General features: G+C 47.6%; 30 protein-coding genes and 1 long non-coding RNA gene across 59 annotated transcripts in view; 17 read left to right on the top strand and 14 right to left on the bottom strand.

Moving 5' to 3' along the window:
• The window catches only part of LOC146220400 (kinesin-like protein KIF2A), a 12,125-nt gene extending 9,114 nt beyond the window's left edge, over positions 1 to 3,011 (top strand). Inside the window, 3 exon segments of the mRNA XM_084694068.1 lie at positions 300 to 401; positions 712 to 847; positions 1,124 to 3,011. Of these exon segments, the coding sequence (XP_084550194.1) occupies positions 300 to 401; positions 712 to 847; positions 1,124 to 1,209 (324 nt within the window). The 3' untranslated portion in view covers positions 1,210 to 3,011.
• Positions 3,012 to 7,469: 4,458 nt separating this feature from the next.
• Positions 7,470 to 28,759, bottom strand: pitpnm2 (phosphatidylinositol transfer protein, membrane-associated 2). Of its 3 annotated transcripts, XM_084693737.1 has the most exons (27): positions 28,682 to 28,759; positions 22,440 to 22,654; positions 22,013 to 22,134; positions 21,069 to 21,302; positions 19,181 to 19,526; positions 18,819 to 18,910; positions 18,547 to 18,651; positions 18,212 to 18,276; positions 17,423 to 17,513; positions 17,083 to 17,236; positions 16,554 to 16,743; positions 16,334 to 16,453; positions 15,747 to 15,952; positions 15,341 to 15,519; positions 14,176 to 14,346; positions 13,787 to 13,927; positions 12,717 to 12,884; positions 12,409 to 12,475; positions 12,128 to 12,333; positions 10,708 to 10,856; positions 10,484 to 10,600; positions 9,975 to 10,091; positions 9,620 to 9,768; positions 9,324 to 9,473; positions 8,493 to 8,676; positions 8,262 to 8,390; positions 7,470 to 7,847 (listed from the first exon to the last, which is right to left on the bottom strand). In XM_084693737.1, the coding sequence occupies exons 1-27, from the start codon at positions 28,757 to 28,759 to the stop codon at positions 7,470 to 7,472; spliced, it is 4,323 nt and encodes a 1,440-aa protein (XP_084549863.1). The 3 variants fall into 3 exon arrangements, with proteins under 3 accessions (XP_084549863.1, XP_084549865.1, XP_084549864.1); XM_084693739.1 differs by lacking the exons at positions 12,128 to 12,333; positions 12,409 to 12,475; XM_084693738.1 differs by lacking the exons at positions 12,128 to 12,333; positions 12,409 to 12,475 and having other exon boundaries at positions 17,423 to 17,516; positions 18,819 to 18,914; positions 19,185 to 19,526.
• Positions 28,760 to 41,858: 13,099 nt separating this feature from the next.
• Positions 41,859 to 54,183, bottom strand: mphosph9 (M-phase phosphoprotein 9). 2 transcript variants are annotated; one of them, XM_084694148.1, is made up of 24 exons: positions 54,050 to 54,183; positions 52,895 to 53,178; positions 52,515 to 52,662; positions 51,129 to 51,218; positions 50,353 to 50,780; positions 50,092 to 50,266; positions 49,770 to 49,842; positions 49,323 to 49,426; positions 49,060 to 49,179; positions 48,475 to 48,977; positions 48,105 to 48,254; positions 47,915 to 48,002; positions 47,605 to 47,820; positions 47,392 to 47,439; positions 47,236 to 47,300; positions 46,889 to 46,990; positions 46,163 to 46,435; positions 45,744 to 45,922; positions 45,244 to 45,594; positions 44,861 to 44,981; positions 44,306 to 44,397; positions 43,916 to 44,121; positions 43,413 to 43,481; positions 41,859 to 42,868 (listed from the first exon to the last, which is right to left on the bottom strand). In XM_084694148.1, the coding sequence occupies exons 2-24, from the start codon at positions 53,140 to 53,142 to the stop codon at positions 42,767 to 42,769; spliced, it is 3,951 nt and encodes a 1,316-aa protein (XP_084550274.1). In that variant the 5' UTR covers positions 53,143 to 53,178; positions 54,050 to 54,183; the 3' UTR covers positions 41,859 to 42,766. The 2 variants fall into 2 exon arrangements, with proteins under 2 accessions (XP_084550274.1, XP_084550275.1); XM_084694149.1 differs by having other exon boundaries at positions 45,771 to 45,922.
• Positions 54,184 to 54,568: 385 nt separating this feature from the next.
• Positions 54,569 to 57,087, bottom strand: cdk2ap1 (cyclin dependent kinase 2 associated protein 1). Of its 3 annotated transcripts, none has more exons than XM_084693802.1 (4): positions 56,934 to 57,087; positions 55,684 to 55,781; positions 55,472 to 55,598; positions 54,569 to 55,242 (listed from the first exon to the last, which is right to left on the bottom strand). In XM_084693802.1, the coding sequence occupies exons 1-4, from the start codon at positions 56,977 to 56,979 to the stop codon at positions 55,175 to 55,177; spliced, it is 339 nt and encodes a 112-aa protein (XP_084549928.1). In that variant the 5' UTR covers positions 56,980 to 57,087; the 3' UTR covers positions 54,569 to 55,174. The 3 variants fall into 3 exon arrangements, with proteins under 3 accessions (XP_084549928.1, XP_084549927.1, XP_084549926.1); XM_084693801.1 differs by lacking the exon at positions 56,934 to 57,087 and adding an exon at positions 56,358 to 56,523; XM_084693800.1 differs by lacking the exon at positions 56,934 to 57,087 and adding an exon at positions 55,883 to 56,282.
• Positions 57,088 to 57,365: 278 nt separating this feature from the next.
• Positions 57,366 to 73,853, bottom strand: sbno1 (strawberry notch homolog 1 (Drosophila)). Its single transcript, XM_084693719.1, is given in 34 exon segments — positions 57,366 to 59,035; positions 59,184 to 59,377; positions 59,645 to 59,721; positions 59,858 to 59,995; positions 60,230 to 60,316; positions 60,421 to 60,515; positions 60,684 to 60,830; positions 61,106 to 61,180; positions 61,371 to 61,470; positions 61,576 to 61,647; positions 61,997 to 62,109; positions 62,362 to 62,497; positions 62,606 to 62,737; positions 63,145 to 63,170; positions 63,173 to 63,313; positions 63,849 to 64,028; positions 64,174 to 64,374; positions 64,592 to 64,737; positions 65,173 to 65,270; positions 65,612 to 65,794; positions 66,352 to 66,505; positions 66,834 to 66,939; positions 67,059 to 67,194; positions 67,432 to 67,593; positions 67,850 to 67,940; positions 68,058 to 68,191; positions 68,481 to 68,641; positions 68,925 to 69,021; positions 69,180 to 69,283; positions 70,065 to 70,188; positions 70,615 to 70,836; positions 71,613 to 71,714; positions 71,835 to 71,951; positions 73,532 to 73,853. Coding segments are annotated over 33 exon segments (4,194 nt in total). The 5' UTR covers positions 73,532 to 73,853; the 3' UTR covers positions 57,366 to 58,892.
• Positions 73,854 to 74,676: 823 nt separating this feature from the next.
• kmt5aa (lysine methyltransferase 5Aa) lies at positions 74,677 to 77,914 on the top strand. The gene is made up of 7 exons (XM_084693830.1): positions 74,677 to 74,936; positions 75,567 to 75,714; positions 75,818 to 76,094; positions 76,183 to 76,264; positions 76,505 to 76,564; positions 76,659 to 76,849; positions 77,012 to 77,914. The coding sequence occupies exons 1-7, from the start codon at positions 74,826 to 74,828 to the stop codon at positions 77,220 to 77,222; spliced, it is 1,080 nt and encodes a 359-aa protein (XP_084549956.1). The 5' UTR covers positions 74,677 to 74,825; the 3' UTR covers positions 77,223 to 77,914.
• Positions 77,915 to 78,159: 245 nt separating this feature from the next.
• Positions 78,160 to 79,317, top strand: snrnp35 (small nuclear ribonucleoprotein 35 (U11/U12)). Its single transcript, XM_084693378.1, has one exon. The coding sequence runs from the start codon at positions 78,330 to 78,332 to the stop codon at positions 79,131 to 79,133; it is 804 nt and encodes a 267-aa protein (XP_084549504.1). The 5' UTR covers positions 78,160 to 78,329; the 3' UTR covers positions 79,134 to 79,317.
• A 77-nt stretch (positions 79,318 to 79,394) lies between these two features.
• On the bottom strand, positions 79,395 to 87,839 carry rilpl1 (Rab interacting lysosomal protein-like 1). 2 transcript variants are annotated; one of them, XM_084693377.1, is made up of 9 exons: positions 87,244 to 87,839; positions 86,393 to 86,540; positions 85,435 to 85,553; positions 85,029 to 85,274; positions 84,513 to 84,695; positions 83,622 to 83,672; positions 83,383 to 83,537; positions 82,968 to 83,066; positions 79,395 to 81,108 (listed from the first exon to the last, which is right to left on the bottom strand). In XM_084693377.1, the coding sequence occupies exons 1-9, from the start codon at positions 87,529 to 87,531 to the stop codon at positions 80,976 to 80,978; spliced, it is 1,422 nt and encodes a 473-aa protein (XP_084549503.1). In that variant the 5' UTR covers positions 87,532 to 87,839; the 3' UTR covers positions 79,395 to 80,975. The 2 variants fall into 2 exon arrangements, with proteins under 2 accessions (XP_084549503.1, XP_084549502.1); XM_084693376.1 differs by lacking the exons at positions 83,622 to 83,672; positions 84,513 to 84,695.
• A 333-nt stretch (positions 87,840 to 88,172) lies between these two features.
• On the bottom strand, positions 88,173 to 99,974 carry hip1ra (huntingtin interacting protein 1 related a). The gene is made up of 34 exons (XM_084693379.1): positions 99,878 to 99,974; positions 99,340 to 99,405; positions 98,866 to 99,006; positions 98,645 to 98,701; positions 98,359 to 98,439; positions 98,197 to 98,273; positions 98,006 to 98,067; positions 97,680 to 97,820; positions 97,449 to 97,506; positions 97,254 to 97,329; positions 97,016 to 97,150; positions 96,721 to 96,770; positions 96,498 to 96,570; positions 96,145 to 96,328; positions 95,954 to 96,042; positions 95,219 to 95,335; positions 94,899 to 95,000; positions 94,523 to 94,717; positions 94,322 to 94,432; positions 93,956 to 94,150; positions 93,402 to 93,549; positions 92,868 to 92,954; positions 92,603 to 92,710; positions 92,121 to 92,257; positions 91,619 to 91,729; positions 91,365 to 91,423; positions 91,217 to 91,247; positions 91,041 to 91,103; positions 90,699 to 90,799; positions 90,479 to 90,584; positions 90,226 to 90,349; positions 89,885 to 89,946; positions 88,596 to 89,342; positions 88,173 to 88,429 (listed from the first exon to the last, which is right to left on the bottom strand). The coding sequence occupies exons 1-34, from the start codon at positions 99,962 to 99,964 to the stop codon at positions 88,394 to 88,396; spliced, it is 4,017 nt and encodes a 1,338-aa protein (XP_084549505.1). The 5' UTR covers positions 99,965 to 99,974; the 3' UTR covers positions 88,173 to 88,393.
• Positions 99,975 to 100,339: 365 nt separating this feature from the next.
• ccdc62 (coiled-coil domain containing 62) lies at positions 100,340 to 107,968 on the bottom strand. Of its 5 annotated transcripts, none has more exons than XM_084693372.1 (14): positions 107,685 to 107,944; positions 107,476 to 107,536; positions 107,284 to 107,324; positions 107,086 to 107,175; positions 106,229 to 106,418; positions 105,756 to 105,922; positions 105,434 to 105,535; positions 105,052 to 105,223; positions 104,635 to 104,736; positions 104,394 to 104,482; positions 103,801 to 103,886; positions 102,086 to 102,239; positions 101,605 to 101,823; positions 100,340 to 101,022 (listed from the first exon to the last, which is right to left on the bottom strand). In XM_084693372.1, the coding sequence occupies exons 2-14, from the start codon at positions 107,510 to 107,512 to the stop codon at positions 100,876 to 100,878; spliced, it is 1,596 nt and encodes a 531-aa protein (XP_084549498.1). In that variant the 5' UTR covers positions 107,513 to 107,536; positions 107,685 to 107,944; the 3' UTR covers positions 100,340 to 100,875. The 5 variants fall into 5 exon arrangements, 4 of the variants coding, with proteins under 4 accessions (XP_084549498.1, XP_084549499.1, XP_084549500.1 ...); XM_084693373.1 differs by having other exon boundaries at positions 107,793 to 107,944; XM_084693374.1 differs by having other exon boundaries at positions 107,825 to 107,864.
• A 279-nt stretch (positions 107,969 to 108,247) lies between these two features.
• denr (density-regulated protein) lies at positions 108,248 to 111,337 on the top strand. Of its 2 annotated transcripts, none has more exons than XM_084693994.1 (8): positions 108,248 to 108,406; positions 109,199 to 109,317; positions 109,476 to 109,495; positions 109,605 to 109,689; positions 109,903 to 109,983; positions 110,341 to 110,457; positions 110,759 to 110,898; positions 111,015 to 111,337. In XM_084693994.1, the coding sequence occupies exons 2-8, from the start codon at positions 109,209 to 109,211 to the stop codon at positions 111,057 to 111,059; spliced, it is 597 nt and encodes a 198-aa protein (XP_084550120.1). In that variant the 5' UTR covers positions 108,248 to 108,406; positions 109,199 to 109,208; the 3' UTR covers positions 111,060 to 111,337. The 2 variants fall into 2 exon arrangements, with proteins under 2 accessions (XP_084550120.1, XP_084550119.1); XM_084693993.1 differs by having other exon boundaries at positions 109,605 to 109,691; positions 109,896 to 109,983.
• Positions 111,338 to 111,469: 132 nt separating this feature from the next.
• On the top strand, positions 111,470 to 113,393 carry LOC146220389 (hydroxycarboxylic acid receptor 3-like). The gene has a single exon (XM_084693992.1). The coding sequence runs from the start codon at positions 111,864 to 111,866 to the stop codon at positions 112,836 to 112,838; it is 975 nt and encodes a 324-aa protein (XP_084550118.1). The 5' UTR covers positions 111,470 to 111,863; the 3' UTR covers positions 112,839 to 113,393.
• A 108-nt stretch (positions 113,394 to 113,501) lies between these two features.
• clip1b (CAP-GLY domain containing linker protein 1b) lies at positions 113,502 to 136,947 on the top strand. 8 transcript variants are annotated; one of them, XM_084693809.1, is made up of 24 exons: positions 113,502 to 113,617; positions 115,382 to 115,584; positions 116,090 to 116,473; positions 116,733 to 116,884; positions 117,152 to 117,276; positions 117,381 to 117,582; positions 117,796 to 117,993; positions 118,172 to 118,275; positions 119,367 to 119,427; positions 120,568 to 120,672; positions 121,577 to 121,738; positions 121,896 to 121,931; positions 122,324 to 122,419; positions 122,651 to 122,708; positions 122,962 to 123,059; positions 123,147 to 123,221; positions 128,857 to 128,963; positions 131,012 to 131,057; positions 131,427 to 131,470; positions 133,266 to 133,326; positions 133,588 to 133,753; positions 134,142 to 134,194; positions 134,533 to 134,645; positions 134,988 to 136,947. In XM_084693809.1, the coding sequence occupies exons 2-24, from the start codon at positions 115,497 to 115,499 to the stop codon at positions 135,220 to 135,222; spliced, it is 2,769 nt and encodes a 922-aa protein (XP_084549935.1). In that variant the 5' UTR covers positions 113,502 to 113,617; positions 115,382 to 115,496; the 3' UTR covers positions 135,223 to 136,947. The 8 variants fall into 8 exon arrangements, with proteins under 8 accessions (XP_084549935.1, XP_084549938.1, XP_084549936.1 ...); XM_084693812.1 differs by having other exon boundaries at positions 113,535 to 113,617; positions 115,482 to 115,584; XM_084693810.1 differs by lacking the exon at positions 113,502 to 113,617 and adding an exon at positions 113,627 to 113,746.
• Positions 136,948 to 137,484: 537 nt separating this feature from the next.
• On the bottom strand, positions 137,485 to 143,097 carry bcl7a (BAF chromatin remodeling complex subunit BCL7A). Its single transcript, XM_084693723.1, has 6 exons — positions 142,859 to 143,097; positions 141,820 to 141,901; positions 141,450 to 141,546; positions 141,078 to 141,227; positions 140,035 to 140,147; positions 137,485 to 139,563 (listed from the first exon to the last, which is right to left on the bottom strand). Exons 1-6 carry the CDS (start codon positions 142,948 to 142,950, stop codon positions 139,489 to 139,491), a joined length of 609 nt encoding a protein of 202 aa, XP_084549849.1. The 5' UTR covers positions 142,951 to 143,097; the 3' UTR covers positions 137,485 to 139,488.
• An 879-nt stretch (positions 143,098 to 143,976) lies between these two features.
• eif2b1 (eukaryotic translation initiation factor 2B, subunit 1 alpha) lies at positions 143,977 to 146,621 on the top strand. 2 transcript variants are annotated; one of them, XM_084693721.1, is made up of 9 exons: positions 143,977 to 144,239; positions 144,420 to 144,521; positions 144,702 to 144,838; positions 144,940 to 145,233; positions 145,329 to 145,441; positions 145,635 to 145,703; positions 145,817 to 145,892; positions 146,017 to 146,142; positions 146,410 to 146,621. In XM_084693721.1, exons 1-9 carry the CDS (start codon positions 144,227 to 144,229, stop codon positions 146,563 to 146,565), a joined length of 1,086 nt encoding a protein of 361 aa, XP_084549847.1. In that variant the 5' UTR covers positions 143,977 to 144,226; the 3' UTR covers positions 146,566 to 146,621. The 2 variants fall into 2 exon arrangements, with proteins under 2 accessions (XP_084549847.1, XP_084549848.1); XM_084693722.1 differs by having other exon boundaries at positions 143,978 to 144,239; positions 145,117 to 145,233.
• Positions 146,608 to 150,869, bottom strand: ddx55 (DEAD (Asp-Glu-Ala-Asp) box polypeptide 55). Its single transcript, XM_084693720.1, has 14 exons — positions 150,714 to 150,869; positions 150,541 to 150,591; positions 150,322 to 150,408; positions 150,121 to 150,212; positions 149,949 to 150,011; positions 149,709 to 149,858; positions 149,339 to 149,528; positions 149,163 to 149,245; positions 148,530 to 148,661; positions 148,341 to 148,433; positions 148,047 to 148,161; positions 147,757 to 147,925; positions 147,148 to 147,434; positions 146,608 to 147,011 (listed from the first exon to the last, which is right to left on the bottom strand). The coding sequence occupies exons 1-14, from the start codon at positions 150,819 to 150,821 to the stop codon at positions 146,841 to 146,843; spliced, it is 1,791 nt and encodes a 596-aa protein (XP_084549846.1). The 5' UTR covers positions 150,822 to 150,869; the 3' UTR covers positions 146,608 to 146,840.
• Positions 150,870 to 151,271: 402 nt separating this feature from the next.
• tmed2 (transmembrane p24 trafficking protein 2) lies at positions 151,272 to 154,887 on the bottom strand. Of its 2 annotated transcripts, XM_084694195.1 has the most exons (5): positions 154,510 to 154,887; positions 153,778 to 153,970; positions 153,544 to 153,561; positions 153,046 to 153,153; positions 151,272 to 152,918 (listed from the first exon to the last, which is right to left on the bottom strand). In XM_084694195.1, exons 1-5 carry the CDS (start codon positions 154,687 to 154,689, stop codon positions 152,794 to 152,796), a joined length of 624 nt encoding a protein of 207 aa, XP_084550321.1. In that variant the 5' UTR covers positions 154,690 to 154,887; the 3' UTR covers positions 151,272 to 152,793. The 2 variants fall into 2 exon arrangements, with proteins under 2 accessions (XP_084550321.1, XP_084550322.1); XM_084694196.1 differs by lacking the exon at positions 153,544 to 153,561 and having other exon boundaries at positions 154,510 to 154,885.
• Positions 154,888 to 155,648: 761 nt separating this feature from the next.
• Positions 155,649 to 165,588, top strand: ptpn11a (protein tyrosine phosphatase non-receptor type 11a). 2 transcript variants are annotated; one of them, XM_084693312.1, is made up of 16 exons: positions 155,649 to 155,906; positions 156,602 to 156,724; positions 157,042 to 157,236; positions 158,203 to 158,395; positions 158,923 to 159,042; positions 159,278 to 159,391; positions 159,482 to 159,578; positions 159,715 to 159,794; positions 160,096 to 160,254; positions 160,611 to 160,742; positions 160,933 to 161,087; positions 161,265 to 161,332; positions 161,553 to 161,704; positions 161,908 to 162,044; positions 162,135 to 162,236; positions 162,433 to 165,588. In XM_084693312.1, exons 1-15 carry the CDS (start codon positions 155,893 to 155,895, stop codon positions 162,202 to 162,204), a joined length of 1,809 nt encoding a protein of 602 aa, XP_084549438.1. In that variant the 5' UTR covers positions 155,649 to 155,892; the 3' UTR covers positions 162,205 to 162,236; positions 162,433 to 165,588. The 2 variants fall into 2 exon arrangements, with proteins under 2 accessions (XP_084549438.1, XP_084549437.1); XM_084693311.1 differs by having other exon boundaries at positions 155,650 to 155,906; positions 159,715 to 159,812.
• Positions 165,589 to 165,878: 290 nt separating this feature from the next.
• On the top strand, positions 165,879 to 169,501 carry LOC146220382 (cytochrome P450 2F3-like). 2 transcript variants are annotated; one of them, XM_084693314.1, is made up of 10 exons: positions 165,879 to 166,016; positions 166,155 to 166,248; positions 166,524 to 166,686; positions 167,048 to 167,200; positions 167,327 to 167,487; positions 167,604 to 167,777; positions 167,970 to 168,108; positions 168,241 to 168,428; positions 168,586 to 168,727; positions 168,956 to 169,501. In XM_084693314.1, the coding sequence occupies exons 2-10, from the start codon at positions 166,219 to 166,221 to the stop codon at positions 169,159 to 169,161; spliced, it is 1,356 nt and encodes a 451-aa protein (XP_084549440.1). In that variant the 5' UTR covers positions 165,879 to 166,016; positions 166,155 to 166,218; the 3' UTR covers positions 169,162 to 169,501. The 2 variants fall into 2 exon arrangements, with proteins under 2 accessions (XP_084549440.1, XP_084549439.1); XM_084693313.1 differs by having other exon boundaries at positions 165,955 to 166,248.
• A 3,399-nt stretch (positions 169,502 to 172,900) lies between these two features.
• On the top strand, positions 172,901 to 175,302 carry stard4 (StAR related lipid transfer domain containing 4). The gene is made up of 6 exons (XM_084693617.1): positions 172,901 to 173,199; positions 173,404 to 173,515; positions 173,620 to 173,669; positions 173,799 to 173,925; positions 174,047 to 174,161; positions 174,290 to 175,302. Exons 2-6 carry the CDS (start codon positions 173,411 to 173,413, stop codon positions 174,520 to 174,522), a joined length of 630 nt encoding a protein of 209 aa, XP_084549743.1. The 5' UTR covers positions 172,901 to 173,199; positions 173,404 to 173,410; the 3' UTR covers positions 174,523 to 175,302.
• A 526-nt stretch (positions 175,303 to 175,828) lies between these two features.
• On the top strand, positions 175,829 to 178,126 carry LOC146220380 (tubulin alpha chain, testis-specific). Its single transcript, XM_084693615.1, has 6 exons — positions 175,829 to 175,988; positions 176,245 to 176,467; positions 176,657 to 176,805; positions 176,908 to 177,060; positions 177,142 to 177,670; positions 177,765 to 178,126. The coding sequence occupies exons 1-6, from the start codon at positions 175,986 to 175,988 to the stop codon at positions 178,055 to 178,057; spliced, it is 1,350 nt and encodes a 449-aa protein (XP_084549741.1). The 5' UTR covers positions 175,829 to 175,985; the 3' UTR covers positions 178,058 to 178,126.
• Positions 178,127 to 178,247: 121 nt separating this feature from the next.
• Positions 178,248 to 181,790, bottom strand: LOC146220379 (vacuolar protein sorting-associated protein 37B-like). Its single transcript, XM_084693616.1, has 4 exons — positions 181,602 to 181,790; positions 180,610 to 180,781; positions 180,145 to 180,227; positions 178,248 to 179,926 (listed from the first exon to the last, which is right to left on the bottom strand). The coding sequence occupies exons 1-4, from the start codon at positions 181,704 to 181,706 to the stop codon at positions 179,528 to 179,530; spliced, it is 759 nt and encodes a 252-aa protein (XP_084549742.1). The 5' UTR covers positions 181,707 to 181,790; the 3' UTR covers positions 178,248 to 179,527.
• A 462-nt stretch (positions 181,791 to 182,252) lies between these two features.
• Positions 182,253 to 205,042, bottom strand: LOC146220378 (electrogenic sodium bicarbonate cotransporter 4-like). Its single transcript, XM_084693614.1, has 29 exons — positions 204,897 to 205,042; positions 202,778 to 202,839; positions 201,815 to 202,024; positions 198,791 to 198,920; positions 198,064 to 198,224; positions 197,727 to 197,888; positions 196,683 to 196,790; positions 195,275 to 195,330; positions 193,110 to 193,267; positions 192,655 to 192,742; positions 192,404 to 192,558; positions 192,173 to 192,298; positions 191,772 to 191,946; positions 191,392 to 191,525; positions 191,072 to 191,252; positions 190,866 to 190,956; positions 190,254 to 190,312; positions 189,380 to 189,571; positions 189,029 to 189,142; positions 188,606 to 188,719; positions 188,302 to 188,463; positions 187,728 to 187,906; positions 187,563 to 187,635; positions 187,386 to 187,454; positions 187,064 to 187,237; positions 186,507 to 186,680; positions 185,212 to 185,261; positions 182,980 to 183,135; positions 182,253 to 182,892 (listed from the first exon to the last, which is right to left on the bottom strand). Exons 2-29 carry the CDS (start codon positions 202,836 to 202,838, stop codon positions 182,847 to 182,849), a joined length of 3,558 nt encoding a protein of 1,185 aa, XP_084549740.1. The 5' UTR covers position 202,839; positions 204,897 to 205,042; the 3' UTR covers positions 182,253 to 182,846.
• Positions 205,043 to 212,833: 7,791 nt separating this feature from the next.
• LOC146220377 (substance-P receptor-like) lies at positions 212,834 to 219,391 on the top strand. Its single transcript, XM_084693598.1, has 7 exons — positions 212,834 to 213,090; positions 215,630 to 215,805; positions 216,696 to 216,890; positions 217,966 to 218,116; positions 218,251 to 218,447; positions 218,852 to 218,954; positions 219,092 to 219,391. Exons 1-7 carry the CDS (start codon positions 212,863 to 212,865, stop codon positions 219,287 to 219,289), a joined length of 1,248 nt encoding a protein of 415 aa, XP_084549724.1. The 5' UTR covers positions 212,834 to 212,862; the 3' UTR covers positions 219,290 to 219,391.
• A 378-nt stretch (positions 219,392 to 219,769) lies between these two features.
• LOC146220376 (uncharacterized) lies at positions 219,770 to 221,577 on the top strand. The gene is made up of 2 exons (XR_014750907.1): positions 219,770 to 220,258; positions 221,408 to 221,577. It is a non-coding gene; the product is annotated as an uncharacterized LOC146220376 (long non-coding RNA).
• Positions 221,578 to 223,132: 1,555 nt separating this feature from the next.
• scarb1 (scavenger receptor class B, member 1) lies at positions 223,133 to 234,839 on the bottom strand. 2 transcript variants are annotated; one of them, XM_084693698.1, is made up of 13 exons: positions 234,436 to 234,839; positions 233,644 to 233,804; positions 232,187 to 232,328; positions 231,671 to 231,874; positions 231,406 to 231,501; positions 231,177 to 231,292; positions 230,734 to 230,900; positions 230,259 to 230,377; positions 227,456 to 227,529; positions 227,183 to 227,234; positions 226,757 to 226,903; positions 225,300 to 225,375; positions 223,133 to 224,558 (listed from the first exon to the last, which is right to left on the bottom strand). In XM_084693698.1, the coding sequence occupies exons 1-13, from the start codon at positions 234,553 to 234,555 to the stop codon at positions 224,545 to 224,547; spliced, it is 1,488 nt and encodes a 495-aa protein (XP_084549824.1). In that variant the 5' UTR covers positions 234,556 to 234,839; the 3' UTR covers positions 223,133 to 224,544. The 2 variants fall into 2 exon arrangements, with proteins under 2 accessions (XP_084549824.1, XP_084549825.1); XM_084693699.1 differs by lacking the exon at positions 225,300 to 225,375 and having other exon boundaries at positions 234,436 to 234,835.
• Positions 234,840 to 236,397: 1,558 nt separating this feature from the next.
• Positions 236,398 to 241,507, top strand: ddx56 (DEAD (Asp-Glu-Ala-Asp) box helicase 56). The gene is made up of 14 exons (XM_084693248.1): positions 236,398 to 236,484; positions 236,898 to 237,059; positions 237,209 to 237,363; positions 237,662 to 237,832; positions 237,967 to 238,057; positions 238,146 to 238,387; positions 238,713 to 238,862; positions 239,289 to 239,402; positions 239,619 to 239,713; positions 239,912 to 239,985; positions 240,100 to 240,189; positions 240,411 to 240,516; positions 240,633 to 240,736; positions 240,907 to 241,507. Exons 1-14 carry the CDS (start codon positions 236,431 to 236,433, stop codon positions 241,048 to 241,050), a joined length of 1,752 nt encoding a protein of 583 aa, XP_084549374.1. The 5' UTR covers positions 236,398 to 236,430; the 3' UTR covers positions 241,051 to 241,507.
• Positions 241,504 to 245,299, bottom strand: ykt6 (YKT6 v-SNARE homolog (S. cerevisiae)). The gene is made up of 8 exons (XM_084693257.1): positions 244,983 to 245,299; positions 244,659 to 244,770; positions 244,396 to 244,478; positions 244,176 to 244,276; positions 243,730 to 243,834; positions 243,376 to 243,441; positions 242,900 to 243,001; positions 241,504 to 242,667 (listed from the first exon to the last, which is right to left on the bottom strand). Exons 2-8 carry the CDS (start codon positions 244,760 to 244,762, stop codon positions 242,632 to 242,634), a joined length of 597 nt encoding a protein of 198 aa, XP_084549383.1. The 5' UTR covers positions 244,763 to 244,770; positions 244,983 to 245,299; the 3' UTR covers positions 241,504 to 242,631.
• A 45-nt stretch (positions 245,300 to 245,344) lies between these two features.
• ska1 (spindle and kinetochore associated complex subunit 1) lies at positions 245,345 to 249,269 on the top strand. Of its 3 annotated transcripts, none has more exons than XM_084693254.1 (7): positions 245,345 to 245,421; positions 245,940 to 246,032; positions 246,165 to 246,289; positions 246,389 to 246,486; positions 247,069 to 247,206; positions 247,800 to 247,963; positions 248,302 to 249,268. In XM_084693254.1, exons 2-7 carry the CDS (start codon positions 245,945 to 245,947, stop codon positions 248,448 to 248,450), a joined length of 762 nt encoding a protein of 253 aa, XP_084549380.1. In that variant the 5' UTR covers positions 245,345 to 245,421; positions 245,940 to 245,944; the 3' UTR covers positions 248,451 to 249,268. The 3 variants fall into 3 exon arrangements, with proteins under 3 accessions (XP_084549380.1, XP_084549381.1, XP_084549382.1); XM_084693255.1 differs by having other exon boundaries at positions 245,360 to 245,417; positions 248,302 to 249,269; XM_084693256.1 differs by lacking the exon at positions 245,345 to 245,421 and adding an exon at positions 245,432 to 245,814 and having other exon boundaries at positions 248,302 to 249,269.
• Positions 249,270 to 249,301: 32 nt separating this feature from the next.
• Positions 249,302 to 254,650, top strand: LOC146220371 (solute carrier family 2, facilitated glucose transporter member 11-like). Its single transcript, XM_084693253.1, has 11 exons — positions 249,302 to 249,433; positions 249,612 to 249,772; positions 249,997 to 250,121; positions 250,480 to 250,609; positions 251,024 to 251,172; positions 251,567 to 251,757; positions 251,902 to 252,012; positions 252,398 to 252,499; positions 253,259 to 253,334; positions 253,623 to 253,750; positions 254,091 to 254,650. Exons 1-11 carry the CDS (start codon positions 249,308 to 249,310, stop codon positions 254,310 to 254,312), a joined length of 1,521 nt encoding a protein of 506 aa, XP_084549379.1. The 5' UTR covers positions 249,302 to 249,307; the 3' UTR covers positions 254,313 to 254,650.
• Positions 254,651 to 254,929: 279 nt separating this feature from the next.
• Positions 254,930 to 264,535, top strand: nt5c2l1 (5'-nucleotidase, cytosolic II, like 1). 4 transcript variants are annotated; one of them, XM_084693250.1, is made up of 18 exons: positions 254,930 to 255,223; positions 257,034 to 257,137; positions 257,364 to 257,481; positions 258,224 to 258,319; positions 259,827 to 259,918; positions 260,327 to 260,384; positions 260,633 to 260,726; positions 260,875 to 260,928; positions 261,153 to 261,236; positions 261,530 to 261,574; positions 261,699 to 261,806; positions 262,029 to 262,095; positions 262,405 to 262,575; positions 262,740 to 262,791; positions 262,922 to 262,982; positions 263,340 to 263,516; positions 263,716 to 263,810; positions 263,924 to 264,535. In XM_084693250.1, the coding sequence occupies exons 1-17, from the start codon at positions 255,084 to 255,086 to the stop codon at positions 263,773 to 263,775; spliced, it is 1,581 nt and encodes a 526-aa protein (XP_084549376.1). In that variant the 5' UTR covers positions 254,930 to 255,083; the 3' UTR covers positions 263,776 to 263,810; positions 263,924 to 264,535. The 4 variants fall into 4 exon arrangements, with proteins under 4 accessions (XP_084549376.1, XP_084549377.1, XP_084549375.1 ...); XM_084693251.1 differs by having other exon boundaries at positions 257,064 to 257,137; positions 263,716 to 264,535; XM_084693249.1 differs by having other exon boundaries at positions 263,716 to 264,535.
• Positions 264,536 to 269,617: the final 5,082 nt, after the last annotated feature.

Here is a 269,617-nt window from a genome sequence, read left to right as displayed (position 1 = left end):
ATCTCGAAGAACGTGGCGAAAACCTGGAGGTCCAACTTCTTGTAGTTTGGCTTCTTCAGCATGAGGAAGACATCCCTGGCTGTCAGGAGGAGAGAGAGAGGCAGAGAGAGAGACACAGAGAGACACAGACAGAGATGAGGGTTAAGAGAAATAGAGAGAGATAGTTTATAGAAAGAGATGAGAGATAGTTGAGAGAAATAGAGAGTAGGATAGACAGAAAGATAGAGAGATCCAATACACAGACACAGTCTCAGTCTCTGGAATGTTCCTTCCCCCTCATTCTGCCGCTCTCTCCCCAGGAGGAGGAGGTGTCTCCCCAGCTCTTCACCTTCCACGAGGCCGTCTCCCAGCTGGTGGAGATGGAGGAGCAGGTGCTGGAGGATCACAGGGCCGTGTTTCAGGTAGGACACACACACACACACACACACACACACACACATACAGACACACATTTAGTCATTTAGCAGACGCTCTTATCCAGAGCGACTTACAGTAAGTGCAGGGACATTCTCCCCGAGGCAAGTAGGGTGAAGTGCCTTGCCCAAGGACACAACGTCATTTGACACGACCGGGAATCAATCCGGCAACCTTCTGATTACTAGCCCAATTCCCTAACCACTCAGCCACCTGACTCCCCACACACACAGATATACACTCTTTCTCAGATACACACACGGTCACACTCTCTGGTGTTTGTGTGTGTGTGTGCAGGAGTCTATCCGCTGGCTGGAGGATGAGAAGGTGCTGCTGGAGATGACGGAGGAGGTGGACTACGACGTGGAATCCTACGCCACCCAGGTGGAACAGATCCTGGACCAGAAGATAGACATCCTCACTGAGCTCCGAGGTAAGAGGGCACGGCCAAAGAACTGACCCTGGATCAGATGTTACGTCTCTGCTCAGCCCATAGGGAACCACCCTGCACACGGCAGGAAGTCCTAACCTGAGGAATCGCCGTTAATGTAAAAACTCACGTGTGTGTATATATATATATATATGTATATGAGGGGAAATTTGAACCTGCGACTTCTTGATCTGTAGTTAAAGGCTCTAGCCACTGAGCCAGAATATGCTTGTAGTTTCCTAAATCGTTAAGTGTGTGTTTTCTCCATCTCTTCCCCAGACAAGGTCAAGTCCTTCCGTTCCACGCTCCAGGAAGAGGAACAGGCGAGCAAACAGATCAATCCCAAGAGGCCTCGTGCCCTTTAGGCACACGCACACGCGCGTACACACACTTACACACCATTCAGTGGGACACCATCTGAAGCCCTTGTACAGTGTATCATGCTTTGTTTAGGCTAGCGTAAACCATTTGAAACCAGTGGTTTATAATCTGCCCAGTGTGTCGGGGCTGAACTACAACTATGTTGTGGCCTGAAACACAGATGTTAGTGTGAAACTGAGAAATCTTCTAGCAAGCGTTTTCTAAGCAGCTGATTGAACTCACTACTGATGTTTAGTTGTGACTGAGTGTTCACGTGAGGCGTCATCCACGCAGCATCTTTCTACCGGGCAGACTTCCAGCTGTTTGTCTGCTCGTAAAAAAAAAGTGAATTTTCCAAGCTCCTCCATCCTGCAGTAGACCATATGTACTGTACAACGTATCTGTGTGACGTGATGATTCGCGAGTGCTTCTTGTAAAAAAGAAATACAAATAGAAATTCTTTTATGCACTTTTTTATACAGTAGCCTATATAAGAAACGAACAATTTTACCCCAGACCCATTTTCAAAATGTCGCACAGACGTTTGCCCTCATGCAGACTTCACATACCTGGTATGTACCTACTAACAACAGGGTGTTCGTGCTGGTTCCCAAGTCTGTGCGTCTTTCGACTGCATGACATAGGAAAAAAATAGGGTGACCATACGACCTTTTCCCCCGGATATGTCCTCATTTTCGGACCTTAAAAAGCGTCCGGCTTTAGTTGTATTTATGAAGTGCTTTGGTCTAATAGTATTGCTTTAACCCCTCTTTGTAAGTTCTACCTTCTCGCACACCAATTGATCGATAAGAGGCTTGCAGTAGGCTAACTATTGGCCAAATTCATGCTTGTCAATCTGTCCGCGAACGTGCTCGTGTTGGGCATTACCCAGTTGCTCGAGTAGCGGCAAATGACGGCTGAGTGGAAACAAGGCCCAAACTGTATATATATATATTTATGTTATGCGTCCTTTTCACTGTATTAAAGTGTGCATCATAGTACCCCACCACACCCCACCCCCGGCGAAAATAGGGCGTCTTCTTTTTGGAAAAGCAGAATATGGTCACCCTAGGAAACAACACTTACTGTAATTACGAGAATATGACCGTCCGGTGTCCTCATCGTGTGAGTGTGTAGAGAAAGCATCTGTAGAGGGCCCATAGTAGGTGTATGCATGTACAAACCAACTGCCATCCATCGTATGTATGTATAACCCTTCTGACTTGAAGACTCTGTGTGTAACCTGTACATAAACCCCTTACTCTTTAGGACAACTCGCTTTTAGTGTTTCACCCGCCATCTCTTCATCAAGAAGGCCGTCCAGTCACTCTTTAACCATGAGACATATCGCAGCCATTACCGTTATATTGTATGTCGCTTGGGGACGGCGCCATGGGACCGTTGTGTCTTACAAAACGCTTGTAACGCTTGTATAAATCCACTGTATGTTACTAGCCAGGATAGATATTTCTATGTACCAACCTGCCTCTAACAAGCCCAGTCTACGTTTGATATGTTTATGTTTATATGGCAATCAATTATGCTACAAACTGAAGAACAACTTCCTGCTACTAATGTAGCAACCCCTTCTCCTAACCCCACCCAACTCCATTCCCCATCCGCACCCCCACCAAACCCCTCCCCCAATTTTAAAGTTTATTCAAAGGGAAGATATAAGTACAATGTATAGATAACAAGACTGAGGCTGGGCCTAGCTGCTGCGGTTTGACTGGAAGTCTACTGTACTTAAATATGTGTGTGCATCAGAGTACTGGCCTAAAGAATAAAGAACCATGATTGACTAAAATCTGCCTATTTTAGGCTACTGTATTTGTTTGGCTTCGCATCCCGTGAAGACTGCATCACAGAGAAGGCGTAAGGAAGACAGAAGCGATGGTCCAATAGTTTTTATTCCACAGTAACAGAGTCAATGACACAGCAGGCCCTCATTGGGACAGGCAGGGGCGCGGTCAGCGCGCGGCTAGGAGACGCGCGCAGCAGAGACGGAGCTTACAGCGACATCCGAACGTCGGTACGGTACCCATTTATGAAAAGCTACGCTGACGTCAACTCGCCCCGAGAAGCTATCGAGGTGTTTGTGGTGCTGAACGAGTGTGCCGTTTCTAGATGACAGAGAACATTACCACGGGCATATAATAATATGAATGTTACGATGCTTAGTAGGCTACAGTACATCTCCAGTGAAGTGGAACCATAATTGTCCGGGTTTCCAAGAATCGTTAAGAAGCTCATAACGCTAAGAGCTTCATAACGAATCTGGGAAACCCGGACAATTATGTTTAAGCCTATGAAAAACAGGCTCTAAGATGTAAGTTATACAGAGAAATACCACTAAATTCCATATGGATTCTATAACTGAATACACTGTTCCCTTTTTAAATGTCAAATATACTGCATATAGCCAAACTATATTAAAATTATTGCCAGGTGCCATATACAGTATTTTAGCATTTCGTTAAAGATGTACCATAGGCCTATAATGTTTCAAACTACAGTAGTATATTTACAGAACATTCCAAATTCGTAAAACGGCTGAATACGACTAGTAAACAGTACTTTGCTAAATCCATCGCTATGTGGACGGAAGGTGGGAGAAAACTCTAAACAGGCTCTGTTCTACTCATGAGAACAATTCAGTCACACACACCTGGCCCTTTGGCAGACAGTGGTATTAAGCAACAGCACTGACTATGGGGAAACTGTACAGTAAAGAGATTAGCTAAACTACAGCACACTGCATCTATGAAAGTGGCAACAATTGCAGTTATCTGAAATATAATCAGCAGTATGTTTGAATACATGGTTGCATCTCAACTGTGAGAGAACTGGATATAACACAACTGGTTTCGAAGTATACATCATGAGAGAGTTCAGTTACTTAAAACACATCTTAAGATAGCAGCTTCATCTGGATGGGATTACGCTTGACGTTCATCTCTGGATTACCTTACTTAAGATTCAGTCTTTGCGCACACACACAATCAGAAGCACTACAGTAATTGTCAAAGGTTTTGTAAAATTGTCCGGTTTGAAAAATAGTTTTGTTTGCACTATATAAAAACAGCTCACTGTTGTGGTAAAGGGACACTAAATGTGTCTGCAGAGACTTGACCGATACCACTAAAACTGTATGTAGCGTGTGTGTGTGTGTGTGTGTGTGTGTGTGTGTGTGTGTGTGTGTGTTAGCACAGGTGAGTGTGAGTGTGTGTGAGTGTGTGGCTCCAGATGGCAGCGTGGTATATGGGTGAAGACTGAAGCTTGTGCATGGTAGATTGTCCTTGCTCTGATCTGTTTCGTTGTGATTCTGTGGGTGGAACAATAACATTGCACTGGCAAAATAACTAAACACTTCTCACTGTTGGTCCAAAAAAATTACAATTGGAAAAGAAAACGCTACATATTCAAATGGAATTCCCCTGAAAGTTCCATAACAACCTCATAAATTGTACATAAATACCTCTCAGCCAGTATATTCCTACATTTACATCATCTTTACAGTATCTACAACTGGCCAGCTAGACTCCTGTATTTTCTGGTTAGTCCAGAAGAACATTCAGCTTGTTGAAAGCCAGCTGGCCAGAAGGGGGCAGTATCAACACCGACCCTTTAAACTCTCTCACTTAACAGCTGGCGTAAAGCCCTCAGCTATGCTACTTCCACTACAGTATGCTAGAGATGACACATAGCTACACAGCTCAACTAGTTTAGCATACGGTTTCAGCATGTTTGGTTAATCAGAGTAACATGCTTAAGCTATTTAGAATATGATTCAGTTCTTCTTTACTTGTGGACTGTATCGAGTGGTTTGAAACAAAACCAGATCTACAGTTAATAGATCATTTGTAATGTGAATCTTTAAAACATTATTCAACACTGCTTTATACAATCAAACTAAAGAATCAAGTTCTCAATGCAAGTGCCAATCTTCTCTTCAAAACACCCGGGTTTTTATGACCTGAAGCATTTTCTCCACACACCTGAAATTCATGTTTTTGGCACATAAATACCCTGCAGTAAACTATAGGAATCACGCTCTGCCATGGTAACAAGCTCTATGGGAGCAGCATGAGATTCTAAAAGTCTTCATCATATCCTAGTACAAAAAGGAACAAAGTGGACGGAATTGAGTCACTACATCTTGAGAGAAACATTTTGGCCATGTCGTGGGTTTTGAGCGATTGCTAATCTTTAAAAAAACACACACAAAAAGAACAGAACAGGGTTCACATCTATATCGTCTCACTCTTATCCATGGCTTACAGGAATCAGGATCATTCTGACTTTGCAAAATCCTTCAGTTGATGATGGAAACGATGCCTGCAATGACTTGCCCCTGGATATCCTCGGGCAGAGGAGAGATGTAGGGCCGCATCTCAATAGTCTGCAGTAGCTTCCTCTCCTCAGCCGTCCAACTTCACCGTTACCCTGACCACATGCAGGGTGTCAGGGTGTTGCTAAGCGCCCGTTAGCGTGTCTCATTCCCAACGTGAAGAGGAGACCGAGAAGAGGTCGCTTTTGATGTTTGAGATACACCCACTCTTCCGAGGCGACCTTCAAAAAGTCTAGCATTGCAAAATACACGAAATCACTTCCTCTGACATCACTTCCTCTGCACACGGTTTCCTGGGCATAACAGAACGCCTGAAAAGTTATGTCCTTTTAGACTCCTTGAAAGTTGACAGTCGTATGAAAAGTCGTTTCAATTTCAGGTTCTGGGCTAAAATTGTGTTTGTGTTCCCAAGGGGAGTACCATGTCCACATTGAGAGTTTTTCTGATGTTTATATTTTTCTGGTTAACTTGGAAAGTTTCAACACAAAGGGGTCTCCCAGGACCAACTGAACACCAGCATCACCTCACACAGACATGACAGAAAGTGCTCCCCCAACAGGTAGATCAGAGGTATTGCAAGCGGACGGTCAGATAAAGGGATTGTTGCTCTGGACTGTACCGAGGTCAGAGTGTCACTTCGCTCTGTCCCCAAAACGCCAACCTTAACAAACACAAGTTATGAACCGTCAAGGCTGTGGAGGCCGACACCAGGCTGGGAGAATCTCCCATCCTCGGCAGGGAGGAAGGAGAGCAGGCAGGTGGGACGAGGGGACGGGCTTGGATCAGAGAGGACCCACATCCTGCTGCATGCGGCGCTGGGACTGGACTGTGTCCAGGCCCACAGATCAGAGGACAGCGCGGAGCTCATCTCATCGATCCCCTCCCATCTTTCGACTTGCATTCTGAGCCTGGCATCTGTGGCCCGCTTTGGGGGTGGATGGGAGTTCTCTGTTGACGGCGAGCGTTCATTATTGCCAAGCAGAGCAGGGGCGAGGTGGAGTGAGGTCTGGTTGACATGCATCTTAGCTGAGAGAGAGAGCGGTCTGAGAAGGACACGAACTGAGGTGGAAACTGTGGACTTGTCGCCATGCCACCGACTGACTGCCCTGACTGTCCTAGTCAAGGTCTGACCAGGGATGGTGGTTCCAAAAGTCTGGGTCTGTCCTGAGCAGGTGTGTGTGTGTGTGTGTTTGTTTATGTGTGTTAGTGTGTGTCTGTAGGTGTGTGCGTCTGTTTGTTTGTGTGTGCCGGGGGTGGGTAGCTGGGTAGGTGTCATCGAACTGGAGGCAAATTCAGACATTCAGTCTGAGCTTGCTCTATCCAGGTTCCTGGAGCTGTCTATATTTAAGGCTTACGATTAATAGCTATGCTTTAGTCTTCCCTACGTCACATTCTAATGTGGCTGAGGAAGTACTCTAGAAAAGACAGTGAGACTGACATGCTACAGAAGAAAAGTTCTCACGTTTATCTGATCCTTTACAGCAAACTGGACCTTCCGTCTTTCCGACTCCCGCTCTTACTTTCATTCCTCCACCATCCCTCCATTCTTCATCTTGTCGTTTTTCTGTTATGACAGTTTCTTTTTGGGGATTTGTCTTGGACACTGTTCTTCTGAAATGTCCTTCAGTCCTACGTTCACGCTGTCTGACCCTGTTCTCGCTGCTCCTTTACATCCATCCTCCCCCCAGTCCCCACTCCTCTCTTCCTCTCCCCCTGTCCTTTATTCATCATGATCCCCTCCCGCTCCCGCCATCCTCCCCCCTCTCTCCATCCCTATCTCCCCCTCTCTCTATTCTACCTCCATTTCTCCCCCCTCTCTCCATTTCTCCAGTCCAAAGTTTAAAAAGTGGAAACCTTGGTTGAGATCCATGCTAAGGACCCCTCCCTTCCCACCCCGGCCCAGTCCGGTGAGCCTTACTTGGGGCTAAGCAGGCCTCCCATCCCCTCCTTGGTGCTTCCTGTGCGTCCCCAGCACCCTGACGCTAAACTCATGCTCCTCTGAGTCGCTCTGGGGTCGAACCCCCCGGCCCCGCCCTCGCCCTCGCATTGGCTCTGCGTGCGTTCCGTCCGTCCCGGTTGGCCGGGAGAGCAAGGTCCCACCCCTCCTGGCCCAGGATTGGAGTTGATGTTTCGCAGGATGTGGTTGCGCTTCCGCAGGAAGTCGCCTCCGGCGGCGCCCAATCCGAAGCTGCCCTTGCGGAGGACCATGCGAGCGCTGGCGGTCTTGGCGGGGCGGGTCCTCTGGCTGTACTCCAGCTGGGATAGGTGGGACGCGTAGCCATCCGCGATGAACTAAGGGGACAATCAACCAATCGGCAAGTCAGGAAGTCTGTCAAAAAGTTGTCTCCTTGTTGTCACAAGCGAGAGGAGTGTATAGTATATAGAACTGAGTGAAGTTCACAAAGAGACCAATTTGACTCTCGAAAGAGAGAAGTCCTCTCTCGACGACAATGAAAATTAAAATAGTTATTTAGCAGAAAATTGTCATTTAGCAGACGTTCTTATCCAGAGAGAGTAACAGTAAGTACAGGGACATTCCCCCCAAGGCAAGTTGCCCAAGGATACAGCGTCATTTGGCACAGCCAGGAATTGAACCAGCAACCTACTGATTAATATCCCAATTCCCTAACCGCTCAGCCATCCGACCCCCAATCAAGCTCATCCCCTCAGATGGTCTTCAAGATGGCCGCCCTGACGTTGACCTACCTGACACTGGTGCTGCATCTTCTTGGTGGGCCGTCCCACGATGTAGATGTGAGAGGGAGGGAGGCCGATGGAGGAGTACACAGAGATGTCCTTGGTGGAGCCGTAGGCCGCAAAGATCTTCATGTGAGCCTGGAGAAAACAGTTCACCGCAGGGTTAGGGCCCCTGGGACAGATACAGAAAGAGCCAGGCAGGACGTTGGGGAATCGGAGGGGCGCGGCCTGTGAGCGTACCTCACAGATGAGGGACTTGAGGAAGTTGGCCTTGTGGCGGAGGGGGTCGTGGACCAGGCCGTCGCAGAAGGACACGATGCCGTGGGGGAAGTTGTGCTGGGAGAGCCAGGCCACCACGCGCTGCTTCTGCATGTCTGGACGGCCTGTCACGTACACTATCAGGTAGCCCAGGTCCTGCCAGTGTCTGTCAGGGAGAGAGAGAGAGAGAGAGAGAGAGAGAGAGAGAGACAGAGAGAGAGAGAGAGAGAGAGAGAGAGAGAGGGAGAGAGGGAGAGAGGAGAGGGAGTGAGGGAGAGAGAGAGGTACAGAGAGTGATGGAGAGAGAGAGGTACAGAGAGAGAGAGAAGGAGAGGGAGTGAGGGAGAGAGAAGGGGAGAGCGAGAGAGAGAAGGAGAGAGAGAGGGAATGATGTATAGAGAGAGGTACAGAGTGAGGGAGAGAGAGAGAGAGAGAGAAGGAGAGAGATAGAAGAAGAGAGAGGGAGTGATGGAGAGAGAGAGAGAGAGAGAAGGAGAGAGAGAGAGAGGGAGTGATGGAGAGAGAGAGAGAGAAGGAGAGAGAGAGGGAGTGAAGTAGAGAGAGAAGGAGAGAGATAGGGAGAAGGAGAGAGAGAGGGAGTGAGGTATGTAGATTGACACTAAAGACATCTATAAATTAAGACTAGTTGTTTACAGTATATGTGTACATGTAGGACACATAATAACACAACTCAGGATTAACACAACTCAACAATTTATAATGTTTTGTTGGAGATTATTGTGTGTCAGAACACACAAGTATGAGGGCAGGACAGGGCAGAACAAGGCAGGAGCCTGGGCCGCTGCGTCCTACCTGACCACGTCCACCGCCCCGGCGCGGACCTTGGGGTCGCTGCCCATGATGGACACGCTGGCTGCAAAGGATCCATCGATGCTGAACACCACAAACTCTGTTCCCCGCGGCAACACGGTCAGGTAGCTGTCTGCGAACGTGTGGTCGCCTCTGAGGAGAGGAGGGAAGGGGGGAGGGAGGGAGGGAGGAGCAGAGAGCTTTTAAAAATCTACAGGACTGGTACTGTACCTGACCACTGTTTTGTCGAACCTGTCTCGTCTAACCCTAGTGTGCGACCACGATAACACCTAACTTACCTGACCACCATTTTGATGGGGTACACCCCGATGCCTAACTTCTTGTTCTCCGGGATGACGTACGAGATCCGCCCACTGCTATTGGTCAGCTGTGTGTCAAAGTACAGCCACTCACCAGAGGGTGGCTGGGTCATGATGTGGATGTCGATCTGGCAGAGAGAGAGGGTGAGAGGGCGAGCAGGAGGTCAGGGTCAGAGTCACACACACACATCTGTTACACACACTCCAGGGTCACACACACACTCCAGGGTCACACCCACACACTCCAGAGTCACACACACTCCAGAGTCACACACACTCCAGAGTCCGTCCCCCCCCCCCCCTGAGAGGAGAGGATCCAGTCAGGCGTGGTTACCTTCTCCCCCGTGAGGGTGACCATGTCCAGAGGGCCGTACATGAAGCGCCCGCCCACCAGCTGAGGGCCGCCCTCGGAGAACACGGCATCACTCACGCGGTGGTTGGCCGTCACGTTCTGATCACATGATCACACACAGAGATCACAACAGTTACCCTCAGCCATGTGCCAATGGGAGGTGTGAAGAATAAGGGTCATATTAAAGGGGAGGTGTGAAGAATAAGGGTCATATTAAAGGGGAGGTGTGAAGAATAAGGGTCATATTAAAGGGGAGGGGCTAGAGGAGGGGGTCATATGAAAGAGGAGGGGCTAGAGGAGGGGGTCATATGAAAGGGGAGGAGTTAGAGGAGGGGGTCATATGAAAGGGGAGGAATAGAGGAGGGGGTCATATGAAAGGGGAGGAGTTAGAGGTGGGGGTCATATGAAAGGGGAGGAGTTAGAGGAGGGGTCATATGAAAGGGGAGGAGTTAGAGGAGGGGGTCATATTAAAGGGGAGGTGCTGCACTCACCCTGATCTTGACGTGGGTCCTCTTGCGGAGCCACTTCTCCCTGGGTTTGGACGGGGTGAACACAGACACCTCCTTGCCGTCCAGCTCCAGGATGCTGGAGTTCTCATGCCTCATCACCTGGGCAGGGAAGCAGGGAGGAAGTGTGTTCACCACCTGTTTGGAACAGTGTCCTGGGCATCGTGAGGGCCGGGGGAGGGGGGGAGAAGGGGAGGAGGTGGGGTTACCTGTCGCAGCAGGAGGGAGACCACGTCGGTGGACTCCCAGTAGGAGGCGTGGAACAGGTGGGGAAGCGCCACCGTGGGGAAGGCCGTCAGCGCGTCGGGGCAGTAGAGAGCAAAGTCCATCCTCTTACTGCCCCACCACCGCGACGCGACTACAGACCACAGAGAGGGGGGGAGAGGGAAGAAGAGAGAGGAGGAGAGAGAGGGAGGAGGAACAGAGGGGCAAAGAAGAAGAGAGGGAGAGAGAGAGGGAGAGAGAGAGAGAGAGAGAGAGAGGGAGAGAGAGAGAGAGAGCGAGAGAGAGGGAGGAGGAACAGAGGGGCAAAGAAGAAGAGAGGGAGAGAGAGAGGGAGAGAGAGAGAGAGAGAGAGAGAGAGAGAGAGAGAGGGAGAGAGGGAGAGAGAGAGAGAGAGAGAGAGAGAGAGAGAGAGAGAGAGAGAGAGAGAGAGGAGAGGGAGAGGGAGAGAGAGAGAGAGAGAGAGAGAGGGAGAGAGAGAGAGAGAGGGAGAGGGAGAGAGAGAGGCAAAGACAAGGTCAGCCATGATAACAAAATCAATGTGCGTGTGTTAAGGTAAGTCAACACCAGGAGACAGAAGGCCCACACAGTCGGGAGGGCGGGCAGGGAGGGGAGCCCTCTAGACTGGGTCCAGAGAGGGCAGGCAGAGGCTGGGGCAGAGTGGAGGAAATGTCTGGTTCTAGACTGAGGCAGAGTGGAGGAGATGTCTGGTTCTAGACTGAGGCAGAGTGGAGGAGATGTCTGGTTCTAGACTGAGGCAGAGTGGAGGAGATGTCTGGTTCTAGACTGAGGCAGAGTGGAGGAGATGTCTGGTTCTAGACTGAGGCAGAGTGGAGGAGATGTCTGGTTCTAGACTGGGGCAGAGTGGAGGAGATGTCTGGTTCTAGACTGAGGCAGAGTGGAGGAGATGTCTGGTTCTAGACTGAGGCAGGGTGGAGAGTTAGGGAGCTCTGGAGTTCGGAAATGGCCTCCCCTAAATAACCATGCTGTGAAAACAAAGGCTGTTTTCTAAAGAGTGTTTTCTGTTGTTACAGCACCAATCCAAAGCACCTCAAATAAACTAACTTTGAGTCTAGGAAGCGCTCCTACCCAAACAACTGTTTGCTTTTATCATTAATGTAAGATGTAAAAATTCCACTTGACTTCAAGACACAAAGGGGAAACCATTTGAGAAAACAAAAGCAAGAGTTTGTGAGGTCCTGGGATTTTTTTTTCTAGTTTGTCTCGGACCGGGAGAGCAGAGAAGGTTCTGGAAGCTGGAAAAGGAGCTGGGGTGCATTTCTTTCTTTTTGGGGAAGATCTCCCCTAGAGGGCGGAGTCCACCAGGGAAGACAGAGATGGAAGGATCACACACAGACGACCCCTCCTCCTTCCCCCGTCCTCCAGTTCCTACATCCCCCACGGTACCTTTCTCCCTGTCCGCCAGCACGCTTAGCGACGGGGGGTCAGAGTTAGTATCCGTGATGTCAGAGTTGACATCAGTGAGGTCGGAGGTCGGGTCAGAAGTCGGGTCAGAGCCGGCGTCAGAGCTGCCCTCCCAGCCGTTATCGTCCGTGGGAGAGGCGGGCTTCACCCTCTCGCGTGCGCGAGGGGAGGGGCTCCGAGGGAAGGGGCTCCGAGGGGAGGGGCTCCGAGGGAAGGGGCTCCGAGGGGAAGGGCTCCGAGGGGAGGGGCTCCTGGAGGAGAGCCTGTACGGCAGGGCCAGCTGAGACAGCAAGCTCAGCTTTTTGGACGGGCTGCGCTCGCATTTGTGCGCTGGGAAAGCGTCGAAAGTGGAGGCAAACAAAAGAAACAAACACGGGAACGCAAAGAATATTAGCATTGATTGTCGGCATGTGGTTCAGCCTAAAAGCGAGTTAGAAAACATCAACACGGCACAATCTACAGTAGGACACTTGGTCGGAGTGCAGGATTCCGGAAGGTGCAAAAAAAGATTGCCGTCACTCATCGACCAATCACAGAAGACACGTTGAGGAGAGAGAGGAGGAGAGCTCACTGTTGGCGATGTTGGAGGCAGTGTAGGAGTCAGCCATGCCCGACACCTGACTGGCGATGCTGGCCTCGCTCGCCCTGCGGTGGGCCCGTGATTGAGACCCGCTCGGCTGGGGGGAGAGCGGGTACTGGGTGTCCACGAACACGCCGCAGTGGGAGTGCAGCAAGTCAGCTATGGGGGGAGAGGGAGGGGCGAGAGGGGAGAGGGAGGGGGGAGAGGGAGAGGGAGGGGGGAGAGGGAGGTGGAGGGGGGAGGGAGAGAGATGGGGGGGGAGGGAGAGGGAGGGGGGAGAGGGAGAGAGAGGGAGAGGGAGGGGGAGGAGAGGGAGTGGGAGGGGGGAGAGGGAGGTGGAGGGGGGGAGGGAGGGGGGGGGGAGGGAGAGGGATGGGGGAGAGGGAGAGGGAGGGGGAGAGGAAAGGGGAGAGGGGCAGGGAGGGGGAGAGGGAGGGGGGAGAGGGAGAGGGAGGGAGAGGGGGAGGGGGGGGGAGAGAGACGGAAAGAGAGAGAGAGATAGGGAGGGAGACAGAGGCAGAGAAATAGATGGAGACAGAGAGACAGAGGGAGAGAGGGAGCAGTTTATAATCTAATAAACGCTGCGTGTCTATCCAGGATAGATTGTATTAGGCCTGAGTGTGAAATGATTTCAGTCCATAAATGATTCATGATTAAGAGGCAGCCAGACAGAAAGACAAAGAACAGAACGACAGCCTGGTATCTGGAGCAGAATAGAGACAGGTAGAGAGGGGAGAGAGAAGAGGACGAGAGAGAGAGAGAGAGACAGAGAGAGAGAGAGAAGAGGACGAGAGAGAGAGACAGAGAGAGAGAGAGAGAGAGAGAGAGAGGACGAGAGAGAGACAGAGAGAGAGAGAGAGAGAGAGAAGAGGACGAGAGAGAGAGACAGAGAGAGAGAGAGAGAGAGAGAGAGAGAGAGAGAGAGAGAGAGAGAGAGAGAGACAGAGAGAGAGAGAGAGACAGAGAGAGAGAGAGAGAGAGAGAGAGAGAGAGAGGAACAGACACAAGATGGAGAGATGGAGCACAGGCACGCCTGGACAGCAGACATGAAGGGTACACACTCTCTGAGGGGGGGTGCGAAGCCTGCCAGTTGAGGACGGGGACGGGGATGGAGGTCTCAATGACGCCGCCCTCCTGGCATCGCCAGGGTACTGTGCCCCCCGACTCCAACAGGAGGTGAGGATTACTCTGCATGGTCTCCACTGGGGGAGGAGGGAGGGTGGGGGGGAGGGGGGAGAGAGGCAGAAATAAAAGACGCTTAACAGACACTGAAGAGGTGAAAGACCAGACTGACACGCAGCACAGACTCCAGGCGGAGGAGAGATGCGATTCGATGACAGGATGTGGACTCGACAAACACGCGCACGCCCATACGGCGCTCGCAGGGTCGTTGGTGTGATGTGGGGTGAGTGTGTGTGTGTGTGTGTGTGAGGAGCGTGCGGAGCCTCACCCAGCAGGGCGGAGTGTCCATCCCCCAGGGGGAAGCGCTGGTAGCGGGGCACGCTGAAGGGGGGCAGCAGGTGGAACCTCTTCTCCAGGAGAGGCTCCAGGCGGGAGGCTGAGGGGTCGGCTGGGTGGAACAGGTTGTACACCTGCTGGCAGGCCGGCCGCAGGGCCGACACTGGAGAGGAGGGAGGGAGAGAGGGATGAGAGACAGAAGTAAGGAGGGAGGGAGAGAGGGATGAGAGACAGGAGGAAGGAGGGAGGGAGAGAGGGATGATACACAGAAGGAAGGAGGGAGGGAGAGAGGGATGAGACACAGAAGGAAGGAGGGAGGGAGAGAGGGATGAGACACAGAAGGAAGGAGGGAGGGAGAGAGGGATGAGAGACAGGAGGAAGGAGGGAGGGAGAGAGGGATGAGAGACAGGAGGAAGGAGGGAGGGAGAGAGGGATGAGAGACAGGAGGAAGGAGGGAGGGAGAGAGGGATGAGAGACAGGAGGAAGGAGGGAGGGAGAGAGGGATGAGAGACAGGAGGAAGGAGGGAGGGAGAGAGGGATGAGAGACAGGAGGAAGGAGGGAGGGAGAGAGGGATGAGAGACAGGAGGAAGGAGGGAGGGAGAGAGGGATGAGAGACAGGAGGAAGGAGGGAGGGAGAGAGGGATGAGAGACAGGAGGAAGGAGGGAGGGAGAGAGGGATGAGAGACAGGAGGAAGGAGGGAGGGAAATTCCTTAGCTGGGAGGAGGGGGCGTCTGTGAATGGCTATGATCAAAGCTAGTCTTCTGCAGGGTTCGGAGCCCAAACCCAGCTGTTCTCAAGTGACGTCTCTCTAGAGGACCCTCTCTCCGTGGACCAGGCTTTTCCTTGGATCCCCTTTCATGTCTTCATCTCTCGGATGTCGTCCTAATTGACGGCTGGCCTCAGAGATCTGAAGCCTGACCTTTGACCTTTGAAAACCCCCCCCGGCAGGAAATGTCTATCTCACAAAGGAAACACTGATGACAGGGTCCAGATATAGCGGCCGCTCATGCGAGGGCTGTGCTGAGTGCTGTCTCAGGGCCAGATCCTGACTGAGGAAGTATTCAAACTGCCCCCAGCACGACGCAAAGCGTGCCCTAACGTCACATGGGTTCGGAGCGAACATGTGATGTGACCCCGATGAGGGGCCTTCCTCACCGTCCAGCGAGGGCACCACGGTCTTCCTCAGGGCCAGCACCAGCCCCAGGGGAGAGCCGAACAGGAAGAAGTCAGACACCTCGAAGTCGAAGCGTCCCAGTGGGCCTCCTCCCTCCAGCATGGTGCTGCTGCTGGAGCGTCGGGACCCAGGCTCGGCCCTCAGCACGCTGGAGTGGAGGCTGGGGGGGAGGCGAGGGGGGAAACACGGTTAGGAACTGGTTACCAAGCCACGACGAGGTCAAACTTGTGTGTTTGAATTGGCGTTTGGGCATTGGATTTTTGTTTATGTGTGTGTGCAAGTTTACGCGAGTGTGTGTCTTTATCTGTATGCGTGTGTGTATCAGTGTGTGTATGTATCTGTGTGTGTGTCTGTGTGTGTGTCTGTGTTTGTGTGTGTGTCTGGGACCTGGACAGGAAGGCCTGGTGCTGTCTGATGGTATCCAGCTCGTAGGTGGAGGAGTCGCTGCGCTTGCGGGGCAGCTGGGCCCTGGGGTCGTCGGAGCAGCGAGGGATGTCGATGTTGCTGCGGCTCAGGTGACGACTGCCCTCCAGGGAGGGTGAGGACGGAGACACACTGTTTATGATGATGCCAGGGGACAGGAGATCTGTGTCCTGGAGGGAGGGAGGGAGGGAGGGAGGGAGGGAGGGAGGGAGGGAGGGAGGGAGGGAGGGAGGGAGGGAGGGAGGGAGGGAGGGAGGGAGGGAGGGAGGGAGGGAGGGAGGGAGGGAGGGAGGGAGGGAGGGAGGGAGGGAGGGAGGGAGGGAGGGAGGGAGGGAGGGAGGGAGGGGAAGGTGACACGGAGAGTGAGTGTGAGACAGAGATAGAGGGAAGGATGGAGAAGGGGAGAGTGAGAGGTGAGGACAATGAGAGAAAAAGAGAGAGAACGAGAGAGAGATAGAAGACAACAGCATGACTATACACAGTATTATTACAGCATTACTATACACAGTATTATTACAGGTTGTAGGCGGAGGGTACAGGGGGGGGGGTACCTGGACACTGATGGCACTTCCTCTACGGCTGCTGTTCTGGCTCTCAGACACTGTCACGTTACTGCTGCACAGAGCGTCGAAACCCAGCACCCCTCCCACGCAGTCCCCGATCACACACACCTGCACGGACACACACACACACACACACACACACAGTGAGACTGTGTGTGTTCAGCAGCTTCTCATCAACCTGAACCCTGACCCTTGACTCTGCACTGACCTGGCCAGAGAAGGATGCCCCCTCGAGAGACCTGATGAAGTCACCGTACACCTGATTGGCTCGCACGATGACGGTTGCCACGGCGTCTTGGTACTGTGGTGCGGATGTTGCCAATAGAGGGAGAGCAGCCAGGGGGATGTGGTCCTGACTGTTAGACAGGCAGCCCTCGTCATAACTGTAGGGGCTGAGGCTGGCAGGAGAGACACCACAGCCATTAGTGTGTGTGTGTGTGTGTGTACAACACGTGTGTGTGTGTGTCAACACGTGTGTGTGTACAACACGTGTGTGTGTGTGTGTGTGAGTGTGTACAACACGTGTGTGTGTGTGTGTGTGTGTGTGTGAGTGTGTACAACACGTGTGTGTGTGTGTGTGTGTGAGTGTGTACAACACGTGTGTGTGTGTGTGTGAGTGTGTACAACACGTGTGTGTGTGTGTGTGTGAGTGTGTACAACACGTGTGTGTGTGTGTGTGTGTGTGTGAGTGTGTACAACACGTGTGTGTGTGTGTGTGTGTGTGTGTGTGTGCTCACTTGGACACCAGAGAAAAGGCCTCTGCACAAACGGCAGGACAGGGGACGAGGCGGAGGGCGATGTGTCCCAGCGCTGCGGGGTAGTGCAGCCTCATCACCGTCTCAAACGCTCCCCTCAGCGTGTTCACGTCCGCCTGCTTGCTGCTGGCGTCTCCTGCACCGGGGTCACTGACGTTTATTTCATGTCGCACATTTCTCACAGCCGGGTCACAAAGGGCTTTCGCGAAAAGTACAATCGTTAAAAACAAGACCGTGGAAATCAGCGGGAAAAAGAAACAAACGATGAAAACCTAGACAGCAACCGACCTTGGAGATGTGCGGAGGGGTGGTTTGGTCTCACCTGCGCCTGTGTCCAGGATGTTCCCTCCGTGGAGAACCAGGATGAGGACGTGGATCTTGGAGGGCTGGAGACACTGCTGGGAGGAGCCATCCTGCTGGAGGGGAGAGGAGAGGGGGAGGAGGGAGGAGGGAGGAGAGAGGGAGGAGGGAGGGAATTGAGGAGAGAGGGAGGAGGGAGGAGGGAGGGAGGAGAGGAGAAAGGGAGGTAGGGAGGAGAGAGGGAGGGAGGGAGGGAGGAGGGAGGAGACGAGAGAGTGGGGAGGAAAGGAGAGGGGAGAGGAAGTGGAAAGAGGAAGGGGAGGAGGTGAGAAGGAGAGAAGGAGGGGAGGAGGAGAGGGGGACAGTGAGAGAAGGGAAGGCAAGAGAGAGACGGACAAAAGAATCAGTACCATACACTGCAGTGTTTCTGACGGCAGACATAGGGGGGGGTTCAACATCAACCTTGTTCTAAGGGTCAGAGTGAAACTATAGGGTTCTGGAACGTTCCACAGAGGTCAGCTAGCACATCTCAGAACAGCTCTGCTGTCTATCCACACCCAATCACTGGACCCTACGCAGTCCGCTGACCTCAGACGCCCCCGGGGGGGCGGGACTTACGGCAGGACGCCGGGACGACTTGACCGAGGGCCGCGTGCGACGCCTACGAGAGACGCGCCGTGGGACAGGCTGAGCAACACACACACACACACACCCTGAGGTCTCCAAACATGCTCATCCCTGAGGTCGTTAAGGAACTGGCCTTTCGATCACTTGTGGAAGTGCTAGTCAGTATTTAGTCGAAGATGTGTACCTCAGTAAGTCTTTCCTCGCCACTGGCTACTCCATACTCTCCACCCGACTCCTGATACAGGTTTTCTGTAAGGAAACACACACACACACATATATATATATATATATATATATATATACAGACAGACACACACACACCCAAACACACAATTTAAAGATGCGAGAGAAAGAGAGAGAGATGCGAGAGAGACAGATGCGAGAGAGAGAGATAGAGATGCGAGAGAGAGAGAGATAGAAAGAGATGCGAGAGAGAGAGAGATAGAGAGAGATGAGAGAGAGAGAGAGAGAGAGTTTGTAAGGTTGTGCAGTAGAGAAACTGAGGCCATCGTCTCCTACCCTGTCCTTCCTCCACCTCCATCGTCTCCATCTTGTCCATCAGGTCGTTGGAGCTCCACTTGGTGATTTCCTTGGAGAACATCTCCTCGTTATCAGACAAGCCCTCTGGAGGAACAGGGAGTGTCACACAATAAGAGACACGGTCATTTACATTGAGCTTTTTATCATCAAACTCGTTAGTCGAGGAGAAGCTTCCGGTGACAGGGAACAGCTGTGTGATAACCCCCCTACCCCCCCCCCCACCCCTGCGCCGGTTGCGGTGAAGATTTTACCGTGAGCGTCGAAGAACTCTTCGTCAGTGCTGTCCTCCGAGTCCCGGGCGATGCTCTGCATGCGCCACTCAGAGATGCTCTGGTGAGACGGGCTCGCTACACCCACATGGAAAAACAAACTGTCATCTTGACGTTGCAAATAACTGTGAGGGTCCCCCACACTCACCCTCATCTCACTCCAAGATCAACCCCCATCTCACTCCTCTCTCACCTCCAGCTAACCCCACTACCACCCCAAACTCATCCCCAAATGCACTGCCATCTCACCACTCAACTAGCTCCCAATTCACCCCCATCTCACCGCCAACTTATACCCGCATCAACCCCCATCTCGCCACACAAAAAAATCCCCCCCCCCCGACTCACCTCCTCTCTTGGACGACAGGTTGGAGGAGCGTGAGGATGTGGACCACTGCTTGGTGAGCTCCCCTCTGCTCTGCAGGGAGTCTCCCAGCCCCGCCGCCCCTCCCTCGGCCTGGCCGCCCGCCCCCAGGGCCTCGCCCCCCTCCTGCTCCAGAGGGGAGGCGGGGGCCCCGTGGGCGTCGGCCTGGCCCCCCTCCTCCCCCTGGCTGAACTGGGCCATCTTCCTGGCCAGGGCCAGCTGGGTCTCCAGCTCCAGCTGCCGGATGTCCTCGATGGTCAGGCCGTACCACTCGTCCTGCCAGCACCAGGCCTGCCGGTGGGCCCTCACCATCACCTTCCTCAGCCCTGCATGGAGACATAACCCTCACCATCACCTTCCTCAGCCCTGCATGGAGACATAACCCTCACCATCACCTTCCTCAGCCCTGCATGGAGACATAACCCTCACCATCACCTTCCTCAGCCCTGCATGGAGACATAACCCTCACCATCACCTTCCTCAGCCCTGCAGAGAGACCAGGAAAGCCTTGGAGAATGAGGGGCTGGGTTTTCTTTAGTGTAACAAAGGTTTGGGAACTAGCTACACACTGGGTGGAGAGCACAGAGACCGTCAACAAGGCTTTGTCATTGATATATATGGGTTGTTACACATAACCATCTGGGAAGTCGTCATTGGAAACTGTTTGGAAAAGGGGCACTTTTCCAGGGATGGAGGGGAGGGGGGGGGGGGGTTGGTGGTGGAACTGGAACATGAACATGGTGTTTATTGACTGATTGATTAGAGCCTTCGCAGCGTTATTAGAGCAAAGCTGTTTGTTTAGTTTATGACGGCGTTGCTGTCGTCGGTAAACGGGGGTAGATGGCAACTTTACAGCAGTGTCAATCTCAGGGTGAACATGCTGGCAGGGTGAGTTGGGGGGGTATCAGTCCACTGCCAGGGGGTGTTATGGTGAGAAAACATTAGATCATGGAGGGTGGTGCATGTCAGAAAGATGGAGCAGAGAAGCATGCAGCTTCATTAGACCCTGTGTCGATGCTGGATCTGGGAGGGAGGGAGGGAGGGAGTAGGCTAGGCTACGCTAGGCAAGGCTGTGCCAGGTTGGGCTAAGCTAGGCTGGGCTGGGCTGGGCCAGGTTGGGCTAAACTAGGCTGGGCTGGGCCAGGCTGGCAGAACGTGGAGCATGAACAGTTAGTATATAAACAGCGGTAGATCACTTTAATGAAGCAGACTAAGGAGCTGACAGCAGAACGCTGGCAGGAAATTAATCCTGCCTCCCTTCTTATCTGAGAAACGCGGCTCTCTCTTCTCCCGTCCATCTCTCTCTCTCTTTCTCTCCATCCCTTTTTCTTCCCCTCCTTTCAATGCACTTGTTTTTCTCTTTGTCTGTGGCGGTCTCTGTTCCTCCCTCCATCCTCCCCTCCCTTGGCCTCCCTCCATCCTCCCCTCCCTTGGCCTCCCTCCCTCTCTCCTTCCATCCTCCCCTCCCTTGGCCTCCCTCCCTCTCTCCTTCCATCCTGCCTCCCCAGTAAGCTTTCATTAAGCTGTGGTTAATCATTATGAAGACTGTGGATCTTCACATAGTCAAATTAGACGGTCACAGTTTGACACCTGCAGATACACACAGAAACTCAAACACACACGCACACAAACATGCAGGTACAAGCACACACACACACACACACACACACACACTGAGATAACAGCGAGTCAAGCTTGAACCACAAGCAAATATTAAAGGATGGAGCTGAGGGGAAAGCAATGAAAACTCAGTCCGGGGTCTCCACCAGATATCTGCTCAGTACACTCTCTAATGGGCTACACATAAACACACACACACACACACACACACACACATACACACACACAAGTACAGTGTCCAGACTCACCCACGTCGTGGATGAAGCGCTCGATCTTGGACTGCATGCCCCAGTATCTGAACTCCACCTTGCAGAGCTTGTAGGCACACATGACGGGGCTTTGGTCCGGGTGTTGGTTGATTTCCTGGATCCAGTCATCAGACAGAGGGCCCCGTCTGGTCTTCACTGACTGGTACAGCTTGGGGTCCTCCTCCACCAGGTACTCGTGAGGGGGGATGGGGTCACGCACGATGTCTATGGGGTCTGAGACACACACGCACAAGTTAATACACCTTCCCACAATACATACACACACACACAGTTCTGTCACCTGCTGATGTATTTCTGTGTAAGATTTTATACTTCATTTTACATTTAGTGATTTAACAGACGCTCTTATCCAGAGCACGACTTACAGTAAGTACAGGGACATTCCCCCCGAGACAAGTAGGGTGAAGTGCCTTGCCCAAGGACACAACGTCATCTGGCACAGCCGTTAATCGAACCGGCAACCTTCTGATTAATAGCCCGATTCCCTAACCGCTCAGCCACTTCACGTGAAAGTCAGTCTAGAGTGTTTCCTCTTGACATGTAGTCAGTTCAGACCACTAGAGGTCCCTGCAGTAAGCCTGTGGTGTTCTGTTTATGTGTGGGTGTGTGTGTGTGTGTGTGTAAGAGAGTGTGTGTGTGTGTGAGTTATGTAATCACACACAGGGGGCACTTCCCCTGCAGGCTGTCTGATCCAGGCGACACACCTATCCTACACTCCACTGGGGTTGTGTGGCACTGCTCCACACACACACACACACACACACACACACACAGAAACACACACACACACACACAGACACACACACACAGGCAGGATTATGTGCACACATCCCTCCCAGTATGGCACAGCACTCACACTGTCTGCATCTTAAGGACCACAGTCGTCTCTGACAGCAGTGTGTGTGTGTGTGTGTGTAACACACCCACGGTGCGCTGCCTCTTCTCTGCGGAGGACATGTTGAAGACGTCTCCCTGGTTCCCCGTGTCTGGTTTGTAGTACGTCTCGATGTCGATGGAGAACTTCTCCACAAACGGACACGTATACCTGGAGAGGGAGGGGGCCGTCAGTACAGTTACATTGAGTCATTTAGCAGACGCTCTTATCCAGAGCTGTACTTACAGTAAGTACGGGGACATTCCCCCCTGAGGCAAGTAAGGTGAAGTGCCTTGCCCAAGGACAAAACATCATTTGACACGGCCGGGAATCACACTGGCGACCTTCCGATGACTGGCCCGACTCCCTAACCGCTCAGCCACCTGACTCCCCTTACGGGCCGGTCAGCCTGTGGGTGTGGGTAGCTTTGGGTGTGTCACTGTGTGTGTGTGTGTGTGTGTGTGTGTGTTTCTCACCGTGTGCGGGTGTAGGGGTATGCGTTCCAGGACTCCTCCTCCACGCGGAGAGCTGCCTGAGGCAGGATGGAGCAGAACCAGGAGGGGATGTGCTTGCCGATGTGGTACACCTTGTGTGTGTATTGTCCTGAGCCTCCAGGGCCGTCCTCGTACGGCTTGTTCTCCAGGATCTCCACCCCGCTGCCCTCGCCACAGCTCTCCTCACGGCTCTTCTTCTGCGGGAGGGAGGGAGGGAGGGAGGGAGGGAGGGAGGGAGGGAGGGAGGGAGGGAGGGAGGGAGGGAGGGAGGGAGGGAGGGAGGGAGGGAGGGAGGGAGGGAGGGAGGGAGGGAGGGAGGGAGGGAGGGAGGGAGGGAGGGAGGGAGGGAGGGAGGGAGGGAGGGAGGGAGGGAGGGAGGGAGGGAGGGAGGGAGGGAGAGGGAATAGGGGTAGAGGAGGAAGAGAGGAGGGAGGGAGGGGAATAGGGGTAGAGGAGGAAGAGAGGAGGGAGGAGTGGAGGAGAAGAAGAGAGGGAAGGAGGGAGAGAGGGAGTCAGACAGTGTTCTCAGGGATCAGTCTGTCAGCAGGCATCCATTTAAATGATCCTAGAACAATAACAATGCAATAACGTAGCCGACGCCTTTCTCTAAAGCAGCGTATGGTAGAAGGAGGAGATTTGAACCTATACGACTCCCTGATCTGCAGTGAAATGATCTTACCACTGAGGATCAAATGTAGACGTGTGTAGGTACCAGGCTGCTGTGTACTTTCCTAGAACAGCCTGGCTAAACAGGATCCAGCAAAGAAGCAGTCACGAATAGACAACAACAACTTGGCTTGATATAAATATCTCTCTCTGAGGAAGACAACGACATCAATAAATCTCTCTCTTCATGTCCCCCTCCTCGTCCTCTTCATCCTCCCCCCGGGCTGATCTAAGCTGTTATTCCCCCCATCTCCCCCTTTCCTCCCTCCTCCTCCTCTCCTCTCTCCCTCTTCCTCCTCCTCCTCCTCCTCCTCCTCCTCCTCCTCCTCCTCCTCTCCTCTATCCTCTCTTCTTCTCCTCCTTCTCCTTCTCCTCCCTCCTCCTCTCCTCTCTCCTCCCTCCTCTCTCCTTCCTTCTCCCTTCTCTCTCCTCTCTCCTCCTCTGCTCTCTGCTCTCTCCTCTCTCCTCCCTCTTCCCTCCTCCTCCTCCTCCTCCTCCTCCTCTTCTCCTCTATCCTCTCTTCTTCTCCTCCTTCTCCTCCTCCTCCCTCCTCCCTCCTCCTCCTCCTCCTCCTCCTCCTCCTCCTCCTCCTCCTCCTCCTCCTCCTCCTCCTCCTCCTCCTGTGGCGTCGTACTGACTGGGGCTGGGCGATGAAGGGCCGCCCCTCTTCCTCGTTCAGACAGAGGGAGTTTACTGTCATCTGCAGCACTGAAATGAGAGCTGCTGCAGTAATCAATATCTGGACACGATTTCCACGCTCCCTGCCTCCCCTCTCCGCCCCTCTCCTCCCACTCCGAGGACTAACCCTAGTTAGTCTGATAGCTATGCCTGATAGCTACTAGCAATAACTAGCTCGACTTGACGTGTGAGTGTGTGTGTGTGTGTGTCCATGTGTTATTCCCTGCACAATGCGAGCGTGTGGGTTTGGTCTATTTGTGCTTCTCAGTTAACGAGAAGGTGAGAGAGGGGATCCTCAGACATGAGGTGCTCTGCGAGGTATACTCACACAGAGCGACAGCAGGTGGCCAAGCCCAACCCATCGTCTCTAAGCCGGTCCCCTGCATTAACCTGCCCCCCTAGGGAGGGGGGCGAGGGAGGGGTGCTGTGGGGGGTAGGATTACATCTTAGATTATTAACCGACTACTCTTACTTAAAGGCTATCCCACAAGACGTGCTCGGAGGCTTGGGGCACGCGCGTGGACGTTCATCTGACGTTATTTCCAAACCCATTCAGAGATTGTGGCATTTGAATGAAATCGTTCTCGACTGAAGTGTGGAAGTGCAGGGAGGCTTTGCGCGCCCTCTCGAACGCATCGCCGTCAATCTGTAACCCTCCCAGCGGAGAGGTATCTAAAACAGAATCACTTTATAATTTCTAAATTGTTATTATGATTAGAACCAAAAGAAGTCAAGCGATTCAGATGGCAAAATAAGGGGCCAAAGTAGTTGGTTGAGCATTAGCTCTGAGCATAAGCAGTTTCCCAGGCTTTGGGGAGAGACAGGAGGAGTGAAGGTCAGAGGAGGAAAACAGCTGTAAAATTGCTGTAATGTAGCAGGTAATGTGATTAAGGCAAGGAGCTGAAGCAAGGTCCTGAAGGGCCTTAGATGAGCTCCACGCCCTGCTGCCTCCCAGACTGTAACACACCCTGTAACACACACAGCTCAGACTGTAACACACCATGTAACACACACAGCTCAGACTGTAACACACCCTGTAACACACACAGCTCGGACTGTAACACACCCTGTAACACACACAGCTCAGACTGTAACACACACAGCTCGGACTGTAACACACCATGTAACACACACAGCTCAAACAGTAACACACCCTGTAACACACACAGCTCAGACTGTAACACACCATGTAACACACACAGCTTAGACTGTAACACACCATGTAACACACACAGCTCAGACTATAACACACCATGTAACACACACAGCTCAGATTGTAACACACCCTGTAACACACACAGCTCAGACTGTAACACACCATGTAACACACACAGCTCGGACTGTAACACACCCTGTAACACACACAGCTCAGACTGTAACACACACAGCTCAGACTGTAACACACCATGTAACACACACAGCTCAGACTCTAACACACCCTGTAACACACACAGCTCAGACTGTAACACACCATGTAACACACACAGCTTAGACTTTAACACACCATGTAACACACACAGCTCAGACTGTAACACACCATGTAACACACACAGCTCAGACTGTAACACACTCTGTAACACACACAGCTCAGACTGTAACACACACAGCTCAGACTGTAACACACCATGTAACACACACAGCTCAGACTCTAACACACCCTGTAACACACACAGCTCACACTGTAACACACACAGCTCAGACTGTAACACACCATGTAACACACACAGCTCAGACTGTAACACACCTTGTGAGACTTTCACAAGGACACGGGTTAGGATCCACAGAGGCATCAGTGCTGACTGAGCCACAGAGAGAAGCGACACACAACACCGTGAAGCCAGCCTCTGGAACATTCTGTTTTACCCGACGGAGCAACATCCGCCCAGACAGAAAAGCCAGAGGCCTCTAGTCACATGTTCCGCGTGCACTCTCTGCATGCTGACACCTTCACCTGCTCTGCAGTGAACTGGATGCAGTTGCTACTGAGTCTGCAACTTCTGAGACTTTCCTCCACACACACACACACACACACTCTCTTTCTCACACTCGCCATTGCTGTCTTTTTTCTCCGTCTCTCTTTATCTCTCAATCTCTCATCATCACTCTTTATCTTTCTCTCTCCCTCCATCTCTCTCTCCCCCTTTCCCCCTTTCCCTCTCTCCCTCTCTCCCTCTCTCTCTCTCTCTCTCTCTCTCTCTCTCTCTCTCTCTCTCTCTCTCCCTCTCTCCCTCTATCTCTCTCTCTCTCTCTCTCTCTCTCTCTCTCTCTCCCCAGGGTTATGGCAGCACAACAGTTCTTACTTAGTGCTGACAGGAGACTTCCTGTTAACCCTGACACACACTGTACACACACACACACTGTACACAGACACACACACACTCACACACTGTACACACACACACACTGTACACACACACACACACACTGTACACACACACACACCGTACACACACACACACAAACACTGTACACACAAACACAAACTCACGAGCAATTATACACATTCACACACTTTGAAGAAAGAAAAAAATAAAAACACTTAAACTTCAGTTTCTTTAGAGCTAGTACTTGGCCTTCACAGGAAGACTCGTGTGTCTCTGACCAAGGACAAAGATACATTCTGAATAAGATAATTAAAGTAGGAAAATTACATGAGAAGCCAAAGGAATTAAAGAAAGAAAGATAGAAAGAAAGATGAGGTCGTTTTAGTTCCATCTCTGAGAGACGTCAGATGAATTCTAATAGAGCTAGCTTTGCTGAGGGTTTGTGTCTGCGGGGCTGAGCTACCCCTGAATAATTTATATGATACCGCAAGGTTAGCATAAAACAGGGGTGAGCAGCTCCAGTCCTCCAGGGTTGCTGGGCTTCACATCTCTCCAGACCTGGAGGCCCAGAGACGGTGTGTGTGTGCTAGCTGCATCGCAGGGCTGTGTGCGTCCCAGGTTAAAGGAGGGAGAGAAACCTTCTGTTTTCATCTGCACTTGGTTGTTTTCGCTTGTCTCTAGCTAGTCGCTAGGCTCTTCTGAGTACCTTTGTTTAGCTTTGTGATCTTAGCAGATTCCTCTGGCTCAGAGTGCAAATTATAGAATGACAATCGGGGGGGAGTCAACTTCTTCTCCAGGGAATAATATTTACGATTACAGGTAAGAACGATATATAAATGTATCAACCCCCCCGACCTGTTGTTTATACCTCTTTTAGGGGGGGTCCAAGTCTTAATGGGGGGGGGGAGGGGGTGTTTGACCCCCCCTAAGTCCCACCGTAATTAGCACACAGCTCTGGCTACGCGCACACACACACAAACGTCAAAACCCACCGCTGACTAGCCAAGTCAAAAGGTATGACAAAAATCGGCAGAGTAGCGTTGTCATGGCAACGCCGTGGCTGCATCCCAGCGATGTCTCGTCTGGATCTTTCCCTCTGTGACTCTCACTGTCCCCCCCATGTATCTCTCTCTCTCTCCCCCCTCCCCCACCATCTCTCTCTCTTTCTCCCTCTCTCCCTCTCTCTCTCTCCCTCTCTCTCCCTCTCCCTCTCTCTCTCTCCCTCTCTCTCCCTCTCTCTCCCTCTCTCTCTCTCTCTCTCTCCCTCTCTCTCCCTCTCTCTCTCTCTCTCTCTCTCATCGCTCACAACCGCAAAACAAACGATGGCAGCCGCTGCCACGCTGCTGCTGATGTCACCGGTTGCCACGGCAGCCTGGGCTGTGCCGTGACGCCCGGTCGGATTGAGGGCGGAGGCAGGGAGGCAGGGAGGCAGCGAGGCAGCGAGGCAGGGAGGCCATGTGAACAGCCCTGCGCTGCGCGTCGCGCCTCCACAGACACAGCCAGAGGAGCAGAGACTCGCACGGAGGCGGTCGATATCTCCTCCAATTCATCCGTGTGTTCGTTCCCCACAGCCGCTTCCAACGCTCGCTCGATGCTCCGAGGGCACACGCGTGCAGGAACACACGCACACACAAACACGGCTAAATCACCACTAACAGGAAGCCGATGGGTCGGGTTTCCAACGTTGACCGATGCAGTCAGTGTGTGTGTGTGTGTGTGTGTGTGTGATGGGTGAGTTTACTACGTCAAGAGTCTCCAGGTGACTCAATCACCCATAATCCCTTGGGATTACTTCCTGGGAGATTGTGTGGGTCTGTCAGAGCTGAGCTCAGCCAGACAGAAGAGGCTGAAACTCCACAGTCACAGTACGCCTCTGCAGGTTCCGCTGCTGATATATTACAAGGCCAAGTAATGCTAATAGCTCCTAATGACTATTGGGACTGTGAGCTTTCTTACTGTATCCACTGTGTGTATGTGGTAGTAACCAAGAGTGTGTGTGTGTGTGTGGTAGTAATCCAGAGTGTGTGTGTGTGTGTGTGTGTGTCGGCATATTGAGAACCAGCTGGGCTGACGCAGTTCACATTAACCTTTGACCAAGAGCCTTTTCTGGGCCTCAGGTCGGAGAGTTGCCTTCGCTCCGACGACGACCCCAGACCTCAACATCTGATCAGGGTCACCAGGAAGTCCCGCCCTGCTCCACTGATTGGCTGCCCTTAATAAACTACCGATCAGGGATTGGGTATCTATTCACACCTACGCACAGCTCATTGGTTTAACCAGCCTTGTCTGCCGTTCAATACAACCTCCTCCCATGCCCACAGGTCTTTCATACCAGTTTGAAAATGTACAATTTCAAAAGGAATATCGAAAAGAAAAAAAAGGTAATTGCCCATTCATTGATTATTTCAGTTGCAAGCGTATGAACATTCTGTGCTGTTCTGTGGACAGCCTTTAGGGGACGTAATTTTTTTTTGCTAATAAAAATAAAATTTAAAAAAGCATGAGAAAATAATCTCAATCAAAGTAGAGATTTTTAGTTTGAGAATGTCGCCTCACCTGGATCATGTAGAGCTGGGCGATGCGGTACTCCTCCACACTCATGGGCATGGGGATGCGGTACTCCTTAATCAGCATGGTGAGTTTGGACGAGGGGGCAGGGGGGGTGGAGGGGGGGGTGTGGCCGTGCCTGGGGGAGGAGGGGGGCGGTGTCGGAGGGGGGGTGGGGGGGCGAGGCGGGGGGGGGGGGGGGGGGTGCTGCTCTAGCCGAGCAGGAGCATCACACAGCCGGGAGGGAACTCACCATCACCTGTCAGAGAGGAGAGCACACACACACACCTGAGTTAGACACACACACACCTGAGTTAGACACACACACCTGAGTTAGACACACACACCTGAGTTAGACACACACACACCTGAGTTAGACACACATACACCTGAGTTAGACACACACACACCTGAGTTAGACACACACACACACACCTTAATTAGCCAAACACACACACACAGAGAATACAGCATACAGAATACAGGTTTAACACACAGGTCGGAAAATAAATACAGTCTGTTTACTGACAGCCTACAGGAGAACGACTGTAGCTGACCGAGCTCTGCCTCTGCCTCTCTCTCTTGTCTCGGCACTAATCCTTCCTGTTCAGTCACAACACTTCCTGCTGGTGTCCTTCCTGGACCACCGTCCCGACTCAGCTCCCTGTGTTCCAGATCTGTTACAACCTAATCAAGCGTCCGAGCAAACATCTCCGCAACATCCCAACAAACACGATCCAAATCCCCCAAGCCTCCCGCCAAACGTTTCCTCCCAAAACTCAGACTGCCGATTCGACTGTTTTCCTTCTGTCCGAGCGTCCAAACGGCATCTGGTTAACCAGGGACCACCCTGCACAGCTCCTCGCAGACCCCGCCAGCTCAGCTTGACGTGGTGCGTGTCACAGGGAAGCTGCTCGTTCTCCAGAAGCAGGCTCAGTACTAGCGGGCAACAGCGTGGCGGCCAAACAGACAGAGACCAGTTTAGGAGCATCACATGACACCGGTGCTTAATCTGACATGGATTAACAAGGTCTACGTTATACAAGAGAGTCTTAGGACTGGTCAGGGGGAGAGGGGAGGGACTGAGAGGGGGGAGGGGGTGGGAGGACTGGCAGAAGGGCTGCCCCAGGTGCCAACTGTGTGTGTGTGTGTTCGTGTGTTTGTCTAAGCTTGAGCACTGACCACACAAGCGCTTCACAGGTTTGTGGGTATAGAATGCGTGTGTGTGTGTGTTTGCGTGTGTGTTCTGTGTTTGCGTGTGTGTGTGTTCTGTGTTTGCAGTGCCTCGCTGGTCAAACAGTGGCGTCAGAGATCTGTGCTGTGTAAACCCTCAGTGATTGAGTTCCAATCAGCTAATACTCCAAGCCTACACAAAGACATGGCCATTCAGCTCTACAGACAAATACCTGAGCTAGGTAGAGAGGAAGGTTACACCAACCATGGTACAATAGATAGATAGATAGATAGATAGATAGATAGATAGATAGATAGATAAATGGATGCAGGGGTAGATGGATGGATGGAAAGGGGTAGATGGATGGAGGGGTAAATGATGATCAGAGACAGAGAGATTGGAGGTGTGAAAGGGACAAGGCAGAGGTTGAAAGCTATTGGATTGAAGCTGTATTTAATTAATCGACACACTAAACTAAGAGGGATCTACATCATTGGGTCAAAGTTACTTCCCTTTCACAACGTGAGATGTCATCATCTTAAAACCTTTCCTGTAACCGTCGTTTTTTAGTTAATGCCAACGGTTCCTCCTTCTCGAAATCATCTCGAACTGATTGTTAGAAATGCATGGCAATGCCATCTGTTAAAGCAAAGTGAGAGTATTTAACTGAAATTATGATAAAGCATCACGTATGGAGCACACATCAAATATCTCAACACTGACTGTAGTACTAAATCCTGTCTGCGGCAAACTGTCATTCCCGGAGGCGGTGAGTTAGACACACAACGCAATTACAGTTGTGGAATGGACACCTTGCTCCGGTGTCACTGAGAGGCCTTCGTCACTGACTCCTATTAAAAATGAGTCCTTGACCCTCAAAAAAACTCCTATATATAGTCAATAATCCCCCAGCTAGCCAGGTGCGATATGGACAGAGATCGACACATGAAGAGACTATCTTCCGACTGTGAATCAGTGCCTCAAATATAGCAACAATACTACTACTAGCGCTGGCTATCTAAGCCTCAACATCAAAAGGCTTTTCTACACCTAACACCTAACCAAAGCTGAAATAACGTTAGCACAAGCCGACGAAAATGTAACAGCCTACAGTACAATCAGCTGAGATGACGGAGAGAAAAATAACACCGTTTGTGTGCCAAGTGTCTGTGCCAAAAACAAATGCCAACAATATTGAATGGATTTACAGTTTATCCCGTGGAAACTCACACTCAGCTAACACTAGGAGTGGAATAACTAACGCCATTAAGTTTTGGTCTCCCGTCAACTTATAAATGTTTCACATCTCTCTTGAAAGACAGCATTGATTAAAAAGACAGACAAGATGAAGTGCACCACTCTAAGAGTATCATTTAGCCTACACTTTGGGTATTGTATTTTTTTGCCATGCGTATTGTATTTTCCGCTGTGGGTATTGTATTTGCGCTATGGGTATTATATTGCGGATGCAGATGCTAGCCAAGCAACAGCAGCTGATATTCAAGTTTCAAGTAATAAGCCTGAGCACTTAGCCAGGAAACAAACGCATTTAAAATGCTGGTCTCTGACTTGGCAGTGAGCGGCCGACTTCAATTACATCTTCCGGTGGAGCCAAAAAGGGGAGCACTTTGTCAACTTGTGAGGTAAAGGCTTTTCAATTCACCGTCTTTTTTTCTCTCCAGGGTATTCAAACGGCTGCGCTCCACACTTCTAATTACTTTGGGGGTGTCCACTGCAGTCGTCAGTTGAAATACCAAAGCTTATTCCTGCCAGAAGCCATCAACCTCAGCTATACTGACTGCCAGTTCCCTAACCTAGTAGACCTGGGTAAAATAGACATGCATTATGGAGGAATCCCACTTGCAACTGATTAACTTATGCACATCCCTGACACGTCCAACAACAACAGCCAGAACAACGTACAGTAATGTCCACAGACTGCTATTCCTGAATAATGGAAATGGACCATGTTGGTCTCAGGATACCTCTTGAAGTAGACCTAGCAGACTTTCACCCACTCTCTGTCCCCACGGTCTGAATCCCCCCAGGCACATTGGCGCTCTCCTGCTCTGGCTTTTTCAGCAGCGCTTGATTACCACCAGGCTGGTCTCTGGAGCACCAACACCAACAGCTGTACCGCTACTGAGGATCAGGACTCACATCGGGATTCACATCCACGACCGTCACCTCATCCCCCCCTCACCCTCATCCCCCCCCACACCCTCACCCCCCCTCATCCTCAGCCCCCCCTCACCCTCACCTCACCCCCACCCCCCCTCATGTCAGGGCCGATACGTCCCACCATGGATGCTGTGTTTCATCACTAAACCCCCTAAATCAGAAACACACACATACTAGAAACACATTGACATTCTTACACATTTTAGTCATTTAACAGACGCTCTTTATCCAGAGCGACTTACAGTAAGTACAGGGACATCCCCCCCGGAGGCAAGTAGGGTGAAGTGCCTTGCCCAAGGACACAATGCAATTTTGCACGGCCACAAATCGAACCGGCAACCTTCTGATTTATAGCCCGATTCGCTAACCACTCAGCCACCTGACTCCCATGCACTCTGCCTGATTCAGAAAACCAGATCCTTTCCAGCTTAGCACACGTCTGCAAAGCCAGATCGAAAAGCCAGCCTTCACCAGCAAAAACCCTGGGAAGGATCTCGATAGTCTGCAGTTGTCTCCTCTCCCGTCTGGCCCGCAGCATAGTGACAGAACTGAACAGGTACCGGGTAAGACAGTACCCCAATGACGCCTTCAATCACAGCCTTGTGATATGAGAACAGCAGGGCAAGAAAGGAGATCTATGCTCTAAACGAAGCAGGGAGACGTTTACCTTTCTGAAGCTAGCAACTTCTCAGCTTAGTCAACAGGTCCAGAGACCAAGGTGTGGAGGTCCATCTCTGGTCCCGTGTCCCAGCTTTTAAAGAAGGACCAGCTTTGTGGCATCCTCCAGGCCAGCCTGGGCTGCAGCTATCTGTGTTTGCTGGCTGAGTCTGAGATCACGGCAGCACTGAGCGCTGTCGCGCAGCACCACAGAGGACGACGCTGGGATATTGTCACAGGAAGAACTAAGAGACGGCATCAATTCTCTCCCTTCCCCCCCCCCCCCCCTTTTTTTTTTTTTCTTGCTCTGTGTCTCCACCTCCTCTCGACCAAGGAAGCCCAGTTACCATGGAGACGTAAGAGGCCGTGTCCTGATTGGTGGAGCCCGTTATGATGCAGCAAGACCAAAGGACGGCCCACTGGTTAATCAACGCTGCTGCACTTCTTCATTCCTTTTCTCATTCCTCTCTCTCTCTCTCTCTCTCTCTCTCTCTCTCTCTCTCTCATCCATCCTCTTTCTGTGTCACGATTATCAATGAGAACGTACAAAAACAAAAGCTACAAAAATCTTTGACACCTGCGTTGTGCTTTGAAATAGTCTCTACTTGTTATACCAATATCATGCAAAATATATAGAGCCTCCAGTGGATGGGTTTAGTATCAGAGCTGGGCCAGGGAAAACAGAGGATTGTTCCATGGCTACCAGCAGGGTGTTCAGGTCACCAGTCCAACCCTGGTGAATATTTACCTCATTGCCTTCATCAGCATCATTTGAATAAGTAAGCCTACATCAGGCACGTTCGTTTTGACGACCAGATCGAAGGACAAACGTGTTTCTTTTAACGAATTGGAATGAATTCAGTTTTTGCGGATTTCAGACCAATTAATCAATAAATCCCCCCCCCCAAAATGACGCACATTAATGTCAACTAGTACTTTACAGCCGACAATATCGAGCTTGAGAGTATATGAAGATTGTCCTGATACACTGAGTCCTGTTCTTCAAGCTGTGACCTGATGTGTACTGTTTTATGAAGGCAGTGTCTTTTTGACTGCACAAGACTTGGTGAGTCTGGGGTTTAAAAATATCTCAGGACTGCAAGGACCAAAGCATTCTGTGTGAGCAATTACTGCACATTCAACTGTGAGGAATGAAAATAGAACGTCTCGAAAATATCTCAGAGTGACGTAATCTTCCTGTTTTTCGCAGTTTGGCATGGCACAGTTTCACTATATTTGCCACACACACTGTGAAGAATTTAATCTGTCATCTCGTTAAGATGACATCATCACAGGGTCAAGCTTTTTTTTCTGGAGCTATGGCGTTGTCACTCACACAATCAGAAAACGTCCTTTGAGGAGCCTTCACTCGCCTATCAACAGTTACGGAAACTTCTGGAAAGCCTCATCATAGAGAGGCAAGTTTTGTCATTGATAGCCACAACACAACGCTGTTCTCTCTCTCTCTCTCTCTCTCTCTCTCTCTCTCTCTCTCTCTCTCTCTCTCTCTCTCTCTCTCTCTCTCTCTCTCTCTCTCTCTCTCTCTCTCTCTCTCTCTCTCTCTCTCTCTCTCTCTCTCTCTCTCTCTCTCTCTCTCTCTCTCTCTCTCTCTCTCTCTCTCTCTCTCTCTCTCTCTCTCTCTCTCTCTCTCTCTCTCTCTCTCTCTCTCTCTCTCTCTCTCTCTCTCTCTCTCTCTCTCTCTCTCTCTCTCTCTCTCTCTCTCTCTCTCTCTCCTTTGTTTTATCTGCAAGCTGCAGGGACAAGCAGACACAGAGGGAGAATGAAATGGCTTGTTGACAGGTCCTCCACCTAGTACACACACGGACACATACACACACACACACACAGACACACGCACAAACACACACACTTTATCCTCCCATCAAGAGGGCTCTGTTAACAGAATCAGCCAGCAGCCTCTGCAGTCTGTTACAGACCTAAATGACAGCCGGTTAAAATGAGCACAGGTGTGGAACATCAATGTCTGCTGCTAAGATCTCTGCCGTTTCCCCCGCCCCAACCCCGTGGCCATCTTGTTTTTATCACAACCAATCCCACAGTCAAGTGTGTAGGAAACAGCAGACGTCTCAGGCTAGCTCCGGGCCTGTCGTTCAGTCACACAGAGCTAGCTTAGCACACTCCTTTACGCTAAGGCCGAACGTTAGCTCCCAGGCTAGCTAAAGGCTAGCAGAGGTGGGGCAGGGGTGGGGCAGGAGCTGGCCAGACAGGATTAAAGATGCTAAAGCTGGAAAAGCAGTTCCTGGTGGAGGCCAGGGGGGAGTATTGATTCTGAGGGGGAATCCATCGAGTAAGCAGTGCCCTATCTCTGTTGTTAGGCAGGCTTTCGTGCGCCACTGTTTCCTGTCACTACCAGACAGTTGAAATTGTAACGGTTGGGTAGTCTGCTCTGAGCCAGGCTCAATGTTACTCTGTGCTCAAAAGCTAGGAACTACTGCCATGGAAATATTTATAGCATTTGTACGCACAGTAGCAAACCACAAGTTGTCATTGCTTACCTGTATTTCATTGTTAGAAATTCAGTAGCCTCGGTTCAATACCTGGGAAGAAGGAACAGCAGCTTGTCAGTAAGTATTAACAATAAACGTCAATTGTTCTTGAGGTGGGAACTCAAAGAGATCCATACTCACCTACGACGGCACAACTCATGAGAACAAAACAGATTTCGCATGATGACAGACTTAAGCTACCTTCTGCTTTTTTCCAGTTTGCATCACTATTTCACATTTCACTTTACACTTGCGTTATCTGTTCAACATCACCTTAAAAAGCACGACTCTGTCACAGAACGGAATCCCAACAGAACACACCAGAACGGACATTCCGACTCCATGAGGATTCCGGTACGGAGGAAGACTGACAGATTTTCCACTCTCTCTGGCATAGGGACTAAAATTGGAACCCCCAAGCTCTGATGCGATCATCTGACACAACTCCAACGTCACTACATAAATGTGGGCCTGGGAGAGAGGGGGGGTCTAGGTGGGCCGCGGGGAGCGAATGGGAGAGAACGTGCCCATGACGTGGAGACTGGATGATGAGAGAAGCCGGGCTATTTATAGCTCCTCTGGTGGAGGCAGGGGGCTGAGGATACAGAAGGTGGGTGTGTGTGTTTCTTTGTGCAGGGGTGTGTGGTTTAGTGTGTGTGTGTGTGTGTGCGTGCATGTTTGTGTCGTGATGGGTGAGGGTGGGGGGTGAAGGTGGTGGGGTGGGGGGAGGGTGAGGACAGGAGAGTGAAGGTGTCATAACAATGCTTCTGAATATTCTCCTCTCCCCTCTCGTTCCTTAAACGTCGCCTATAAATCACGAGGGCTCCGGAACGACGGGACCTTAGATAATCAGTCGCCCTGGCGACCACTCGGCCCTGTCTCTCCCGCTTCTCTGCCCGCCGGCGCTCGCGACCGTTAAAGAAGCACCGGGAAAAGAACGCGACCATGAGAGGAGGCATCGATTTCTCCCCTTGACCCAGTCTGGTTCATATCAAGCTCACTGCAGGGCTTTGGATTGGAAAAGCTCCGATTTCCTGGACGGGGGAGAGAGGAGGAGAGTCTCACAGTAGCCGCTGAGCAGGAGTGGACATGGCTGGAACAAAGGAAGATGGCGACTCTCTCCTCAGAATATACAGCAGGTCCACACACAACAACACACCAGACGTCAAACAGACTGAAGTGTTTACATTGTCAGTTTAGCAGATGCTCTTATCCAGAGTGACTTACAGTAAGTACAGGGACATTTTCCCAGAGGCAAGTAGGGTGAAGTGCCTTGCCCAAGGACACATCATAATTGATCACGGCCAGGAATCGAACCGGCAACCGTCTGATGAATAGCCCTGTTCCCTAACCGCTCAGCCATCTGACCCGTAGGGACAGCAGCAGACTATGGTGGTGGCCTGCAGGCAGAGGGCCGTTAAGAGGGAGGTGTCCAGTTTCACGGCCCCCCTACTCGTCTTCTTCTACTAGGAACAGGCTTGTCATCCTCAGAACAGAACTAGCTCACTGGCCCTTTGTTTTCCGGCTTATGAAAATGTTTATGGAAACGAATGCAAATGTTTGGAGGTGGTGGGTTACAGCAGTTGCTGGAGGGGAGGGCGGGGCAGGGGGGGGGGGGGGGGGTCGGTGGATGTCAGTTCACCGTCTCACTACGGTTCTCACAGACGACACCAGCAAGGCAAGGACAACCGTGGAACATTTCACACAAACCTAAAACCAAAATAAGAGACTCTTAGTCTGGCTCTCTAGATCTAGATCTGGATACGTCTTCACAGTGACTGTGTAGGAAGCACGGCTCCCTGCGCTGACACATACAGATCGCTGCTACGGTTGTTGATTCATGGTGATGCATGTGTGTGTGTGTGTGTGTGTGTGTGCGTGTATCTGCGTGTGTGTTCCATGCCAGGTTTCCTGTGAGTGAACGACTGAGAGGAAGTTAGCAGGCGGGAGAGATCACACCCCACACAGACAACAGGCCTTCAGTCTCTCCTCCGTGAGAGACAACTACACACACCACACCTACACACACACCACACCTACACACACACCACACCTACACACACACCACACCTACACAGGCTGTTGTTTGTGTCCCGACCACTGCAGGTCAGAGGGACAGACAGAGGGCAGTCCAAAGTCAGCGGCTTTCAGAGTCGGCTTTCAGAGTCCATCGAGGAGAGAAGACAAGGAGCCCATTTCTCACTAAAACACGTCAGAGATTCTGCCTACGCCAAGTCGTGACAGATGAGTCGACCATAAAAGGGCATCCTCTCTCCTTTCATGACCCCTCATGACCCCTTCTCCTAATGCACCATGCCCAAAGACGTGAAATGTTGCTAACCATGATCATACTGTACAGGGAACGAGGAGCATTGAAACTAAACTGAGAGTAGATTTCTTGCTACTTTGGTCAAATAATCACTGTTGTGACATGGTGAATATGCATAATGTCTCACGTAGAATCAGACAGGAACCAGACAGGAAGAAGATATTACCATGGTAACCCAGTGGTAGTTGTGGTTACCCTCTAGTGTTGGAACTATGACTAGGGTTTCTGTTAGTCTGCTCTTGTCCAGAGTTTCAGTTCTGCCAACATGGTTTCTGTCCTTTGCTCAGACGGATTGCCAGGCTGAGAAACAAACTTTTTATGCAGACAAGCTCCTCCTACACCATCCAGACACATTTCAGTGTGAGAATAAGTAAGAGAGCGAAAAGCAGGAGAGGCAAGGAGGAAAGAGTCAGAGATAGAGAGAAAGAGAGAGTAAGAGAGAGAGAGAGAGAGAGAGAGAGAGAGAAAGAGACTGAGAGAGGGAGAGAGAGAGCGAGCGGGAGGGCGAGAGAGGGCGAGGCAGAGAAAGAGAGAAAGCGCGAGATAGAGGTGGCAGGCACCGCCGTTAATCAAACCCCTCGAGATGAGGGAAAGCTCCAGAACACTGAGCTCCACGCGTGGTCCAATACCATTACTGTCTGGCTCCACTCCAGGGCTCTGAGGCTGGCTAATATACAGCCACCCCTGGCCTATCCCGGCCCAGCGTGGGTGACACAGCGCAGTTCCCGGGGGCCAGTCTCCCGTCACAACGGACCCTTCCCCCACGGTCATTTGTCACCAAGATTAAGCATCTATTAAGACCAATGGTCCATCTGCTGATTGCTTCCATTAATAACGCCTGACGGAGAGAGAGAGACTTTTGTGGGAGGGTGTTGCCCATGCGCCTATCACTAGACAAACACACCGTCACACACAACCGTATGTGGACACACACACACTCGCTAGCATTTGTAGCCACGCAGACTCACACACCTACACACACACCTTCTCAACCAGCACCTCGCGTACCTCCAGCATCGTAGGTGAATAAGCATTGGTGGGAGAGAGAGACAGAAGGCAAAATGTTAATAACATGGATGGAAGGGTTGGGTATGTGTGAGTGTGTGTGTGTTGGTGTGTGTGTGTGTTGGTGTGTGTGTGTGTGAGTTAGACAGTAGGAGTTAGGGGGGTGTGAGAGAGAAAAAAGAGAGAGCGTTAGGGAATAGGAATTAGGATGTGCGTGTGTGCATGGGTGTGTGAGAGAGTTAGGAAGTAGGAGTCAGGGTGTGTGTGTGTGTGTGTGTGTGTGTGTGAGCCTCAGTGAGTCTGAACAAAGCGAGGGACTGGTAATCATAGTGAGTGCTGTAATGAAGGTAACATGAACGAGGCTGATTGGGACCTGGTTAGATTCTCTTCATAGTTAAGACTGGCTGACCTTGATCGCCTTGGTGAGGAGGGGAGAGGACGGGAGGGGAGGGGAGAGGAGACCAGCCCTGCCTGCTAAAGACGGATTTTCGTTCACGCTAAACGTTAGACCAGACAGAAATACAGTTTCTCGAGCAAGTTAAGTGATTCCGACGGCGAGCGGCGAGGAAACCAGCGCGTGGGACGGAGGGAGTCGAGGCTCGACGGGAAGGAAAACCCTTGAATGGAACAGTCGTTCATTCACAACACCTCAGAGTGTCTCCAGACATCAGGCCAACCACCAGCGCATCCACCCAGACTGGGAGCCATGCTCACTGGACTGGAATCCCTCTGTTTACCCTGCTAAAAATAGCCCCCACTCTGTGGTGACGTCGCCCTCCCCGTGACACCCTCTCCCTCCTCTGGGCCGTGGAGCTGACTGAGTCACGTCGTTATCGCTAGGCTGATCTCTCTCTATCACTCTCTCCCCCCTCTCTCTACAACTCTCCCCCTCTCGCTCTCTATCTCTCTCTATCACTCTTCCTCTAGGACTCTATCACTCTCTCCCCCTCTTTATCACGCTCTCCCTCCCTATCTCCATCTCTATCACTCTCTCCCTCCCTCTCACTGTCTGTCTCTCTCCTCTCCCCTCAACAACCTTTCCTCACCGTCTCTATCCATTATACCTCCTCCTCCATCTCTCGCTCCCTCCCCCCTCTCTCTCTCTCTCCATCCCTCTCTCTATCTCTCCAATTATCTCTCGTTCCATCTACCACTCTGTTCAACTCCAGCTCTCTGTTGACAGTAGTGCACCTTCCTTTCTTCATAGGTACATGAATAGTATATAAATGGGTACATGACCAGTATATAAATAGGTAGTAGACAAATGGGTGCGTGCATGGTTTAGGATTATGTATACAAAAAGATACATGAATAGGTACATGAATAGTCTATGAATATGTCCATGAACAGGTCTTCAAATAGCTATATGAATGGGCACATAAATAGCATTCAATAGGTACATGCATACATGAACAGTTCATTAACAGCGTGTGAATGGGTAAACAGACAGAGGAGGAGTGGAAAAGGAGATGAGAGGTAGTCAAAGACAGGGGTCAGACGAGAAGACAAAGGGTGGGACAGGAAGGAAGAGAGAGAGAGAGAGATATGGAGCATGGAAGGAGCGAGGGATCGAGAAAGAGCAAGCGAAGGAGGAGGCGCCAATCAATACTATGACTCATTCTTTCTGCACTGGCTGCTTCCTAACAGCATTCATTAAATGCAAACCTAATCATTTTGGCCTGATAACCAGATACAGGAGAACTATGTCTTCATTCGTGGCTGTCGAAACATATGCCAATCATATAGACTGCTCGTTAAGAAGTCTATTCTTAAGATGCTTGGTTGGTTGGAGCCAGATGCTGGGTTTAACCACCAAGTTTGGAATGAACCACACTGAACACAGGCTGGTCAAGCTCGGTGGTTAGAGCATTTGCTAGCAGATCAAGAGGTGGAAGGTTCAGATTCCCTCTGCTAAGTGAACACATGAATAAACGATATTGATGATAAGATTAGGGGTGCATTAAAACCATCTCAAGCATGGATGAAGAGGAAATGGGGGTGAGACTAACTACACGTTTAAACAACCATTTTATTCATTCTTTTAGTGCATGTCCCAGATGTGTGCTTAGTGGTGGGCCTAGTCTTCCTGGGGCACAGTTAACACCATGGATGATGAGAATCTGACTCCACTGGAAATAACTCACAAAGACTCTCTCTTTCTTTCACACACACACACACACACACACACTTTTAACAGGACTGGAACGCAGCCCTCTCCTGCGGGAATATCGCTCCCCACTGACAGCTAGTAATTACTTTAGACCCCCTAAGGAACCAGGCGATATGAGTCACAGCAACTTTGCAAATAACACCAAAATGGGAAACAAATAGGCTGATACAATCGTCTAAATGCAATTTGGCCACCCTGATACATACACACACGCCTGGGCCACTGACAGTTCGGCTACATGCTTGAATTCATTCTTACTGGACTAACAAGAGTATTCGCATCATTGTCTACAGTGCGGGTATATAATCTGTCGTAATATTCATGCAGTTAAGACTTGCAGCAATATGTCAGCAATGCCACCAGCTAAAACTAGTGCAAGACTGCAGCCAGATCATTCCATCATGAACACTTAAGACGCCTAAATTATTATGCTTGTTACATTTCTGACAACTAGATATTTTCTGTTCTATCGCATTCACCCAGGCCACATCGCCGTCCTCCTCACCGCACCCTCGGTTTCACAGCGATCCAAGCCAAACTCACCTGCAGAGGTGACGGAAATGTTGTCCAGCTGGGTTTCCGATGAATTCTGGACTACCGTTATTATATGCTGCTGCTGGGTTTAAATTGCACTCACTCCGCAATTAAGCAGAGATCTGTGTTCACGTCGTAAGGAACCTGGAACTCTGTTGTTTTCACAATTAACGACATGCCTCAATGCATTGCCAGCGATATTCACTAAATATCAATTGCTGCAGTGAAGTTCCATTGCTTATTTAGCAATAAGACCGACTATTAAGATTTTTACTCGCGTCTATCTACAGATGAGGAAAACCGTAGCCTACATTACCTTTGCAAGCTGTGCACACCGCTGTCGTTTTAAAAATTGTGAGCATGTATCTTTCCGCGCACTGTGTACACGTCGTTTTCTGTTCTGATTAGGCAAAACTAAATACTACCCGATACTTTGCTTGTTATGACGTACAGCTTGATAGCCGTTATTTTCTCACAAGCCGAACCCATTCTTATCATAATTTACTTTTAGTCCGTACCCGATAGCAGCTCGGTCGGCTTGAGAATGGGCACCTCCAAGCGGTTGGACTGGGTAATCACAAAAAAAGCACAGAATTTTTTGATCAATCAAGACGACACCGACTATCCTATAATTCATTCCATAGTCTGAAAGCAGTGTTTTATTGTGTATTAGAATAACAATACATTTGTAATACCGGTGAACTTCATGTCAGATAATGTAGGTCACTGAAGAATTCTAGAAAACTGCAAGGCAATAGAAAGAAAACAATCCAGCTATAAATTCCATGCATTGCAATACAACGTTGGCCCAAGACTTACAAGTATGTTTCAGGGTACGTGTATTTACTGCTGTGTAGTATAGTAAATGTGTGCTGGTTTCCTTATTATTATTCTTTTTGCATGTGCCCATAGGGTGGTTCAACACTGGTGCAATCACAACATCATGGAATTAACAGAAAGATGGAATGTTTAGAATGAGATTAAAACGTATAAATTACAGATGCAAAAGACAATCAAATTCAAATACACGTTTTCTTTGAAAAGGTCAAGTAATGCCATGGGATTAAAAGTACATCATTAATCACAAAGATGATGTGATGTACAAAGAATAGAACAAACGTGATCATTTCAAATGATCATTTAAAATGGACAACAACTCCCAAGAGGACAGTGACTCCCTCCAGAGGGAAACATGTTGATGCTGGATAGAATATCTGCCATTCATATAGATCCCTAACTATTCCAAACTGACATTATTTACCTGAAAATAACAAGTAAACATGTAATATTCATATTTTTGTTACTAAAAAAGTAAACAAATGTACAAATCTGCATACTAAAATATACTTCAAAATTTGTGATCTCTCAAACGCATTACAAAAATATCCCCGAGTAATACAAGTTTAAAAAGAATTCAGAGTAAAAGCGGCCTATGATGCAGAGAAATGCAGGAGAAGAAATACTATCAGTGCTCTGTAAAAAAAACTAAGCCACAAAACTGCGATATCTACATCATCCAAAGGAACAAAGGACGTTGCTATATATTGACGGAGGACCGCAGAACATGAAATCTCTTCAGAGTCATGCGGATGGAGCCCAGATCACGGTTTACTCTCTCCAGACGGTTCTCTAAGGCCACCTGAGTAAGAAACACACAATAAACCAACAGCTCTGATGGTAAACAGACTGCACTTACACAGCAGTATTCTACCTTAATGCTACTCAAAGAGCTTCACGTTTTTCCTCTGGTTCAGCTTCTCTTTCGACCTCTCACACACACGCATGCACACACACGCATGCACACACACACGCACGCACACACACGCATGCACACACACACGCATGCACACACACACGCATGCACACACACACGCACGCACACACATACGCACGCAACAACTTGAGGTTCCGAGTCTTGCTCAAAGACACCTCTCCACATGGACCGCAGCGGCCGGGAATCAAACCTCCAACCCTAGTGGTTAGTAGACGACCCTCTCTACTTCCTGAACCACAACCACGTCCCCAACGGCTCCCCACATCCACCCACCCACCACACATGCCCTGGTCATCGACTCTGTTTTCTCCGAACTCGGAAAATCAAGAATTCATGGATTCCATTATAGGTTATTTACTGGATTGTGATTGGTCGTCGAGTGAGGGGGACAGGGGCATGTCGAACTCACCTCATCTAACCTGGTCTGTAGACTCACTCTCCCCCCTGCCCCCGGCATCCGGCTCAGAGCACACTCAATCTGACAACACACACCAATCAATCAATGAGTTCACAACACACAAATATTACAGTTATCAATGGACCAACACATTACCGAAGCCCTCTCACAGCTTTGATAGATTGGTCATGCTGGAAGTGATGAAGCAGACTGCGTGTGTGCATGCCTGTTGGCTTTTTTTAAAGGGCACGGAACACAACATGATCTCCCCCTTCCACCCACCCCTAAAAATAGACCTCGGCAGCAGCTAAAAAACAACAATGTCTGTTGCATAACAGGTCTGGTAGGGATTATAGAGGTGACTTGTGGCACAGCTGGCTATTAAAGCTGGAAGGTCGGGTGTTTCTAAAGCATCAACCCCCCCCCCCCCCCCCCACCACCACCACACCCCCTCCGTTTAACACGTTGGGACTACTTCCACACCTGTGGATGGATGAACCGTCGGCCCATCTCACCTGCTGTTTCTCCTGGGTGAGCTCATCGAACAGCCTTTCGGCATCAGCCAGTGAGTGGAGCCTGGGCTGGAGACACTCCTCCCTGGAGTCCTGGAGGTCTGGAGCAGCTCCCCCTGGCCCCAGCTCCAGCCAGCCCAGCCGGGGGGCACTGTCCCCTGGGTCCACACCCTCAGAGGAGTCGCCCGGTACACAGGACTGCTGGGAGGCTGGGGAAGGGTGGGGAGGGGTGGGGAAGGGTGGGGAAGGGTTGGGAAGGGTGGGGAAGGGTGGGGAAGGGTGGGATGACAGCTGATCAGCTGGTTTATCACTCGCGACTGGTAACAGTATCAGTAGTATTGTGGGATACACTCTGCAGAGCGTTTCCTGTCACGTGACAGTTGTGGACGGTACCTTCCTGTCTGTCCAGCGATGCGAAGTGCAGTCTCTTCCTGGGGCTGGCACTGTGGAACGAATGGCGTCTCTGGTCTAATGGCACGTCAAACCTACCGAGATAGACCGGCAACCAATCAGGTTGGAGGTTACTGACAGTGCAGGGTACACACACTTTATATCAGAGCCAAGTGTCGAGGGCACAAGAGGGAGAGAGTTATAAGATGCTGGAGTCAAAGTGGGCCACAGTCATTTGTGTTTGGGGAGAGACACCAGTGATTAACAGTGAGAAGACTAATTAGGATGGCATGGATACAGTGCCAGAGAATGACACTGCAAACATAAATTTGATAAGGCATGTTAAGTGCAAAACTATTAGTCGTGAGCTTGCTTATCCTTAAAACAAGTACATGTTGCTGCCAGCGCAGTAAGAAAATGTCACTTCATTATGCAGCTTTCATCAAGTCACTCGATAAGCCACTTATACAAGAGGTCCAACAAGATAAAAAAATGTAAAAACGAGACTATCATTCTGTTTTTGCAGTGTGCAAAGCCTATGAATCCTGTTAGGCTTGCCTGTTGTGCAGGTATTGTTGTCGTGGTAGCGGTTGACCAAAGGCAGTTGAGAAGTTCTCTGTGGGGCAGCGTTTGGGACTGGACTTGGCTGACAGTGGTTTGATCAGAGTCTCTCTTTTCGCTGGAACAGAAGAGACAGATAGTGGTCTTCCAGTGGTCTTCAACCCTGGTCCTCAGTGCCATGTTCCAGATGTTTCCCAGCTCCAACACGCCTGGTTTAAATGAACGGTTGTTATCAAGTTCTGCAGAATTCTACAGAAACCTGACAACTAGCCTTCATTTGAATCAGGTGTGCTGGAGCAGGGAAACATCTGGAACATGCAGGACAGTGGGGGCCCTCGAGGACCAAGGCTGAAGACCGCTGTGGGAGGGAGGGTACGTACTGGGGGTGGATGGGGGGAAGGTGTGCTGGCCTTGGGGAGGCAGGGAGGAGGACCTATGGCCCTCTGGAGACAGACTCCTCTGGGCCCTCAGCAGAGCTGCTCCTCCCACGACACGCCTCGCTGGTCCAGCCCCGCCCCTCTCGGGTCCGGCCCCGCCCCTCGCAGGTCCAGCCCCACGCATCTCAGGTCCAGCTCCGCCCCTCTCAGGTCCAGCTCCGCCCCTCTCAGGTCCAGCTCCGCCTCTCTCAGGTCCAGCCACACCCCCTGCAGGTACAGCCCTGCCCCTTTCCTGAACAGACTCCATGCGGCTCCGCTCCACAAAGCCGACAGTGGGCCTCCCATTGGCCAGCCCTGCAGGAGACACACACACACACAGAGAAGCAACGTAAGCCAGACAAAACCGATGCAGCAAACACAAACTAAAGCCTCTAAAAAGATCCAAAATGGAGGGCTTGGGCCCCCCGAGACAGAGGAGGGTAGAGCAGATGACCGAGTCCTACTGTGGGAGAAGGAGGAGCTGTTCTTACAGGGGGCCCTGCTCTCCGTAGCCCTGGTCTCCTCCAGCTCAATGAGGGCCCTCATCACAGGGGTCAGGGGCCCGTCTCTCCTGCCTGGCTCCCTCAGGCCGCCCCCCTGCTCCGGGCCCGGGCCCTGCTCCCGTTCAGGAGGACTGGGACACCTGGAGGACAGGGAAGACCACAGTCCAGAACATATCGACATAACATATGTGTTAGCCATACGGAAAGGTTTAGAGACTATAGGTGACACTTTCAATCTAGGTACGAGTAGTTAGTGTAAATGAGTAAGTCTAAACACATATTAAATGTTCAAAAGCATCTTATAAAAGCTTTCCGACATACCTATTCACTAATCACTATTGCAAGCACCTGGATCTAAAAGAGTTATCAAACAATGCTACCTCCGACTGTCAGAGGTGAAATAGTTGTTCACAGAGCCATCACAACCGGATTGGTCAGTTTGAGGTTGGGGTGACTTCCTGTAGCCACCAGATTGGTCAGTTTGAGGTTGAGGTGACTTCCTGTAGCCATTGGATTGGTCACTTTGAGGACCGGTGGACTTCCTGCTGCCGTTTGATTGGTCTGACTGAGAAGCAGATGACCTCCTATAGGTGTTCTCTGGCTCTCTCAAGTGTTTACTTGGTGACAGCAGCAGGTCAGGGTGGTGGTACAGCCTGGACAGTCGACAGAAAAACACAACTCGTTTCAAAATGTGAAATTCTTGAATAATTTAAACTGGTTCCATTCTCAGTAAGGAAACATAATATCTCCCACGCTGCAGTGAGGCCCAGGCAGTGAGGCCCAGGCAGTGAGGCCCAGGCAGTGAGGCCCAGGCAGTGTGGCCCAGGCAGTGAGGCCCAGGCAGTGAGGCCCAGGCAGTGAGGCCCAGGCAGTGAGGCCCAGGCAGTGTGGCCCAGGCAGTGAGGCCCAGGCAGTGTGGCCCAGGCAGTGTGGCCCAGGCAGTGAGGCCCAGGCAGTGAGGCCCAGGCAGTGTGGCCCAGGCAGTGAGGCCCAGGCAGTGTGGCCCAGGCAGTGAGGCCCAGGCAGTGAGGCCCAGGCAGTGAGGCCCAGGCAGGGCCTCCAGCTCTGGTGGAGTGGGGGGGGGGGGGGGGGTTCTGAGTACGTACCCAGCTCCCGAGGGCTGTGTGTGGCTGTGGGGAGCGAAGCGCGTCCTCGCCTGGTTCTCATGCTCCAGCTGTTTCACCTGAGACTCCAGCTTAGAGATCACCCTGAGGAGAAATACACACACACACTCTCTCAATTTAAAACCGTCCCTTCCAAAAGACTACAGATGTGATGAAACGTCCCTGAAAGACGCAGTCAAGCTGAGCCGTCACAGACAGGGTGCCGGAGCGCTCCAGTCACTTAACAGCTGTCCAGGGCAGGCAGGCGTCATGGCGACGCAACACGCCTCGTCTCTCTGGCCGTAGTCCTGTAAAAGCTGTAGTCCTAAAAGGGAAAGGAAGGTGCTTACCTCTTCAGGTCCGATATCTGCTCATTGGCATCAAAGAGCTTGTTCTCCGTCGACACCAAATTGTCCTACGGAGCAAGAATCGAACATTTGAACTTAAAAACGGGGCTCGAAACGGAGGAGCAGAAACGACAAAATAGACAAGAGGAGAATAATTACCTTCACCCCCTCGTGGTCTTTCCTCAGAGAGTCGTACTCCCCCAGGAGCTGGGAGGACAGAAACACACACACACACTACCGTTACTACAGCTACTGACACACACACATACACCCCCCCCCAGACTCCCTCCCCTCCCTCCTCTCTCTCCCCCCTCACCCCCAGACTGCCTCCCTCCTCTCTCTCCCCCCTCCCCCTCAGACGGCGGGCCTCACATCCTGCAGCATGTTGTACTCCCGCTCCCTCCTGGCCTCCTTCTCGCCGGCCTCGCCGCAGGCCCTCTGGGCCTCCTCCTCCAGCTGCCGCACGCGGGCCCGGAGGCGGGCGGCCTGGGCCTCCTTCTCGCCGCCCGAACGCTTGCTCTCCTCCAACCGCTGCTGCAGGGCTGTCACCATGGCGCCCGCCACCGCGTAACGCTCCGGCCAATCGGCCTGGAGAAGGACGGCTGGTTTAGACACACACACACACACACACACACACACACAGTGTGTCTGGAGGCTGAGAGAAGGGGTGAGGGTACAGTACCAGTTTCTTCTCCAGGATGCAGTTGTTATTTTCCAGCTCCTGAATGCAGCTCCTGGCCTGAGTCAGAGCTCTCTCCAGATGATCACACCTGCACACAAGTTCAGTAGCCGGGGGGGGGGGGGGGGTTAGCACTTAGCACACACACACACCCCACTGCAGACACCCCCACCCTGAAGACACACACACACACCTCTGCTGGAGGGCCAGGTTGCTCTTCTCCAGGTCTTGGGGCAGGTCTCTCAGGCTGAGCTGCTCTCTCAGGGCTCGTATCTCAGCCTCGTAGTAGGCCTTCAGGTCGGCCACGTGCCTGGAGTGCTTCTCTCTCAGGTTCTGCCTCAACCTGGGGGGAAGGGGGGGGGCGTGGGGGGGAGAGAGGGGGCGGAGCAACCAGAAACACAGGTGAGGAGGGGAGAAGACGACAACAGGCTCACAAGAAGGCATGGCTGCATTCTTGTTTCAAAGCCATGTTCTTCTTAAAAAGCCATATTCTTCTACCAAAAAAACCCCCACGACAGGTAGCGATAGAAAACGCCCCTGCCGGCGCGTGCGGCCCCACTCACAGGGAGACGACCACCGGATCCTCCGGCGCCGCCGCCCTCTCCACGCCAGAGCGCCCGGCGCCCTGCGCGCTGACGCCGGGCGGCGTGTGAGCTTCCCTCGACCGTGGGCTCAGCCTGAAGGAGCCGGCGGCGTGCGTGCGACTTCCCTCCTCCTCCTCCGCGCTGGCGAGAGGGGCCCCAGCCCCGGGCGGTTGCCCGCTGGCAGGAAGCCGCTGCTGGGGCTGGGAGGTGGGCGGGTTGCCCTGGAGGGGTGAAGCCCAGGCAGGGTGCCCTCTGGCTGGGGTCGGCACGGGAGCGGACAGGCTGGACGCGTTGGAGGTGCAGTCGGTGTCTCCGGGCTGGCTGGCGGCGTCCGCCATGCTGTCGGGCGTGCCGGGGCAGCCCTGGTGGGGGGGCGGGTGGGGGGGCGCGGGGAAGGAGGGGCTGCTGAAGAGGGAGGGGGAGGTGAAGCCCGAGGTGCGGTCCGACTGCCGCACGTGGACCGTGGGGTCCAGGGTTAACACCTGCACAGACACGAGGAAACATCTAGAGGTTGATGCACTGATGAGGGGCGTGTGTGTGTGTGTGTGGGTGTGCGCGCGTTACCTGTGGAGACATGGGACTGGGGGTGAGAGAGCCGTCCCAGTCACAGTGTTTGGACTCTCTCTGCTTGCTCTGGTAGATCTCTCTCAGAGACAGTTTAGGCTCCTCCTCCTCTGGGGGGGTCTGGGACAGACACACACACACACACACACACACAGAGACATCCATGTTGTTCTTCTACAAGGTACTGTCCCTAGAGACTAGCTGCAGGCAGGTGTCTCTCTGCCCTGCTGTCTCTCTCAGCAGGGCTGGGGGTCATCACCTACCACGCTTGTGGAGGCCTCGTGCAGCAGGAGGTAGGCGCCGCTGTCGAAGCTGTCAGGCAGGGGGCGGTAGAGGTCACTCTCGTCCAGGCGCCAGTACGTCAGGCCTGAAGGACGAGGAAGAACAGGCGACCAGCGCCGACAAGGTCCCTCGTTTAACCGTTTAATCGGCCGCATATTAAAGCCTAATGAGACGAGAGCGCTTTAACCTGGTAACACCAAACACCTCTCAGCATTCAGACTGGGCAGGGCCAGGAGGGAGGGGGTGGGGAGCTTGTGCCAGACACACACACACACACTGATCGAATCTGCAGTCATACGACAGCTAATAGCAGTGAGAGGGTTTTGTTGTTGATAGGTGTGAGTGTGTGTGATTGTTTGTGTATTTGTGGATGGATGTGTGTATGTGCATGTGCGTGTGTGTGTGTGTGTGTGTGTGTGTGTGTGTACCTGAAGCCTCAGACACGAGACTGTCACTTCTCCTCAGGGGAAATGAGTTTGTTGACGGAGCAGCCGATCGATGCTGGAACCCACCCAAACACACCCCAAAGCAGAGGTGCAACGACCACAACAACCATTAGACTCCACAAATGACAAACCAACGCAGAAACACTTTGTTTGTTTACATATCTGCCATATGCTTAACCCCGTGTGTTTGTATGGGAGACGGAGTAGGGTAGCTTAACCAGCAGAGCACAGGCAGAGTAATCAGATAAAGCAGGACGTTACAGCAGCAAACAGAGCAGATGGGAGCTGTTGTGGCTGTGGTCACCTGGTCCTGGAGGTCAGTGTGGTCCAGGGGGCTATGTGCGGGGCTGGCCAGCTGCGCCCGGGGCTGGGAGGAGGGCTGGGGGGGCTGGGAGGAGGGCTGGCCTGGCCCTGACTTACTCTTCTTGGCCCTGAGTTTCTGTCTCTGAGCCCAGGAGGTCAGAGGTTGGCTGGAGCTCCTGATAAGATAAATCAAATGTTATCTGTATGGTTCACACAGTCACAGAGGGTGTATTTTTCTACTGGATGTTTTGATGGACATTACCTGGGGGATCTGTGCTGGCCGGCCAAAACGTCGAGGGAGCCTGCGCCCTCTTTAAGCGTCCTGTCTTGGGGAGAGCTCTCCTGACAGCCAGGGTCCTCCGGGTCGGGCCCGGCCTCCCAGGCGGACAGGGTCCCATACCCACTGCTGAGCACCGTGGCTGCCCGCGCCTCAGCACTCTCCCCCGGGGTCCCCGCCGCCCGGCCCCGGGGCGGGGGGGAAGGAGACGTGGAGCTCAGGGAGGGGGGGGCGGCCAGGCGGTGGGTCCCGTCGTCGAGGTCCGCCGAGGGGGTTGGGGGGTGGGACGTGGGCCTGTGATGGTGCTCCTGTGCGAGGCCGCTGAAGGGGGTGGAGGTGTAGTCGGTGTGGGCGGGGCCCGTGTTCGGGCGGTTCTGGAGCTGGACCAAGGCTTTGATCTCATCCTGTATCAACTGCCAATGGAGGGGAGATGCCTTGTGTTTGTCACCGTGCTATAACCTGCCTGTCGGTAGCTCTAAATCAGTGGTTCCCAACGCTGGTCGTCTGGGACCCACTGTCCTACATGCTGTTGATGGTTCCCTGCTCCAACACAGCTGATTCAAATGGATGGGTCGTTAACAGGCTTCTGTTGAGCTTCAATAAAGTGAATTTCATTTGAATTAGGTGTGTTGGAGCAGGGAAACATCTCAACCATGCAGGACAGGGGTCCCTGAGGACCAGGGTTGAGAAATACTGCTCTATATCATATCAAGATGAATTATGACTAACATAAACAGTGTTTCCACAGCAAGCCAGCGTACCTGTATTTGGCACTGGTACTGCTCTTGTTGAGCTAGGATCTGCTCCTGGTATTGTTTCTCCACCAGCTGAAACAAGTGCAGCCATCGGCCCTGTTCAAACAAGAGTAGGAATCATCTTCAACGTGATTCTTTTATGATTCCAACAAACGCATTCTATAGGGAAGGAATGGTTTCATATCATCATATCAAGCAGGGGACTCAATCAGGGACCAATCTGTGTGTGTCTGTGTGTGTGTGTGTGTGTGTGTGTGTGTGTGTGTGTGTGTGTGTGTGTGTGTGCCAAAGGAAGCAGCTGTGATCCACATATGGCGAAGGATGTGCTTCAAAGACACGAGGGAGTGGATAGCATACATACAACCTCTAGCCAGTACATTTGACCAATCAGGATTAGGAGAACTGTACGAACGCCTCACAGCAGTGCGACGAAGAGATGGCAGACTGGCGTTGGTCACGGTTTGGAATGGACGGGAGAAAACTGCGGACATCGCTATAAAAATTAAATTAAATTCAAACATGTTTGTTTGTTTTTTGACGAGGTAGTTAAGGCGGCAGGCGTGTGTTTCTTGGGCGGCCGCTTTAACTGACAAGTGCTGCGGCAAACCCTACACTATTGCTAGATAGCCAGCATTAACTCTGTCTGTGAGGCTAGGTGGCACACTGAATTACAGTTGACGGTTCTCTGCAAATCATCTCTCGTGTCTGTAAGGATCAGCTGGAGAGGGGTGTGGTGTGTGCCGTCTGGGGCCTGTGTGTGTGTGCGCTGTAGTGGTGTGTTTGTGTGTGTGTGTGCTGTAGAGGTGTGTGTGTGCTTTAGAGGTGTGTGTGTGCTTTAGTGGTTTGTGTGTGTGCTGTAGTGGTGTGTGTGCTTTAGAGGTGTGTGTGTGCTTTAGAGGTGTGTGTGTGCTTTAGTGGTTTGTGTGTGTGCTGTAGTGGTGTGTGTGTGCTGTTGTGGTGTGTGTGTGTTTGTGTGTTGGAGCGGTGGGGGTGGGGATGTTCCGTTGTCAGTTGAGATCCACAGAGAAAGCAAACGCGACAGCCCAGAATCAAGGCTGACGGCTGGCCAACACGCTGCAGATGAGGCACAGGGGCCACGCCAGCTACCCTCAACAAAACCCCCAACACTCAGCACTCAAGACCACGACGGAGGGGGGCTTTCTTTGACAACACGGAAGCACAATCACAGTTATTTTTCCGGTGCTCAACAACTAAAACAGACATTTCCAAAGCAGCAGAAAGTCGTCAGACACTTTTTGGGGGTCGCTAAGGAAGGTGAGAAGTCACTAAATCTAGCGACAACGCTAAACTGCCAACGCCGTAGGCAGACAGACAGTTCCCAGGCAGAGAGACAGATAAAAACAGATGTTTTGTGTAACGTGGAGGTCTCACCTCACAGTCCTTCCACATCTCAGGGTCTGTCTCCCCGCTGCTCTGGATCTCCTTCACCAGAGCTCTGAGGGTCTCCAGAGAGCTGGGGTTGATGAAGGGCAAGCTCCGGCCCTGCCCGAACGCTTCCTCCGTGCTCAGACACAGGCTCCTAACCACACACAAGCAAGATTACACACACACACACACAGAGACAGAGACAGAGAGACACGCACACAGACAAACAGAGACAAAGAGACACACAAATACACAGAGAGACACACAGACAGACAGACGCACACACACACAAGCAATCAGTCTGTCAGATCCGCAGAAGTTCTGGATGGGTGGCGGGTCAGACATGGGGGGGGGGGGGGGGGGGGTGCACCGTCCTGTGTCCACACCTGATCTTCTGGGGGATACTGCACGCCGACGTGATGGTCCTGGATCGGCTCTGCGCAGCGCCGACCGTCGTCTGCGAGGTGTGGGTGTGTCCATCCTCCGGGCCGGCCAGCCCCGAGGCCGAGGTCCCCTCCGAAGACACCAGGGAGGCCTCGCTCTCCTTCCCCTCGTCCCCATTGGCATCAACGTGGCAGTGGCTCAAGGCCCCAGAGCTGGACACGTCCTCAGATATACTGTCATCTGTGGACATGCTTAAGGGCCCGCGCACTGGGGGACAGCCTGATAACTGGATGGGAACAGGTCAGGGTTCAAATATGGGGAGTCAGGTGGCTGAGGGGTTAGGGAATCGGGCTAGTAATCAGAAAGTTGCCGGTTCGATTTTCGGCTGTGCCTAAAATGACGTTGTGTCCTTGGGCAAGGCACTTCACCCTACTTGCCTCCGGGAATGTCCCTGTACTTACTGTAAGTCGCTCTGGATAAGAGCGTCTGCTAAATGACTACATGTAAATATGAACAGCAAAGCCAAGCTAAATAATGACATTGTTCTACTACATCTCATCCTGATTCCCAACTCTGTGGTAAACCGTATGCCAAAGATGTAACCTACTGCTACCATTATAGTCAAATGACCTAAAACTCAGACAGAATCAATAACGGCTAAAATACCTTCCCATTTAAAAGCACAAGGGCACCGTGAACCGTGTTGTGAAGATGATCTGTCTACGCGTGCACTAGGCTACATCTAAAGCATGTAGGCGAAGGATGCAGAACTTGAAACATAAATATCCAGACTCACAACAAGCTAGTTAAACGCTAGCTCACCGATCTGGACAGCAGGATATCTTTGATTGATCAGATAGCTGGCCCAGCGCCGTAACAGATATTACCCTGTCTGATTAGTTAGTTGGCTTAATATAAGCCTGGGTCTCGTAGCTAATTCAGCAAGTTAGCCAGCTAACCGCTAGATGCTGTGTGAGGTGAACTAACAGGTTTGAAAACATCTCAATCTGGTTGGATTTCCAGAGAAATAGCTAGTCTTTACTGTACAGTAGCCATACGTGTGCGTTATGTACGGACACTTCTTCATTAAATAACAAGCATACACAGTTCCATAGTGCATAACAGTGGCTAATAAACAGAAATGCGTAGCGACTCACCGGTTAACTTGTAGCATTACTTCACCCATATTTCCAGGACTAACTGGCTATCAACAGTCACATTCAGTACTGCAGCTAGCTAGACTAGCACTGCAGAACCAACCTCCGCCTCGTCAACTGCCAAACGTTACGCAATGTCTCATTGGATGAGTAGGAATTGAAACCTGTTATCTGATTGGACAGTGTTCTCTTTGGCACATTTTGGTTATGTGTTGAAGGGTACCGAGTGGTTGTAATTGTTGAAACGGCTCCGTCTCTGATTCGCTCTTGAAAGGGAAACTATCCACTTCATTGTGAAAATATAATATGAATTTGTCTTAATTCTCTGTGGTTCCTACCACAAGTTTTAATATGACTGGTATAGTGCAAACAATTTTCATTCTACGAACCTTTAGTAACTTTTCATCGAATTGACAAATCACAAAATTGTCCTAATTTTTTGTATGTGAAAATTTGATTCATTTCCAGATAGTGTTGACAAAACCCATATGTGTGTATAAATCCACAATGACCACTGTATTGAAAATACAATTTATTACACTGAGTAATAAATACATACAAAGATGCAAGTAACAGCATTTTCATTATAACTACCAAAAACAATCTGAACGTGACTAAACCAATGCATTTTGGCACATTTTAGTCATTCACTTCCCAACCAACCAATCAGTGTTATAAGGATCTGAAAATCAGGCCAAATTTGGTCTATCAAAAGAGTATCCGTCCTAGTATAGGCAAGCTCTGTACAAGCCATGCAGTGTTTACAATAAACCACGGGCCGCGTGGGCCTGTTTACATGCATAACTGACTATGTTTTAAATATGGAGTGAAGAAACCAATCCCGGAAGTGGGAGACAATTGAAGAAAAGAAAAAAAACAAAAAAACAAAAAAACAATCCAAATACTTTAGATTCTAGAACGCTTCGTTCGTCATCTTTACAAGTCTCATCTCAGCATCACAACCGCGTTGTTCCTGTGTTTCTTTATCCACCCCGTATTCGTATCGTGTCTCAAAAGGGGGAAATATTTCATGTAAATACCATGCAACAGGTTCCTTTTTTTTTTCTTCTTCTTTAAGGATAGAGACACCGTTGATTCTTCTTTCAGAGGGGTGCGCTGCCTTAACTAGGACCTAGCGTTCCTCTCCGTCTCTGCCAAGCATTCACGCACCAAACCCCTTGCATGGATAATACCTTAAGGAGAACCAAAAAAACATTCCTCAAATGATTAACTCAGCACAAGTAACTGTGGCAGTATAGCATACATGTAATCCATGGGGTTAGTAAACAGGCATTTATTCGTTCTATTTGGCACTGCCATAGGCCTACGTTATCGTGACCTGAAGTGTGTGCGTGTGTGTGTGTGTGTGTGGGGGGGGGGGGGGGGGTGAAATAAGTAAGATGTTGACAGATGTTCACGTACCTCGTTTTAGTCTCTCCATGGCGCTCTTACTCCCTGCGTATGTCGGTCTGATCTCCTTCCCCAGTTCCTCGATGATAGCCAACAGCTCTGCATATTTACTCTGAGGCACTTGACTTCCGCTGGATCCCTGTCAGGACAACAGGCTTGTCATCCCGCTTGACACGTCAACAATCATTTTGGGTGTCGGAGTTTTTTTTGTTGCTATGGTTTACCTGTGAAAACCCCAAGGAGGGTGGTCCAAAGTCATTCACGAGGGGTCGGTAAGACTGTAGGGTTGCGAGGTTTGCTGAGGGAGACTGGATGTTTCCAACTGATGAAAAACACGGAACACATCGGAAAAGTTATTATTAAGTTGAAATGAATCAATCAAAACGTTTTTTGTTGTTGTTTTTTTTTTTACAAACTGCTCACGTTTGGACCCAGGGCACGTTGTTACAATGCAATAAACCCCGTCAAACACTAGATGTCCTCGATGGGGCATAACAGAAAATCCTGGCAGATCAATCAACAGCTCTGCGCGAGGGGACTACCATGGAGGAAACGGAACAGGGCTGACTTAAGAAGCCAAAGTGATACATTTTTTGTCACAATGTAACGGCACCCTCCCGGCTGGATTCGGACAAAGAACAACGAGCCATCGTTTACGGAAAAGAAGGATTTTCCAATCCGCGACCTTGATTTGCCGATGTAGAACAAATGCGGGGTTTTTTACATTAGTAATAATGGCGGATATGAATTAGCCTAGCTCCCAGGATCTGACCCTATATATATAACTGGACAAAAACTACAGACACGGTCTTTCTCCAGGTATTCACCGAGACCCCGAATTTAACATTCGACAAAAACGGATGGATGCTTCAGTTTTTAACCGATATTTTTTCCTTACCCTGACTCCCGGAAGTTCCTGGAATGTGCTGATGGACATTGGGTTTATAAGACATTCCCAAAGACATTGTAAATTAAAGAAATAAAAATGACCCGAAATTCAGTGAAGCGTCTGTCTCACTTTTTGTTTACAGCAGCGGCACCGGCAAATATGGCCGTCACTTTATATTGACACCCACAATGCATTCTATCACTACAACTGTCCATTCAGGATATTTTGTCATAAAATGGTTAAAAACGTTCCCTTCCTTTAGGAATCAAAAGTAAAGTACGGAAAGCGCTTTTTGTCACATTAAATGAACAAAACAACAATTAACTTCAATATTGAAGATATATTTTAGGGTATGGGGTTGACAGATAGATTATGACTTAACTGAGCACATGGGAAACTTTTAGGTTGATACACAATGATGCTCATCGAAGAAGATATACAAGTGAGAAAACTGCAGACATGAAGATTATAAAAATTGTAAAACATTTCTCTTAAACAACAGTTTGGCAAGCTTTGTTCCAACATACTCGGAGCTTTTGTTATTTCCACATTTACCAGGACAAAGGATAGTATATTTATAAATACCCGTCTTTGTCTGTGGAGTCGCATCCATTGTTGCCTCATTCACCATTTAGTCCTACTTCAGTTTGGCAGATTATAATCGATTTAATCCGTTACACAATGTCAGTGCATGGCATGTGGCCTGAGAAGTCCGTTTACAGAGGTTTAAAAATTGTTAAAAAAATAGTTTTACCCCCAGTTAAGCTGTGTTGTCTTAGGTCCGTGCTGATAAGAGGCCCGGCGGGACAGGACGCAGTCACGGTTGACCACTGGTGGACAAGCAGCCAAACACAGAGACTTCTTCTATGGCCCAATCACTGCGCTCAGAGTCAGGTCCTTTAATGTAAACTGAAGTTAATACTTACTTGAGCAGCCATACTCTTAAATACCCAATCGAGACTGGTCTGTTCATTCACACATTGCATTAAGTATTAAAAGATTCGAGTCAGACAGCAATTCAAATTTCTTTAGGATTTATTGGTCATATGCAAGAGGTAGAAATCTTGCCCTCATTCAAATCATACAATGCAGATTCCTTTGTACAACAAATCAGTCAGTAGTGCAAGTATGACACGTCACTGTCCTTCAAGTGTTTCAACAAACTAAGCAAAATTGTTTTTCTCATTTCAATATACAACTCTATACACATTGGTATAGCAAAGAAGCATCTTAACAGTTTGACATTACATGTAACTGCACTCATAACCCAGAATAACTTTTCAGAATGCATTTTGCCCCCACCCGTCACAGCTGACATGAATTAAGCGGAGGAAGTACCAAGGAGACCAAGTCACACCGAGCGATTTATTTCAAACGGACATTCCAGTTTACTTTGAAAGATTTGCTGTCCCTTACACATCAGCATTAGTAGATCCCTACCAGTGCAGACGAATACTCAGCCAAGGAAAACTGGTTATTTTATTAAAAAGGATTGATTCTCAACAGTTGAACAAACTCTGATACTTAGTATCCAACAACTATCCTTCCCAGAATCCTTTTTAGGAGCGCGGGGGTAATAATTTAAAAGGAAGTGAATGAGTTGAAACCATGCAAGGTCAAGCCTGTTAACTGCTTGGAGTGGGTCACAAAAAAAAGGTCTATGGAGGTTAGAGTGTTTTTTAAAAATATATATTAAGCCACATATTCAGGAGGCTAAACACCATCAATTAGACCTTCAGTAGGAAGAAGGTGCACAAAAGCTCTGAGACACAAGCTACTTTTAAAGGCTTTGAGGAACTACCACACACAAGTAGGTAGATTACACAAAACGTTGGATGCACTTCAGTTTTGATGGCCCGAAATGAACAAGATAATAGAATCTGCCAGAAAAAGAAAAAGTAAAAAAAAGAAAGCGTTTGGGGGAACGATCATGCATTTTGGGTAGACATTTTGCGAATGTCAGTGTGTTTGTTTAAAGAAAGGGTCACTGTCGGGGCGGGACTAACCCCTAAGGACCCGTCCTGTGATCCGTCACAAAACAGACGTTCGAGCCTTCTAATAGAGAAGGAAGTCTTCATTGAGGTCACATACAGACAACACAGGGCGCTGTTTAAATAGAGCTCACAGCCAAGGGAGGTAACAGTACAACCTTAGGCATTATTCGTCACGCCTTTCCCATCACTCTGCATCCCCCCCCCCACCCAGTTCTTGAATTATGGTCCAGCAAGACAGCGAGTAAACTCCTCCAGGTGAAAAAAAAAAAAACACACTCATCTTTGGGCAGAAACCCTGAAACGGTTTCCTCTTGACTACCGCTGCGTCGCATCTTAAAAGAAAAAGGTGCCGCAGCACTAGCGAGGGCCCCTCCCCAGGAAGCGAGGGAGCAGTTGGAAGGGTGGCTAGCTGCAACCAGAGCCCTCTGTGCGGCGGCGGCGGCGGAGTCGTCGAACCCCCTTTCGGGGTCGGGACGTGAACTCGAAGACGGTGGGAGCCGTGGGGCCAGGGTGACCCCCTGGTGCTGCGCGAAGGCCCCCCGGCCCCAGGCTATGTGTTGGACACGTGGCTCAGACTCTGAGGGTGGAGCTGTTGCCACTTCTGCTGCTGCTGGACAGCCAGCTGCTGGGACTGGTCGGAGGACGACAGGATGTTGGTCAGGGGGGACACGCAGTTTGCTGGAATGATAAGACCTGGACAGGACAGAAACATGTCAAACTACATTCTTTCCCCTCCCCCCCCATAAACAAACGGAACCTTGAAGCCTTGTTGCCGGAGGTTCCAAGACAAGGAAGCGAGAACACGCGCTGTGCGGAACCATCGCTCGGGTGTTCCACTCACCTACTATCCTCTGTCCGTCCTCCGTCCTCAGGCGAACGATTTGCATCTTGACGTTGGTGCCGCTCACCGAGGCCAGGACCCCCTCCACCTTGGTCCACACGCTGAGCACCGAGCCACACAGCACAAAGTACGTCCTGCACCTCAGCCCTATCTCACACTGCAGGCCCACGGACGCCTTCCTGCAGTTCCCGCGCCTGGACACCACAGCAGAAGAAGAAGAACAAGAAGACGACGTGAGACTCGGAAGGCACGAGAGACGAATCAAAACAGGACGCGTGACGGTTGACGCAGCGGTTGTTATATGTGTAGCGTCCCTCTAGTTTGGGCTCCGTATGTCGTTATGCCAGGTTCCTTCGCGTTGTCTTGTCGTAAGAATTTCAGTGCCCAGTCTGACCCTGTGTTGTTCTGTGCATCTGACAATTAAAAGACTTGAACTTGTGTTGGATTGGAGTCAAACTCACCAATAAGCGTGCGAGCAGATCTTTGCGGAAGACTTGTACTGGTCTATCCAATGCTGCTTGGCGTCATCCGACAAGACCTGTTCAAAGCAAAACATCATGAGACACAGAGCCAACAAAACCATTTAAAAATTCACCAACCCACACAGAAACATTATATAAAACTCTAGGTTACATCAAGTATTTGATTCTGTGAGTTTAAAACTGCCGTGAAACCTTTTTACACTTCTTCTTGATGTCGGTGTAGGTCTCCAGTTTGAGCTGTTTTCCGGTGTTGGGCCTGTACACCAGGAACAGTCTCTTCTTGGTGTTCACCTCCTTCACCAAGATGGCCGTCTTCTTGTTGTTCCTCACCTGAGGACAACATCCACACCATTTTTTATGATTTAATAGAAGACTTTACTAAAGGTTACAAATGAAACCAAATAAAAACAAGTGTGTGGAGATATATTTTTATACTACTTTAGATTTGCACAGCTTTTTTTTCTAAGCACTCAAAGACACGTCACAGAGTATACACACACGGGGAGGGAAATCGTTTAAAAGGTTATCGATTTATAGGCGCCCTGTGAATCGTTTCCTTCCTACCTGCACATAGAAGCCGTCGTCGGCTCCGCTCTGGTCTGCCCAGGCGTGGGTGGCTTCCTCCCAGGACATACCCCTCTCCACACTCACCTGAGGAGGAAAGGGTGTGGAGGGTTGAGGTACAGTTCTTCATTTTTTGAAAGACATTTTTGGTGGCATTTCTGCCTTTATTCTTCATGACGGAGAGTTTGTACCGTGTACAGCTCGACGTGTCCTGACGTGGAGTAGCCTGGGGTTAGGAACTTCTTGGCCTCTACTTTCCTCACCTTCTCATCCCCAGAACCCAAATCTGTGTGTGTGTGTGTGTGTGTGAGAGAGAAAGTGAGAAAAGAGACACATGGTTTAAAACAAACGGGGTCTGTGCACTGTAGACGGCAGCAACACAGATATCTGCAGATATCTATCATTCCGGAAAGTTCATAAACGTTCAGGTGAACCGGTCAGGATCTCGTCGTACCCAGGATGCCCATGTCGTATCGGCCGTTCTTCTTGGCGTCCAGTATGACGGCTCCCAGCGTGTCGGAAAAGTACTGGAACAAGGCGTTCTGCTGCTGCACCTCCATACCCAGGATCCTGTTCAGGAACTTTCCAATGTTGTTGTAGTCTGACGGGGAAAGGAAAGACACAGGCGTGGCATCAGATACATACAATTAAAAAAGCACTTTTCATACCCGCTTGGAAACTCCTCACCTGAGGGCGGGACAGTTAGGAGGGCAGACACGGTTAAGTTATGTGACAACAACAAGGTATACATATTTTTTTATCTATATTTTTTTCATATTTTCACGCTTTATTAGACTGTTTTTAAGTGAAGTGTGAGAGAGAGAAAGACAGAAAGAAGGAGAGACAGAGAGAGAGAAATATTTTGAATGTGCTCACCTTTATCTAATGACAGGATTCTGGACCTGTCTTCCACATTGATCAGCCCAACACCTATGAGTCCGTTGCAAATTTCTGCGAAAAAAAATAAATAATTATATTAGTTTGATACATTAGACATGAAAAGGAAAAAAGCCTGAAATCTTTGAATTCCCCTCCCTTCCTGGTATCAACCACACTCATGGGCCAACTTGGGAAACTCAAACAAGGAAACAGATCCAACTATTCACAACCAGGCAGGGAAAATCCAGTGATTCATTCATACCTTTGAAGAAATCCCCGTCAAAGTCAGCGGGTGGAGACACCAGCGGAGAGTCTAGGTTTACAATGGACTTCATCACTATTTCCAGAGCATTTCTGCCATACTGTGACAGAACGGGGAGGAGGGGGGAGGGGGAAAGGTTGACATTAAAGTTAGACTCCTGAGACAGACATGCCAATGCATGCACGCACACACACGGTGTCCTTACTTTGTTGTCGAAGTTGAACCTGCTCAGGTCTCTAGTTTCAGTGGCTCTGCGGTCTCCGTGAGTGAGGGCTCCCTGTTCCACAGCAACATTTGGATGGGACACACAAAGCATTCAGCAAAGTTCACCAACTTTGAAAAACAACCCTTGTGCTGCCTTCGGGTCACAAAAAAACCAAAGGTTCACAACGACCCATCGTTGTGCTGCGACAACTTTACCCAATACAAAAACAAATAAAAAGCATTTTCTTTGCACTGTGTGGGGTGTGCGACAGCCCGACGGTTAAAAGAAAATGCTTTACTTTATTTTAGTATGAGGTAAAGTTGTCACAACACGTGGAAGGGTCACAATGACCCGAAGATAACAAACATTAAGATGGCCTCGTGGGGAGGTTGTTGTCCTCGTGAGTGATCATTCCTCTTACCAGGCTCTCAAGTCTTTTGGCCACGATGGATGCAAACCTCTGCTCTCCTGCCAGCTCTGATATCAGGAACACATACTCTGGAGCGGTGACTTGATTCGACCGGTGGGTTCTCCCTGTGGGGCAATGGGGACCACAGCAGGAGTCAGTATATGTGTTTGTGTATGTATGTGTGTAATGTATTTTGAAGGGGTATGCGTCATGATTTACTGGACAGTTTTAAGTAAAGTATGACAGGAAAGGCAGGGAGAGAGAGGGGAAGACATGCAGGAAAGGGCCCGGGCCAGACTTGAACACGACCGTCGCGGAGTGCTACAGATCCCACGAGCCAAACCCTAACGTTGGGACTTTTGCGGTTCTCTACTAACCAAACTGCTGGATGGCTCGGTCTGCGCTCCAGGGCAGCTCCAGGGTCATGTGGACTCGGCGACGCTGGTTCTTGACCCGCCTGTCAGCCTGCAGGGAGATCCCCGAGCTGGCCGCCTCCGAGATGATGGCGATATTCTGGAGGAGGAGGGAAAGACAATGAGACGTTTCCATGACGTCTGGAGAGGCACCACGCGCGCACCTGTAGGAGCACCTGAGCAGTCTGGGCGAGGACGCTAGCTGTACCTTCTCTCCGTCCATGAACCTCTGCTTCTCTGTCAGGTTGAGGATCTCCACGGGGACATCCAGCTCCGAGCGAGACTCGTAGGAGATGCTGCCGTCGTCGTTGCTGACCACCCGGCCTTTACGGCCCGTCATCTGAGACACGGGAGGGAGGGAGGGGAGGGAGAGATGGAGGGGAGGGAGGGAGGGAAGGAAGGGAAGGAATGCTTACTGGGACTCTGGACACAGCTGGCGTTAGCCACTAGATTCATCAACTTCATCTACCCAGGAACTAATAGTTTAACCCTCTGAAAGGGTCAACTACTAAAAAATAATAAATAAATAAAAAACTAACTTTGTCATCATCAACTATGGATGATATATTTAACAACTTCATAAACAAACCGTGAAACATCCAACCAATACAAAGATAAGTCTTCAAAAACAAATCAAATAAATATGACCTTCCACTGCATATGGGTAATGCTCACACACAGAATATGAGTTAACTGATGAAATATCAACATGGAGAACATGAGTAGAGCGCCCGGGTCGGTGGGTACCTCGGCCACGTTCTCCGGCCCCCCAGCTCGTCGATGAGCTCGTCCAGGGTGTTAGGGGGCAGGTCAGCAGCCAGCTTCTCCAGCTGGTCCAGGAGATCCTTCTTCATGTGCTGGGCGTCCTCCACCGCGTCCTGGCTCGTCACGCAGCCGTCCTCGCTCTCCGCCTTCACTGTGGAGAGCAGGAAGTTAGCTACTGTGGAGAACAGGAGGTTAGCTACTGTGGAGAGCAGGAAGTTAGCTACTGTGGAGAACAGGAAGTTAGCTGCTGTGGAGAGCAGGAAGTTAGCTACTGTGGAGAACAGGAAGTTAGCTACTGTGGAGAACAGGAAGTTAGCCCTCTCTGCCTTCACTGTGGAGAGCAGGAAGTTAGCTACTGTGGAGAACAGGAAGTTAGCCCTCTCTGCCTTCACTGTGGAGAGCAGGAAGTTAGCTACTGTGGAGAACAGGAAGTTAGCCCTCTCTGCCTTCACTGTGGAGAGCAGGAAGTTAGCTACTGTGGAGAACAGGAAGTTAGCCCTCTCTGCCTTCACTGTGGAGAGCAGGAAGTTAGCTACTGTGGAGAACAGGAAGTTAGCCCTCTCTGCCTTCACTGTGGAGAGCAGGAAGTTAGCTACTGTGGAGACAAGGAAGTTAGCTCTCTCCTCCTGCCTCAGGGCTGTGACGGCGTGTAAACTCACGTGGGTGGTGGGCGCCGTGCCTCTTACCTGTGGCGGGCGTGCTGGGGGTCTTCACAGCCGGGGCGGTGAAGGCAGGCCTGTTGGAGCCGAGGCCGGAGGCCAGCAGGGCGCTGTGGATGGAGTCTGGGTCGATGCTTTTCTTCTTCTTCTTCTTCTTGCTTTTTTTCTCTTTGCCCTTTTTGGGCTCTTTTCTGATGAGCCAGGGATCTGGAAGATTGAGAGAAGGAGGGGGTGGAGGGGGATAAAAGGTCACCTGCAAGGTCATGTATTGTCTCCTGCGCTGTGATTGGACGTTGAGGAGAGAGGGAGGAGGGAAGAGGGAGGAGGGAGAGAGGACGTGACAGGGCCTCACCATCTTCCTCGTCCTCGCTGGACTCGTCCCTGAAGGGGTTGAAGTCGTCGTCGTCCTCCCCCGAGCTGACCGACTTGAAGCTGTCGTCACTCTCCACCTCTTTCTCCGACTCTTCCGATTGGCTGTCGTCTGAGCTGCTGCCGGACAGCCCCCCCGACCTGCGAGTCTTCTTCACCTGCTTCCTCACCTCCGCACCTGGACCTGGTCAGGAGGAGGGACACATGACATCATTCACACCGTCTCCCTCTCTCCCCCCTCTTTTTTCTACATGTCCGGTGACGCCCGCATACAACAAGACTCATAATGGGTCTTTGGTTGACATCGAGATATAAAGCAGACTCAAATGGATGAAAACATGCGAGGGATACGCGTGGAAAAGATCCTACTCTGCTGTGAGAGATCCACATGGACAGCCTACCTTTCCTCTTCTTGCCCTTCTGCACCGGCGTGGTCTCGATGGGAGAGGGGGTCTTCTTGGCAGAGAGGTCTATCCCCAGCAGGCTGAACAGCTTCTGCCTGTCTGGAGCCGGGAAGTGCTTCTCAACCAGAGACTGCAGCACGCCTCTGGAGAAACCGACAAGAAACACTCCCGTCAAAACACATTCCCAGGCCCGCATGCTTCCAGAAAGCAGCATGGTGAGGGGGTTTATTATATTTTAGCTTGTCATAGGTGTAATCCATGTTCTGAGCGCTTATGTTATGCCAGGTTGCTTTGTGTTGTCTTGTCCTCAGAATTTCAGTGCCCAGTCTGACCTTGGTGTTGTTCTGTGCAGCCAGAAAGTGGCGTGTTGCTATGGTCGTGCCAGAAAGCGGCGTGTTGCTATGGTTGTGCCAGAAAGTGGCGTGTTGCTATGGTTGTGCCAGAAAGTGGCGTGTTGCTATGGTTGTGCCAGAAAGTGGCGTGTTGCTATGGTCGTGCCAGAAAGCGGCGTGTTGCTATGTTCGTGCCAGAAAGCGGCGTGTTGCTATGGTCGTGCCAGAAAGCGGCGTGTTGCTCACTTGGCTGTGGACACAAAGTCGTTGAGCTCTCCGCCTCCCTCCTCCAGGGCCTCCAGGGTGCGAGCCTCTCCTGTGGACTGCAGCCCGATGACCACACACTGCAGACACACCCCGCAGTTTATCACACACACACACGATACACAGCACCTTACGGCACGAGCACGCTACAACTGGAACCAGGGGAGGAGGTCTGTTTTCAAATGTGGGGGGGGGGGGGGGGGGGGGGGGAGTGTTTTCTAATAATTGAAGATTCGGCTGTTATATATATATATATATATATATATATATATATATATATTTTTTTTTTTTTTTTTTTTTTTTATGAAGTGAGGGGTTGGGGAGATTTGCTGTTTTCAAACAGTTGGTGGGACGCTTCTGAGGAAAGCTCCGCCCCCTGGCTGTCACATCCAGAGATGTGGGTGAGGACCAGACGTCTCACCTTGCCGTTCTTCACCTCCTCCCTGGCCAGCTGCACCACCCTGCGGACCTTGGAGGCGATGCAGAGGTACTTGAAGAAGCGCTGGTGGGCCGACCAGAACTGGCCCCACATGGACTTCTTCATGCGCTGCTCGGCGTCCATCAGGTTGGCTGCCTGCTGGAATTTCTCGCGGGCGCTCACCCACTGAAACACACACGGGCGCTGGTCAGCTGACGCCAGCAGAGCGGGGGTGGGGGGGGGGAGTGTGCCGGTGTCCCGACAGTTCATCCACCGCAGTCAGATTGTCCGACCGTGGCGCACCGGTCATTGACGTTTAGCGGCATTTTTGTCACGCTGTAAAATCACCCTACCTGTTTATTTTAGACTGGTAGGACAATCTGATGAGGGATTTTGCACTGTAAAATCATACCACCGGGTGTTTTCGATGCGTTAGGACGGATCGATAGACACAATTCAAGGGATGTAGCTATGATTTTGAGATACGGCAGGAAAACCTAACAAGGAGTGGACACAAGAACAGACACTGAGGGCGTGTGGGCTCTTAGGGTTCTTCCCTTTCACACTTATTTTTTGGTTGTTCACAATGTGTGCTTCGTGTTTTGGCTACCCGCAATGCTTTGGGGCTATCTTGGTTGTTATGATCAGTGACCTATGCACTTTGTAAAGCTCTCTCTTGGAAGTGGCTTTGGTTAAAAGCGTCTGCTAAATGAATCCATGTCGACGTGGGCAGGGTCCCTCACCAGTCGCACAGACTTGTTATACATCTTGATGTAGTGCTGCGTCAGGGGAACCTCCTCGATCTTGAACGTCACTCCTGTGAAGCTCAGCTGCCTCGCGATGTACATGCCGCGCAGCTTCATGTCCATGGCAACTATCTCCATGGCACCAACACCTCTGTGATCGCAAAAGGGGGGGGGGTGGAAAACGACTACGTTTAGATATCCACTTGTTGTCGCTATCCAAAAGGGTTCAGATTCCAAGTTCCTTCCCTACGCCTCAGCAACAAATGAAGAAATGTTTTTGCTAAAAGCCCCAAAAACTCGTATAAAGCCCACCTTGACAATGTGATTGGTCCGAACAGCTCCAACAAACTTTCCCCCAAAACTAGCGACCCCAAACCCAACACCCCGACCAGATTTGTTTGTGGGCCGGGCTAAGTTGGGCTGGGAGTCAGGCTACAAAAAAACACCTTGAAAGATGAATCGGCGGCAGAGCCTCTCACCTGCGCTCCACAGCCTGGATGAAGTTGCTGAATTCTTTGAAGGGCGTTCCCTCCCCCCAGATGCCCAGCCGGTTCATGTAAGCCATGTTGCGAGGCTCAGAAGCACCTGGAAGGACAGGTGCACAGTGTTGAGACAGCGTATATTTTATATCATCCCATAAATCCCATTCTGATTCTGTCCGTCTCCCCAGGTGAACTGTGATGGTGCTGAGGCCTGATCCTTACCTGTGGCGCTGGCATAGACCACGCGAGCTTTGGGAAGTTTGTTCTGCAGCTCCAGGACTGCCAGGCCAGTCTTGGTGGGCTTGGACGACCCGATTGGACACACATTTTTGGCTTTGTGACACTCATCATAGACAATCTTACAGGTGTTGGGTTAAAGAAAAAGGAATACCATAGTTCTGGATAATTATTCTGGTCACTGATACTCTAAAATAACTTAATTTAATAATAATAAAATAAAAAATAAAATAAATGTATTTATCATTCATAAAAAAATTATAAATGGTCAAAATATATATATAATAAAATACAAAAATATAAAAAAGAAATATTACATATAACTTGGCATTTTCCCTTTAATTCCATTTAAGGATACAACTCCGTCAAAGTCCTCTCCACACCAGTGAAGGAGCTGTTTGAACCTGGTCTTATACTTTCCCCCGGACTGGCTCTCCCCGATCAGGGACGAGTAGGTAGCGAAGATCACACCCTTCTTTACGCTCCCATTGTGTTTGGAGGAGATCTTCCCATACTTGAACTGAGGAGACCAGAAATTAGCACTCAGAGAGGAAGAAGAAGAAGAAGAAGGGGGATTGAAGACCAGCTGCAGAAGCAGGGGACCAGCTGCGGGTCATTTCCTGCTCCGGGTCACTTCCTGCTCCTTTGCCTTCATTTAGTGAATGGACCGGGTCACTTCCTGCTCCTTTGCCTTCATTTAGTGAATGGACCGGGTCATTTCCTGCTCTTTTTGCCTTTATTTAGTTAATGGACCGGGTAATTTCCTGCTCTTTTACCTTATTCAGTGAATGGACCTGGATGTTCTTCGCTCCGATATCTCTCAGATCCCTCTCGGCGTCGTACTTCAGGTCGTTGGAAACACTGAACCTGTCGAACGAACAGACCGGCTACAAATCAGAACTCCACTCCTCTGAAAGTAACGTTTCGAGATCGCCGTGTCTTCCAGCAGCAGGGCGAGCGGTTATAGAAAGGTCTTGTGTTTACCAGAGTGACCTCTTCCTGCCTAGGAGGTAGTTCTCGTAGATGATCCCAGCGATGGTCCTGCCCTTCCCCACGCCAGCTCCGTCGCCAATCAGATACGATGCTCGATCCCCATTGGGCAGGAATGTCTCGTGTTGCTACGGGTACAAGAGAAGATTTGAAGATAAAAAAAGGTTCAAAAAACTGCCTGGTAACGGCTTCGTAAAGTAACATCATCCCTTAACTCGACGAGTAAGAAGAACTGTCCACATTCGAAGCAGCTGAACATTTAGCAGCTAAACTTGTCAATAGAGATCTAATGTTATTTCTTTCGACAAGCTATGTCACAGAGGGCTCCACATAACCGCACCTGAACCCTCGAGGGGAAAATAAAAAGGAAGAGAATCCCAGAGTTGGGTCCTTCTCCGGAGCTTTGCGCAGCGTTACCTGGGCAGCGTAGGTGATGGCCTCCAGCTGCAGAGCAGAGAGCCAGCCTCGGTCGATGGTCTCCTCTGGGATGGAGAGCCGGTACCACACGTTGGGAGGGTTCACGCTGGACAGGGAGCTGGTCTCCACCACAGGGTCCGGATGCCTCAGGCCGATCCTCACTAAGACACACACACGGCCGTCACTCATACTTACATGAAGTCATTTAGCAGACGCTCTTATCCAGAGCGACTTACAGTAAGTACAGGGACATTCTCCCCGAGACAAGTAGGGTGAAGTGCCTTTCCCCAAGGACACAGCGTCATTTGGCATGGCCGGGAATCGAACCAACAACCTTCTGATTAATAGCCCGACTCCCCAACCGCTCAGCCATCTGACAAGTCAGAGACTAAGCGTTTTTAAAAAGACACCGACACCGCGAGTTGTCTAGCGGAGCAGCCTTACATTTCATGGGCATGTACTCTGCATACGTCTCGGCGTGACCCAGCTCTTCCTCATCCTCCTCCTCGGGCTCATCCTCCTCCTTCATTCCGGGGAGTTTCTACGTAAAACACAAAGCGAAGCCGGACGGAATGAGCGTGGGGGGAGGGGGGGGGGGGGTCGGCTGCACCACCTCAAGTCTCCCTGTCAGTGAATGAGATCCATCGGCCGCGGCGAGCGAGCGCGGCCCGGGGGGGGGGGGGGGGGGGAGACACTCACGAGGGTCGGGGAGAAGCTCCGCCCCTTGGCGTCGTCGTTGACCCAGATTCGGGCCATGTCTCGGCCCGTCATCGCCTCCTTCTTCACTCCGTTGTTCAGTTCCGCTAGAGGGGGGGCGAGAGAGGGGCGAGAGAGGGGCGAGAGAGGACACAGGCCTTGTCAGAGCGGGAGGCGAGCGGGAACCGTCTGAGATCAGGATGCACGATGAATTAGGGGCTAATCTTTTGCCAACTCCACAAAGAGATCATCCTCTGATTCTCAAAGGGAGAGAGGGGAATTTGATACATTTATCATAGATACATTCACATCAAAATACAAATGATTCCCAAGCAAAACCAAGAATGGCTAATACGTGAAGTTAAATGACAAGAATGCCTTGAACGTGAAATACCCAGACAATACATATTTCCAGCCTTAACGGCTCACCCTGTGAAACACCTCAAAATTGACCATCCCTGCCCCTATCTGGAGCCTGTCCATACCTGGTTTAGTGATCATCTTTGTCGTGACCAGAATTATTTCTGCGAGGATGAAAGCATGTGTAGTCAAGGGTCAGTGAATCATAAGAAACAATATTTGCCGATTAGAAAAACATGTTTGGTAGGGGTGACCATAATGGCCGACTCCCAGAGGCATGTTAGAATATGTGGAGTCTCAGATCTGTGATTCCATGAACCATCCCTACTACTCTAGAGAGGATCAACGTACAAATCGAGACCACGACCAGTTGTGGACGGACTCCGCACTCTTTCCATCCCCGTCATAGAAGTAATCCCCAGCCACCCTTACAATTCAAGACATCCTTTCCAACATGAAGCGGGGAACAGAAAGGAAGAGGAGGAGATGGGGGGGGGGGGGGGGGGTAGGCGTGGCCTTGCGACTCACTGGTTCCCGTGGACGTTGCCGTGGCGACGGGTTGGGCTATGTCGGGCGGAGGCTTGAGCTTCATCAGCTCCACCAGGCTGCTGCTCTTCACCCCGCTCTGCCTCAGGAGGTCCTTCAGCTGGATCTGACACGCCCCAGACGAGAAGACAGGCAGGAAGTGACACGCCCCAGACGAGAAGACAGGCAGGAAGTGACACGCCCCAAACGCGTGCATTTAAAAAGGATGGAAAAGAAAGATCACACACATGCCCAGCTGCTCACGTAGTGCTGATGAAATCACAGGTGACTGACTATTAGCATTTTCTTTATAGTTTCATTTTAAATACATCGTTTTTACAGAAATGATCATAAAATCAACATCAAATCAAATGTATTTGTATAGCCCTTTTCACACGCAAGTCACAGGTGGCTTCACATACGCCCATAGAACTGCCCCTCAACCAACCTAAACCCTCAAGGAAGACAAGGAAAAACTCCCAGAAAAAAATCCTATTTTTACATGTAATTGAACAACTTGTGGTAGCCCCCAGCCCCTGGCAGACTGACTGACCTGCTCTCTGCTGGGCACCATGGAGGGGCGGGGCAGGGAGGAGCTGGAGGTTGACGTGGAGCCATGCAGGGCTGAAGGGGTGGTGTGAACCACCTTGGTTACGGTGATGGTGTGTCTGGGGGTGCTTGTGGTCGACGGTTTGGTCACGACAACCGTTCCCAGAGATGGCAACTGATTCAGTTGATTTAAGACAAATGTAGTGGTTGAGGGCTGGGGCTTGTGCTGTGAAGAGGAAATTGAAATATAATCAAACCAATGTTATAAGGCAAGTTAAAGTAATGGTCAAATTGTGTCATTTTTTACAACTAGATTTAGTTTGGCAACTCTCAGACAGTTATATAGGTACCGAGCAATTTGTGATGAAAAAGTTGGAGCTCATACAAAAATCGAATTGGGCTAGGATGTCAATAAATTACATCCCTAAACAATGAGCCTCGGTGATGTTACCCTTATGGTGACTGTCAGTAGGTGATGTTACCCTTATGGTGACTGTGTCAGTAGGTGATGTTACCCTTATGGTGACTGTCAGTAGGTGATGTTACCCTTATGGTGACTGTCAGTAGGTGATGTTACCCTTATGGTGACTGTGTGAGTAGGTGATGTTACCCTTATGGTGACTGTCAGTAGGTGACGTTACCCTTATGGTGACTGTGTCAGTAGATGATGTTACCCTTATGGTGACTGTGTCAGAAGGTGATGTTACCCTTATGGTGACTGTGTGAGTAGGTGATGTTACCCTTATGGTGACTGTCAGTAGGTGATGTTACCCTTATGGTGACTGTGTCAGTAGTTGATGTTACCCTTATGGTGACTTTGTCAGTAGGTGATGTTACCCTTATGGTGACTGTGTGAGTAGGTGATGTTACCCTTATGGTGACTGTGTCAGTAGGTGATGTTACCCTTATGGTGACTGTGTCAGTAGGTGATGTTACCCTTATGGTGACTGTGTCAGTAGGTGATGTTACCCTTATGGTGACTGTGTCAGTAGGTGATGTTACCCTTATGGTGACTGTGTGAGTAGGTTGAAGTGACGTCTCTGTTCTAACAGCTCCCACTGCCTCGGCCCCCAAACCAACATCCAGGGCATTAATGGAGATGGACTGGAAAACAAATAGAAACATTTCAGTGAGCATGTTCACCAGGAAGAACCTTTAATTGGCAAAAGTGGCAGTAAGGGGTCATGGGTCACGTGACTGATGCATCACCTGTGGACTTCTTACCTGCTGGAGGGGAGAGGACTGGGCTGCATCCTGAGGTTCAAAGTCGAACAGATCGTTTGCGCAAATGCCGCTCTCGCTCAAAGCAGCCAGGAGTAAATCCTGTCCGGGATCCATCATCTGCACAAGACAAATGGTATTCACTCGCTATTGACACCAACAGAGGATTGATAACTACTTACAATGCGGTTTATGTCTTCCTAACGTCGAAACAATGCAAAGGGGAGATTTTCTACTTGTAAACGTTAAAGACAACTGCATGAGAACAGGCTAGGCTATATTTTCATATGCAATGCATTGTGAGCATAACTTCCTCAAGACACATGGCAGCCCAATGTGTGAAACGAACAATAATTTCTCATCTTGACCCTTTTCACACTTCCACGCATGAATACATTTTAGGATTGAACGTTACTGAATTTTTCAACGTCGGAAATGACAGGAGCACGAACTCGACTGTGACAAACATTCCACAGCAAAGTTGTTCGTAACTTTAGGGAGATTTATTACACTTACAACTGTTTTGTTTATGCAGTGTAGTCCTACGAGTAGATGATGTAGTTGTACATATTAGTGTCGATCAGGCAGTGATTGGTCTGGTAACTTAAAATCCAGTTATCTGATCTTGAACTAGCCTACAAGTTGCAATGTGACCCAGACCATTGCACGTGTTTGCACTACCTTGCTATTTCCAACTTCCTGGACTGACGTCGTTCACAACTACAGAGTATAATGTCAAACGGCACAACGTGTACCTAACTTGTTAGAATGCCCTCTAACTAATTGTCAGACATAACTGGTAAATGAGTTTGGCATAGCTATGCTCTGATTTAACAATTGAAACCACTAGGCACCAACTACGGTTAATAAACAACTGCAAATCGTAGGGCTGCGCTAGGTCTACAGCTACGTTCTTTCGTTTTGTGGCTGGTTAGTAAAATGGCTAAGCTAGCACTAACACGAATTTGCTAACGCATCGTTACGGCTAACCGGTTAAGCCATGCTATATGTTAGCTGGGCTAGTCCTAGCCATGTCCACATGTGGTCTGGTCGGGAGGATCGAAACTAGCAAAGGTTTCGTTAGCTTGCTACAAAGCTAGCAAAGTGAGATGTGGTTCGTTCGCTAACTCGCGCGCTGTCTACTTAACTAGCTAGCGAAGAGTAGCCACTGTCATTTACGGGTAAACCACTTGAATTCTACCTGGTTTAGCAAAGAACACACAACGTTGTTACTGCCTAATCACTATAGTAAGCACCATCGGTTTCTGTTGACGACGGTCACAACATTCAGTGATATCCGACTAGGCGGGGATGAGTCTAGTAACATTATTACTGTATGATAGCTAATGCCACATACTGATAATTTATAGTTGAGATTATCTGTGAAGAACCTAGTTGGCATCTGTTACTTTATAACAATTATATTAATGTCAGCTGTGTTATGCTTTCACATTGTAGCTAGCACAACGTAACGTTAATCTGCCGTTACGTTGCGTACGTTACGTTAGCATTGGGCTAACTAGCTTGCTAGCTAGAGAGTGCTAAGTTGTCTGGCTAGCAACGCTACCTCACTGCTAGTCTGAAAACAACAAACAAATGTTTCACAACCAACAACGCCACACGGCTTTGAATGAAATCTCAATGATCTTGGAACATTCCTGTGACGATCCCAGACATTATTACCAATCAGCAATACTCACTTGACAGTAAACGACTGTCACAATTGTCGCAGTGGTTTAGGGGTATGTCACCCTCTTCGATCCGCTGTGTTCTAACCACCTTTCGCCATATTTACCAAACACCAGCTGCGAGTTGATCACGTGACGCTCAATCCAAAGACTGGAATTTTTAGATTCGAATTCCTCGCTGATAATCGATGAAAATCACTCTTCGAGATGGCATCGAGTGTCCATTTGCTTAATGCAAACGATAACGATAAGAAAGTTGACATTTCAAGTATATTTGTCAACCTTACAGATTCGAGAAACAGAGCGCTAAACCTATATCACGTGACAATGTTTGCTCGTTCGCAGGAAATGACGCCCAATACTTTTTTTTAGGTGATGAACGTATCCTGTGATGATGCTTGGCAGACACTTTACTGTTAAACAAATAAGGTTGAGAAAGCCATGGTTTGAATTCTTAAGAAAATACAATAATTTGTGTCAGTGTCATGCAGTGGCTAGACACATTCATGTAAAAAAATATGACGTTTGATTGGCTGTTGTTACATTCACATGGATGCAAAGGCATCCATGCGAATCAAGGTCACGATATGAATAAGCACCTATTTTAGAAGCAATACACACATTGTGAAGTATTTTTTTTGTAAACGAAGAACAACGTTGTAAGGTATATCAATGCTGTGGATAAGTAGCCTACTAAAGACAAGTCTAGCATGCCCTGAACATAGCTTAAAGAGTGTTTGCAGATGGTGTGGCCACTGCAAATTGATGTAATTTAATCCATTTTGCAGTCACGCACCTTTAGAATGATAATTAAAAAAAAATAGGGATAATTTATCTTAAGAAATTCCGTTCATTTTAAATAGAGCTAGAGAAACTTTTTATCCATTTTATTTGGTCACACGAGCCAAAATGTTGAAACTGTTACGAAAGTTTATGAAAAGCACGCGAGAAAATGTGCAATTGTATGTATTCGCAAGATCCTTATCATGAATGCATGTATAACAAAACCATAGCTAAGCAATTCTAACCATATCACATTTAACATAGTTATAATCTTGTTTGATTCATGCCAAAGTGATTAATGATGATGACCATTTGGAAGATCAATGACTCTTCTAGGTCAGTTACAGCACCGCCTACCGACATTTTGATGGAACTGCTGTACTAGTGTACAACAGCGTTTAAAATTTAAATGCCTCCCCCTTTGAAATAATTTCGAAGCTAAAACAAATAGACCAACGACAGCAAGCTAGAGAATCAATCCAACAGGGGCATCGAAAGGTACTCTTGGGGAGAGGGTGGTGGGATGACCATACTGCGTGAAACAGGGGAGATAGACCACCTTGTTGGACATCATTGTTTCTCTGCAGAGTGGACCCAAATATTGAAAAGAAAAAATAAGTCCGAAATGAACGGGGTAAGTTCGCCAATGTGCGGCTTTAAAATTGCGTTAAAATTCGCTGATGTTTAAACCCACATGTTGAAGATATGCCCCCAAAAAATCAAGAGCTACGTAGGTTGTTAGCAAAAACAAGCAAATGTGGACACATTTAGCACTAGCTACCTGCTAGCCAGGCTAACCAGAATTAAGGAACTAGCCAACTTGCTAGGTAGCATAGCCTATGAACCTAACCTATAAATACATGATTTACTAAAGTTAGTTACATGACTGTCGAGCTACAGTGCAAACACGGTGTTGTTATAGTGGTTGTGCACAATACATGATCGCCATTTAGGAAACTAGTCTTTGAGTCTCATAATTAAATGCAACGTGACAATCTGTGTGCTAGCTAGCGTAGGTTAGCCAGTGAGCCATAATGTAGGCCCTCACGAATCGTAATACAAATCAAGATGGACAACGTTAACCAACAAATACAGCAATTGTCGGCAAAGTTAGCCAAAAGAGTCAAAGAGGGATACTCTTGTACGTATCTCCCCGACCGAACGCAAGCAGTGATCTAATCAACTCTTGGGATGCAAATCTTACAGAAAATGTTATACAACGCCTCTATATAATAATGTTGTCCATCTTGCCCTTATATCACAGGACATTTTATGTGGCCATTCCATCACCCTTTTAAGCCCCAGCAAGTCAAAGTCACCTGCCCATGATGAGATGACAATAAAACTAACTCAAGAAGGAAAGAGTCCTGGAAGATGTTCTCTGCAAAATGACACATCAAAGCCAGGAGATGGTAAGTTTATGTTCAGGGCATGTCATAATATTTCCATTCTATGACTTATCTATCCAGGGTATTTGTGTATTATAACTCTGTCTGTTTTTTACATTTCCTACAGCCAGGAGACTTAACCCAGCTAACTCAGACACCTGTGTGTTGACTCTGACTGAGAGCGAAGGTTGTTACAGTCAACTCCCTCCCTGCTGGACCGAAGACCTTGCCTCTTCTCAGCACCACTACCCTCCAGCTTGCCTTCGTTCCCCAGACGATCTCTCTCCTCCACCCAGCAACAACGTCATTCACAAACAATTCCTCGCAAACAACTCCGCTCACCTGACCAAGTACAGAAGAGGGGTCAGACACCGGGTCAAAGGGAAGAAGCCCACATTCAGAATGTAGGCACATTGAGCATAACTAGCAGTTTGGTAAATTATTTGAAATAAAAAAAAATGATTTGATTACATTTTCCTCATTTCTTTACAGTGCAGAGAATTCACAAAACCGTAAAGTAACTGACTACTATCCTATAAGACGAAGCTCCAGGAAATGTAAAGCAGAGCTCAAGGTAGGATTGGAGTGAATTTCATGTATAATGCATGTTTTTCCAGCAATACTTACCTTGTTTAAGTTCAAACTAATCATAACAAACGAACAAAAAGAAAACTGTTCAATTAACAAAATTATATATTTCTGATTATTATAATAAATATACTTGGCTATGCTTCATTGTTTAGGAAAAGTTGGTATCAGAAATCATGCAAGTATTATACAGTTTTATATCTTTTTCTTTGTTTTCCCATGCCAGTGTGAACAAAAGAAGCACATTGATGATCTAATCACAAATGGGATAGAGGAAGGAATGGAGGTACAGTGTTACGTGGCATGTCGTGCTTGTCGTTTCTCCATAACTGTCACCTGTGTGCTCTGACATCTAATATGAGTCTCGTTTTTTGTTATAGGTTCAGCATACCGAGGGAAAAGGAAGAGGAGTATTTGCAACTCAGTGTTTCCAGAAAGGCCAGTTTGTGGTTGAGTACCATGGCGACCTGCTGGAAATCACAGATGCCAAGCAAAGGGAGATGGAGTACGCTCAAAACCCCGCCACCGGCTGCTATATGTACTACTTCCAGTACCTGTGCAAAACATACTGGTAGGCCGGACAACAGTGCTTTTCATATACAGTCTGTTTACATTGGTTGCTTTTAAGGTAGGACTGAGCTGTAGGGTTTGTCATCTTTTCATTTAGAAGAGTACGCTACAAGCTTTGTCTTGTGTTTTTTATTTTTTTTTATTTTATCTTCTCTTCGTCTAGCATCGATGCCACAAAGGAGACGGGTCGCATGGGGAGGCTGATCAACCACAGTAAAATGGGCAACTGTCAAACCAAACTCCATGACATCAACGGTATACCTCACCTCATCCTTGTGGCATCTCGAGACATCGACGAGGGAGAAGAGTTGCAGTACGACTACGGGGACCGCAGCAAAGCCTCCATCGCTGCCCACCCGTGGCTTAAACATTGATGGAGAGAAAAAGGAAAAAGGGAAAAGCTGTAATTTCTTAATAGATTTGTTTTAATGTAAAAAGAATTTGCCTTAGCATCAGAATGTGTAACCATTTATTAAGTGGGGAGGGGGGCTAGTTTGTGTGCGCATGTAGGGGTGTATACAAATGTTTTTTTGGGGGGGGGGCATAATGACAAACGCATCTAGATCGAAGACATCAAAACTTTTAATATATATTTATCAGTATATAAAACATGCTAGTGTTTTCCACCACATCTCTTTTGTATATTTTGTATTATCAGTAGAGTGCTTCCATGGCATGCAGGTAGTAGTTATAATGTTCTGCATTTTTATACAATATTTTTCTTAATTGGTTGTGTGACGGTTAGTTGCTTAGCAATAATTATATTTATGGCACCGGAGACCCTCTGGTTCATGCAGAAAACAAAACTATGAGATGCAAACTATGGGCCCTCTTCAAATGGTTCTGTAAAACTGGAATGTGATTCCAAACATTGAAACACACAATTTAAAATGTTACCTTTATGCCATGATGTGTGGGGTGTTTTATGAACTTGAACAAATCTGTACCTCTTAAACACACAAAGCGGTCACTTGACCACAACCAAATGCTCCATGTGAAAGTGTTTGAATAAGTCACTTTGCTCGGGTGAAGGCATTGTTAAATAAACTTGGTTTATGCAAAAGCATCCTGTTCGGAATCTGGTTTTAACCTAAACTTATGTCGCTGCTGTTTAATAAATGCAGAGTAGTCGAACAGTTTGTTTGTTTTTACGTTTTCGAAAATATCGTGTGCGGACACTAACAGAATTTCCATAAGTAGGACCCATTTAATTACGACAGTAGTGGCTAACGCTTAACGAGGCCAGACGGAGAGATTTAATCGACGCACCACCTCGAGATTAGCGGAACATTGTATACAGCCACATTTGAACACGGGCTGTTTATATTGATGCACATGTTTGTGCAATCTCTTACGTCCACAGTAATTCTATGCAGCCATGGTCAATTTAATTTCAAACTGAACACGTCTAATTTAGACTTGACCTGTTCTTTCTAGACGTGTTCTCTCTTTCTAAACCACGTAACTTCCGACTGACTAATATGAACGATTGGAGCCCAATAGCGAAGGTCTACGACCCGCTAAAAGCAGGTAGCATCGATGGAACAGACTTGGAACCCCATGACCGCGCTGTATGGAGGGCGATGTTCTCCCGATACAAGCCCAATAAAGGTGTAGTTGGAGATCCCCTTCTTACACTGTTCGTTTCCCGCTTGAACCCACAAACAACGGAGGAAAAGTTACGTGAAATATTCTCAAAGTACGGCGACATCAACCGGCTCCGCCTTGTGAGGGACATTGTGACCGGTTTTTCCAAGGGATATGCTTTCGTTGAGTACAAAGAAGAACGGTCTCTTGTTCGGGCAAGGAGAGAGGCCAACAAATTGGTGGTTGACCAAAATGATTTGTTCGTGGACTTCGAGCAGGAAAGAACTCTCAAAGGATGGATTCCCCGACGATTTGGAGGCGGACAGGGAGGGAAAAAAGAGTCTGGACAGTTGCGGTTTGGTGGAAAAGACAGACCCTTCCGCAAACCCATAAATCTGGTGGGTGTCCCAATGAACCAGGACTGGGCAGACAGTGGGAGAGACTGGGATAGAGGCGGAGACCGTGAAGTTCGGCAGCGAGGGGGGAATGATTTCTCCTCAAGCCACGAGAGAGACACTGACCGGGCAAATAGAGGCAGAAGAAATGACCACGAGAGAACGAGAGAGAGAGACCGAGAGTACCACAGAGAAAGAAAAGATTTGAGCCATGATAGAGGGAGGGATGATAGAGGGAGGGATGATAGAGGGAGGGATGACAAGAGACACCTGAACACGTACAGAACAAGGGACAGGAGATGATGAACACCTGAGTTCTGAGATTGCTCAATCACATTGGGTGGAAACACATTTTGTTTTGGTTTGTCACCTAAACACCTTTTATAAGTAGAAGGAATTCAGAAGAGCTTCATGTTAGTTTGTGTGTGGCATACTCATGTCCTAACCTTCATTTTGGTGATCCGAATAAAGACCGCTTTCCTCTGCAGTCGTGTAATTTCATTACGCAAACATGATCAAGTGATTATTATGTGGGGTGATGGTGAACACAAATTATATTCTGGATCAGGCAATTTTTTATGTTTATTAAGCAGGAATTTTTGCACACTGTATGATAAAACTTATAATGTTATACATTATAATAATACCAATACTTAGGGTAGGCGCTGAGTAGTCATGGGGTTTTCAACCACAGAATAAAACAGGGCAAAACAGCACTTGTTTATCAGATTACAAATTCACCCCATAAAATCCAAATACTTCCCTTTAAATAGAATTTACTATCTGACAGAATTCAACACATCAGTAAACCTGCTCCCTTTAAACCCCTTCAGTGTTCATTTAGAACCTTAAATATGAGTATGTTGCATCAGGAAATACATAATTTATCAGTTATTGTCAAAGTAACGGCACCAGTGCTTTTCGTTTGCCCTACCTAAGGCTGGAGGATCTTAAAACGTCTAGAATATCATCTCAGACTGAAGTGTTGAGTGATACGAGTCAAAGTTACACCATCTCAACAGCTTTCCATCATTGACTGCAACCAAAGTTTAAAAATAAAACACAAAACAATTGCTGATTTTGTTTTATCTAGGATGTTACATGAGGTGAGTGGACAGGAAGGTTTAATGAACTTGCACTTTACTACAACCCCTTAACTGCCTGGCAATCATACTGTTGTTTGTGCTTTAACATGAGCTAGTCATCCATGAAAAGGCACAACAAAGCCTGAATAATACTTCATTAAGATACTTTTTTACAATGTATCTGCCAAGTGAAAACCATTGTTTTAAGGACGTTTTTTGTGAAAAATAAAATGCACTGGCTGCACTGATTTCTATTGACAGGGTATGATGTACATGTTTATCTGAGGACAATGAGGAAATATTAGGAAAAAAGTGCCATGTTACCAGTAGATCTTGACACGGATTTTCCTTGGTAATGTCAGGATTTAAAAATTAATAACATCTCACACAACCAATTCATGTGCAAATCTCAGTTACTCGTGTTATCAATTTGTTTAAAAGCCTTCACATCAGTGCCAAAACGACAAAGAGTACAAAACCTGCCAATGCTGGTGATCGAGGGGCTGAGTAACAATGCCCCAGAGCTGCCTGGAGTCACTATCTTACCACAAGGTCTGTGGGACCAGGGAATAAATCAAGTCCAAACCTCATTTTCAATATTACCAATATAAATGTCAAAGTGAAAAATGTATCCAGGTCTTTTCTGTCACTGAAACCTTCTCTGCAGGATGTGTCTCAGAAAATAAGCTTCCTGTATTCCACTTCCTGAACTTCTCTCCTCACCGCGTTTGCTAACCTACCTCTCGGCCAATCACACACTTACGATTCTCCTGCCATTTGGAGCCTGCGTTCCCATCGCTCTATTCTAAACAGTCCACTTGGGTTTCACTTTGGGATAAATAAAGATCAAATGCATTTTTAATGAGTCTCCTTCAAGCTGTCCCAGACCACAGGCCCCCAAAGTCCCTTCACCAAAAACATGATCTCCTCGTCTCACCATGCCTCGGGTGCTGGATGGAGCAGGTAAGCAGAAGCTGGGGATTAGAGTGCCTTAAGTGATGGACTGGGGTGTTACAGGAAGGGTGTTTAGAGTGACCTCATCAAGCGCTGCCCAGGATGACTAGATCTGCTGCAAGGCCTCCTGGGCCTCTTCTGTGTACACATCATCTTTCTGCGCCCAGGAGCCGAAGCTGTCATCAAACTGTGCGTTCCGCTGAGAGTTGCGCCTCTTGTCTCGGGAGAAAAAACTAAACCTGGAGGGGGAGGGAGAAAGAGAGAGAGAGAGAGAGATGGAGAGAGAGAGGGAGAGAGAGAGAGAGAGAGAGAGAGGAATTTGTTACAAACCTTTGTTCAACAGTGACGTTATGGTTATGTGACGTTAAGGTGGTCGTAAAAAGCAACATGTAATAATACTGCAATTATGTTAAGTAGTTCATGTTAATAATAAACAAATCGTCCCTACTTCACATGCGTTATTACCAGAACTGCTTAACTATGTCAATATTTTAGTACAATTTTATTGATTGATTGATTTGAAGTAACACGTGAACATTAATACAATTAAACTGTGGGAAAATGTGTTTGGCTTTACTTAGTGAAAGAAGAATTACGACTCCTTTATGAGATCACCTTGACTGAGGAAGGTGAAAACTATAAACTGTAGCAGGTGATTCTCCAAACTCAGTTTGAAATATTCGTACTTTATTAATACTTTCTAAGTTGAAAGATCAGTCCGGTTAAAGGAAGAAAGGTATCTTAAATCGTAATTTTGAGCTGTATCAAAATGTGCTCTATGGTGATGACAGAAACTGAATCTTAAACATCCATCGCAATTAGTGTTATAAGCTGTGGTCAGTCATTAAGTATTCTACAAACATTTTAGTGAATTACACAGGGGGGACCATAAGTGAATTTTCTATTCTGACTGGCTGATTCCTTGATTTTGTCATCCCTGCATTGGGAAATGATTCAGAATGCCCCACAATCAGCCAATCAAAATACGCGCATCTACGGAAGGTTGAGGGGCCCATGCGGGTGTAACAGACGTGGTCGCGCCACCATCGGAGGACGTTCATTCACACGACGGATCGAACCCGCCACCTTCCGACTTTTCCAGCGCGACCACTACCAGCTACGCCAACGGAAAGCTAGCCATCTACACCGGCTACACGGGCCCAACACCTGCAGGGGGTGGAGACGTCCGAGCCTTCTAACAGAAGAGTTGCGTCAACCTCATAGACCATGATGTCATCATAGTAGCCAACAATGCTCAAACAAGAGATTTGTTCCGGAAAACTGCTAGCTTGGCAGTGTTACTTTAAACGTTGTCTAGAATGCAGAAATACTGTACAAGCGAGAAGAAAACACCAATAATCATTAATAATAATAATAATTATAATACATATATGTATGTTACTCTGATAAATACAAACACAAGCAATGAAAGCCAGCTATAGAAGCTAACTCACAAGTTTACGATTGAAATGTTTTTAAAATGTATTGAAGCAACTCTTCTACAAGGTGTTAGATGTGAAAGTAAGTGATAGAGAGGCCAACCAATGAAAATTGTCATACAAGAGACATGAGACGTCTGATTGGCTGTAAAGTGGGGTCATCTGGAATCAACCCAGCTGCCACCATCGGCATTATGGCTGTAAAAATCCTGTCACACAGAAGTACATACGTATAAACACACACATACATACGCACACATAGTGGGAGAGAGCAGAAAGGGAAAGGCAGGGACCACATCGACCTAGTATGTTTCATATCAGACTTCTCACTACAGAGTGAATTCTAGAACTGTGGTGAAAATGTAGCTGTTACGGCCCTTCATACCTCTCACTCCACTGAGGACGAACCAGAGTCATGCCTTAGTCGCTTTAGTGTCAATATGAGCCAGAGATGGATGCAAACACGCCCCGCCAAAATTGCCCAAACTATTGAAAGTCTGTCATCTTAGCAACTGCGTGGGCTATTGCTATTGATCTATTGCGAGTCTGTGATTGAACATGAATTGAGACGTTTTGACTTGTGTGTCTCAGATTAACTAAAAGGGCTAGTGTGTGTGTGTTTGTGTGTTTGTGCGACAGCGTGTGTTACTGTTACATACAGGCGCTTGATTCCTGACTCTGGCTGTGCATGCGCCCGAGCCCTCAGTTCAGGAGAGGGTGACGAAGTCTGAGATCCAGTGTCGTCTTCCATCTCCTCACTGGAGACAGAGAAAGAGCAGACATCATCACCACCAACCTCCTCATCATCACCACCAACCTCCTCATCCTCATCACCATCATCATCACCACCACCATCATCATCACCACCATCATCACCATCATCATCATCACCACCAACCTCCTCATCATCATCACCATCATCATCACCACCACCATCATCATCATCACCACCATCATCACCATCATCACCATCATCACCATCATCATCACCACCATCATCATCATCACCATCATCCTAACCTCAAGGTAGCACCGACTCAAAGCGGCCTGCGTTTCCCGAGGTAAACCACCTACCTTTTGTAGTAAGCGATCTCCTCCTGCAGCATGAAGACTTTGGCCTTGAGCTCGTTCCTCTCGTGAAGAACGTCCCTCAGCTCCTGCAGGGTGAACCTGGGCCGGTTGGGGTCCTTGGTGTCCAAGCCTGCGGCGTCCTCGTCACACAGAGCTTCCTGCAGGGACACAGGGACATCACCCAGAGGAACGGGATGGACGGCAGGAAGGAGGGAGGGAGGGAAGGGCGGGAGGAAGGATACCTTGGTGAAATATTGGAACACGGCAGACATGTCCTCATCATACATCGCCTCCTGGTGGTACATGAGGTGAACTTCAACCAGACACCGGGGCCTTGTACCAATACCTCTGAAAATCATTCTTCCTAACTCCCCTCTCCTTTCAGCCCAAACATTTCTTTGCACACTATGTTCTGATCAAATTGGCGATCAGGATTATGGAGGAACCATAACCCTGTCCTGTGAAAACTCTTCAGAAAAGCAATTTTCCTTCTGGGAGGTGATTATGAATCTGTAGGGGACGATTAACCTTATGATGTAATCTAGGAAGGGAGAGAGGAAGGATGCAACACAATGATTCGGACCAGACCTGAAACTTCAACGCAACTCAGTCCACTGCATGCAGCAAACAGAGCTAACCAGACATTGAGCAGACAATGGCTGCGTAGTTATACAAATGTAACAATGTGCTACTTTAATCACCACTTTTTACCAGAGTCTTTTTTTAGACGGTTCAGTGAATACAAACATGCTACGCATTCAACTGAAATCTGTGAGTACTGAAGGGCAGAGATAAGAGTTAGACATCTCAAAGGGTAGTTACAGGAAACTGTTTCTCCCTCCTTCCTCTCATTTCTCCGTCTCTCTTTTACGCACACGTTTCATTTAGTAAGGGGTCTCTGGTGAGTTGAACTACCGAGGTTGAGCTAAATCACACAGCACACTCCATCAAATACAAACATTTAACCAAACCCACAAACACATCCTCCAGGTCAGTGCGGCGGCATTTCAACTCCGTGCTCTAGGGGTGTTACTACCTATTAGATGCTGTGCAAGGGAGCAGGGCAGAGTTACCAGGGTTAACGCCGAAAACCTAGCATCCGGCGCTAACCCAAGCTAGCACTACGAGATTACCCATAACAAAGCCGCCTCCTCCTCCACCTCCTCCTCCACCTCCTCCTCACGGCCCCCAGGGTAGGGAGAGAGGGACGGGGGGCAGGGCTCAGGATCGTACCCCCCCAACAGCAGCTCAGGGGGGTAGTGTCTCTCTGGCCAGGCAAAGCTCTCTGCCCCAGCCAGCAGAGCTTCCGTACCAGACTGGGGAGGCAAGACGAAGGTTTTAACTCATCATAGATCCATCAACCATCTCTGGTTTTCCTCAGACATTGTGGCAGCTGAAAAGAAGGTCAATTAGCTTCACGCCAGCATCCCGAAAGGAAAGTATAATGAAAAGTAATGGAAGGCTAAGAGATTCCTGTAGAAGTCCTGACCAGGTCATAAGTACACTCGCTATCCTAGCTAGCCTGCTAGCCCGCTAGCCAGCCCTGTTGGGATCTTAGCCCTGCAGGCCAGGCAAGCAATAGTGTGCCTGGCCTAGCCTCGTGATCAGGTGATCGTCATGTGATGAGGAAGTGCAAGTTCCTCAACTACCTGTGCTGGCGAGGGGAGCTGCGGAGGGGACTGCTCAGGGTCCTGGGTAGGCGCGTCGCCCTTCAAGCGCTCCCGCAGACGTGTCACTTCCTGTCTCAGCGCGCCCACTTCCTGTCCCCTCGTCTGCGCGCCGGCCTCCAGCTCCACCTTCTGCTCGATGAGGGCTTTGCCCTGGGCCTCCACCACGGAGATCTTATGGCGGAGGTCGTGGTTGATCTTCATCAGCCTGGACTGCTGCTGTTGGAGCTGGAGGGGGGGGGGGGGGCGAGGCAGACACAGAGGCACGCAATGGTCTTTTTATCGACCCGTTCGAGGGAGGGAGGGAGGGAGGGAGGGGAGGGAGAGAGAGAGGGAGAGAGGGGAGGGAGAGAGGGGAGGGAGGGAGGGGAGGGAGGGAGGTTCTCACAGCTTCCACGTCCTCGTTCCTCAGCGTGAGCTCTCGGTCCTTGGCCCTGATCTCGTCCCTCTGCTTGTCCACCACCTCCTTGAGCTTCTTCATCACCTGCCGCTCTCTCTCCGACATGCCTGCAACCGAGAGGGAGGGGGGGGGGCTCAGGGGCCGACACAGACAAGACCTCATTTGTGTGTTTGTGAGTGTGTGTGTGTGTGCCATGTGGGCTTGTGTGTGTGATTGACTGTGTTGGAGGCAGAAAATAGTGAGGAGCACTGAAGCACAGTTCCTGTTTGTGAACGCATGCTGGGTTTAAAATAGCTTCCCCACCCCCCGCCCCACCCCTCCCACACACACCCTCTCTCTCCCACACACACTCTCACACTATAAAAGTATTTGTCACAGATTCCAGGAGCTCAAAATACACTGTGACACAAAGGCCTGATGTTGTGGATGAGATTAAACCTACAACATAAGTTGTTTTATAGAAACTGCTTATGTGAGTGTATGTGTGGTATGATAGTATGTATTATAATTGTATGTGTGTGTACGTGTGTGTGTGTGTGTGTGTGTGTACCGCAGGTGTGTTGAGGCCTGAGACTGCTCTGTGCCTGCTGTGAGGAGAGAGCGTGTCGGGGAGACTGGAGCCTCTCTGTAGCATCACGTCAGAACCAGTCATGCAGCGAAGAGCCTGGCTCACACTCAGAGACACAGAGAAGGCCTCCTTTGTGTGTGTGTGTGTGTGAGAGAGTGTGTCTGAGTGTGTGTGAATGTATGTGTGTATGTATGAGAGAAAGAGAGAGAGAGAGACAGAGAAAATAGAGAGAGAGAGAGAAATAGAGTTCCTCTTTTTGGAGCCAAACTGACCAGATGGTCACCTTTTCATCAGCTCTTTTTCCTCCTTTAGTGAAATCAACTTCCTGTCTGGGAGAGGTGAAAGGTCAAAGGGTTAAGGAGAGAGAGGAATCCTCACCCTCATGCCTCTGGAGGTCCTCCTCACTCAGGGGGTCTTTGATGGAGCGGTTGGTGAGGAGGGCCTTGTTGTCCTCCTGCAGCTGAGCGATCTGTGACAGGAGGTCCTGGGCCTCGCCCCTCCACACGTCCTCCACCAGCTCTAGCTCCTGCACACACACACACACACACACAACCATACACACACACACACACACAACCATACACCCACACACACACAACCATACACACAACCATACACACAACCATACACACACAACCATACGCACACACAACCATTCAAACAAAAAACCACACGCAACCAACACCACACACACAACCACACGTACAACCACAAAACCACATACATACATACATACATTTATACATACATACATACATTTATACACACACCATCCTGCCGTGTCAGAGTCACAAGCTCCTAAGTCATAACATTTCGTTTACAGCAGCTATTCTGTCAGAGCTGCTGGGGTTTATGAGTAAACCCAGGACTTTCTCTGATAGGAGATCTTACAGTGAAAGCTTGTGATCAGTAGCAAAGGTCTGGTATATTTGATTACTGTATGATATTAGACCCATAACCACCCATTGAAGACAGCACTCCCTGCAACGTTTCTAAGTGATTGATTGTAGACCAAACATAAAATGGCAAAACACAGAAACATGTGAGTGGAATTATCAATAATTGGCTTAATCAGGCGACATATAGGCCAGACCTTGTGTATAGCCTATTCATAGCCCTAATTGCATCGGTATGATACTATAATCTTTAGTGATACAACTGACATCTTCACATTTTGGTGGATAATCATAATCATTCGTGTTCAATCGTCTAAACTATGCCTTACTGACCTTTTTGTGTTTTTTCTCTTTCTCCAGACGTTCCATCCTCTCCAAGCGGAGTTGATCCAGTTCCAGCCGCAGTTCCTCAGTCTCCGGGCTGATGTTGTTGCGGCTGACCATCACTTCCAGTATCTCCAGGACCCGCACCACTTTCGGCATGATCCTTGACAGAGCTTCGCAGCCATACTGGTCAATGATCCGCTCAAACTCCTGACCCACCACTGCGGCTATATCGTAAACGTCCATCACCGTCAAATCTGCGACGTTCTTTTCCAACGCAGACCCAAATTCCTCCATGGTCGATTTCTATCCGGTACCGAGGCACTATCCGCCTACCGCAGTCCCTCCCGACTTTCCTGTTCTATTTCCTTCGTCACAACAAACTTCCTTCCCTTGGAAGAAAACTCTTGACTTTCGCTCTAATAACTTGATCAATATCTATATTTAGTGATCTTCATCTCAGCATGAACAAATGCGATTGTCGTTTTTCTAGTAGCTTCTAACATTTTTGTTAGTATGATTTGTTAAAGTTGCTATGATAGCCTACAATAGGCCGGTTCCTATTGCGGTCCCACTGCCAGCGCGCCGTGTCTGTCCCGGTTGTGGTCAGATTTCAGTTTGTATTGCGCATGTCAGGAATGACAGGCGGATGAGTCGCTTAAAAAAAAAAAAAACGTAGGGCATCGTGTAAAGACTCTATAGTGTAAACTTGTGGCTTTAAAAAAAATGCGACAGTGGAGAAATAAATATTCAAACGAGTTAAACAGTGCTGGGAGATTTAGTACACTTTATCTATGGTAATGAGAGCCTTGAGATAGAGGGATGAGGCCAATCAGATCAGGAAAATCCCATCTGTCTTCAAGAGCCTTATTGTTTATGTGCCTTGTTAAAGATAAAATTCAACAAAACATTCCATTTATGTTAAATTTTTTATTCATCGTCAACAGCCATAATCACATAATCACCCTTCTCAAGTGTGAAATTAAAGAATTATATTTACATTTCTCTCAATTTCATTGACGTTAGATTTAAAATGTTTAAAATAAAAAAGGTAAAAGGGATGATCATGATTAATTTATCACACTTATGACATTACAAGCAGGCACTTCATACAGGGAAATATTGTCCATTAGTTGGATATTTTTCCAGATGTCCAGATTCAGGATTCCCCAGTTCCAGCCTCACCTCGTCTGAACTGCAACAGCACAAAAACAACCAAGGTTACATCACATCTGTATGATTCGTATCTGCCCAGACCATTTTAACGATTTCACAACTATCACATGAATCCTTTAGTTAAAACCCTTTGCGCTTTAAATAAACGCTCCTCCCCTACTTCACTTTGTCAATAGAGTTCTTACCGCACTCTTCAGCAGAGCCCCAGACTTCTGAAAGATGGAGGGCCTCTTGGCCGGCTCTGAGGCGGGCTTGGCCAGCTCTGGGGTGGCGTTTGGGGGGTCCTGGGATGGCGTCCGGGCCGGGGTGTGTGAGAAGGGTTGGCTCTGAGAGTAGGACTGAGGCTGTAAGTAGGACTGACTGTTGTTCGCAGCGTACGGTTGAGTTTGAGAGAAGGACTTTGTTGGGAGGTAGGGTTGCGATTGTGAGTAGGCTTGAGGTTGTGAGTAGGACTGTGTCGGTGTGTAAGTCTGGGCTGGTGTGCTAGCTTGGGGCTGGGAATAAGACTGTATTGGAATGCTAGCCTGGGGCTGGGAATAAGACTGTATTGGCATGCTAGCCTGGGGCTGGGAATAAGACTGTATTGGCAGGCTAGCCTGGGGCTGGGAATAAGACTGTGCTGGTGTGTACGACTGTATCCCGGTGCTATCCTGGGGCTGGGAAAGGGCAAAGGACTGAGTTTGAGGTTGTGAGAAAGGATTAGTTTGGTGAAGCGGCTGTGTTTTCAAGTAGGGCTGCGTGTGTGTGAAGGCCTGGGGCAGGGGGGTGGATGACGTCAGCAGGGTGGGAGGGGGCGGGGGTGGGAAGCTGTCGGCATCCCCCTCCCCCTCCGGGAGGGTTCCAGGACCCTCCAGGTCGTAGTGCCTCTTCCTCAGCTCTCCCAAGCGGACACGCTCCTGTTCCAGCTGGGTCTCCAGCTCCAGAACCTTCACCTGAGGGGGGACACATCAGGGCAGAGGGCGAGTGAGAGGGGAGTCAGACTGGAGCAGGGGGGGCTCCAGTCCTGCAGGGAGGGGTAACCAGACTGGGGCAGGGGGGCTCCAGTCCTGCAGGGAGGGGTAACCAGACTGGGGCAGGGGGGCTCCAGTCCTGCAGGGAGGGGTAACCAGGCTGGGGCAGGGGGGCTCCAGTCCTGCAGGGAGGGGTAACCAGGCTGGGGCAGGGGGGCTCCAGTCCTGCAGGGAGGGGTAACCAGGCTGGGGCAGGGGGGCTCCAGTCCTGCAGGGAGGGGTAACCAGGCTGGGGCAGGGGGGCTCCAGTCCTGCAGGGAGGGGTAACCAGGCTGGGGCAGGGGGGCTCCAGTCCTGCAGGGAGGGGTAACCAGGCTGGGGCAGGGGGGCTCCAGTCCTGCAGGGAGGGGTAACCAGGCTGGGGCAGGGGGGCTCCAGTCCTGCAGGGAGGGGTAACCAGGCTGGGGCAGGGGGCCTCCTCCAGCGACCTGATGCGGGGAACCAGGACCCCTCCAGTAACCTACCTGAGCCTCCATCTCCTCTGTCTTCAGCTTGATCCGTGAGATGCCGGAGAAGTCCATAGGGCCTGAAGAGAAGACAGGGGAAGATGAACCTGGTTAATAAGGGAGAGAAAGTGGAGGAGAGGGGGTCTCTCTCTCTCTCTCTCTCTCTCTCTCTCTCTCTCTCTCTCTCTCTCTCTCTCTCTCTCTCTCTCTCTCTCTCTCTCTCTCTCTCTCTCTCTCTCTCTCTCTCTCTCTCTCTCTCTCTCTCTCTCTCTCTCTCTCTCTCTCTCTCTCTCTCTCTCTCTCTCTCTCTCTCTCTCTCTCTCTCTCTCTCTCTCTGTCTCTCTCTCTCTCTCTCTCACCTCGGTCGGTGAACCGCTGCTGTCCGTGTTTGGTGGAGGTCACCACGACGGCGGCCATGTCGTTGACGTGTCGCGAGGCCTGCTGCAGAGTGTGCAGCTTCTTGTTGTTGCGGTCCGCCTTCACCTGGTAACCACGGAAACGAGCACAGGAAGTGAGACGCTTGGAGACTGAATGAAAGTAAGTAGATGTTCGGATCTTTCCTGGTAGTTGTAACGGTTGCGAAGATAGGTAACAAAAAATATATATGTTTACCTTGGAGGCAGCGACCAGTTGGGCGGTGCTAGCGGCGATCTCGTGGGAGCAGACAATCAGTTCCTCGTATTTCCCTTTGTCTGTCACAACCCTGTCTGCTGAATCCCTGACGCCAGGAGGAAGGAGAAACTTGTTTACCTGACTGAACTCTCAGATACATAGGTATGTTCACGGTAGAAAGCCAAAACAACATGGTCGCTGTGGTCCGTCCGCTACTCACTGCATCTGTGTGGCCCCCCAGCCCACTGCCTTGGAGGCCGAAATGAGACCCTCAGTCCATCGAGAGTTCTTGGCGTAGAACTCTTTAATGGATGCTGCCCCCTGTGGAGGGAAACAGTCAGTGCAGGAGCGAGTCAACGTTTAGAAAATGTCCTTTACGATTTTATCCAGCTAAATGTGACAATTAAAGTAGCATTGTGGGAAACGATCTTTAAACTCCCTGGTGCCACCGGGACGACTGAACAGCCGGACTTGCACATTGCTAAACCCCTCAGCACCTAGCTGTGACAGATGATTCATATCAGTATTATGGCTGCAGCAAAGACAAAGCTGGCCAGCTCACCCTGCCTCCCTCCACGATGTCCTTCTGCAGGTCGGTGGCAGACGTCACCAGCATATGAATGGCCTGGGGAGGGGGTCAGAGGAGGTCATCACAAAGCAAAGCCGGGCTACGCTCTGGGGACCGTGACAGGAAGGAAGTTGAAACTGAGCGCGCTCAGAGAAAGACGGAACTCTTACCTTCATCAGGTCGGAGCACGACCCGAGGATGCTGTTCGGAGGTCAGAGGGGGAAAGTTAAAAGCGGAAATTAGGAAAACGCACAAGTTTCCAACCTCATTGATGTACATGTGGACTGTTGTCTACTGTGCTGTGTGGATGCTACTGACCTCTGGTTGACCTCTAGTTTAATACCAGACGTGTCTCTTCGGGCCTGACTCATTATCTCCTGTTAACAGAGCACAGGAAGAGGCACACCGCCCATATCAACACAAAGAGATGAGGCTGTGCTCTGTGTGTGTACGTGTGTGTGTTTGTGATAAAGAGAAAGAGAAAGAGAGTGTGTGTGTGTGTTACAGAGAACGATAGAGTGTGCGTGTGTTTCTGATAAAGAGGAATAGAGTGTTTCTGTGTGTTTTCGTGCCTCCATGCGCAGCACAGCCTCCTCGATGGCAGTGGAGGTGGCAGCCATCTCTAGATCCACCATGTCACCCAGCTCTGCCTGCAGAACATCCTGGGCTGTGGGACCCAGCTCCTGCAGGGGGGGGGCAAACATCTCACTCTGTCACCACGGACACTTAACCCTTTCTTAATGATCTAAGACAGTGATTCTCAACCCTGGTCCTCAGACACCCCCTGTCCTGCATGTTTTAGAATGTTTCCCTGCTCCAACACACCTGATTCAAATAAATGGGTTGTTTTCCAGCTCTGCAGAAGCCTGTTAACGACCATGCATTTGAATCAGGTGTGTTGGAGCAGGGAAACATCTACAACATGCAGGACAGGGGGGTCCCAGAGGACCAGGGTTGGGAAACACTGCTCCACTGAACTGTGTGTGCATGGTACACACACTCATCCAGTGAGCTACCCGCCATACACGGCCCCTTTTCATGTGAAAATGCAGCGGGGTCTGACGCCTGCCTGACCTTCCCCAGGGAGAGGATGCGCTGGACTGAGTAGCGTGTGGCCGCGGGGTCTGCTCTCCGCAGCGTCGCCTGCTGCTTCAGCTCCTGCAGGAAGTGCAGGCAGTGAGAAGCACAGTCCCTGCAGCTGTCTGTTAGACCTGGGGAGGGAGGGAGGAGGGGAGGGGAGGGAGGGAGGGAGGGAGGGAGGGAGGGAGGGAGGGAGGGAGGGAGGGAGGGAGGGAGGGAGGGAGGGAGGGAGGGAGGGAGGGAGGGAGGGAGGGAGGGAGGGAGGGAGGGAGGGAGGGAGGGAGGGAGGGAGGGAGGGAGGGAGGGAGGGAGGGAGGGAGGGAGGGAGGGAGGGAGGGAGGGAGGGAGATTGTGGGTGTTAGACCTTTTAAGTATAGATCTGTGTGTGTGTGTGTGTGTGTGTGTGTGTGTGTGTGTGTGTGTGTGTGTGTGTGTGTGTGTGTGTGTGCGTGTGTGCGTGTGTGTGTGTGTCTTACAGTCAGCCTGGTCGGTGGGCACAGAGTGTGAGGTGGCTCCTCCGTTGACGATGGTATCAGCAGCCAGGTGGGAAAACTGAGTCACAGCTCTCAGCAAACCACTGGCATCTACACAGAAACACACACTCAGCAAACCACTGGCATCTACACAGAAACACACATTCTCAGTAAAACACTGGCACCTGGACAGAAACACAGGGCACTCCTCCCGGTGATTTATTAAACAAACTGCAGTGATATGTGCTGCACCAGTCTGAATACACACCACTCATATTGCCCAGGTAGCTCAAGTGGCTCTGCTGCATCTTGTCAATGGAGCCCAGAGTGACCTCAGCACGATTCACCAGGTAGTCTGGAGAACAGGGAGGGAGGGAGGGAGGGAGGGAGGGAGGGAGGGAGGGAGGGAGGGAGGGAGGGAGGGAGGGAGGGAGGGAGGGAGGGGGGAGGGGGGAGGGAGGGAGGGAGGGAGGGAGGGAGGGAGGGAGGGAGGGAGGGAGGGAGGGAGGGAGGGAGGGAGGGAGGGAGGGAGGGAGGGAGGGAGGGAGGGAGGGAGGGAGGGAGGGAGGGAGGGAGGCGTTGGAGGGGAGGTGCAGGGAAAGCACAGAGAAAAGAAGTTGAATGAATGAATGAATGAATAAATGAGTGAATGGGTGAACAAGGGAATTGCTGAATGGCTGAATGAATGAGTGAATGGGTGAGTGAGTGAATGAATGTGTGAACGAGCTAGTAAATGAATGAGTGAATGAGTGAGTGACTGGGTGAATGAGTGGCCGGGTGAGTTATTGAGTGAGAGGGTTACCAGGAGAGCTGGTGCAGCGGACGTGGATTGGGTCGTCCAGTTTGGCCACAGCGTCCAGGATGATGCCCTCGGCCTCCACCACAGCACACTGGAGCAGACAGAACTGCTCATCCTGCAGCTTCTGGGTCAGCTCCCCCTCCCGGCACGCCTGGTGCACACACACAGAGACACACACATAGAGACACACACACAGAGACACACAGAGACACACACACACACACACACACACAGAGTGGAGTCAGATGGCTAAGCGGTTGGGGAATCGGGCTATTAATCAGAAGGTAGCCGGTTTGATTCCCGGCTGTCCAAATGACGTTGTGTCCTTGGGCAAGGCACTTCAGCCTACTTGCCTCAGGGGGGAATGTCCCTGTACTCACTGTAAGTCGCTCTGGATAAGAGCGTCTGCTAAATGACTCAATGTCAATGTAATAGAGAGACACACACAGAGACGCACAAAGACACACATAAATACAGACAAAAGGGGACACACACGCACACACTGATATACACAATCATGGCCCAAGGACACCCACAGACTACACGCACGCACACACCTGTTGCTGCAGCTGTGCCTGCATGGCGCCCAGCTCCCGTCTGCTCCTGTCTCTCTCCTGCTCCAGGGAGCTCTGCTGCAGCAGGCTCTGCTGCCTGAGAGAGGACAGCTCAGCCTCCTGCTCCCTCACAGAGCGCAGCAGGGCCTCCCTCTCCCCCTGCAGCCCAGCCAGCGCACCGCTCATCTGGGAACCCGCCTGGGAGAGGGCGAGGTTGATGGTACAAATGGCACCCAAAAAAAGACAGGTAGATTGTATTTGGTTTAGGGTTAGGAACACGTAAATAAGACAGCCATGGGCATGCTGGTAGGATGAAACCACTGTCTGGCGTTGCTAGGGTTTGTGGGGATGGGAGGGAAAGGTTCCTACCATGTCCTTGTTCTGGAGGGCGCTGTTAGCGTGTGACACCTCCAGCCGTCTCTGGTCCAGCTCTCGCTTCAGTCTCTCGATCTCTAACCTCTGCTCTGCGTTGATGGCAAGCTGGAACACATACATGTACACACTCAAAAGGTTCAAACATGTCGCCATACACATCCACCTGTGTGTGTGTTTGCTCCAGCCTCGACCCACCTGCTGCTGTAGCTGGGCCCTGAGAGCCTCCAGCTCCCGTCTGCTCCTGTCTCTCTCCTGCTCCAGGGAGCTCTGCTGCAGCAGGCTCTGCTGCCTGAGAGAGGACAGCTCAGCCTCCTGCTCCCTCACAGAGCGCAGCAGGGCCTCCCTCTCCCCCTGCAGCCCAGCCAGCGCACCGCTCATCTGGGAACCCGCCTGGGGGAGGAGAGGGGGGGGGGGAGAGGAGGGGGGGAGGAGGGGGGGGGGAGAAGGGGTACAGAGGACACAGGAAGATTTAATTCAACATGTTTACTTTTTACACAGACTAATCCTGTAACAGGGAGGTTTTTTAAAAGTTGTGTGGAGTTTGATGCCCTGAAGCAGGCTTGCAGCCTACCATCTCTTTACCCTCCAGGGCGGCGTGCATGCGAGCCAGCTCGGCCCTCTGATCCATCAGCTCCCTGTTCATCCTGTCAGTCTCCTGCTGCTGCTGCTCTGCCTGAGCAGGACCAGGGAACAGACACCATCACTCTGGAGAACAGACGTGACTCTGGAGAACAGACATGACTCTGGAGAACAGTACAGCAGGCATCACAGACGTGACTCTGGAGAACAGTACAGCAGGCATCACAGACGTGACTCTGGAGAACAGTACAGACTACCAGGCAGTAAGCAGTGTTTCTCTGTCGGGGGAGGAAGTGGACTCAGTCGTCCTACCCTCATTCTGTTCTCCTGAAGGAGGTGTTCCACCTGGCTGGTCAGCTGGTCTTTGGCCCTGACCAGGTCATCCTGGCTCTGGTGGGTGTTGGCCAGTAGTCTCACTGTTTCTGCATTCTACAGAGGTATGGAAGGGAGAGGATGAACAAGCGAAAGACAGTTGTGATGTTCTAGTGTTCTAATGGTTCTAGTGTTCTGCTGTTCTAGTGTTCTATAGTTCTAGTGTTCTGGTGTTCTGGTGTTCTAGTGTTCTATAGTTCTAGTGTTCTGGTGTTCTAGTGTTCTATAGTTCCTGTGTTCTGGTGTTCTAGTGTTCTATAGTTCTAGTGTTCTGCTGTTCTAGTCTTCTATAGTTCCTGTGTTCTGGTGTTCTGGTGTTCTAGTGTTCTATAGTTCTAGTGTTCTGGTGTTCTAGTGTTCTATGGTTCCTGTGTTCTGGTGTTCTAGTGTTCTATAGTTCTAGTGTTCTGGTGTTCTAGTGTTCTATAGTTCCTGTGTTCTGGTGTTCTGGTGTTCTAGTGTTCTATAGTTCTAGTGTTCTGGTGTTCTAGTGTTCTATGGTTCCTGTGTTCTGGTGTTCTGGTGTTCTAGTCTTCTATAGTTCTAGTGTTCTGGTGTTCTAGTGTTCTATAGTTCTAGTGTTCTGGTGTTCTAGTGTTCTATGGTTCCTATGTTCTATAGTTCTAGTGTTCTGGTGTTCTAGTGTTCTATGGTTCCTGTGTTCTGGCCAGGTACCTTCTTCAGCAGCTCTGCGTGGCCGGTGACCAGCTCAGCGTGTCTCTCTTTCAGCTGACAGAAGCGGATCTCTGCGGCCTGGGCCCTGCCTGTGAGGGAGGAGAGGGTTCATGGAGCCACGGAGACGTCTGTGTCTCCACATGTGTGTGTGTGTGTTTGTCATGCGTGTGACAGCGTGTGTGTCTACGCACCGTCCGCCTCCTTGTACCCAACCTGCGCCCCGGCATTGGTGGCGTTGGTGCTGCGGAGGGCCTGCACCTCCATGCGCAGGTGCTCGTTGTCCACCAGAGCCATCTGCTTGTGGGTCCTCTGCTCCTCCAGCTCCGCCTCCAGGGAGTTCACCTGGGCCTTCAGGTGGCTCACACACCTGTGGGCCTGGGGGAGGGGGGAGGGGGGGGAGAGGGGGGAGGGGGGAGGGGGGGTCGCATCACGCTCTGAAGACACGGACTCGCCAAGCTAGTCATGTGACGGCACTCACGTACGTGCTTAGACTTGCATGCACATGCACGCGATCACACGCGCACGTAGTCACACACAAACTGACCTCTGTTTTTATGAGCTGCAGCTCTGGTTTGATGGCTTGTAGTTCCTTCCTCATAGATTCCACCTCTGTCTCCCTACCAGGAAGAAGAAGAAGAAGAAGAAGAAGAAGAAGAAAGGGGGGGATGTCAGACCCACTCTGCAGAGCTCACACAAGGAAGTCTCTCCTGCTGTTGCAAAGCTGGCTGTACTTCGTTCAGAGGGAGGCGACAGGAGAGGAACTTTACCTTGGTTCAGTCTCCGAGTCTGGAGCTCCCATCTGACTGAGGAGGTAGTACTGTGAGGACACAAACAAAAACACTGTAGGGGATGACAGCTCCTTCATCGTTAGGATTCAACAGGAGTGGGAAGAGGAAACGGGTGAGTGTAGAGGATGATGCACTGGAGGAGGGGATCCCTCAAGGAATTGCTCCTCCCAAGGTTTTCGACTGGTGGAGGGGCAGTTCTGTCTGCCTCTATGACAACGCGTGTTCAAAGGCCATACAAATAAAAATCCTTCTCAGAGGTGATCTACGGTCGTACCTGAGTCTGTGGCACTTCCCTGTAGTCTGGCAGTGGCTCCGCCTCCTCGTCCTCAGGAGGCTCCTGATTGGGCACGACCACCACAGCCTTGACGTATTCGGCCAGCGCAGCAGCGCGGAGGAAGTTGGGAGGAGCCTGTGGGGGTTAAGCGCACGAACACAAGAATGTATCCACTGCTGTGAGGACAAGGAACACGACACTGACAATATCAACGCAGGCTGAGGGAACTGATACTCACGTCTGGAAGATCAGGAATCTGGATGACTTTTTTGAAGAACTCCATTTCTCTGGCTCGTTCGAAGAACCTGGTGAGGCTGAGAGACGAGAGAAGGGTGTGTCAGCTGATGTCTTCAGACCTGCGCTCTGCTGTGTGTGACCTCTGATACACCAGGGCTTGGTGAGGAGGAAGAACCGTTGCTTGGCGACGGTGTACCTGTTGAACAGATCCCGGAAGCGCTCTCGGTGTCCCAGTAACGAGTCTGGACTCACTCCTACGTGACAGAACGTTTCATGTGGTCAGAGACCGTGATTTAACCACAGCTGTGTGTGTGTGTGTGTGTGTGTGTGTGAGAGAGTGCATGCCTGGGTCACTCCCAGCTATATCTTTTCTGTTTGTGAGTGTATATGTGTGTATCTGTGTAGGTGTGTGTGTGTGTCTGCTCACGGCTGTGCAGTTTGAACATCAGTTTGACGGTGAAGTGGTAGAGGAAGCTGCAGTCCAGTATGAGAGGGATGAGGGGCGCCAGACGGCACTGCCCAGCGGAGGTGGTGGACTTGGCCCCGTTAGCATCCAGCTGGCGCCACACTGTGGGGGTCACGTGGATACAGGCGCACACAGGAGCAAACACACACACACACAGGAGCAAACACACACACACACACACACAGGAGCAAACACACACACACGGTCACAAGACATCACTCACCTAACTGACTCTGAAAGAAGCTTTTGTCGAGGGGAGAGACAGAGACAATAGTCAACTAGCAAACCTGTTTCGGCCATCTTGAGGCCGGAATCCAAGTAATCAAGCAGTTCCTGGGTCATGTCAAACCTGAGGGTGGAAGGATAAGATGGGGAGAATGTGCACATGTAAACATGCGATATTCTTTCAGGTGGATCCATTTTGTCATTTGTGTTACAGGGAAAGAAAAATCTTCTACAGAAGTTTTAAGAAATGTACACTTTGTTGACGTCATTTCCTGCCTCTCTCTCCACTGTGTCATCACTGGCTTCCAGGTTACCAGGGATTGTTTTGTGCTGCAGGAAAGGAGAATGTATGACTAGACTGCCAGTTCATATTCTGAAGAGATTCTCACCTATAAAACCAATATTAGTATCTCACCTTTGCATGGAACTCCATTTTATTACACAGGAATTTAGCAGACAAGGCTACAATGTGTCCATATCGATCATGTAGATTTCCCTGAAGAAGAAAAAATAAATGATCACAGTGACCTTTCAGTACTTCATTTCATTTCGGCAGAATCCGTCCTCGAGGTCGACCGGCACTGTTACTTGAAATATTTTGTGGGATTTGTGTTTGGGCGGACAAGAATTTGCAACACAAAGGAGACCTACTCCAACATGGGAGTTCTCCACGTAAAATAGATGCCAGACCCAGAACTCACCCAGAGAACACCCATATCTTTCACATTCCGGCTGTATCTGTGGGAATCCCTCACAGACTGTGGAGCAAACACAAGACACGAGATTCATCAGCACACGACAGACAGCCAGGAACGATTCGAATGTTGCTTCAATACATTTGACCTTTTCACTAATTCCCGTCAGACGCTTTCACCCCCAAACGCCACCCAAACGCCGCTTGACGACCACAAACGTTGCTTACGTTGGGGTGTCCGTCGCGAAGGAGCTTGTGGACCATGAAGCAGAACTTCCAGCTGACGATGGCGTTGCTGGAGAGGGGGACGTTAAGCATGTAGGCCCAGAAGGTCGAGGCCCCAGCCTCCTTGTGGGTTCCCATGATGATGTCAGCGCGGTCGTCAAGGAAACGTTCAGACTAAACACCAGTGTCACACCCCTGATTGGACCATTAAGCTAAACGACTGTGGCAGGTCGTTGTTCTGCTTTGTACTCTGTCACATTATGGGTGTGTTTGAAACATGTTTCTATGTAGCAGACGAGACATTGTGTTTTCAAGCTTGAGGTGTTGCTGGTGAAAGATATACAGTGAGGTGCAAAGTCACCATGTTATTTCACATGTCCAATCACACTTACTGATGGAACACACGTAATTTTTTTTAAATGAGACCCAGTATTTGTGGCCCTCATTGTCCTCAGTGTGTTACTTTGAGTAAAGGATACTGCGCACATATTTCTCCTTGGGCGGGGATTCGCTTGAGGTGATAGTTTTGCTGATGCTGTGGAGCTGTTGGCAGGGAAGGTGCGATGAAGATGAGGACAGTCGAGGAAAACGAAGCGTGGAGAAAATAAAAAGCAGCTTAATTACTAACATCTCACATTTAAAACATTCTCAAAATGACTTATTATTGTTTAAGGACGATATAATGTAACTATAGCTTACAAACAGATAGCTAATTAATGTTTCATGTTATGGTAAGGACGATGTCAATGTTGTTTTTCTTTCTCAGACTTAAGGTATGAGGAAACTCCCACTGCTAAGAATACAAAGTCAATCTCAATCACTGCACAACATCTATCTCAACTACAGATAGACCTGCCTTGAAAATAATTAACTATAATATAACTACAATCTAAATTAAATAGCGCTCTTAATATATCAGGTTATTAGAATACATAATAGACTCATTCCGAAAAAATCAAATTCTACCACATAAAAAGTTACACAGAAACCCGGTTTGAAACAAATATATTTTTACCTGTTCTTTGCGAAACTGTTCTTTCTCCGCAGCTATAACCTTTTCGGTCTTATTTTCAGTTTTATTTTTATTTTTGCTAGAACTCATCTTGTTGCTGTAATCCACTCACATCAGATGAACAGGTAGGTTGTGTTCTAGGCAGGCGGTACCTGTATGACATCACGTCGAAAAGAACGACGTCAGTCTACACATTCTTCCTTTATGGTTGATGGGTAGTGGATGACTGATGCGTGAGTTTCGTTTTTTTACGCTTTTTTACGTGATTGAAGGGTATAGGTTTGCTTGGCAAACAATTGCGCAAAAGTGCATCAGCGTTCAAACATTTGGACACTATGTAGTTTGCCGTGGTATACAATAACGAGTAGCCTACAGCTCGGTGTTGAAAACCAGATTCAATCTCTGAGTAAACATACGGATAGGGTGTTCTTTTGGTTATGGATTGGAAAATATTAAAATGAAACATTTTATGAACAACGTGGTTTAATTCCTGAATAGAAAAACATATGACATTTTTCTCTTTTAAAAATACTTAGAAAATATAAACATTAATGACACAAAATAATATGCTAACGCTGACAGAGTACAGTTCAGGTCTCATTTAAATCCAGTTTCTATACCCAAGTTAATAGTCCCCTGAGTAAGTCACCCATCAGGTTTAGAAGACATTGAAACTGGAATGTTAAGTAAGCCCTGCTCAGTAGCCCTGTCCGACTGGTTAGACAGATTGGCTAGAGACAAAAAAGAAAACAACCTTTAAAATAGCTTTGGATCAAGAATGACCAACTTTGTTTCCTCAGAAACATTTGGCAGTAAATAAACCTTTGTGCTATACAGTACATACACTTCAGACACCACATATGCTTGATAATACTTTGGTATACTAAAATATTACAAAGTTAAAACACTTTCAATGTGTAAAAACAAGTTTTTAATAATAACTTATTTTTTTAAAGATATAAAAGTCATTTTTTGGTTCCCTGAGATACAATTGTAGTCATTCATTGGCTCGGCAGGACTGAGTCTCTGGTTCTGATTGGCTTGGAGGAGGCTTCACCTCTGACCCCTCCCTCCTGGCTTCCTGCTAGCCCACAATGCTCCTGGGTTCTGTTGAGGCGCTGAACGGCCCTGGGCGGAGTTCCACTCTCCTAGTATCAAAACAAAAGACGTGTCTTTACGCACTCAAAGAGATGACTGGACTACATCCCATTTGTCAGTGACAACACACAGAAAGAAAGAGGAGAGAGAGAGAGAGAGACACAGAGAGAGAGAAAGAAAGAAAGACAGAGAGAGAGAGAGAGAGAGAGAGAGAGAGAGAAAGAGAGAGAGAAAGAGAGAGAGAGAGAGGAGAGAGGGAGAGAGAGAGAGAGAGAAAGAGAGAGAGAGAGAGAGAGAGAGAGAGAGAGAGAGAGAGAGAGAGAGAGAGAGAGAGAGAGAGAGAGAGAGAGAGAGAGAAGAGAGAGAGAGAGAGAGAGAGAGAGAGAGAGAGAGAGAGAGAGAGAGAGAAAGAGAGAGAGAGAGAGAGAGAGAGAGAGAGAGAGAGAGAGAGAGAGAGAGAGAGAGAGAGAGAGAGAGAGAGAGAGAGAGAGAGAGAGAGAGAGAGAGAGAGAGAGAGAGAAAGAGAGAGAGAGAGAGACAGAGAGAGGAGAGAGAGAGAGGGACAATAGAATAAGAGAGGAGAGAGTGGAGAGGATTCTTAAGAGACACTATAGCCGTTAACAAGTGCGAACCTTGTGTGCCTGCGAGGGCGGTTGATAGGGGGAGTTCTGGCTCACGTGGTGGGAGGAGTCACTGGAGCCGCTCAGCTGACCGGCGGTGGACCCGAGGACAGCATCACAGTTGTGGGAGGGGCTAGTGGTCTGCAGGGCGGAGCGTTCCAGACTGGACACCATCTCCCTCGATTCGGCCAGCAGACGCTGCAGCCGATTGGTGGAGCAGCAACTGACATCCTGACAGGAACAGGAAGAAGAACCTCACACCAGTATCCTGTGTCCGGGCCTGTGTAAATGTGGTAACCTCCGTACAGCAAACCTCAAGCAAGGTTTACACGCAACTTAATCAAAACGGGAATTGGAAATGGTTTGTATTTGTTGGAATGGAGCAGAGAGGAGTCAAAGTGAACCCGTCATGGACACAAATCAAAACATCTGACAGACTCTGACTCGTGGAATGTGGTAACCAGTTTAATGAAAACAAAGACTTTTCTCTTACAGCCACCGGAGATGTTGGGAGGGTTTTCTGGTTGCCATTGACAGCAGCTCTCTGATTGGTGGTTGCAGGAGAGCCAATCGCTGGACCAAAATTCCTCCTGGTCCGCGATGAGGGGGAGAGGTCATCCAGGAAGTTGCAGGTGACGTCCTCCTGGCTGAGAGAGAGAGAGACAGACTTGAGGTCATGCTGTTTCCTATAGAAGTCCTTTCACACCCCTGTGGCCCTGAAACCGTGGCTAATTGAGCGACTATGTTCGCTAGATTTAGCGACTTTTCGCCTTCCTTAGCGACAAAAAATATATGATGTCATCATGTTATCTAGGGACTTTACAGTGAGCTGCTAGCAACTTCTTGATTTTGTTTTCGGTGAGATTTCTACCCTACCAGGAGTCCTGCTAGACCAGTGGACCGAAGTCCAGCAGGTGAAGGGACGAGTCCTCTGTATCTTCTCCTCCGTTAAAGAAACCTATGAGATCCATCTCTGCCTCCGCCTTCGAGGCAGCCTCTGCCTCAGATAGCTCACCGTCGGTGGGGTCTGCCTCTCTTCTGCCTCCGGTCCCTCCACAGCTAGGCTCCGCCCGACCCTGGGGCTCAGTCGGCCCTGCCAGGGAGGTTGTGGTCGAGCCCTGGGCTTCTCCCTCCTGGTTCTTCATCCCTGTTCTAGGGCGGCTGTCGTTTGAGATCCGGCCGCCATCGCTAGTTCGTCCGGCAGTGACACTCGTGGGACTTACATTTCCACCGTCGTCCCCGGCGACTCGGATATCGTCCACACAGTCGCTAAAGCTAACATGGCTTAGCGCACACCTCCTAGCAGACGGGGACGATCCAGCTATGCAGCAGGGGGTCACGGGGTCAGGGAGTTGCACTGGTCTCGAAGAAGCCATACTTGTAGTTCCTGACACTGAGGAGAAGCATTCTCTCAAGGCCTGGCCCGCAGGTTTCCCCCCGCGAGCCACTTGTAGTTGCTAAGCTCCGAGTTTCCACGCTGTCTTTCCTTTCCTTCTCTTGGTCTTCCAGACGACGACAGCAGGACGGGGTGTTGAACCCGGGTCTGTAGTGACCTACTGACTGCCTTCTGATAGGTGGCTTACAGTGCTCGCTTGGCCTACTGACTGCCTCCTGATAGGTGGCTTACAGTGCTCGCTTGGCCTACTGACTGCCTCCTGATAGGTGGCTTACAGTGCTCGCTTGGCCTACTGACTGCCTCCTGATAGGTGGCTTACAGTGCTCGCTTGGCCTACTGACTGCCTCCTGATAGGTGGCTTACAGTGCTCGCTTGGCCTACTGACTGCCTCCTGATAGGTGGCTTACAGTGCTCGCTTGGCCTACTGACTGCCTCCGCGGCGTCGATGGGTTTCGCAGCGAGGTCACAGGTGTCCATGGTGGCGTCAGTGAGGTCAGAGGTCGACCCAGAAGGCTTCTTGGCTCCTGGGAGAGGGAGGGTTTGGTGGCGTGGCTGGTGGTATGTGCTCCTGCTCAAGGTTTGTCTGAGTACGGTCAATCCTCTCTCTGTCCCCTGACTGGCCTCAGTCTCCAACACTGGCCTACCGCTACAGCCGTGGAGACACAACACCAGTGTCTCAGAGCACAACTTACAGGAAACTGAAAACTCTCTCTCTCTCTTTCTTTCTCTCTACCTCCCTCTCTCGCCTTCTTTCATTCTCACTCTCTCTCACACACAAACACACACACACACACATAAACACAGCAGCTCACCTTCCATCGTGTTGTTTCAAGGCCTCACGCGCGCTCTCTAGGTTCAGCTGCAGAAGCTGCAGGTCGTTCTGTTGATTCTCACACAACTGGATCACACAAACACACACACACACACACACAATTGTTGTATTGTTATGTAAATGTCAGACCCATGTTCACACCCAAACTGCACAACAGCTGATTCACAGATTAGACACATAGAGGAGAGAATTCCAGAAGTCCCACAGACATGCTGCAGAACCAGAATGGCATGGTTAAACCCCACCCAGAGCATTCTGGGTAAACAGTGACAGGGAGGTTGTATTTAATTGAGTCAGTAGTGTCACTGGTGTGTGGTATTCCACAGCTGATACAACCCTAGTTTGGGGTAATTGTCTGACGACTTAAATGAAAAAGCTAGGAATATCGGAAGGTTCCAAAGTTTGTTGGACAGAGCCACTTGTTCTCTTTCAATCCAGGTGACAGGAAACAGCTGACAGGAAACAGGTGACAGGAAACAATTGACAGAAAACAGCTGACAGGAAACAGGTGACAGGAAACAATTGACAGAAAATAGGTGACAGGAAACAGGTGACAGGAAACAGCTGACAAACCTGGCGCAGGCAGTGGAGCTCTGAATCAGTGCGCTCCTGTTTGGAGCGAGCCAATCCCAGCAGCTCATCCTTCCAGCCCTCTCCCTCACCTGAGAGGAACAGGTCAAAGTGTTCAAAAGGAACAGGCCATTGTGTGTGTGTGTGTGTGTGTGTGTGAATTTCACTAGACGGGGTGTTTGGATACTAGTAAACAGTATTACATTGCGGATATCATCCAGTCTTGCTTTGATCCTGTCATTACCTGACAAGGCCAGTTCCCTGCGTAGGAGCTGGCCCTCCTGTTTCAAGCGGATGAGTTCCTCTCTCTGGGCACTCCCCTCCCTCACCTGCTCCTGAAGCTCCTCTGCATGAACACAACACACCTGCTCAGCCTGGAACACCAACGTGAAGGGGAACAAACCTCGTGTCCCTGCGGAGGGCACGGTGTTCCTCGCCAGCATGTGTTCCAGGGCTTGTACCTTTACCTTACATTTTACATTTAGTCATTTAGCAGACACTTTTATCTAGAGCGACTTGCAGTAAGTACAGGGACATTCCCCCCGAGGCAAGTAGGGTGAAGTGCCTTGCCCAAGGACACAACGTCATTTTGGCCCAGACAGATATCGAACCTGCAACCTTCTGATTAATAGTCCAATTCCCAACAACTCAGCCATCAGACCTTTAAGGCGTGTGTTGGCGTGCCTGGCCTCCCTGTAGCGTCTCTTGTTCTCCTCCGCCTCCCTCAGCAGCCGGCTCTCTCTGAAGCCGCTCTCCTTCAGAGACGTTTCCAGATCCTTCTGACGCCCCGACAGATCCACGATGTGATTGGTGGCTTCTGTCACGTCCTTATCCTGATTGGATGAGAGGATCTCGTGATTCACATTCTTCGCACAAGTGTACGTACGCGTAAAAAACTCACGGTTAAGTTTGAGTTTAGGTACCCGCGAGTTAGCACACAGAAATACCACCCATGACACGATGTGCAACTTGGGTGCGATAACAGGGGTAAGAAATACGAGTATAAAAAGTGTCAAACCAAACCAGATTGCATCCAGGTGTACCTTGAGCTTGAGCATGGCGCTGAGCTCCTCCTCCCTCACCTGCAGAGCGCCCACCTGTGCAGACAGAGACATCACAGTGGAGTTCAGGCTCTTGATCCTCTCCTGCAGGGGGCGACAAAAACAACACAGATCCTGACTGGACCCAGCCACGCAAAATACGCTTCAACCCTGTGGCTCTCAACCCTGGTCCTCGTGGATGGCCCTGTCCTGTGTGTTTTTATATATATATACAGTACCAGTCAAAAGTTTGGACAAATGTGTATATATATATATATATATATCACTTTTTTATGTGTGTCACTTTATGGCTTTGAGTCTCTACCTCCAGGTCGTAATACTGTTGGCTGGAGTGCTGCTGTTTCTTCCCCATCTCGTGCAGCTGTTGCTGGGTGGAGTTCAGCTCCCGGCGGCCCTCCTTCTCCCTCGCCTCCACGACGTGAGCATGCTTAGTCACGGCCCTGATCACCTCGTTACGCTTCTGCAGCTCATCTGAAACGCAAGGGAGCGAGCGCACGGCACGGTTCACACAAGCAGCAGGGCCCACGAAACACCAACACACACTCTAGACCAGGGCTCTCCAATCCTGGTCCTCGAGGGCCGCTGTCCTGCATGTTTTAAAGGGTCTCCCTGCTCCAGCACACCTGATTCAAATGAACAGGGAGGAAGGGAAGGAGGGAAGGAACAGGGAAACATCTGAAACATGCAGGACAGCGGCCCTCGAGGACCAGGATTGGAGAGCCCTGCTCTAGGCCGTTTGTTTGCGAGCTGCGCTCTTCGCTGCCTGCCGTCTCTCACCCTCCAGCCGAGCGTTCCTCTGCTCCAGGGTGAGGACTCTCTGGCGGTCCTGTTCCCAGGCCAGGAGCTGCTTATGGTGGGCAGCAGCCATGGTGTTGAGCTCCTGGTCGCGGTCTTTGAGCTCAGCTATGAGGAGCTGAAGCTCTCTGCGCTGCTTCAGGATGGTGGCGCTCTCCATCTCACTCAAGGTCTTAAATAGAGATAGAAACACAATTTAGATAGGAACACATATCAGCTCCTACTGGAAGATCAATGAAACACACACCAAGGAATGTCAGTCGTAGAATATGCCCCCCCCCCCCCCCCAGTTACAAACGACTGTTCTTGAGTCAGATGGGGATATTTAATAAAGAAAGGAAGAAAGGAAAGATGATTACCTTCTATCAACCACTCAGTACAGTGAAACATGATATTGTCATGACATTATGATGACGATACGATGTGGATGCAAACATTTCGATAAGGTAACAAAATGTCTTTGGTAAAAAAAAAGGTACAAGAATCATTCTATTTACATGATGAACATATTGTGATGCAATAAAGGCACTGCTGTAAAACCTGCACCACAAGGTTGGTAAAGGGTTGCAGCCGACCCACTTGTGCTGGGATTGCCGAAACACATTTTAAAAACAAGTGTAAACAGGGCCAACAAGAGCTTTATAATCTGTCATTTTATGAGCCTCTGATCTTCAGTCAGTGATAATACAACCAGGCTCTTAGAATGAGGGGGTTTATTGTTTAAAGCGTTAAAACCACAGCTCTCCTATTCCACAGGCTTCACAAAAAACAGGAACTAGTTTCTAAGGTTCTGAGGTCACCTGATCTTTACTAGGACAGACACGCTCTCGTGTCCTCACCTGGCTGTTTTGTGGGATGAAGTGAGGTGTTCTTGACGACTGGGCTGGGGAACTTCTGGTCAACCTTCTTGTCATCTCCTGTATCTCACTCTGAAATGAGATGATGGGTTAATGGATGGCTATCGTAAAAAGTCCCTTGCTGTTCAAAACCACGGACACAATAACTTTACTTCACTATGCTTTTACCAGTAGTCGTACCGTTTTGACAGGAGTGCTGTGCCAGGGATCAAATTGGGTGACTGAAATGCATATAAAAAATTGTGTTAAGTTGTTTAATTCAGTGATAGCAAACTGACTGGTCTCTTTCACTTTGCCCATCTTTACTGTGAGTTGTGGGGAATGACCGTATGTTACCAGAGGGCAAATAAATGCTCTGCGATGATGAGTTACCATGGCTTCCATTTGGATTGAGTGTTCCTCTATCCATCTCATTTCATTCAAGTCATGTCGTCTATGGATTTGAGTAACATTTGAGACGAGCCTGTAAGACGAGCTAGGTAGCTAATTTATTTATAACATTTTAAATAGAAAGCTAGTAATTACAGCAAATGCCAAGCTAGCAAGCTAGCCAAGCAAATGAGTTAGACTGAATACAGTACCGACGAGTCTGTCATGGGCTAGCTAAGAAACGACTGTTGTCCAGGCAGTTAAATAGTTACTGCTGCATCTAATTGTCTTAAAAATAATTTTAGAGTCACCAAAATTACCCCAGAAGTTGTTATTAACACTTATATACAACCTGCTTGGACTACAATCACTTAAGTCTTGGTTTAAAATTGTACACAGTTAGCTAACATTAGATACGTTCGTTTGGAATGATGAAGTCTACAAACGGCGAAGAACGCGAGATCGCGGACCCGCTACTTCGATGCCTTGACTGTGCTGGCAAATTGGCGCACCGCGGGACGATCCCAGTATACTAAAAGATTCACAATATGTGTCATAGGTGTGGAGTAGTGCCTTTTGTGAAACGTTGACATGAATAGATAATAACAATAAATATTTGACAGCATTAACCCTTTGATGGACAATACAACTTTTATTATTTGACAAAACAAAATCTACATTTGGAAAATACACGTACATAATGGTTTTATTAATAAATTCCCAGTGCAGGCAACCAAATAGACAGCTATTGTTTCTTGGATAGGACCGAAGGTGGTTCTCTTTGACAGGACCCCAAGCCAAATCAGGCTGAAGCAGAGGTGTGCTCAAGCTGTCCTAACTTAGCCTTATTTCATTTGAGCCATTAACTACAAGTTCAGCTAATAATGCGTACGGCTTTGTTAAACCGTCAACACAACTAAGGTCGTTTTAAGGGGTATGTTACATTAGCAACTTACATTGTCTTCTTACACTTGGAGACAGTGACAGCTTGATGTGTGTGTTGCTAGCTAGCTATAACAGTAAACTCGTACCAGCCAATAGCCAGATAGCTTCTGGTGCTAACCACAGCTGCTAGCCAGCCTACGGCATCGGCGTTATTAGCGAGAGCTAGCCACCTTACTTTGCTACCTAGTTAATGAATCAATTCAAGCCTGACTTTTCTTGTGTATGTACTGTGGTTTTGGTAGACTAAACACATAGGTATCTTAACATATCGGCTAGCTATACGTAGTTATACTTGACAGGTTAGACACCAATGTGGCTCCCTATATTTGGGATCTGAAATGCTGCACTTACATTTTCTTGCATCATTCCGTGAGAACATGTTTATTCTTCCTAATCCCCCTTTATTTGACTACTTGCATCGTTAATGTTTCACGTACTGCCATTACTTGATGATTGAATGATTTTGTACCACACAGTTAGACTAGCTACATTGACATGCTCATCCAAGGTCCACCCCAAAAAATAGACTGACCTCACTGCGTAGCAATGAAGCCTTGAAATATTTTAGATTTTGAAAACGTTGGTGTTCATTACATTATAGTGACATGGTCATTTTTTTTATTGGAGTAGGTGCCACTGGGTTTAAATGTGTCTATAGATTATATTTATCAATCCAAATCCTCAAACCTTTTAGAATGAGTCACCTATTCCCACTGCTTCTGCACAGCTTTTCATTAAGAGAACGTCATGAAATTACTAACGTGCAACAATTTTCTCCCAGATAATCTACGATGGCTACTACTGAAAATACAGATTCAGGTTTGGCAGATCACAAAGGGGATCATCATGGGTGTGCCGACTCTGACGCCAAGTACCCCTTCAAAGTCCTCTACTGTGGAGGTGAGTGATGATGTTCGGTCAGGCTCTGTCCTAACTACTCAACAGTGATGATTGACTTGCAAATTATGCTGGAAGATATCATACAGCATGTGAATGTAGCCTGTTTAGTTTGCATTCGGCCAAGCTTGAAGTATGATATGTTTCTCTTTCGTCTGCAGTGTGCTCCTTGCCAACAGAGGTATGCTACTCATTTACATCTTCACTCGATTAAAATTCTTATGTAAGTGGAATTATCAATGTCCTGATTACATTACCTGATGTTGCGTGTGATGTTTCTGTTTTGACAGTATTGTGAGTATATGCCTGAGCCAGCCAAATGCAGGCAGTGGCTGGAGAAGAATTTCCCAGATGTGTTTGCCCGTATGAGCGTTGGTGAGTTACATTTATCAGTCTCTCATCCTGAATAAGCGCTAGCAGGATTGCAGTGGGTCTTACATTTGAAATCATTTTACAAGATGTAATAAGTTGGCGAACAACCCACTTGGAAACATCTCAGCGAGAACACTGTGGTTTGTCTGAGGCGTTGCGCGGGTGAATAAGCTCGTACTAAATACCCCATCCTCTTTACTCCTACTGGTCCGGCAGGAAACGCTCCCAAGCCGGATCCAGGAAGTGGAGAGGCTCCCCCTGTAGGTGAGGAGGAGGAGAAGAAGAAACAGAAGAGAGGTGGGTTCACGTTTATATTTTATATTTTTATTCTAAATCCCCTTAGTACTAGTTAGACTTTGTACCTTTAGTATAGTTAGACCACATCTTTAATATTCCTATGTGTTGAATGAATGCACCTTCCTGCCAAAATAAATTCCTTGTCTGTGCAAACTTTCATGGCGATTAAAACCCTTTCTGATTTTGATTTTCTGACGCAAAAGCACATTAGCCTCCTAGTTATCTGAGGCCGCTAAAAGCTCATTCAACTCAAAAAAGCCTCACGGTTGCACTCGGGTTTGTTGCTGCTCAAAATAATACACTGCCCCAGACGCTTGTCATAATTAAAAGGCATGACATGGTTTTATTACCCTCCAGGTGGCAGAGGTCAGATTAAACAGAAGAAGAAGACTGTACCCCAGAAGGTGACGATAGCGAAAATCCCACGAGCAAAGAAGAAATACGTCACACGGGTGTGTGGCCTGGCTACCTTTGGTACGTACATCATGTCTTTGTCTTACATTTACATTGAGTCATTTAGCAGACGCTCTTATCCAGAGCGACTTACAGTAAGTACAGGGACATTCCCCCTGAGGCAAGTAGGGTGAAGTGCCTTGGCCAAGGACACAACGTAACGGCCGGGAATTGAACTGGCAACATTCTGATAAATAGCCCGATTCCCTAACCGCTCAGCCATCTGACTTTAATTCAACATGGTTTTAATTCAAGCTTAAGCTAGATATGTCACGTGAAACTAATGTTTACCATTTTTTTTGTATGTATGTGTATCCTGTAGACATTGACCTTAAAGAGGCTCAGAGATTCTTTGCCCAAAAGTTCTCTTGTGGTGCCTCAGTGACAGCGGAGGATGAAATCATCATTCAGGGAGATTTTACAGACGACATTATCGATGTCATTCAAGAGAAATGGCCTGAGGTGAGTCATTTGTCAAGTCAACATACATCTGATGTCATAATTCTCTGCACTTAGCCTTGATTAAAAACCATATATGCCTTTTTAAAAGAAAAAAATGGTGTTAAATGATTTTGTAGGTGGATGACGAAAGCATTGATGACCTGGGAGAAGTCAAGAAGTAAAGACCCAATGTGCACTTTGACCGAAACGGATGCGAAATATAACACCAACCTGGCCAAATGTACACATTAACATTAAAAGAAGTCGTTTTATATCTATTTTATTTACTGTATAGAAACTGTGGTCTTGGCCACTCCTTTGGCATTTTCAGTTCTTGATAGCTGCTTTCTCTCTTGGTTGCCAAAGGTCTGGTATGATGTGAATTCCTATCAAACGCATTTCACTCAAGCAAGCTGTAGTATGGTAATAAATTTCGGTCTCATTCACCTGTTCACTCAAAGGGCCCGTGTCTGATCCTTCTTAACCTGTCTTCCGTTTTGTCTCTGTGCCGTGATGCATGCTTGTTCCAACACTTAATTAATAATATCTCAACTCTCAAATATTGGTAGTGTTGCCTTGAGATGTGTGGATCTTGCATGCAGAAGTAAGCCAGTCGATTAATTTTCAATTGGGTTGAATTCTGACTCGATCTCAATTAGGTTAGTTAGTTGTTTTTGGGGAACCTTGTATTCCTATGAGATCTTTATCCCCAAACATAATAGTTTTATAATGAGGCTTTAATCCTCAGAGATGTACTGTATAGACCTAGTCCCATATCCCGATAGGCCAACACCTTTTCCTAAGAGATAACACACACAAATTACCTGTGGACCACAACATTTGAATAATGTTGGCTGTGGAACATCGTTTCCATGAGTGCAAACAATAAAACGTCATAATATCCAGTGGTCAGGGTTCCTGAAAGACCATATCGATGCTGACACTCTTCAGAGCAGGAGTGTGACCTTCATCTTATATTTCTAGAAATGGCAAACATAACCAAGGGAGAATGTTGTGCTTTTGAAGCGCCCATCCTCGACATGGCTCTCCCTCCCATCCTCATTCTGGAGTTCATTTTCGGTCTGTTGGGGAATTTTGTGGCCTTATGGATGTTTACTTTCCACATGGAAGTCTGGAAGCCAAACTCGGTGTACCTGGCCCACCTCGCTGTAGCAGACTCCATCGTCCTTTTTTGCCTTCCTTTCAGAGCAGACTACTACAGACGAGGAAAGCACTGGATCTACGGGGACGTCCCATGTCGCATACTGCTTTTTCTGCTGGCCGCAAACCGGGCGGCTGGCATCTTTTTCCTCACAGCTGTGGCAGTCGACCGCTTCTTTAAAATCGTCCACCCGTTGAACGCGATTAACCGTATGGGCCTGACCTATGCTCTCTGGGTGTCATTCGGTCTGTGGTGCCTGATTGTTGCTGCAACTGGCTATCTGTTATCTGGCCCGCATTTCTTCTACCGCGACAACCGGACACAGTGCGAAAGCTTCAACATCTGTATGGGGTTCAGTCCCTTGTCTACCTGGCACAATGCCTTTTATGTCATCCAGTTCTTTTTGCCTACTGCCATTGTCACGTTCTGTACAGTTTCAATTACATGGCAGCTCAAGAACAAGACAGTGGACAAAAAAGGGAAAATCAAAAGGGCCGTTCAGTTTGTTTTGGTTGTGGCGCTTGTTTTCATCATTTGTTTCTTTCCCAGCACCGTCTCGCGCATTGCTGTGTGGATTCTTAAAGCATGGTATACTGAGTGCAAGTACTTCCAAGAGGCCAACCTGGCATTCTACACCTCTGTGTGTTTTACGTACTTCAACAGTGTCCTCAACCCCATTGTGTACTATTTTTCCAGTCCTTCATTTAGTGGAACTTTCCACAAACTTCTGAATAAATTGATGGGTAAAAAAGAGGATGAAGAACAGGCGCCCAATGGCGGCTCCACACACGTGTCATGACAACTATAATGTGTCTTTTATGTCGAAGAAGATGTGCCCAGATCTAAGGTAGTTCTCAACATGATTGTCCGTCCACATATTTTCCAAGATAGATGTATCAAATAAACTGAAAGTACTCTGTCAACAATTGTGTATTCTCAATATCTCGTGTATGACAATGTATAGCATATTAACTACAAATGAATATATATTGTACGTTGTATTCATATATCTAGAGATGGCAAAAGTACACACATTCTTCACGCAAGTTGAAGTACAGATAGCCTACTCATAAAAAATAAAAACAAATGGTTAAAGTTCTGACTACATTTTTCACTCAAGTTAAATTAAATAAGTGTGGGCTCTGACACACACAGGCTACTTAAGTAATAAGTATCCATTACAACTACTGTTTTAGTGTCTTAGTGTGTAACTGGATCTCACATTATGTTAATACAAAAATACACTATAGACGCACCTTGGCAAAGCCGTCTTATCATTTAACCAATTAAGGAATTTTTGATATTAACAATTGCATTTTGAAATTGGAAAAAAAGTTTCTAAAGGTTGAAAAATCTAATTGTAAGTAAAGTTTCTAATCTAAAGGTTGAAAATATATTTTTCAAAATACTTTTTTCAAAACGTTTCGAAAGGTCGAAAAAAAACAATTTTGTGTATCAAAAATTCGAATTGTTGATATCCAAAATTCGAATTGTTGATAGGTATGCAAAATGTTAAAAAAATTAAAATCAAAATCTACCTTTTTTTCAACATATTTTTTGGGGAAAAAAACGTAATAGGTAGGCCTAATGAAATTCGTGTAACTTACATTATAACATTTCCACTGTTTGTTGATTTATATATCTTTGCTTACCACACCGAACGGTCGAAGAGACAAAAGTTTTTTAAAGAATGCTTAACATATAAAGGTTTGTTTATGTTCTCCTTGGCATATAGCCTACTGTAGTTGTAGAAACATAACGACCAACGAAAGGAGGTAGAATAGAAATAGCACATCAATATTGATCTGATATATCATGTGAACTTTACGAAAATCAATGCTAGTACTGTATAACCTTTCACTTGGTTTAATATAAGCCTATTCTTGTGGTTTCAAACTTAGCAAAAATCTGGAACAATTATTCTATTACTGTTATTCTAGTAGTATGAGCCAGGTTCAACCAACAAAAATTACTGGGGGAGATAGTTTTGGATATGTTGACTGTAGTGGAGTTAATAGAATAAAAAAGACCGGGCGAGTCGGGTAGTAAATCAGAAATGCAGTACCATCTACATCCACCGGGCCCGTTGCCTCATGCCGAGGGGTGGGGATCTGTTCTACGATGATGGGAAGGGCTGTTCGAAGAGAAAATTAACGGGACAGGCTTGGGCGTAATATACCTTTACTGCCCTTACAAAACAAACCGCCATTTTCGCCTACAGTGCAGGTAAGTAACATATAGATGGCTTGTTTCTGCATATTACCCACTTGTCACTGTCTCTTCGTCACGTAGCCTATATATTGCTAATATGGGGCTAACACAGGCGTAGCTAGCTCTACCTCGCTTGGCACGACCAGCTAAATTCCGACAGGGAGTGTACGCAGAAACCTTGGTAGATTCAGACTATTCTCTGGAATAAAACATATTTCTAGAAATCTTTGCATGTTGACAAATAAACGTCATTCAATATATCCAAATGTATATTTCTAAAACATACGCTACACGTACACAAATGCTGTTAAGTAATGAATTTGTGACTTAAACGCAGAATTTGTGCGTAATGCTATTAATGTGAGCTAAACTATCACACTAACTACTGTTATAATCCAGTAAATAGACTGAGCCAGATTTTAGTAGAGACAAGGTGGAAGTTGCCGTCTGTGATAACAAGTGACTGAGAAGGTTAATCACTGAATATATAGATATTTTGTAAAAATATATCGTAGTCTGCTTCTGTCAACAACTGCAGTCAACATTAATTTAAAGTATAATGATCTAAATGACCACCGTTGCTTTTGCTGTGCATTAGTCTACTAGATAAAACATTGGAATCATCTTAGACAGTGTATGGCATTGCATGCTCGCTCGCTTTGTTTTGGTCTACCAGGTGACACCACTAGGCGGGGGAGGAGCGTGTTTAGGTCTAGCAATGGAAATTGGGGTGTTAACAAACACTTGGATTGGATGTTATGCGATAAAGCCGTTTTCAGCGAGTAACCCCTGGGTGCGGTGATATTACAGCGAGATCCTAATTTTAGTAAACTGAGACTGGTTTTCAACTCCAATACCTTCCCTTTTTAATGCCATAGACATTATCATTACAACATATGTTTCTAAGATGACCAATAACGGTGTATTCATTTCATATTCATAATCAATACTAAGGGAGATGGAAGGCATTTTAAAGCATTTCTATTAACTGGGTAAGTACTTAAGTGGTGGTTCACTGGCCTAGTCTGAACAAAGCTTGAAGTTTTCCTTTATAGAGAGGCATACAGTTAAGGGGTATAGTTTGACACACATATACATACATAAACATCTACTCTCGCACTTTTCTTCCAGCCTTGGTGGGGCATCAAGGTGGGTGGTGGGGAAGGCCTATAGCCCCCCAGCCTTATCAGGCCCTCACACAGTTCTCCACCTCCTCCACCTCCTCCACCAGAACCGACGACAGACCATGAGCACAGGCAAGCCCAGCGGACTCAAGCCCCCAAGCAAGATAGGCCGTCCCGCGGGGGCGCCCACCAAGACCTCCCCCTCCTCTGGTGAGCTACATTTAGTCATCTAGCAGACGCTCTTATCCAGAGCGACTTACAGTAAGTACAGGGACATTCCCTCAAGGGAAGTAGGGTGAAGTGCCCTTGCCCAAGGACACAACGCCATTCTAGCACGGCCGGGAATCGAACCAGCAACCCTCTGATTAATAGCCCGCTTCTCTAACTGCTCCATCTGACCCCCCATTGCCCGACCCCCCGGACTGGAGCCTGTGTCTTTCTCCCGCTCCTACATTGTTGACGGGTCATGGCTTAGAATAATCAAATGTAGCTGTTCAAATTTGAGTGAGTCAAGCTGCAGCCTGTAGGCTAGGGCATGGCATATCGACTATCACGAGGGGATTTTCATGTACAGCGCTGTGGTGTGATAAAGCACTGAAAGGAATCCTGAGAAGAATCAGCCTATGCGCAACATACGCAAGGAAGTGCTTGATGAAGTTGATTCCGTTTAAATTCCTATTTTTTTTTATCTCTCTTTCTTCGTTTTTGAACGCAGCCACTCCTAAGCCACTCCCCCCCGAGAAGTCCCCCAACAGCGTGACGTCCCCCACCCAAGATGGAGCAGGAGACTTCCAGCTGGGGGAGAGGGTCTGGGTCAACGGCAACAAGCCCGGCGTGGTGCAGTTTGTCGGGGGTACCCAGTTTGCCCCCGGCCAGTGGGCGGGCATCGTGCTGGACGAGGCCATCGGGAAGAACGACGGCTCGGTGGCTGGGGTGAGGTACTTCCAGTGTGAGGACGGGAGGGGGATCTTCACACGAGCCTCCAAGTTATCCAGGACCGCCCTTCCGGAGAAGGAGGCTAACGGAGGCCAAGGCAACCCGGCTCCGGAGGCTCCCGCCCTGGCCAACGCCGCTCCTGCGGCAGGGGCGGCCACCACTGGTAACAGTTATTCTCGTTCGGGGAATCATTTTAGCAAACGAAGTAGGACGTCGTTCAGGGTGTAGCTCGGTAGCTTGGTTAAATGTGCGTAGCATGTAAGCTGAGGCCTTACCGTAGCGGCCTGGATTTATATCTGACCTCTCTCTCTCTCCATTTCCTGTCACAATTCACTTACAAACTATCCAATAAGGCATGAAAACCGTCTAAAAGCCCATCTTAAAAGCGACCGTACGTACAGTGAACATGCTCTTGTTTTTAGCCCAAAGTACGTCCAACGCTGCCAGCTCCAGCACGGGCGCCAAGGCCCCTCTGAACCGGACGCTGACCGCCAGTGAGTCCGTGTCCAACCTGTCTGAGACCGACTCAGCCAAGAAGGCCAGGAGAGGACTCCGTCTGGGAGACCGTGTGCTGGTGAAGAGCCCCATATCCTATATCTATTAGATATCTATTTCCTATAGTCTTATGTATATTACTGTTATATTCCTGTCAGATATTTTCTTGGACCCTTTACATTAATGCGTACTAAGTGTGTTTATGTCTGTCTGTCTGTCTTTCTCTCTCTCTCTCTCTCTGTCTCTCTCTCTCTGTCTCTCTCTCTGTCTCTCTCTGTCTCTCTCTCTGTGTCTCTCTCTCTCTCTCTCTCTCTCTCTCTCTCTCTCTCTCTCTCTCTCTGTCCAGGTGGGGGGCACCAAGGCAGGAGTGGTGAAGTTTCTGGGGGAGACGGATTTTGCCAAGGGGGAGTGGTGTGGGGTGGAGCTGGATGAGCCCCTGGGCAAGAACGACGGCGCCGTGGCAGGAACCAGGTGAGAGGAGAGCACCACCCAGCGAGGAGAGTCCTGTCATGAAACCTCCGCTGGTTGTCGTAGGAGAGCTTCCAGTGTTCTCACGTGGCCTCGCCCTCCCTCAGGTACTTCCAGTGTCTGCCCAGGTACGGCCTGTTCGCCCCCGTCCACAAGGTGACGCGGATCGGTTTCCCCTGCACCACGCCCACCAAGACCAAGTCCTCCCACAGGAGGTCCGCCATGAAGACCAGTCCCAGCGCCTCCTCCATCAGCTCCCTGAGCTCCGTCACCTCCTCCGTCAGCGGAAAGCCCAGCCGCGCCGGCCTGGTGGGGCACACACGCGCACACACACATGCACAATACACACCCACGCAGTACCCACGCAGTACACGCACAGTACACACACACAAACACAGTCTCGTATCGATCCCAGAGAGGAACCCCTCCCGGTCTCTCTCTGTGATGCTCATACTTCTGACACATCCCCCTCCCCCTCCACCCCTCCTCCCCTCTCACCCCCGCCCCCCCCCCCCACCCCAGCTGACAGAGACCTCCGCCCGCTACGCCCGTAAGATCTCGGGCACCACGGCGCTGCAGGAGGCGCTGAAGGAGAAGCAGCAGCACATCGAGCAGCTGCTGGCCGAGAGAGACCTGGAGCGCTGCGAGGTCGCCAAGGCCACCAGCCATGCCGGGGAGGTGCAGCAGGAGCTGGGGCTGCTGAGGAAGGGGCAGGAGCAGGTGGGAGGGGGGAGGGGGGGGACAGAGAGGGGGGGACAGAGGGTGGGGGGAGGGGGGCCTGCTAGATTGACTACCAAGATGTTTCTTAGCTTCCTTCGCACTGGGCATCGACTGAAGGTTTTGACGTGTTTTTCTCCATCGATCTGTGTGTGTGTGTGTGTGTGTGTGTGTGTGTCAGTACGCCGTGGAGATGGAGGCCAAGCTGGACCAGCTGCGTGTCCTGGTGGAGACGGCCGACAGGGACAAGGTGGAGCTGCTGAACCAGCTGGAGGAGGAGAAGAGGTAGGTGACTGAGAGGTGGAGACGCTCCTCTCTCTCTCTCCTCCTCTCTCTCTCTCCTCCTCTCCTCCTCTCTCTCTCTCTCTCTCTCTCTCTCTCTCTCTCTCTCTCTCTCTCTCTCTCTCTCTCTCTCTCTCTCTCTCTCTCTCTCTCTCTCTCTCTCTCTCTCTCTCTCCTTTCTCTCTCCTCCTCTCTCTCTCTCCTCCTTTCTCTCCTCCTCTCTCTCCTCCTCTCCTCCTCTCTCCTCCTCCTCTCTCTCCTCCTCTCTCTCTCCTCCTCTCTCTCTCTCTCCTCCTTTCTCTCTCCCTCTCTCTCTCCTCCTCTCTCCTCCTCTCTCTATCCTCCTTTCTCTCTCCTCCTCTCTCTCCTCTCTCCTCCTCCTCTCTCTCCTCCTTTCTCTCTCCTCCTCTCTCTCTCTCCTCCTCTCTCTCCTCCTCTCTCTCCTCCTCCTCTCTCTCCTCCTCTCTCTCTCTCTCCTCCTCTCTCTCTCCTCCTTTCTCTCTCCCCTCTCTCTCTCCTCCTTTCTCTCTCCCTCTCTCTCTCCTCCTCTCTCCTCCCCTCTCTCTCCTCCTCTCTCCTCTCTCTCTCTCCTCCTTTCTCTCTCCCTCTCTCTCTCCTCCTCTCTCCTCCCCTCTCTCTCCTCCTCTCTCTCCTCCTCTCTCCTCCTCCTCTCTCTCCTCCTTTCTCTCTCCTCCTCTCTCTCTCTCCTCCTCTCTCTCCTCCTCTCTCTCCTCCTCTCTCTCCTCCTCTCTCTTCTCCTCTCTCCTCCTCCTCTCTCTCCTCCTCTCTCTCTCTCTCCTCCTCTCTCTCTCCTCCTTTCTCTCTCCCCTCTCTCTCTCCTCCTCTCTCCTCCCCTCTCTCTCCTCCTCTCTCCTCTCTCTCTCTCCTCCTTTCTCTCTCCCCTCTCTCTCTCCTCCTCTCTCCTCCCCTCTCTCTCCTCTCTCTCTCTCCTCCTTTCTCTCTCCCCTCTCTCTCTCCTCCTCTCTCTCCTCCTCTCTCTCTCTCCTCCTCTCTCTCCTCTCGGGTGTGCCGGCTTTCTGTCGGGTTCCTCTGGAGGGAGAGAGCGAGCTGAGACCCGATCTCTCTCTGAACAGGAAAGTGGAGGACCTGCAGTTCAGCGTGGAAGAGGCCTGTATCACCAAGGGAGACCTGGAGGTAAAGAGGGGACTCGTCTTTACGGATTCAAATAGAAACTGTCAACATTCCAGCATTCCAACAACAGCTCTGGGTGTCCTCTACGACTCATCTTGTCTGTCAGGTGGTCGTTTTATCTAGAATATTCTGGTTCACCCCAGGGCCCCGCGTCTGGGTCAGAGTTATGTTTGCTTCGGTCAGTACCTGGCAAATGTTGAGACGTGTATACTGCCAGCTTCAGTTTGGCTTTCTATGTCTTCAACTTTCTGTTGATATTAACGCCAATTCAGCTTGTTTCCCATCATCACTGACTTGCTTCTTTGATGACTTGTAAACCGAGCTGTTGAACTCTGTTACAAGACTCTTAGCTGGTTGTTAACACCGTGCTAGATGTCACAGATAGACTAGAGTGTTTGCTTGGTCTGATGGAAAAAAAATGCTTTGTCCAACTGTCCATCAAGCTTTGCCGTGTTCCTGCTTAGTTTTTTTTTTTTACCATCTTTCAGTCATTCAGCTGTCAGGCATCACTTCCTCCTCTGTCATCACTTCCTCCTCTGTCATCCTTCACAAGTCACCCTTTTCTTCCCCTCTCTCGTTTGATTCCATCCTGTAACTTGCTTTCTTTGGCTCTCATTTCTGATGTTCTGACCCCCAGTCCTATTCGTCCTCATCCTCCAATTTGCCTTCTGTTCCCGAGCTCTCTTCCTTTCCTTTCTCACCCTTTTTTTTAAATCTCCATCCCCTCTCTTGTGGAAGAGGGGGAAGTCCTGAGCATTGTCTCCACTGACACTGGGAGCAGAGAAAGGGGATGAAGGGTGATGTCAGAGGTCGTAAGGCGGTCTGAAGCCTGCCGTGTTTCTGAGAGCTGGGAATGCCCTTCACCAACAGTCTACCACTCCTCAGAACACAGTACGCACCACAGATCAACGGAACCGTAATAAAACACATAAAACGGTTCCAATTCGATACAGAAAACCCTTTATAACCGAACACGACCTGTCCTAAAGTTCAGGTGGACGGTTTTGTGGTGGGGGTTGGAGGTTCGAATCCCACGCCTCACCTCTGACATCACGGTCCGTCCCCGTGTGTGTGGCATGAAGCCGGCATGTCGCCGTGGCGATGGTGTGTTCTCTTCCTCGTCTTCCTCTCTCTTACTAACAGACGCAGACCAAACTGGAGCATGCCCTCATTAAGGAGCTTGAGCAGAACCTGCTCTTTGAAAAGACCAAAGCTGAGAAACTCCAGAGGGACTTAGAGGACACTAGGGTAAATGCCGGAATCTTCTGTCCAGATGATGCTCCAACACGACAGGACTGGGTGACGATAATGTAAAGATGTTGACATGTCCATGATGCAGCATGTGTCACTGCTTGCGGCAGTGACAGGGGTGAGGATTGTGGGGGCTGGGGGGGGGACAGGGGTGAGGATTGTGGGGGCGGGGGGGGGGACAGGGGTGAGGATTGTGGGGGCGGGGGGGGGGACAGGGGTGAGGATTGTGGGGGTGGGGGGGGGGACAGGGGTGAGGATTGTGGGGGCGGGGGTGATAGGGGTGTGAGGATGTCCCTGCTTGCGGCCAGGTCACCGATCTAATCACGGGTTGTGTTTGATGATGTAGCTAAAGTTGTTCTGATTAGTACATTTACATTTAGTCATTTAGCAGACGCTCTTATCCAGAGCGACTTACAGTACGTACAGGGACATTACCCCGGGGCAAGTAGGGTGAAGTGCCTTGCCCAAGGACACAACGTCAATTGGCATGTCCGGGAATCGAACTAGCAGACTTCATATTACTAGCCCGATTCCCTAACCACTCAGCCACCTGACTCCCGTCAGTAACCTAAAGGGTTTGCCCTGTCCTTAAAAAGTTTACTTTAGCAATCTCCATTTTCGTTGTAAAAAAAGCAGAAGTAAAGCAAAGTAACCTTTTACTGATTTGTGAATGACGTCACCTTTGCCTTCCTTAGTGTTCTAGCGTTCCCGACGTTTACAGAAGTATTCTATCAGATCTGTGTACTTAGCTCATCCACGGATATAAAGGGTTGACGCGACGTATGACGCCATCACGTAATCTAGCGACTTCTGGTCGGATCTGTTGGGCGGCGCTGGAGGCGTCTGCCTGGGGGGGGGGGGGGGGGGGGTTCCAGCGCTCTGACTGCCCTCTCCCTGCCAGGTTGCCACGGTGTCCGAGCGCTCCCGCATCATGGAGCTGGAGAGGGAGTTGGACGACCTGCAGATCAGATTGAGGTCCTCCCAGCAGACGGAGGGCGCTGTTTCCCTATCCCAAGAGCAGCTCAGCCACCTCAAGGCCCAGGCCCAGTCGCAAGAGAAAAAGGTGATGGTCAACCTCAGTATGAGACAGAGGTGTAGCCGAGGGGTAGGCCAATTTGTTCTAAGGCCTACCCAAAAACGTAAATATCTCTGGAAAATGATGCACATCGCAAAGTCAATAAGTCAAATAACCGCAAAGATGCCTATCCATATTTTTCTAGGCCTACACAAAAAAGATTATTCTGGCTACGCCCCTGGTATGAGCGTCTCTGTGGTAGAAAGTGCTGCGGTGGTTTCAGACTGGATCGCAGGTTTTCACAGGCACAGTGTTTTTTGAGTTCATTTGGAGCCCTTTAAGGTGGACTGGTTTGAGTTCATTTGGAGCCCTTTAAGGTGGACTGGTTTGTTTTATTAGAGCTGGTGACTCATCCCAACCTCACTGAGAGCTGCCTTCATTCATTAGTTCCACACAGCCCTCAGGCTTGGCCTGAGAGACCTATGTTTTGTGTTTGTGTGATGTGGTGGGTGGTGCGTTCATGTGTGTATGGTGTGTGTGTGGTGTGTGTGGTGTGTGTGTGTGTGGTGTGTGTGTGTGTGAGGTGTGTGTGTGGTGTGCGTGTCTCTAACCCACCCTCCCTGTCGTCTGCAGATCAGTGAGCTGAGTGTGGACCTGGAGAACAAGCACAAGGAGCTGCTGTCTGCACAGCAGGACAAGAGCTCCCTGGAGCTACAACTAACCAGCCTGGTGGGACACACACACACACACACACACACACAAACACACTACTCACACGCATAAACTCCCCCTGCTCCACCTAGGTGGAGAGACACAGGTTTGAGGATGCTGTGTTCACAGACGGGACTCAGATTGTAGTTAATCATTCACGGCCAGCTCATGGGGAAATAAAATGCGATTTAGAGTTCAGTGCTTTGGCTGTAGAGTGAAGTTTGTTCGCTTGTTCCGTCACCTTTCCAGGAAGAACGACTTGAAACGGCAGAGGAGGAAAACAGGAGGAAAGCACAAAGCGTACAAGGTAACCATACATAACCTCCCCCAGCACCACTGTGTCTCTGTACTTCAGACATCCCAGTAGGGTTTCAGTCCCTCGGGCTTGTTATCATGAGATCTCTCAGCTACTACTGTGTGTGTGTGTGTGTGTGTGTGTGTGTGTGTGTGTGTGTGTGTGTGTGTGTGTGTGTGTGTGTGTGTGTGTGTGTGTGTGTGTGTGTGTGTGTGTGTGTGTGTGTGTGTGTGTGTGTGTGTGTGTGTGTGTGTGTCTTGGACAGAGCTGGAGAGGAGTGTGGAGCAGGCGGGCAGAGACCTCCAGACCCACAGAGAGGAAACCAAGCGTAGGGAGGAAGACCTCCAAGAGAGATTTGCACAGGTGTGTGTGTGTGTGAACACTAATATCAGTCATTTATAAAGTACAATGATTGTATTATCTAATAATATTCTGGTGAACCTCTTCCAGGTCACTAAAGCTTCAGGTGACTCCGCCCAGTCACAAGAGCAGCTGACCAATGAAAAGGCGGCGCTGGAGGCTCAGGTGAGGATGTGTTCCTGATGTGTGAAGGTGGATCTGGAGCTGGTGGTTCTCTACTGAGCACCAAGACAGCAGGTTGATGCTGCGGTCAGCTGGCACTGTACGTGGGAGGGTGAGGGAGGGATGGAGGGTGAGGGAGAGGAAGAGGGATGGAGGGTGAGGGAGAGGAAGAGGAAGAGGGATGGAGGGTGAGGGAGAGGAAGGGGAAGAGGGATGGAGGGTGAGGGAGAGGAAGGGGAAGAGGGATGGAGGGTGAGGGAGAGGAAGGGGAAGGGTAAGGCAGGGTGAGGGAGGGTGAGAGAGGGATGGAGGGTCAGGGAGAAGAAGGGTGAGGCAGGGTGAGGGAGGGATGGAGGGTGAGGGAGAGGAAGGGGAAGGGTAAGGCAGGGTGAGGGAGGGTGAGAGAGGGATGGAGGGTGAGGGAGAGGAAGGGTGAGGGAGAGTGGGAGATGGAACAAACTCATAACTATACTTTCACAACTTACACTTTTACACGCAAGGTGATGTGAGTACTGCACCTCACTTTGCATCAAGCTGCTCTGTGGCCCATGCAAAAGATGAGTTTGGTTCATCCTGTGTGCCCCCGAACACAGGCTCATCACTATAGCAGTTCCTGCATGTTATCTGGCTTATGACAATTATGACCGTGTCCCTTGGCATGCAAAGCAGGATTTAATATGTTCTATGTTAGTGTCTATATAGTACATAGGAATCTTTTTGTCTGGTGTTGACATTAGGTTTACCTCAGGGGCTGTATATGGCTTTATGACAGTGGAAGTGCTGGCTACCAGACCACCTTTCATGACCAGTTCTACCAGTTATCTCCCAAGCTGTCTGATTTCTGACACTCTCGTCCTCCTCGCTCTTATTCACTCCTTTGTTCATTCCGTCATTTTTTTCTCTATGTTTACCTGTAGCCTTGACTGCCCTCTCATCCTGTCTCCTCTCTCTTCCTCTCTCCCTCTCATTCTGTCTCTCCTCTCTCTTCCTCTCTCCCTCTCATTCTGTCTCTCCTCTCTCTTCCTCTCTCCCTCTCATTCTGTCTCTCCTCTCTCTTCCTCTCTCCCTCTCATTCTGTCTTTCCTCTCATTCTCCCTCTCGTCCTCTCTCATTCTGTCTCTCTCTCTCCCTCTCTGTTTCTCTCTCTCTTCCTCGTGGCTGGGCCGTAGTGAAGCCAGCTGGTTGTTTGGTCCAGATGGTCAGTGTGATGACACGAGGGGAAACAGAGATGGGGGGGATTAGAGTGGACAACACACCCACACACTCTCTCAAACACACCCCTTACACACTCTCAAACACACACACTCTCACACACACCCACACACACTCAAACACACTCTCACACACACCCACACACACTCTCAAACACGCACTCTCAAACACACCCACACACACTCGTAAACACACACAATCAATTTGTCTTTTTTAATTTTGGAGCTCTGCTATCCAACTTCAGCACAACAACACTTAGCAATCTTCCAAAATAGTTTCACCAAAAATAAGCTTTATAGCTGCTGTTGGGCTCTTTGTGCCTCGACCAGAAACCAATAAAAATGTCGCTCAGTTGCTGCGTGTGACTGAGGCAATTGAGCTCGACAGAGTCAGAGTTTTGGAGGGAGCGAGGCGGATAAAGATCAAGAGGCCTTGAGGCAGAGATCAGATTTAGCATTTATCAGATTATATAAAAATCCTTTTAAAGTGAGACTGACATGGGGAGTGAAGAGTACACACACACACACGCATACACACACACACACGCATACACACACGCATACACACTCATCTTCCTGAACCACATTAGGGATGCACTCAGGACTGTGTCATCTCTTCTCCCGTGCGCCCCGTAGGCTGTGATGTAATCATGCACATGTCGGTGGGAGCCGTGGCGGCTGTGTGTGTGTGTGTGTGTGTGTGTGTGTGTGTGTGTGTGTGTGTGTGTGTGTGTGTGTGTGTGTGTGTGAGTGTGTGTGTGTGTGTGAGTGTGTGTGTGTGTGTGAGTGTGTCACGTCTGACTGAAGACAACATAGCCAGAGTTTACAGGCTGCAAAGGCTGGAATGATGGTTTGCATCACTATTTTTATTACCTGTCTCATCTGGCATCCAAATGAGCTGTGTGTGTTTGTGTGTGTGTGTGTGTGTGTGTGTGTGTGTGTGTGAAGCACAGCTGACCCATTTTGGTCAGGGTTAAACAGGTGATCAAACAAACCTGTCTGAGGGTGACCTGTGTCACTCTAGACCGCTGTGGTCTGGAGTAGAAAACCAAGTCCAGGAAAGACAGTGACTATCTCAGAGGGAGGGAGAGAGAGAGAGAGAGAGTGGGAGGGAGAGAGAGGGAGGGAGAGGGAGGGAGGAACGGAGGGAGAGAGAGACTTTAGACATAAGGTTGTGTGGCTACTTCCTGGTACCTGAGACACAACTCTGACTCATCTCCAACTCATCATATCATTGAGTCATTTAGCAGACGCTCTTATCCAGAACGACTTACAGTAAGTACAGGGACATTCCCCCCTGAGGCAAGTAGGGTGAAGTGCCTTGCCCAAGGACACAACGTCATTTGGCATGGCCGGGAATCGAACCAAAAACCTTCTGATAAATAGCCCGACTCCCAAACTGCTCAGCCACCTGACCCCCCTCATCAGCTGCTTCATGGCCGCCTGGGTGAGTGCTGGGGAGAAAGGAGATGTTCCTGGTGGAGAGATGGAGAGAGAGAGGAAGAGAGAGGGAGGGAGGGAGAGAGGGAGAGAGGGAGAGAGGGGCAGGAAGAGAGGGGGAGGGAGGGAGAGAGGGAAAGAGGGAGAGAGGGGCAGGAAGATAGGGGGAGGGAGAGGGTGAGGGTGGGAGGGAGAGAGAGAGAGACAAAGAGAGAGAGGAAGAGAGGGAGAGGGAGAGGGAGGCAGGAAGAGAGGGGGAGGGAGAGAGTGAGGGTGAGAGGAAGAGAGAGGGAGGGAGGAAGAGAGGGAGAGAGAGGCAGGAAGAGAGGGGGAGGGAGGGAGGAAGAGAGAGGGAGGGAGGAAGAGAGGGAGAGGGAGGCAGGAAGAGAGGGGGAGGGAGAAAGTGAGGGTGAGAGGGAGAGAGAGAGAGAGAGACAAAGAGAGAGAGGAAGAGAGGGAGAGGGAGAGTGAGGGTGAGAGGGAGAGAGAGAGAGAGAGACAAAGAGAGAGAGGAAGAGAGAGAGAGGGAGGAAGAGAGGGAGAGAGAGGCAGGAAGAGAAGGGGAGGGAGAGAGTGAGGGTGAGAGAGAGAGAGAGAGACAAGAGAGAGAGAGAGAGAGAGGGAGCCCAGCACAGAGTGGGGGTGGTTGAGGGAGGAGCTTATCAGCTTACATAATGAGGGTGATACGCTCCAACGCATGTGTAACGGCAGCTCTCTCTCCCTCTCTCTCTCACCCTCTCTCTCCCTCTCTCTCTCTCTCTCTCTCTCTCTCTCTCACCCTCTCTCTCTCTCTCTCCCTCTGTCAGACGCGCACAGCAGGGGTTGGGATCCGATGGTTTATTGATGGCATGCATGCGTTAGTCCGTGTGTGCTGTAGAGAGGGAAGCACATTAGCAGACTGCTACACAGAGAGAGAGAGTGTGTGTGTTTGTGTTCTCGCTGGCATACCCAGAGCCAGGACTGTGAGGACAGAGCCAGCCGGCCGGGCGGGCATGGACCTAGCTGCTCTCCACCAAGGCTTCTTCCCCAGCAGCAGCTAGCTCAGCAGCAGCTAGCCCTCTCACTGCCAGGTAACCTGCAGGAACTCGCAGGCAGTTTAGGAGCTGTGGTGAGGGTGCTGTGGGGAGGGTGCTGTGCGGAGGGTGCTGTGGTGAGGGTGCTGTGCGGAGGGTGCTGTGGGGAGGGTGCTGTGGGGAGGGTGCTGTGGGTGCTGTGGGGAGGGTGCTGTGCGGAGGATGCTGTGCTGTGTGTTACCTGCTTGTGAACAACCACGCTGAGCTTATCTGTGCTGAACGGACCCCGGTCACGTCTCCCTCCCTTCCTCCCTTTCCTCCTCCCTCCTTCTCCTCTCTGGTCCGTTTGATAGGACAGGGTGTGTGAGAGAGCTGGCAGACAGATTAGACTGCTGGTTGGGGTTTTTGTCATTGGTGCCGGTTTATTTTTAGATCATTTATTCTGTTGTTGGAATCTGGGTCTGTTTGTTTTGTGTGTGTGTGTGTGTCAAGACAGATGTTTTTGGATTATCTTGTGCAGCATGGATAGGCTTCAGTCATCAGAAGTCCAGTTGAGACATCTGTTCCAGAGGCTAAACACACAACGTCACGCTCAGTTTGACAGCATAGAGGAGAGCGCAGAAGAGTGTGTGTATGAGTGTGTGTTCTGTTCCATGTGTGTCTCGGCCTCGCGATGTAAACAAACGACAGCATCCTTCATCTCGTTTACATTTAGTCATTTGGCAGACGCTCTTATCCAGAGCGACTTACAGTAAGTACAGGCACATTCTCCCCGAGGCAAGTAGGGTGAAGAGCCTTGCCCAAGGACACAACGTCATTTTGCATGGCCGGGAATCGAACCAACAACCCTCTGATTCATAGCCCGACTCCCTAACCGCTCGGCCATCTGACCCCCCCATCTCCGGTCACATACAGGAAAGAAGAAGCCTTGACAGGATGATGACATCAGAGGACCATTCATTCCGGTCCAGCCAACGCATCGATTTGGATTTCCAATTTCCATTGACTTTGAATGCCGTCAGCGTCAGTAAGAATTCAATCGTTGAGTCGTCCTCTTTCAGAGGTGGTCTGGTCGTAGGCCTTGTTCAGGGTGTGTGTGTGTGTGTGTGTGTGTGTGTGTAGGGTTGATGGAAGAGGTCTACTGTAGGAAGCAGCCTGTCTCCCTCGCAGGAGAGGCCAGAAGCCGGGAAGATGTTCATCTCTGACGGCTGAACGTCCACATGACTGATATCTGTTATTCTAATATCGTGGTGGAAATCTCGAAGGAATCCAAATTTGGTAACAGAGCTATTTTTGGCGCCTGCTTTTCTCAGTGGGCTTATAGACCAGATTAGACTTGTTTGTTGAGGGTTTCAACAGACTGAGTTTCCTCCCCTATGCACAGCCTGTTTGGGAATATAAACAATGTCTCAAGATGATCTCTCGAGATGATCTCTCGAGGTGATCTCTCGAGGTGATCTCTCGAGGTGATCTCTCGAGGTGATCTCTCAAGATGATCTCTCTAGATGATCTCTCGAGGTGATCTCTCAAGGTGCTAGCTGTCATATCTGCCTTATATCTGCTGTCCCAGATTTTCTCTTCTCCTGATGGGTCTGGAAGATGTGAATTCTCCAGGATATTGGCCTTTTACCAATATCCTGCATGGATGCGAAACCCAACAAATGCACGTTCCCTTTATTAGTATAGAAACAACTCCCACATGCTGACTGTTATTTGACAAACAGAAAATTGGATGAGTTTGGTCTGTGTTCACTGGGGAATGTGTGTGACTAAGAACCATAAACAAAGGTCTTTATCCTCCAGTGATGTGGCTTGTTTGATGTTTGTCAAAGCAGCTTTCTCTCTCTCTCTCTCTCTGTCTCTCTCTCTTTCTCTCTCTCTCTCTCTCTCTCTCTCTCTCTCTCTCTTTCTGTCTCTCTCTTTCTCTCTCTCTCTCTCTCTCTCTCTCTCTCTCTCTCTCTCCCCACCCTGCAGCTGGAGCTTGTGAAGCAGCAACACTCCAGATCCCAGGAGGAGCTCCACCTGTCCCAGCAGCGCAGCGCCTCGGAGAACCAGCGCATCGGAACCCTCTGCAAGGAAATGTGAGTAGAGTGAAGGTGACAGCCAGGGTTCTGCAGGTGACGGTTCTAAAGCTGATGGTTGTGGAGTTGATGGTTCTGGATGGTTCTAAAGCTGATGGTTCTGGAGGTGATGGTTATAGAGCTTATGGATCTGGATGGTTCTAAATCTGATGGTTCTGGAGTGCCACAGTAGATGGTTGTGCATGCATGCACAGTGGGAGGGAGGACAGTGTGGAATCATGCAGGAAAGGGCAACACGTTGGATTGCGCAACTTATGTCAGAGCTATGAATATGTCATGACACAACATAGAGCAGATGAGCCCTGTGAGAAGAGTCAAGCACGCGTGTGTGTGTGTGTGTGCAGGGCATTATGTATGCATGTGTGTGCAGGAATGCTATGCATGAGTGTGTGTGCTTGCCCGTACACGTGTGCATGTGTGTTCCATGAGAGTGTGTGTTTTTGTGTCGTGGGAGACCTATCTTTATACAGCCAAGCCCCCCTGTGAGTCATCCGAGCCCGTTGCTGTGACGACAGAGGGCAGATGGATACGAGTGAACAACACATCAGTGGGCATCCGGCAGGGGCGGTGCTGGGCCAGACGAGAGCTTCCACACTGCCCAGAGAAAAGACAGGACAGAATGACATCCATGTCTTCTGTCAGGAGATGAAAGGAGGGCTATTTATCGCCTCCCTTCCATGAATAAGACAAAGCATGTCCTTTCAAATCTCTCCACAAATAATTCCTATTTTGAAACCCATTGCTGTATTACCCAGTTTTGTGTCGAGAGAAATTTCACACACAGACACACACACACACGTACTGGCGCTCACACACACACACTTGTACTCCATCCTCAAAAAGCTTTGCATCCTACCCCAGCCCTCTGGGAAGGTTACGCAATCCTGCCTGCATCCAGCACAGCCTGGCTCCAACATGGCCGCCCTGCTTCTGGTGACCTCAGAGGAGAGAGGGAGGGAGGGTGAGAGAGAAAGAGAGAGAGACCGTAGTGTGTGTGTATGTGTGTGTGTGTGTGAGACAGACTATAGTGTGTGTGTGTGTGTGTGTGTGTGTGTGTGTGTGTGTGTGTGTGTGTGTGTGTGTGTGTGTGTGTGTGTGTGTGTATGAGACAGACTATAGTGTGTGTGTGTGTGTGCAGCTCTGTGCGGTCAGAGACATCTCGTCAGGGAGAACAGCTGGATGCTGTTCTGTTGATGCTCTGATGTTGTTGAACGTGTGTGTGTACGTGCCAGTGGGCTGGGATTACACAGTCTGGAAGCACTGCTGCTCTGGTGAAGCACTGCTCTGGTGAAGCACTGCTCTGGTGAAGCACTGCTGCTCTGGTGAAGCACTGCTCTGGTGAAGCACTGCTGTGGTGAAGCACTGCTCTGGTGAAGCACTGCTGCTCTGGTGAAGCACTGCTCTGGTGAAGCACTGCTGCTCTGGTGAAGCACTGCTCTGGTGAAGCACTGCTGCTCTGGTGAAGCACTGCTGCTCTGGTGAAGCACTGCTGCTCTGGTGAAGTACTGCTGCTCTGGTGAAGCACTGCTGTGGTGAAGCACTGCTGCTCTGGTGAAGCACTGCTGTGGTGAAGCACTGCTGCTCTGGTGAAGCACTGCTGTGGTGAAGCACTGCTCTGGTGAAGTACTGCTGCTCTGGTGAAGCACTGCTGTGGTGAAGCACTGCTGCTCTGGTGAAGCACTGCTGTGGTGAAGCACTGCTGCTCTGGTGAAGCACTGCTGTGGTGAAGCACTGCTGCTCTGGTGAAGCACTGCCGTGGTGAAGCACTGCTCTGGTGAAGCACTGCTGTGGTGAAGCACTGCTGTGGTGAAGCACTGCTGTGGTGAAGCACTGCTGTGGTGAAGCACTGTGATCCGGCCTGGAAGCGGGCTCTCCCATCAGTGTTTGATTTGTTTTTAAATCAGGTTTACTTAAGGTTTGCTGTTTTAATCCCCTCCCTCTCCTTCTGTCTCTCTCTCCCCCCCTCTCTTTTCTCTCCTTCTGTCTCTCTCTCCCCCCCTCTCTTTTCTCTTCTTCTGTCTCTCTCTCCCCCCCCTCTCTGTTCGCAGTGAGGAGCTGAAGCTGGCATCTCAGAAGTCTCAGCGTCTAGAGGAGGTAGGATGGTTCAAATCCCCCCATACCCCATTAGATATTATAAGCATAACATGCATGACCAATCAGCATGTTACTGGGACTCAGATGTGAAGACGGGGTTTCATAGAGAGGACAGGAGGAGTTCACACAGGAAGGACTGTCTACCTGCTGTGACTGTGCTGGAGCTCAGAGGGGTTTAACCTGGGTTTATCTCTATCTGTCTGTCTATGTGTGTGTATCTGTCCTGTCTTGTCTGTCTGTGTGTGCGTGTGTGTGGTCTTTGTGTATCTCTGTCCTGTCTTTGTCTGTGTGTGTGTGTATCTCTGTCCTGTCTGTGTGTGTGTGTGTATCTCTGTCCTGTCTGTGTGTGTGTGCGTCTCTGTCCTACAGCACGACGTGGAGCACAACCCCCAACAGCCCGATATGAGAGACAGGTAAGACACTCAGTATGTCAGAAAGATGTCCCGCGTGCTTTTAAACAAGGTGACAGGGTTTGGGACCGTATTTCTCAAGCCTCAGTCCCTCAGTTAACTCTCTGTAGCTAGTGGTGTCTCTTTTAGAATCGTTTCTCAGGATCCTGAGGGTAACGTGAGAATGTTTGCGGTCTGCGAATCCTTTCCAGCGTTCATCCTCCAGTCTTAGCACAGCTTCGTTTCCCTCCGCCTTGTGATGTGAGGATTAGGCCTTCTCCTTAATGCTGTACATCTCTCTCACACTGCTAATGAGACTGGAGAGAGGGAGCAGAGGGCGAGTCCCAAGAGGAGACAGGGATGGAGAGGAGACAGGAGAAGAACGAGAGAGAGTGGGGATGGTGTGAGAGAGGGGAAAAGAGCAAAGATGATTATCTAAAACGGGAGAAGGGAGAGAAGAGTTATAAAGGTTATTTAAGCCAGAGGCGAATGATGAGGGGACGGATAATTAGAGCAGAACTAATTTCTCTGGATTGAGATACTATGCCTGTCTTTTCAGGTGAATATTCATGGCAGGGGAGACAATCAACCTGAGAAACAGGCTGTCAGGTGGGGTGACTTGTCAGATGAATAGACAGGCAGACAGATAGTCAGGCAGGGAAAGACACAGTCAGACAGGCAGGCAGGCAGGGATACAGACTGATTCACACACTGACGTTAACAGTGAAAGGTTTTCTGTGTTCAGTGCCGAGGACAGAATGGTTGTGCCCATGACACAGGCTTTATTTAGCGTACGACGTCAAAGCTCCCTGATGTGATCTGAGTCTACTTAAGTGAAAGGTGCACTGTCAGGTTGATCCATAGTTTTTATTTTGGTTGATACTCCCTCTTATCCTTGGGAATTCAGCACGTGTATTCAAGTAGGCCTGTTATTTGAGCATAGTTTAACAAGTTAGTAAGTTTGAGAGAAGTGTGATTTCATGAAAAACGTCTACTTCAGTTGTGGCTTTAGAAGCGGGAACTTTTTCCTGGTGCGCAGTGAGACACGGCCTCCTGTCCTGGCCTTCCTCTGGAAGTCCCTGAGAGGGCTGTGTCTCTGTGCTAACAGCTCTCCTGTTCCCCCTGAGAGGGCTGTGTCTCTGTGCTAACAGCTCTCCTGTTCCCCCTGAGAGGGCTGTGTCTCTGTGCTAACAGCTCTCCTGTTCCCCCTGAGAGGACCGTGTCTCTGTGCTAACAGCTCTCCTGTTCACCCTGAGAGGACTGTGTCTCTGTGCTAACAGCTCTCCTGTTCACCCTGAGAGGACTGTGTCTCTGTGCTAACAGCTCTCCTGTTCACCCTGAGAGGACTGTGTCTCTGTGCTAACAGCTCTCCTGTTCCCCCTGAGAGGACTGTGTCTCTGTGCTAACAGCTCTCCTGTTCACCCTGAGAGGACTGTGTCTCTGTGCTAACAGCTCTCCTGTTCACCCTGAGAGGACTGTGTCTCTGTGCTAACAGCTCTCCTGTTCCCCCTGAGAGGGCCGTGTCTCTGTGCTAACAGCTCTCCTGTTCACCCTGAGATGACTGTGTCTCTGTGCTAACAGCTCTCCTGTTCCCCCTGAGAGGGCTGTGTCTCTGTGCTAACAGCTCTCCTGTTCCCCCTGAGAGGACTGTGTCTCTGTGCTAACAGCTCTCCTGTTCACCCTGAGAGGGCTGTGTCTCTGTGCTAACAGCTCTCCTGTTCACCCTGAGAGGGCTGTGTCTCTGTGCTAACAGCTCTCCTGTTCACCCTGAGAGGGCTGTGTCTCTGTGATAACAGCTCTCCTGTTCCCGGCCCCACAGGGAAACACTGTCCCATCAAGAGCAGGAGAAGGAGAAGGAGCTGGAGACACTGAGGAACGAGGTACACACACACAAACACACTCTCTCTTACACACACACACACACACACACAGACTCTCTCAAACACACACATATCTGTCTCACACACACACACACACACACATAGATAAACATCTCAACACGTGCGTGGACACACATGCGCTAAGCCTCCTCTGAAAGCCTCCGTCTCTCCCTGGAGCAAGGTTCTTTCATCCTCACCAGACACAAGGAAAGCCGGCCCCCTCACGGCACGTCTTCTCACCCGCGTCGCCTCTCTCCGTAGATCGCCGTGCTGCGGGGTGAAAACGCCATGGCGAAGACCCTGCAGGTTGCCGTGGAGACCCTGGAGAGGGACAAGACCCAGCTCCAGACACGCGTCCACAGCCTTGAGCAGAGGCTCCTGGGAAGGCAGGCGTCCGAGGGAGGAGACAGTGGAGTTCCGTCTTCAGGTGAACATGACGGCCTTGGGTGCTTTGGTCCCGCGGAATCGTCGTCGGTTGGTGTGCTTTGGAATGAGAAATGTCGCTGTTGAAATGTATTAAGCTTCCCTCTTATCACTGTACAAATGTATCTCGTCGTGAAGTAAATGTGGTAGATAAATGAAGTGAACTAGGCCCAGCTGCTGATGGGTTAAAAGTTGTTGTTGGGTAAGATGTGGCCTGGTGGTTGGGAACAGATTGTCGAAAACAGAGTTAGCGTATCGTGACGAGGTCGAGGTCGCCAAAGGTCGACCCAACCATGTTTTCCGTCGACCTGTGTGGCTAGACAGGATGTCTGTGGTGAGGTGGTAAGGTCAGGATGTCCTGGCTGGGTGCTGACTGTGATGTGACCCTGCAGGTGACCCTGCTCTGGACCAGCTGAGAGAAGAGAAGGAGTTTGCGGAGGGTCAGGTATGACGACCAGAAACACACAGACATCCGGTTCTTCACTGCAAAAATCACATTTAAGGGGAGAAATACTACTTATGAGCTTACTCATGCTTAAAACAAGTCCATTTTGGCTGCCCGTCAAGTAAAAACATTTTACTTGATAAGATTTCTATAAATAACGTTGACTTAAATGAAGTCACTAGATACAAGAAACAAGTCCAACTAGATTTAAAATCAGAAGTAAAAAGATTTTTACACTCAGTTAGAGGGACAGTTTTTGCTGTGTTGGTGCCCTGGTTCTTCTATCCTGTGGATGTGGTGTAGCAGTGGTGTGACTTGCTCTCCCCTCCTGTTGTCAGATCAACTTCCTGAACAGCGTCATCGTGGACCTGCAGAGGAAGAACGAGGAGCTCAAGGTCAAGCTGAAGAAAATGGTGCTGGCCGAGTTCAACGGCAACGATGGCACTGACGGGTGAGTCTCACCCTCTCTCATCCTCCCTCACCCTCCCTCACCCTCTCTCATCCTCCCTCACCCTCCCTCACCCTCTCTCATCTTCCCTCACCCTCTCTCACCCTCTCTCATCCTCCCTCACCCTCCCTCACCCTCTGTCACCCTCTCTCATCCTCCCTCACCCTCCCTCACCCTCTCTCACCCTCCCTCACCCTCCCTCATCCTCTCTCACCGTCCCTCACTTTCTCATCCTCCCTCACTCTCTTTCATCCTTTCTCCCCCTCCCTAACCCTCTCTCACTCTCCCCCTCCCTTACCCTCTCCAACCCTCTCACTCTCCCCCTCCCCCCATCTCCCCTCCCAGGCTGGAGGAGGGGCTGTCCAAGCGGGAGAAGAAGCCCCCGCCCCGCCTCTTCTGCGACATCTGCGACTGCTTCGACCTCCACGACACGGAGGACTGCCCCACCCAGGCCCAGAGCCCCGACTCGGTCCCCCACTCCTCCCACCACGGCAACCCCTCCGAACAGCGGCCCTACTGCGACATCTGCGAGGCCTTCGGACACGCCACCGAGTCCTGCAACGACGACCAGACCTTCTAGAACCCCCTACACCTTCTAGAACCCTCTACATCTTCTATAACCCTCTATGCCTTCGAGAACATTCTAGAACCCTCTACATCTTCTAGAACATTCTAGAACCCTCTACATCTTCTAGAACCCTCTGAATCTTCTAAAACCCTCTACACCTTCTAGAACTTTCTAGACCCACGGTCTGCAACCAACCCCACTTCTGTAATCCCTTCCCTCCCCCCCCCCCGCCCTCTCTCTCTCTTTTGGCCCTTCTCATTCCCTTCCTTCAGCCATCTCCTGTATACTGCATACTCCCCTTAGCGTCCTTCTGCACTACCTCATGCGTGCTACTCCAGCCCCCTTGACTCACCCACACCCAGCTCCTCCCCACCGGCCTGGTACCAGGCCCTGCACAGGCACAGCCAAAACACCACACCTCCCACAAGTATTTTTATATTGTATTCATGTACATTACAGCCATCCTACTCTCACATCCTCCAAACGACCATTCTTTCAAATAGCGGTGGAGTTCCCCTCCAAGGAGACGGAACGGTATTGGGGAATCTGCTCGTCTAGATATGCTGCTTTGGTGCAATATTGAAGTTGGGGGGGAAAGCAATCAGCTCTGAGCACTTAGTCGGTAGTTTTGTATGTTGGTTTGATTTTTATGTGTACGGCACGTATCAGTTGGTAACATCTTTTGAAACATTTATTTTCACTTTCGTCTGTGGGGGATTATGTGATTGATGTTGGTTTTATTTGGCGAGCTTGGTGAATCTAAGATTTAACGTGACCAATAGGGTGCTCCGGTAGGGATATAGCCAGGACCAATAACACCTGTATTTGTACTAGCACTGACAGTAGACAGGTGTCACAAGCTTAACCCTTAGTGAGCGCTACAGCACATGAGCAATCGGCTACTTATTATTGCACTACTCACTTTAAATGTTCCTAAACTTTAAATGTCCTTATATCTTACAATACAGGAAACACTTCAAATCTTTCCAAGACATAAACTGACACTAAGTTATTTTATATGGTCAAAGACAGACGTATTTTGCTGTCTCATTTGTATGTAATTGCTTATGTATTGTCTTTTACAAACTGGATCTGTATAGTCATGTGTATTAGAGTTCTGTACTAAAGCACAAGTTTGGATCATATTGAATCTACACACACACACACACACATACACACACCACACACACACATACACACACCACACACACACATACACACCACACACACACATACACACACCACACACACACATACACACACCACACACACATACCAGTGTAACCATATATAATAGGTGTGACTAACCAATGACACTAATTCTCTTCTGCGTACTGTAAATATCGATCAGATGTTTTTCAGAAAGGGAAATAAGGGCCCTCCCAACGCCATCAAAACGAGATGCATCTTTGAAGTGTTTTATTTTTCTGCCCTGTTGAGAACATTGGAGAGAGTTGACAAGGATGCAATGCCCTCAGGGCCAGATTAACTTGTAAAGACATTGACTCCAAAAGCACATTGAGGATCGTTTCTACTAAAAGTGATTTGTCTAATTCGTACACTGTTTTCTATGTCATGTTCCATCTGATCAATGCATCACCTGTACACGGGTCATAACTTGCTAAGCTGCATTCGTAAAACCCTCTAAAGATGAAACTGTAATGTATTCATGTCCTTGTTTTCTATGTATTGTATATTCTTAATGGTTCAATACAAACGCTATGAAACGAACAATAAGAGGTTGTCTGATCGTCTTTCCTGTGCGTCAGAACGACGATGATTGACTTGTTAGAGCCGGAAGGTGTTCGCAGAGACCCAGACGAGTGTTCACACTGGAGCCTGGGTCTCCCCTCCTCCTCTGGGTAAACTGATGAGGCAGAGCTGGGCTCATGGTCCCCTGGCTGCTTGGTTCGACAAAAGCCCCGGGCAGGGTGCAGCATTCCTGCTCCTGTCTACCCCTGGGGAGCCGGAGATGTTTCTGGCCAACTTAACCTGTGTTCCGTTTCACACAGTGATCAGTTGAGGAACTCCTCATGATTCATTCATATGTAGATCCATTACCCCAGACAGGGGGAGGAAGCTAAAATAGAATGCTTTATATTTCATGAGGTCCAGGCTCAAATATTTGGGATTGAAACACAAAAGGAGAGTTGCTGAGACAGCTCAAGCGCACACAAAAAAAAAAAAAAAAAAAAAGGAACACTTACCTCAGGTTCTTCTCTAAATAATTCTCAAAGCGCAAAGTTTGAACACGCACACACTGAAACAGTGACGTAAATGTTTTGTGACTTTTTATTAATAAAACAAAACCATTGAACATGATAAAAAACCAAGCACTACTGATGGAATAAATAATTCAAACCAAACCATAAATCTGTACAAGATCATTCTAAACTGAAACATGGTCCCCCAGATAATAGCCTACGTGTTTTCATGTCACAGCTCTGTCGCGGTTTCTTTCTACACACTGAATTTAGAGTTTAACTAAGCAATTGGCTCAATCCGGTGAAAGCTAAAACATGAATGAGATATTTTTTTTTAACTGAGTGAACATAATGCTTTTATAACGGTTAATGTTAATACATAGCATCTTTAGTACCAGCTCTCATGGACTGGTAATGAGGTATATGCTAAGCCACCCTCTAAACTGACACAGTTAAGTGTTCACTCCATCCATCCATACTAGTAACTGATGATTTGATCTGTCCACTGGCATCATCTGATCAAGTAATGCTCATTCTTGCCATGTCCAGTCACTGACTTGCAGTGAAACTTATTTAATGGATCATAAACATGTTTATATTAATTGATGCACCCAAATCATATAAATAGGTTTGAGGTTGGACATTGGAGGTCATATGGCCGAATCCTTGCTCTAACTTTCACATTCACCACAGAGTGATATCAATGGGAAATATAAGTAGGACAAAAGAAGAAGAAAAAAAAAAAACGAAGTGAAGATCTGTTTTAGTGTCACGTCTACACCTACGGATTCGGCCAAAAGACAGCACCTTAAAAGAGGCAGGGAGTTGGACCTCGAACGACGAGACCCGCTTCCCCGCTGAGGGCTATGCGCTGTTTATAGGTAAAATCGTTAAAAGTAACACACAGTACATTTACAGGAGTTGACGGAGGCGGTGGACCAAGTCAGAAACCGTAACCTGCGGGCCAGTTTAAGCCTGTTTCTTATTGAAGCCGACTACATTGTAATGGAAAACTAGGGAGTTGAAGCTGAAACTGACTAGCAACAGGAGTAGCAGGAGATTCCACTGTATACAGGAAAATCTCTACTGGGTAACGATAAAAAAACAGATTGCATTAACAAATTAACACATTAACATTTAACTGTAGAGATGAATGTAAGTATTGAATGAAATTATTAGTGTCACTTCAATAATGACCTATTCAAAATATAAGGCAAAAAATAATAATACACAAAAAATAAACATGGCACCAAAAATGTTGTTAAGCCATTTGACCTACTAAGTATGTTGTTTCATGGTAACACAACCATGGTAACACAACCATGGTAACAAAAGCCTGCTTTTACTATTGGACAGAAACTCCACCAGTACCTGTGTGCTTTCTAACTAGCTGATCAAAATACAACTGGCAAAAGAAACATGGAGAAAAAAAAAAGACATCCACTACAGCAGCAAAAACTATCTGTGATAGATCGTGATATTCCTTAACAGTGCATTGACCCTCCTGAGCGAAAAAAAAAAAAGAAAAAAGAAAGAAATATTTGTTTGGGTAAAATAATAAGACTAAATGTATTCTAAACCAGCGTGGATTTTTGGACCAACAGGAGGTGAGTTAGTGGGAGGTTTAAAGAGGCCTTGCGTAGAAGTCGTCTGATTGATGTGTGGGTTCCAGCATCACATCCCATCATCAGTGTGTTTTCAGTCACAGGTGCAGGTCAGTGTTCCACGTGTGCTGGCCTGTGCACACAGCGCCACCCCTGGTCACAGAGGGGACCACAGCCAGTTGACCAGAGCCTCTATTAGCGTTAGTGAGAGGGAGATTGTGAGGAAGCAGGGAGGGTTCAGTGAAGAGAGGTAATGTCCATTCTCCCTCTATTACAGAGGACTGTAATGGGCAAGAGGGGTGAGGGAGGGGGAGAGAGAAGTTCCTTCTCCCTCTGGTGGGAAGGAGGTGAGGGAAGAGAGGGGGATTGGAGGGGTGATGTCCGTTCTCCCACAGAGACTGGGGGCCTACAGAGGGAGGTACAGAAGAGGAGGAGAGGATGGAGGAGAGGAACATTTTAGCGCGGGACATTTAACTCTCCTCTATGTCCTGAGACGAAGACTCCTGTTTGCTCTTCTTGGTTGGTGGGGCCTCCTGCTCCAGGTCCTGATAGACAAAACAAACACACCTCGTCAGAAAAAACAAACACACCTCGTCAGAAAAAACAAACACACCTCGTCAGAAAAAACAAACACACCTCGTCAGATGACAAACAACTGGATCTCACCAATATACTGCACAAGTTTTACACTAGAGACACACACGTGCATCTAGAATAAACCAATTTCCTTTTTCAATTCCAGCCACAAACTCCATTTAATTCATGACAATGTGCTGCACTCTTATTTTCTAGAATCTAAATAACATAAGTTAATAGAGAATGTTACCCACAGTTTTGGACAGTACAATGACATCACATTTAATTTTGTTAATGTTAAAAATGTATTTAACCCTTATACAAAGAGCCCTACAAAGCGAGCACGGTCGAGTTTTTCCAAGGAGCAGGAATGAACACGGTTTCCTTGGTTTCCAAGGAAGCGTGTGTGTCTTACCCAGACACAAGGCAACAGTAACTACCTGAGTGGCTTTGCTACTGCTCTCAGTGGGCTCCTTCTCCCCTGAGGAAGGCTGGCTGTCTCTCTTCACGCTCGCTGGTCTCTCTGAGGTTTCTGTGGAGGGGAGAGTCTTGCCTGCAGGACAACACACAGTCATCCTGGATCAGTTCAATACTTAATCTGATCAAGACATTTGAAACGATCTTCTGTTTATTGTGGACAGACCACAGTTACAAATAGTGTGTTTTTTATTTTTTATTGGATCCTCTGTCATGGGACATAAGACTTGAATGCCACTGTGTGGTGTTTTGGGGTAACTGCACACAGCCTTTTGATCAAATATATATTTTTAGAGGGATGCATTGATTCATAACAGGGTCACAATTAACTTTAGAGCTAATATTTCACGTACCAGAGTATGAGAACAAGAAAAAGCAAGGAGGGTGGAAAACAAGAGAAGATTGAGTAAATGTAAAGGTCGAAGGAGTGAGAGATGAATAGAAAGAGACAAAGAGAGTGAAAGAAAGAGACAAAATAAAGAAAAAAAAGAGATGGACAGAGAGGGAAAGAAAGAGGTTTCTAGCACCATGGTATTGTTAGTGGAAGCGCAGATGGAAGCCTGGTGGTTACAGCCCCGAGGGAGCAGACATGGTCACAGCTGCTGCCCCCCCATCTCTCTCTCTCACACACACACACACACACACACACACACACACACACACACACACACACACACACACACACACACACACACACACACACACACACACACACACACACACACACACACACACACACACACACACACACACACACACACACACACACACAGGAACCAGGATATAAGTATTTGCCCCTCTCTACATCCCCTCGGGTAAGGGCAGAACTTAATAAATTATTAACTCTCCTCGTCATCTATCCAATGAGTAATGAAGGAGCACTTTTCACTATCAATAAACCACCTTGGCGTGTTTCACCAGAACACGACAGGATACAGGAACTACTAACCCTTCTACTAACCCTTGGGGTGTGTGCGTAACTTGTGTGTGCGTGTGTATAACTGACCCCTCTTGCTGTCAGGGCTTTGGTCACTCTTGGTCTCGCTGCCCTCGCGTTGGGATGCGACACTGGGTTCGGGGGCGGGGCTAGTGCTGCAGCTGGTTTCCTGTTTGACAGGGGAGGAGTCGGCGATGGAACTCTGGTTGCTGTTGTCGTCTGAGGGAGAGAGACACTGACCGTTACTCGTCATCAAATCCTCGTCCGATGTCAGACGCCGAGGGGCAAACACAGGAGAAGACCAACTCTGATGCGACAGGAACAGGAGGGGGGGGGGGGAGGTTCTTGATGGATTTCCCGATGTGTTTGCCCTGACTCCATTACTTTGAGGATTGACGTGGGGTCGGGAGATGAATCAACACACGCAGAGGTGCCACCCACCATGCATGTCCATCATCCCTGGAGAGGAGCTGTTCTCGGGGGTGGTTACCTCCGAACCATACTTCTCCTCCTTCCCCTTCTTCTTGTTTTTGTTTTTCTTAAAAAAAATAAAAGCAAAACATGTCCTATTAATATAACATATAACAAATGCATTCCCTATGTATATGTATCTGTTGTATGCACCAACCCACCACAGGAAATTCCTTGTTTGTGTAACTCACTTGGGAATAAACCTGATTCTAAACACAATCATCCACAATTTATAATAATCAACCAAGGTCAATACAATGTACATGAGGAGTGTTGGTGGGTTGCCGCTATGATAACTAGTCACTGATGGAAGCACATGGCTGTGGTATTGAGGACATACATCGTCGGATTTGGGCTCTGTCACCGGGACCCACTTGTAGATGCGCAGGGACGTGTCCCCTACTGTCACCCATTTCTTCTCCCTGTGTGAGAAAGACAAATAAATAACATCAAACACGCATGCAGTGTTTAAAAAAAAATATGTAACTGCTGCTAGGTTTCAGCCACTGAGACAAAATAAAACAACAAGAATTGATTTGATTACTAAGATATATTTTCGTTTTTTTTATTTTTTTTTTTTACTAAAAGGGTAGTTGAAACGTTTGAACTCCTTAATAACAAAACATGTATTATCTGCAAACTTCAGTAACAGTCACTTAATCTTAGATTTGTACATTGGAACACAATGTCTCAAAATAAGACATACCGGATGATAGCATTGGGTGGGGAAATTAAAAACAATAACGATATTTACTACACGTCTTTTGTTGTATAACATATCACTGTGTTATTACTATGACCTAAAAAAAACACAATTACTTTAATTCTAAAATCCTAAGACTGAGTCATTGTGTAGCCATGCACTACAGTAGCCTACTTCCCTTCCCAACCCCCACCATGCGCAATCTCTATTCGACCTACAGGGCGACTCAAAGCGCTTAATTTAAAACTCCAGGCAGACTAAACTACTCCGACTCAAGAGCGCCGTCGTCATATAGTTTCGAAGTGAGTGTTATTGAGTGATTTGAGTCGTCCCGGTGCCCCTGCACAGTCGGCTCCAATACAAGCACAACAGCGGGCTGGAGAAAGGAATGGCTTCATGTGACTGCAACGAAATGGCTTCTGGGTTCAACCCACATTAAACCTTGGCGGAGAATCGACTAAAATGATATTGTCATTGGTAGCCTTTTTACACTACTTAGTCCCACACTGTACGAGTGCGCTTCGGCGCACCTGAGCCGAGAGTAATCTGCCCCAAAAATCCGTTCAAAATGACCCGTCTTTCAAATACATTCGCTCGCTCGCTCTCTCTCTCCTCCCCCAACAAGACAGGATTTCTCGTGTTAGGTAACGAACAGGGGCTTTTTCCTCTTTCTTACCATTTTCGTACTTTCTCAATAGCCGCCATAACCCGCTTGATGTCATCTTTCGCCCTGCTCCGGGTCTCGGCTCGGACCGACCTGCCCGACATTGCCGCGGTGGGTATAATATTTTTTAAAGCTCGCCGGCAATTCAGACACAATGCAAACACTCACTAGAGCGCACAGAAGGAAGAAGCGCGCCTGCGCCGAAAGGAGTGGGGCCAGTAGAGCCCGCAGCTGCACAGTGAAACGAGGCGCCCAGTTTCCCCGTTGTGGGATCGGAGAACAAAGAGACTTGGAGATCACTGATCCGAGAAAAACTTTGCCTAAAACTTTGTTTCGCTGAAAGAATTGCACTTAGTTTTTTCCATTTTAAGACGTTCCACGAGACTGTCGTTTAAACGTACAAAATTAAAAACAACATTCCCTTCACGGTCATTGTTACATTTAGGCATTTTTTTGTTATTATATTTAGTGCATAGACACAGGCTGTAGTAATAATTAAGAATTATGTATTTTATTAATTAATATAAAGGTCCTATCCTAGCCTACATTACTAGAACATGAAAAATATGTTTGATGAAAGCAAAAGTACTAAATAGTAGCCCTAATTAATATGCAAATTGTAATAATTGAAAACAAAACGAATACATTACATTAATTGCTAAATGGATTAATGCAGGCCATAGCTAAATAAAATGATGTGGAGGCGGTGAATTGAGTGAGAGAAAGAAAGATAAGGCAAAATAAAAGAAGTGTTAATTGCTGTTAATTGTAATTAATTGGTAAATAGCTTAGTGCTAAATATATAGGCTTACTAAGAAGCATTATTAGAGATTGACTGACAGATGGATTGGCGGGTGGAGCGAGGGGGAAACGGAGAGGAAGACTAGTATGCGATATCAGCGTTATAGACACCTTGCTTCAATGGACGGAAAGGTACACAATGAAAGTTTAACGTATGTACACAGATGGATAAATGAGCGCATTTAGAGTCTTACAAAACAGTCGTGGTGTCTCCTACTATAAGAAGCAGAAAACAAAAACATTCTAACATTAACCATGTTTTGGAAAATTCCATTTGGAAAGCTACATCTTTTTACGGGGTTTGCAGACAGTCACGTGTAGACGGTGCTGTTGCGTCATCCAATTGCGACGGGAGATGATGACAGTAAAGCGAAACGTGAATAGTTGTTTTAATTCCACGTGAATATTATCCATTGGCCTAGTTATCAAGTTAATTCGCCTTCTGTCAATCCTTGAAGACACTAACTTTGTATACTGCTGTTGAATATAATTGAGTAACAACTTTGAGCCATCAATTTACTTAACCTGTGTAGTTTGGTTGTGGACAGGTGCAAGAACCTGCACATTCATTCAAAGAAAATGAACGAAGCAGGTAAGATTTTTTTTCAAATCGAAATGATACTGCGCGTTCAACATTGAAAATGAAGGTTTCCTTATGTTGTAGTCTGACCACCGTCTGTTCTAAACTGACGATTGCGTTAACATGAAAACGGGTTGATAACGGATTCGTTGGAGGTAACCCCATGACTGTCTTTCCTCGGTCTCCCGTCAGAGTTGGTGGAATATTTCAGGACTCAGATGAGGACCGACCCAGATATGGCTTCTGCCGTAGCTGCCATACGAACCTTATTGGAGTTTCTCAAGAGAGACAAAGGTCTGCATTTCCTTCTCAACGCTACATAGCGAGAGACGCATACATTAGTCGTTGCTGTACTGAAATTAGCACAAACACTGCTGGCTTGTTAATCAGACTGGGTTCACTGAGTTGCCCTTAAGACAAAAGGACCGGCGTCCCAGCTTGATGAGCCCGTCCTCTTCTCTGTGCCCCCCTCAGGAGAGACGATCCAGGGTCTGAGGGAGAGTTTGAAGGGGGCGACAGACTGCCTGACCGCGGTGGACTCTTCTGTGGCTGTGTCCTCTGGCGGGGAACTGTTCCTCCGCTTCATCAGCCTGACGTCTCTGGAACACCAGGTTTGACGATTTCCCTCCACCGGTTTTCTCATTCCGTGCCTGCCACAAACTCCTCAATGTTTGGTGTCTGTAACTCTTGCCTCAAAATGCTCTTTTCCCAGTTACTTAATAGAAACCAAACCAAAAAGCACACGCACACCAGATTGACACGCCCTCTTGGTTTATTGCCACACGTCTGGACATCCAGCTCAGAGTGGCAGACGCACAGGGCCAGCCCTGCTGTCAAGGCCCAGGCAGGGTCCTGGCTCAGGGCCTCACCTCCATCTTGTTTGCCTCAGGATCTGTCACGCTGCAAGAAGGTGATGGAGGAGAGAGGAGAGCTGTTCTTAGAGAAGATCTCGCTATCCAGAAGCAAGGTGGCCAAACTCTGCCACACGTTCATCAAAGACGGGGCGGTAAGGGGCGTTGCACAGCGACCGAATGAAACACGGTGGTTGTGTTTAGCGCATGACCTCACGAATCATCCTGCCTTCTGTTATTGTCCTCACAGAAAATCCTGACCCACTCCTCCTCCAGGGTGGTGCTGAGGGTGCTGGAGAAGGCTGCGGCTGAGAAGAAGCGCTTCTCTGTCTACGTCACAGAGTCCCAGCCAGACACAGCAGGGTGAGGGCACGCCCACCAGGGGCACAGCCAGGAGGAGGCGTGGGGGCACATAGGCCCCCTCATTTACATGTCTGGCCCCCCAGAAATGAAGGAATTATTGATATAGAAAAGAGATAGTGTTCCCTTTATTTAAAGATAGGGACCCCCCCCCCCCCCAAAGTCAGTCCTTCTCTGATATGTGCTTGTTCCCTAGGTGGCAGATGGCAGATGCCTTGAGAAAACTCAACGTTCCTGTGACTGTAGTTCTAGATGCTGCCGTGGGGTAAGGTTTCCACTCACGATTAGCTGTTACCTCAGTCCATACCGCTAGCTATAGACAAACAAGCTTTTGAGCAGTTTTCTCCAGTGTCATTTACTTGCTGTCTCTGTTCGTAGGTATGTCTTAGAGAAGGTGGACCTGGTCATCGTCGGTGCGGAAGGAGTCGTGGAGAGCGGAGGCATCATCAACAAAGTGCGTGTGCGGACAGGCGCTCCTGACAGCCCAGATTACTGGAACACCAGGGGGGGGGGGGTCACTGCCGTTCACATTGACCGTGTCATGCCTGTGGTGAAGCTGTGTTTCTCCTTCCTTGTAGATTGGCACCTATCAGATGGCTCTGTGCTCCAAAGCCCACAACAAGCCCTTCTACGTCGTAGCGGAGAGCTTCAAGTTCGTCCGTCTGTACCCCCTCAACCAGCAAGACGTCCCAGACAGATTCAAGGTAAAAAGGAGACCGACGGGCTGCACTTCTGATCGGGACGTTTCCTCGTGTCGTTCTGATGTCCCCTCCCTCCCTCCCTCCCTCCCTCCCTCCCTCCCTCCCTCCCTCCCTCCCTCCCTCCCTCCCTCCCTCCCTCCCTCCCTCCCTCCCTCCCTCCCTCCCTCCCTCCCTCCCTCCCTCCCTCCCTCCCTCCCTCCCTCCCTCCCTCCCTCCCTCCCTCCCTCCCTCCCTCCCTCCCTCCCTCCCTCCCTCCCTCTCCCCCCACAGTACAAGGCAGACACTCTGAGGACCGTCCAGAATCTGTCGGAGGAGCACCCCATGACAGACTATACCCCGCCCTCCCTCATCACCCTCCTCTTCACCGACCTGGGAGTCCTCACCCCCTCCGCTGTCAGTGACGAACTCATCAAGCTTTATTTATAACTGTGCCTAGCGACATCAAAATAAAATAAATTCAAAAGGGACAAGGGTTGTAAAAACGTGTTTGGGTCTTGAATCGATGGTCACAACAGGTCACGTGTATCAACACAAATGTCGTAAATGAGTTTACAGAAAACCTATGAAGTACATGGATTAAATAATTCACCCTGCAGGATTCATTCACCAGATGTGGCGCAAGATGCTCTTTATATAACAACACTGTAAAATGTCGGTGCGCCAGTCCATATTTAGTTAGAGGAACCACAGGCGAGGCGTTGTCATTTGCTCTCCTCTTCCTGTGAGGGTCCTGGAGTCTTGCGGTGACTCTTCTGCCCAACTGTCACCTGCTTCTCAAAGTCCTCCTCGCTAATCTGTCCTTTCTTCAGTTTCTTGAGCAGACGGGTGTCGTTCAACAGCTCTTTCATGTCCTCGTCGTCTACATCCGAGCCCTGCAGGAAGAGATTCAATTCATTTGGTTTAACTTAACACGTTTACATTCAAGGAAACAGCAAGTTAGTCCCATTAAAACACACAATGAGGATGCTAAACATGTAATGAAATGACTAAAAAGGTACGGTAAAATACCTCCTGAAGTTTTCTTTTGGCAGCAGTCTTTCTCCTGCGGTCCTTCTTGTTCTTCTGTTTGGACCAGGCTGTGTTCTTGATGAACTTCTTCCTAGGCGCAGGTGTCCTCTCCTTCAGCTCTGCCAGCATCTTCTGCCTTAGTTTCTCTCTGTTCTTGTCCTTGTAGCGGATGGTGTTTGTGTCGAGGGTGGTCTCACCGAACTCTGGGAAATGCCTGCCCTTCAGTTCAGGCATCTTGGGCATGCGGAGGAGGGCGAAACCACGAGCCAGCAAGGCAAAGTCCAGATCTGACCAATGACAGCAGAAAAATGTCACTTACATTTAGTCATTTAGCAGACGCTCTTATCCAGAGCGACTTACAGTAAGTACAGGGACATTCCCCCCGAGGCAAATAGGGTGAAGTGCCTTGCCCAAGGACACAACGTCATTTTGCACGGCCAGGAATCAAACCCGGAACCTTCTGCTAAATAGCCCTATTTCCTAACCGCTCAGCCATCTGACCCCCCATGACATATTTCAAAAGTAAAATTCTTCCACCATTCTTCCACCGAGCTGAATATAGCAGGAACAGACAGCGTGCCTGTTTTTAGTCGACGGGCTATTTCTCACCTTTGACCCTGAAGATCAGGCTGCACTCGTGTTTGGCATAGCCCTGGACGTAGGAGACGAAGGCTCTCATGCCCCTGTCAAACATGGCGCGGTCGGCCTGCGCCATGACCTTCACCTTGGGCAGCACGTCCACCACGTCTCTGACAGGTGCCATCCTCTGTAGGGGGCACTGAGGAGGGCACAGGGAGGGTTAAACACTTCCAATAAGAGGAAGAACTGAGTTCAAGTAAAACAATTAAAAAAAAATTGATCAATGACCCTGGAAGTAAAAGCTATCCTACAAAACGTACTTTCTGATTGATGGACAGGAAGTTGACATACGACTCCTCCATCGGAAGGAGGAAAACGAGGGCGTTGCCTTGGTTACCAATACGCGCTGTGCGTCCGCACCGATGCACGAAGGCACTAAGGGAGGGAGGGGAAAGATAAGTGACCGTCATCTCTTCATGTGCCACACACAAAAGTGACATTTCTTCAACTGTTGATCGGACCTATTGATTATTTTCACAATAATCAGTTGTCATAACTGCAAGTGTTTAAATTCTGTTCTGCCTAGCCAGCATACTTTTGTCATTTAACTATACCTCGCACTACTGGGAGGGTCATACTGCAGTACCCAGTTGACTTCTGGGATATCAATGCCTCTGGCCATCACATCGGTACACACGACAATTCCGCTGTAACACGACAAAAGTTAGCAGTACAGCTGTTATCGCACTTGTAAAAAGTCACAGTCATTTATGAAACAACCTAAAAAATAAAATCGGCCATACCTTTTCATCGTTCGAAAGTCTGCAAAGATCTTGTTGCGTTTGTGCTTCATTTTGCCATGAATGCAGTAGATGGTGACATTCTTAATGAGGGCCTCCAGGGCCCTGCCGAAGTACTCCACACAAGCACAGGTACTGAGGAACACAGAACAGTCAGCGACGTAGCACAGCTACTGAGGAGGACAGAACAGTCAGCGACGTAGCACAGCTACTGAGGAGGACAGAACAGTCAGCGACGTAGCACAGCTACTGAGGAGGACAGAACAGTCAGCGACGTAGCACAGGTACTGAGGAACACAGAACAGTCAGCGACGTAGCACAGGTACTGAGGAACACAGAACAGTCAGCGACGTAGCACAGCTACTGAGGAGGACAGAACAGTCAGCGACGTAGCACAGCTACTGAGGAGGACAGAACAGTCAGCGACGTAGCACAGCTACTGAGGAACACAGAACAGTCAGCGACGTAGCACAGCTACTGAGGAGGACAGAACAGTCAGCGACGTAGCACAGCTACTGAGGAGGACAGAACAGTCAGCGACGTAGCACAGCTACTGAGGAGGACAGAACAGTCAGCGACGTCCATGTCAGCGACGTTCCCCACACACACGACTGACAGAGGGGCCTCTCCACTCACCTAACGAAAACCAGCTGCTTCTCGTGCTTGTGTTGTCGTAGAAACGCCACCAGGTTGTTAAACTTGTCCTCCGTTCTACAGATCTGCGTGACATAACGACAGAGAGCGCTTCAAGACTTGGACCTGGCGTACGACCCGTGAAGCTGTTACTCTGGCGTCATGGGTTTCCTACTCACGGTGTAGTAATTACAGAGCCTGGCAGGGGTTTTCTGCACGCTGGTGGCCGCCACGCCCTTCTCCTTCACAGCGATGCGTACGGGGTTCCTGAGGCCGGCTCTCACTAGCTTCTCCAGCTCCTGGGTCTGAGTGGCCGAGAACAGGCCGGTTCGTCTCTGCTTCGGCAGCAGGCCCAGGATCGTGTTCAGGCTACAGAGGACGAAAGAGAGACACGCACACATACAAATAAAGAAGTTCGAATGAATAACAGTACAACTGGCCCCAGTGTGCCCCCCAGCGTGCCCCCCAGCATGCCACCCAGCATGCCACCTTCCCCCTGACCCCCACACACCCCCAGTTGAAATGGTCTGGGACCTCCCCTGGTCTTACCTGGCCTCGAAGCCCATATCCAGCAGTCTGTCCGCCTCATCCAGCACCAGAACATCCAGACTCTTTACGGAGCTGGCCAGGTCCAAACCATCGGCTTTTCTACGGAACATGTCTTCCAGCCGACCCGGAGTTGCAATCACTATGTTGGCCCTGGAAAACAGCAGAGCACATTGATGACATTTGTTGAGAGGCCCGGTGTTAAAGTCACTCCCAGTGGGGTCACATTGAGCGTATCCTCACCCTTGTTCCTTGAACTTTTCCACGTCGTCAATAGGGTTGCTTCCACCTATCAACAAAATCTGTCTGGAAAAAGACAACTTTGATGAAAATCTAACCCTGGATGTTTTGTTGTGTCATCTAAACTCGGTTTTCCATGTCAACGATGTACATTTTCACAAGACTCTCCACCTACTTGAATTGTGGAAACTTCTGGATGAACTGCCCTATCACTTCGCTGATCTGAAGGGCTAGTTCTCGGGTTGGGGTGATGACCAATGCACCAACCTGACAGCAGAATAACAGAAATATACAACAGCAGAATAATGATTTATCTGGCAGATACTGAGACAACTGCTTTGAGGCTTTAACGACTGTGCTATGATTCAAAGTTTACCTGCAATTTCTTCAGTTTTTCTTCTCGCTTTAGAAGAATTTCTATAATAGGAATAACAAAAGCGAGTGTCTTCCCACTTCCAGTCACCTGTCAAGGCACGGGAAAACTTAGCGTAACAGTTACCTCAGACACGCTTTTCACTCTCATAACGCAATTACTACTAACTCATGGACGCATACTGTATAACACTGATACAAATAGAAAATAATGCTCACTTACCGCCTCGGCAGCGACATCTTTATTGCACATAAAGAGCGGAATACAGGCAGACTGGAAATGAAAAGTGAAGTGTTGTATGTTGTTTACGAAAGGTAACAACTGTGGTCGAGTCACTGAGACTGAATACATGTATAAGCTTTGTCCGTTGAAAAGTAAATGTAAAATGTAAATACCTGAACAGGTGTCATGAAAGTAAACCCTAGCTCGTCGAGGGTTTCCATTATGCTGTCGTTCAGTTTAACAGGTAAACTATCCCATTTTCCATCGGTGGTGTTTTCCATGTTGGAACTCTACAGCCCATCCACGCTGTTACCTTTTCCTGTACGTCGATATTTACAATCCGGGTTACAACAGAGTACCGGTCTTGCGGAGAATTCAGTTCCACAAAAAAACCTATTGTACTGTACGATAAGTAGGCAAGTCGGTGTCACTCATCTTTCATTCATTATTTTACAGTGATTACAATGAGTAATACTTTTCATCTATACACCAGTCTCTTACACAGAGAACACAGGGGGAACAGATTTCCCTGGAGGCCTGATGAAAGTGGTTCCCCCCCCTGTATATAACAGTCTGAACATGTATAAATCAATACAGTGATGCTGATGATGTATGTTACTGTGATCATTATGTATAGCAAGTTTTATCTACACATCAGTCTTTCACACTGTGAACACAGGGGGAACAGATTTCCCTGGAGGCCTGACGAACATCACACATTAAACCACAAATTAAAGAATATTGTATTTATTGTTTAGGAAACCAGGATCATTTTCCACAGACAAGCATTTAACTTTCAAATTGTATTGATCCATTCTGCATTGATGAGTCAAATTGACCTAATTTCTCCTCAGTAGTGCCTCCTGTTCAGAGGTGACTGTGCATTAAGCCTGAGCTCACCAGAAAGTCAATTACAAAACTGGGACATATTCACTAAAATACAACATTAAGGGTGTAAAGATGTAACATGTAAAGACAATAGACCAGAAAACACCACTCCCTGTATTATCTTCTAATATTACAGCATGAATGTTGTATCTAACTGGATATGTACCAGAAAATCAAAAGTACAAAACCGCTTACCATCACATAAATTAGATTCCCGCCCCCACCCTAAATTGTCAAAAAAAAAAGAAAAAAAAAAGCAACTAAAGCGAGCTCGCACTCTTAACATAGTTTTGGCCCCTCCCCCAACACCAAATCATAACCTTTTGTAAAGCCCCTCCATTCTGATCCAAAGAACCCACAGATGTTATAAACTAAAAGGCTCAATGTAAAGTTCATTAGTTGAAGTTGGTGTAGCTCTAGAATAGTATGTCTTTTTCTAGGATAAGAATGGACGAACAATATAATCAACTAATCCATCTGAAGCAAAGTGAGTTGTAATGTTTTCCTTTTTATCAGTGTGTACACACACACATATATATACACATTCAAAAGAAACATTATGTGCCATGGATGGATAACTATTATTCGACAAAATTGATAAAATCAATTCGGCCTGTGTCATAAGACTGACAAAATAAAAATGCATCTGGTAGTCTCGTTCAGTGGTTCCCAACCCTGGTCCTCTGGGACCCCCTGTCCTGCATGTTTTAGATGTTTCCCTGCTCCAACACACCTGATTCAAATGAATGAAACATCTAAAACGTGCAGGACAGGGGGTCCCCGAGGACTAGGGTTGGGAACCACTGGTCTAGGGCTCACTGAGTTGGGTGCTACACAGTACGTTGCAAAACTAAAACTAAAATTGTAAGCCAACAAAAGAAATGCCTGAAACTATGGCAACACAACATCTGAATAAGCCTCAGAAGGGGCGGGGTCTCAGTTCTCAACTGAACGTGAATGACTTGGGACATGGCAAAACATTTCGTCTCTGACATTTGCATTTATTATCAGTATCTTGTCTTTTTGCCTTCTTTTTACCATGTGAGCGTTTAAGTCTATCGGATAATAGTGACAGAAAGCCAACCAAAAAGTGGAAAAGCAAATGAACAGCGTCATGACTAAAAACGGATCATCAAAATTGACCTAATTTGAAAGATCTTTAAAAAGTCCCAAATTCAAAATGCAACAGTTACAACCATGAAAACAAAAGGGGTAAAAAAAAAAAACATAAAACGTCCAATTGTACTCAATAATCTTTTACTGAAAAAATGCCAGTCTCGTATCCATGGTGTAACTAGACATCTTGGCAGGTGTTCTGGAGAGTAACGGTGGTATAGGAACACATTTAGGGAACGTTTTTACATGTTACACCACTCGCCGCACTTCGAAGAACCTCTTCAGGTAGTAAATCTGTCCTAGCGTCATGGCGACCAGGACCAGAGCTTCGAAGAACGACCACAGCACAACTCTGCTGTTAGTGTTGTCGTTGACTAAAAAAAAAAAGGAATATGAATATTTTGAAAACTTTATTAACAAGATACAATGCAAAGCCAACCAAGCAGGAGTGTGTTGTTGTGCGTGTTGTCGTGTGTGTTGTTGTTGATGTGTGTTACTAACTTGCTCGATGTATTCTCTCTCGGACCTCCATGTACTCCTGCTCATGCTTAACTGCTGTCATGGCAACAGCCAGCTCGTTGATCATCTCTTCTAGCTTGTTCTGATGAGCTGGAATATAATATATATATACATTTGTATTTTATTTATCAACCAATGAAGATCAGAGTAGTAACACATTCTGAAGAACATTACATGCAGTCAACACTCAACTCAAACGCACGGCTAATATCAAAAAACGAACGCCAGTTCAAAATGACAGCACACACAGTGCCCGATTCACGTTAAAAGAAAACTGTTTTGTAAGTCACACTAATGCGAAGCCCACAGTAGCGTAGAAACCCGTTTACCTCACACCATTCCCAGTGTGCAGTCAATTATTAGTGCACACATCCTGTATGTTACATTACAGGGACAACTCATCAAACATGGGTTAGAGGAAAACAGTGCATTTCAAGCCCTCAGGCCGGAGCGTTGCCATGGAGTGTTGCCGTGGCCTACCATCCCAGTTGTCTCCACCTGAGAGGAGGCAGAAGCCCCCCACATCACATTAAAGCACAAAACAAGAATACATTTAACATCAATCCAAAAAAAAAAGATAGATATTTTCTGAAAAGTTGGGGGGAAAAAAAGTAACATTTAAAAGTGAAATTAAGAAAAATGCTTTTCATTATTAAATGGTATGACAGTTAGGCCACACACACACACACACACACACACACACACAACACACACCCTCTGTCTCCATGTCCTGTCCTTTGGGTGCCTCTCCAATGTCAATTGTGAACATGACAATCTTGGGCGTCATGGTGGACATCTTGTTGCTGAAGCAGAACTTGTATGTTCCATCCATGTGTGCAGCAACAGAGTATTTTCCACTGGACTCTCTGTCTCCTTTGTAAATTTGTTTACCGTCAGGCCCTGTAATCTGAATAGGGAGCAAAATATATGTATTTAAAAAGATGCAAGGAAATCAATTTTCTACAAAGTATCTAGTAGCTTAACATATGCGTCATATGTTGGGATATTTGTAAATAGTCTGTCTTAAATTACATTCGATTATGACAATACTTAAAGGAGCAAAAGTGCGACAGCTGTCAGTAGGCTGAAAGCCGAACTTATAATGCCAGCTAGTTAGGCTAGATTTGACAGGTACAGTAAGATGACACACTTTGTCACTGAATCTGGTCAAAGGAAATGTTTCAAATAAACACGTAAACTTAAGTATAACCTGGAAAGCTAGATACATCACTAGCTGCTAGTCGACTTAATTGCTAACAATGTGTAGTATTATGTAGATAACTAGCTCTAGCTTTGCTGTCTGTTCTGTAGCTAGCTAGCACTAGCTCATTGGCTATAACGTAACCAATGAAACGATGACATTAGCCTGATAGCACTCTCTAGCTCACATTTAGACCGCTGTCAATTCTACGTTTGGTGTAATTGCTTCAAGCGAACGCATTTCACCTCAACGTCGATGTCCAAGAAACCTCCTTCGGCAACTTCGAACATCAGGCCCATCTTGGTCCCTGAGTTCACCCGTTCAAAGAAGCACTCCTCGGCATGGGCGTCTATGCTAACAAAGTAGCCGGACGCTGTGGCAGACAAGACGGCAAGAAGGACAACGAGTTCCGAAACAGTGAACATATTTGTATTTTAGCTATCGTTACGTGGTGGTTATAAATGTACTGTATGACTGTGTCTCCAAATATCCCATATGATATGAATAACAAAACCAGTACACTCTCCCCCAAAACGCTCGATTGTAAACGTTGGCGAATGTACACTTCCTAGCTAGTTAGATAGCTAGCTAGCCAGGGCTTCAGGGAGACTGCCACGTAAGGATTTAGACGGTAAGCATTGAGGAACAAATTGAGTGCGACCTGATCTGCGCTTGACAAATTCAGTTTTCTGAGTTGAGTCAGAAATCTATGTACAGTTTTCTTTGATGTATCCACAAACAATTTGTATGAGAGAATATAGTTTCATATCGTGTGAATAATCGATTTACCCCACCTAAAATGCATACCAAGTCACAATATGTATTTCTGACAGTCTGAATTATGTTATTTTCTATTTCTGTTAAAGAAGCCTGTTACATGTTTTGTTTGATTAAAATAATTCGATTTGGTATGGTCCAATCACAATATTTAAATGAAACTGAATAGTTTATAGTAACATGGGACAATAATGTGTTATAAATGTGTTTTGTGTTCTTGTTTGTCTATGAGTCTGTACTTTACAGTAATATGTTTAAAAACACTACTCCGATCAGTACTAGAATGTTTCCACGGCGGTCTCAAGTAAGACAATCGACAATCAAATATGACATTGCATGATTCATTTTTCTTATTTATTTTTCTATTATTATTATTTTATTACTATTATTCGTATAATGATATATCTTTTTTTTTTTACAATAATGTATACTATATGGTTATGCTCAATATCTACAATTTTAGTATATATTTCTTTGTTGCCTGTTTGTAAATGTGTCCGTTTTCTTTCAACAAGAAAAAAAATGCCAACATAAAAAAAAGGAAAAAAAAGAAGAAAATTGTCTGCTCTGCCGGAGCGCTTGCGCAGAAGTGAAACGTATGTTTTGTCGCATGTTTGCTGACGTCCAACAGTCGACTTGCACTGAAGTCTCCGGGGCTGAAGGCCTAGGGACTTTTTGTTGCTGTTGAAAATTCCAACAAATGCCCGTGTTTTCGTACCCGTTTTGAGCGGGTCATCGTCTTTATGAAGCATTCGTGCCTTGTGTTTACTGCGAAATAAGAGTACGATAGTAGTCGGAGAAGCCAGCTGGTTGTAGGAAGTCAGTGCGAGGAAGCGGCGAGGACTGAAAAAATGACATCTCGGAGGTAACGTTCAGGAGGGCTGACCATGGAAAACAATGTCTGGTGCTTAGCTAGCAAGCTAGCTTACCATCCACAACACTAACGTTGATTGCAACAATATTAGCAAGATGTGTGGGCTAGCAATCTGATATAGATGGTTTATACCAGATCTTTATGTCCCACTTTAAGTCGTGTTTTGACAGTCATTTCGTGGCGGTTAATGCCTTTTCCCCCCAATCTGTTTTAGCTAGCTAGAAGTCATTTTAGACTTGTAACTGCCAGCATCCGTGAAAATTAGACCAAACCTATCACAGGTCTAGCGACCAAAACCTATAACTAGCTACCTAGCAATATTGGCTATGGCTATCTTATTGACATACGGTCATGCATTTGCAAGCTGTGTTCTCCATGGTCATGTAAATATCTGTCCCAAAAGATGCACAGTTGACGTATTCGGTGCATATTATTCTGAGCTGAAGCTGGCTTGGTAGTTCAGCTAGGTAGTTACTGATTAATTAGTTAAGTTGAATAAACATACGTTAATAGGATGTCCCTCACTTTTACTAGATACACCTAAACAGAACAGACTACTGTGATCTCAAGGTAGTCTTGGCTTGTTCACGACCAGGTAGTGTTGACAGCTTCATAACTGACAGGCGCCTTCTTATATTCCCGCTGAGCACTATTTTATATCGTTCGTCTTTTTTGTTGTTGCAAAGGTGGTTCCACCCAAACATCACGGGTGTCGAGGCTGAAAATCTTCTGTTGACCAGAGGAGTTGACGGAAGCTTTCTGGCCCGGCCTAGCAAGAGTAACCCTGGAGACTTCACCCTCTCAGTCCGGTGAGTACAGGGGTAGACTAACAGCACCCTCTGACTGTCTTTGAGGTTGGTAAATTCGGGTTTATTCAGTTGGTCATTCAGTATAAAAATCTAACTGTTAACCTATGGCCTCTAGTTAGTTCAGTTATCCCTGTTCATCACTGCTTCTGTTCAGCAATGTTGCCTTAAGTCTCTTGAAAATGCGCCATATAAAACACAAGTTATTATTATTATTAGGAATTGGTCATTTGGGGAGGGGGTTTAAACTTAGTCCACTCATTCCATCATGGACAGTACTGCAGTGTCTTAGTTGAACATTGTGATGTTCTTCTCTCTAGGAGGAACGGCGCTGTCACCCACATCAAGATCCAGAACACAGGGGATTATTATGACCTATACGGGGGAGAGAAGTTTGCCACTCTGGCAGAGCTAGTGCAGTACTACATGGAGCACCATGGGCAGCTGAAGGAGAAAAACGGCGACGTCATCGAGCTCAAGTACCCGCTCAACTGTGCGGACCCCACTTCAGAACGGTGAGTGGAGGGGGGGGGATGAGTTATCCAATTATCCTTCTCTAGTCGATATATAAAAACAAACATTAGAAGCACTAAACATGATGTGAATGCAATATTAAGGAGATGTGTTGTGCAGTGAACTAGCCTGGCTGCCAGCCCAACTTATTCCCGGCCACAAAAACATTGGGTGGTGGTGGTTGGGAAATTGGGTCTGGAGTAGCTTGTTTGCGGAAAAACTATATCCGAACAGGAGCTGTTCGGACCAATAAAATTCTCAGGGTGGGCTTTATACGATGATGGACAGATGATCAACAGTAACGTAATCAACCACGTCACCAAAGAGCGCTTGGGTTGAATTAGTTTTCGACAAACAACATATTACGTTGCTCTGATTGGTTGTAGGTCCATCCAATTGAGCGAAGAGGCATTTGTTTTACGAGTTCGGTTGAAACACGCCCCATAGTCACAGCCCAACGTAGAGTTATCAGCCTCATATTCTGACTAGAATTATGAGTATGACAACGTCAAGCTAGCAGTGAACTGGTGTGTTCGTGTGGTTTGATGTTTCCTTGATGTTACAATCTTATAGATTCTATGGAGTGTGGTATATAGGAATACCGTTTCTGCAGTACTAAAGATTGAAAGTTTTTTCGATTCGCTGTTTCATCTGAAGCAGTTATTCATCTGTAAAGTGGAACATGCTTCATACTTAAGTCTGTGTGGGAGTCAGGTGGCGGTTAGGGAATCGGGCCAGTAATCTGAAGGTTGCCAGTTCGATTCCCGGCCATGGCAAATGACGTTGTGTCCTTGGGCAAGGCACTTCACCCTACTTGCCTCGGGGGGGAATGTCCCTGTACTCACTGTAAGTCGCTCTGGATAAGAGCGTCTGCTAAATGGCTAAATGTAAGTCTCGGTTGAATTGATTTGTAACGTGTGCTTGAAAAGCAGGCGTGTTGCTTGACCGTGGGCTCCTCTCTTCCTCAGGTGGTTCCACGGCCACCTGTCTGGCCGGGAGGCCGAGAAGCTGCTGACCGAGAAGGGGAAGAACGGCAGCTTCCTGGTGCGGGAGAGCCAGAGCCACCCCGGGGACTTTGTCCTCTCCGTCCGCACGGGGGACGACAAGACGGACAGCAGCGACAGCAAACCCAAAGTGACGCACGTCATGATCCGCTGCAAGGTGCCACGTTTACAGTCTCTCTCTGTCTCTCTCTCTCTGTCTGCTTTCTCTCTGTCTTCTCTTTCTCTTTGTCTCTCTTTCTGTCTCTCTCTCTTTCTCTCTTTTTCTGTCTACTCCTCCTCCCTGCGAAGGCCAGCTTGAGGAAATGCCGCTGTTTGTTACAAAATGTCGTAGCAATAACGAGATTGTAATGTTGCATTCTTATTTGACTATAAATAGAGTTTTTGGACATGGCCTTGAATTCAGGGAAGGCAGGGGGTAGTTGTTGTGATGACCTCATCAAGGTTCTGCAGCATCCAGCTGTCTCCTTGCTGTTTCGAGCTAGAGTCCTCATGTCATATATAGAGCTGTTTGAAGTTCACCCAGTAACCTGTTGACCTGGGAAAGACAGATTTCAAGTTTTACAAAAAAACGACAAAATGGCTAGTCTTTTCCTACAAATGAGACATAACTGTAGTGGCGTGTGTCGCGTCTGGTCGTGGAGCAGCACGGCTCAACCGCTGTCCTGTTGCTTTGTGGTTTGTCAGCCTGACCTGAAGTACGACGTGGGCGGGGGGGAGAAGTTTGACTCTCTCACTGACCTGGTGGAGCATTACAAGAAGAACCCCATGGTGGAAACCCTGGGCACAGTGCTGCAGCTCAAACAGGTACAGTCTCAGTCCTGCGTTGTCAATAAGACTCAAATCTATTGTATATCAAAATAAATTGAAAATAAACATATTTATAATCATTTTTATACATTTTAGAAAAGTTTAAAAAAAATATATATATATATAATTTTGTATTTTTGAACCACCATGTGGAGTTTTACAAACGTCTTTGAAGTGGCCCTTAGTTGCGTGAGCCGTCTTGTCATAGCTGTGATGATTCTTCCCCTCCCAGCCCCTCAACACCACACGCATCAACGCTGCCGAGATCGAGAGCAGGGTGAGGGAGCTCAGCAAACTGGCCGAGGCCACAGACAAGGTCAAACAGGGCTTCTGGGAGGAATTTGAGGTAAGAAACGCCGCTAGCAAATGGAGCGCGCGACGAGAAGTCCCATCCGTGCTCGGTGTTGACTAACAGCCGGTCTCCCCTGGTCCCCAGACCCTACAACAGCAGGAGTGTAAGCTGCTATACAGCCGTAAGGAGGGCCAGAGAGCAGACAACAAGAACAAGAACCGATACAAGAACATCCTACCCTGTGAGAACCAGCCTCCCTGTTCCACCCCTGCAACCTCACTCTACTTCCTGTCTGTCTACTTCCTGTCTGTGAAGGTGTTTATGCGAGGCGGAGCGGGTACATTTGAATGATATTCTTCTTCTCTCTCCTCCTCCAGTCGACCACTCGCGCGTGGAGCTGAAAGATGGGGATGCAAATGACCCTGGCTCTGACTACATTAATGCTAACATCATCACGGTAGTAAATGAAACCATGGTAAACTCTCTTCATCCTCAACACACACACAAATGTATCAATGCATTGTGGTCGTCCCAACGACAATCCCAGAGCCTTTGTCCACGTGTTAGAGAAACGTAATATCCCGTACAATTTGTAAACTGGTCAAACCCTTGTCTTAACCACTGCGTGCTAACACCAGTCGCCGTAGCTCAACCCGTGTGTATCTGTTACCAGAGTCCTGCTGGTTTGTCGAGCTAGTGTGTTTGAATGCGTAGAGCGAGCGTGTTTTAACGCGGCGCTGCGTCTTGTGTGTGTGCAGCCGGACGGCGAGTCCAAGTCGACCAGCGGCCGGCTGAAGAAGAGCTACATTGCCACGCAGGGCTGCCTGCAGAACACCATCAGTGACTTCTGGAGGATGGTGTTCCAGGAGAACTCCCGGGTCATCGTCATGACGACCAAGGAGGTGGAACGGGGGAAGGTAAACCACCCCTCGGACATTCGTTTTGAAACTTATGTGTCTTCTCTCTGAATTTCACAAACAAGATACCGGTAGACATATAGGGGGTGGGGGGGGGGGGGGGGGTAGAATGCAGTCATGACCATGTTCTGTGGGGTCAGATGGCTGAGCGGTTAGGGAATCGGGCTATTAATCACAAGGTTGACGGTTTGATTCCCGGCCGTGCCACATGACGTTGTGTCCTTGGGCAAGGCACTTCACCCTACTTGCCTCGGGGGGGAATGTCCCTGTACTTACTATAAGTCGCTCTGGATAAGAGCGTCTGCTAAATGACTAAATATAAATGTTCTGAGTGATCCGCCACTGTATTCCCGCAGAGTAAGTGTGTGAAGTACTGGCCTGACGTGTCGGCTCTGAAGGAGTATGGAGCCATGCGGGTCCGCAACGTCAAGGAGACCGCCGCCCACGACTACATCCTACGAGAACTCAAACTGTCCAAGGTTGGACAGGTACGACTCATAGCTCTACCCAACCCTACACAGTGTGTGTGTGTGTGTGTGTGAGTGAGAGAGAGACAGGCGTGTGTGTGTGAGACAGGCGTGTGTGTGTGAGACAGGCGTGTGTGTGAGAGACAGGCGTGTGTGACTCGTGTGTCTGTGTGTGTGTGTGACTAACGTCTGGCTGGCGTGTGTTTCCCAGGGCAACACGGAGCGCACAGTGTGGCAGTACCACTTCAGGGCGTGGCCGGACCACGGCGTGCCCACCGACCCCGGAGGAGTGCTCGACTTCCTGGAGGAGGTCAACCTGAAGCAGGAGAGCATCCTGGAGTCTGGTCCCATAGTGGTGCACTGCAGGTACACACACATACACACACAGTACCCTACAACCAATGGATGCCAATTGAAAACATCCAGCTGTTTCCTCAGAGCAGTGTTTTGTGTTATACATCCAGCTGTTTCCTCAGAGCAGTGTTTTGTGTTATACATCCAGCTGTTTCCTCAGAGCAGTGTTTTGTGTTGTGTCCGCTGCAGCGCCGGGATCGGCAGGACGGGCACGTTCATAGTCATCGACATCCTCATCGACGTCATCCGAGAAAAAGGTAGGTGAACCCTAACCCATCGCTCGTCCTGAGCATGGCAACAAAGGTATAAGTCAAATCAAATTGATTTGTATAGCCCTTTTTACACGCAAGCATGTCACAGAAGGCTTCACATACGCCCATAGAACTGTCCCTCAACCAACCTAAAGGCTGGATGGGGCCAGGAGAAGCCTTTACTAAATGCTCTGCGTGTGTGTGTGTGTGTGTGTGTGTTGTGAAGGGGTGGACTGTGACATAGACGTGCCTAAGAGCATCCAGATGGTTCGATCCCAGCGCTCTGGGATGGTGCAGACTGAGGCTCAGTATCGCTTCATCTACATGGCTGTGCAGCACTACATAGAGACACTGCAGCGTCGCATCGAGGAGGAACAGGTGTGTGTGTGTGTGTGTTTGCACGCTCATGTGTATTTACTTTTTTTTAGTTTTTTTTTTTTTTTATGACATCATTGTTAACCAGATGGGTCCATTGAAAACCTATTCTCATTTCCAGTGACAACTTGTGGTTGTTCAAAGTCATTCTTTTTTTATTTTACTTCTTTTCTCCCTCTCCCCAACCGTCCGTATCCGGGACGCAGAAGAGTAAGATTAAGGGGCGCGAGTACACCAACATCAAGTACTCTCTGTCTGACCTGACCGCTGGAGATCAGAGCCCCTTGCCCCCCTGCACCCCGCTGCCCCCCTGCACCCCCCTCCCCACGCCCACCTGCACAGAGTGAGTGCCCTCACACACACACACACACACACACTCAGACACACCATAAAGCTGTGATGGAGGAGTCTGATGTGTGCGTGTGTTCTGTAGGATGAGGGAGGACTCTTCCAGAGTGTATGAGAATGTGGGATTGATGCAGCAGCAGAAAAGCTTCAGATGAGACTCCACCCCTTTATGCTGTCCCAGTTCCAGGTGAGCTTATGGAAGGAGCTGTTACCTAGGAGTGTCTCTCCCTTTCTCTCGCTCCTTTTTCTCTCCCCTTTCTCTCGCTCCTTTTTCTCTCCCCTTTCTCTCGCTCCATTCTCCCTCTCCCTTTCTCTCTGTTTCTCTTTCGCTTTTTCTCTCTCCTTTCTCTTTTGTTTATGCTTGTTTTGTCTCCCCTCTGCAGGAACCAGAACAAGTTTGTTTGCAAGCTGCACCTTGACTCCTGAGACGTCGTCATGACGACGACACGGAATGACGGACAACATAAAAACAACATGAGAGCGATCAGTGACCAGCGAGGAGTTCACCTCTCCTCATCCTCCTCCCTCCTCCTCTTCCCCCTCTTCCTTCCCTTCCTCATCCTCCTTCCCCTCCTCCTCTTCCCCTCCTCCTCCTTCCCCCCTCCTCTTTCCCCCTCCTCCTTCCCTTCCTCATCCTCCTCTTTCTCCTCCTTCCCCTCCTCCTCTTCCCCCCTCTTCCTTTCCTTCCCCCTTCCTTCCCCTCCTACTCTTCCCCCCTCCTCCTTCCCTCCCTCCTCCTCCTTCTCCCCCTCCTCTTCCCCCTCCTCCTCCTCCTCCTTCGCCCCTCCTCCTCCTCCTCCTTCGCCCCTCCTCCTCCTCCTCCTTCCCCCCTCCTCCTCCTCCTTCCCCTCCTCTTCCCCCCAGCCCTTTCATACTTCATAGTGAAGTGTTGCTCCCTAGATCTAAACCACTGTGACCATGACAGGAGCCTCAGAGTCCCTGACGACCCCCCCCCCCACCCCCCCACAACCCCACACCGCGGCTTGGGTTCAGATTCCTCTCAGACCCACCTGACAAGGGCTGAAGCCAGCGAGCACTCTCCTCAGAGGAAAAACCCCCCCGCTACCCTTCCTGCATCCATATTCATCTCCTTTTCCATTATTATTATCATTTTTTTTGTGCCAATGCATCGTCTGTGTGTTTGTATTAACCAAAGGAAAGAAACATGTATGTTGTTTGTGTGTGTGGGGGGGGTAATGAGATTATTGAGAGCTTCCTCAGAGCTGTGAAAAAGGCCTTTGCCAAAAACATCCAACCTCTCAGCCAATCAGCAGTCGTCTTTTGTGGACGGGGATGAAGGGGACCGTGTGTGCTGAGTTAAAGGGACTCGCCCCATCCTTATATGGAGTCTGCTTTTCACTGTTATGCATTGTATTCTGTTACTGAATGAAGAATTCTGGGTATTGTATCGAGGAGTTTATAAGTTTGTTTGTATCTTAAGTGTTAACATCTAATAGACAGCCCTCCTCGTACAAGACTTGTTTGTCGAGTGTCACAAGTAACTGCCTAGCTAGCAGATTAACTATTCAGGCTGCGTGGGGATTTTATTTCTCTCAGTTTTCTTACAGATTTCTTCGGGACTTTGACAGTGTTTTTGGTTGGGCTCTAGACGTTTTTTCCATTCCCAAGCTCGTTCACAGTGCCTGTAACCCGGCAGTGGCATGGCACTTACTGCTGCAGCCTTGAGCCCCCTGTATCGCCTCTGCAGCAAGAAGCAAGTTTCCTCGTTTTGACTGGTAGGGTGTGAATGGAATTTTCCGTGGAGGTGGGCTGATTTATTTTACAATTTAAGTCCATCTCCTGTGTGTCAAAGTAATTATGGAGATATTAAAAGTTTCAGGGGACATTTAGTTGTTTTTGCCCGTCAGTCTAACAGGCATTAAAACTTGGGCTTGGTTGTCAACTTTTAGATATTATTTTTTTTTATTGCATTATGAGACTTATGTTTTGATGTTTCTTTGTTGTGTTCATTTTAATATCTTGTGTGTACTTTTGAAGCACCACATGAACTTAATTTTCAGTCACTTTTTTCTAGAAGCAAACACATTGAACTCCAGCTACTTAAGTGTTCCTCTTCATAGTTGTCATAGAAACAACAGGCCGTGTATGGTTTGGCTTGTCTTGCTTTGGGAGTCTGACCAGTCAAGAATTTGTGTTCACACACACACACACCCACCATATGTATATAAGTGTGTGCTCAAACAGGGACTGGATAAACAAAAAATGCTTGATTCTACAGTATCTGTGTTTTGCAGCTACAGTGTAATTATTTGTCACACTAAACCACATAACTCTTTGTTGTCCACATAAGAGAAAGTTCTTAGGCTTTGGCGACAGTATTCCTGAGAAGGTGATGCCTTGTTTGATTAAATATAGAATATTTGCAAGTGCTTTACGAAGGCAGTAAGAATCTATTTACTTCATTTCAAATGTGCAACTTTTGTGTGTTTTTTTCATACACTTCCCTCCCCACCTCGACACATCACTGTTTAAAGGCCTTTGAATCACTGCAGTCTTTTTCGGGAGTATCCAAGGTCGCCTAGGTTACCACAGGTCTCCTAGGTTACCGCGGGTCTCCTAGGTTACCGCGGGTCTCCTAGGTTACCGCGGGTCTCCTAGGTTACCGCGGGTCTCCTAGGTTACCGCGGGTCTCCTTCCAAGGTCTACATGTCTGATGTCATCAGAGATCAGTGTATCTCACCACTGAATGTCACTAGAGAGAAACATGCCAGACTGACTTTACATCAGTGCTGAACAACGATGTTTCTAGGCTCTTAAGCCAGTGGATTGGGGTGTTACCTGGCTGTATGACAACAGTGTTATTCGCCTAGTTTAATGTTTGTTTTCATGGGTGGAGAAACCATGTGTTGATTTGAGGGATCCTCAAGTATCTAGTGTACTGTATGTTGTGTGTCTGTTTATTGTATTGTAGGTGAGTTGTCATTGGAAGTTATGTGTATTGAGAGTGTGTGTGGGTGTGTGTGTGTGTGTGTGTGTGTGTGTGTGTGTGTGTGTTGAAAGAACACTGCTGTTTCCGCTGCCTATCTGAATGCCCAGTCTTCACTTGATGTTTCTTCTCTGATCATGAAAGTGCTTTCAAAATTCTCGTCTGTTTCTATCACGTAACCAATTGACATGCATAGATGGGCCTCCTATGCATATGCCTGTGTACGTGTTATAGCTCTACAATAGGAAGACATCGCTTTTTGTTTCATCTCCTCTCAAGGACTAAAATACAGTACTTTAATGTGAATACTGTCATCCTAAACATCCTGAACAAAAAATGAAAAATGTTGATCGCAATGCAAACAAACTCTATTTTTTAACTTGTATATTGTACATGAATATCTTGTAGAAGAGAATGTACTAAACATATCTACATGCCAATAAGATATACTGTGTGTGTATTCCAATAGCTCTCCTTGAAACAAAGTGAGGGCTCTAACCAAGGCTTAAACGGTTTATTGTATTGTATGACTTTCAATGCAGGTAACCATGGTAACTTCCTTGATAACAATAAATGGCAAGCTCACATCTCATTGCATTGTTTTTGTGATTTTTCGGTTTCTTTTTCCGGTACGTTCCGTTTCATGGATACTATTGGACTACTGAGCAATTCGTAGCATGCTCTGACACTGTTAATCAGTTTTCCACATTTCACCCAACAAGGGGCCACAATCCCACCTCCTGCCTCTGCAACCCTTAAAGCCTGCCTCTGCTGTTGTGCAACCATCTATCCTCTTGTTAACCTGCTCCAAGGTTTAGCTGGTCACAAAGCCTGACTTCAGATCAGCAACATCTCCACTAGCCCCCTTGACCAAGAACAGTAAAACTGACCTAAACCCAGATCCTAACAAGGGATAACACTTCCTGTTGTTGAGAGTCAACCGAAGGCTGGAATGAACACAGGCCATGTCACAATTCTCTCAACGTCTGGACGGCTTGTTGGGGAGTAAAGAGCCAAATGGTCAGAAACAATCCCAGTGTTTTTTTGTTTTGTGTCTGATTCTAGGCTAGGGGAAGTTTAGCTCGTCATGTTGGTAACTATTTTTCTTTTGTGTGCCGGATCCCTCCTGCTCACCATGCTTCTGCTGACCCCGCGGAGACCCAAAAACTTCCCTCCCGGTCCTCAACCGGTCCCCGTTTTCGGGAACGTGCTGCAGCTGAGCATGGTCAATCCCATGAGAGACCTGGACGAGGTACTGTGAAGCGTTCATGACTTAAGAATGGTCCGGATGATTAACTGCTACTGTGGAATGTTCACAAGGGTCAGATTTAACCTTCGAACATGTAGATTCACCACGAAAACCTGCATTACATCTGTCCAGGGCAGAGTTTGATGTTTGCGTGTCAAAGACGTTTGGGTTTGTGTCATAGTTGTTTGAGAGACATTTTACCGTTTGATTATTAGTGATTGGTTCTCAAATCGTCCGTGACACCAGGTTTAAAGCGAGATGATGGTTGTTTGTGGCAGTTGTCCAGACGCTACGGAGATGTTTACAGCCTGTACCTGGGGTGGAGGCCGACCGTGATGCTCCACGGTCTGCAGGCGGTCAGAGAGGCTCTGGTGACCAGGGCGGTGGACTTCGCTGGTCGACCGCAGGGCATGATGATCAACCATGTCACTGAAAACAAAGGTGGGAGATTGATGTGAGCAACGAACGGTAGCTGCATTTAGTCGCACTGTAACTGTAGGGGCCGGAGTATTAAAAAATACTTCAGTTCAGACTCAGTGTAGATTAAATGAGATTAACTCGTTCAAAGATTTTAGCTCGGAACACGTATTAAGACATTCAGACAGTAGTGATTGAGTAACAAACGACTGGATACAACATGTAAATCAGAATAATGCGCTAACACGCACCGAACATACCGAAACACCCACACGAAACATTACTAGCCTACATTAGTAAACACCAAAAGGAAAAAACATGAACGTGAATGAAGCCCTGTGCCTGACGCCCCCCCCCCCCCCCCGCCTGTCACCCGCTGCTCCAGGCCTGATCATGGGGAACTATGGCGCAGTGTGGAAGGAACACAGGCGCTTCGCTCTGACCACCATGAGGAACTTTGGTCTGGGGAAGAAGTCCATGGAGGAGAGGATACTGGAGGAGGCTGCTCACGTCTCTGCCTGTCTGGAGAAGACCCTGGGTGAGCGCATCTGGATTGAGTTACTCTGTACAGGTTTCAAATTTCAACCGAAGATCTACTGGGCATCGTAATCCAAAGTCTAAGTCAGTCCTCTGTGGTAACGTGTTCCTGTCTGAAACGTGTCAGGCGAGGCTGTGGATCCTCTCAGGCTAGTCCACAGTGCTGCGTCCAACATTATCTGCTCCGTGCTGTTTGGTCAGCGTTATGATTACGGGGACAAAGTCCTCTCCTTCATCATCAACAGCTTCAAGGAAAACGCACAGATTGCCAATGGGCCATGGGCTGCTGTAAGTCACTACATATTTCCCTGTTTTGCAATTGCCCCCCCGCTCCCCCCCCCCCCCAAAAAAAAAAGAAGTATAGAATGATATCAAATAATCCACTTATTTCCTTCTGGATGCAGATCTATGACACGTTTCCCTTGCTGAGAAGGCTGCCTCTGCCCTTCCAGAAGGTCTTCAAGAACTACAGAGAGCTGAAGAGACACACTGTGGCCGTAGTGGACGAGCACCGACTCACACGCACAGCTAACCAGCCTCGGGATGTGATAGACTGCTACCTCGACGAGATGGAAAAGGTTTGTATTATGAACTGATTGTTCATGATAGTTTGTCTCAAAAAGACCACCACGACATGAACACTACTGATGTACAAACAAGTTAACATAACTCACCACGTAAAACACGAATCGTCGTTTTAATTTAAATGCTTAGTATGAGATCCTATACTTCCTCCTTCCTTTAAAGCCTTGTGTGTGCGTCTTTCTCAGAGAGACCCTGAGAGCTGTGTGCTGGATGAGGAGAGACTGGTCATGCTGTTACTGGACCTGCACTTTGCTGGGACAGACACCAGCTCCAACACCATACTCACTGCCATACTATACCTGGCCACACACACAGATATACAGGGTGGGTGGCTATCTTGGCGCCATCTTGCTCGACCGACACACACACAAACACGCACGTAGGTACACCACACACACACACAGTGTCACGGTACTTTTGTCAGAATGTTTCTCTCTTCCCTGTCCAACTGTCCAGCACGGTGTCAGAGAGAGATAGACAGTGTACTGGGAGACAGGGCGAGCGTCTCGTTTGAGGAGAGGCACCGAATGCCCTTCGTGATGGCCGCCATCCACGATGCACAACGTCTGGCTAACATCGCCCCTTTAGGGGTGTTCCACGCCACAACCAGAGCCACCAAACTCCAGGGCTATGATATCCCCGAGGTAGCCCCAAAAAAATGCATTTTAAAAGCTCTTTTTTTCAGCTGCTATCCTTTTAAACTTCCTCATTTCATATTTTTTGGGGGGTTGCACTTTCTCCCTATCTCTCTCCCTCTCTCTTTCTATCTCTCTCACTCCCTCTCTCTCTCTCTCTCTCTAGGGCACCCTGGTCATCACCAACCTCACCTCTGTGCTCTTCGAGAGCAGCCAATGGGAGCGACCGAATGACTTTCACCCCGCCCACTTCCTTGGAGAAGACGGTCGATTTACAAAACCCGATGCCTTCCTGGCATTTTCCGCAGGTGAAACTGGCAGACTGTGTCAAGTATGATGAACACACCTTTACTATATTTGTCACAGTACTATACTGTACTGTTGATGGCATACAGACAAGGATTGGGGAACACATCAACCTACTGAGGAGAGACACATTGATCATGTTTTCTTGACGGTCGCTAAAGTGCCTTCAGTATACTGGTACATGTGCCAATGTAAACGCAGTGATGTGATGCCATTCTCTGTACCCCCAGGGCCAAGAGTGTGTCTGGGAGAGCTGTTGGCCCGCATGGAGCTCTTCCTCATCCTTGTTACTCTGTTACGTCACTTCCTGTTCCTGTGGCCGGAGGATGCAGGGATCCCTGACTTCACTCCTGTGTTTGGAGGCATCCAGTCACCCCAGCCCTTCAGAGTGACTGTTAGACTGAGAACATCCAGTCACCTTAGCCCTTCAGAGTGACTGTTAGACTGAGAACATCCAGTCACCCCAGCCCTTCAGAGTGACTGTTAGACTGAGAACATCCAGTCACCCCAGCCCTTCAGAGTGACTGTTAGACTGAGAACATCCAGTCACCTTAGCCCTTCAGAGTGACTGTTAGACTGAGAACATCCAGTCACCTTAGCCCTTCAGAGTGACTGTTAGACTGAGAACATCCAGTCACCCCAGCCCTTCAGAGTAGCTGTTAGACTGAGAGCAAACAGGGGTGCTGATGGCTTTGAAATCTGTTTCTCTGAAACATTGCTGTGTATAGAACACTAAAGTTATTAATGTGGGGATAAAATATTCTAGTGTATGAAAACTGGTTGTTGTGTATTTCCTATGAACTACTTTGTGTTTTAGAATTGTCAAATTGCATTTGTTATGATTAGGTCAACTATCTTGTATCCATTAAGTACTGAATGCACCCTATATCTGCGCAAGCTCGAGGACAACCACAAGAGGGCCATCACATCTCAAAGTTTGATTGAATGAAACTGAACTTTAGTTGTTGATTAGAGTAAGTGGTGATATTTTTTTGTGTGGAAAACCGTGTCTTGCTCTTGTGATAAGTACTACAAATTAGCAATTCATTTATACAAAAATAATAATTAAGAAGTAGGGCCGAATTTAATAGTGTACTATTACAAAATGGTCTAAAACAACATTGAACTTTTCTGAGACATCAATTTTAAAATTGATGCTGTCACGTGAATGATATTCCATGTCTTTCTCGTCTTATGATACCGATGACACGCTGCAACCTGCCTGTTGTCAAAATAGTGAACGTGCCACCAGCAACTCTCACCTGAAGGCGGAGTTTAGACAGTTCACATGTGAACACTAACAAGCTTTCTCTCCTGGACTTTGCTCTGATTGACTCGAAAAAAATTCCTCATTCAAACACATTCTCATTTTAAAACATGGTAAGTGCATGAATTACAGTCAGACCTTTCTCTTGGTGTTTCAATAAATGTTCATGTAACCTTGAAGTAGTGTCAAGTTCTTCCTCTGTGCAGAGAACACATTTAAGTTTCACTTTCTCTTGAGGTTGTCACTGTTTGTACATTAAACAGGAGGTCTACACCTAACATGCCAACACTTTCTTAACATTTGATTTAGCCTACCGATTAATTCTTATAATGTAGCCTATACAATCAATACGTGTCAGATTAATTTGTATGTTTATAACCCATGAAATGTAGGCTATAAATCATTAATAGATAGCTACTGTACAATATTGCATACCCTAACCCTAAACTTTAATTGATCATCACAGTCATTGACTAAACAGGGCCGTGAAATATGCAAAGCTTAATAGATGGAAGGTAGGTCCTCACGTTGTACCCTGTCAAATTTAAACCATGTCGGTGTTTCGCTGATGTTGCTGTTTCAGTCCGCGAACAACCGCTTGCGGAAAACTCAGGAAGATGCAGAAGAGGTGAAAGTCATAATGTTGGAGAACATGCAAAAGACGCAAGAGCGCTCCGATAAGTTAGAGGAGTTGGATGAAAGGGCGCAGGATCTGGAAGCGAAGGTGACACCTTTCATTTTCTCTCATTGCCGTTAACACAACTTTTACCCATGAAACTGTTTTTTTTTTTAACTGTATCCCCATGTGCTTGTGTTGACGTTTGTGTCCACAGAGTAAGACGTTTCATAAGAAGTCAGTGAAGCTCAAGAAGCAGACCAAAATGGAGAACCTCAAAGCCAAATGGAAGCTCATTGCTGTTGTGGTTGGGCTGGCTGTGATCATTATAGTCGTGGTCATTATTATGGGGGTCACAAAATCAACAACGGACGTTGTGCACGAAAAAGGAAACCCAATTACTCCAGCACCCGGGGGGAAGTAGAGATGAAATACGGGTTGAGTTAAAACAAACAGTTCTGGTAATATAGAATGGTACTACCGTGTGCACAATTATTAGGCAAGTTGTATTTTTTAGGATTAATTGTATTATTTAACAACTACAGTGCTCTCGGTCAATCCAAAATATCAATGAATACTTAAGTAAAAGTGAGGTTTTGGCTTTCTTACGAGAATATCTGTGTGGACAATTATTGGGCAACTAGTGTGCAAAATTGTTATGCAACTAAAGGAAAAACTCCAATCTCAAATTCGCATGTCACTTTATTTCCATCTTTTAAAGTGAGAATAATAAACAAACAACTACAAATTTACAAATAAAAATTTCTGACCTAAAAAAAAAAATCAGTGACCAATATAGCCACCCTTCGTTGACGATCAACGTATTGTGCAGCAGCAACCACAGCCTCCCAGACACTGTTCAGAGAGCGGTACTGTTTTCCTGCACTGTTTATCCCTTTTAAGAAGGCTCCACAAGTCCATAGGGTTTAGGACAGGAGAGGAAGGGGGCCATGTCATGATTATTTCATCTTTAAGGCCTTTACTGGCTAGCCCTGCAGTGGAGTACTTCGATGCATGCGATGGAGCATTGTCCTGCATAAGAATCGTGGTCTTCTTGAAAGACGCAGACCTTTTCCTGTACCACTGCTTGATGAAAGAGTCTTCTAAAAACTGGCAGTAGATTTGGGAGTTGAGTTTGAGTCCATGTTCAACCCGAAAAGGTCCAACTAGCTCATCTTTAGTAATACCAGCCCACACCAGTACCCCACCTCCACCTGGCTGGCGTCTGAGTGCAGCTCTTTGCCAGTGACTGATCCAGCCACGGGCCCATCTGATTCTGATTCTTCTGATTCTTCTGATTCTGATTCTTCTGATTCTGATTCTTCTGATTCTGATTCTGATCCGGTCCGTCAAGAATCACTCTCATCTCATCAGTCCATAAAACCTTTGAAAAATCTGTCTTTAGATAGTTCTTTGCCCAGTCTTGACGTTTCAACTTGTGTGTCTTGTTCAGTGGTTGGTGGTCGGGTTTCAGCCTTCCTTAGCTTGTTCATGTGTCTGAGCTGAACACTTTGTACTTCTGGGCACTCAGGGTAGGTTGCAGTTCGGGAATAGCACACTGGAGGATAATGGGTTCCTGCTAGCTTCACGTTTGATTCTTCTCAAATCCTTTGCAGTTAGTTTGCGTTTTTTTTTTTCTCAACATGTTTCTTGCGACCCTGTTGACTATTTGCAACACAACGTTGGATGGTTCTGTTATCACGCCCCAATATCTGAGCAATTTCAAGAGAACTGCATCCCTCTGAAAGACCTGTGGTGGAAATTTGATGATTGAGTGTCTGAGGTCAGAAGAATTTGTCTTTATCTGTTTATTCTTGAAATCAAGGAGGAGCAGGTCTAAAACATAAATGAACTATACTGAATGATGAACGGTACTTTTTAAGTGGTTCGCTATTTATTCCAGGGTGAATCGTGAATATGGCTGACATTCCAAATAAAAAGTTCAATAATCAATGATGACAGTCTGTTTTGTCGTTGTAATTCATGTGTTCGCATTAATATCCCATGTATTTTGTTGAGCGTGTTGTAGCCTACCCATTAGCTAACCCTGCAAGTACCTTCTGATTAAGTCTGTATTGGACCTTATTGCAAATGCCAAAACAGGACGTTCATTATGACACCATGTCACTCGTGCAGATTAACATAAGCAAAGTCAACATGTTACACAAAATGACACACGCGCACACACGCTCACTCCTCCCATGGTTCGTTATGCCGTGTGTGTCCTGACCAATTGGAGTACCGATGAAAAATAATGAATGAGAAACAACGTTCCTGATTGGACAGGGTGAACTGGAGCAGAAAACCATTTGCGATATTTGCTTCAGGCGCCTCTAACAACCTCACACCGTAGTGTTTCATTCATTGATATAATTAAGCATGAAGGACCATTAGTATGTATTTACGTGACCTTTGATCGACAGCACTTCGGCTATTATTGTTTCAATTCTTAGGATTTCCTGTGTGATCGAGTTCCTCTTGGGCGCTGGGCTCTAAATGCAGTCCACTCAGCTCTTACAGGACCACTATTAACCTCAGGCTACATTCGCTGATAATGACAAAAGAAGCCTGCTATTAGTAGTTACTTGATCGTAAGTATATTTTACACGTAATTTCTAATCTATGGATTGAAGCATGTGTTTTGAGGGCACATGTTTTAAAGCCCTTTCTACTTTGAGTTAAACACCGTCGGAAGCCAGTGCTAGCCAATGTCTGATCTGAAAGAAATGGTCAAATACAGTTAGATAACCTAACGTTTAAAATGTGTCAAATAACTATTTTTTTTCTTCCCTTAGTTCAAACATGGGCAGTTTAGAAGACACCATTGCATTGACGTCAAGCCTAAAAAATACTCTGGTCTCTTATCACAATCTAAAGGATCATGAATGGAGGATAGCCAAAAAATCAGTAAGTATAAATTGAAGGAATACGCTTTTGTTTTCATAATTTATAATTGTCTGGATTAAATTGGTATATCGACTAGACTAACCCACTGTTGTATTTCATACTAGAAAGATGTCATAGTATGGAGAAAGCAATCAGAAGAGTTCCATGGTTTCCTGTAAGTGACACCGTTCTATAATCTATTTGTCTCCTCTCAAAGAAGTGACAGTCTCTTATAAACCCACCTTTTAATGTAGGCTAGTCCTGTTCATGAGTTTTATGAGTTTTTAAAAACATTTTATTTCAGGTATAAAGCCCAGGGTTTTGTTGAAGATAATCCTTACAGAATAATGGATTATATTCGTCCTGGACCATATAGACTAGACTGGGACAGTTTGATGACATCGATGGACATTGTTAAAACAATCGATAAGGTCTCATCAACTTAATTATTTCCTTAATTCAATTGTTAAATAATTGTCCCCCCCCTCACATATGTATTATTGTTTTGAATGCCAACTGTCAATGTTTTAATGCCAAAGTATCTGTTTGCAGGGGTGTTGTGTAATGAGATACTCAACTGCTGGACAGTTGTGGAACATTATCGCACCTAGAGAGTTCATTGATTTCTCGTACACCACAGATTTCCAGGATGGCCTTCTATCCTGTGGTGGGTTTGTTTACAAAAGAATCAATCGTATCAACACGTCTTTCATACATCAAAAGTAATCTATAGGCCAGATACGTTTTTCTATTGTGGACTCCTTATTGAATGACGGCTCACGTGTCTTCATGCAGGAGTCAGTGTGGACCATGAAGAGAAGCATCCGAGTTTTGTCCGGGGCTTCAACCACCCCTGTGGCTGGTTCTGCATCCCCTCCGACGAGGAGAACAGCCCTCACCGCAGCCTCCTGACTGGCTACATTCAGACAGACCTGCGGGGTATGATTCCCCAGTCAGCTGTGGACACTGCCATGGCCAGCACTCTGGTTAGCTTCTACTCTGACCTGCGACAAGCTCTAAAAGCCTGACCACCAAAGCCTGGTCGGATCAATACATTCTGTCAGTTCGGTTCAGATGGGTCAATCACACACAAACACACTGCAGGGTTCTCAGTGAGTTATTCGGAGTTGTTCAGCAGTCGCAGTTTAGATAATCATTTATGTTGTGTATCTGAGCATCTGGGAGGTAATGGTTGGCTGGACTTTGGAGTTGTTTTGAGTTTTATTGTGTAAGTTTTCTCACATCTGTTTACTGTTCTTATGTAATTTTGTGATGACAATAAATAATTTACTAGGGGAAAGATCCTCATGGACAGGCTACTGTATGAGAATGCTTAGTCAACTTGGTTGAGTCATGGTCATATTTGACAGCAGGTACTAACGAATAATCAGTTGTGACCAGCTGTATGCAACAAATATAGGCAGCTCTGAGGTCTGTTCCAATTTCAAGCACTGCTTTGAACTTTTAGTTAATTTTTAATATTTCATAGAACCAATTATGAAAGGGAATACCTCAACTGGAAATTGAAACATACAAATCACATCCTTCAGATTTGATGCTGTAAAGTTGTACACAGTGCAAGCTCAATAAATATATCATAATAAACAATATCTTACATTATTTTCATGAATGAGGAAAAAAATGATCCCAGGTGCAGATATTAGAAATAATGGCAAGCCTTTTCGCTTTTATTTATTTTATGCTTTACAATGAATTTTCCCCAGTTTGAGTGCAAATCAATGTATATGCTTTCTTCTGCTGTTGTACTTAAATTACATGAAAAATGTATATTAAAGTTTTATCAATTAGTCTTCTTGTCACCGACAGCTTCATTCTCTGATGTATTGTGAACTTTTGAGAATAAGGGTGCTGTCTTGCATAGTATTTGCAAATTTCCACAGGAATTTAAATCGTAAGTAATTAGGTAAAAATACACCATTCAATGTTTTTATTCATTATTTTATTTGTCATTCAAATGATATATTCCCTTTTTATTTCATAGTGTATATATTTAATTTGTCGTTTAAATTCCTCTATGAGCTAGAAGAGAATACCTTGGTAAAATAAATTCTGCTCATCCATCTACAAATAATGTGTCCTGTTTTTCCCCGCTATTGTCTGCTGCGAGACATAAATTACTTGAAAAATGCAAGTTTGAAAAATAACAAGTCGCTGCTTATTTTGTCCAATCACAATCACAATTTGAGAGTAAGTACAACCGTTGACGTTGAAATTTCATAAACCAATGACCAAGGAATAAATAATGATTGACAAGTGTCTTCATAACGTATAGCCAATTAACATTCAAAGGGGAGGGTCCACTTTAAACTATTTATACAGGAATGTGTATCATTTGAATGATTTTGGCAGTTAACCGTTGCAAGTAACAGCGCCAAGGCAGTCATTTAGCCCCTTAAAGTTAGCTAAGTAGTTAACAGATACGTTGTTTTCTTTCTCATAACTTACATTTTTGTATTGAAATTTCATAAAAATGGTAAGTCATAATGGGGAAGATTTGGAACACTTTTTGATAATTTAACCAAAGGTACTGTAGCGAAGATTAGCTAGCTAGAGCTAGCTAGCTTGCCAGGGCTATCTATGTATTGACTAACTAACCTAGTTGCGTTCGCTCTCATTAGGTCAAAGAAACTAAAAGCAAAAACTAGTCAATACTAAAAGTTTAAGTCAACATGGTAACCAATGCACATTGCGGACTAAATACTCTTCTATTTGTATTCTTGTCCATCTAGCGTGAGTGCATTTCCATTCACGTCGGCCAGGCCGGAGTTCAGATCGGAAACGCTTGCTGGGAGCTATACTGTTTGGAGCATGGTATCCAGCCAGATGGCCAAATGCCCAGCGACAAGACAATCGGTGGAGGAGATGATTCCTTTAACACCTTCTTCAGCGAAACCGGAGCGGGGAAACATGTGCCCCGTGCTGTATTTGTGGACCTCGAACCAACGGTTGTTGGTATGGTCATTGCTGCTAAGCCTACAGATCACTCCGCCAACACATAAAAAAAAAAAAGCTAGCTCTAGCTACAATCAACCACGTTTGCTAGCCAGGAAAGTGGCCTACAGGTAGCATTTGGTCAATTTAGCAAAGACTGTCAACATAAAACGTCTAGTACTAATTATCAATTTCTTGATTAATAAACAGACGAGGTTCGCACGGGGACTTACAGACAGTTGTTCCACCCCGAGCAGCTGATAACTGGCAAGGAGGATGCCGCTAACAATTACGCTCGTGGCCACTACACCATCGGGAAAGAGATCGTTGATCTGGTGCTTGACCGAGTCCGCAAACTGGTAAGTAACGGTCTAATCAACGGATCGACAGTGTGCTTGAATAAATCAGAATCACATGTGTCAAGTTATTTATTTTACTTCATTGCTGGTTTGTTTCTCCAGTCGGACCAGTGCACGGGGCTGCAGGGGTTTCTGATCTTTCACAGCTTTGGTGGAGGAACTGGCTCCGGTTTTGCCTCTCTGCTGATGGAGCGCCTGTCTGTAGACTACGGCAAGAAATCCAAGCTGGAGTTTGCCATTTACCCTGCACCTCAGGTATGATGGTAGTCTTGCATTTGTGTTATGTTTTATTCAGCAATACCATGTTTGTGGACACATTGTGATGTGTGATTTAAGGTTTCCACAGCTGTTGTGGAGCCCTATAACTCGATCCTTACCACCCACACCACCCTGGAGCACTCCGACTGTGCCTTCATGGTGGACAATGAGGCCATCTACGACATCTGCCGCCGCAATCTGGACATCGAGCGACCCACCTATACAAACCTCAATCGCCTGATTGGACAGATCGTCTCCTCCATCACTGCCTCCCTGCGATTCGACGGGGCCCTGAATGTGGACCTGACCGAGTTCCAAACCAACCTGGTTCCCTACCCCCGCATCCACTTCCCCTTGGTGACCTACGCCCCGGTCATCTCTGCCGAGAAGGCCTATCACGAGCAGCTGTCTGTGGCGGAGATCACCAACGCCTGCTTTGAGCCGGCCAACCAGATGGTTAAGTGCGACCCACGCCACGGGAAGTACATGGCCTGCTGCATGCTGTACCGTGGTGACGTGGTGCCCAAGGACGTCAACGCTGCCATCGCCACCATCAAAACCAAGCGCACCATCCAGTTTGTAGACTGGTGTCCCACCGGCTTCAAGGGAGGTTACACACATTCCACTCTGAACTAAAACACACCTACACATTACATGTAGTCAGATTGAAAATATTCCTGGTGTGTGTTCTGGTTTGCAGGTGGGCATCAACTACCAGCCCCCCACTGTGGTTCCTGGAGGAGACCTGGCCAAGGTGCAGAGGGCCGTGTGCATGCTGAGCAACACCACCGCCATCGCCGAGGCCTGGGCCAGGCTGGACCACAAGTTCGACCTGATGTACGCCAAGCGGGCCTTCGTGCACTGGTACGTGGGCGAGGGCATGGAGGAGGGAGAGTTCTCTGAGGCCAGAGAGGACCTGGCGGCCCTGGAGAAAGACTACGAGGAAGTGGGGGTGGACTCTGTCGAGGGAGAGGCTGAGGAGGGAGAGGAGTAAACATGGCTGATTTAATCTGAAAATGTCTTGGTTTTTACTAGCAGTTCAATAAAGTTGTTTTCTTTCATGGCTGTGTTGTGGTTTTTGCAGGTTGTCTGCATTTCCTTCCTCTTGAATGTTACTCTTCACTACGTTTACAGCAAAACAGTATTGCCATGTCTACACACGTGGAAGAGGAACTGCACATCAGTGTTTTAAGAAAATAATTTTATTGGTTAGTTTAGAAAGACAGGGTGTTAAGTCATGACAATGCTATAATATGGCAATAGTACCTAGAGTTGTACTGGATGAAAGCACCAGAAGTATGCAAGTTGTTTTTTTCCTAGAAGTTTCTTAAACCTTAACTTTCAAATCTGTCTTTAATTGGGTAGTGTCAAATCAAATTCTAACCACATTCTGTAAATTGTTACAGGCCTGAGAAAAAAATGCATACCTTATTGCAACATGATTATAAAAGCTAAACAGGCTACCTTTTAAGAGGGTAGAGAAGGATTTTACTAATCCAGTTAATGCAGATTCTACTAATCCAGTTAAATAGCACCCATAGATTAATTAAATTAGACTGACAGGATGGACTTATAATGTAGTTTGGCATGAGTGTTAAAATGCATACAGAATTGATTTTGCCCTTGTCCTGTCATCTGGCTTTCCCACTGAAGTGAAACATTTGATTATTCTGTTAAATCAATTTGCATAAAAACCTTCATAACCGGTCTTACACTCTTTCAGAACTGCACAAAACACTCAAATTAACAAGGTTTAGCACGTCTTATAGTGTTTTTCTCTGAGAAGTGCAGAAAGGGCACTGCGCACTTCATTGCCTGTTGACCGCTAGCTAGATCTAGCAAGTCAGCAATGGCACCATTTCCCCAGACCACATACGATCTCCTTTGAACAACTGGAAACCCGCTATATTGGCTCTTCAGCCTTACTGAACTGTAAACAACTTGGATATCCTTGTATGGTCTGTCAATTCTGACATAGTGTTGTTTAAAACTGTGTTAAGTGAGTTAGCCGTATTGATTTTAGCGCACTACATTCAGCTTTACCCTGCCGGATCCTTTTAGAAGAATATGGTCTTGGGAGTTACAGGTCCTCATTACCACACTGGATTCAGAATTTAACCTCACTGTCAGCCACAGAGACAAATATACTACATTTAAAACATACAACATCTGTAGCACCCACCAATCGCCCAAAGTCTTGCAAGTTACCACCAGATACCTTATGTACATTATAAAAGGAGACAGCATTGGGCGTTCCTGTATAAATAGTCTCCAGAAAGCATACATACAAAATTGTGAACCCCTTCGTTCACAATCCAGATAAATTAGGTTAGAGTGAGTTCTCAGGGCACCGCTCAGCTTAAATAGCCATGTATTTTGATGCCAGCAAAGAATCTATGGGTTGAAGCCTTATCCTGTGTCTTCTACGTAGAACGTTAGTCACCGTTCCCTGAATCCCCATCCCTCATTGCATTATGAAGCCAGTTCGGGGGGGAAGGCGCGCGGATGGGGAGGGGTGCTGTGAGACTGCAGGGGCGAAGGGCTGCTGTATGTAAGGGTAACCTGTGGAAGCCAGGCCGGGGAAGGGGTGAGGTGGGTGCGGAACAGCCTGTGTGTAGAGGGGCGAAGGGAAGCCGTTAGTGTACGCAGATGGAGAGGTGGGGAGGTCCAGGGGTCGGGCGGACAGCGACGGGATGTTGGTGGAGGTGCTGGTCTGGGGGAGACGGTGGAGGCCTTTCAGCACATGCTCTCTGAGTTTGTCGATTTTGACCCGGCGGAGGTGGGCTAGATAGCGCCTCCTCTGGTAGTCTTCGATGAAGCAGTCCAGAGAGACATCTCCATCCAGGAAGGCGTCCGCCATGTTCTGTGGAGAAAAAACAAACAGATAAAATAAAAAAACATGCCGTCACAGCGCGGTAGGTTTGTTTTCAAATGGGGGTGGAGCACATTTTAATCGATAACTGAGGATGATAAATATAATTTTCTTTAAAAAATGGTGTGGGGGGGAAGGGGGGGGGCAGCGAGTGTAGATCAGGCAGTTTATGTGTATGCGTGATGTATCTCTATAGTCATGTGAATCACCTCAGTCTCTTCCTCAATCTTGGCTCCTTCCGCTTGCAGCAACGCCAGATGTATGTCCAGAGAATTGTTACCTGAGCTGTGGTCTGTAACAAACAGACAAAACTGTCTGAATACCCAAACAACACTCCACAACACCCATAAATCAATGAAAGTAACATGAAGCAGTTACATCGACCAGATTGCTTGACTGGTTAATAAAAAAACGAAGGATAGTCTCCGTCCGCCTTGGGCGCCACATATCAGCAAACCAACACAGGCATCCTCACTACGGCAAAGAACCAGCAAAACCAGTTCAGCCTGCAAAGGCTCTTCACAACAACCCACATGATTACGAGACCGATAATATCTCTACAGTCACGGATCTATGCATGATCAGTGATTCAAGGTGTCCCCTTTTATGGACTTGATTCAAGTGTGGATTTCCTAAATCCCTCACACGGCAATTCCTTTCTCCGGATGGTTTACCTAGTGTGGACTTGCGTAGCTGGTAGTTGTCGTAGAGGTCCTGTAGGTGGCGGTAGAGTTTGGTCAGGTGGTTCTTCTGGTTCTCCAGACTGGGCTGCAGGTGTAGGTTCTGTTCTGCTAGACTTCTGTTACTGGCCAGTGTAAACTCCTTCATCTGCTGAACCTGCAGCATCTATCTCACATCAATCGGAGAAGCAGGGGGGGGGGGGTCAAAAGGATGAAGAAAGCAAGTGTTTTGACATATTGACAACATTGATATTGACATTGTAAAATCTTGGTACAATGCAGTGTTTCCAGGAGTCATAACAATATAAGTTGTTGGCAAAATCACAATGTATAAATTGCTTGTGAAGCAATGTGTGTCAGATGAGTTCCTGATTTTTTTTTCCTCGTGGCAGGGATAACAGATAGTGAGTAAAACACTCTTATCTGAGAAATGTATCCTGGGCAAACAGAATAGAGCACATTATGTGTGACCCTCCCCAGTGGGATAGTAATGCGCTGTGGTCAAGGTTAAGACCCGACCCGGTCAGAGCCACGATGAGGTCAACAAAAAATCGTTAACTGCTGTGATTAGGCTACACATCCTTGATTGGGGAAAAACTGTTGACTTTATGAAATAAAAACAATGGTTGACATGACACCAAAGCGTCTTTTTTTTTAATCAGTAGACTGCATTGCATAGAACTATGCTGTGAGTGTATGCAGCTAATCTGACAGGCGTTCTTGCTCGTTTGACAGCAGCAGATTGTCTGGACTAACCATAATTTGGGACATCCTTCAAACTCGCCACTGCACTTTGCGTGCTAGTGAGTTACACTACCGCGAAATTAAGACAACATTGCTGTTGAATTTAGCCAAGATTTAAGTCATTTGTAAGACAGCAATACTGTGATGTAGCTAGCTAGTATAATTAGATGCGCAAGCTGGCTAGCACAGTATGCTAAACTTAGTAGCTTGCCAAATGATTTAGTTCACACAATAGAGCTTACCTCATCCATTTCTTTCACGATACTGTTAAGCTTCTCGTCATCTTCAAGCAATTCGTTTAACTGTGTCATAGAAAAAGAATGTAATTTTTCGTTGAATTCGGCCATTTCTCCCAAGATAATTTTATTTGTAGGTTTTCTTGTAGCTAGCTATTTGCAGTAGCTACACAGACAGAAGTACCTAGCAAGGGGCCAGCCAAACCGGAAGTAAGAGCGATATTTTACATATAGGTGCATTCTGACGATGACGTCTCTATCCTCAGACAGAAACCACGGAGGTTTATTTAATAAAAAATAAAAAATTATCTTTATTTTTTATTTGCTGATTCATATTACAATATAAAAGTACAAACATTGGAGAACAACCACAAAGAACAGGACAAAATGACAAATTATTAAAAAATTGTTTCAAAGCTTTTTTATTTGTAATTTGGTGAAATGGTGTAATTTGTAAAATGGTGATAATACTTAAAGTAAATCAGACTTAAAGTGTCTGGGTTTATGAATGTGGAGCAACCACGGATGTTTGTGATGCAGAAAAAAAGTTTGTACTTATGGGTTGAGGTTGTATTTAGACACAAACCAGTCCCAAACATGAGCTTTACACACCCACACAAGCAACTTTTTTTCAATGCTATTTTATTACTTTACAAGCATTTGCGTTTCTTTACAATAATTCGTATTTACTCTCAATCAACATCTCACCTTGAGCAGTCAAAGCACACACATTCACAAAGGCTTAGAGTGTATACAACAAAATACCTACTTAACTTTCCATTAAATGCAATAAACAACAATACATGTTATATTTAATATTAGAATGCAGGCAACATTTTGTAATACGCTATGTAGTGTTAGGAAATGTATGTAGAATTAAAAGCTAAATTTTTGGTTGTTTCTCTTTCATCATTTCTTTTTACAAACCAGATCTAAACAAAGTATGAAGTGTATCTGCCCTTTCACGGAATCTAAAGGTACATTAAAGGTTCTATATTAAATGGCAATTGTCTACATAAATATGGGTGAGACCTGATTTTATAGACAAACTTGTTATATGTTCAGACCTTGTTAAGCTATTGACTTTGTCTCACTGCACATGCTGGTGAATCAGAATCAGGTGGATGTCATTGTGGACTCCATAATCACTTTTCAGTATGCCTGCCACTGTATGCACAGGTCATAGATTTGAACACAGGTAAATGTATCTAAACATAGGGTTCGACGATGGGATTTCCCTGTCCATTTAGTCTACAATATAGTTTCACTTCCCAGTTCCTGCAGCTGAGAATGAGATCTGCGGTATGCGTTGCCATGAGCATTTGACCTTTGGTACTGGTCACTAGGGTAATAGCTAATCCTGGGGGAGAGACCCCAGGGGTAGAGGTCAGACTCGTTGTCTGAATCCATCTGGATGTTGACCTGGGGCACAGGTGGGCGTGGTGGCAAGTGCTGTGAGGGTCGAGTGTCTCCGGGGGAAACGCTCACCTGGGAGTGAGCAGGTGAGGGGGGGCAGGATATCTTCAGGTGCAGAGTGATTCTGAGGAACAGTGTTGGAACAGCCCAGGTTACACATCCGCCTCTTTACTCAGCATGCGTGCACACATGCACGTGCGCACACACACACACACACTCATGGACACTCGCACGGACAAAAAGCACAACTAAGTTCAGACACAGTGGACTGAAAGGGAACAGGGTATTGCAGGAGAGCAGGTAAGAACGTACAAAAGGAAAGATAGGTTGAGTGGAAAAGTTTAGTGAAAGACAGAGAGGGAAAGGTACAGGAATTAGGACATATGATCATGAGGTATATTACTTCATTGCTTGTGTTGTGAAAAACTACAAAAAAATTGATCTCATTATCAGTAAAAATCGTTTTTATTAACAAATGTAAATGCTATAATTCTTATAAAATTAACTTTTAAAATAGGAACAATTTACCAAATTAGCACTATTATTTCATATTATTTATTTGACTGCATTACTAGAATTTTTTTTTCTATAAATAAATTAACATCTATTTATAAAATGTCGTTATGTCAAAATTAAGACTGTACTGTTGAATTCAAGTTCTTATTTTGACACAAAAATTACTTAATCAAACTTTCTAAATCAACCTCCTTGAACAGCAATGCAAGAGCACCACCTCGCAACATAGAAGGAAAAACACAAATACACGCACATGCAAACTATTGATGTGCGAAGAAGCACACACATGCACACATCTTCAAGGCACTGAACGGAGAGTGGGATACTTGTGAGCAAGGGTAGAAGACGTCGGAACTGGCGGAGACTGTGGACGAAAGGGTGGCTGTGACACTGTGCAACAAGACGAAGTTCAAACGAAAGCGTTAGAATGTACGCAACATGTACACGCACGAGAACGCTTTGGCCCCTTGAAAAAGAAACAACCAAAATCACTACATTTTCATGTTAAACAACGTGCTGACTGACGGACAGAGCTGAGAAGCGTTGAGTGTTTCTTGGGGGTTTCGTTTTCACATACAGACTTCAGTGAGCGCTGCGACATGACGTCACCCTCCCACAGACACCAGTGACAGGAACAGAGAGAGGCAGTTGGAGTCACTAACGGCCCTCCTGGCTTTTCTCCAGATCAACCAACGCAGGATGATTCGAAAACATCCTAATAATATCTTCAGCAAACATTACATGTATCCTCAGCAATATGCATAATGCATTCAAAAACGTTCCGCCCCTGCCGTTCTACTGAACACCACTGCTCTCTGTGGGATGACAGACTTCACGTTTAACGATAATTAACACACAACAAGATATAGAAGCCAAGCCTCATCAGAAGTCATAAATATATGAACGATGTATACGATAGAATTCACCCACGTTTGAATGAAGGAATAACTAAATCAATACATCTGCATCAGCAGTTGAGCTCGTCTCTGTCCACCACTACATTGGGGTTAATAAGTACAACATAAATTGACAATTGTCAAACAAACAAAAACTTGGTTTGGGTGGCTTTGCTTTCCGCTGCATGCAGAGGGAACAGCACCAATGGCTGGACTCAGTGCCGAGGTATGCCTATAAAATCCATCCAACCATGTTGCAGAAAATCTCTCTTCAGTCCTTGTTGATTTACGTTTATAATCTATAACTTAAGATTGTTGGGAGGGCCTTACACTCTATGTTCAAGAAAAAATATGTACATCTTTCTGGTGTTTCTTGTATTTACACAATTGTATGACTGGGTGGAAGGTCCTTTGCTGGGCAGTAGGTTAATGTCATGTGTCATGACAGATAGACTACGGTGAAGTACAAGACATATGTACAAAGTGAAAAAACAAGAGATTCTACTGGTAAGCCGATGAGGGTAATACCTGTAAGCTACGAAGCGATCTATAAACGAAGGTACCGTGGTAAAAACAAGGAGACACACAAAGAGGGCTGAGCCTTAATCTGGGGGATGGTGATTCTGTACAGGAGTGCATGTGTGTCTGTGTATCTGAGTGTGAAGATGCGAGGTGCAGGTTAGTAGTTGTTGAATTTGTCCAGCTGGCAGTGTGCGCCCCAGTCGGTGTGGGTGTCAGGGGGGGTCATCAGGTCGCTGTAGGGCACGTGCAGTTTGAGCACACAGTACCTGCGGTCCAGCTCAGCGTCGTCAGGAACGCTGGAGTAAGGGTTCTTGTCCTGTAAACAAATAAACAAACAAAGACATGCACACAAACACAACAACCATGTCATGGGCGTACGGCGGACTGTGAAAAATACGGAAGAACAGACACACATATTGAGGGGGTTGATGGGAGGAGGAATGGGGGAGGAGTGAAGGAGAGAACAAGACCTTCTAATCCTCGCTGGCAAAACGATTCTGGCTTTGCACATGTTCTACAACACATCTACAAACGACATGAAAGCACAGCTACAATTATGTTGCATAGCAGTGACATCACAGCAGTGACATCACAGCAGTGACATCACAGTCGGTACGACGATAGCAGAAGCTGTCCTAGACCACATGACCTACTTAGTGGTCAGATGTTTGCAGTTATCTTGTCGTGACAAGACAACAGGAAAATAAACAAAGGCCTACATTTGTGGTCAAAGGCAGCTCCTATCATAAACTCTGTCTACACTCCATCTGTGGCACACACTAATGGCACAAAAAAAAACTGAACCCTGTCAACGGGCTGCAGTAAACACGAGACACCACAGGGGGCAGTAGAGGAGAAGACTGGGTGCTTACTCACAGTCAGAGGCTGGGGTTGGGGTGGGAGGAGTTACAGAGGGTGGAGTCGTGTCCGTAGGCAGGTTCAAGGCCTCCATGGGAATCTTCACTGGAGGAGGGGGGGACTCTTGGGCTGAGTGACGGAGGGAGGAGCCAATCAACATGCCAGAGGGACACACGGGGGAGGGTCTTAGCACCGACACAAACGAGACGCACATCAACAGCCCACCTTCACTAGCAGCCCAGGGAAATTCAGTGAAGGTAAAGAGGAAGAAAGAGGGGGTTGGATGGAGGTAAACGATCTAAGGACTTGGAGAACTTCGGCCTAGGGACTTTGAGAACAGAACTTGGAGGGAACCGGGCTGTGCTGGCATGAGGTCAGGGGACAGACAGAAGGTCGACACAGACAAACAGACTGTAGTAAGGGGTAATATACAGTGCCTTTTCAGCAACACTGTGGGGACAGAAAGGAGAAACGTATTAGTCAGAGATAACAGACCGAGGGCTGACACATTCACAACAGATGGAGCGACACACAGAAACCCTGCACACGCCATTTCCCTCCCGCCTTCATATCCTTCCGTCGTCAGACACGTGTGTGTGTGTGTGTGTGTGTGTACATGTGTGTACGTGTGTGTGTGTGTACGTGTGTGTGTGTGTCTCTACCATCATGCCCGCCGGCCTAGCGGCCTAGCGGTATCTCCTACCTCCTCGTCGCTCTCTGGGTCAGCTTCTTTCTTGTCTTTCTTTTTGCTCTTCTTGTTTTTCTTCTCGCCCTCCTTCTTCTTGTCCTTCTCCGGCAGGATGTCGTCCAGCCAGGCTAGGTCGTGCTGGGAGAACATGAAGTCCAGCATCTTCCTCACCACCATGAGGCCCAGGATCTGCCCCCGCCCGGGAGTCAGGAGGCTCCAGTTACACTCAGGACATGGTCACACACACACACACACATACACACACACACACACACACATACACACACACACACACACACACACACACACTACCTCTCCTTATATCACACACACTCCCTCCCCCACCTGACCTCTTTTTATACCATACACACACACACTCACTCACGTCCCTCACTCACAGTCGGTCGGTCTCACACACAACCACACACACACACACACACTACCTCTCTTTATATCACACACACTCCCTCCCCCACCCGACCTCTTTTTATACCATACACACACACTCACATCCCTCACTCGCAGTCGGTCGGTCTCACACACACACACACACACACACACACTGGCCTCACCATGATGGGAAAGATGATAGCGGCCACGGTGGACTTGAGGATCCAGAGGACAGCCAGGCAGATGACCTGGACCAGGGTGAAGAGGTGGACTCGTCTGAGAGGAACGTGGCGCAGGAAGGAGAAGTCTGGCTGGTGCTTGGCTGGCATCAGGTACAGCTTGATACGCTCCCAGAACTGCAGCAGGACAGGAGGGCTGTCAGTACACACACACACACACACACACATGTGGACACATAGACACACATAGACACACTTGGACATGAACGAAGGCACGCACACCCACATAAGTACACACACACATACACACACACAGAATACATACCTGGATGCCACTGAGGGAAGCCACGCCCATGTAAAGGAACACTCCATAGAGCACAGGCATGGGAATGTACTGAGGGAACACAACGACACAGTTACCACCCACACACACACACACACCTCCACGTCTCCCCTCGCCACCACGCTGCGACCACAGAGGTCAAACCTCTCACAGACTCACCTGCAGGATCGGAGCCAGGAAGATGGACACTCCAGTCAGGACGAACACCAGAATGCCAGTCAGTCTCTGCTCCCTGGTGGAAGAAGAAAGAAAAAATCACGATTAACAGTCCGACGATTGCGCACACACACAAACACTGTGCATCGAGCAGCAGCCTGCGCTCACCGGACCCCCAGGAACTGAGGCTGCTCCCCCGGAGCGCTGGACTCGCTCTCCATCTTCAGAGAGTCGATGTGGGCGATGGAGATGACGGTGGCGGCCACGTACCATGGCAGACCCATGAAGGAGCAGGCGGCCATCAGGACCCCCACCCAGAACAGGTCCAGGTGGTACCCACAGCCCTTCTGTTGGGTGACGGAGGGAAGAAAACTGACGTTTTTTCAGGCCTGGGGAGGGACTGCAGGTGCTGAATGCTTCAGGTTCACTTTCCGTGTTATAAAAAAATCATCATCATCTTGCATTCGTTGATACGGATTGAGTTAGTGCTCGTGTTAACCTATCGACCCAAAGCGCTAATAGCGTCAATACAGCGGTCCTGTGTCCCATGTTTGTCTGGCCGTGGCGTGTGGTTCATGGTTGTGTTCAAGTCTTTTATTGTCAGATGCACAGAACAACACAAGGGTCAGACTGGGCACTGGGAAAATCTTAGGACAAGACAACGCAAAACCAACCTGGCATAACATAACATATAGAAGTACTCAGTGTTGTATAAGTGTGTGGATGAGGCCCGGTCTCAGACCTTGAGTTTGTTTTCTTTGCGGTTGACGATGACGGCACTGATTTGCTGGTCCATGAAGATGAGGATGGTGACGAGCAGAGCCGGGACAGAGCTTGCCACGTAGACCCACCACGGGTTCTTACCGAACGGCATCACGAGCCAGCCGCGGTCTGGGCGCGTGGGCTGCGGAACACACACACAGGTTCTTAACTGTGTTCCGTCTAACCACAAACCCCTGTGAATGTTCAGACATGCAAACTTGTTGAGGAAACTGCTAGAGTTGTAGTTTTTGGATTACAAAAGCACGTCGATTTGGAATAGATACCTTGAACTCTGTTGGAACAATGAGTTTGGGAGTTTTGAGCCCCATCAACATATCCAGACCCACAAAGGTCATGATTGACATGAAGATGGAGAAATCACTGATCAGCTTTCTTAGCTGTAGTCCCACCCACACAAAATGTCAGACATACAGGAAACAAACAGACAGACAGACAGACAGACAGACAGATAACAGCACAAAACAGAGATCGAGAAAGAAAGAAACACATAGAAAAGGAAGAAAAGAAAATTAAGGCACTGCGTTCTAGAATTGGTATTTGGCAGTTTGAGATTGCCGGAGAGCGCTTTCTGCATGTTGATTTGACCTATCAGGTGTATCTATCTGACGAGGAGAGCGACTGAAGGGGAGACCCCGCCGGTAGAGACACACAGGGCAGGAGCAGAGGAGAACCACAGAGGAGGAGACCTTTATCTCAGTGGGAACGTGCAGTTTGGGAGTGTCCAGGCCTAGCAGGAAGTCCAACCCACAGAAGGCCAGGATGGAGATGATGATGGAGAAATCACCAATCAGGCAGCGCAGCTGGGTCCCAGAGAGGAAGGGGTGGTGGGTGAAGGGCGGAAGGTGGACGGTGGGGAAAGATAGGGAGGGTGGGTTCAGGGTAGTAAACATGCATGAATAGGACAACATCCTTAAGCATTTAAGGCCTTTTGATGTCATGTTTCACATTTAACAGAAAAGCTTTCACATACAGTAGGGAAGATTAGAACTTGCAACTTAAGCTGTTACCCACATTACCCCCACGCCAGCGAGCTGTACCTTAGTGGGAAAGTAGCGGCTGAACTTGAACTTCTTGAGGGACACGGTCATGGAGTAGGTGCCGAAGAACAGGATGAAGGACATGAGGGCCAGGTCTGGGACGTACTTACAGGAGTTCCCCACCAAGGCTCCTCCATACTTCACACACTCCTTCTTGCTTAGCTGACTCCAGTCCAGCCCTGTGAGGTTATACTGCAGACGGAGAGATACAGGGAGGGAGGGAGGGAGGGAGGGAGGGAGGGAGGGAGGGAGGGAGGGAGGGAGGGAGGGAGGGAGGGAGGGAGGGAATGAGGGAATGAGGGAGGGAATGAGGGAGGGAATGAGGGAGGGAGGGAAGGAGGGAAGGAGGGAAGGAGGGAAGGAGGGAAGGAGGGAAGGAGGGAAGGAGGGAAGGAGGGAAGGAGGGAAGGAGGGAAGGAGGGAAGGAGGGAAGGAAGGAGGGAGTAGTATATCAAGAGGGAGGGAGCAAGGGAGGATGCAGATATGTGGAGGAATAAACAGGGAAGTGACAATAGAGATGGAAGCAGAGAGATAACAGAGAAAGAGAGAGGATAACAAGAGAAGAGAGAATACAGACCAGTGCAGAGATAGGAGTCGACGTCACAGCGAGGCCAGGACTGGCCTACTGAGGCCTGCCACCTGGGCCCACTAACATCAGCACCCAGCTACAGCTAGCTAGTCTCAAGTCACAACTCAGGAGCAGGAACTAGCTACTTTCACACTGGACTATATTGTATAATTAACTGTATAAGACATCAATTAAGTTAGGGTTAGCCTAACCCGAACCCTAAGCCTAACCCAACATACATTTTACTCTCAGATGTTATTTTAAACAACGTATCAGACATACTACGACGCAGCTGCGGTCACTTACCAACAGAGTCATGTTGTCGTCTGCTAGTAGGGCTGAAACATTAAAGCCCATTGCAGCCGCTGTAACAAACAGAAGACAAAGAAAGAGAAAATAAAGTAAGTTTGATAACAATCCATAGTGCAAAAAACACACAAAACACAGTGAAGAAGATCTGCCAAGTTGAAACTGAAAAAAATCCAGAGCTGGGTTTGCTTTCTACAACAGGCTCAATGTTACTGTTCTCCTATCTCATGAACCCATCTGTCTTGTAAATCTGGCATACATCGTCCCCGGTAGTGGATGCTGACACCATGCCTGTCTCATAGTGACGGACCAATCAGAGGTGTCGTTATTGATAAGTGCATGCAAGCCGCAGACAGTGGATACTCACTCAGTCAGACAGCAGCCAGAGAGTGGAAGAGAGGCAGAAACAGACAGCACACACAAATCAGTTACAGAAGTCAGAGAAAGAACAGACAGCAGGAAACGATCAATGAAAGAGTCCAGATTCCGATTTTGACAAAGAGTTTATAGCTAGATTAGGAGTCTAGTTTTGTCTAGGGGAAGCCAAAGTCCTCCCCTCACCCTAAGAGGCAGGGTAGGAGGGGGTGAAAGACGAAGAACGACACTCACCCTGGTCCGGAGCGATGCATTCACACTTGTAGGACGTGACATAGTCCGGCTTGAAGCCACGGTTGATTGGGTAGTACTTGAAAGATCCCGCCTACAATGAAACACCACGATCCAATAATGAAACAAGCGTTGGAGATGAGCTAGACGGTTTCCGGTGCTCTGAGTGGTGTGTGGTGTGTGTGTGTGTGTGTGTGTGTGGAACACACCATCTTCTTGATGGCGTCGGAGATGAAGATGAAGGAGATGAGGCTGGAGAAGCCTTCCTCCGTGAAGCGGGTGATGTACTTGATGATGTAGCTGGCGTCCGTGGCAACCAGGATGAGACACTGGAGGCAGGAATGCAGCCCGATCCACAAGCGCAGCTCCATGTAGTCTATGCTGTTTGACCTGAGGGTGGAGCGGGAGGACATACACACGCAGATAAAACATTACTGCAATCACATTTAGAAAGTCAGTCCGTGAGTAGGTTCTACGTTTGTTCCCCGATCTCTGTGAGCTCCTGCAAGCGTGCGTGTGCACGGCTCACTTGCTAAACTCGTAGAGCAACTTCTCAAAGATGAGGATGGGTCCGGTGGAGCTGAGTATGATGAGGGGCTGGCCTCCGAACAGGCAGAAGACCGTCCCTGCCAGAGCCGTGCCCAGGAAACTCTCCATCACCCCCTGAGACCGGACGGGGACGGGGACGGGGACGGGCACAAAACACATTCACGCTTTTCATCGGCTCAGAAACAATGTTTTTAACCGTCTTTTTCAGGGACCAGGAAGACCATGAATCAGGAAAATAAACCTGGGACATAGATGGGAGACCTGGACCAAGGAGACCAGACATGGACCTGGAAAACCAGACATGGACCAAAGAGACAAGATAAGGACCAGGGAGACCAGGCTCTGGGCGTGCTTCTCTACCTGGTAGTTGTCAGTTGCGTCTCCTAGCAACCCTCCAAAGGTGATGGCGTTGGTGATGCAGCCCAGGTAGATGAAGAGCACGGCTGAGATGGACTGGATGTGGAAGCCTTCGTAGAAATCGCTGGGGATCCACGGCCCCTTCCTCTTGATGTCCAACCACAGGCCTCCACAGAACCTGCCGACACACGCAGAGCAGACCTGAACCAATCAGATCATGATACCCACGTGGTCCCCTCAACCTGAACCAATCAGGATCATGGTACCCACGTGGTCCCCTCAACCTGAACCAATCTGGATCATGGTACCCACGTGGTCCCCTCAACCTGAACCAATCACGATCATGGTCCCCACGTGGTGCCCATACTCAGTGAGATGGTGAAAGGATCCCAGTTTTCCCATACCTTCCAGTGAAGGCCAGCTCCTCTCCCAGTTCGTGGGGGGCGGGCATCTCCTCGTCCTCCCCACCCCCTGCGCCCCCGGCCGCGCCGTTCACCTTGCCCAGCTCGTTCAGGTTTAGCACAGACTTCCTGTCGCCGGGGGAACCGGGAAGAGTTTACGGGGTTATTTTAAGAATAAAACAACCTCTAAAAACGTAAGGTTTCTGTTTGGTCGTCGAGAGGCGCTTCTCCAACCTCATGTCCGCAGAGGGAACTTTCTTGGGGGGCTCGATGCGGATCTTGGGGTCCCATTCTCCCGGAGGAAGGACGATCACCTCGTCCAGGAACTCGTCGATGCCGGCGATCAGATCATCACGGTCTCTCGCTTTATACGCCACATCACTGAACAGCTGGACGCACACACACACACACAGACATTGTGAACCATCCATAATGGAGCCATCAAGTGTGTGTGGAGGGGGCAGGAGGTCTTTAGGCTTACTCACATCGTCCACCATGAGCGTAGCAATCGCTCTGCCGATCTCATTGTAAGCCTTGGCTTTGCCGTGAGGACCCAGAAGGACGAATAGAAACCTGCCAGAAGAGAGGAGAAGAACATGCCCGACCACTGTCAAAGTACACCATACAAATACACACACACACACACACCTGCACACACACACAGGTTTGTTTTACTATCCTAATGAGGTCTCTCCCATTCAAAATCATGCTATCCCCAACCCCTAACCCATAACCCTAGCCTCAACCTTAATCCTTAATGTAATTCCGACCCTAACACTAATTCTAACCCTAAACCCCCTAAATCCCCGAGAATTGACACTTGAAGATTGTGGAGTCCATGAAAAAGGTCAAGTTTTTCTTGAAATTGTTTACTAATCTTCTGGAGACTTCTGGTTTCGCACAACAGCAGTAAAACCAAACCAAGCACACACACACTGACCTGGTGGGAACAGGGACCTCAGTCAGGCCTCCCAGAGTCGTGGCTTGAGCCAAACGCACAAAAGACACAAAGGGTTTGTCCAGGAAGTCCACCTCTCCGATGAGGACGTTTGAGGCCTCTGCATCGCGTGGGATCTTCTTCATGAACTTATTCTTGAGCTGAGAGAGAGAGAGAGAGAGAGAGAGAGAGAGAGAGAGAGAGAGAGAGAGAGAGATACCGTGAATCTTGTCATTCGAGAGACACAACACGTTGACAGTGCCAACCTCATTTGCCACCAGCATTCACACCAGTGTGTGTGAGACCTTGCATCTGCGTTACTGTGTGTGTTTGTATGCTCTTGTGTGTGAGCGTGTGTCCTGATGAGAGCAGGTGACTTGAGGAAGTGATCGTGACTCGTGGAAACACATATCACCGCTGAGTTACGTAACACTGGAAGTTCATCAGGCACAGTTACGCAAGCAAATTGATCACTGATCTATACCCTGGGTCTGATCTGATCTCTGCTCGCATGTGACACCAGAAACATGAGGCAAACACACACAGAACACACACACACCTGCACTGATTGCATCTAAACACAAGCAAAACCTCACAAGTTAAATGTTTCACCATTTTCTCTCTCTGTCTCTGTCTGTCTCTGTCTCTCTCTGTCTGTCTCCCTTCTCTCTCTGTCTCTCTCTGTTTCTCTCTCTCTCTCTCTGTCTCTCTCTCTCTCTCTCTCTCTCTCTCTCTCTCTCTCTCTCTCTCGCTCCCCTCCTGTGGCCTACACCTAGCACGTGGATGTGGAGTGGTTGGTGCTTAGGTCAAAATCTCCCTGTAATCAGTTAATACCGCTTTCAGAGTCAAATCATTTACGCCCCCCCCCTGATCCCCCTCCTTCCATGGTCCAGTCGGGTCGTTCCTTTAAGCAGGGGGCAGCTTTACAGTAGAATGCAGCACGAACAGCACACGTTAGTTAGTGGGGAATTTCTTGGAAGTGTTGCCACTCAAATGAACTAGCCCATCCACACACACAGTGGACAATCTCTGCATGCCAGGGATGTTTGAGGACAGCAGGGTCTCAGGATATCTGTATGGGTGTGGACGTCTTCGTAGGTGTGTGTGTATGTATATGTGTGTGTACATGTGTGTGTTTGTGTATATATGTGTGTGTGTGTGTGTGTGTGTGTTACTGAGCAGCAGATCAAAGTGAGCTACAGGTCTCATAGCTCTATGACGGGGAGAAACTAATTAAAGTAGAATCAGGCTGTTTGTGTGTGTGTGTGTTTGCGTGTGTTGATGGTGCATTCGCGTGTTCACCAACCCCCTGCACCCCTCACCAACAGACCAGCCTTCATCCCCTCACCTGGCACACAGCTAAAGGAAAGGCAAGTGACTCTTAGTACAAACACTGTCCATCTTTGTTCTCCCACTAAGTGTGAAGGCCCCAAAGTTTGGCTGGTATGAACAACAGAGGCTTAGAAGCCAAACACACACACACACACACACGCACGCACGTAGACACAGACATATATTTCCACTTCAGCCAGGCGGTGACATGCATCAGAAGGATTAGGCAGCTAATGGAGTGTTAGATGACTTCACATGTCTGTACATTCCCTCGGGAGCTTGTGAACACAACATTCCACATCTCCCAGGGAACATGCCACACACACACACATACATGCATACACACACACACACACGCACACACACACAAAGCCTGGGCGCAGATTTCAGATGTTCTGGTGTTAGCTCACGGAAGCGGACAGAAGCCTATTGTTACCAAAGCCTTCACATCACTAAGTAGCTCCACATCTCTTCCTGTTTCTTTCTGACACGGAATATCTCTACATCTGCACTGCACAGGTGCCTTGCCTTCATCACACAAACACGTTTACACACACACGCGCGTTTACACCAGGGGCGTAGCCCAAAAAATATTTTAGGGTATGCTGAGAAAAATACGGATAGACATCTTTTCAGGTTTAAAAAAAAACGTATTTACTTTGCGATGTGCACCCGGTGCATCATTTTTCTGAGATATTTTTGTTTTTGGGTAGGCCTTACAACAAATTGGGTAGGCCTGTGCCTACCCAGGCTTAACCGTGGCTACGCCCCTGGTTTACAAACACTGACACTGGTTAACACTTCAAAACCACCTCACAGAGCAAAAAGAGGAGTACCTGGTCATTGCTGGGCGTGTCTGAAATGTCGTTCATGCTTCTGCTCTGAGCGTGGTCTGAAACACACAGCATGTAAACATGAAACCTGACAACATGCTTGGAACACGGCTGTCTTGTATACCTGGAGCTCACGTCTTATCTTACTTCCTTGTCTCTCTCGACCCGGAACGTCTTAGCACACATTCCTTGATTATTCCAAAAAACTACATTATAAGACTACATTATTTCAGACATGAGAAACATAGGGGAATCTGAATTCTGACCGGAGCCTAATTATAGATAAACTTGAGACTACAAGCACCACTTCGGATGGGTTTGCATGTTCTATTTGTGTTCTACTTTTATTTGTATTTCTTTCTTTGTGAGAATTCAAACATTCTGCCGAGTGATTGTAGAGTTGTTTCTGTGTTGTGTGTGCGTGTGAATTAGAGAGAGAAGTTGCTTGTTCTGGATTTTCATGTGGGAGATTATATTATAATGACTAATTTCCCCCCAAAGCAGATTGGGCAACAAATTAAATAGAGAATAGAAAATACAAGAACATACCCCGCGCTAATCCACCCCCCGCCCCCCCAACAAAATCAAGAAAAAACACCAAAGGAAAAGAAAAAAAAAAAAATCTCTAAAGCAAACACGCACATATATACACATAACAATCAAACATCCACACAGAGCTGTAATCCAAAAATCAGAGGAGATTGAAGGTTTAGTGAACAAGTGAGCGGATGAGAGTTTACGTAAAAGAGTGAGAAGATGAAAGGATGAAAAAGTGAGAGTGGGAGAGTGAGATGATGACAGGGATATTATGAGAGTGAGAGGATGAGAGTGAGAGGATGAGATAGTGAGAGTGAGAGAGAGAGGATGAGATGGTGAGAGTGAGAGAGAGGGAGGATGAGAGAGTGAGAATGAGAGAGAGAGAGGATGAGAAAGAGAGGATGAGAGGATGAGAGAGAGAGAGGATGAGAGAGTGACGATAAGAGAGTGAGATGATGAGAGAGAGACGATGAGAGAGGTGAGAGGATGAGAGAGATGAGAGAGAGAGGATGAGAGGATGAGAGAGTGAGAGAGAGAGGATGAGAGGATGAGAGAGTGAGAGAGAGAGGATGAGAGGATGAGAGAGTGAGAGAGAGAGGATGAGAGGATGAGAGAGTGAGAGAGAGAGGATGAGAGGATGAGAGAGTGAGAGAGAGAGGATGAGAGGATGAGAGAGATGAGAGAGAGAGGATGAGAGGATGAGAGAGATGAGAGAGAGAGGATGAGAGAGTGAGAGAGAGAGGATGAGAGGATGAGAGAGTGAGAGAGAGAGGATGAGAGGATGAGAGAGTGAGAGAGAGAGGATGAGAGGATGAGAGAGTGAGAGAGAGAGAGAGAGAGGATGAGAGGATGAGAGGATCAGTGTGGGACTCACGCAGGCGGCCGTAGCTGCCTGACTGGCGCGAGCGCAGGTCCTCGATGGAGCGGTTCATCCCAGACGCAGAGCTGGGAGAGCGACTCAAGTTCACCTGAGGACTACGGCCTGACGGACACCCAGCACCACAGGGAGGTAGGGAGGAGAGGGAGGGAGGAGAGGTGGAGGAGAGGGAGGGAGGAGAGGTGGAGGAGAGGTGGAGGAGAGGGATGGAGGAGAGGGATGGAGGAGAGGTGGAGGAGAGGTGGAGGAGAGGGATGGAGGAGAGGGATGGAGGAGAGGGATGGAGGAGAGGGATGGAGGAGAGGTGGAGGAGAGGTGGAGGAGAGGGATGGAGGAGAGGGGTGGAGGAGAGGGATGGAGGAGAGAGGTGGAGGAGAGGGATGGAGGAGAGGTGGAGGAGAGGGATGGAGGAGAGGTGGAGGAGAGGGATGGAGGAGAGGTGGAGGAGAGGGATGGAGGAGAGGGATGGAGGAGAGGGATGGAGGAGAGAGGTGGAGGAGAGGGATGGAGGAGAGGTGGAGGAGAGGGATGGAGGAGAGGTGGAGGAGAGGGATGGAGGAGAGGGGTGGAGGAGAGGGATGGAGGAGAGGGGTGGAGGAGAGGTGGAGGAGAGGGATGGAGGAGAGGGGTGGAGGAGAGGGATGGAGGAGAGGGGTGGAGGAGAGGTGGAGGGGAGGGAGGATGGAGGAGAGGTGGGAAAAGGGTACCGCAGGGAAGGAAGGAATGAAGGAAGGAAGGGAAGAAGAAATGAGTGAAGTAGAGAGGGCAAAGGAGAGGAAGGAAAGGAGAAACAATGAGGATAAACACGACAGATAATGGAAAATGAACCAAGGGTTTTTCAAAGCAAGAAAGGCAAAGACGAGGAGAGGAGAACATTGAAGACGAAACGAGAGAAAAAAAAGGACAACAGTTGGAAATCAGTGGACGCTGCATAGATCGCTTTCACAAGAGCGGAGATTCAGCATGTTAGTATATCAGTGCAGTAGATTGGTTGAGTTCACGGGGAGAGGAAGACAAACGCGCCGACACGCGGACACTCACTGGCAGGGGCCGGGGAGTTGGACGACTTTCCCATGTCTGCCAGGGAGCGGTGCATGGGCTTCTTGTGCTGGTGGCGATGTTTCCGCAGCAACACAAAGGTGATCTTCTCCCTTAACTCTTCACCAATCAGCCCGTCTGCTATCTGGTGCTCCACGATGTCGTCTGGGGTCAAAGATCAGGGGTCAGCATAGAGGCCAAAGGTCAATCCACAGTCATTCGGTCCGAAGTACAGTGTGGTGCATATATGTCGGTTAGAGATTAACCAGGTTAGTGGAAGAAACACTTGAATAGTCAGCAGGGTGTGTTTGCTGGCTAACTGCAGCTGAGTCCAACTCACCGACTATCTGTGGAAGTGAGTATCCTTCCAGATCCAACAGAACACTACCAGTCTGCAGACATGTTCTCAGCTCAAACAGACTGTGTAAGGTCAGGGTGGAGACATGGGGCTTACTCCACCTCTCCCCTCCCTCCTCCACCTTCTCCTCAAACTTCACCCACCTAGAGGGAGGGAGGCAGGGAGGCAGGGAGGCAGGGAGGCAGGGAGGCAGGGAGGCAGGGAGGCAGGGAGGCAGGGAGGCAGGGAGGCAGGGAGGCAGGGAGGCAGGGAGGCAGGGAGGCAGGGAGGCAGGCAGGCAGGGAGGGAGGGAAGGAGGGAGGGATGAAGAGATATTGATACTGTTATTGACTCAGAAGGATGATTGCCTGGGTGACTCATTGGTTGGTAGGGGTTTATTGAACTCAGCTAACATCCCCATCTCTTCGTCCCCTCTGAACTAACCCGTCTGCAGTTCCCACCCACAGTATCACTTCCTGCTTTCTGCCCCCGACCTCTAAATCCCATCTAAAGCTATCTTATGATCCTGAACTGGTGACATGAACTGAAACTGAGCACATAAAGGGATCAACACTTCATAAGTCCAGGCTTGTCCTGTACGTGTACAAAGTGTACAAGGCATGTACACCTTTACTTGACTATCTGTGTGTATCTGGTGGGGGTATATTTGTGTGTGTGTGTGTGTATCTGGTGGGGGTATATGTGTGTGTGTGTGTGTGTGTGTGTGTACCTGGCAGACTCTTTCCACTCCAGCTCTCCGCCCTCGTGTTGGAGTGTGTCCATCTCAGTGAAGATGGTGGGCGTCTGAACATCGTCATCGTCTGCCAGGATGTAGCGTAGCCTCTCTGCCGCCGGGGACACTGGGAAACGTAGGCCAAACATCGACTGCCATCAACTGTCATCAACTGTCATCAACTGTCATCTCTGACATCACACTGCATGTTCACGCGTAATGCAGTCTTGTTAATGGGAGTTGTTCATTGACTGACTAATAATGGTGTGTGTGTGTGTGTGTGTGTGTGTGTGCAGAGGGGGGTATCTGACCCTCCTGTCAAAGTCCATTAAAATTCTCCAAGCCCCAGGGTCCTCATAGCGGGAGAGAGAGAATGAGAGAGAGAGGGAGAGAGAGAGATAATTCAGTTGCATTCCGCCCTCTCTGCCAGCCTCCACCCCAATCACTAGCCTCCTCCCTCTCTCACCCAGGCTTGAAACAGTCACGGGCGCCCAACAACACCATGCATGTCATCCTGTGTCATTCGTGTTCCCCCCCCACACAACGCCAGCCTATGATCTCCCTGAACCCAGCAACATACAGAAAGACAAGGGGATTGATCCTTGGGAATTTAATCGGTGACTCTTTGAAACACCACAGGCCACGCGTGATGCCAGGACACAATGTACACACAATATAAAGTCAAGTGTTCTGTCTATAATACCACAACACTGCTCAAAGACACTGCTAACATTTACCCTGCACTTCCTGCGACAAGTAAAAAAAATGATGGTTTGATTGTTTGTACTCTACCACACTACCAAACATAACACAAAACACAAATCCCCCCCAAACAAGCATCACGCAAACATTTGTACGTTTTTTTTTTATTTGCTGTGGGATTAAATTAAGACGACGAAACACAGTGGGAGCTTAGTGAGTCTGCAAGGTTCTGAGGGTAGACAAGCTGACTTGAATACTGCAGCACTAAAACAGCTCCTCTGAGAGGAACCACACAGGTCGATATGGTTAAAATAATAAAGTACATTATACTTTTATAAATCCCGGTCACTTCAAATAACACCAGTCACTACTTATGGGCCTTCCGAGACAGATTTGTGAACAGAAAATACATACATTTGTTCTCATGAATCACTCAAAGGCCAGGAACGTTCCAGAAGCTGATGCCAGTTCTGAATGGAGACTACTTCCAGTTCTGCCACTCAGAAGAGAAAAAACATGGGCGTTGACCTTAAACGGTCAGTAGCCCACAAGACAAGGACACAATTAATCCAGGAGGCTAGGAACTTCACCTTGCCTAACCCCACTCTGAAGCTAGCAGCAGCATATCCACGTCACATGTGCACATGTAACCGCGGGCCAGACTGATTAAACCACACCTCAACCTCGACCTGTGAACAACAGAGGCCTTAGCTACAAGTCCTCAAACAAACGGCCCCCCCCTAGGCGAACAAGACAGACACAACACACGCTGCACAGAGAACAGTTGATTCAAGAATATCATTCAGATCAAGGATTTCGATTCGAAACATTCAACGTGCCAATGCTAAACTGCCACGTCAAGGCCAGGTGTGTGTGAATGGGAGAGGATAGAGACAGTGGACGCGTCCCTCTGTCATGCCCTCTCTCCTGGGTCTGTGTTTACCTGAGTCTGAGCCAGGCAGAGTCCATCGAGAGGCCATGCTGGAGGACAGAGAGGAGGCAGAGGCCTGCATGCTCACTGGAGCCTCCAATGAGAGGAGGGGAAAGAGACTGAGAGACAGAGGTAGAGAATGAGAGAGAGAGGTAGAGAGAGAGAGAGAGAGGTAGAGAGAGAGAGAGACACACAGAGAGAGAGAGGTAGAGAGAGAGAGAGGTAGAGAGAGAGAGAGGTAGAGAGAGAGAGACACACACAGAGAGAGAGAGGTAGAGAGAGAGAGAGAGAGAGAGAGAGAGAGAGAGAGAGAGAGAGAGACAGAGACACAGAGAGAGCGATAAAAAGCAAGAAAAGAATCAAAAGAAAGGGAGATATAGAAAGGTAGATATAGAAAGGGAGATATAGAAAGAGAGGGAAATGTTGAAAGAGAGACAGGGAGACGTGCTCAAGATCCAGCCACAGAGAAAAGATCTTAAAAATGGAAATTGTTCCTCTGACTTTGAGGTTGAGAAGTTGAGAGGTCGACCCGACAAGTGACCGATCCTCCAGGCAGAAAACTCTCCACCTCGAGTGGAAAGGAATTTCACTCTCTCGCTCCTTTACTCCTTCGCTACTCTATTCCAAATCCTCGAACCTGCCCCCTCCTTAGGCTTCGTTGACCATGAGTGTTCCCATGGCTGTTCAGCTAAATGACAGGATCTCCAGGTTCCGATCCAAACAGCTCAGTTCTAAGCAGCAGAGCCGTGCTGGCTCCGGTCTTCTGTGAGTTATGTTAGAAATCTCAACAACCCCAAAGGACCGCAGGCTTAAGAGGGTTGACACACAACGCAGGCCCCTCAAGTATTCTCCTCCCCCTGACACACACACACACACACACACACACATACACACACATACACTCTCTCACGCAAGCAAGCACGTGCACTAACTCAAATATGCTCTCACACATATTCTCGTCCATTTGCTCCTTCTCTTTTCATCCCTCCATGCACACCCACACACACACACACACACACCATCAAACGCCCGTTGTGAAAGCAGAGTTCGGAGTTCCTCAGCTCTAATCAGCTTACAGACCTTCATGAGAACAGGAGTCTCGCTGGGAAACCTTCATACACACCTGCAGAACCCTCATACACACCTGCAGAACCCTCATACACACCTGCAGAACCCTCATACACACCTGCAGAACCTTCATACACACCTGCAGAACCCTCATACACACCTGCAGAACCCTCATCACACACCTGCAGAACCCTCATACACACCTGCAGAACCCTCATACACACCTGCAGAACCCTCATACACACCTGCAGAACCCTCATACACACCTGCAGCACCTTGGCGGACGTGTGTGTGTGCGTGTGTGTGCGTGAGTCACGTACCTGTGGAGTCGATGTTCAGCTGCTCCTGCTCCTCCTCCTCCTCGTAGCGGTCATCTCGGTCGTGTCGAGGGTCGTACGGAGCGTGGCCATGCTCGTCGTGGTGTGTGTGTCTCCTCTCACGGTCGGCATCACTGGTGTGGGAGCGATGTCTGCGGCGCTTTCGTCTGTTGCCGTGAGACACGGGTACTCCGATGTACACAGGCTGGGGCTCTGAAGGGAGGGTGGAGAGAAGGATGAGAGAGGGATGAGAGAGGGAGGAAAGAAGGAAGAGAGAGAGGGAGGAGAGAGGGAGGAGAGAGGGAGGAGAGAAGGAAGAGAGAGGGAGGAGAGAGGGAGGAAAGAAGGAAGAGAGAGGGAGGAGAGAGGGAGGAGAGAGGGAGGAGAGAGGGAGGAGAGAAGGATGAGAGAGGGATGAGAGAGGGAGGAGAGAGGGAGGAAAGAAGGATGAGAGAGGGAGGGAGAGAGGGATGAGAGAGAGGGAGGAGAGAGGGAGGAAAGAAGGAGAGAAGGATGAGAGAGGGAGGAGAGAGGGAGGAGAGAGGGAGGAGAGAGGGATGAGAGAAGGATGAGAGAGGGAGGAGAGAGGGAGGAGAAAAGGATGAGAGAGGGATGAGAGAGGGAGGAGAAAAGGATGAGAGAGGGAGGAGAGAGGGAGGAGAGAGGGATGAGAGAAGGATGAGAGAGGGAGGAGAGAGGGAGGAGAAAAGGATGAGAGAGGGATGAGAGAGGGAGGAGAGACAGATGAGAAAGTGAACAGGAGAGGAAAAACAACTTGAATAGTCTTGGGATTAATCCAGTAAAGTCTAATCAATCAATCTAATTTACGGGGAAAAGGATGGACTTTTTACACAGAATCATCTTGAAATAAGGAATCATTTTATTTACAGCAGAGCTTTCCAAACAGTAGAGGGAGTCGATGGCAGCTAAAACCGTCAGCATCGGCTGTTGTTGTTCCAAACTCACCATCATCCTCCTCGTATCTCCTGTGGCTCCTGCTTCTCCCCCCGTGAGAATCATACTCCATCCTAACCAGAGAAGAGGAGCGTAGGAGAGGAGAGAGGGGGGAAAGGGGAGGGCGGTAGAGAGGGGGGGGGGGGGGAGGGAGGGGGGATGGAGGTGAGACCGACAGAAAGCAGGTGTGAAAGACAAAGAGAGAGGTTAGTGGATCAGGGGAGATGAAGAAGAACAGGGCTGAGAGCTCCACATTTCTCCCTTCCCTTTGATCAGGCGTCTCTTTCAACAAGCCAACGCTCACCTGCTTCTGCTGGAACACAAACACCCAGTGATGCTCTCAGCCGGAAGTACACACTCTCTTCCTAAACAACAATCCGAAGGCTTTCTCACCGAATCTATCTAAAGATGTGTTCGTTCTGTATTTTTCCTGCTTTATTGAACTGATTTAAGCGAAGTATGACAGGAACGTGAAAGGGAAAGACGTTCAGGAAAGGCCCAGAGCCCAGGACGCTGCAGTAAGGCCTCAGCCGACGCACACTCTTCCAGTGACTTACGGGGGCGGTTACAGCCTTTGACTGAGTCCACTCTTCCTCTCTGATAAGCCCCATCCCCCCCCCCCCCCACCCCAACGTGTCACACTGTTCACTGCCTCTGACTCCGTAAAACCCGTGACCCCGCCCTCTGGCATCCCACGTGCATCTGGTAACCCGGGGCGATCGATGACTGACGAGAGGAAAAGTCAATGAGGAGCCAGAACAGCCCTTAGGACACCAGCAAGCAGAGACAGTGACAGGAAGGAGCAAGAAACAGAGGCTTGTGGGAAATATCCCCCTGAAATATCACAAGGCTGCTAACATTACACATATTGACGTGGGACGAATTCAACGCGTGGAAACCCTGAACGGTGGGAGGACGCGGGAGGGTTCCAATCAGCCTGGGACAACGCGTCACATGTGGGGAATTACAGCCAAGTCCATGACAATATAATGCGATGGTTTGATGAAGCGTGTCGACGTGTGTGTGCGTGTGCACGTGCTCGTGAGTGTGGGTGAGGGTGTGTGTATGCAGTGTCTGTGTGTGTGTGTGAACATGTGTGTATAAGTGTGTGTGTGTGTATGTGTGTGGGTGCAGTGTGTGTGCATGAGTGAGAGCGTGTGTGTGTTTATGAGTGTGTGTGTGTGTTTCCCTTTGTCGCTATCTGAGCTGAGGGGTGTTTGTAGGCTGATCAATACCTGCCAGTCCTGATCACCAGATGGCCCCTGAGTCACTGCTCATTGAGCGTGAAGGACACGCACACACACACGCACACACACTCACACACACTCACACACACACACACACACTCACACACACACACACTCACACACATATCTTTGTCTACACACACACACACACACACACTCACACACATACCTTTGTCTACACACACACACACACACACACACACTCACACACTCACACACATACCTTTGTCTACACACACACACACACACACACTCACACACATACCTTTGTCTACACACACACACACACACACACACACTCACACACATATCTTTGTCTACACACACACACACACACACACACACGAACAAGCCAACACACAGATGGGACACGTACAGACAGACAAGAACACAGACTTTTAAACACCCATACATCTACACACATACAAACACATTCTACCACACAAACCGGTTGTTTCCATAACGACAAAATCGCAATCAAATTCAAATCTTTGATTTTGCCTCTCAAATTGTCATTTTCGAATTCCGAATCCTATATCAGAAATCTTCACGCATCAAATATTTCCAGAGTCTTCTGAATGCATCTAAAACATACGTCCAGTATCTCTACATCATATATACATTTCGGGTCAGGATCAATATAGAGAAAATAAATGAATATAATTCATACGACCCCCAGTGATGGTAAAACACATCTAGCAACTTATGAGCCGTGTCACTTATTTACTCCCCCACCAAACAAATCTAATAACATGCACACTGTTGTGATCTGAAAACACCTCACGTAGCAAACACAAAAGCGATGAAACCCAGCTACAACATTAAACCACCATGCATGACCACGGGTAAGCCAGCAGAGACCTGCAGGAACATGTCACCCTTACCTGAAGTTGTAGTGGCTTGAGGATGAAGTTCTGGCTGGAGTTGATCACTGTTGATGTGGCAAGTCACAACTGACCACGGACAGAACTGGAGTTATACAGTAGATGTTCAACTGACCACACACACACAACTCAATGGCTTTGTGGCAGTTGACTTTGACTGGGCTCTACCAGAGACACGGTTAGTGGATACCCAACTGTGTGTGTGTGTGTGTGTAGGAGGGGGAGGGAAATGATCGGAAGAGGGGGAACTTGTGTGTAAGATCACATTGATCATTGACACTGCACAACACAGAGCCTGTGTGTGTGTGTGTGTGTGTGTGTGTGTGGTGATCCCCAGCCTTGTTCCCCTAAGGTCCAGAGGCTGTCATGGAGGGCAGGAGGGGGATGATTCAAAACCCCTGACCCCAAACCCCAATCTGCCGGGAACTGTCATTCTCAGGGCCTTCTGGAACCTTCCATGGACTCATTCCACTCTGGTGTCATGGCCTCCGCTCTTCCTGAGCTCTTCTCTTCAGAGAAAACAGGCAGTTTCTGAAAAAAGATTCAAATAAAAAAAGTGACGTGACAGTATGTAGGCTAACATGATGGGGGGGTATCACAGAAATAACCCTTTTTTAAAATATATTTTTCTTGCTACATTGGACTGGAGTTTTAAAAAGAAGTGTGACATAGAGACAGTGGGGGGGGGGGGGGGGAGATGAAATGCATCACATGGTAAAGAGCCACTGTGCCAAAGCCTCAGTCTACACAGTCCACGCTCCTAACTGGTGAGCTACCAGGGAGCGCGGTCACAAACTGCATTTCTGACAGCTCCCAGTCATCACCTCCATGCAAATCTATCGAGTTCATGGATGTACTGATTTATAGACAGCGCCTAAAGTATTGATCATTGGATTTGAAACTAGGCCCAATGAGCCTTCAGTTCAAAGGTCATGCCAGTTTGTTTGATTCGTCCGAACGCCTCTCTGCAGGACGGATGCGTTTCGATTGGACGCACCTCTGTTCGCACTCGATGTTGCCACCCTGTGAATGACCCTAGGGAGATCAGTCCAGAGAGACCAGACGCTGGTTCCCTCCAAGTTTAGCTTCCCAGTCTTGTCACTAGATGTCTCTGGTGGTCCAGAGGATCGCAAAGCTCCCCCCCACTCCCAAGTGTGGTAGTGGACCTGTTGCCTGTCTGTAATCTAGTCTTATTTTCTTATTTTCTAACTATAAATCGTGTATTGTGCCCTCTATGCCTCAGAGAGAGAGAGGGGCAGAGAGAGAGAGAGAGAGAGAGAGAGAGAGAAAGATAGAGATAGATAGAGAGAGAGAGAGAGAGAGAGAGAGAGAGAGAGAGAGAGAGAGAGAGAGAGAGAGAGAGAGAGAGAGAACAAGAACGAGAGAGAGAGATCTGGTCATTTTGGTTGACTTGTCAAGGTGCGACATTAACCCTCTATCCAAACGGCCTGTTGTCTAATACTTACAATCCCAGAAGCTAAACTTGAACTCACACCGTTACAGTGGCAGCTCCACAGGTGATGGTAAAGTGCTTTTCGTTGCCAGTTACACTGTATTTATAATACCTTTCAGCAGAACCGTCACATGGGTTGTGCCAAATGTGCGACCGCACAGATCCTCGCGCCACTGGGGGCCTCGCACCTGCCTGGTTTGCAATCATAAAGGTTTTTGTTTTTTTTCTACTTTCAATATTTGTTTTATTCCTGTTCTGGACTCGATGTGCTCTAAAATGAAATTATTATATTTTTTCATTCATGATTTACGTTATGCCACAGGGCGTTTGCGCACGCCCTGTGACAGTGCAAGGACGAAGAAGGAGTCTGTGATTCTTGCGCGTGCATCACGGTGTATGTCAATAAGCAGGGCCTCGTACCCCCCCTGCGATGGCTCTGCCTTTCAGGTCAGGGGAACAATCAAACTAAGTTCGCTCTAGTAATGGCGCGGTAACGGAGCGAGGCTTGGTGTGCAGAGTGCACTCTGTACTTCATCGCTAGCGATCATTATGGTGATTTTGACGTTGATTACTTGCCCTTTCGATCTCGGCAGGAAGTGCCGCTCGTTTCATATGATTAGACTCAGAAAGAGAACAAAAGTAGGTGACGTCAGTGGGGGTTGACACAGGTTTCATCGAAGAGGAGGGAGAGAAAAGGACCAGGTTGTAAAAAGCACAGAGGAAATGGTGGGAACATTTGAGAAAAGTGGTGTAATTAGCGCTGTTTGAGTCCCGTTACCTATAATTATCTATAATTGACAATATTGATTAAAATATGCACGATTACCTCAAGTTCACAAAATGTCCGTTAATCAATAGCGGTTGAAATGCCTCGATTCAGATCCTAAGACATCAGGACAGACACACAGATGGACAGACACACCCACAGAGTCTCAAAACAGAACTGCGAGCCACAGCATGAGTCTGACCAAACAGACAGAACACCACAGAGAACTGGATGTTTACTTGCCCATCTTCATCATCTCCATGGTCTCCGTCTCAGCAAGGGGAGGGGCGGGGGGGACGGGGACGCAGGGAGTCTTCCGAGAGCAGCTGAGACAGGAAGCGACGCTTTGACCTTCAGCACCGACCCCCCCACCGTGTCCAAGAGGTCAGAGGTCGGAGGTCACAGGGATCCGTGGGGGTTGGCTGCCACCCACCAGGGGTTGTGGATAAGGAGAAGTGAAGCTGGCTGTGGACCCCCATACCTTCTCTCTGGAAAACAGCTGTGGAAAACACACCAGTGTACAAGTGTGTGTATATGAGTATCTGTGTACTGCACGTGTGTGTGTGTTGTACGTGTGTACGCGTGTGTGTTGGCATTGTCTATTCACACTAGGTGTGTGTGCAATACGGATGCCTGCTTTTTCACAAACTTAATCATATATTGAGTGTGTTCCCTTTTGGGGCGAACACCATATTCATTAAAAGTATTCAATAGGATGCATGGGAAGATCTAATGTCAAGACTCAAGATGAAGAACATCAAACACCCCTCTCTAAAGAACCAGCATAATTGTTTTTAGATAACCATCTCATCAGCCTCAGCCTCTAAACCAATTAGCTTTGCTGGAGGATTAGCATACTGATGATATCAGATGAGATGGAAGAAATAAAGCAGCTATGCTTCTTGGAGCTTTGTTTCCCAGAATGCATCAGGTCTCGTGTGAGAAGTCGAAGACGTGGATGACAGACAGACGAGGCTGAAGCTCCTCTCCTGTCTTCTGATCTTTAGTCTTCGGTTTAGTTCTGCCCTGCCGTCGAGGACGTCGAGGACGTCGAGGACGTTCCCTTCGGTGCCTCGTCCCCCTCCACCAGCTCTGCTCATGTATATTGATTAGCCAGCAACACCCCATTGGTCTGCATGAGGTGATCGAGTTAGTTAGTTACCTGATTTGCATATCTCTCATCAGCTGGTCCCGTGGCTCGTTAGCAGACCTCTGCGCATGCACACCTGTGCAATGAGCGTGTGCTCCAACTCTATGGTTTCCTGCTTGTGCAAACACACCCGAAGGCAGAGCCAGAGCAGAGAGGCGCTTTACATGGTTTTCCACTTCCATATTCTTTATCCATGTCCTAAGTCTATATCCAGAGTTTGTATCCAGAGAGAGAGAGAGAGAGAGAGAGAGAGAGAGAGAGAGAGAGAGAGAGAGAGAGAGAGAGAGAGAGGAGAGAAGAGGAAAAGCTGATATCCTGAATCTCCTCTTTGTCATTATGATAAATATGCATCACTGCAGCCTCAGATTAGGAAGTTAGCGAGGTAAAGCACATTTAAAAACAATCATTGTTGCTCAAATTGCTGTCCAATCAGCTAAGGTAGAATACGGCTCTAAAACAACTAACATTAATCACAAGGACACATACACAGACGTATAGTGCATATACAATAAAACATGTCTAGGTATGTGTAGTATCATAGGCTAGGCAGAATGTGTGCGTCTTCAGATGTGATTTTAAAACATCCGCAGTGGCAGAGGATCTAATGTGGAGCTGAAGACTATTCCAGACAGGAGACTGCAAGTGAGAAGGCACCGATCACCCTTAGATTAGAAGCCTCCGAGCCTTCCTTGATCATTCATGCACACGCTCTCTGTTAGAGCAACGACAATTTGATTGTCAACAAGAGGTTTCACACCGTGCTCGGAGCACGCGTCAGACACGAGACGCTCAGCTCGCTGAAAATCATTCGTTCATACCCATCACAGCATGTGCCCCTCCCCCACCCGGATCCCTCAAACAGCTGGAGAGAAAAGAAGTGTGGTTCCAAGTGTGGACTACAGAAGACAGGGGAGAGGAAGGAGGGGAGAGAGAGAGGGGGAGAGGAAGGAGGGGAGAGAAAGGAGGGGAGAGGAAGGAGGGGAGAGGAAGGAGGGGAGAGGAAGGAGGGGAGAGAAGAGAGGGAGAGAAGAGAGGGGAGAGAAGAGAGGGAGAGAAGAGAGGGAGAGAAAGGAGGGGAGAGGAAGGAGGGAGAGAGAGAGAGGAGGGGAGAGGAAGAGAGGGGAGAGAAGAGAGGGGAGAGGAAGGAGGGGAGAGAAGAGAGGGGAGAGGAAGGAGGGGAGAGAAAGGAGGGGAGAGGAAGGAGGGAGAGGAAGGAGGGGAGAGGAAGGAGGGGAGAGGAAGGAGGGGAGAGGAAGGAGGGGAGAGGAAGGAGGGGAGAGGAAGGAGGGGAGAGAAGAGAGGGGAGAGGAAGGAGGGGAGAGGAAGGAGGGGAGAGGAAGGAGGGGAGAGGAAGGAGGGGAGAGGAAGGAGGGGAGAGGAAGGAGGGGAGAGAAGAGAGGGGAGAGGAAGGAGGGGAGAGGAAGGAGGGGAGAGGAAGGAGGGGAGAGAAAGGAGGGGAGAGGAAGGAGGGGAGAGGAAGGAGGGGAGAGGAAGGAGGGGAGAGGAAGGAGGGGAGAGGAAGGAGGGGAGAGGAAGGAGGGGAGAGGAAGGAGGGAGAGAGGAAGAGGAGGGGAGAGGAAGGAGGGGAGAGGAAGGAGGGGAGAGGAAGGAGGGGAGAGGAAGGAGGGGAGAGGAAGGGGAGAGGAGAGAGAGGAAGAGAGGGGAGAGGAAGGAGGGGAGAGGAAGGAGGGGAGAGGAAGGAGGGGAGAGAAAGGAGGGGAGAGAAAGGAGGGGAGAGAAGAGAGGGGAGAGGAAGGAGGGGAGAGGAGGGAGGGGAGAGGAAGGAGGGGAGAGGAAGGAGGGGAGAGGAAGGAGGGGAGAGAGAGAGAGAGGGAGAGAAGAGAGGGGAGAGAAGACAGGGGAGAGGAAGGAGGGAGAGAAGAGAGGGAGAGAAGAGAGGGGAGGGTGGGTGGTACTGTAGTTCTGTCAGTTGGTGGCTTTTAAAACGTAAAAAAAAAAAAAAGATGAGATGAGTGTCCTGAAAAGGAATGTGTGTGTGTGTGTGTGTGTGTAAACTTACACATACTGCATAAATATTTGTTCTTGTGAGAGTAATCAAGAGGGTAGTTCCAACTCTTTCTTCCCTCTGCCAGCAAAGTTCTGGAAAAGGAAAGTTTACCTAATGATGCCACCTGAACCAAGTTTTACACGGAGGAGAGAGAAAAAGTAATGAAGGAATGTGCCAGAAGCAAGAGAAAAAATAATGAGGGAGAGTGAGTGACAGAGATAGATGTTTATAAAAGCGTTGGCTCTGACCAGATGATACCTCTGGTCTCTCTCTCTCTCTCTCTCTCTCTCTCTCTCTCTATCTCTCTCTCTCTCTCTCTCTCTCTCTCTCTCTCTCTCCCTCTCTCTCTCTCTCTCTCTCTCTCTCTCTCTGTCTCTCTCTCCATCTCTCTCTCTCTCTCTCTCTCTCTCTCTCTCTCTCTCTCTCTCTCTCAGATTAATGTAAGGATTGACCTTCAACATGACACCCTTCGTTAAGCCATTCCCTCGCTCTCTCTCACACGGCCACTCATCCTCTGCCTCCTTCTCACCTCCTTCTCAGCTTTCCCCCTGACTCCATCTGCCTCCCCTGGCACCTTGGAGGCCTCTCCTCGGGACTGTGTGTGTTAGCTCGACAAGGGTCTTCACTCTGTCTCTCCACCGGCAACCGGGTCAAGCGGGACTGGAGACTCCTACTCCGAGAGAGAGAGAGAGAGAGAGAGAGAGAGAGAGAGAGAGAGAGAGAGAGAGAGAGAGAGAGAACGGGAGAGAGAACGGGAGCTGTGAAATGCTCAAATTGACCACTAACACATTTTCCTCCTCCCTCCTCTCCATCCGCCCCTTCTCACGTCCTAAAGGGGCCCATTCAGCCTGTGTTTCTCTCTTCATCCCCTCACTCCTTATCTCCTGTCCGCCCTCATCAGACTCCTGACGCTCATCCAGTCAGCCTCCTGTAACAAAATGTACTGGTTATCGGTAGAGACAGAGTCCCATGTGTATGGAATTGGATTTCCAGTTATGTGCTGTGGATTCTGAGAATGTCAGTCCAGTCAGAGAATGAAAGAGAGAGAGAGTATGAGCGAGCAAGAGAGAGAAAAAGAGAGAGAGGGAGGGGGATAGAGGGTGAGGAAGAGAGAGGGAGATCAAGAGATAGATGAAAGGCACAGGAGAAAGTAATAAGGTCACCAGATCCAGACAAAGTGTTGCTGAGCCAGTCTTGCTCTCCCTAACGATGGCATCTTAGTGTTCTGTGTTTGAGGAAACATCAGACCACCCTCATAGTGAGCTGCAGCTCCTGGGCCCAAGGGGGGCAGTGAGAGAGACGTTTTAGAACTGATAAATAGACGTCAAGTCAGTCTTAGGTTCATGTTCAACTCTTTGCCTGATGACAGAGAGACATGTATTGGTCATCATGTGCCATGCAGAAATTGTCTGACAAACAGACAGCTATCAACAGAAACAATGAGAACATGGGATTCAGGTGGCAGAGCAGTTAGAGAAGCTAGTAATCTGAGGGTTGCCAGTTCGATTCCCGGCTGGGCCAACATGACGTTGTGTCCTTGGGCAAGGCACTTCAGCCCTATTTGCCTCGGGGGAATGTCCCTGTATTTACTGTACATCGGATCAGAGCGTTTGCTAAACGTAAATAGACAAAGCAGTGACACATCAAACGACAACGGAGCGGCGTAACTTAATCCCAGTGCAACACGCAACGCATCACCAAAGTGTCCTTTTAAGGTCGCGCATCCTCACACAGAATTCAGTTATTTTAGTTTCACCGTTTGTTCAGCAGTTCAGCATTACGGGTTAGGCACGAATCAACTGCGAGAAACAAATCAACTGCGGTTAGTTTAGAGGGCGCCCTGTACAGTGTACCATGGTAACCGCTCGGATGCGCTAAATACGGGATGTGATAGGCAACATCCGTCTTAATTGCCCGCAATGTCCTACTCACCAAAAACTCGGTAGGCAAATAATATCTAATACTAAAATATATATGCCCTCTCTAAACTTCAGGTAAGCTAACTCTCCACGTGAGGTTATGGTCAGGATGGTCATTAAAATCAATCAATCAATGACAAATTGCCAACGAACATGTCGAAAAGGACTCCCTGGGGATAGAAATGAGGATTAGCAAAGAAAACAGTGGCCTACACAATTTCCGTTTTTGAGTTTTAAAGTTCGGAGACAACATGAGTGCGTGCGCGGGTGTGTGTGTGTGTGTGTGTCACGCTCGTGCGTATGGGGCAAGGAGGTTATATATACACCGTGCGCAAGGGGCAAAAATGTGCGTGGCATGCGCTCTTAAACTGCTTGGCGCTGAAGGTTATTCAGAGCACTCATACAATCTCTCTCCATTCGCTAGACAGTGGGAATACATCCGAAGACCTGAAATGGAGAAGGCTATTTGAGGGGAAGACTTCAAGCACCGAGACCTGGAAGACACGGGGCATGGAACCGTGTAACACACAGATTATTATATTAAAAACGAAAAATGTGAATGCTGTTTTTGTTTTTGTTTTAGTTTTGTCGATAGATCATTTAGAATAAGTTTTATTTTAATATTCACCCGCTCACAAAAACAATAAACTAATCTTGGAACGCATAGAAGATGGACACTCTTTTTAATATCACAGTCGTTGACAGTATACTAAACGAGCCCAACATCTCTGCTAACCAGACGGACAACTACAACCAGTTCGTTCAGCCTGTCTGGCAAATCGGGCTGTGGGCTATCGCTTACTGCAGCATCGTCGCCGTGTCAGTGGTCGGTAACCTGGTGGTCATCTGGATCATTCTCGCGCACAAACGCATGAGGACCGTTACCAACTATTTCCTGGTAAATAAAACGTTACGCCTGCTTGCGCAGTCTTCAATATATGTTGATAGAATTTACATGTATTTATTTAGAATTGTAGCTATTTGCATGAATATATCAGAAGTCTGGTTAACCCTGTAAGACCCCTGTTGTAATATTACAACGTCACCTTTAGCTCTCCCAAAAAAAAAAAAAAATTAAATTAAAAAAAAGGGAAATACCACATTTTCATAGCCATTGGGTCTTATTGTATTGCCTTGCAATGCTATTGGATACTAAATGTGTATATAGAAATGGCTATAAGGCCATGAACTCATTGCACCAGCCAACTTTCCTGGAAGCGAATCTGCTTGTTTCATTTGACTGGATATATCAACATTGAAGTAAGTAAATTCCATTAAATAATTTTTTGGGTGATTGTTAGAATATGTAGTTCATGTTAATACTAAGTTATTGTGGAATTCATGCATCACATTTGATTTTCAGCTTGTTTTGTCTTTGTTGTAATTTTCCAACGTTGGGTCAAAATCTAAAATAGCAATTGCACCTTGCACACTTCATGGAGACATTACACTTCTCGAATGTTCAGATACAGGATAAATACCCACAGAAATATAATGTATTTGATGATTCACACTTTACAAATGCGTATTTGTTATAATTTTCAGTTTAGAGCAGATTTGAAGATTTCTAAATCAATGTTATTTCAATGTTAGCAGTGAAATATAGTCAACTGTTTTTTTAAATCTGAACTTTGCTTGCCCAAATATCTGCTTGTTGCACAAGGCAAATACTGTTTGTGGAATGCTTTGGATGATAGTTGATCAGGGACAAGTGTAAATGTTTTGGAATGTGGGGGTTGCATATATGCTGCAGGTGTCCCTGAACAGGTAAGAGGTCTGGGGGGGGTTGTATCTTCCTTTTAGAATGTTAAGTAGAGAGCACAGACAGTATTGTGTGCCTTCAGTGGAATGTATTGCATGAATAAGATTAATTTGCATTGGAATTAGGTATACTTGAACATACTCTAACTATTATTTTCATTTCAGATTGACACCAGCATGGAGAGTTTACTTCAGTGTGCATGATGTCATTGATGCTATCCAAAATGGAGAGTGATGTTGACATGGAATCAGACACCCGTGATTCTAGTGAGGAGGAGGTGGTTGAAAATGTTGAGGAAGTTGAAAAAGAGAATCAGAGACTCACTGATTGTCCAACTAATGATGATGATGATGGTAAGGACATTGAGCAAACCAACACAAGCCAACCAAACCACAACATATAAAAGGTCTCATTTGGACTCATTTGGAGCCAAATACAAGTTCCTCATGAAATTGCGCCGCTGATAGTTACACCTTCAGGCACACTATTATCATTGCTGTGATCAACGCCTGGCTCCTCTACAAACGGGACTGCAAAGCTCTCAGTATTCCCAAGAAACAGATGTTGAACAGGAGACTGTTTCAGGCGCAACCAACTTCCTCTCTCATCCTGACAAACACAGCTGTCAACACACCAAGGAGAGGGCGGTCATCTCCAGCCAGTGGGAGCCCTGTGACGTCGATAACAGTGACACCTCAGAGAGCTGTGACTGCTCAGAAGAGACCATCCTCAGGTAATGGGGGTCCACCAAATGGGGTCCCAGCCCCGAGGACACGTGAACCACCAACGGATGTACGCAGGGACATGGTCGCACATTTCCCGGTGAAAACAACGAGAGGATGCTGCAGACACTGCATAAAAAGATATTCTAATACGCTTTGCAGAAAGTGCAATCTCCTTCTCTGCTTTTCAGAGGACAGGAACTGCTTTTGGGTCTCCCATTGCACGTGTACAATGGACCCCAGGGTCTTAGAAGTTTTCATTCTGTTTTGAAACATAAATGTCCTGCTTATTTATTTTGTAAAAAATTCTGATTCATATGACTGTTGGGTGATTCTTATAAATGATATGTACTGTTATAACGCTATGTAAGCAAACCACACTCCAAATTAACCATGAGTTGTTTTGTGTATTTGTTCTGACAAGTTGAGAGCAAATGCTGAAATTCGGCTCCCATCTAGGCCCAACGTTGCAATACTACGTTTCGGGAAAAAAATCCATTTTTTTGTTTGTTGAATTAATCCTTCATTATTTGCATCCGAAGACTCTTGCAACATCGTCCGACTTAAAGTTTTATTTATTTTTAAATATTATTTTTATGTTTGGGTCTTACAGGGTTTAAATTGATGAGGGCTCAAACTGTTGATGACACTATGGCACTAGTACAGTTCTGCGCTGGCCCCATCCATCTCATAGTTTAGTTTAGATGACTTCAGTGCCCCAGGTGAGACCAGTTAGGGTTAGGCTACTTTGGTCCAGTATAGTGTTGCTGTGTGACTTGGTCAAAATGAACGAATGTGACAGAGGTGATGTAGCTGAAGAGCAAATTTGACTCAACTCGCCTAGACCCCCTGCGACTAAGCAGTAGGCTTCGGCTGATTAGACAAGACGGATGCCAACATGGCGTACGGTCACCATAATCTACAACAAATCTTTTTTTTTTTTTGCACTTTAGGTCAACCTGGCTTTTGCTGAGGCCTCAATGTCGGCCTTCAACACAGTGATCAACTTTGCCTACGCTGTCCATAACGAATGGTACTTTGGGTCAGTCTACTGTCGCTTTCATAACTTCTTTCCCATAGCGGCTGTCTTTGCCAGCATCTACTCCATGACGGCCATCGCGCTGGATAGGTGAGTTGCAACATCACGAAACGAGCAACATCGAGCACCACTCACACCTTTCAAATCTCGCAAAAATGTCGAGCGAACGCCTGCTGTTCCACTCAACTCGAGTGGGCACTGTACGTGGTGCGTGCAACGTGATGTCAGTGTGATAGTCTTGTGAAGTATGTTAGTTTCGTGTCATATGAAAATTAAATGAAAATAAAATGTTCTCAGTTTCAGGGAGCGGTGGGAATTGGATAGGGGGGAAAATCAATCCTATAGGGCGGGGTTTGAAAGAGCAAAAGCTCCTCCATTAAATTGGAAAACAAAACCAAGTGCCGCTTTGTACACCACACAATCCCCTGCGCTTTCAGAAACAATTTAAACAAATGCACCTAACTTCTGGGAATTGGCGAGGCCAACTGGCATTAGCTTTGCATGATTAGCTTTAATTCGGAGAGATACGAAAATCTAAACAGACACCTCAGCACAGCAGCTGGTATGAAGCCCCTAGACAGAAAGCTAGTACTTGTTAAAGCTCTCCCCGGATAAGACCCTTGCAAGGCACTTCACAAATGCAGGCAATCAATTATGCCTGTCTCTGTCCTCCAACTACAGACTTCATATGCTGGCTTTAAACTCAAGATGGTAATTGAAAATTAAACTTGGCCAGTGGAATGGAAAAATAATCAGGTTCCCAACAGAATCCCTGCTGTGTGTGCGTGTGTGTGTGTAGCAGGTTGAGAGAGATGGAGATGTGTGAGAATGCTGTTGTTTACGTCCGTGTGAAGGTCCCCCGTGTCTTGCGTTGTCTTGTCCCAAGAATTTCAGTGCCCACTTTTGACCTTGTGTTGTTCTGCGCACCTGACAGTAAAAACGTAAAGCTTGGAAGTGTCTCGTTTTGCTTGTGTGTTCAGGTACACGGCCATCATCCACCCCCTGCAGCAGAGGTTGTCCTCCACACAGACCCGCGTGGTGATCGGCCTGATCTGGCTGCTGGCCCTGCTCCTGGCCTTCCCCCAGTACTACTACTCCGCCACGGCTGTACTGCCCGGCCGAACCGTCTGCTACATCGACTGGCCTGAGTACAGCTCCCTCGACTTCCAGAAGATGTGAGTGAGGAAGTGCTGCGTTTGTGCGCCCCGCGTGTGATAGTGGGACGTCATCGGGTTTGTGTTTGCCTCCCTCCCTGCCTCGGCTCTATTCCGGGGGATGAACACTACTGGAGTAGCTAATTACAGATCATGTGTTGATGAAAATGAAGTCGTATTTTTCGGGGGGTTGGCAGCTGAGCCTCCAAACCCACTTCCTCTCTCCCACCCTCCACTGGTCGTGCCCAATCCCAGCCTGCGTCCCTAGCTGCTCTCTCCCGATTTGATTGAGACGATAAACAACAATGAGATCCGTGTGTGTGTGCGCGCGTGTCTGTAGGGGAAGGGGTGTGTGTGTGTGTGTCTGTCTGTCAGAGGAGGTGTGTGTGTGTGTGTGTCTGTCGGAGGAGGTGTGTGTGTGTGTGTGTGTTTCTAGAAGGAGAGGGGTTGGGGGTTTGAGAGGGGCCTGGGGGGGGGGGGCAGCAAGGGAGATGTTCCAGATGGTAGAGCTGAAGTGTCCTACATGTCCAGCTGATGTGGAGAAGATCCCTAAGGGGATGACAGAGTGTCTGCCTGCCTCCTCACACCTCTCCTCTCCCCTCCTCTCTCCTCCTCTCCCAGCCTCTCCCCTCCTCTCCCAGCCTCTCCCCTCCTCTCCCAGCCTCTCCCCTCCTCTCTCCTCCTCTCTCCTCCTCTCCCCTCCTCTCTCCTCCTCTCCCCTCCTCTCCCAGCCTCTCCCCTCCTCTCCCAGCCTCTCCCCTCCTCTCTCCTCCTCTCCCCTCCTCTCCCCTCCTCTCTCCTCATCTCCCCTCCTCTCCCAGCCTCTCCCCTCCTCTCTCCTCCTCTCCCCTCCTTTCCCCTCCTCTCTCCTCCTCTCCCCTCCTCTCTCCTCCTCTCCCCTCCTCTATCCTCCTCTCTCCTCCTCACACCCATCCTCCCCCCTCCCCTCCTCTCTCCTCCTCTCCCCTTATCTCCCCTCCTCATCATGTCTGAGAACCGATTAGAGAATTCGTAGGTGGAGCTGGTGTGAATTAAACTCCCCAAAAAAACGTTCTTTGTTACTGTGGGCGCTGACATCGTTGTTTTTCCGCTGCAGCTACTATGTCTGCGAGGTTCTTCTGATCTACTTCCTGCCCCTGTGCATTATGGGATGTGCATATCTGGTGGTGGGCGTGACCCTGTGGGCCGGTCAGATCCCTGGGGATTCCTCAGACCGCTACAGAGAGCAGCTCACCGCCAAACGCAAGGTACCACACACACACACACACACACACGCACACACATGTACACACACATGCTACTACTTGTACCGTGTGCTTGTCCGTGCCCTCTGCCAGGTGGTGAAGATGATGATCGTGGTGGTGTGTGTGGTGTTTTCCAGGTGGTGAAGATGATGATCGTGGTGGTGTGTACGTTTGCTGTGTGCTGGCTGCCCTTCCATGTGTACTTCCTGCTCCATCAGTTCTTCCCCGAGATGTTTGAGGAGCGCTACATCCAGCAGGTGTACCTGGCCATCATGTGGCTGGCCATGAGCTCCACCATGTACAACCCCATCATCTACTGCTGCCTCAATGACAGGTGACACTGCCCGTCTGTCTGCCTGCCTGCCTGTCTGCATGTCTACCTGCCTGTCTATCTGCCTGCCTGTCTATCTGTACGTCTGTCTATCTGTCCATCGACCCATTGCCTTACTTGTCTGTCCGTTTGTTTATGTCCCTCTCTCTCTCTCTCTCTCTCTCTCTCTCTGTCTCTCTCTCTCTCTCTCTCTCTCTCTCTCTCTCTCTCTCTGTCTCTCTGTCTCTCTCTCTCTCTCTCTCTGTCTCTCTCTCTCTCTCTCTCTCTCTCTCTCTCTCTCTCTCTCTCTCTCTCTCTCTCTCTCTCTGTCCCTCTCTCTCTCTCTCTCTCTCTCTCTCTCTCTCTCTGTCTCTCTCTCTCTCTCTCTCTCTCTGTGTCTCTCTCTCTCTCTCTCTCTCTCTCTCCAGATTCAGGGCAGGGTTCCAGCAGATGTTCTGCTGCTGTCCGTGTGTCGCTGCCAGCTCATACGAGGGCCTGGAGCTCAAATCTACCCGCTACCTCCAGACCCAGGTTAGTCTGCTGTGTTTGTGTGTTTGTACACGTGAGGGAGAAAGAGGCAGCGAGAGCGAAAGAGAGAGAAAGATAGTGAGACATAGAAAGACAGTAAGTGAGAGAGTCAGTGAAACCCTTCTACCATGTGGTCCCAGGTCAGTGTGTACCGGGCAAGCCGGATGGAGACCAGCGTGTCCACCGTTATCCAGCCCACAGACGTGGAGCGTTTCAGGGCCGAACAGCCAGCCGGCATCCCTCTCAACCCCCAGGCCGCGGAGCTCACCTCGAATGGCTCCTGCCAGTCTACCAAACACAACTTGGAATCGCGTTCAAGTGCGAGCCTTGTGCATTAAGAGACTGTCTCTGGCTCCAACCTAGATGGGACAAGTTCAGATATCGATTGAGACTCACTGACAGTCCCCCTGCCTTGTCGACAGCTCCACGTGTGGGCTCTGTACAGTTCCAACACAATTCTCCCGAATTCCAGAACTTTAGATACCTTGACCCTCCACAGCCCTTAGCAACAGAAATATCTCAGTGTCAAGTTACTAGGTTAAAACTGTGCGCTGTGTGTGTAGGGGCAGTGTGTGTGTGCGTGTGTGTGTGTGTAGGGGCAGTGTGTGTGTTGGGTTAGCAGCAGCTGTTTAGGAGGATTACCCCCTGCCTCTGACAATGTGTGGAGCGTTGCTCTGTGCACCGGGCCAGCGCACGAGGGCAGCTATAAACAGAACAGATGAGAGACAGAGAGGGAGAGAAGGAGAGGAGAAGAGGGGCGAGGGGGAGAGCGGGGGGAGGGAGGGGGGGTAGTGGGGGGGCAGGGGAGGAAGGGGGGAACAAGAGGCGCTTTTCCTCCGGTTCCTCTGTTCCACACAGTTCTCAGCTAATCTGTCCACACAGAGTAACAACTGGAAAACACACACACCACGGAGCCAGAGGAGCGCTGTTCTTGACACCAGTTGCTTGAAATTAGGCCCAGACTAAACTAGCATGCGTTTAACGTGCGTAGGGGTGTTCGTTAGTGACCCATAGGTTTGTATGGGCATCATGTGAGCCTGGCAAATTTGACTTTACATGAAGTAGAGCCCAGTATGTGGCTCGATTGGAGCTGTGTAAGAGATGAGCGGAGGGATATTATTCACCGTAGCAGTCAGACGTGTCTGTAGCCATATTGGCATGTTTATGCATGAGTGTGTATGTTGTAATGTTTATGTTAGTGTATTTACTCGCGTCCACATCCACATAGTGCCAGATGTCGAGGCTGAGATGGTTGCCAGAGTTCCTCACAGATGCGTAGACAAGGTAGACCAGGTGTGATACACAAGGTATTAACCCAGTGGCCAGGTGTGTGTGTGTGTGTACGGTGTGTGTGTGAGGTTGTTTTGATCATGCTTGGGCTCTCTGTCGCACACCTGATTGAACAGCCACCAGCTGCTGCCCCCTGGAGGTGAGTGTGCACACACACACACAGACACACACACTCCTACACAGTCACACACAGTGACCCATACACACACAGTCACACACAGAGACCAATACACACACACACAGTCACACACACAGTGACCCATACACACAGTCACACACAGAGAACAATACACACACACACAGTCACACACACAGACCCATACACACACACACACACTCACAGACCCTTTCACACATGGACACACAGCCAGGCTTCAGACAAGATGGAGGAAATGGGCCGTCACAAGTGTTGTTAATGGTTGTTGAAAGGTAATGCTATTGTCAGTATTTGTGTTTACATGTGCTATATGAACAATGTGTGAATATTTGTATAGTCGTGTCTTATTTAATGATCCACACACTATATGCATAATTGAACTGACTACATTGGAACATCCCTGTCTTTTATATACTGGACTAATGTATGTATTTAGGGCTTCTGTTGTGTTTTGTGAGTACTGACATGAGCGGAGAATGCAAATTACAAAAGAAATAAATGTTTTTCTGATAAAAAAATAAAAAATTCTGTTGGTCTGGATAGAATCCGCGTTGCGAACGTCAGGAGGAAGGTGGACAGTTATGAAGAGAATACTGTGAAGTTGTCACTTGTTATAAATGTGTCAGTCCAACTTGTGTTGACAGTTGGTTAACAGCGACACATGCAACTGGTTCTCTAAAGAGCTGCCTGATTTGACACAGGCTCTTTTGTGCTGAAATCCAGATATGACATTGTTCACAGCCCATGTAATGTACAATCTTCTTAATGTGACAGAACTTGGATGAGGAGAAGAGGGTGACAGTTAAAGAGAGATAGTGAAGAAGTGCAATGAAGAAACTGTGTGGCAGAAAGAAAGGAGACAGGTGGAAGATTGCATTAGGGTTACATTAACTAAAGAGCTCCTTTCTTTAATTGTATCGGCGTCCTTGTACCATGGTCTATTACATATACTTCCGCTGACTTCTCTAAGCACCTTGGCTACATTTGATGTTTGTTTTTCTTCATCTAGAAGTCATCATGAAATGAGGAAGGGACATTGCAGCCTTTTTTGCCTCAGTAAATAAAACAGTGAGAGAAACATATCAAGGTATTGAGAGAGCTGAGGAGCTGGAAGAGGGAGAGCCAGAGCCGTTTGTATGATTTTAATTTAAAGCCAAATTAAAGTATTTAATGTTTAAATGTCATTTGTTTCCTTTCTTAATGTGCCCCCCCCCCCCCCCCCCCCAGTAAAATGTGTAACCGCCACTGGATGTCGTGCGAACGTCTCAGGTTCTAACGGTTCCCTTGCTCTCGGGGCTAACATGCGTAACCTGCTTCATTGCGTCTGTTTGATGTTGTCAATAAGACTGTCATCTCGGGTGCACTTCAAGAGGGAGATTGACTTGGGTTCAGGCAGAGGGCAAGACGCACTGCCGTATGAAAAGAAGCGTCACGGTAGGCAAACCTTAACCCTTGTGTTCTCTTCGGGTCATTCTGACCCATCAATCATTGTGACCCACTGTCGTTTGCAACAACTTTACCGCATACAAAAACAAAATGAAGCATTTTCCTTTAACCGTTGTGCTGTCTCAGACCCCCCACATTGCGAAGGTTAAAAGAAAAAAAAAAATTTGCTTTTGTATTGGGTAAAATTGGGTAAACACAACGATGATTCGTTATGAACCTTTTGGTCATGTGACCCGAAGGCAGCAACGTGAAGAGACAGTTGTCTGAATTCTTTCTGACTGTCAAACATACATCTACGTTGTATTAAACTGGCGCCATCTAGTGGCAAAACAGCCAGACATGCTTAAATATTTTAACGTTAATACGAAGACAACCTGTTCACAAGGCTGAATAGTCTGTAGACCTCTGGGATGTCCCACCGGGCTGCAGCACAACTACAGTTGGAGTAGCTAGTTTCGGTACACATTCATGTTTTGTCTTTTCACAGAACTGCATATTCTTTTACAAAGGAACTTTCAATACTGCACTGAACTAAGATCGCCTTTCATGTCTGCAAGAGGACAGCCCTGATTGGACAGGGACAGAGGGGTGGAGAGAACGGGGGGTGGGGGTGGGGGGGCAGCCCCTGAGGAGAAGAGCAGGACCACATCCATACAGCTCTCTTTAATTGACGTCACTAATAAGACTGTAGAAAAATCTAGAAAAACTTCTGGAGAGAGAAGAGCAAATGCGTAACCTTACCAACCTGGGAGAGGAATTGGAATTCTCAATCAGCAACACGGTCTTATATAACATCACACCTACCTCACATGTACAAAATGATAATTCAAAACCTCAAGAGGAATTACTCAAGAGCATAGGAATTTGAAGCTTGCACAAACTGCCCTGATATCTCTACGTTCAACGCCAGTGGTGACCCGTCTCTGAGACACTAATCAGAAACACATGGGCCAACATGTGTCCATTATGCAATTTGACGCGTGAGCCCTCTCTCCTATGGCTCACTTCTCTCTGCTGGCGAAGCAGATCACGGTCAGGTCAGGTGACTGGTCAAGTCCGCAAAGAGGAAGAAACTTAAGATGGCGGTTGCCAGTGTCATCACGTGATCAATGGCTTCATGGCAACCAAACCGATAACCAAACTTAAAAGGTCTTATCCCCAGGTTGTGATCACACAGCCTGTGTGGTCAGATGCCTGCAGAGCTTGATCCTTGTGTTCCATCAAAATATGGACCAAACATTTGTACAAGATGTAAATAGACCCAGAAATGTTTGTACTAAAATGCATGTATTTACAAAGATTTTTATTAATCATCTTAAACTTTAATCATGTGGACGTATCCCATTACATTCATATCTCCAACAAGTTGTCAGAAACAGTGAAATGCCTGCAAGACACTTGACCCTTGTAAAACATTTAAATGCAGCGCCTCTATGAAATTACACTGGTCAAAGATTCAAAAATTCCCTCATACTTAGTTTACACCAGATCTGAATGGATTGAGTGTTCTAGAAGTGATGGTATAAAAAATGACAAGCAGGGAACATGCATCACTACAGTATACCAGGCAGATGAAGGTCTGAGATGCATTTGACCATAACTCCATTGTAAAGGCACATAGGTGGACTAGTACAAATCCCAATATAAACTATGGCAGAAATAGTCCTTTTTCTGATTAAACATTATTTTGAACGCTGCATAAATATCCGGCAACTCAATACTTGATCTGATTGCACGAGAATGAAATTAGTGTGACTAATGGTAGTCGCACCAATTTCTCCTACAAGTTATTTATCTTAATACTTTGACTGCGCTTCGTCTGAATTGAAGTCTTAAGGCACAAAATCTACAGTACTGTTCTCTCCTAACTCTGGCTTTTGCCTGAGAATGACACATGCCACCAAAAACCCTGGAGGCCCCAAATATCTAAAACACAAGACAATTTTTGGATGCACAAACCCAGCTCCACATTAGAAATATGACTAATATTCTGCCACTATGGGTGCTACAAGGCAGGGTGTAAAGCACTAAGGGAGAAGTACAAACAAAAATGGTCACTTCCAAAAACAGAACCACAGATAAAAAGGCATATGGCAGGACAACCTACACTAACCATGAGATGTTAACATTTGCTTTTTCAATAAAAAAAACAAGTTTCCCAGATCTTCAAACAGCCTGTAGACAAGTGACATTTGATTTAAAATTACAACAAACATTTGTGATGCTAACCCAATAGAAAACCATTCAAAACTGCCAAGTGCCAAACCTCCCACAAATCACTAGAATATTCCATCCCCTCAGTGACATAATATGCAAGTGGCTCCTCATTGGCCAGCAGCTGGTGGATTCCGACTAGTTCGGAGCAGAACAGAGTTCCAAAGCTACAACCACTACCCTTGGAAATAACAGTTCCGTGTTCTCAGTCTGAAGTTCCATTTCTCTCTATACACCAGCAGGAAGGAGTCCGACATCCTCATGCCTTGAACAGACCCAGGTGTGCGGTCTGGATGAGGTCTGAGTAAAGAAGGTTTCAGTGGTACGAGTTGAAGTCCCTTTTGTAAAAAAAAAAAAGGCACCATCTTTGTTTTCATGTGTGTGGACGTGCACGAGCGAGTGGCGTTGGGGTCTCAGTCCACATCACCCTGCAGGAGAGGGGTCTTTTCGCTGGGTGAAGTGTCTACACTGGCATCCAGGAGCGTCTCACATGGTTTGATCTGTCAGGATTAGGAGAAAGAGAGAACCCATAAGGAACCGCAGGGGCGGAAGGCCACGAGTCAGGACAAAAATAATATTACAGGAAGTTACTGGTGAGGGGAAAAAAAACAAACACAGTACAAGGTCATCCCAAACAAGCTGAAAACAAATCTTCCACAGTCTCCCTCTGAAGAGTCTCTGCCCGGTCTTGACAACAAAAAGACTGATAACAAGTTGAGAATCTAAAGATATCCAGCACAGCTGTTAAACGTTTACATGTGACCTCGTAGGGAACAGACAAGGCCAAACCCACAGAGTAGGTGTGTGGCAGTTGAGATGCTCAACACCGCTGTCACGAGTCACATTCAAACCACTGCATACAGCCAAATTGAACAGTTGCACGTGAGATGGAGAATCATTGTAGCCTGTGTGACTTTATGCAGGAAATCCCCTGAAAACACATTCATTCCTCCACCGGTGATAACGATTAGCCAGGGAATTGGAGGACGGGTTGATGGGAGGCCATTTATTGACGCAAGATTGTGTAAAAAAACACAAACTTAAGGATCAGTTAACCAAGTTAAGACAGACAGTCTCAGCTGAAAGGTTCAGTAGAATAAAATGTTTATGGTACAAATGGAGACCCAAACTGCAATTAGAGTTGTCCAAATCCATGAAGCCGTTTTGAAGATGGAGGACAAATGTGATCCGCGCCGCGTTTGTGTGTGTGTGTGTGTGTGTGTGTGTGTACTTACACCCACCTGTGTCTTTCATGATAAATTTGTCCTTCTGAGTTTCATGGGCCTCTTTGGCATTTACAGTGTCTTTATCGGTCGCCTGGAAGATAACCAGAGATCAACCAATGGGAGAAGCCACAGATAATCAGAGGGTGATTGGAGTCGTGTAGGGTCAGGGTTGGTTTAGGCTGGTGGCTCATCCTTCAGTCAGATGCGTGTGTGTGTGTGTGTGTGTGTGTGTGTTCATGCAGTGCAAGGTGTTCCGATTTAAATGCTGGATTTCAAGATGGCCATGCAGAGGACACATGCAATCGGTTAAGGGTACACCCCTTATGGACAATCATGACCAATCAAATTGGACTTGGGAATGGGATTGAGAGTTAATCAGTGTCGCCATCCAATCCCAACAGGATATTGCCTCAGGAGGAGACGAGATGAAACCATCACATTTCTGGTAACAACCAAAACTCCCACATCTGCTTGGGAATCGATTAGGAACTTAATGGACTGATCTTGATTCGATCGTCACAGTGAAGTCACGGATGCTTGCAATGGGCTGTATCAATCAGGGGAGGGTGCTCCAATTCTGGAGAGCGACGTGTGAGAAACTCAACCACCACTGATCTCCAGACCTCAGGTCTGAACAAACTACCTCAGAATCAACACAGATGAGAATCTGTTCAGGCAAATCATATTCCTCAACACTTCCTGATTTGGAAGATTGAGGGGGGGGGGGAACGAGAGGGCGGGGCTAGTGACAAACCCCAGGGTTCTGTATAACTGTAGACTCGATTGCTGCCGACTTGGCGTTCTGCAAGAGAAGCACATTCAATCCTGAATCCCAGTGGGTACAGAAAGCAGCACATTCGGACTTCACCCTCCGTCACATCTGAAAATGTCTGATTATATATCCAAGTCTACAATAAACCCACCTTGAACTAGATAACAAGTCACACCATAAGGTGTTGACATTAAATAGGTACTAACATAACACATCAGCTGGTCCCTCCTTCACTGATAAACCCCCATCTTAGCCAATACAAATCTCCAATACCACACTATACATTAACGCATAGATAAACACTAGAACACAGTTCCGGACAAGCAGTATTTACACAACCCTTTAATCACTGCTCTATCGCTTTGAAGAGACCTCTCAATGCCCCTTGCGCTTCTGGTGAATACAGAGCCATCACTGCCAGTCAAAGATCCACTACTGCCCGAGTCTCCTAGTGTCTCTTACAAGGTCCGTGAGCATCTGTAGCAGACGACTGTCAAGGAGGACTAGTTAGTAAATGCATGCGGCACTGTCAAAACACAAACCAATGACAGCTTCCGGTCATTCTCTTCTCACTTGTTTAGTAGTGGCAATCCGTCCATAGCGAAGAGCATCCAAATGCTGTTACACTAAAACATGCACAAGGCCTGAGCACACACATGCATCTTCAAACACAGTCCATGCCGTGTGGAGACAGTCCTACCTTGTGTCCAAGTCCCAGCAGTATAGCTCCCAGGACAGTGACCAGGCCCAGGCCGATGAAGGTGTACTGCATGTACTCCATCACTGCTGGTAACACCACCAGGTTAGTGTGGAACGTGTCCAGGATGGGACCATCGATGTATCCACTCTGACAGACACAGACGATAGACAGACAGACAAAGGTCCAGAGGTGGCTATATTAGAGAGCTAGGTTAGGCAAATGTAATGACATTTACATTATTACATTTAGCAGACGCTCTTATCCAGAGCGACTTAGTCAGTACAGGGACATTCTCCCCCCCCTTGGGACAAGGACACAACGTAATTTTACACGGCCAGGAATCGAACCAGCGACCTTCTGATTACTAGCCCGATTCCCTTACCGCTCAGCCACCCGACTCCCATGACAAGTGTGTGGTACACATACCTCCTGAAACCAGATCATGGGCATCACCACATCGGAGATCTTCCCAGTCTCGCTGCAGGGACAAAGACAGGGTCACACACGCGCAACAGAACCAGCACACACCAGGACTGCAGAACCCTTGGTCCTGCAGGTTCTCAAATCATGGCAGCTGATAGTGGAGTCGTTGTAAACTTGCGGGAGATTAGATTAGGGTCCAAACAACATTAGGGGTATGGCGAGGGTGAGAGGAAGGTTGAGGGCTTGGTAGATCAGAGTGGAGGTAGGCTGCCTTACGTGATTCCTGAAACGGTCTTCATGAACAAGTTGAGCTGCAGACGGATGGAGACATTCAGAGGGACGCCCGTCTCCTGAAGGGGGGGGGAAACACAGTATACTTTAGGACTCAGACAAGAGTAAGAAAGGATTCTCTTTTCCAAAGAGATATCGCTTGCATGTCTTGGAGGTCCTCCACAAACTTCTGTCCACTTGCCTTCAAGCTTGACAAATCACCAGTGTTCAGTAACATGGCTAACAAATGTAGTTTAAAAAACAAACAAAAAACAATTTAAAAAAAACAGTGTGAACCACCAGATTCTCTGCATGTTATATTCTGCCCCAGTGTCATCGTGTGGAGGAAGGTGGCTGAATAAACACCCATTTTATACTTGGTCCTCCTATATTGCAGAGAAATGATAATAAAAAAAGGTAAATCAGACATTTAGCCATGACTGCCACACAGGACAAACATACCTGCTGTCAAGGTTCTCAGGTGAGATTGTTTTGGTTATGTACAGAAGCTACTCATTTACTGGTGATCAGCCAAGAGATTTGAATACTGGTGATAAGCAGTTAGACGTCCAGAGTGTCAGCAAAAACACATTTACACCCGCTGGTTGAAAATGGCCATTATGGGGGGTTATTTAGACTGATGAAGGCTCAAGGAGAGTCTCCAGCCCAGGCTGAGGCTGCAGATCTAGGACTGGCCCTCAGTTGAATCTCGTCACTGGAACAGGGGAGTGAAATACTGGCTGTGTCTTGTGTTTACACGCTATGAAACTCCTTACTGACATGTACCAGACTGAAACAATTCAGTAATTGAACATTTGCTTGCCAAAAGAAAAATGGGTCACCATGTTCCTTTAACACATGCCCTGCAATTCCGTTCCGATGGGGGAGGATTTTGCTGAAACAAAACGTAGCCTAACAATTTGATGACGTGTGGCTTGACATCTAAAAGACAACTTGGCCCCCGCCTCTACATCGTCAACACAATCTGAGGATAAACTGTTCAGCAGTTGTGGTTCTGGCTTGGCCCATGCTGAGCCTCGATCTTCCCCTGAGAGGACCAGTGGTCTCCTGCAGTGTTTTAGCACCAGACTGTTAACCCAACCCTGGGGACGCCTCCCTCCTGGATCGCATTCCTCAAGTCTAGAACGCGTAATCCACTCACCTGGGAGTGATGCCTGCATTAGGACTGCAGGTGTGCATGCAATAACTCCCTATAACTATAACTCAACCAGCAACAGGCCTGAGCAGTTGGAACAAGTGGTAGAGGGTTTGCCTGCAGCTGAACGGCCCAGAGCCCAGAATCATGATTAAGATCTTATAAGTTGATTAGCTTCCCAACGATATGGCAAACATGACTGAGGTTATGTAAACATTTTGGCATGGCGGCAAAATTCACAGAGGCCTTAGTAGGGTGTCAGTAGGGAGTCAGTAGGGAGTCAGTAGGGAGTCAGTAGGGAGTCAGTAGGGAGTCAGTAGGGAGTCAGTAGGGAGTCAGTAGGGAGTCAGTAGGGAGTCAGTAGGGAGTCAGTAGGGAGTCAGTAGGGAGTCAGTAGGGAGTCAGTAGGGAGTCAGTAGGGAGTCAGTAGGGAGTCAGTAGGGAGTCAGTAGGGAGTCAGTAGGGAGTCAGTAGGGAGTCAGGTGGCTGAGCGGTTAGGGAATCGGGCTAGTAATCAGAAGGTTTCCTGTTTGATTCCCGGCTGTGCCAAATGACGTTGTGTCCTTGGGCAAGGTACTTCACCCTACTTGCCTCGGGGGAATGTCCCTGTACCTACTGTAAGTCGCCCAGTATAAGAGCGTCTGCTTAAACACTAAATGTAATGCGAGTATGATGTTAAATTATATTGTACAGTACATGCAGAGCAACCATTAACATGCCACTTGTCTCAAGGGCACAAATGATCAAAAATCAAAAAACAAAAAAAAACAGAATTCCTTCCAGGGCCCAACCCTGAAGGCCCAATCAAAACATTACAGCTTTGTTTTATGGTCAGTTTGTTTAGTGGCCATTCAGTTAATTACACACTGAGCCAATCTGATATTAATGGATTGTAGTTTCACACCGGACACATTCATCTTCCAAAGTGTTTCTAGGAAGTTGCTGTACTTGAATTGACTGGGAGGGCATTCGTGCAAATTTAAACAAGTCAGGTATGCTATGATTGAGTGTTCTCATCTGTCTGTGCATGGGTTAATGTAGAGCACTAAATATTTCCAGGTATCTATCCACCTCAATCCTTTGAACCATGACTGGACAAAAAAAAAAACCAACTAATCTCAACTCAGATAAGATCCACAACCGATCTGATAAGAGCCCATGTTTACGCAACCAATTTAGATAAGTCGTTTAAAAAAGCCTCATTTCCCCATTTAGGAGTGCATAACGCATTTAACCATCGCATAATTATAAATGCATCATATGACTGACGTCCCATCTGCGCTCGTGGGGTTAGGTAAAGCTTAAGGCCCATCACAGTTACATCATCACAACTATAAAGCCAATCTGTACCCTGGATCTGTGAACGGATTCAACAAAAAGTTGATTGCACTAGTCCAAAAGAAATGGGAATAAGTCTGTGCTTGTAGGACTTAAGCAATTCCAATCAGGCATTTATAACCCTTACCCAATCAGCTGGTCATTATCCTGAATGACCTCATCGATGCATGTTATCTTCTAAGCTGGACTGACAAACCCAATTAGAATATGGTCTGACAGATCAATGTGATTTCCCCAGGACAGCTGGTTCTGGGATGTAGCGCGCAAGTGTGGATGGTGGATGTGTGTGTGTGTGTGTGTGTGTGAGCGCCTCACAGGGTGGATGTCTATGAAGAGTCCATGCTTCTCCTCTGTGGGGTGGAGGCCATGGACGTAGCTCTGCAGGACGGGGTCAGCGTTGAAGAAGTGAGGATGGGAGATGAACACCGGAGAGTCTGAGAAAGTGACACACACATTAGGAAAAGAGACGTTTTGGTGCCTGGTTAAAAACACAGATCGCCAATCTTCACTTCAAAGCATTCACTACAAAAAAAACACCACTGCTTTAGATAAGTGTCTGCCCACTGAATAAAATTTTATGCAAATACCAAACCGGGTGAAATCAAGGGTCAACTTGGTCTTCATGAATCTTTGTATCGGCTCCACTTGACCAATATTAGATATGCATACAATACAATGTCTATTGTTTGTTGAAAACCCATGATTGGTTACAGAACTCCTTCAACTGTCCCTGTGTGTGTGTGTGTGTGTGTGTGTGTGTGTGTGTGTGTGTGTGTGTGCACACACTCACTTTGTCTGCAGCTGCTGACATTGAGGATGCCAGACTGCCGGCAGGGACAGAAGCCTGCATTGGGAGCATAATCGCTTCCGTTGGCAAACAGGGTTGTGGGAGCCACAAAGCGATACAGGGGGATCCCCTTCATAACCCCAGGACGCTGGTACACCAACTCCATGGACCTCAAATAGGACAGGAGTGAGCAAGTATGAGAGGTGTAAGAGACAGTTTAAGGAGTGTCCAGATGCGAGTGTGTGTACATTTAGCATTTACATTGTCATTTAGCAGACGCTCTTATCCAGATCGACTTACAGTAAGTACAGGGTCATTTCCCCCCCCCCCCCCCGAGGCAAGTAGGGTCAGGTGCCTTGCCCAAGGACACGTCATTTGGCATGGAATCAAAGCGGCAACCTAGCCCCGATTCCCTAACCGCTCAGCCACCCGAGTCCCATGTATACCTGCAGGCGTCTGGACTGTAGAAGGGGAGGGTGGACTCCGGGGTCATGAAAGGGGGCCACATCTGTCCCGCCGTCCCGTTGATCATGTTACACTGAGGGGTCTTCCAGTAAGGCAGCTGAGCAGGGCGACCGAGAAAACCACATCAACGCCACACTACCTTCCTTATCTACGTCTAAACACTCGTTTAGAGAGGCCTTATCTTCTGTTAAGTCGGCCTTAATGCCTCACCGTCGTTAAACCATTCCACGAATCCACTTTATGGACCTTCCTTATGTCATCCCTGCCAGTGTGAACGGTGAACAGACCCGTGTTAGAGTTGTTAAACTGAGGGAGGGAAATCAAAAATACAGGATGTTTACTTTTTAGTTTGTACATTGACACGAGTTAACACCAAATCGTGGAAAAGCGAGCTTGTAACCCGACACCTGCTTTCGTCACCCGCCAAGCGAGCGCAAGACAAGAGAAACTGAAAGCGATGTCCCTTGTCACTCACCTCTGAGAACAGGCCGAACTTGCCGCTGGAAGGCAGCATTCCCGGAAGCCACTTGTTGAGGAAATCCACCAGCTTGCTGTCGTATCCCCACATCAACTCACCCACCGGCTTGGACAAGAAGGGCCCTTCGTTGAAGGTCTTGAAGGTGGTGCTGATCATCAGGCGCACAGCGTAAGGCATTTTCTCCATCATGACTGCTGCCCCCTGTTGGTGGGAGGGAGGAGAACAATGAGGTGATAAATGGCACAGAAGAAGCACATACCGAAAGGGGGGGGGGTGCATTGGAGACGCAAGAAAAGTGGATGACCAGTTACAGAGACTCAAGGACACAAGTGTTACATTTCCTGGCTATGAAAACAAAACAAAAAAAGGTAGTCAACACAAACAAGATTGACAGAGCTAAAAAGGGTCTAACTCTTTTCAGCAAACAAGAAAACAACAAGGGCTATTCTAAGTTTGACATGTATTCAACAGAAGCTAGGTATAACAATTTCAAGGTGTGTTTTGGGTTCTTACCAACACCAACATATTGGGTATGGTGACCACGTCCGACTCATTCCCCACAGACATGTCGGGCTCAAAGTAATAGGATCGATACTCCAGATACGACACTGTCTCGTTGGCATGGAAAGTGATGTTTTCCTTCTGGATACGCTTCCTGAAATGACACAAATCTTGCTTTAAAAATGTTTTCCAATTCTGTAAGCATATATTCCCTCAAGAGTAGGATGGCTGAACTGTGTGGAATGAGAGGGGAATAAATTTAAATGGACGGGGCGAGGGAGGGAAAGTAGAACAGAACTGGAGAAAAGTATTCTCTCATCTCATTTGAATTCAGCATGTGGCCATGTGGTACAATTGTGAGTTTAAGGGCTTTCGTTAAAATCCCAAGAATCCATGATGTTCTAATCAAGTGTAACAATAAGCCCACCAAGTCAACTCCATATGCCCGCTTCCACGCACACAGCCAGAAATCCAGAACCCTTCTTCTGGTTTCCACAGTGTTGACCTACATACAGGGTACTGTATGGACCTTCAGTCAAAACCACCATCAACCCAAAACGAAATGGTACATATACCATTAGGTTACGGTACAAGACACAGACCTTTGCCCTCTGAGTTACGACCCGTTTGGAGAACTTGTGCAAAAGGGACGCTGTACATATGGAGTTCTTGAAAGCAGTTTAAATTATTTACATTAGCCAGCAACACCCAAATTCCACATGCCAACTTGACAGAGCACAGGTCAACAGTTGTTTAAAAACGTGCAAAGATGACTATTTAGCATAAACTGTAACTAAACTTGGTAAATGTCAGGAGCCTAGCCAACACAGCTGTGACAGGGAAGAAGCTTCTATATTGAACAGGTGCATGAGTGTATTCAAGTCCAAGCGACAATAATTAGACTGAAACATTTGTGAACCGATTCCTGGTCCGTTGTCTGAGGTGAATGTTGGGGATGACAGTTCTTTGCATAGCATCTGCAAGTAACCCAACACCAACTGTGAGGCAAGCAAGCATGCCGTCTGCCCATTCTTGCTGTAAACAGCGTTGGGGAAGCAAACAGCTAAACCGTTTGCTTTACAGCTAAAGACCCTGGACATTTCTATTCAATTCCTCCTTCCACTTGGGTCAGATTTCTCCTAGAGCAGATGGTATGTACAGCCCCAGGTTAGGAGTAAGCCAGTTCCTCTGTACGGGGACCAGACACATGGATCAGGGTCTGCATGTTCATTGCTGCCAGGGCACGAATTCCCTCTCAAGACTGCTGAACTCGCGCAACAACCCACACAACGCCAATTGCCTCGTTAGATAAGCGGAATGAAATTTCAAGTGGGAAATCAACATCGGGAATTGGGTTAACATTGCTTTCATTTAGCAGGCTACTTCCAGCCAAACCAAATATGTTTTATCTGCGCTACCTATCCAGGGTTTGCCTAACAGGTTTGGGTATGTGGTTTGCACGCAGTCACCTGTATACATAGGGGCCTTTCTGTTCCACCATAGGCTTCTCTCCCAAGAGGATTTCTTTAGGGTTGAGAACGTTGAAGAAATAAACAGACATGAAGAAGGGAACCGGGACATCTTTCCACATCGTGTATGTCATTTCATTACTCGGGTCAATCACTGTATTCTATCAGAGAGAAAGAGCAGAACAATTGGAGTAAATCTCGACAGTTTTAACAAAGTATTTTAACAAAGTTTGAAATCGTATTACATGAAAATCACTGGGTCACTTTTTAGTTAACAAATTGATAGAAAACACATTTGGTTAGTGTGCTTTTAATTATAAAAAGCAATGCAAAATAAAAACCAATGGTCAGAACGTTGCGTTGAGCTGTAATTGGTGTTAGTGACTGAGCAGCAAAACTGCAGGATAAAACAAGTAGCCCTAATAAATTCAACATTTAAAAGCCTATTCCCTTAACGCTTGCATAACTTTGTCTTCCATAATGTCTCTGGGTTTCTTTATAGCCTAGCGACTTTCTAGTGTCAATCTATCAGTTCCCTAAAGGCAACTCATTCCACAGCAAAACGTATAGGTGGATTAGAGTGAATGGTTTTCTAAACGTAGCTAGACTGAGATTACTTGGCTACCATGTACATTTGACTCAATTACTACATAAGAAATCAGACAATGCAACGGTGAATCAAGACCACAATATCCTGTTATGGAACTATTGAGAAAATTATGCGAAAGGTTAGTAAAAAGACATTCTATACTAAAAAGTCATAGTAGCTACGGTAGTCCCTATTTGACTTACCTTTACAATTTGGTCGTCAATAATTACTGGTCCAACAAACACAAGAACTGTCCCAAAAACCACTGTCAGAATTCCTGCGACTAAAAACCCAACAGCCACCTTCGTTCTGTTCACAACCATGATCACTGATTGACCGAGTCTTCGAACAAGTTCAAGTCAATAACAATTGATAACAAAACACAAACTGTAATGGATGAAGTCCACGGCTTTGTTCGGAGCAATGTATCGTTTGACACTGGCACGGCAGGAGTCAAAGTCGACAGAGTAATTTGAGTTGCCACTGCCACTTCAATGTCGAAAAGCCTTCCCTAACGCTCCCACTTAAACAGAGGGTCTAACCTCAATGATTTGGATCCAGATGGTCCAAATTGCTCCAGTAGCTGTTTTTATTAAGGTGATTTGGCCACACCTCCGGTGCGCAGAGATTTATGGGAGATGTAGTCTGTGGGTCGAAAAGGGCTCGCTGAGTAGTTCAAGTAACAGTTTTATGTAATTGTGCAACAACAGGTCTGACACGTTGTATTTGTGCTACACAACAACACATAGGATAGGCTATTATAAGATCAACTAAATGTAGAATGATAATAAGACTAGCCCACCTAGGCTTCGAACCTAATAAAAATTGACTAATAAGAATTCTAAGAATACGTTTGAATCCTCAAACCTTCATTCATTGCAGGTCGCTGAGAAGGACCCATGAAAAATGGGTTAGAGTAAAAAAAAAATGAAAAAGAATCCCATGTGAGCAGAAATGTCCTTAAAATGATTCCTACTGTTAGTCTGCTATTTAAAATGGAAGTAGGGTGGCCATTTAGAAAACCGACAATCGCACACTAAACCACAGATTAGGGTTGATATTCACAGAGCCGACCACATCTTTATCCATAGACTTGGTAAATTTGGGTGATGAAGGGCTTTACTTTCAGTGAGCATACTCATGACCCATCCGCAAGTTGGAGGGAACAGACGGTATAAGAAGTCAATTTACTAAGACAGTTGGTCATCTGACAATCTCTGTGAAATTGCCGATTCTGTACTACGCTGTAAGCGTCAAAGCAGGACTTGTTGTTTGAAAGGTTAATTGAGTCTGGAACAAGTTTACTGTCACATGTCTTCCTGTCTAAATGCTTATGCAAGCATTCTGAGGGCACACTAAATAATAATGCCCACGCACACCCCAGTTTTAAACACATGCAGTTCAATCACAAGGGGTTCTGCCCAAGAGTTCCGTTAGGATCGGTTCAAACTATTTATTTGATACACAAAAAGTAGGCTATAGGGCCGAACACAGGCTATGGATGCCGCAGTATAGGCATTGCAGCCTATTTCGATTTTGAAAGAAACATTTATGTAGAATATAAATTTCATGTATCCGATCACTTATTCGACCGCTGTTTTCACTTCCACATGTGATTCCTACTTCCAAGTCACAAGGCAGCTTATACAACTTCACACATGACACAGTGGATCCTGCAATGAGACTTGGAAGCAATTATTAATTGCATTATTAATGGCAGACTCGCATTTATGCATATCCTCAATAATTATAGCCTATCGCATCCTTATTTTTTGTGATTGATTCAGTTGTGATCGAGGGGAGGAAGGACGGGAGAAGTGAACGTTCGAGACGCACCTCCGGTACTGTAGCAGAGAGGCTGATCAACCTAATTCAGCCGACAAACTAGAAACCCCAAATATGACCGTCTCAGCCAACTCTACGGTCTCAGCTGGCCCCTTGGCCCGTCGGATGCCGTAGAACGCCCCCTATCTTCCTAAATAGGTTGCGCGTGCACAAAATAATTATAACGACATTATATATAAATACATAAAATATATTTTTTTAAGTACATATTCATCACAGTTTCTTATCGATAAATCAAAACAAAGCATCGTCGTTATATCTTTTAAAATACTTAAACACGATTGTCTCCTGCATCCACGACGTCGCTGTTACGTCAAATTAAAGCGACCGAAACACGTGTGAAAGCTACAGAGATGGCTGACAAGTTGCAGTTCCATGAAATGGGTTTGGATGATCGCCTCTTAAAGGTAAAAAGTGTTGCCTGTCATTGTGGCGAAATTGTCCACCTAATTATGGAAACTAAAAACATTAACCTACGGAAAGAGAAAGAGGCAGATTAAACGGCTGGCTTTTAAAATGAGGCATAGCTCGTTAGCTAGCTCGCCAGCTACAATTAGCAAGTCAGCTAGCTAGCTAAAGCAAGCGATTCAAATCACTATTACTTAATGATACAAGCCTAAATGAACACCAAGCGACGCCAATTTAAACCCTACACGTGTGCAATGACTCGCCGGTTTAAATGGGTTAACCTACATTCCATTGTTAGCTAGCCAAAAAGTTACTGGCTAGACACAACATAAGGCTCAGCTAAAAGGATGTAACCACAGTAGGTATGATGTGTTATATCATGTATTGCCATTTTTGTAATGATTTAACTCAGGCGCTCGCAGACTTGGGCTGGGCTCAACCAACTTTGATCCAGGAAAGAGCCATCCCTCTGGCTTTAGAAGGAAAAGACCTTCTGGCTCGAGCCAGGACTGGGTCTGGTAAAACAGCTGCTTACGCCGTTCCTGTCATACAGCGGATCCTTGCCTCTAAATTGGTGAGACATTATCGACAAGACATCATGTGAAACATTTCGATAAAGACACCGGAGGAGCGATGCATGCTTTGTTCTTGTAAAAGTGACATTTCAGCGTGGACATTTTACGTGGTTGCGCTAATACTTGTTGTTGTTGCTCTTGCGTTTAGAATGTCCGCGAGCAGGCCGTGAGGGCTCTAATCCTGGTGCCAACGAAAGAGTTAGGCCAGCAGGTTCAGATTATGATTCGTCAGTTGACGGCCTTCTGCGCCAGGGATGTCCGAGTGGCTGACGTCTCGGGCAAGGCTGATCTGTCAACCCAGAGGTCAGTCTTCAGGAACAACCCCGGGGGCAGTTCTAAAAGCTTGTGTGACAGACAGAGCTAATTGTATTTATGCTCGGAGGGAAATTCTGATGTTACAGCACCTCCAATAAAACTGTTTTCACAGTATTGCCACAATATTTCACAGTTTTTGAAACCACGGTTATGGTATGGTAGACATGATGCACTGTTTGTAATTCTCAGGTTCTTTTCAGACTACTTAATTATATTTGTCCTCACAGCTATCAAAAATGATTCAATCGTCTAATTTGTGCTTGATGCTGGCTGTTGATGTGGGCAGGCCTATCCTGATGGAGAAGCCTGACGTGGTTGTAGGGACCCCGTCTCGTGTCCTGGCCCACCTGAAAGCCCAGAACCTGGTCCTGCACTCGTCCCTGGAGACCCTGGTCATAGACGAGGCGGACCTGCTCTTCTCCTTCGGCTTCGAGGCCGACATTAAGAGCCTGCTATGGTGAGAGGAACACACGTGAGGTGTATACAGACACACGCTCATGCTCAAACTACACACACACACACACAGAGTCCCATTCTATCACCCAGTCGGTCTGTTGACGCATACTCTCTACTTTGTGTCCCCCGCCGCAGTCACCTGCCTAAGATCTACCAGTCCTTCCTGATGTCTGCCACTTTCAGTGAGGATGTCGAGGCCTTGAAGGAGCTGGTGTTGCATAACCCTGTAAGAGGAACTCTTAACACGCACCCCCCGCGTCTGTCTTGGTTTGGCCCCCTCCCCTCCTAACCTGTCCCCCCCTCCCATCTCCTAGGTGATCCTCAAGCTCCAAGGCTCCCAGCTCCCAGACAGCAACCAGCTGCAGCAGTACAGCGTGCAGTGTGAGGAGGAGGAGAAGTTCCTGTTGATATACACGCTGCTGAAGCTGCACCTGGTGCAGGGGAAGACCCTGGTGTTTGTGGGAGCGGTGGACAGGTGCTACAGACTCAAACTGTTCCTGGAGCAGTTCAGCATACCAGCCTGCGTGCTCAACTCTGAGCTGCCCGTCCAGTCAAGGTAAGGGGAGGCTAGGTGGGGTGGATGGATAAAGGTCCTAGTGGGTCACCGGGTGGAGGGCGAACCACATGTGCTGAGGCAGCAATGCAGCGGTCCGGGTTTGATCCCTGCTTGAAGTCATTTCTGCATGTTTATAACTGTCTCTAACGACATCTCTGTAACCGTTTCTGTTCAATGATCCCACAAAAATGCCCCAAAATATCTCTCTCTATTTATATATTTGTATACATATATCTATAATATATATATATAAAAAAAAAAAAAAAAGATCAGATAAGACGTTTCTCTGATTCTCCGTCCCCCTCCATGCTTCCTCCTTCTCCAGGTGTCACATCATCACTCAGTTCAACCAGGGCTTCTACGATTACATCATCGCCACTGACGAGCAGGGTTTAGCTGATCCCACCGCAGCAGCACAGACCACCGACGGGAAAGGGAAGAAGAAGAAGAAGAAAAACGCAGGGAAAGGAGGAAGGTATGAGATGATTCATCCTGGACAGGAAATGAGGGGGGTGAAGTCAGAGGAGTCAGATGGCTGAGCGGTTAGGGAGTCGGGCTACTAATCAGAAGGTTGCCGGTTCGATTCCCGACGGTGAAAAAATGACATGTCCTTGGGAAAGGCACTTCACCCTACCTGCCTCAGGGGGAATGTCCCTGTACTTACTGTAAGTCGCTCTGGATAAGATGTCTGCTAAATGACTAAATGTAATGTAACTGAAAAGTCAGCAAATAGTGTGTCATTTAGTTACCTAAGGTCCTGTACATTAATTGTTTTATTTGAGCACGATTAGTGTGTGGTCTCGGTTGAGGAGTGGTTTTGCGCCCCTAAAAGAACAGGAGGTAGCAACTCTTTGCGTCTGGAGTGGACTGCTTGTTAACCTCTGGATGTCGCTGTTTGCAGAGTCAAGGACAAGGAGTATGGAGTCTCCAGAGGGGTGGACTTCCAAAATGTCGCTAACGTCATCAACTTCGACTTCCCCGATTCAGTAGAGTCCTACATACACCGAGTGGGACGGTAAGTTCATCTGCACTCTGAAATATAAACGAAGGCTACTAAAAATTTCAAGTGATGTGATTGAGATGATTTCTAGGGCTACTCTAATCCGGTCAAAATTTTTTCATCTTGGCTGAGAAAAATCTTGTTTCGTGTGCAGATTTGAGTTCTTCATGAAATGACTCCTTATGTCTTGATAAAGTAAAAGACTTTGTCCTGGTCTGTGCCCTCTCACAGAACGGCCCGAGCAGACAACCAGGGCTCAGCGCTCACCTTCGTCACTCACACACAGCTGGCGCTCCTGAAGGAGGTGGAGGACGCCCTCACTGGAGGTACACACACACACACACACACACAGAGAGACAGACAGACAGACAAGAGAGACACCACAGACAGACAAGAGAGACACCACAGAGAGACACCACAGACACACACAAGTTCCTTTAGCTGGAAACAAATAGGAGAGTCAGGAATGTGACGGTGGTCTCAGCTGTTCCAGCTGACGGGCTGACTGGATCTTCTCTTGTCAGACAACGCTGAATCCGCCGTGAAGCCTTTTGGATTCAAGATGGAGGAGATCGAGGGCTTCAGGTACAGGTGTCGGGTACGTGACGTTACGGATTAACTACACAGGCGTGCGTTTCGATTATCTCACTGTCCCAGTGAGGTGTTCAGCTCCTGTACTCTACAAACAAGCCTTCTGTGTGTTTCTGTTTAGGACGCCATGCGGTCGGTAACCAAGCAGGCAGTGAGAGAGGCCAGACTGAAAGAGATCAAACAAGAACTGCTCAACTCAGAGAAACTAAAGGTGGGTGTAATGAAACGAGCATGGCTATAGATTGTAGATTACCAGAGTTTGAAAACACCATAAACACTTCTTTTTTTTTTTTTTTGCTGTATGCTTTCTGCAGTTGTATAGTATGAGCTTGTGAATTGTACAAATTTAAGTTGATTGTCTCCTTCTCCAGCCTAATAGATGATGTTTTGTAAGTGATGATTTTTGCTGACACTGATTCTGTCGCCTCACAGACGTACTTTGATGACAATCCTCGAGATCTGCAGTTACTGAGACATGACAAAGATCTGCACCCTGCTATCATAAAGCCCCACCTGAAGAACGTCCCAGATTACCTCAGTAAGACATGACTGATGCATGTAAAAACCACAGAACCAAATATTCAGCATAATGAAGGACTTAAATATAAATGACACACGTGAAACAGCTATAGTAATGTTGTTGATCTCTCTCAGTTCCACCAATGCTGAGGGGTGTGGCCAACTCTTTCTTGGGAAAGAGGAAGAAGAGGAGAAACGACAAACCAAAACCAGCAGGTGTCATAAAGACTCCCTTTAAAGTGAGTATAATTTTTGGGGGGAAACAAATGTTATATGTTGTCGTTTTTTTTTTTTTTTTCTTTTTTGGAAGTGATGTGTGGTCTGTAAGTTGAATGTAAAAATGAAATGTGTGTGGTGTGACATTATACCATGACCCAACCCTAACCCTTCCTTTTCACGTCACCTGCAGAAGAACCTCAGAGGCAAGAATCCCCTGAAGACTTTCCGCTTCACCGGAGGAGCCAGTAAAGGGGTTGGTCGTGGGGCAAGTAAAGGGGCTGGTCGAGGGGCAAGTAAAGGGGCTGGTCGAGGGGCCAAGGCCGGCAAACACTAGGCTTCAGTGTACACCAATAAAGGACTTTTCAATATAAACTCAATGATGGACCTCCGTTCCGTCAGAGGCTGAAGGTCCACCAGGAAGAAGGTCACCCGTCGGATCGGTCGCCTGGTGTTGAGTTGGAAATGTTTTGTTTGGAAGTGCCTTTCTCTGTGAGCGCAGCATGTTTGAATCACTAAGGACTCTGTGTGACGCCGGACAGTCGGTTCTGTCTCAGCCTCAGACCGGGTTCTCTGTTTCTGTCCTGACGGAGTTTCCGATGCTGTTTTCAGAGTTGTGCTCTGTTTGAGAGAGTCTGCTATTACAGATTTTGTAATTAATATTAAATGGTTCACATTTGTATAAAATAATACATGCTCTTATGTGTATTAGTTATTTGTCAATGTATCTCGCCTCAATTCTTTGAGAATCGCTTTGGATTTTTGAAGAAAATAAAACAAAAATATAGTATCAATTGAATAATTTATTTAATCGTAATGACAATTTCAAATTGTTTCACTTGTAATACAATGTATGGGTAAGAGGACTGAGAACGTTTGAAATGAAGTAGAAGATAAAGCAAACATTTCTCCATGTATGGTTTGTACTCTGGTGAATACTCCATTGTTGATGGCTATATTGAGTAGATGTAGAAAATGTGGCACGTTAAACAAAGAAGGCACAAAGATAGGTAGATAGGCCTGCCAGAACAATTAGAGTTTAACAAGGTAACCCCTCATTTATACAGATATAGAAAGACTACTTTAAGAAACATTACCATTTAGTATACAACTGTTGCTGTCTGCATAATAAATGTGATCAAAGAACCAAACACTCATCTTACATTTCAGGTCTTGGGAAATGTCCATCGCCTTGTTTGAACCATTTCTCACATGTATGAACTCAATACGGCCCAGATTTAATTCATGTAAAACACTCACACATTTAAGGCTTCAGACGTCATTCTGCATGTACGCAGAAGGCAACTGGTTTCTAAATCGTGTACTTTCACAACATCAGGAATGTCTAGAATTCAGCCAGTAGCAGCTTGATGCACCTCGCGATCAAGTCACATTCATTTTGTTCTACAAACTGGTTACACAACTGATCATCCCACTATTTTCAATGAACAGCACTTAATTGAATCCCAAATGCAATACTGAACAAACCACCATCACATCTCATCGCCATTAGACAGATATGGGTAATCTTTGGGGTAAGATCCCTCACAGAGCTTTGACATACGCAGCCTATCAACTCACAGTTTGACAACCACACACGCGCTGCTCAACGAGACAGCCAATCAAAGCACAGGACATTGGAGTGTCTTCAAAAACAGGGAGTTAAAACCAGAGACAGAGCAAGGTGAAAGCCATCAGTCTACAGTTTGAACCCTCACTTTCACATGAGGACATACAGCTACTGGAAACCAACATTGAGATTGACCCTCTCTGTTCCTCACACAGCCCTGCTGACTCAGGGCATGTTCAGTGAGACCAGGGAGAGAGACCAGGGAGGGAGACCAGGGAGGGAGACCAGGGAGGGAGAGAGTAGTGAGACAGGAGGAGGGTCCAGGAGGAGCAGATACGTCCAGCAGCTCTACATGACTTTGCAGCAAGAGTTCTGCTTCCGTGCCTGGGGCGCACACACACACACACACACAGAGAGGATGTCAGACTTTGCAACTAACTCTCTTTACAATCAATATCACAAAGGGCTTCACAGTTGCCCAATGGGTCAACGTCAGAGATTCAACCTACACAGAAAACGAAGAAAAACTAGAAATTGTCTGTATGATGGTACGGTTACATATTCACACCTGGAGAGTGAAATGAAGAAATGTCATCTGAAAGGATATTGTACTTACGGTCTTGTAGAAGGCTTTGGACTGATTGCCCAGGTGTTCCGACTTTTGCACCAGATCATCCAGCTTCTCCCCTCTCTCCAACAGAGACTCCATAGTGTTGTGCTGAAGAGAGAGAGAGAGAGAGAGAGAGAGACAGACAGAGAGACAGAGAGAGAGAGAGACAGAGAGAGAGAGACAGAGAGAGAGACGGACAGAGAGAGAGAGAGACAGAGAGAGAGACGGACAGAGAGAGAGAGAGACAGAGAGAGACAGAGAGAGAGAGAGAGAGACAGAGAGAGAGACAGAGAGAGAGAGAGAGACAGAGAGAGAGACGGACAGAGAGACAGAGAGACAGAGAGAGAGAGAGAGAGAGAGAGAGACAGACAGAGAGAGAGAGAGAGAGAGAGAGAGAGAGAGAGAGAGGGCCGTCAGCCGACCAAACACACCACCAGGCCTGGGAACCACACTGTTTACTGTTTACGTCAAAGCAAACCAACCAGAATGATTTTGGTTTCGTCCAGTTCAGCTTGCACTTTGCTCATGGCGTCCGCTTCTCTGGGATTCTATAAAACACAAACACCGCAGGGAGCTTGTTCACATACTAATACGTTGTTTTGAACTCTCGAGTATATATATGGAAATATATAGAAAAGTAAAGATGAATACAGATGGAGTTAGATATAATGGAAGCACATGCAGGTCGCTGGTTCGATTCCTGGCAGTGCAAAATGACGTTGTGTCCTTGGGCAAGGCACTTCACCCTACTTGCCTCGGGGGGAATGTCCCTGTACTTACTGTAAGTCGCTCTGGATAAGAGCGTCTGCTAAAATGACTAAATGTAAATGTGGTACCTGGTACTTGGCCAGATAGCTGTCTAGGGCTGTGTACTGGATGGTGTCAGGAGATCCAGAAGGCCAGTCAATACTGCCCACCTGCCTGGAGAACTCCTCTAGGACCTGGGAGAGAAGAGATCAGCGCATTAGAGGACTTGGAGGAGGAGTCTACTGCCTTGGTCACACAGCATGCATAATTATAATCTCTTAACGCTCTTTTCTTTGTAAGTCCTTGCTTTGTCAACAATTTGAGATAGATTTATGCTATATATAGAACATGTTTATCTGTAAATAAACGTTGTGCTTCCTAATGGCTTCCCGATAAAGACCTGTAAGAAGTTCTATGCAACAGTAATGCCAAATCACATGACCATGACATAATAACACCTTTGGTTGTCACATAAGCCTTCAGTTAGAATAGCCCCTTCAGTTGTCTGTTGAGAAGTGAAAACGTCAAGTCTTACCTTGTCTAGCAGGGTAAAACAGACTCTCGAGGGGTATTCTCCATCCGCAATCACCACTGCTCCCAGGTTGTCATTCCGCACATAAACATGACACAGGTACTCTGAGAGAACACACATACACACGGACTTTTAGACTAAGCAAGGTCCTGGGTTCGATTGCCGCTTTGCGTTCGCCTGCTGCAAAACACATTGCGTGTTTTCGACAGTCAAATTCACAAACCTTGTTCTTTGACAGAAGCTCTACTGCCAACCGATGAACGTTCCACGATCAGTGCACTGGTGAATGTCATGAATTCCTGAACACTGAGACATACAAATCAAAAGAATGAGTATGTGTCGGATAAATTACCCATCATCCAAAAGACCAGAATATGATCGCAAAATGCCATATGCTACCGATAACAACATACGACACTTGGAGCAATTTGTCAACTACAACTCATTAAAATTAATTTGGCGAGGAGACACGACTTAAAGACTCACCTAGACCGCTGGAAAAAGCTGAAGGAAGACAGGTCATAAGCAGCCTTGAGCAAGTTGGACTTGGTGGTCCCCTTGTATAGCACACTCAGACTGTACAGTTTCATTCTGTTTTCTTAAGCAACAGGGAGAGAATGCTTAAAACAACTTGGCTGACAGCTACATTTTTTCAGTCAGCGTTTTAACCAGCTGATGAGTTCGTGTGTATTTACTATTAATGTAACTCAGTGTTCTCTAGTTATATGACAGTAGCACTGGGAAAGCTAGAACTACTTTAACTGGTACACGAAACACGTAGCTTATCTGTTTTAATCAAAATGTACGTACCTTGTTCTTTTCTCTTTCCAAACTTGACCAGCTGTTTTATCCCGAAAGTAAGACCAACTGAGACAGCGCTAGCGGGTAGTAGCTAAACTTGTGGGTAAGCTAACGTAACAATAGCTACCTGTGGAGTTTCAGGGAAATACTTCGTTTGTTGGGACGGGTGTTTCGGTAGATTAAATAATTCGATAACAAATATTTTCGCGTCAAGGTAGTCTTTTTCAACAACAAACCAAATTGAAATAACTTTATATCGCTAAAGCTGTCGTTGTGATTACCTAGCAAGCTCAGCTATGTACAAGACTTCCAATAGCATTATGGAATAGCCACATAGCCGCTTGTCCGTACATTTTGCGCATGACAGGAAGTTGTAACTCGTTTGACTGACCGGAGGATTTGAACGTTGGCGCGGAGCTAAACAAGACGGACCGTAACAACACCGTACGTAAGTAAACTGGGTAACACAACTTGTAACTTTCATACGCTTCAGTTGTTTCGCCATCTGCAAAGCTATCCATTTATATATGCATTCTGTCACATTATGAGTACAGTAACGTTGAATACTGCTTTTGTTTCTCGTAATTTCTCGCTGCTACTGCAGTGTAGCTAGGCTACAGTACTAAACTAGTTCCCAGGAGTGACATGATTCAACTACTGCCATTTGTAGTGGGTACCTACTACTAGACAAGTTAGCTAAATATGTGAATAGTCTAGTGTACCTTATGTTGAGCAAGGGAGTAAAAGTGAGGAGGAGAGAGGTCGTTTTAAATTTTCCTAATATTTTGATGCCCCATCATTTGATGTCTTCACTGGTGTTTTGATCGGGTTGCTGAATCTGGTGAGAGGTGATACTGAATCTGCCTAAAACTGTCCATGGAGGCACAAAAGCACGAAACAAATACGACTTCTGACGGTTACTCGGTTGCACAAAGTAAATCCATTAATGTTTTTTTTTCATTTCAGGGACAATGAGTCATTGCGAGCTAGAAGCCGTAACCCAGCATATAAACGATAGGATTGTAGCCATAAGACGGGTCTTGGAACTGAGAATAATTGGTATACTGGCTTTCTTACTGATACTGATGGAAGCATGCCTTGTTTATTTGATGTAAAACTGACATTCATCCGCTTTGCACTTTTTCTATGTTAGGTCATATAAAATGTATTTTGTTTTCTTTGAACATTCAGCGAAAGATGAGGAGAAGGGTCCTATTCTTAGGAAAATTGGGCAAGGCGTCGTGGCAACAGATGGCCTCCTTGATCAGTTTGAGAAATGTATTGGTCGTCAAAGAGACCTCCTGACGCATTTGAAGGTATGGCTTTCATCGCTCCATCTATCCCAGACGAATTATTTCAAAGTATTTCCGTTCATTAAATGTCTTCTGATGCCGTTAATGATTGACATTTCACAGGAGCTTGAGGAGTTCTTCAAAGAGGACATGAGAAATGGGAAACATCTGAAGGATAACATGCCCACACATATGCCAAGGAAGGGACAGCCAGTAGTCATGTAAGCACGCTAGGTATTATACACACTACGCCACATACTATATACTTCACGCACTCTTTAAACGTCGCTTGGATAAATGCATTTGAATTCATGTAGAGTATATGTTTTCGTGCTGAAGTGGCCATATAGGTTTTGTTAGTGAGAGCGATAGTGTGTTTCTGAACATCTGCGAACTGTGTCAGTGTTCCAACTACAGAATCAGAAGGGTTTTAATCTCCATGAAAGTTTGCACAGACAAGGAATTTACTTTGGTTAGGAAGGTGCATACATTAAACATATAGGAATCTTAAAAACGTAAATATGTGGTCTAACTATACTAAAGGTACATAGTCCAGGAAATACTAAGGGGATTTAGAATTAAAATAAAATATACAATAAACTATAAAGTAGCCATAACTTTCAATATAAAAATACAAATATTACAACACCCAAAAAATATTACAAAAGATACAAATTGTGTAATTTAGTGCAAATTGCAATGTGTTTGGAGTCAGTGTGAGCCCTTGGCCTTGTCGAAGAGGCCAACAGCGACTGGAGGACTTAGTTCTTCTTCTGTGTTTCGTCTTTTGCGTCGTGTCTCAGTGGAGACGCGCCTGCCGTGTGTCAGACTGGAACCTCGGATGCACCCCCTCCTCAGCCGGAGAACCCCAGGAAGACCTCCAAAAACCACATCAGAGAGATGCCGTTCATCACCATAACGGAATATGAGAACATCCCTCAGTGAGTCCTTCTCATCGTCATCCCCAAACACGCATTATGTACACTGAATATATCCTCAAACTTCACATTAGCAAAGACTACTCACTGCTAACACCGTCTCGACCAGTGGTTCTCAATCTTTTTTGGGCTTTAGAACCCCCATGTCTTGATTTCCACATCCAAGTACCCCCTATACCAGTATTTATATTGTATAAAAACATATTCATACCCACATTTTCATGATGCACTCTCATATTTGTCAATTTTTCACTTTCTCTTACCTACCCCCTAGGGCTAGACGGCCTTGTTTCCGTTTCAGGGTTTCCCGCAGAAAATGTGTTAGTCAAGGTGGTAGGGTGGGGTTTGCTGACGGACCGGGGGAGGGGGGGTCGGGGGGTTGGTTAGTTAGGGCAGAGAAGGGAGACTGCCGTTGGAATGAAAGGGAGAAAACTGGATAGAGTAACACGGCCGATATTGCTTATTAAGAAACGGAAAAAACTCATAGTTAAGGAGGCAGGCGTGTTATCAAGGTGGCCGCCTTGACTGCAGAGTGCTGCGGGAAACCCTGAGTTCAGTTTTCCTCCGTGCCACTTGCCCACACTGTGCCCCTCCAGGTACATGAAAGGCCGCGTGACGTTCGACCAGCTGAACGCCGCCGTGCAGAGCCTTAACGCCTCGGTGACGGGAAAATACAAGATCCTCCAGCAGAAGACTATGAACAACGCCACGCGCAAGCTTCACCAGCGCTTCAAGGATGAAGAGACCAAGGACACGAAAGGTAGGAAACGTGAAGGGGTCGCAAGGGGTTTGAAGTTTCTGTACATTTTTTAGAAAAGTTTCCATAGGAATTTCATTGCGAAATGTTCCTTCAAAAGAAAACTGTTGCTTATTTTCCCAGTTTTATCAGGTATTAAATATAGACACTCTCTCTGAGGGTGTGGTTTGGAACAGGTGATGCAACCTGCTTTGTATGCACGGGTTGCGTGACGGTAGTAATGCTTAGCTGAATCTTTGCCGTAGCAACGGTTGAATCATTCACCTGTCTGACACGGTGTCCCGGCTCTTGCATCAAAGGACGGTGTCTCGCTAACTCACACGCGTATTTCTCTCCGAAAGGTCAGCATTTCGTGGTGGAGGCCGACATTAAGGAGTTCACTCAGCTGAAGGTGGACAAGCGTTTCCAGGGCATCCTGAACATGCTTCGTCACTGCCAACGGCTCCGCGAGCTCAGGGGAGGAGGGATCACACGCTACGTCCTGCTGTAGGCCGCAAGACGAGGAGAGAGAGGAGGAGGAGGGATCACACGCTACGTCCTGCTGTAGGCCGCAAGAGGAGGAGAGAGAGGAGGAGGAGGGATCACACGCTACGTCCTGCTGTAGGCCGCAAGAGGAGGAGAGAGAGGAGGAGGAGGGATCACACGCTACGTCCTGCTGTAGGCCGCAAGAGGAGGAGAGAGAGGAGGAGGAGGGATCACACGCTACGTCCTGCTGTAGGCCGCAAGAGGAGGAGAGAGAGCAGGAGAGATAGATGCAGAGAGAAGGAGAAAGAAACTGAGGGAGACTCGGGACGGGTGGGGAGATTTTTAAACGTTTGGGTTGTGTGAGAAGTATTATCTGAAAATCAAAGATGATTGGATCTAACTATAGTATCCATGTGATGGTAAAAGTAACTATAACTGCTCTGTAATATGTCAGAAATAAATGTATTTGTGAAATTGTTTTTCAGATTTCTAGGGTTATCTTGTCATTTCTAAACATGGTTTTACATCAATTATTCTAATCCAGACAGCTATATTTTCTTATTTGGCACTGGTGTTAAAACCTTATAAAGTCTATCTTTGTCTGCCTTATAAGGCAGCAAATAGTTTACTGTAATTACCCTTCTCTCTGTGCTTCTGTTTTCAAAGTTAATTATTTCTGACTGCAGTTATACTTCACCTCATGAAGTATAACATTTAGTGATAGTTAAGACACATTGTATCTGGCGCTTCACCCAGTAGCTAGAGAAGAGCCATGTCACATGCTTTCACACTCCTGGTAAGACGTGATTGTCGGTGTTTTGTGAAAAATACTGTTCATCAATGTCCAAACTTTGCTAGTATGCTAGATGTGATGATTTTTTGATGATATTTCCCGTGTTCGTTGCACAGAGCGAGAGCCCCCTTCTTATTGTTGCGATTTTTGTCACCGGGATTGGTGGGACGTTCCAGTATGGGTTTCAAATATCCGTTATGACTTCACCCTCCTCTGTAAGTTAAATGCTCCTTAATGAATTAAATAAATTGTGAATTAAAAAAACAACATTCCAATAGCCTACTCCACTCTTAATGTATTTGTCATAGCGAAGGAGGGCTTAGAAGATTAAAACTATGACTTAACAAATTAACTGTAGAAGAGAAACTATTGAATGACAGTGCGGCCGTGTAGTTCATTAAGGATCTAGTGAACGCAACCTGTGAGCAGCGGTACGGTCTCTCCCTGGAACCCCAGGAGATCAACCTCATCTGGTCTTTCCTCGTCTCCGTTTTCTGCATCGGGGGTCTCCTGGGGACCCTGTGTGCTGGAAGGCTAACGGCAGAATACGGAAGGTAAAGACCATAACAGTTCCGACATTTTCCAACGTAAAATGAGGGTTTGTTCATTGTGTTACGACAAATTACTTTCAATGTTTTTTTTAATCATCCAATATGGAATCACTACCCCCGCTCTGCCGCTAATTGGGGACGTGTCCCTAATGTCTGCCACTAAACGTTTATGCCCATTGTTAAATTAGCCTCCTAAATCAGCATTGCTTTTTGTGTCTTCCCCTCAGGAAGAGATGCCTGTTGTTTAACAACTTTGTGGCCATTAGCGCTGCTGTGCTGATGCTGCTCAGCAAAACGGCCATGTCGTTTGAGATGATCCTTGTGGGGCGATTCCTGTACGGCATAAATGCAGGTAGCGCCCCGAGTCAAGTTAACAAACTGCATCACCGATATGTAGGACATGAGCACGGGCCTGCGACCTATTCGAAATAAATTGAAGATAATAGCGAGGGAAGCAAAATTGTAGCATGTATTCAACCCCAATAAAACATTTGCTTTAAAAAAAATATATTTAAACTCAATCTTCAATTACCATGCCCCCTGTTCCATAGTCTACTACTACAACAGGTATGTTCTATTAGCGCTAGTGGAAATGAACCATGCTACTACATTTAACTTCCTGGAAATGAATCTTGCCCATATGCGTGTGTGTTGCATGTGTGTGTGTGTTGTCTGTGTGTGTGTGTTTCACGTGTGTGTGTGTTGTGTAGGTGTCAGTCTCAGTGTTCACACTATGTACCTGGTGGAGTGCGCCCCCAAGAGGCTGAGGGGGATGGTGGGAGTGTCTGTCGCAACTTTCGTCTCCCTGGGGAAGTTCTGTGGTCAGCTACTGGGACTCAGGTGAGCTGGGGGTCGGATGTCAACTCGGGGGTTAGCCGTAAGGTGGCTATCCGGGGGTGATTTGGAGGTCATCTGTGAAACGGGAGTCTTTTGTTCAGGGGGTGTTGGTTTGTTTTCAAATGTGGATAGCTTTATTAACAACTGAGGATGCGGCCGTTATATATCATTTTCATAAATAAATAAAAATGTGTCTGGGAGGGGGCAGATTTAAAGTTTTCCAAAAAGCAGGTGTGACACGTACCTCCCATGTATGACAAACCCTTGTCCTCCTGGCTCTGTGGCTGTTCTGTGTATTTCTATGTCACGTTATGCCAGGTTGCTTTGTGTTGTCTTGTCCTAAGAATTTCAGTGCCCAGTCTGAGCCTATGTTGTTCAGTGCAATTCACATTAAAAGACTTGAACTTGTCGTGGCAGTGAGTTGTTGGGGACGGAGACAGGCTGGCCCTGGCTCCTGGCGTTCTGCGGTGCCTCGGCGACGCTCCAGCTCCTCACCCTGCCCCTCCTCCCCGAGTCTCCTCGCTTCCTGCTGCTGGACAGGGGCGACCGGCAGGGCTGTGAGAGAGGCAAGCCTCAACGCAGTGACATGGGGACAGTGCCGGAGTCACGCACGTGATTAGACTTGGTCTTGTCTGCCTGTGTTTACATGTGTTTGTGTGTATGTGAGTCTATGTGTGTGTGTCTAAATGCTTATGTATGTGTCTATGCATGTGTGTTTACAGGTTTGTGTGTCTACGTGTGTGTGTCTCTATGTGTGTACATTTACATGTATTCATTTAGCAGACGCTTTTATCCAAAGCGACTTCCAAGAGAGAGCTTTACAAAGTGCATAGGTCACTGATAATAACAACAAGATAGCCCCAAAGCATTGCGGGTAGCCAAAACAGTACATGCGTGTGTGCATCTCTGTGTATGTATCTACAGATGTGTGTGTGTGTTTGATTACGTGTGTGTGTGTAGCCGTCCGCAGGCTGTGGGGCAGCAGCAGGGACCACTGCGGGGAGGTGGAGGAGATGCTGCAGGAGCACGCCGCCCAGCAGGGGGTCCGCACGCACACCGTGCTGGAGCTGCTCCTGGAGCCCACCCTGCGGTGGCAGCTCGCCACGGTCCTCGTCACCTTCTCCGCCCTGCAGCTGTGTGGCATCAACGCTGTGAGACACGCCCCCCCCCCCCCCAGCGCCCACATCAGTTCCGTATCAGTCACAAAGAAATTGGTGCTTAATGGTTAGAGGTTTTTGACCCGCGGATCGAGGGGGTTGGGTAGTACTGTGAGTGTGTGCGGTTCTCGTCTCCAGGTGTACCTGTACTCCTTCGATGTGTTCCGAGAAGCGGGCATCCCCGCCCACCAGCTGCGCCACGTCGCCTTGGGAACGGGGCTGTGCGAGATCTCCGTCTCCTTGGCATGCGTGAGTCACAGCAAAACTCGGGACGCAACTCTCTCCGCCCCCACCCCCGCCCCGCGGTCCAGCACTGCGGAGTCTGGACAACCATTGGACAGTGTTCACCATGGGAGACCAATCATTCGCAAACAAGTTGTTTAAGGATCTGACCTGCAGATTGAGGGGTCGCAGGTCCAAATCCCCCCCGAAAAATGATATGCTTCTGTAGGCTTTCTCTTGTTTCTTCCTTCAGTGTCCCGGACGCATGGGCAAGCAAACACAGTCGAGGACACGCTGGCCAAGTACAACTCACTGGTTATTGTGCGACCACAGCGCCTCCGTGTGGTATGTCAGTGTAGTGCGTAGCGGTGCTCAGACTGGTAATCCCGTTTGTTTCCTGTACCTGCTCCAGGTGATGGTGATTGAGAGCACAGGGAAGAAGCTACTTCTCTTTAGGGGATTACTCTGCATGTCTGCCACCTTGGGGCTCCTGACCATCACTCTCTACCTGCAGGTGAGAGAGACTCTCACTACACACACACACACTGCAGGAGAGAGAGACTCTCACACTACACACACACACACTGCAGGAGAGAGACTCACACTACACGCACACTGCAGGAGAGAGACTCACACTACACACACTGCAGAGATACAGAGGTCAGGGAAAGGTGGTACTGGAGCACAAAAGGTTTTAGAACTACTATATATTTTCTTCTTTTTTGTCTTTGTGTTTTTTTTCTTTTGTGTATTATCTTGATAACATGTATGTGTCTTGGATATTTTTTTTATTTTAAGTAAATATATAGTACTGTATGTCAGTGGTTCTAAAACTTTTTGGACTCCAAATATAATGTTCCTGAACTGCGTAGTCATGGTGTGCTTGTTCTCAACCCCTCCAGTGTTGTGAACCATGAGCAGCTCAACGTCAACAGACACAGTGCCATCGGATCCTCGTCGGTCATCATCTGATATCGCGTTCACTGCTCCCCAGTAACTGAAGCTCTCTCTCTCTCCCTCTCTCTCTGTCTCTCCCTCTCTCTTTGTCTCTCTCCCTCTTCCTATCTCTCTCTGTCTCTCTCTCCCTCTCTCTCTGTCTGTCTCTCTCCCTATCTCTGTCTTTCTCTGTCCTTATCTCTCTCTCTCTCCCTCTCTCTCTGTCTCTCCCTCTCTCTTTGTCTCTCTCCTGCTTCCTATCTCTCTCTGTCTCTCTCTCTCTCTCTCCCTATCTCTCTCCCTCCCTCTCTCTCTCTCTCTCTCTCTCTCCCTTCAGACTCAGGTCTCCTGGATGCCCTACTGCAGTATGGCCCTCATCTTCCTCTTCATCCTCTTTTTCTCCAGTGGACCCGGTGGGTTTCGGTCCGACGACTGCGCGCTCAGCCGCGCGTCCAACACGACACTCACTGAAACCCACTAAACCTAACCCGAAACATAACCCACTGACCCTAACCCACTAACCCTAACCCACTAACCGTAACCAAAATCCACTAAACCAAACGCGAAACGTAACTCACTAACCCTAACCCAGTAACCCACTAACCCAGTAACCCAGTAACCCACTAACCCAAACCCAACTTCCAAAAAATGTTCTTGCTGTAGTTTTAATTCAGACTTCCTGTGTTTTTTCTCGCTGTCAGCGGGAGTGACTGCCCCCCTGCCTGGTGAGATCTTCACCCAGTCCTTTAAACCCGCAGCCTTCACCATAGCGTGCACCCTCAACTGGACCGGCCTCTTCCTCCTGGGAATGCTCTTCCCCCTCATAGTGGTGAGGACGTCATCCCGCCGTAACCCTGGAAACCCGGACCAGTCTGCTCCTTCACTCGCTCTCTCTCTCTTTCATTCTCTTTCTTTCTCTCCATTTCTTTCTTTCCATCTCTCTCTCTCTCTCTCTCTCTCTCTCCCTCTTTCTCTCTCTCTCTCTCACTATTCTCGCTACCGCCGTCTCGTTTCACTTACTCACTCTCTCTTTCTCTCTCACTCTCTCTTAGTTCTCGCTCTCTTTTCTCAATCTCTCTAATCCCTCTCTTCTCTTTTCTCTCTCTCTCTCTTTCATGTACACACACACACACACACAGTCTAACTCTAACTGTGTCTTCTCTTTCCAGGAGTATCTGGATTACTTTTGTTTTCTCCTCTTCCTCTGTGTCTGCCTTCTCTCTGGGCTGTTTGTGTGGTACAACGTTCCCGAGACCAAGAACCGCACTGTCCTGGAGATCACGGCAGACTTCCACAGGATGCATTCTAAAACAGGCCTGTCTGAGGACGCCAAACCCAAACAGCCCGAGGCAACTGGCACTGTGTCTTCATGTAGAACCACCAAACTCTAACCAAAGATCATGTGATTTGTGGATTGTGTGTAACTGTCTGGTATAGTTAAACCCTTATCTCAAGCTTTTTAGGTTTTCTGGCTGAACCACAGATCAATATTTACGTCTAGTCTCAACAGAATATTCAGGAGTAGTTATTGGGATTTTCAGGGGGTTGACTTTTGACATGATTAGATGTTTAATGCTACACCCAGCCACAAAGACAGGAGAGCTTCAACAAGTCGAGTAACATTACTGGACAAGATCAGTTGTGCTTAAGTTTCAGTAATAAGCATTTCCACATTTGATGTCTGAACTGTAACATATCTACAGGCAAAAATAAAAATCATTTTAACTTGTTTTAGAACTGGTTTTATTAATTTTAATTAAATTTTTAATTTAGTAATTCAATATTGTTTACAACGTTTAAATGCTAGCGCGATAAACCTTGTCACAGTCGCAAGTCGGTTGTTTGACGCAAACTCGAGCCAAGTGTTCTGTCGCTGCGGGTGTGCCCCCCTGATAACACAATCTCCTTGTTCAAAGCCAGTTTCTCGCTCTCCCTGCGTGTGAGCGTTACGCGCACGAGAGGGATGCGTGCGTCCCAGAGACCCGCACCCTCTTAGCACTCCACCCATCACGGCCCTTCACAGAGAGTTGTTTACTGACGACAACAGCGAAGGGGGAACCTTGACGTACACGATCTGCGTAATTTTGCAACTTGAAATGCATCCGCACTTGGTCTTGAGGTGAAAGTTGTCCTACTGTTTGAAGGGACCGTGCAGCTTTGACATGGGCAGCCTTCGGACAGAGGCCGACACGGTAGCGATCGCGGGGGAACCCTCTACGAATATCGAGGATCCATCCTACATAAAATCGGATACTGACCCGCAGCTTTCCGCTGAGTTGGTCCACACGGAACATCATCAGATGTGAGCTTACCATACAATTGTATTTGGATACAAGTATTTGGATTATGCTATACAATACAAGAATTATATGCAGACAGATACCATCACATTTACATTTATGCATTTAGCAGACCATACCAATACCATATTGTCTCAATTGTTCAGTGTTACAATTATGAAAGGATAAAAAGTGTGGCTAGCAATGACTAGTGTGCTTACTGTGTTTACACTGACTTGTCGAAGTGGATGATTTTGTGAAGGTGAGGTTGTCAGGTATGTCATCTCTATAGCAACAGGTCTCAATTCTCTCGTGAATTATAAGTGTCACTGGTGTCCTCCTGTCGCTTCTCAGTATTGTTCCTCTCAATTTCCTGAGGAGGAGCAAGTGGTGCTGGAGGGTTGATTTCCACAAACGCCAAGTAAAGCTTCCAATTGGATGGTGAACGAAATACTCCGGCGTGAGTTGAACCAGTTCAACTTGGCTATAAAACGTACAAAAACAATCTGTGATGGTTGTATATAAAAACTCTTTGTTTTGCTTTGGTAATACTTCACGCATACTTCAGAAGGTCTCAACTCTTTAAGGAATTAAGGAAACGATGTTAGCTCCATCACCGTGGTTTCTCCCTTCCTCTGTAGATCCTAAATCAGACTCCTACATCAGCACACTGAAAAGGAGCTGGCTGGTAAATTATTAAAAGTAACCCTATAGCTGCTTGAACTAGGGGTCAGATGGCGAAGCGGTTAGAGAGTCAGGCTATTAATCAGAAGGTTGTTGGTTTGATTCCCGTCTGTTGTGTCCTTGGGCAAGGCACTTCACCTTACTTTCCTCGGGGGAATGTCCCTGTACTTACTGTATGTCTGCCAAATGATTAAATGTAATGTGAATGTAACTGGCTGCAGTAGGTGGAAGCTGGCTTGTGGCTTGGGGCAGCGGATGTACTGAGGAGTGATGATGAGGTGGGCGTAGTGAGGATGAAGATGGGCTCTACTGCTATGGTGCCAGTGAGAGATGCTATATCACACAGCGGATGTGACTGTAAACCCTTTGTGGTCATGAAGGTTAGCGGTCTGGCAGGGTGGAACTGGTAGAGGCAGGAGAGTCGTTGGAGAGGGGGCAAAAGTGGACCACAAAGGTATTGTGTAGTCAGATACTTAATGATCACTTTTCTGAATATATAAGAACATTTGATTAAAAAAACCCTGTTGGAAATATGCCTATATAATACATGTGTACATATGCAAAAAGTTTGTAATAACATAGAGCACATGTAATAATCATGTTTTCAATGATAGATTATTGCTGTGTAGTGCCTACCACAGACCCAAATGCCTTGAACGTTAGTGATCTTGTCATAGCTTGACGTGTCTGAAAGTGCGTGAGCTCATTTTGGCAGGATTGCTGACACATGCTGTAGACCTGATAAGACTAAGTCTGTAAGGAAGTGACGAGGATGGCCCACTGCCAGCAGAGATAGTCTCACTAAACAGATAGAGCTGAAGATGATCTCAACACCTGGTGAGATTACATTCATTGAAAGGATTTCTTAGTAATCGAGGTGCACGTGACACGATTCATAGTGGTGAATCACAGGGACACCAAACGATGCACAATTTAGGATAATTTTTTGGAGCTAAAGGTGAAATGTTCTAAAAGTTCCGAAAATGTCAAAAAGTCAAATGTTGATGTCTTGTGAGGTCAAACGTCCATCAAATCCTTAAAATCAATCAGAGATCTAATCTTAAGAGGCGCCAACAGTTATTTCATGCTGCAACATGTCTGCATGATAACCAAGTTATCTCTGAATAATCTGTCTGGTTATCTCAACAGAAACACCTTCATGTTTCTCTCTGATCACAGGGTCTTCGTCAACCGGAGTTTGAACCTGGAAAGCATCAAATGTTACGGCTTTGACATGGACTACACTCTGGCTGGTGAGTAGACAAGGATATCAAGTGTGTCAAATGCGCTCGGCTCAGCAAATGCCTCACGCCAACATTTCGCGAGGCGCAAGGAACTGCCACAGGGTCACCCGCGACCAAACTGCAGCCTACTATTTGCACTCGGCTGCCAGTTGTGCCAAAGCGAATTCCGGGTTCTCAGTAGAAATGCCGCTCTCTCTAAGATCCCTGTGCCGATACTCCACCTGTCTGTGTGTAGTCTACCAGTCTCCAGAGTACGAGGGTCTGAGCTTTGAGTTGCTGAGAGACAGGCTGGTGTCCATCGGCTACCCCCATGAGCTGCTGCGCTACACGTACGACTCCACCTTCCCCACAAGGTGAGTGCCTCTCCTGCTAAGCTCCTCCCACCCCGATCACTCTCTCTGTGACCTCCGTCGACAACAACACACTATAAATACCCCCGTGTAAACACCCCTTGCCCTACTAAATATAAACTCCTCACAATGGCTGAGCTATGACTTCATAAGTGTAATATCGTTTCTGACTGAGCAGGTGCTTTGTGTGTTTAAGCCACAGATTCAGAGCTGTTTTGTTTTAACTGCTACAGGATAACGTTAAAATGATAAATTGCTTTCAAGGGGATGAAAGTGCTATCTCGTTAGGAAACATTGTAGGGTCGTTTGGCTGTGCAGTCTATTTTCCGTACGCTGTGCCCAAGGGAGTCGGTTCTGCCCTTTAGATGTTCCACCAGTACAAATAAACGGGACCTCTCCCAAAGGCCTACTAGGAACAGTAGAGGAACACGACCAGTCAATAAGGAGAACCATGTTTTTTTTTTTTTTTTAAACATCATGAAATTGAACAACAAATATATTTAAATTTCTTCCTGAATATCTATACTCATCTTGGGCTCCTCCATCCTTCTTTCCTCTCCTCCATCCCTCGTTCCTCTCCTCCACCCCTCGTTCCTCTCCTCCACCCCTCATTCCTCTCCTCCACCCCTCGTTCCTCTCCTCCACCCCTCGTTCCTGTCCTCCACCCCTCGTTCCTCTCCTCCACCCCTCGTTCCTCTCCTCCACCCCTCGTTCCTCTCCTCCACCCCTCGTTCGTCTCCTCCAGAGGCCTGGTGTTTGACACTATGCTCGGGAATCTGCTGAAGGTGGACTCCAATGGGAACGTCCTGCTCTGCACTCATGGCTTCAAATTCCACAAAAGGCAAGAGAGTTTTCCAAGAACACTGTTTGTGTGTGTGTGTGTGTGTGTGTGTGTGTGTGTGTGTGTGAATGGGGTGTATGTGTACTTGAAGTATACTTGGTAAGTGTACTTGGTGCAAACAATCTACGGTTGTAGATCAAATATCTTAGAATCCACAAGTCAATGTATTATTCTGGAGTTCATTCAATCATAGCAAAACAGGAAGTCCATGGGTCAGCACTGTCGTCGAAGCCACATCTGCACAATCATTCATGACACACAACGTGATGCCGCTACGCTAATGCTGATGATTCAGTTGACGTGACATGAGATGTAGAATAGAGAGCAGAGTCTGCATGAGGGCAAGACCATCCATTTGAAGCAGAGGAGGGACATTTGAAACCAGGCTATCCTGACCCCAACCCTGTTCAGACCCAACTGACCACAGCTGACTGGTCTGTTTTTGTAAAAGGAACTGAAAGGATGACAGAAATGTAACCAATGGGAGGATTGTGTCTTAACTCGTGTCAGGTGGCTGAGCGTTTAGGGAATCTGGCTATTACTCAGAAGATTGCCGGTTCGATTCCCGGCCATGCAAAATGACAGGACTTTACTGTAAGTCACTCTGGATAAGAGCGTCTGCTAAATGACTAAATGTAACTCTCCTGTTTTTTGGAAACGGATTTGAAGCATCAACTCCTCTAGCTTACGAAAGTTACATAACCAGCTCACAAACATTAAAAGTATATTTATATCTTGCACCTGGTGCTGTGGGATTTGGGAGGGAATGCCTTTGTGTTTGTTTGTGTTACTGCACGATTGTTGAAGTTTGTATCTGGGATTATTCAGTTTTACCAAGAGTACATAAATCCTATAAGTTTTTTTCTTCTCACAAAGGTTGATAAATGTCTTTGAGAGAAGAGTAACTGAATGAATTCTGTGTGTACGATACACGGTGGCTTATAGGACACACAAGCAGTCTGCCTCTCCTTTGTCAGTGAACCAGGCTTTAGATGCCTGTGGAAGTCTCTGCTAGGAAGCTTAGCCAGCCCGCGGCTCTGGTTCCTGTTTAGATGTGCTCCCCACTGCTCGTCTGGACCACAGTCAAGGTCTGCATGCTGGGGAGAGGGTGTGTAGAAAACTCCAGCTTTGCTTAATGGATGGCTGATCACTTCAGTGTGACACGATCTGGTAGCTCTGAGGTCTGGTAGCTCGAGACCCACCTGGTGACTTTGTCAGGGGGTTGTAATTTTTTTAAAAATTATTTTTTATTTATGTAAAAAAAGATTAAAACAAAAACAAAAAAATCAAACTTTCTATACTTTTTGGGAAACTTTTTTTCCCCACACACAGTGAAATGAGAGGACCCCTCAAACCCCAAAAAGTTTCAACAAAAAAAAGAGAAGGTTGAACAAAAAAACTGAGTGAAAAGGTGTATTCAGTACTTCAACCTGTCTTTTCTAACATGAGTATATGTACTTCTAGTTGAGTGAAGGATGTGTGTACTTTTGCCATGTCTGGTGTGTAGGGAAGAGATGTTGGTGTGTTACCCCAACATGTTCATCCAGAGAGGCAACACAGACCGCTTCTACATCCTCAACACTCTCTTCAACCTCTCAGGTACGGTAAGAGTACTAAACTCTGTCTGTCTATCAGGCAAGATCTCTCATCTCTCGAGTTAGAAATAGCATGATGGATCTATGATAAATCCTAAAAGAGAAACCCTAGAAGATAAATCCTAGATGATAAATCCTAAAAGATAAACCCTAGAAGATAAATCCTAGAAGATAAATCCTAGATGATTTCTGCTTTACATAGGTATCGGTCCGTGTGACCACTGTGAACGTACAGGACTCTTCAAATTCAAATTCTACTTTTGTAGAGGACGGAGATCTCATCGATTTATGATCGTATGATGTATCGTAGATAAATGATAACAGTTGATACATTCCCGGAACTTTGGGATGGAATATCCAGGGGCTCTGTGATTCTGTGAGGTGAACATGTTCCTGGTTTCTCCTTCCTTAGAGACATACCTCTACGCCTGCCTGGTAGACTTCTTCCACAGAACCAACAGATTCAAGAAGTTAGTAGACACTTTATCATTCCCCCAGGCATCTCCTGCTCGGTGTCTTTGTCTCTCTCTCTCTCTCTCTCTCTCTCTCTCGCTCTCTCTCTCTCTCTCTCTCTCTCTCTCTCTCTCTCTCTCTCTCTGTCTCTCTCTCTCTGTCTCTCTCTCTCTGTCTGTCTCTTTGTCTCTCTGTCTCTCTCTCTTTTTCTGTCTCTCTCTCTGTTTGCGTGCTCACTGTCTCCACCATGCGCCATGTCTTCCAGCCACGAGAAAGGCTACCAGCACGGTGATCTGTTCATGTCCTTCAGAAGCATGTTCCAAGACGTCCGAGACGCCATGGACTTCATCCACAACACGGTCAGCAAACCCAACGTCCCCGCAGTCCAACGTCTGGGCTCGTGTGATGGTGCTGTGTGATTGGTTGATCTCACCACCAAGCAGTGTCCACCACACCTGCGTACGCTAAACTATTGGGGGGATGGTTCTGTTTCTGTTCTCCTTACAGGGTATTCTGAAAGAGAGAACTGTGAATGATTTAGAAAAATACGTGATCAAAAACGTAAGTTATGTTGCATTTCATGTACAGTTTCCCACCTTTTGTCTATTTACTGGTAGTTGCTTGAGTTGAACTTAAACTCACTCTTCATTGCAACTTCTCACCCGTGCTAGTGAATGATTAGCTTTCTGGCGGTATACATTGCAAGGTGGCTAAATGACTAATGTAATGTAATGTAAATCTAAATTAAATAAACACAGCTTCCATTGTACTTCCTGTGTCCACAGCCTGACCTTCCTGTTTTGCTGAGTCGCCTCAGAGAAGTGGCTAAAGTCTTCCTGGCGACTAACAGTGACTACAACTACACTGAGGTGAGAGTCCTGTCAACACAGACTTAATCAGAGACATTGTTGTGGATAGGGGAGTCACGACAGGTGTGTTTAATGTGGATAGGGGAGTCACGACAGGTGTGTTTAATGTGGATAGGGGAGTCACGACAGGTGTGTTTAATGTGGATAGGGGAGTCACGACAGGTGTGTTTAATGTGGATAGGGGAGTCACGACAGGTGTGTTAAATGTGGATAGGGGAGTCACGACAGGTGTGTTAAATGTGGATAGGGGAGTCACGACAGGTGTGTTTAATGTGGCTTCCTCCTGTTCCCAGGCCATCATGACGTACCTCTTTGAAGACCCACAAGATGGCGCCACGGTGATGCTCTGCGTTTGACGTTTTCAACCCTGTTCGGATGACGTTGTTTGGTTCAGGACTTCACTTGGTTTTATTGATTGAAAGTTTATTTGATTGATTGATTTTCCATGGTCCTTCTCTCTAGTCGGGCAAACCCAAAAAGTCGTGGCAGTCGTACTTTGACCTTATCGTCGTGGACACCAGGAAACCCCTGTTCTTTGCGGGAGGGACGGTGCTGAGACAAGTAAACACGGTAAGAAAACCCTGACTCATTGTCGTGACGCAGCATGCGGAGGTAACCTCACCCATGGGATGATTGGAGCTTAGTGGTCAGAGCATTAAGTGCAGAGCAAGAGGCTGCGGGTTCAAATTCCTTCCCCTCCCGTTTGTTGCTTTGGATGAAAAACTTCTGCTGAACGATCCCGTTATTGTACTTACTGTATTTCCTTGTTTCGTGTCGTCTTTCTCACCGCAGGACACAGGAAATCTGCGTATTGGGACTTACACTGGAGACCTTCAACATGGCACTGTCTACTCTGGGGGTGAGCACACAGGAGGGAGGGACACGGAGAAGGGATGCGAGGTGGAAAATGCCAGGCGACTGAAGGCAAAGGCCTTGACGGTTTTACTGTTAGTGAAACTGTGTCATACTCGTGTCACGTGTCGCGTTGTGTCTCTGTAAGCCTGGTGACTGATTAATCCATTGTCCCATTGTCCCAGTCTACAAAGAAAATCAATAGAGGTTCTTCACTGAAAATAGATTCCAAGTTCCAGACTCTTCTTAATCCATATCCAGTATGCTGTGTTCTAGAACCGGAACTAACCCAGCGGTCTCTCTCCTCCCCCTCCAGGCTCCTCCGACATCGTGTGCGACCTGCTGAATGTGAAGGGTAAGGACATCCTGTATGTAGGGGACCACATCTTCGGGGACATCCTGAAGTCCAAGAAGCGCCAGGGATGGAAGACCTTTCTGGTCGTTCCGGAACTTGCCAAGGAGCTGGAGATTAGGGCTGAGAAGAGCAGTGAGTGCCACTTCCTTCTCGCCTCAATTATTGATGCAACCAAGATGTACAGATGTTCTAAAACTCGCATGGCTACATTGACCAATATATACAGTGTATATCAGTTTTTTTTTGGTTTCTCGCAGTTTAGTACATTTAGTGGCTTTATTTTTGTTTTGTTCCAGGTCTTTTTGAGGAGTTGAAATATCTGGATGTCTTGCTGGCTGACCTTTACAAGTGAGTTTGCATGTCGTCTATACGGACCGTCACTCTCCCTGTCTGTGTGAGTCTTGGCTCTGACGTGATGTGACAGAGATGCAGAGGGTTGTGTGCTCGGTGTGATTGTTGTCTCTCTCTCTCCTGTCAGGAAACTGGACAGTGGAAGTCGGGACTGTCCTGAAATCTCGGCGATTAAGACCAGGATTAAGGTGAGTAACAAGAAACCATGTCTCTCCCCCCCCCCTCTTCCTCTGTAAATCTATCCATCTCAGTCTCTCTTTCCCTCTCCCTCTCTCTCTCCTTCTCTCTTTCACCCTCTTTCCCCCTCTCTCTCTCTCTCTCTCTCTCTCGCCCTCCCTCTGTCTTTCTCTCTCTCTCTCGTTCATCTCTAACTTGCAAAGCTCATACGTGCATTGTTAATCACGATCCTTCCTTCCTGAGTTCACATTGTCAGTGCCGTGTCTTGACGACGAGATGTATTTCCCGGGGGCGTTTCTGTATTCCCGGGTGTTTTTGTGCGGCCAGGTAGACACGTTTCTCAGGCAGGTGTGTGTTTGTGTTTGCAGGTGGTGACCTACAAGCTGGATATGTCCTACAGCCAGACTGGTAGCTTATTGAGAAGTGGCTCCAGTCAGACCCTGTTTGCCAGCCAGCTCATGCGCTATGCAGACCTGTACGCTACTTCCTGTATCAACCTGCTCCACTACCGCTACAACTTCCTGTTCAGGGCCCCTCCTCTCCTGGTGAGCCCTCTAGCCCTCGCAGACATCCACACACCTGAGCTTAGACTCAAATATGTGCCAGGAGAGGTTCGCCAACAAAAGGGATCCTTTGTTCCAGACTAGGTTTAAACTGTGTCCCAAGGGAATTCCCTATGCTTCAGAAATAAAGGCAGTGTTTTTTTCTTCTTCGATTCTGCTAATTATCGATGCTTTGTTTCAGATGCCTCACGAGTCGATGTTGGAGCAGCCAAGACCGATGAGCTTCCCTTGCCAGGGTTAAAGGTTTTGAAGCCTCTTCGGATAACTGAAGCAAAGGTCACACCATTACAATGAAATCTTTAATAGGAGATATGTATTATTTTTTTTACATTTACAAATACTGGGATTTTAATGACATTACTTGTATTTTTTAATATATTTTTTTCCAGAGGACAAATGTGCAGGACAACAGTGTAGAATGAGACACGAGTGAGTGGAATTAGATTTTTTTGTATTTTTCATCCTGACCAAGGCGACTTCTTTTAAGTTTTTCCCCAGCATAAATATCGGTCAGTTGCCTTAGGAATTGCGCTATCTGCTGGACATGAATTGCCAAACATTCTAATTGGGGATCTCACAATTTATCAATGAAAAATGTTTTTTATGTATTTTATTCTAGGGGGTTGTAAATTAATCATTTACCTAAGTAAATCATACACAGATAAGGATAGTTCCAGGATTACTGTATATATTAAAGTGTGTATTAATAAGTTATATTTGTTACCAGTTTACTAAGCAAGCTACCTATGCATATTGTCTGTTGCATGCTTAAACGTTTTTTTAATTAAGGATAACTACAAGAACATTTACAGCTAAATACGCCAGAATTGATGTTGTTCATAATGTTAATGGGTAAGGAATAATCATTCATCACTCATTGAATGTATGGCACATTAGCCCACACAGAACATCGTTGTCATTTTTGGAAGAGTTTGTTTATAGGTAATCTGTAGTTTGTTGTTTGTATCCAATTTGATTAATAAAAACTAAACATGACTTAGGCCTAGGGAACTTTTCACGAATTTTTGTAACACACTTACATGGTTCAAAAGTCGCTTGTATTTACACCCCGCGTCCACTGGGTGACATGAAATCCTAATTTTGTGAAATCAAGCCAACTCGCTCACAGAATTGGCCGCAAATGAAAGATGTTATTTGTAGCCAAACACCCGACACTACAGTATGCCTGATATACCCGTCATTACAGTACAATAACTTTCACATGTCTAAAGAGACACTAAGTGTGAAATGTAATGTTTACAAAAATCTATTGACGCCTAATGCGATTTTGGTATAGGCGAGACATTACTTGGATTTATTTTTGTTACCGAGTAGCGAATAATTGAAAACAAATGAGCCACTGTAACAAATTGTGAATTAACTGCTTTTCGTTGTCTGCATAAAAGTCTTGAGGTGAAGCCTAAAACAGCAGGAACATTGCAAATGACTGCAAATTGATGGCTGGCTGTTTCCCCAATTGTAATTCAATTTGGCCTTTTATTTCCCGGAATGAAATGATTTGTTTTCGTTAGAAGAAAAGCAGGTACTTTTTGTTCAATGAAAGCGGTGGCCCCAAAGATTGTTCACGTTCGAGTTACCTACATGTGTGTTCACTTTGCTCGTGTTCCTCATTATGTTAAACACTGCTGGCTCAATTCAGGTAACCTAAACACAAGAACCCAGGCTTCAGTCAAAGAGGTGAACTCAGCCTATTAATCAACTTAACGAAAAAATAGATCAATTATTTTGTAAGGCCAACAGTTTAACATCGGTTTATTTAATTCCTGTATTGCTTATTACAACTATACGAATGTTTTCATTAAAGTCGATTTATGTAACAAACATTGACACAAGAGTTGTAACCGTCATAGCGTTTTAATGTTTCTTGATAGCTTTTTCCATTAATGCAATCACAATACTCCATAAAATTGTTCACAAACAGTAAAGTGCTAAACAATAATTAATAAATAAAAAAGACGGTAAAACATGCGTTTTTTCGTAGAGTGAAATGTTTTATTAGGTAATAATACAGGAATGGATTGTTTTTCCACATAGACTTGAGAGATCTGGATCTAATTAGCTCATTTACTTGTGTTCTCTGTAGCTAACAGTGTGCAGTGGTGCTTCCCTGATCCACATAAACACAACTGTAGCTCTGACCTGTTGGATCCAGCGCAGGACACTCAGTTCTCTATCCACTAAGATAGGACCTCCACAGTCCCCCATTCCAAACATTCCAGGATTTCCCAGAAAGCATTGCAAGCAAGCCTCAACAAGTCACATTCTTTAACTCGGGGAGAATTTCGCACAGTCAAGTGGCTGAGGTACTGTAGGCCAAACTTTCCTTCAGTCTGCAGTCACACAAATAAACCAACAAATACTCCACCCCCTCAACTAAAATATGCTTTTCTTAACCCTATAATCGCAAGAGCTCAGTGGGGTGGTTTTGGCAGTATAAACAGGTATCAAAAGGTGATGAAAGAATAGCAAAGACAACCACAAAGACACGTTTCTGCGCTTATGTCCCTCAATGCAGCAATTGCAGCATTGAGGTGCTTCTAACAGTCATGGTTGGTTAGGGTTAACAATGGATAATACACTATGACCCACCACAAACCGGCACATGTATCTGTCTTTTGGAGTGGCCAAATCCCAATCTTGTAGAAATGAATGCGTATAGCGATATGGTGGAAAGGTGCAGTAGATGTTGGTTTGATGAAACCAACGTCAAATGTGCCCGAGCAGGCAGCAGAAGAGAATCCCCCCCCCCCCCCCACACACACACACACTCACACACACTCACACACAGGAGCACTCTCTGAGACCCCATCTCAGCCCCCCACACCTCCCCTCCCCTCCCCCACCGTACACAGAACAGGACTTGCCTCCCTCACAGCATTCCTCCCATGACTCCCCTCCCCCATCAACCTGCCATCAGAAAGATGCTCTGAAACACACATCCCCTCTCTCTCCCTTCTGGTGTGTTCTTTGCTGCTGGGGGGCGGGGGGCGGTCACACGCGTGGGCACTGTGCAACAGACTTTGACGTCTGCAACGCACTCCAACACTGAAAAAGGAAAAGCAATTCCAAACGGTGTGTCCGTCAAGTAGACATGCGTGAAAGACATAAGTGATCGGAAACAATACGGCGATGTAATTCTTAACTCTGGTTCTGGAGGATTTTTAACTTGTGTGTTTCTCATTGTTTTTTTTTTATAGTACAAATGGAAATGTCTGTTTTTACAATTCTAGAATCAGAGAAGGGATTTTTTTTCTCAACATTTGGCACCTCATGTGCCAACTCATTCCAATGCAATTACTGTGTGGTTGTGTTATCTAAAATGTGTGATCTCAAAAACTTTTCCAAGAACTGTTTCCATATGGAAATGTTATGACCTGACTACGGATTGACTCAATTTCACAAGTGGCAATTACACCAAACACGCTTGATTAATGAAAGACCAAGAGTTTATAAGATTGGGAGGTTTACACCTACTCTGGTATCTGCCAGCCTCCACTTGTCACCGGCTCTAAGCGTTCTCTACTGAGGCCTAATGCTATGACAATACTATTGCACTGCTAGAATAGGTGGTACAGTAGTGCAACACTGTCAAAGCAGCTGACCTCAGCATTATGTCAGCACATGCACAGACATTCTCCATTGCCAACAGATCCGAGCGATGAAAACCCGACTACAACACGTTTACAGAATCGTAGCCATTTGTAGCTTGTAGATATTCAATATAAGGCGGTGAGGCATAAATAACAGGATCTCAGCGGCAATTCAGTTACAAATAGGCCTCGTTTATATCAGAATAAATTATAACAGCTGCAGGATGCTTGCTTCAATGACTCCTGTGTGAAAGGGCTCATTATATAGTCCTAATTGCAAGAACTCAAACAATTCCATAAATGTCATAATACACAAAGATACTAAATATAACCCCTTGCACTGCAGAGTCTTTAAATGAACATTGTGAGTCCCACACATCCTACCTAATGAGACCCACCACAGGAAGAAGGAGGGGTTTACCAACTCGTTATTAAAGAGCGGGGTATCTAGGGTTGGTGAAACGTCACAGACACAGGCCCCTTATATCTGTGCCTTGTCAAGCCTCAGAGGGGTGAGAGGTTAAGGAAATGGAGAGGAAGGTGTGGCTCTATGTTTCATCAGCCAATGCCCTTTTAATATTGCACTGCTTATCTTAATGCCCAGTAGTACAACAGAAAAAGGGCAGTGGATAAGAATATTAACACCCACTGGTCCTCTGCCTTTGCTCCACTATGGTACTGTTCTACCAACTCAGAAGCCCTTTCCCAATCAGAAAGTGTTGCTAAACTGTTACAGTCACTCAAAAAAAAAGACTCGTTTAAGCTGTTACCCTCACTTCCGAAACACCATCCATAGTTCAGGAAGTGAAGGCCGTTTAAAGAAGCTAAAAAAATGTTTTGATGGAATCGTGAGCCTGTAGATTACTTGCCCACTCTTAATAGGCATACAGTGACACAGTCAGATCAATTATTTCACAGACGGTAACTAAGGGACAAATTCAACCTGAAACGGTCAGTGATCACACCCTGTCACAGTTACAATTCTGAAAATAATACTAAAGGTTTTAATCGTGGTCCACTCACCAATACACTAAAGAATGACTCATATTTCAATATCTGCGGGGTGCTTAGCCCGAGTAGACCTACTTTTACCATGAGTCTACACGTAGTCTACTCTAATTCTAAGGAAAGGAGAACAATTACGTATACGTTTTCAACTGACAGATAACGAATGGGCTTGACCTACTAGAAAAAGTACATGTTTCACAAACTTATCAAACTAATTTGTTCACTTTCAAATACCAGGAATCCTACAAGAACAACCTGTTTGTAATTATCTTTTGACCTCTGCTACAACAAAATGCCTACCAAAAAAATCCGTGGCCTGTAACATAGGATATCGAATAAAACATAAGTTTCAGTAGATCACGTTCTCTAAAAAGAACAACTTTGAAAACAAGTTGTTTGTCTAAAAGGCAATATAGGAAATTGAATTAAAACATTAAGTTTGACCTAATCCAGTTTTGTTATTACATGTAAATAAAGAGGCATTAAAAAGCACAAATTGGTAAATTTAGTTTACATCGTAAATCCAGCCTAGCATGTGATATACCAACAAGTATGACAACTAGACGAATTCAGAGATTTCATATGACAAAGAACACAAACTTACTATAAACCAATCCTCTGTTTCACTCGAACCAATGTAGCCTATTACTGAAATAATTATTAACGATAGGCTACTAAAGTGAATTCGCCAGCCAAACATCAACTCTTTCTCAGCCCTTTACACAAACGACTTGTTAGATCGGACGAAGTCGACGTCTCAATAATGAGTATTCCTAGTAAATAGCCTACGTTTAAATATGTGCTACAACGTAAAAAAAAATAAGCATGCATGTTCCTGCTCCGCCGTGCTGGGAGATCACTGGTCAAATCTAGAGGTAGAGCTTCCATGGACAATCTTTACGCAGGGTCCCGATGCGCCTGTAGTAGCGACGCTCCTTGACATTTTCTTCCCTTAATTCTTCTGTATAACCCTTGGATCACATTTCCCACCCTTCTTAACTTCTCGGCTTCGCTCTGAGTACCCGCTATTGCCGCCAATTGTGACTCCCAAACGCAAAGGACCCCCCAAATTCATGAATGGTAGCTGGCCAAGGGAGGGACAATCCGTTACAGGCAAAAATGTAAAGAAGCAAAAGTTGATCAAAAAATGTTGAAACTGGGCCCCTCAACGTGCCTCACATATTGCTACGCTAGAATCGCAACACGCCCGTCACATCCAAAACGCAAAACAGAAAATTATTTTCAGTAGCGCTTGGAGATAAAATTACAAATCGTCCATGCACACACGCACGGCCTGACCGAGCCAGACTCCATCTTTGACTACTTGACATTCAGAGCCTGCCGGAGCAAATTCCTCGTTTGCATGCCTTCTACTGATTGGCCTCTTCTTGCGCTAGTCTTTGCCATATGATAAGCCATTGGTTTAGTTTCGGGGTGTTCAACATTCTCAACGGTTTCAGGATT

This window comes from Hypomesus nipponensis, chromosome 27 (assembly GCF_054491055.1).
Source record: "Hypomesus nipponensis isolate SF chromosome 27, ASM5449105v1, whole genome shotgun sequence".
NCBI classification, from domain to species: Eukaryota; Metazoa; Chordata; class Actinopteri; order Osmeriformes; family Osmeridae; genus Hypomesus; species Hypomesus nipponensis.
Note: the sequence above shows the minus strand (reverse complement) of the source record. Positions and strands in the feature narration are given on the sequence as shown.

What these genes read in the sequence shown, in the direction of transcription:
- pitpnm2 (XM_084693737.1), bottom strand. Translation starts at nt 28,759, where the DNA reads ATGCTGATTAAGGAGTACCGCATCCCCATGCCCATGAGTGTGGAGGAG. An exon ending in CCCAGCTCTACATGATCCAG is followed by an intron (nt 22,655 to 28,681) that starts GTGAGGCGACAT and finishes TCCCTCCCGCAG; the next exon opens with AAGAAGAGCCGTGAGGAGAG. An exon ending in GGAGGTGGAGGAAGGACAGG is followed by an intron (nt 18,277 to 18,546) that starts GTAGGAGACGAT and finishes GTTTCCTTACAG; the next exon opens with AAAACCTGTATCAGGAGTCG.
- mphosph9 (XM_084694148.1), bottom strand. Translation starts at nt 53,142, where the DNA reads ATGTCCACAGATGACAGTATATCTGAGGACGTGTCCAGCTCTGGGGCC. An exon ending in AGTACCAGTGCCAAATACAG is followed by an intron (nt 50,781 to 51,128) that starts GTACGCTGGCTT and finishes CTCCATTGGCAG; the next exon opens with TTGATACAGGATGAGATCAA. An exon ending in ATCGCTGGACAGACAGGAAG is followed by an intron (nt 44,122 to 44,305) that starts GTACCGTCCACA and finishes ACCCTTCCCCAG; the next exon opens with CCTCCCAGCAGTCCTGTGTA.
- cdk2ap1 (XM_084693800.1), bottom strand. Translation starts at nt 55,952, where the DNA reads ATGCCCCATCGAGGACATCTAGTGTTTGACGGGGTTTATTGCATTGTA. An exon ending in AACGTGCCCTGGGTCCAAAC is followed by an intron (nt 55,782 to 55,882) that starts GTGAGCAGTTTG and finishes GTTTTTCATCAG; the next exon opens with TTGGAAACATCCAGTCTCCC. An exon ending in CCTCCTTGGGGTTTTCACAG is followed by an intron (nt 55,599 to 55,683) that starts GTAAACCATAGC and finishes TTGTCCTGACAG; the next exon opens with GGATCCAGCGGAAGTCAAGT.
- kmt5aa (XM_084693830.1), top strand. Translation starts at nt 74,826, where the DNA reads ATGACCATACTGCGTGAAACAGGGGAGATAGACCACCTTGTTGGACAT. An exon ending in AATGTAAAGCAGAGCTCAAG is followed by an intron (nt 76,265 to 76,504) that starts GTAGGATTGGAG and finishes TTCCCATGCCAG; the next exon opens with TGTGAACAAAAGAAGCACAT. An exon ending in TACCTGTGCAAAACATACTG is followed by an intron (nt 76,850 to 77,011) that starts GTAGGCCGGACA and finishes CTCTTCGTCTAG; the next exon opens with CATCGATGCCACAAAGGAGA.
- snrnp35 (XM_084693378.1), top strand. Translation starts at nt 78,330, where the DNA reads ATGAACGATTGGAGCCCAATAGCGAAGGTCTACGACCCGCTAAAAGCA.
- rilpl1 (XM_084693377.1), bottom strand. Translation starts at nt 87,531, where the DNA reads ATGGAGGAATTTGGGTCTGCGTTGGAAAAGAACGTCGCAGATTTGACG. An exon ending in AGGAGGCGGCTTTGTTATGG is followed by an intron (nt 83,673 to 84,512) that starts GTAATCTCGTAG and finishes ATGTACCACCAG; the next exon opens with GAGGCGATGTATGATGAGGA. An exon ending in GAGATCGCTTACTACAAAAG is followed by an intron (nt 83,067 to 83,382) that starts GTAGGTGGTTTA and finishes CTCTGTCTCCAG; the next exon opens with TGAGGAGATGGAAGACGACA.
- hip1ra (XM_084693379.1), bottom strand. Translation starts at nt 99,964, where the DNA reads ATGAGTTCTAGCAAAAATAAAAATAAAACTGAAAATAAGACCGAAAAG. An exon ending in TGGGTACAAGGAGGCGGACG is followed by an intron (nt 96,043 to 96,144) that starts GTGCGTAGACAC and finishes CCTCCCTCACAG; the next exon opens with GCAGGGCCCAGGCCGCAGAG. An exon ending in GCAGCGGTTCACCGACCGAG is followed by an intron (nt 89,947 to 90,225) that starts GTGAGAGAGAGA and finishes TCTTCTCTTCAG; the next exon opens with GCCCTATGGACTTCTCCGGC.
- ccdc62 (XM_084693372.1), bottom strand. Translation starts at nt 107,512, where the DNA reads ATGGATAGAGGAACACTCAATCCAAATGGAAGCCATG. An exon ending in AACAGTATTACGACCTGGAG is followed by an intron (nt 105,536 to 105,755) that starts GTAGAGACTCAA and finishes CGCCCCCTGCAG; the next exon opens with GAGAGGATCAAGAGCCTGAA. An exon ending in GCGCCATGCTCAAGCTCAAG is followed by an intron (nt 105,224 to 105,433) that starts GTACACCTGGAT and finishes TCATCCAATCAG; the next exon opens with GATAAGGACGTGACAGAAGC.
- denr (XM_084693993.1), top strand. Translation starts at nt 109,209, where the DNA reads ATGGCTACTACTGAAAATACAGATTCAGGTTTGGCAGATCACAAAGGG. An exon ending in TTGCCCGTATGAGCGTTGGT is followed by an intron (nt 109,692 to 109,895) that starts GAGTTACATTTA and finishes ACTCCTACTGGT; the next exon opens with CCGGCAGGAAACGCTCCCAA. An exon ending in TTCAAGAGAAATGGCCTGAG is followed by an intron (nt 110,899 to 111,014) that starts GTGAGTCATTTG and finishes ATGATTTTGTAG; the next exon opens with GTGGATGACGAAAGCATTGA.
- LOC146220389 (XM_084693992.1), top strand. Translation starts at nt 111,864, where the DNA reads ATGGCAAACATAACCAAGGGAGAATGTTGTGCTTTTGAAGCGCCCATC.
- clip1b (XM_084693809.1), top strand. Translation starts at nt 115,497, where the DNA reads ATGAGCACAGGCAAGCCCAGCGGACTCAAGCCCCCAAGCAAGATAGGC. An exon ending in AGGAGTTTGCGGAGGGTCAG is followed by an intron (nt 134,195 to 134,532) that starts GTATGACGACCA and finishes TCCTGTTGTCAG; the next exon opens with ATCAACTTCCTGAACAGCGT. An exon ending in GGCAACGATGGCACTGACGG is followed by an intron (nt 134,646 to 134,987) that starts GTGAGTCTCACC and finishes CTCCCCTCCCAG; the next exon opens with GCTGGAGGAGGGGCTGTCCA.
- bcl7a (XM_084693723.1), bottom strand. Translation starts at nt 142,950, where the DNA reads ATGTCGGGCAGGTCGGTCCGAGCCGAGACCCGGAGCAGGGCGAAAGAT. An exon ending in AGGGATGATGGACATGCATG is followed by an intron (nt 141,228 to 141,449) that starts GTGGGTGGCACC and finishes TCTCTCCCTCAG; the next exon opens with ACGACAACAGCAACCAGAGT. An exon ending in AAGCCCTGACAGCAAGAGGG is followed by an intron (nt 140,148 to 141,077) that starts GTCAGTTATACA and finishes GTTGTCCTGCAG; the next exon opens with GCAAGACTCTCCCCTCCACA.
- eif2b1 (XM_084693721.1), top strand. An exon ending in TGACGTCTCTGGAACACCAG is followed by an intron (nt 144,839 to 144,939) that starts GTTTGACGATTT and finishes CTCTTTTCCCAG; the next exon opens with TTACTTAATAGAAACCAAAC. An exon ending in GTTCTAGATGCTGCCGTGGG is followed by an intron (nt 145,704 to 145,816) that starts GTAAGGTTTCCA and finishes CTCTGTTCGTAG; the next exon opens with GTATGTCTTAGAGAAGGTGG.
- ddx55 (XM_084693720.1), bottom strand. Translation starts at nt 150,821, where the DNA reads ATGGAAAACACCACCGATGGAAAATGGGATAGTTTACCTGTTAAACTG. An exon ending in AAGATGTCGCTGCCGAGGCG is followed by an intron (nt 150,409 to 150,540) that starts GTAAGTGAGCAT and finishes GTGCCTTGACAG; the next exon opens with GTGACTGGAAGTGGGAAGAC. An exon ending in AAGCAGCTGGTTTTCGTTAG is followed by an intron (nt 148,662 to 149,162) that starts GTGAGTGGAGAG and finishes TGTGTTCCTCAG; the next exon opens with TACCTGTGCTTGTGTGGAGT.
- tmed2 (XM_084694195.1), bottom strand. Translation starts at nt 154,689, where the DNA reads ATGTTCACTGTTTCGGAACTCGTTGTCCTTCTTGCCGTCTTGTCTGCC. An exon ending in TCTTGGACATCGACGTTGAG is followed by an intron (nt 153,971 to 154,509) that starts GTGAAATGCGTT and finishes CTCCCTATTCAG; the next exon opens with ATTACAGGGCCTGACGGTAA. An exon ending in AGAGAGAATACATCGAGCAA is followed by an intron (nt 152,919 to 153,045) that starts GTTAGTAACACA and finishes TTTTTTTTTTAG; the next exon opens with TCAACGACAACACTAACAGC.
- ptpn11a (XM_084693311.1), top strand. An exon ending in GCGGACCCCACTTCAGAACG is followed by an intron (nt 157,237 to 158,202) that starts GTGAGTGGAGGG and finishes TCTCTTCCTCAG; the next exon opens with GTGGTTCCACGGCCACCTGT. An exon ending in CGACGTCATCCGAGAAAAAG is followed by an intron (nt 161,333 to 161,552) that starts GTAGGTGAACCC and finishes TGTGTTGTGAAG; the next exon opens with GGGTGGACTGTGACATAGAC.
- LOC146220382 (XM_084693313.1), top strand. Translation starts at nt 166,084, where the DNA reads ATGTTGGTAACTATTTTTCTTTTGTGTGCCGGATCCCTCCTGCTCACC. An exon ending in CCATGAGAGACCTGGACGAG is followed by an intron (nt 166,249 to 166,523) that starts GTACTGTGAAGC and finishes TGTTTGTGGCAG; the next exon opens with TTGTCCAGACGCTACGGAGA. An exon ending in AGGGCTATGATATCCCCGAG is followed by an intron (nt 168,429 to 168,585) that starts GTAGCCCCAAAA and finishes CTCTCTCTCTAG; the next exon opens with GGCACCCTGGTCATCACCAA.
- stard4 (XM_084693617.1), top strand. Translation starts at nt 173,411, where the DNA reads ATGGGCAGTTTAGAAGACACCATTGCATTGACGTCAAGCCTAAAAAAT. An exon ending in GAAGAGTTCCATGGTTTCCT is followed by an intron (nt 173,670 to 173,798) that starts GTAAGTGACACC and finishes ATTTTATTTCAG; the next exon opens with GTATAAAGCCCAGGGTTTTG. An exon ending in TTGTTAAAACAATCGATAAG is followed by an intron (nt 173,926 to 174,046) that starts GTCTCATCAACT and finishes ATCTGTTTGCAG; the next exon opens with GGGTGTTGTGTAATGAGATA.
- LOC146220380 (XM_084693615.1), top strand. An exon ending in CCATTTACCCTGCACCTCAG is followed by an intron (nt 177,061 to 177,141) that starts GTATGATGGTAG and finishes GTGTGATTTAAG; the next exon opens with GTTTCCACAGCTGTTGTGGA. An exon ending in GTGTCCCACCGGCTTCAAGG is followed by an intron (nt 177,671 to 177,764) that starts GAGGTTACACAC and finishes CTGGTTTGCAGG; the next exon opens with TGGGCATCAACTACCAGCCC.
- LOC146220379 (XM_084693616.1), bottom strand. Translation starts at nt 181,706, where the DNA reads ATGGCCGAATTCAACGAAAAATTACATTCTTTTTCTATGACACAGTTA. An exon ending in TCGTGAAAGAAATGGATGAG is followed by an intron (nt 180,782 to 181,601) that starts GTAAGCTCTATT and finishes GATGTGAGATAG; the next exon opens with ATGCTGCAGGTTCAGCAGAT. An exon ending in GCTACGCAAGTCCACACTAG is followed by an intron (nt 180,228 to 180,609) that starts GTAAACCATCCG and finishes TGTTTGTTACAG; the next exon opens with ACCACAGCTCAGGTAACAAT.
- LOC146220378 (XM_084693614.1), bottom strand. Translation starts at nt 202,838, where the DNA reads ATGGAGTATGATTCTCACGGGGGGAGAAGCAGGAGCCACAGGAGATAC. An exon ending in GCTGAACATCGACTCCACAG is followed by an intron (nt 198,921 to 201,814) that starts GTACGTGACTCA and finishes TACGTTTCCCAG; the next exon opens with TGTCCCCGGCGGCAGAGAGG. An exon ending in CTCACTTCCACAGATAGTCG is followed by an intron (nt 197,889 to 198,063) that starts GTGAGTTGGACT and finishes CTTTGACCCCAG; the next exon opens with ACGACATCGTGGAGCACCAG.
- LOC146220377 (XM_084693598.1), top strand. Translation starts at nt 212,863, where the DNA reads ATGGACACTCTTTTTAATATCACAGTCGTTGACAGTATACTAAACGAG. An exon ending in ACGGCCATCGCGCTGGATAG is followed by an intron (nt 215,806 to 216,695) that starts GTGAGTTGCAAC and finishes TTGTGTGTTCAG; the next exon opens with GTACACGGCCATCATCCACC. An exon ending in AGCTCACCGCCAAACGCAAG is followed by an intron (nt 218,117 to 218,250) that starts GTACCACACACA and finishes GGTGTTTTCCAG; the next exon opens with GTGGTGAAGATGATGATCGT.
- scarb1 (XM_084693698.1), bottom strand. Translation starts at nt 234,555, where the DNA reads ATGGTTGTGAACAGAACGAAGGTGGCTGTTGGGTTTTTAGTCGCAGGA. An exon ending in AGTTCGGCCTGTTCTCAGAG is followed by an intron (nt 231,502 to 231,670) that starts GTGAGTGACAAG and finishes TCCCTCCCTCAG; the next exon opens with TTTAACAACTCTAACACGGG. An exon ending in CGTGGAATGGTTTAACGACG is followed by an intron (nt 231,293 to 231,405) that starts GTGAGGCATTAA and finishes CGCCCTGCTCAG; the next exon opens with CTGCCTTACTGGAAGACCCC.
- ddx56 (XM_084693248.1), top strand. Translation starts at nt 236,431, where the DNA reads ATGGCTGACAAGTTGCAGTTCCATGAAATGGGTTTGGATGATCGCCTC. An exon ending in TCAACTCAGAGAAACTAAAG is followed by an intron (nt 240,190 to 240,410) that starts GTGGGTGTAATG and finishes GTCGCCTCACAG; the next exon opens with ACGTACTTTGATGACAATCC. An exon ending in GAACGTCCCAGATTACCTCA is followed by an intron (nt 240,517 to 240,632) that starts GTAAGACATGAC and finishes GATCTCTCTCAG; the next exon opens with TTCCACCAATGCTGAGGGGT.
- ykt6 (XM_084693257.1), bottom strand. Translation starts at nt 244,762, where the DNA reads ATGAAACTGTACAGTCTGAGTGTGCTATACAAGGGGACCACCAAGTCC. An exon ending in GTTTTACCCTGCTAGACAAG is followed by an intron (nt 243,835 to 244,175) that starts GTAAGACTTGAC and finishes CTTCTCTCCCAG; the next exon opens with GTCCTAGAGGAGTTCTCCAG. An exon ending in GCTATCTGGCCAAGTACCAG is followed by an intron (nt 243,442 to 243,729) that starts GTACCACATTTA and finishes TGTGTTTTATAG; the next exon opens with AATCCCAGAGAAGCGGACGC.
- ska1 (XM_084693255.1), top strand. Translation starts at nt 245,945, where the DNA reads ATGAGTCATTGCGAGCTAGAAGCCGTAACCCAGCATATAAACGATAGG. An exon ending in ACCTCCTGACGCATTTGAAG is followed by an intron (nt 246,290 to 246,388) that starts GTATGGCTTTCA and finishes GACATTTCACAG; the next exon opens with GAGCTTGAGGAGTTCTTCAA. An exon ending in AAGGGACAGCCAGTAGTCAT is followed by an intron (nt 246,487 to 247,068) that starts GTAAGCACGCTA and finishes GTCGTGTCTCAG; the next exon opens with TGGAGACGCGCCTGCCGTGT.
- LOC146220371 (XM_084693253.1), top strand. Translation starts at nt 249,308, where the DNA reads ATGATATTTCCCGTGTTCGTTGCACAGAGCGAGAGCCCCCTTCTTATT. An exon ending in CCGGCAGGGCTGTGAGAGAG is followed by an intron (nt 251,173 to 251,566) that starts GCAAGCCTCAAC and finishes GTGTGTGTGTAG; the next exon opens with CCGTCCGCAGGCTGTGGGGC. An exon ending in TGCTCTTCCCCCTCATAGTG is followed by an intron (nt 253,751 to 254,090) that starts GTGAGGACGTCA and finishes TTCTCTTTCCAG; the next exon opens with GAGTATCTGGATTACTTTTG.
- nt5c2l1 (XM_084693250.1), top strand. Translation starts at nt 255,084, where the DNA reads ATGGGCAGCCTTCGGACAGAGGCCGACACGGTAGCGATCGCGGGGGAA. An exon ending in CGATTAAGACCAGGATTAAG is followed by an intron (nt 262,983 to 263,339) that starts GTGAGTAACAAG and finishes TTGTGTTTGCAG; the next exon opens with GTGGTGACCTACAAGCTGGA. An exon ending in TCAGGGCCCCTCCTCTCCTG is followed by an intron (nt 263,517 to 263,715) that starts GTGAGCCCTCTA and finishes GCTTTGTTTCAG; the next exon opens with ATGCCTCACGAGTCGATGTT.